The 264883-nt window shown below is 43.8% G+C and overlaps 7 protein-coding genes and 1 long non-coding RNA gene across 15 annotated transcripts; 4 read left to right on the top strand and 4 right to left on the bottom strand.

Moving 5' to 3' along the window:
• Positions 1–45625: 45625 nt before the first annotated feature.
• Positions 45626–46887, bottom strand: LOC137765195 (calmodulin-like protein 3; the record flags this gene model as incomplete). The annotated part of the gene is made up of 1 exon (XM_068544701.1): positions 45626–46887. A coding segment is annotated over one exon (690 nt), but the record flags the coding sequence as incomplete, so codon positions are not given.
• Positions 46888–46933: 46 nt separating this feature from the next.
• On the bottom strand, positions 46934–53906 carry LOC137761383 (uncharacterized). Its single transcript, XR_011073416.1, has 3 exons — positions 53650–53906; positions 48153–48311; positions 46934–47015 (listed from the first exon to the last, which is right to left on the bottom strand). It is a non-coding gene; the product is annotated as an uncharacterized lncRNA (long non-coding RNA).
• A 6984-nt stretch (positions 53907–60890) lies between these two features.
• Positions 60891–61331, top strand: CALML5 (calmodulin like 5). The gene has a single exon (XM_068538293.1). It carries the CDS (start codon positions 60891–60893, stop codon positions 61329–61331), a length of 441 nt encoding a protein of 146 aa, XP_068394394.1.
• A 24021-nt stretch (positions 61332–85352) lies between these two features.
• On the bottom strand, positions 85353–136639 carry NET1 (neuroepithelial cell transforming 1). 2 transcript variants are annotated; one of them, XM_068559596.1, is made up of 12 exons: positions 136386–136639; positions 121981–122047; positions 117814–117873; positions 91238–91345; positions 90660–90827; positions 90201–90263; positions 89773–89869; positions 89315–89391; positions 88230–88487; positions 87623–87793; positions 86459–86645; positions 85353–86150 (listed from the first exon to the last, which is right to left on the bottom strand). In XM_068559596.1, exons 1-12 carry the CDS (start codon positions 136511–136513, stop codon positions 85744–85746), a joined length of 1791 nt encoding a protein of 596 aa, XP_068415697.1. In that variant the 5' UTR covers positions 136514–136639; the 3' UTR covers positions 85353–85743. The 2 variants fall into 2 exon arrangements, with proteins under 2 accessions (XP_068415697.1, XP_068415705.1); XM_068559604.1 differs by lacking the exons at positions 117814–117873; positions 121981–122047; positions 136386–136639 and adding an exon at positions 96367–96646 and having other exon boundaries at positions 85358–86150.
• A 3432-nt stretch (positions 136640–140071) lies between these two features.
• TUBAL3 (tubulin alpha like 3) lies at positions 140072–153744 on the top strand. Its single transcript, XM_068538284.1, has 4 exons — positions 140072–140088; positions 144651–144894; positions 150861–151009; positions 152423–153744. Exons 1-4 carry the CDS (start codon positions 140086–140088, stop codon positions 153365–153367), a joined length of 1341 nt encoding a protein of 446 aa, XP_068394385.1. The 5' UTR covers positions 140072–140085; the 3' UTR covers positions 153368–153744.
• A 7304-nt stretch (positions 153745–161048) lies between these two features.
• UCN3 (urocortin 3) lies at positions 161049–161549 on the bottom strand. Its single transcript, XM_068538274.1, has one exon. The coding sequence runs from the start codon at positions 161547–161549 to the stop codon at positions 161049–161051; it is 501 nt and encodes a 166-aa protein (XP_068394375.1).
• A 31023-nt stretch (positions 161550–192572) lies between these two features.
• On the top strand, positions 192573–244319 carry LOC137774478 (dihydrodiol dehydrogenase 3). Of its 4 annotated transcripts, XM_068559581.1 has the most exons (13): positions 192573–192685; positions 207545–207621; positions 211425–211462; positions 214973–215140; positions 215993–216109; positions 217269–217346; positions 218076–218198; positions 220766–220875; positions 221808–221973; positions 224338–224420; positions 230270–230350; positions 242413–242555; positions 244232–244319. In XM_068559581.1, exons 1-11 carry the CDS (start codon positions 192573–192575, stop codon positions 230340–230342), a joined length of 1146 nt encoding a protein of 381 aa, XP_068415682.1. In that variant the 3' UTR covers positions 230343–230350; positions 242413–242555; positions 244232–244319. The 4 variants fall into 4 exon arrangements, with proteins under 4 accessions (XP_068415682.1, XP_068415684.1, XP_068415683.1 ...); XM_068559583.1 differs by lacking the exons at positions 192573–192685; positions 207545–207621; positions 211425–211462; ... (1 more) ...; positions 242413–242555; positions 244232–244319 and adding exons at positions 212573–212659; positions 226619–226754 and having other exon boundaries at positions 224338–224397; XM_068559582.1 differs by lacking the exons at positions 192573–192685; positions 207545–207621; positions 211425–211462; ... (1 more) ...; positions 242413–242555; positions 244232–244319 and adding exons at positions 212573–212659; positions 226619–226732.
• Positions 230284–260508, top strand: LOC137774524 (aldo-keto reductase family 1 member C3-like). 4 transcript variants are annotated; one of them, XM_068559586.1, is made up of 10 exons: positions 230284–230350; positions 242413–242555; positions 244232–244399; positions 246582–246698; positions 247381–247458; positions 248450–248572; positions 255331–255440; positions 256163–256328; positions 256918–257000; positions 260256–260508. In XM_068559586.1, exons 2-10 carry the CDS (start codon positions 242469–242471, stop codon positions 260296–260298), a joined length of 975 nt encoding a protein of 324 aa, XP_068415687.1. In that variant the 5' UTR covers positions 230284–230350; positions 242413–242468; the 3' UTR covers positions 260299–260508. The 4 variants fall into 4 exon arrangements, with proteins under 4 accessions (XP_068415687.1, XP_068415688.1, XP_068415689.1 ...); XM_068559587.1 differs by having other exon boundaries at positions 256918–257039; XM_068559588.1 differs by lacking the exon at positions 260256–260508 and adding an exon at positions 259427–259497 and having other exon boundaries at positions 256918–257039.
• Positions 260509–264883: the final 4375 nt, after the last annotated feature.

The following is a 264883-nucleotide window of genomic DNA, read 5'->3' as shown; positions in this document are numbered from 1 at the left end:
TCCGCTGGGGAAGCTGGACGGAGCGTGGTGGCTACAGGTCTCCGAGGGGTCAAGTGAGTGCTGCCGGGAAGCCGCCTCCCCTGGAGGAGCGGGCATCACGAGACTGCCCTCCCCGGGCCGGACCCTCGCCCCTTAGGGCATTTGGGCAGCGGCTCCCCCAGGGAGGAACTGCTTCTCCTGCTTCCCGGGGCCGCGGTTGGTCAACGGTGGATGGGTGGCAGGGCGGGTAAATGGCACTTCTGGGTCAACAGCTTTCAGCATTATCACAAGTCATCTCTGACCACCTTCACTATAAGATCTTTTCAGGAAGACACTGTCTCCGCCTTCTAGAAGATCCCAGGCTACTTGCGGACAACGCAGAAAGCATGGCAGGACGGGAGGCAGCACAAGACAAGGGACCCTGGAGCTCGCTGCCCCAGTTTGAATCCTAACTCAGCTACTCACTGTCTGTACACCTGAGGCATGTATGGAACTGCTCCAGGCCAAGGTTCCCCCCAGCCCTGCCCCCAGCACATGGGGATGAAGACAAAGCATCTACTTTACGGAGCTGTTATGAGGGTTAAAGGAGTCACTGTTTGCAAAGCCCTTAAAAGAGCACCTGCATCACACACTCACAGTGTTGGCAAAATAAATAACCTATGACTATGTAAAGGGCCATAGGTGGCCACGACGAACGGGTTTGTGGCGGGGGAGACGGTATTCCGGTTTTAAGACGCAGCCTAGTTTCGGTTGCTTCGCATCTGGTTTGGGTTTGGGGAAAGGCACATAGGCAGGAAGGCGGTTCCCAAACAGAGAACTTGACAAGCAGTTAAAGACACGGCCTCCTTGCCGGGGAGCCAGTCTCGGGGACAGAGGCCTGCACTGTCGCAAGGCACTGTGTAAATCACTTACTTCTCTCACCAGTGCGGGTGACAGCTCCCGAAATCAACATCTATGAGACAGGAGGGAAGGGGGCACGGCATGACCCTCAAAAGAATGACACAGCCGGTGAGGATATGACAAACTGGTCAGAACCCATTAGGCCCAAGACGGCAGAAGATTTGACTTCCAGTGGACCTTGAACCTCGATATATGATTATTGTAATGGTATCAGGGGCGACCAGGAGTTTGGAAGTTGAGTTGTCCAAACACATTGAGGCTGGCCAGACATTCAGAGTCTAGGGCCCTCCAGGCAAAAGGAACTCATCAACCTTTTAAAAGCACACAGCTGAGTCACTGACACCAGTAGCAACCGCTTAGAAACATTTACTAGGTGCTTTATCTGGAGTGATGGGCTCAAACCACAATGAAATCCTAGGAATGTTATCTCCATCGTATAGATGAGGCAACTGACACACAGAGAGATGAATAACTTTTTGAAGGACACACAGCTTATAAATACTAGAGTTAAGGTCCAAACCCAGTTAGTTTAACCACACCATTAAACAGCTCCTGGGTTACACAATTACTTACATTCTAAATGCAATACTGGAACCTGCATTCAAATGGCATCGGTCACCTTAACTTCCAAAATCCACACACTTTCCCTGAGGGATTCCCAGCTTCTAGGCAGTGGAGGGGAGCAGGCGATGGGCCAGCACACAGGTGTGTTCTGGTCACATCTGCTTTCCAAGATGTCTTGTTCCTACCTGCTCACACGGGGTTTGTGAGTGACTAGAACCCTCCAGACAATTTCTGGGCAGTCAAACTTCCCCCATAAGGTATTGCTTAAAATGATTGGTTTTGGCCCATGGGTCTAATGTAATGAAGTCTCCTTTACCAGTTCAGTCCTCTGAAGCCCATTAGCTCTGCCTTGTAGCTTGGCATCCTCCTCTGTGGATCTGAGCAGCATGATTTCATTCTGGTCTCTGATTAAACAGCAAAGGAACAGGCTAGGGACAAGACACTTTCTTCAGCTGCTATTACTTCGTCAACTACAGACCGGCCCCTGTGGACCCTCCTGCTCACTGATCCAAAGGGTGTTCTCAGAAAGCTCCTCACCTCACCACCCCACCCTGGGGTCTTCTCCCCCAGCTGCACTGCTTTGTGGCCCCCTCTTTACCTTTCCTCCCAGATCCTGTTCCTGCACTTGGGGGGTGTCCTCGAAGACAGGTTCTGAAACCAGAGCTGCTGCATTCCCTCCCGTATTGTCTTCAAAGCCAGAGGAGCAAACAAGCCTGCCTGAGATTCACATTACAGCTGGGGCTTTGGAAGGCCAGGGGCCAGCCGCAGCCGTTGCCAAAGCAACCAGGGGTGCAGAAAAGAGCAGAGGCTCTGGCCTGGCCTCCAGGGGTCAAGGAGTGGAGGGGAGGGCCAAGGGTTGGGCCCAGGTCCACTGTTTAGGAGCAAGTGTCCCAAATGTCAACCGAGGGTCCCTCTGCCTGCTAAGGACGCCCAGAGCCCCCCACAGCGAGCGTCCTGCTGCATCCCACCGACAGGTGTTCCTGAGTGTCTGCCACATCAGGGGTCCACCTGGCCCTGCGGAGCCCTTCCTTTTGTACACATCCTCCCTCCCACCCGCCTGTCTTCAGTCCCATCCTCCCCTTCTCTCTTCCTCTGTTGGGACTCTTTTTGCCCTCCTTTCCCAGGTATGAGAACATGAGCATCGAACGACTGAAACAGTAAGACATAAATTTAAAATCAGATGAAAACAAGGCCTGGGGAGGGACGGATGGTGGCCACCTGGGCAGGTTCACTCTGCAGCCTCAGCACCTCGACCTCCGAAGGGCCTGTCTCACCAATGTTGGAACCAGCGATCGGTGGGATCACCACCACGAGGACCCCTCGATAGTGTCCTCCCTGGGGAATCAGAGGGGCTTTGCCCTTTGAAGACCTTGAGAGACGCGGCCCTTCCTTTGCTCCCTGGGCCCCTCCGGCCCATCCCGAGCAGCCGTATCTCAGGAGGCAGGCTTCATGCGTGTCCAGCCCCAGCTCTTTTACCTTCTGGAAGAGGAAAACCCTGTAGGTCCAGGTAGTCATGGAGGCCCTTCGCCTGAGCACATGTTTAAACCAGGGCTCACTTCTTTAGGTGCTCTCTGCTTTATTCCCACCACCCTGCAGGCTCGTTTCTAATCCCTTGATTTTGCAATAGTTCTTTGGGTTAACTTTGTCTTTCTCAAAATATCCTGATCTGAGGAATCACGCAGAAGTGGAAATGGAGGGTCAGAGAAGGCTTTTCAAGAGGCAGGGTCATCCCAGTGAGGCCGCGGTGGCAGGTGCCGTGCAGAAGGCAGGCATCGGAAGGGGATGCCCGTGGTGTCTGCCTTGATGGCGGGCCGGCCTCCTGCCGCCAGGGGAGTGTGGAGGGACGCCTGGCATCAGGAGGAAGTGTCTGAGCGTCCACCTGGTTGGCTGTGTGACTGGACGTGCCTTGAGAGTCTACAAACCATTGTTTTTATGGTCACAGGACGTTTATGACCATCCACAGAACAGCAGGTGCTGGTGAGCTAGCGGCTGGGCACGCTGCCTGCACACTTTGGACCTGAGACCATGTTGGTCATTAACCAGGGGGCCCTCCTGGTGGGAGGCACAGGGGATGTGACAGCAAGAGCCTAACCAGGCCGGTGTGACCTGGGGCCAGTCTCCCGTCCCTTGCCTCTGTTTCCTCGTGTGTGACGCGGATGGCAGCAGGCCTGGCCTCGCAGGGCCGCTGAGGGGAGTGGGTGAGTGAACAACTCGGCCGGCCAGCCCCTGGTCGTTCTTAGTTCCCTGGAACATTCTAAGTGCTGGGCACTCTTATCATTACAAAGGTCAGAATCCTGGGCTCCAGTTTGTTTCTGACTCTCGCCCGGCTGGATGGCCCCCCCGACAACCTCTGAGCACCCCAGTCTTCTCCAAAGTCCCCGTGGTCCCTTATGCTGAGCTGGGACTGGTCCAGAGCAGCCTTCCCTGGCGGCCTCAGCCGGGCATCCGCTCAAGCGGGCGGGCCCAGCCTCCTGCCCGCTGCCCCCTCCTCTGCGGCAGGCGTGGGCAGCCAGGAGTTTTGCGCGTTAGTGTCAGATCACGAAGTTCCAGTACATGTGTCAGGCCCAGGAACGCTGTGTGCGGCCTGCTCCAGAAGGAGCAGCTGCGTTTTGTCCCCAGCCTCCTCCGGGCTGGCCTCGGCTCTGGGAGGAGGAGGAGGAGGAGCCACCTGGGCTGAGTGGGGCAGGTTGGGCGTTGCAGTAAATCTGCAGGCGGGATGTTGTTCTGGAAGAGACGGGCACAGTGTCGGAGGCCCGGTGGAGGCTGGATGTGCTGCTGGGAGCGATGTAACGGCCCGGATGTACCACCCAAAGCCGGTCACCAGGAGCCCCTGGTCCTCAACCACACCCATCTCCCAGGGCTCCTGTGAGCATTTTCTGCACAGAAGACCCTTAGCACAGGTCCTGACAGGTCGAATGAACACTCATTAATTTCCCATCTTTCCAACGGAAGACCCACCCATACTGACTTAAACATATACCAGCGTAGGCCACCGGCCTCCAGGCCCTGTCCCTCCCCAGCCGGCCTCTGTCTGTGCGGTTCCCATCCCGTGTGGGACCGTCTCCGATGGAGTGTGCTCCTCATGAGGGAGGGGCCCAGGGCAGCGCTGTGCATCTCAGTTTATTCTTTGGCTTTTAACCTAGCCACCTGCCCGGCGCAGGGTTTCTCTCTCCCTGCGTCTCATTTCTGTTGGGGGGCGCCTGGCCTCAGGCTCTGTCCTTGTTGAAACCATGTTTGTAAGGCCTCAGAATGATTCAGACACCAGTCATCCGCTTGCCCTCGGTGATGTGTTTAATCTCCCTGAATTTTGGGTTTCTCATGCTGTAATGCAGGCGGGTGTGGTCAAGGTGACCAGGTCCGGGGTTTGTGGGCGTGAAAGCCACGTGAATAAGGGCTCCGAGAGCATGCACCTAGGGGGAGGCCTGGGGAACCTGTGAGTGCCCTGAGGAGAAGGAACCAACCCCGCAGGGAGGCCCAGAGCCACCCTCCTCAGTGTCAGGGCTGCAAAGAGCTTGTGGCTTTGGGATCCTGGTCCTTCTGAGGCCCAGCTCACCCAGGGAGGTGTGGTTATTGGTTCAGAGGCCTGCAAAGTGCAAAGGTGGCCATGACAGGGCAGGGAGAGGGCTAACAAGGCCCCTCAAGCCTGGGAGCCCTGGAGGCACCTCACACACTCGGAGCCTCCCGCCAGCTCAAGGCCAAGGCCACCGGGCAGCAATTCAGCGGGTGTGAGTCCTGCATCCAGGGAGGCCACCGCGAAGCTCTGTCCTTACCAAGTCCACGGCCCGAGGCATGAGGCCCGAGGCAGGAGAAAGAGGACACACAGATGGGACCTGCTTTCAGGTCCCTGTCCCTGTCCCCCACCCAGAATCTACTGTCCAGGCTGCGTTTCTCCAACTGCAGAGTTTCCGAACCCCACTCCTGGGCCCCAGGTGTGGAAGAGGTATGAGCAGGTGTGCCCACCTCCACGGGTGTGCAGGCAGGAGCGGCCCTTCTCCTTTGCTCCTGGATCCCACAGGGCTGGTGGAAACTTGGTCCCAATCATGGTCACGGCTAGATTTCCTCTTCCTCTGCTTTCAAAATCCCAGACACAGTAAGCATTCCATATGTTGCGTGAATAGATATCAAATTTATAAAAAAAAAATCTTGTGTCAATAACTTTGGCTCCCTGACCTTGTCCCCAACCACCTAAAGAGGATTCTAACCCCTGTGCATGGTACACATTAGGTGCTTAGTAGATACTTGTTGAACAACTCCTGCTGCAAGAATCCTCCCCTCTAGCCCCGCCACCTGAGGAGTGACAGCTACACGACCACCCACGTTCCCCGAGTCACTGAGAACAGAGGCTGTGACTCAGGAGCACAGGGCCCTCACGACAAGGTCCTGGGCCGTTGTACTGGAGGGACCTGGCCCTGGGCCTGGCAGTGTCCACGTGGGAGGGTGCACGTTCCCACCTGGCACGCACCCCACCCACAAGCACAAACACGCGTTTGCATAAACGCGTGAGGTGTGAGCCACGTCCTTATCGGTCAATAGAACTTTATCCACAGAGTGATGGGCTCTGTGCAAGCCTTTCACTTGCTGAGCCTCCGCCCTACTGTCCAGAGAGGTTGAGCAGCTTGTCCAGACCACTGGTAGAACTGAGATGCCCCATGGCCCCTCCCCAGGTCAGACAGAGGCAAGAATGTCCAGGGTCTGCTCCCCTGTTCACATGGAGAGGAGGGGTTGCAGAACAGGGTTGTCCCCTAGTGATAATGGCAAGTAATTCCACAGACACACAGAACCGCTCTGACCCCGGACTAAAGGGGAGGGGGCTTGCAGATGCTCATTTCCACTCCAGAAGTCCAGCTCACACTGAGGACTTCCCGTCTTTTGGGAAGATTTGTGATCATGGTAACACATTAAAGATTGGATGTCCCTTTACAGCAGATAACCATCCTTTAAAGATGAATAAGCAAGCTCATTTGAGGGGCAGATGGCCTCACAACAGTTTTTCTAGAGCTAATTTGGAAGCTCTGCTCCAGACCTTTTCTGACTTCTTCCCTCTTTTCTGTCAAAGCACACCCACCATGTGCCTGTCCTTGGTATGGTTGCCATGGATGAAAGGGAAGATGGACTAGAGAAATGAGTGCTGGGTAAACATTAGCTTAACAGGTTCTATCTTCCCTGGCAAAATTATTTGTGATCCCATTAAAATATTTATGTTGCCATCAAGCTTTTGAACTGGTGATCTTCACATTGGAAATGTCAGGTCTTAAGGCTGCTGGAGAAGGGACTTTGGGAAGGTGGCCCTGGCTTTCCTCTGGAGTCTCCCCAGCCTGTCGTGAGGGGTGAGCTCTACCCACTTCCTCGTGTGCCACCCCCTCCGATCATCAAAGAGCCTCTTCCGGAGGCGAGCCTCCTCTTGGAATCCAAAGTTCCGGCTCTCCTAGCTGTAGATTCTGGGTTGGGCATTGGTGGCTTATCAGGAAGTGAGAAATGGATCCGGGGCCCTTCTTCCTTTTTGCTTTCTTGTATGAAACTTGAACACTCTTTGAGGCAAAGTGGGCAACTCTGACTCGGCGGAGAATCTTGTGCAAAGGGACTCAGGGGAAACAGAAGAAAGACAGACATTTCAGGACAGTATCTCATGATGGGGAGTGAAGTCGCCATCCTGGTGATATCATCAACGCCCCAACCCCCCATAATCTTACTACAGCAGGAGAGAGGCGTGTATGTGTCCCCCCACCCCATCTCCATAGGAAACGTGCTCACTTGGGCACCTGAGGGCTTTCCAGCTTTGGTGGCCATGCCCCACTCTTTTGTGACTTCATCTTGGCATTTCCCTGTGGACCCTGGGAAAGTCTCAGCAGTGGAGGGGTGGGGTGGGTGGCATTTCTCACGGGCTGAGGGCCTGCCTGAGCAGACAGAGGCAGAGCAAATATGTTTGGATCTTACTTGGGATCCTACTTGAACCCAAAGACCCATGAAGAAGGTCAAAGTTAACATCAAAAGCCAAGCTCCTGGGCACCCCCTGCAGTCCTGCCCCTCCCTCACACCGGTGTTCTCCATCCCAGTAACTGATAGCTCCAACTTTCAGTTGTTCTGGTCAGAAATCTTAGAGACCCTGATCCCTTGCCCTTCCTCTCCCTACGTTCAGTCCTCCAGCACATTCGGCCAGCTCTCCCTTCCAAATATGTCATGAATATGACCACCTATTGCAATCTCCACTGTCGATCATCAGTAGCCTCCCAGTGGGCCTCTCTGCTTCCAGAACGGAAGGTCAAGTCCTTGTTACCCAGAGTGAGATGTGCCCAGGTGTCTGATACAATTACTTTAATCAGGAAAGACGTAATTAAAAAGGAAAGAGGAAGGGACTTCCCTGGTGGTCCAGTGGCTAAGACTCCTTGCTCCCAGTGCAGGGAATGCAATCCCGGGTTCGATCCCTGGTCAGGGAACTAGATCCCACATGCCGCAACAAGAGCTCACATGCCATAACTAAAGATCCTGCATGCTGCAACGAAGATCCTGCATGCTGCAACTAAGACCCGGTGCAGCCAAACAAATAAATAAATGGAAAGAGGAAGAGTGAGAAAGAAAAACGAAAGGGAGAGAGGAAGAGAGAACGCCAGGAAGAAAGAAGGGAGGAGGAAGGAGGGAGAGAGAAAGATACCTGCCCGCACTGTCGCCACCTTTCTGCCCTAACAATACCCACTAAGTAAGGTGTCTTTACACAGAAACGCACAAAACAAGGTTGCGTGTTAACCAGCAGCTGTAGGAGCCTAATTCTGTCTCTCCCCCCCGCCCCCCGCCCCCCACCCAGGAGCGATGGTTTAGTGTCTGCTAATTCAGTGTTCGTGGCTATTTTAACGAACATCACTACTGTGAATAACAATAAGCAACCGTACTTTGTCTAATACTAAGTGAGAAATAAAGGAAATAAATGGAGAGAATCCAAAACACATAAAACAAATTAGCTTACAAAGTCCGAGAGAAGAGAAACTAGCATATCGTACTGCTTACTTAGATATGCATCTCCCAGCCCTCACAGGTTGCAACATTTTACAGGTGTGTTGTCTGGGCCCCATTCTCCTCCCTTCTAGCCTCTCCCTTCAGTTTGCGGGGGGCGGCGGGTATTCTGACACCTCTATGGTCAAAGCCAAGAGAACTGAGATGCTCTCTGAAGTTTGCCTTCAGCACGCCCTCTGATCACTTATTCTATTTTTCTACGGGATGTGATATAGTTCCGTGTACGCAGCTGCACAGGTTGATGAATTTTTACATGTGGATACACTTGTGAAATCAGCACTGGATCAAGGTTTAATGATCTCTGATCCTCCTATCATTTTAGATCTAAGCCACCTACCTCCTCTTACCTGGTGAGTGATATTAGGAATGACCTCACCTGTCGGAGAGACCGCACCTACTACACCCACATCCAGGTGTGGCTTTTCTTCTTAGGTTCAGTAACATGGCCATAAATTAATAAAATACATTTGATATCATTCCTATCACAGAACAAAACAAAATGCACACAGGTATCGGAAAAGGAGAGTTATTCCCTTCAACCACAATGAAAAATACTGGTATTATTTAATTAGCTGATTCTCTTAAAATGATTCCTTAAGGAATACAAGTTTTGAGCAGGGAGTATTCCCCCTTCGCACTGGGCAAACATTTATAGATGGTTACTTTAACAAAATTTATTTAAATCTACACCTGAGTATTTTTGCCCCACAAATATTTTCATAATATCTTGAGAAGTCAAATGTGTGCAGTATGTTTGCTTCCCACAAGATACAGCAAGGTTTGTGAGATGACTTCCATTCATGCCCATCTTTTGTGGATTTACGGCTAGCTTAATTTTTGAGCAAAATCACCCATCAGAGTAGTTTCTGATCATCTGTGTGAGAAAAATCTTCAAAATAGTTATATATATATATATATATATATATATATATATATATATATATATATATATATATACAGTGTGTGTGTGTATGTGTGTATATATATATATATATTTATATTTAAATATATATTTAAAATATATATCTATTTATATTTAAACATATATTTAAAATATGTATTTGTTTTAAATATATATATTTTAAGATGCTTTATGATCTTGCATTGTGGGATTTGTGCTGTGCAGGGACCCAGAGCAGCCCCATTTTATCACTGGATGAGCCAACTCCAAAGGAAGGTAACCTATTTCCTGCTCCCAGGGAAGGATTTTCCTGCCCTACCCAAAGCTCTCCAGTGCTGGAGTCATCCTAGCTACGAGGAAACAAATGGGAGGAGCACTCATGGCTGATCCTGGTGGAAGCTGAGCTTTGACTCACTTTGACTAACACAGGACAAGGACAAGCCCCTGCCTGTGGGCCCACTCCTAAGAGGAGGTTGGCGGGGTGGGAGGGTTGTCATGGTGATGGCCAGTCATCATGCTTAAGGAGAAAAGAGAAATCTGGCTTAAAATGAAATATGAGTCTTAAAAGGAGGGATCTGGGAGACAGCGGGAAAGGAAGGCAGGGGGAGCATCTGAAGGCCTAGAGGAGGGCCTATCACACGGTTATGGAAATTCAGCTTCTAAAGTAACTGCCCAGGGACCAGAACCATAGCCAGGTGCCAGGACCACCAAAGTGAGTCAGGAGATGTTCCCCTGAAGCTGGGTGAGAAGTCGGTTGGCATGTCCCCAGCTTCTGTGTTAGGGTCCTTGACGGTTCTGTCCAGATTGGATTTGAATGTGTGTGTGTTTGCATTTTGTGGCTTTTCTGGAGAAGTGAAAGGAAGATGGCCTGCAAGAAATGAGTTCCCCCCACACCTGGGTGCTCATGGCCAGAGCTGCCGCGTTCTGCCTCTTTTCTTAGGTTGAAGATCGTGGGGCCTCCTCACCTTCCAAACCCTAAGAGATGAAGGGAAAACAATCATCCCAAAGAAGAATGGATTCTCATGGCACTGTTTTCCCTGCTCTCCTCTTCTCCTTGCTGGGGGATTATAAGTGAAAAGCAGGTGTGGGAAGAAGGAACCCGAGGGGTCTGGAAGCCCCATCGGCACAGCCACCGAGAGGCCCAGGGACCTGGGGATGAGTAGGTGATGTGTCCCCAGGGAGGGCTGGGGAGCATGAGGCTGCGGGAAGGAGGTTGGCTGCCCGAGGGGTCAGCCGCCACATAACAGCTGCTGTTGGATGCTGCTGTAACCACTAGCAACGGGATGTCCAAAACCAAGATGAGAAAGTACTGGGGCTCCTCCTGGAAGCCGAGAACCTGTGAATCTCACAGAAAGCTCCCTCAGCCTGGCGGGAAGACTCTCAGAGACAACGAACCATGGGCCACGGTGGGGATGGGTTCCCCCACAAGCTGTGTTGAGTTGCTTCTCTTCCCTTTCTGTGCAGCTGATTGTCTGCCAATACTGAGCTCCGTTTGCTCCCTGGAGGTGGTCTGAATCCCTGTAGGCCACCCATCCTCACCAGCACCTTGTCTCTGCCCCCAAGACACAGGGTCCTTGGCCAACAGCCCCCTCCATCCCCTCCCCTACTACATCAACAAGCCTCAGGTGAGGGCAGGAAGGGATAAAGGGGAGGTGAGGGAAGAGTCTGAGCCTCTGCCTCTTGCCTCCCCTGTGTCTCATCCCACCAGCCTCCCAGCATCTGCGGGGAACAGCTGACTCTACCCTGAGTCACACCTTCTCAGCCAGAGACAGCTCATTCCCTGGCTCCATCCGCACTGACTCCTCGAGCATCTTTAATCTTCACTGAGGAAATTCGGAATCCAGTCACCTGAGCCTCCGTCTCCTTCCGGAGCAGGACAGACGTGTGTTTGTGGCTGACGGGGTGGGTGGAGGTGTGGGAGCACACGTCGTCGTGGTCCGCAGCGCACAGCTTTCCAAATGTTCCGGAAAATCAGGGCGACCACCGCCCCCCCGCCCCCTGCCGGACACCCCTGGGCCTCTGATGACTGGCTAGTGCTGCAAAAAGCCTCATTAGCAGGTCCTTAGAAAAAGAAAAAAGACTTAGGGCTCCTCTACACACAGACATCATTCTAGAAACCATCCAGCCCCAACTAACCACCAAAGGCAAAGAAAGAAGGAAATTTATTATTTTGGCATCTACCACGGGCCAGGACCCTGTTCAGTGCCTCTCTGTGTTGTTCTGATAAACACAGTTCTGTCAGGTAGACGAGACAGAAGCAGTCAGTGCAGGTGTTCTCCAAATCATTTGGTTTTCCACGTTTCCTGCCCCTCCTCCCCCTACTTCCAGATGGGGGACGTGGCTGAAGCGATGTACGCCTCTTCCAGGCTGGCCCCAGGCCCCCTCCTCTCTAGCTTCCTCTCTCCCCCAGTCAGCTGGTTAAGGCAGCAGGTCTGGTGGAGGACCATGTGCCGCAGGGCAGAGCAGAGCCACCTGGAGAACCGCATGATCACTCTGCTTTGCCTGAGAGAGAGAAGTGCATGCTTTATTGCATTTAGTTACCAAGGCTTGCGGTGGCTTGTTACAGCAGCTGGTATTTCCTTGGACGAATACAGCAGGAATTATACACGCTTTATGTATGACACAAATGGCACAAAAAGAATACGTAGTAAAAACTCAGATCTCCCCAACTTCAAAGTCTCTTCCCTTTGGGGAACTCTGGGCTACTGCCTTTGGTGTTCATTTCATTGAGATTTCAGTTGTGTTAAATGAAATGTCCATGTCCTCTCTTCCCAGGGGTCAGCCTTGGTCTGTGGGGTCATGAAGCCTCAGTGGCTGGGGCCACGAAGGTGGCGATGACAGGCCTTTCTGCTGCTGGGGGGCTGTCCCTTCAGGGCCTCCTCATTCCTTTACGGAGACATTCCAGGTGGGGAGGAAGTGTGAGGACACGACTTTGGGGACAGAGGTACAGGGAGAGCAGAGGAATCTGGCTGCTGTCACTCGAGGGTTTCAAAGAAGAAAATGTCCAGATCCCTGAGAAACCATTTTGGGGCTGGCACGCTGCACTGGCACGGGCTCTATACCAGGACTCATCGGGGCCTGTGCTGAGCCCTGCTCTCTATGTCCAGGCAGCACAGTGTGAAGTAAACACAGCCCTGGGCCTCCGAGTTTACTTTGGGGGACCAAGGAGGTGGCAGGCGCTGCCGCTGATGGGAGCAGATGAATAGTTAAAGAGCATACAAGATGCCTCTATGAGATGTTCCACCTTTTGTGACAGGGGTGGGGCCGTCAGACTGCTTTCCAGCCCTGAGAGCGGCTATGGTGAAGACGGGCCGGGTGTAGAGATAAGCCTGGGTGGAGGGTTAGGACCAGAGCACGGGGCGGTGGTCGCGATCGGGAGCAAGGAGGGGGCCGAGGAGGTGATGTGAACTTGGGAGGGGACTGTCAGGAGAGGCAGAGTCGGGAGCCTCGCTCTGCCACTCGGAGCTTTTGCCTCTGGAAAGCATCATTAAACTTCCTGCACCTCGGTTTCCTCATCTGTAAAATGGAAGTCTCTCCCCATAGAGTGTACTGAAGACTGAAGGATTAACTCACGCAAAATCTTCAAACAACGCCTCATGCTAAGCTCGCAGGCAATGCTAGGTATTGCTGTTGTTATTTGCATTACTATTATCACTGATGGGACGCTGACGGTGATAAGAAGCCAGAAGGGACATTGTCCACCGAGTAAAGTCCAGCATCCTGGGCACCTGTTCGAGCCCCATGTGCTCTGACTCACCTTTCCCATCATCTCCTAACAGAACTGGACGACCTGTCAGCAGATGCTCAACCAGCAGGTTGCACAAAGAAGGGAGTGAACCCAACGCAGACTCTCCCAGACCCTCCCCAAATGGCTGTGCACCGTGACCCTCAGCCAGCCCTTCATCCGGGATTCATACGACATGCAGGGTCCACTTGGGTCCTTTCCCAGGCTGGTCACAGTGTTGGGATGCATGGGTCAAATGGATTCTAACTGCAGGTGTGGATGGATCTCCCCACTCTGCCCGCCCATCCTTCTGGGTCCTCCTCAGGGGCAGGAAAGGAAGCTGGTGGTCATCTCACTGTAAGGCCACTGAAGACATTCTGCAGCCCTGCTCTGGGGGCAGCCTGAGGACCGCCCCCTTTCCATCTCGAGTCGCTCACTGGGATGTGGTGTCCAGGGTGGGAGGGGAGGCCAGCAGAACAGAAGCAGACGGCCCCAAATCCCACCCTTTACAAGACAGCCATCCCGTCTGGCCAAGACTAGAATAAACCAAGCCTAAGGAGGAGCGAGGGTCGTGGTTGGGATGTTTAGTGACCAGATCTCTGAAGTCGTAGTCACGGCTAAACGTTTTCTCTGTGGACACCTTCCTCCCTCTCTGTGTCGCCCCGATCTCTCTACCACTGAGCTTCCATGAATTTAATGACAGTGCCACTTACTTGCTATGTCACCTGGTACCTCGGAGCATTATTTATGGGTGACAGTAATAACCCACCTTTATAGGGAACTGGTACGTGCCAGGCCCGTGGGTACCTCCACACTTAACCTTCCCAACAAAGCTCATCCCCATCTTACAGATGAGGAAACCGGACCTTCAATTACTTGTCCAGCGAGGCACAAACTCTAGTACATGGCAGGGCTGGACCTTGACCTCTCCCCAGCCTCGGACCAGTAAACTCAGCTCTTCACCTCCGGAAACTGTATCACTGGCTCTTTGAGAGCCATTGTTGGGTGGTCATGTTCCCGCTATTCTCAACAACCAGCCACGGATGGATTGCTTGACTCGCAAGACTGTTTTAAATAAAATAGAATGTGTTTCTCTTAAGGTGTCCGAATCCTTTAGAAGATCATTTCCAACTTGTTTCCAAAGAATCTCTGGATGGGATCAGTCCATTACTCCCAGCCTTGTAGTCAAGACCCCTCCCCTTGCACCCACGCCGACCTTTTCCCATCAGTGCAAGCTGTCTGGAGACAAAGCCACGAGCAAGGGGCAAAGACTCAAATCTATTTCAGGGAAGAATCTGAAGGCACTTGAGTAAAAGTTCTGCAAACAACACTACATTTAATTTTAGATGAGAACCCGACTGGCCCTTGCCCGTTAGTTTTGGTGATGTGTCATTGTTTAAAGTTTAAATATTCTTTGCATTTTCCTCCCAAGGCTGCAGTTACATTAGAGGCTGGCTCGAAGGACCAGATATTTATGGATGTGCATGTCTACTGATTAGGCCTGGCTGTCTGTGAGTTTTCCGAGCCACCGGGGAAGGTGTGCTTTGTACAGAGCGAGAGGGTATGTGTGAAATGTTCTTTGAATAATGAACGCGAGGTGCTCTGAGAAGACTTGACTTTATTTAGACGTTCCGTTTCTTCGCAGTTTCCTCCCCGGAGGTCCCTTGGCTCTCTCTCCAGACAGTGTGTGTGTGGTAAGAAAAAGGCAGTGTGCGGGGGGCGGGGGGGGGGGGGGCGGTCTGCAGGCGTGGTGGGTTGTGACTGCAAATCAGGGGAACACAGATTTTTCTTACGAGGGAAATTGCATCATTCATACTTGAAAATCCCACGTGGAACAACTTAGTTAAATATTTATATGGTCCAGGTTACCCAGAGGTATTGCGGATCTTGGGGAAGAGTTAAAAAAAAAAAAAGGCCCACTTGATCAAAGATCAGAAGTGCACCCATGGCAATGGTCAGTGCAAAACTGCACCAAGGGTCTACACTCCAAAATATTTGCTGACATGGTACTCTCAACTTATTCAACTTATTAAGCACTTTGCTGAGGCATCCTCTGTGGAGGGGAAGACCCATAAAAAAATTTCTTGCACTTACCAAAAAAAGTGCATCTATGTACTGAGTTATGGCTGTAGGGCAAATCTCCCATATAAGGACGCTTGGGAGAGATTTCAGATTGTATCATCTTTGATTTATCTGGGCCCCAGTACACTGAAGTATGTAACGATCTTGACTTGGAACTGCACTTCCTTCCTCCAAAGTCTCTCCCGCCTCCAAGACAGTGATTTCGGGCAGGATGCCCTTCTCACTTGTAAAGGGCGATAGAACCAGACAGCTGGCTGATTCTGTGATGCTGAAAACACCAGAGCTGTCCCCAGACACTGGGCTCCTTGTTAAACTCAATCCAGTAAATATCTTGGAAGCACTTTCTTTGTGCCAGACATTCCAGGGCATTTGGGAATCAAAGGTGAGATCAGTACCACACACAACGAGTTTCAAGTCCCCTGGGAGGAGCCCAGGGGAAACCTTCCCTAACAGGTGGTGTTGTTGATGGATGGTTAGGATGGTGCCTCCTTCCTGTGTCCAGATGGAGACCGTCGCCTTGCCCCTCGTTTCTGCCCAGGACCCCTCTTCTGAAGTAGGCAGCTGGAGGGCACAGTGTCCTTCCCCACGCCAGGAGGGGGCCCGGGGCTCCTGTCAGCGTTGGGGCATGTGTGCCCAGAAGTGTAGGAGCGAGGTCCAGCCCTGTCCAGCCTTGGCCACTGCCCTCCCAGGTTCGGGCTGGAGCCTCCTGCCTCGGCGCCGGGCTCCTCGGGGTCGGGATGAGAGGAGGGATGCAGGGGGCAGTGGTGCTGTGGTCCAGAGTGGTCTCTTCATGCCAGGCACCGTTGCTGGCCTTCTCCAGGGGTGAGTCCCGAGCACAGCAGCTTTCCCCGACGTGGGGGACACCCTCGCTAGCTGGGCTCCTGTCTCCTTCCCTTAGCTCTGCTCCGGCTGTGCACCCCTGCACCCCAGGAGCTGCCTTCCTTCTGGGTTAGCCTGTCCCTTCTGCCGCGTCCGCTCAGCTTATGGGAAGGCTCGTGCCACCCTCCCACGCCACGATGCAGAAGTGCCATCCGAACGTGCTAGCTGGCTCCCCTTGTCCTGCGGGGAGACCCCCCCACCCCAGGCAGGCGCTGAGTTCAGTCTTCTTCCAGGCCCACGCCCCCCAGTGCTGTGGTGCAGCAGTGGCACCACGAGGGTCTCTGGGGTGTGACCCCTCAGCCAGAAAACTTAGTGAGTTCTCTGCGACCCCGCACTTAGCTTGTGATCAGAATGTGGGGCTGGGGAAGGAGAAACGCTCTGTCTACTCAGACTCTCCTCTCCAGGAGAAAAGACGCCTGGAAAGAGCACGTGATGAAGTGTCTGATGGACGGTGCGGGCAGTGAGTTAAGCTCCAGAGGATCTAGGGGAGGGACAGGTCAGCTGGGATTTCCTCCTGGAATGCCAGGTGGAATTTGTTGCTGGATTGTAACAGGGCAGTCGCTACTTTCAAAAGGAGCTGCCTTTGATGTATTGTTTGCTCCCAGCTCTAAGATCAGATGTACCCACGACTTCCCCTGGTGCTCAAACAGGACATGCATGGAGATGAAACACTTGGCCTGGCTGAGCTCAGGGAAGGTCTGGTTATTAGGGGAGAAAATGTCCAGCCTGAAAGATGCCGGGTGACTCATAATGCAGAGAAGTTTCTTTGATGTGAGATGGGCATTTTTTATCTCGTGAGGTGTCAGCGTACTGCGTGGGGAGCTCCTATACGTGTGGGGCCCAGCAGATGCCCCAGGGAGTGTGCACAACCTGGGAAGAGGGTCTGGGCTCCCTGTGAGGGAGGACTTCCTGATTATCAGGACCTTCTTCCAACGCAAGCTGGAGAGCTCCCCGTCACCAGAAGTGTTCAAGTAGAGTCTGCACAAGACAACGTGTGGTGCTGGACTCGATGCTTCTTGCCAGTCCTGATAAATTCAAAGCTCCTGGAAGCATAGGTCTGTAGAGACCTCAGACCCCTGGTGGTTTGGAAGCTCTGATGATTATTCAGCCCCGATTGCCTGGTCTTCATGAGCTGGACCATCATTTCTTCATCAGGGGATGACTGATGCTTTTATGGTTTGGTTTTCTCCCTGCGGGGTCAGATAAAGGTTAACCCTTTATCTCAGGAAGGCAGCAGGAGCAAGTGACAGGCTCAGAGTTGCACTTGTTTAGGGAGTGAGGGTTGGAATTCATACAACCCTATGTTTTATGAGCCTCCAGGAAAGGCTGTCATGGCAGCACCTGTAAGACAGGCTGGGCCCTGGGACCCTTTGCTGCAGTGCTGCAATTCTTGCATCTGGACACACCTCTCCTCGTCTCCTCGAGCAACAAAACACAAAGAAACTATAAGGGACTAAAAATAACTGCGTAACTGCGTGCCTGCCTGCTCGCGAATTGGGGCAAATTCTGGACAAGATACAAAGAGACCAAAAAAACCCAACTGCCACCCCCAAGAGCCAGGGAGCAAAACAGGGTGTCGGGAGCAAAAACAGCGTCCTGTGTGTGCCCCCTGCACCCAGCACCACCAAAGGGGTGGGCAGAACACCTAAGCCACCCCTCCAGCCGGACCCATGGACACACCCCTACCCTCACCCCACATAAGGAACCAGCTCGCGCCCCACCTTGGGAAGCAAGCAAGGGAACTTGTTTGTTCTCTCTCCTCCCTGCTGCAGCAGGGGCCCCAATAAAGCCTTGCCTGAATCTCTTGTCTGGCCTCTGATCAATTTCTATTGATTAAGGGGACCAAGAACCCTGGTCAGCAGCACCGGCACAGGCCAGAGCCCCAGGAGGGTGGAGGTACCCAGCTCTCCTGGCACGAATCGCCAGACCTGCCAAGATGCTCGTCACTTAAGTACTGCTTTATCCCAGGCCTTGGATTTGGAGGGAGAGGAGAGGCGGAGTTTTCACCTCTCTTGCAATGTATTTCTATGGTATAGTAGTTGCTTATAATATTTTTAAAAATGCAAAAAATATATTTTAACATTTCTCACTTGGAGCAAAGTGATTCCCACTACTATGCAGCTCCCTTAGGGGCTGGACTGGGTCATTAACCTAATAACACCCCCTGAACCCTGAAGCATGGCTAGTTCATCAGTTCACTACAATGGAATGATCTGGAAAGAAGGAATGCATAACTAGTCAAGCGAGTGTTGGTTTTATGGGTGACCGGTAGTGGGATGGCGGGGAGGGGGGTGTTTTAGATCCAGAGTCTCTGATCATAACATTCCTGGGCTGCAGGGCACTTAGAAATCTCCTAGTCCAGCATTTTCTAACTGTGCTTCCCAGAGACCTAGGGGTCAGTGGGGGGTCTTCTCCCACCCCCTCTTTAACCGGAGCACCTCTGCTTTGCTCTGCTTTACAGACCTGGTTCAGGAGAGGAAAAAGTTCACGGGCATCGCTCCTTCCGTGCAGCCAGGCCTGGCAGGTCTTCATGGGGATGGGGCGGTGAGAAGCTCAGCCTTTTCTAAGAAAAGCCAGGGGTCCCAGGTGTAAAGGGTGGCTCAGGGTTTGTGGGGACATGGCAGTGGGAGGCTCTGGAGAGCTGAGCGCTTCCAGTCAGGGTCTTGCGGGGGCAGAAAGAGGACAAACTCTTTCCCATTCAGGGACCAACTGCTCCGGCACTGGGATTCTGGACCTGCCATCAGCGGTCTGCTTTTGGCCGGCCTCAGGGTCCTGCACTTCCTGACCTGGTGCGGAAACGTGATGTGTGTGGACATTTCTCTGGGAGGCAGGGGCTGTCAGGTGAGGGGAAGCGGGCGGTGACTGTGATAATTACACTCCCAAAGGGGTTCAGAAGCCCTGCTGATGTTGGCTACATGGAGACCTTGAACCTCATCTCCTAGCTCCTTTCTCCAAGTAACTTCTTGAGCTGCCCTCGCGCTTCCTTCAGGGGGAGAACAAAATGCCCTCAAGCCTCGGAATTTGGAATTGTTATTGTGCCCTAGATTGCTTATTTGTGTGTGTGTGTGTGTGCCTGTGTGTGTGTGTGTCTGTGTGTGTGTCTGTGTGTGTGTGTGTCTCTGTGTGTGTCTGTGTGTGTGTGTGTCTGTGTGTGTGTGTGTCTGTGTGTGTGTCTGTGTGTGTGTGTGTCTGTGTGTGTGTGTGTGTCTGTGTGTGTGTCTGTGTGTGTGTGTGTCTGTGCGTGTCTGTGTGTGTGTGTCTGTGTGTGTGTGTCTGTGTGTGTGAATGAGCTGGCATCTGTAAGCTGGTTGTGACTCAGGGCTGGAGCATCCGTGCTTCCTCCCTCGCCCTTCTTTCTGTTTGGACTCAGACTCCTCTGCTCTGAAGACACGTCTTTTCTGTTGCCCCCAGAGCTCTGTCTGTCCCCTGATCTGTGCTGTTCCTCAAGGCACAGGTCCAATGGCGTGCCAGAAACTGGGGCCAACGGCGGTAGCGGAAACCGAGACCGGTCTGGAAAAATATTTGTTTAATTAGCAGAAATGATCTGTGTGAGCCTCTGAGGGACCAGCATCCACTTTTAACTGGCTGGCCTGGAGCCGAGCCTGATGAGTTTTCCTGCAGGGCTGTTTTTGGTTTTGAACTGAGCGATGGGTGTTGGGCTCCAGCCTGAATGCCAGCCCGGAGAAGGCTGAAACGTGGCCCTGTGCTTGCCCTTGACTGGCAGTGCCGAGTGTACTTGAGGAGCCTCGAGGGACATGCAAAGGGGCGCTGGGTAATGTCGGCCCCGGGGGGCAGTGCCACACAGACTGTCCCTCTTGGGCGAGGGGTGCTGCTCTGTGGGTGTGGACTGCTAGCTGGAGAGGAAGATGACTCCAGGAGAATGACCTGTAGGTCACTGACCCCATCAATTACGGGACCCGTGTTCCCTAAGGCATCTCTTGATATGGGGGAGGGCAGAAGCCTCAGGTCCTCAGAGGGAAATCCATGGGGGTCACCGAGCCACACAGAGCGAGGCAAGTGGATGGTCCCACTGGGTCATCTCAGATTTGGCTTTAAATCAAAGCAGCCTATGGAAATCCCAAGGTTCCAAAGAGAATGTGCTGGAAAGAGAGGGGATAAGGCCAGGGAAACCCACTGGTTCTCAAGCCCGAGATCTGGATCGCTAGGGACCCACAGAATGGTCCACATCATTCTCAGACCCTAAAACCACCCTTGTCTCCCTAGGACTCCACTCGGGACTCTGGGCTGTCCTGTGTCCATCAGGGCTTTTTGGGTGAGAGCCCTTGGGGTCACCTTGGAGCAGCACTGCCATTTTCCAAGAGGTATAGTTTACAGAAAGGTAGATTTTCTCCAGGGACCTACCCTCTAACCCTTCATAACCAGTCCCTTTATCATGCCCTCCTCGAATTATCCTAATAGGAAAACCATCCTTTCTGGACTTTCCTATAAGTGAGGTTTGACAGTCTCATGCTCTAAGAACAAAGCTCCTCAAACACATGTGCTGGAGAGCAAACAAGCGGTGGAAAGTTAAAAAAAATCCTGGGGCTCAGGGCCACAGTATTATATGGAATTACGGCCCACACTCGCTGGACTGGTGCTGGGTAGGACACGTGGGCACATGACCGGGTTCACAGGGGCATGGATGAGAACAGGATTGCCAGCCTATCTCCTGGGATCCCTCACCGAGTGCAGGAGACTAACTGGAAATCATTTGTCCTGGGGACCCAGCCCGGATAATTACACTGAAAACCTCCCATGGTCCTACGTGTACCCAGCCTCCCAGCCACAGGTAGGGGGATGTCAGACCAGAGAGACCCTGCTGCATGACACAATACTATATATAGAAAACCCTAGGGGGCTTCCCTGGTGGCACAGTGGTTGAGAATCTGCCTGCCGAGGCAGGGGACACAGGTTCGAGCCCTGGTCTGGGAAGATCCCACGTGCCGCGAAGCAACTAGGCCCGTGAGCCACAACTACTGAGCCTGCGCGTCTGGAGCCTGTGCTCCGCAACAAGAGAGGCCGCAACAGTGAGAGGCCCGCACACCACAATGAAGAGTGGCCCCCGCTCGCCACAACTAGAGAAAGCCCTCGCACAGAAACGAAGACCCAACACAGCCAAAAATAAAAATAAATAAATTAACAACAACAACAACAAAGGCAGATGCTTGCTTTAAAAAAAAACCAAACAAAAAAACCCCTAAAGTCTCCAAAAAAAACTATTAGAACTAGTAAATGAATTCAGTAAAGTTGTAGGATACAAGATTAATATACAGAAATCTGTTGCTTTTCTATACACTGATAATGAACTATAAGAAAGAGAAGCAAGAAAATAATCCCATTCACAATCGCATTAAAAAAATACCTAGGAATAAACTTAACCAAGGAGGTGAAAGACCCACACTCTGAAAACTGTAAAACAATAATGAAGGAAATTGAAGATGATGCAAAGAAATGGCAAGATATCCTGTGTTCATGGGTTGGAAGAATTTAATATTGTTAAAATGCCCATACTACCCAAAGAAATCTACAGACTTAATGCAATCCCTATCAAAATACCCATGACATTTTTCACAGAACTAGAACAAATCATCCTAAAATTTATATGGAACCAAAAAGACCCCAAATTGCCAAAACAACCTTGATAAAGAAAAACAGAGCTGGAGGTGTCACAGGCCCTGAATTCAGATTATACTACAAAGCTACAGTAAGCAAAACAGCATGGTACTGGCACAAAAACAGACACATAGATCAATGGAACAGAATAGAGAGCCCAGAAATAAACCCACACTTATATGGTCAATTAATCTATGACAAAGGGGGCAAGAATAATCAATGGAGGAAAGACAGTTTCTTCAATAAGTGGTGCTGGCAAAACTGGACAGCTACATGTAAAAGACTGAAATTAGAACATTTCTTCACACCATATACAAAAATAAACTCAAAATGGATTAAAGACCTAAATGTAAGACCTGAAACCATAAACTCCTAGAAGAAAACATAGGCAGAACACTCTTTGACATAAATCAAAGCAACATTTTTAAAAAATCTGTCATCTAAGGCAAAAGAAATGAAAGCAAAAGTAAACAAAATGGGACCTAATTAACATTAAAAGCTTTTGTACAGCAAAGGAAACCAAGCAAAGCAAAAAAGACAATCTACTGAATGGGAGAAAATATTTGCAAATGACATGACCGATAAGAGGTTAATATTCAAAGTACATAAACAGCTCATACAACTCAACACACACACACACAACCAAACAATCTGATTAAAAATGGGCAGAAGACCTGATAGACATTTTCCCAAACAAGACATACAGATGGCCAACAGGCACATAAAAAAATGCTCAACATCATTAGTCATCAGAGAAATGCAAATCAAAACCACAATGATATACCACCTCACACCTTTCAAAATGGCTATCATCAAAAAGTCTACAAACAACAAATATTGGTGAGGATGTGGAGAAAAGGGAACCCTCTTACACTGTTGGTGGGAATGTAAATTGGTGCAGCCACTATGGAGAACAGTATGGAGGTTCCTCAAAAACCTAAAAATAGAACTACCATATGACCCGGCAATTCCACTCCTGGGTATATATCCAAAAAAAAAAAAAAAAAAAAAAACCAAACCAAAACCACTAATTTGAAAAGAGACATGCACCCTAATGTTCATAGCAGCATTATTTACAATAGCCAAGAAATGGAAGCAACCCAAGTGTCCAACAGCAGATGAATGGATAAAGAAAGTGTGGTATATATACACAATGGAATACTTGTCAGCCATAAAAAAGAATGAAGTGTTGCCATTTGCAACAACATGGATGGACCTAGAGGGTATTATGCTTAGTGAAATAAGTCAGAAAGACAAATACTCTGTTACCACTTATATGTGGAATGTAAAAAACAAAACAAATGTACATAACAAAACAGAAATAGACTCACTGATATAGAGAACACACTAGTGGTTACCAGCGGGGAGAAGAAAGCAGGGAGGGGTGAGACGGGGTAGGGGGTTAAGAGATACAAACTATTAATGTCTAAAATAAATAAGCTACAAGGATATATTGCATAGCACAGGGAATATAGCCATTATTTTATAACTATAAATGGAATATAATCTATAAACGTATTGACTCACTATGTTGTATACCTGAAACTAATATAATATTGTAAATCAACTCTACTTCAATAAAAAATAAAATAAAATCAACGTTTTCAAGGCAGAGAGATGCTGCTGGCGTATTAGCCAGGGTTCTCCAACAGGGTATATAGAGATATAGGAGATTCATGCTAGGAATTGACTCACGTGATTATGCAGGCTGAGAAGTCAGAAGTCCCACCATCTGAGAGGCCCAGGAGAGCTGGGGTGTGATTCAGTCCAAGTCCGAAGGCCTGAGAACCACAAGCACCAACGTCTGAGGGCAGGAGAAGCTGGACGTCCCCGCTCAACAGAGAGAGTGAATTCCCCTTCCTCCACCTTTGGTTCCATGTGGGCCCTCAAAGAATTGAACGTGGTCCATCACCTTGGGGAGGGGGATCAGCTTTCCTCACCCACTGATTCAAATGTGAATCTCTTCTAGAAGCACCCTCGTAGCCACAGGCAGAAATCATATTTTACCAGCTACCTGGGCATCAGTCAGCCCCATGAGGTTGACACCTAAAATCAACCATCACACAAGCTGAAGTAGCAAGAGAGAAAAAGGGTCAGGGTTGGGTTCAACAGCCACCCTATTAGATTCCAAGACTTTTCACCCTTGGCTGAGACAGGCCGGTGGTGATGCAGGAGGAAAGAGTTCGGGAAGGATGTGATTCTCTCCGCGTGGATGTGAGTTGTGTTTTAATGAAGAAGCTGTAGAAACACTCAGTGTCCCAGAGGCAGAGGGTTGGGGTGGGGAGCTGAATTCCTTTGTGGCTTTTCCAACGCTTGTAAAAACAACTTCATGGCACCTCAGACACGCCAGCACCTGCCAGACCCCCTCCCTCCGAGGTTGGGGTCCAAGGCCCACGTTTCCGCGTTTTAACAATCCCAGCTGTTCCCTTTGCTGCCTCAGCCTCTTTTTACCTTTTGAGTCACCAGTGTAGCAATTTTATACCTTATGTAACTATATGTATTGAATCTTCTCCATTCGTGTACCTGGCATGGGCTGTCTTCTGTCTGAAACCCGCCCTGCGCCTTTGCAGTTTGTGGGTGTGAGCGAGTCCATCCCGGCCTGGAGGAGGGGGGAGGGGAGCCCAGTGGAGGCTGGAGGCTACAGGTCAGCGAGGAGGGAGTCTGGAAGGCAGTCTGTCACTCCTGCTGCCTGAGGCTCTGGGGCCCTGAGTGGTTAGGGGCCTGGGTGGTGTCGAGAGAGGGAGGAATCAGGAGACCTCTCCTCTCTTAGTCCTGGGCTGCATTGGGGGCTGCGTGTTGCATGCTTTGCTGCCTCTTCTGCCCCTTCCGTGTCAATGTCCCTGCAAAGAGCCAAGTCACCAGAGCACGTCTAACTCCCGACCCCGCTGCCTGCAACCAGCCACTGCTGCTTGTTCCCTGGTGCCTTCAGCGGCCCTTGTTAGGACTGGGAGAGTGGCTCTGGGGTCTGGCCTGGGAGAGACTGAGTTCCTCCGTGCCTGGTGCCTGGGTCTTGTCCTGACCACCAGTCCTCAGGGAACTCCGGTCCCTTCTGCAAACCCACACCCCCTGGACTGCCCCGACCGGTTCTCCTGGCAGCTCCAACTGGTTCTACAGGCTGAGGCTGCCTGGGCTCACGCTGGGTCCTAGGGAGGTCTGGAAGCTGCCAGAAAAGTGAGGGCCTTGTGGGAATGAGGCAGGCTTGGAGGCTCCCTGTTACGTGCCCCCGAATTCCCGTGTTGAAGCCCTAACCCCTCCCCCAGCACCTCAGAATATGACTATTTGGAAACAGGGTCTTTACAGAGGTGATTCGTTAAAATGAGGCCCATAATCTGGCTGGTGTCCCTATAAGAAAAGATTAGGACACAGGGAGAAGCCAGGAGTGCGTGTGCCCAGAGGGATGGCCACGTGAAGAGGGTGCCCGTCTACACAGCAAGGAGAGAGGCCTCCGAGGAGACCAGCTGTGCTGACACCTTCATCTCGGACTCCCAGACTCCAGACTGAGAGGCAGTGCCTGTCTGTCGTTTCAGCCCCCGTGTGGTGTTCTGGTATGGCAGCCGGAGTGGACTAAACCGGTCCCCAGCATCTTCTCCAGCTGATTTGAGTCCTCCTTGTGCTGGTTTCCCTCTGTATTAGTTTCCTGCGTGTGACAAATTACCACAAACTCAGTGGCTTGAAACAACACAGATGCATTCTCCGACGGTCGGGGAGGTCAGAAGTCTAGAACCAAGGCTTCGAGGGGCTGGTTCTTTCTGGAGGTGTCAGGGAGAATCCATTTCCTTGCCTTTTTCTAGAGGCTGCACAGTCCCTGGCTCGTGGCCCCTTCCTCACCTACTCCACCATCCGTGAGCTCCTGCTGCTGATCTGACCCTCCTGCCTGCCCCTTGGAAGGAAAAGCTGGTGGTATAGTTTCAGTCCAAACCCGAAGCAGGGGAGCTGCTGTCCGAGGGCAGGGAAGACAGAGGCCCATGTGCGATGACCCCGTGGTCACACTGGCTATAATCCAACCGCATAACCCAGGGATTCTCCCAGCTCAAGACTTTTAGTTTAGTCATATCTGCAAAGTCCCTTTTGCCTTGTGAGTCCCAGGTCCTGGGGATTAGGATGACATCTTTGGGGAGGTATGGTGTGGTTCAGCCCCACTCCCCTTTCCATTCCGGCTCCCTAACTCATGCCTCCTTACAAATCTTCAGGAGCTGCCGGGGAAGCAAAAGATACGAGGTGTCCCGGCCTCCCACCCAGCCACTGCTTCCACATCGTCCCCACTAGGCCTCCACAGTGGGGGGCCAGTGAGAAGAAAGGCCTAGTCCTGCTCTGCAAGTCCATCCACTGTGGCAGAGAAATGCTGAATGGCTAAAAGGAGTGATTTAAAGTCAGGGTCTGGGCTCTGGGCATTGCCCTCTGAGTGCAGGTGCTCAGCCGGCAGGGGCTTTCACGGTGCCCGAGAGGCCCCGCAGGGGAGGGACGAGTGAGCTGGTTACCAAGTGGCTCTCTGGCCCCTTATCAGCGGTGGGAACTTGGAGGAGTCACCGGAGCCCTAAGCCTCAGTGGCCTCATCTGGAAAATGGGGACAATGGTGCCTACCTCACTGGGTTTGTCATGGGAATTAATTGGAAATTTCTTTTTTGCATGGAAAGAGCTCGGCAGAAAGCCGAGCACTTACTGAGGGTTCAGTGAATGCTGGTCATAATGCTGATATTCAGAATCTCCGCTCTTTCGTCTGTTCAGCCCTGCAGCATTCAGGGAGCTGACCAGGCCGTGTGGCTGCTGTGTGAGTGTGCATGTGTGCGTGAGCATGTGTGCGTGTGTACAGGGATGGGCGCTATGAGGCCGCTGTATCTCCCAGTGCGGTCCTGGTTTCCTGCAAGGGCCCCTCACAGACCCCTGCCCCAAATGTGGGGTCCTGACGGACCTTCCTTCCCTCCCCCTTAGTTCAGGCACTCCACTCCGATGAGAGGAGACTGCGTGAAACTGACTTCATCCCTCCACCCCGAGGCCCCCGTGTATCCTCGGGGTTGACCCAGCATTAGTCACCCTGCGTGACTGCTGAGCCGTGCACCGGCCGCGACGCACCCCACGTGCAGACAGAGGCTCCGCGCTCCTGGAAGGTGCCTGTGTGTCAGCGCCCCGTGGTGCGCTGGGAGGGGTGTGTGTGTGTGATTGTGGGTGAGGGGTTGTGTGCGAGTGCACGTAAGTGCGAATATATGAGTGTGAGTGAGCGTGAGAGTGTGAGCGTGCAGCGGGCAGGCCGCGCGTGGCCAGCCCCCATCCGGCACCGAGTGGAAGCAGCCCCGGGGCGGGGGCGCGAGCAGAGTGCGCAGGGCTCACAGGGGCTGGACTCTGAGCGTGAACCTGCTCTCCTCCCCGATGCTGGGGAACTGACCCCAGTCCCAAGTGACTGAGACTTGATTTCAGGTTCGGCTATCCCGCTGCCTCCGTGGTGGCCCCGGTTCTGGGTTTGCGAAAGATGAGGGAGGCTGGGACTCTCTGGGGAGCGGACGGCGGCCATGAAGGAGCAAAGGCCGCGGGGTGAGACTCACCTGGTCCGTGTGGCCTCCGGCAAAGGCAGGCCGCCCTGCGAGCTTCGGTTCCTGATGTGGAACCGGGCCGTGGTCCCCGCCTCCTTGGGCGCAGGAGAGGATTCAGTGAGGGGATGTCGGTGGGTTCCCATCACACAAGGAAGGGCCCAGCGCCCTGCTTGCTCAGCACTCAGAAACCCCATAATTACCAGGTCTCTCGCCTGGCACAGCACCTGCAGCCCTGCTCTCCCCCCACGCCCATCCCGTGCTCCCCTCCCCCTCTGCAATCTCTGCACGACGAGGCGGGGAGAAAGTCCTGCCAAAAAGCTCCCTCACCAGGGCGGAGGCGGCCCGGCCAGGTTCCTGTTTGCCTAAACCAAAGCCGCAAGCCCTTCAAAGGAACCTAGCAAACCCGGATGGAACGGCTTGTTTTTTCCCACACAGAAGGAGAAGGAGACAGAAAAGTGTGCGAAGTCAGGCTCCACTAAGCTCACAAAAGGCTTTTTGTTCCAGCTGAGACGAGTGAAAAAAAATCACAGAATTGGGAGAGGGTGTGTGCTTGTTTCTCTGCTCTTAGTGTTTAGGTAAAACCAGCCCCACCTGGCTTCCCTCCCCATCTGCCACCCCGAATCCTCTACCAATTAACCCTCTTCGTCTGCCTTAGAGAACTCTAGAGCCACCCAGCCAGCAGGGACTTCTGAGGTCTTTAGTCCAGCTCAATTTTAATTTTCCAAATAATGATACGTGATACTTATTAAATTATATAGCTCTGCAGTACTTGTGCATGTTTTGTATTGTTGGGAGTGATGCAACTAAGGCTCCTGCCTAAGGTTAACCAGCTGGTCCCTGGCTGAGCCGGGGCTGGAAGCAGGTCACTTGGGACTCAGCTCGGGCTTAGCCTGTGATCCTCCACTGTCATTTCTGAACTGATGTGGACAGTCTGCTTGTTCCCGACCCTTTTGTCTATAGTGAAGAGAGATCTATATTAAGATTTGTTTGTTCCCATGAAATCATAAATCCCTCTAGGCAGGTCACTGTGTGCCTGGCACCCCTGCAGTTGTGCAGCGCACAACCTGTGAGAGGGAGCAGGGCGGGCCTGCTTCCAGGGTTAATCCAATAGTGTTAATTCATCCCTCTGGCATGCGTGGAACAATGCCCTTGGGGGGAAATTATGCCTTTGCTCCTGAGACTGGGGCTCCTAATGCACATAATCTAGTATAACTGGGCCCAGCTGTGTGGAAAGAAACCAGGAAGTAAGGGCTTCTCAGTCCCAGACACCCTGGCTGGGGAGGCCCTTGTGCTCTTAGCCAGGCTGGGCTTAGGGGGAGGTGGGTGTGTGGACAGGGGAACCATCCTTAGGGGGCAGACAGGAGGGTGTTTCTGGGGGGCTCTGATGGGGCAGAGCTCTCAGGCCCAAGGCAGCTAGAGAAGGAAGAATTCAGTAGTTTCTGTCTTGACTCAGAGGCAGCCCTGTGAGTTTATGAGCTCTCCTCCCTCTCCATTATAAGCTCCATTTCTTCATCTGTTAAAATGAACAGAGCTCCCCTTGGGCTCATGTGCAGGCCCACTGTCCACTGGGCCACGGAGGAAGGCCCTGGCCTTGTGGGAAGAGTCTCAGAAAGGCAACCTTGCCATGGCCGCAGGACCGAGGGCAGAGTAAGGACTAATGGTGAGAATTTCTGGAGGGCACATTTTATCCCAATGGTGGGAAGAAGTTTCTATCAGTAATAAGAAAACCCTACAATCGAGGTACGGACTTCCTGGCATCTCGGCCCTCTCTGTCCCTCCCTAACTGAGCTACTGCTGGGAGTGTGTGTGTGTGTGTGTGTGTGTGTGTGTGTGTATAGCTTAATGACACATCAAAAGTGTGCTGTGCAATCACATTCATGGTAAAAAAAAAAAAAGGAAGCTTTTTTATTCTCAGGTTCTGTTAAAGTAGATATATCTTGAGGCAACCAATCACTGACCCCTGACTACCAAGTTCCACCCCAAAATCAAGGCTCAGTGGACAACCCACTTAAGCGGCGCTTCTCAAAAAGTGATCCCTTGGCCAGACTCACTCGTGTCTGGGTGTGTCCACATTGGAAAAGCATGCCTACACCGAGTTGCTACATTGATCTGCCAACGTTGAGTGGCGTAGGCAGACGAGCATTAACTTCCTTTTGCAAAGGAGGAAATAAATACCTTGCTGGAGGTTGCACAGCCAGCAAGTAGCAGGCCTGGGAGAGGAAGGCGGGTCTTCTGGTTACTTCTACTAAGCCTTGTCCCGGAACGGAGTGGGCTGCCTCGTCAGTTGCTGCAGCTCCAAACAGATCAGATAACTGTGGGACCAATCCTGGAAGAGCCTTTGGAGCCCGGATTTGTACTGTCAAAGTGTCCTCCTGCTCTGGTCGGGGCAGAATTTTTAGGAGCATAATTTGGCACTGCACACCAGAAACTTTAAAGATGCACTATGATTTGACCAGTTATTTTCATGGCTAAGAATGTACCTTAAAGCAATAATCAGAAATGGACACTAGGTTAAAAAGTTAGACATAGGATTACCATATGACACAGCAATTCCCCTCCTAGGAAATAAAAACATACGTCCATAAAAAAAAAGTTGTATGGGAATGTTTATGGCAGCACTATTTATATTAGCCACTCAAATGAAAACGAGCCAATGTTCGTCAACCGTTGAGTGGATAAATAAAATGTGACATATTCATACAAGGGAATATTATTCAACAATAAAAGGAATGAAGCCCTGACACTTCCCACAACACGGATGACCCTTGAAAACATTAAGTGAAAGAAGCCTCTCACAAAAGACCATATACTGTATGATTCCATTTATACGAAATGTTCAGAACTTGTCTCTATAGGGAAATTGATAGAGACAGAAAGTAGATTAGTGGTTGATTAGGGCTGGGGCAGGTGAGCGGGGAGGAACAGAGATTGGCTGCTATGGGTATAGGGCTTATTTTAGGGGGAACAAAAACATTCTAAAATTAGATTGTGGTGATGGTTGTACAACACTGAAAATACTAAAAAACATTAAATTGTACACTCTAAACAGGTGACTTGTATGGTATGTTATTTGTATCTCATTAGAGCTGTTTTTTAAAAAATGGACACCATGATGCTATTCTCAGCAATTTAAAATAATAATAGCAAAATATTAAAAAATAATCCAGATCCCTAGGAAAAACAAATAATTAAAAAATTATAATATATCCATAGATGAAATATAAGCAGTCAACAAATATAACATATAAGACTACTTTAGACCAAGAGAAAATGCTCATGATATATTATAAAAAATAAAATATAAAACATATGTAAAGCATGATCCCAGTTTTTTCTAATTTAAAAAAATTAAATGTTTTATTTTGAGATAATTGTAGGTTCACACTCAGCTTTAAGAAATAATACAGAGAGGTCCTGTGTACCCTTTACCAATTTTCCCCAATGGTAATATTTTGCAAAACTATAAATAGTACAACACCACAACCGGATACTGACATTAATACGTAAGGCACAGAATGTTCCCATCACTGCTAGGATCCCTCAGGATGCCCTCTAAGGGCTATGCCCGCTTTCTGTCCCCATTCCCATCTTAACTCCTGGCAATCACTAATCTGTTCTCTATATCTGTAATTTTGTCATTTCAAAAATGTTATATAAATGGAATTGTACAGTATGCAACCTTTGGGGATTCAATTTTTTTCACTCAGCATAATTCTCTGGAGATTCATCTAGGTTGTTACATGTATCAATCATTCATTCCTTTTTAGTGCCGCGTAATAGTCCATGGTGTGGATGGACTGCATTCACCCAGTGAAGGACATCAGGCTGTTTACAGTTTTAGGGCATAACAAAGCTACTATAAACATCTGTGTACTTAAAATTTAAATATAAGTTTTTATTTCTCTGGGATAATGCCCAAGTGTGCAACTTGGGTTGTATGGTAGTTGCATGTTTAGGTTTTTAGTTTTTTTCTTAGGAAACTGCCAACCTGTTCTCCAGAGTGGCTGTACCATTTTACATCCCTGCCTACAATGCATATATGATCTAGTTTCTCTGCATCATTGCCAATGTGGGGTTGTCACTCTTTTATTTCAATCATGAAGATACATAATGATATCTCATTGTGGTTTTAATTTGCTTTTCCCTAATAAATAATATTAAGCATGTTTTCATGTGCTTATTTGCCACCTGTGCATCCTCTTTGATGAAATGTCTCATGTTTTTTGCCCAGTATTTGCTAATTGGATTTTTTTTACTGTTGACTTTTGAGGGTTCTTTACAGATTCTAGATACTAGTCCTTTGTCAAATATGTGGTTTGCAAATATTTTCTCCCAGTCTGGAGTGGACATTCCTGACCTTAGGGAAAAGCATTCAGTCTTTCACTGTTAGGTATAATATTAGCTGTAGGCTTTTGCAGATGCTGTTTATCAAGTTGAAGAAGTTCTTCTCTACTCCTTTTTTTCTGATAGTTTTGAAATTATAAATGAGTGTTGAATTTTGTCAATTTTCTTTCTGTATCAATTAATATGATCATGTGAATTTTCTTCTTTTGCCTATTAATATGGTGAATTGCACCAATGGATTTTTTAAAAATTTAATTAATTTATTTTTTTATATGCACCAGTGGATTTTGAACATTGAACCAGTCTTGTATTTCTGGAATAAACCCCACTTGGTAACTGTGTATAATTCTTTTTATATATTGTTGAATTCTATTTGCTACTATTTTAAAATGGATTTTGCATCTGTAGTCATTGAAGATATTGGTCTATAGTTTCCTCTTTTTTTGTACACTTCTTTTGGTGTTAGGGTAATGCTGGTTCCATAAAATGAATTGGGGAATGTTCCCTCTCTTATTTCCTGTAAGAGATTGTATAGATCTTCTGGATCTGGAGATTTATTTTGGGGGGAGTTTTAAAATTACAAATTCAATTTCTCTGATAGTTACAGGGCTATTCAATAGGGCTATTCAAATTATCTATTTCATTTTGGGTAAGTTGTTGTAGTTTGTGTTTTTCAAGGAATTGGTCCATTTCATCCAGTTGTCAAATTTATGTGGATAGAATTGTTTGTAGCATTCCATCAATATCTTTTTGATGTCTCTAGGGTCTGTGGTGGTATTTTATTTTATTTTGTTCCTATTTGTAATTTGTGTCTTCTCTTTTTTTCTTTGTCAGTCTTGCTAGAGGTTTGTCAATTTTATTGATCTTACCAAAAAACTAGCCCTTTGTTTTGTTGATTTTCTCTATTTTTCTGTTTTTAATTTAATTGATTTTGGCTTTTCTCTTTGTTATTTCCTTATTTCTGCTTTCCTTGGATTTATGTTGCTCTTCTCTTTCTAGGTTCTTGAGGTGGGAGATTAGGTTATTAATTTGAGGTTTTTCCTCTTTTCTAACATATTCATTGAGTCCTATAAATTTTCCTTGCAGTGCTGCTTTAGCAGTATCCCACAAATTTCAAAGTACTGTGTTTTTCATTTTCATCCAGTCCAATGCGTTTCTTTAAAATTTATTTTGAGACTTCCTCTTTGACCCATGGATTGTTTAGATGTGTATTTAGTGATCTGAGGTTTTCCTATTATCTTTTTGTTATTGATTTCTTTTTGTTATTTGATTCCATATAGTTGGATAACATATTCTGTAAGATTTTTCTGAATATGTTGAGATTTGTCTTCTGGCACAGAATATGATCTATCTTGGTATCTATATCTTGGACTATAAGAAAATTCTCATGGATGTACTGTTACATAAAAAATATAAATTATAAAATGTATGCACAGTGCGATCCCAGTTTTATTTTTTAAATATATACATATCTTCATGAGAAAAATCCTGGAAGGCTATGCACCAAATGTTGACTGCTCTTTATTTTCTTCCTTATCTTCTTCTGAATTAAAGTTTAAAAAAATCTCGCTTTTATGATCAGAAACTTTTTTTTTTTTTTTTAATAAAAAGAGCAGTGGCTTGTGTGTAGGATATAGGTTCAAAAAACTGGGCTATCATTTACTTAACATAGCAATCCGGCCATCTCAGTTATTCTTACTGAGCTTCATTTTCAGCATCTATAAAATGGGAATAATAATATCCAAGTTGTTGTATTCAATAAGCCAGAGCCAACATTTGTTAAAGCCCTTGGCAAATGCTAAGAACTGTGTACATGTTAGAGTGATGTTCTTCTCCTCATGAGGGAGCTGGGCTTTTTAATCTCTTGGGTCACTACAATGATTTGCTTTTAAGCGTCTGTGATTCTCTCACTGAAGAGCAAATAGAAGGACAATGGCATTAAAAGGAGTTTGAAGTGTACTGTGCCCGTGGGCAAGGTTTTGCAAAGACTGCTCTTCTTCAGGTATTTCTGGAAGCCTTTGCATAAAATTGGGATTATTAGGTAACTAATTTGGATTTTTTCGGAAAGTTCCAATTTGTTCTTTTAGTGTAAGAGTACTTACCACACCATGTAATTTCATTTCCGGTGAGGAAAATATGGATATTAAATCCAAAGATTCACCCGAAAGGGGAAGACAAATCCCCGGATGTCTGTCATACACCTTCCTCCGGGCTCTTCCCCTCCCTTTTGGGTCTGTAATCCCCAAAGCAGGTGGTTGTAACTAAAGTTCCCAAGAATCAGGATATATCGATTGGATTTTATAACCCAATTTCCTAGTGGCCGGAAGGGAGTGGAACCTGCAGGTGTGTCAGGGAGGGACCGAGAGCTCTGGTGGTGAATGGGTTCACTCCACTATCACTTAGTTTAAAGGTCCTTCTCCTTGCCTCTCTGTGACTCCCAATCCCCCACTGAGCTGGCTCCCAGGGGACCTGCTGCCCTGTCTCTCACTGTCACCTTGGGAACCTCCAGTCCTGAGGCTCAGGCTGGGTTCTCCCCTCCCTGACCTGCACCCGTATGGTCAGCATTGTACATTTTATTACTTAGATGACTATTTATAGGTGATAGTGTCGTGTCCATAGACCCTGGACAGTACGTTTCTTGAGGACAGGGACTTTGTTTTGCTCTTTATGGCTCAGAGAGGGTGTTCTAGTAGAACTTGTTAGTGGAGTGATGAACATATAGGTATAGGTTTCCGTAGAAAGTCAGACAAAAACAGATAGAATTAGAGGAAATTAGAGAAAAAACAGAGTTAAGAGGAATTTCCAACTAACTGACATGTTCTTCTCCATCATGTCTGAGACAGAGGACATCCCAAGAAACCCTTCCCTCTTGGGCAGTGCCTGCAAACACAGGAGCAAGGGGGCCCTGGACCAGCTCCTGCTGTTCCTAGCCTTGCTCCCGTCCTGCAGCCTGAAGGGAAAGGCTGCTCAGGGCTTTCAGGCCACAGGAAGGAAAAACAGACTGCAATAAGGCTGTGTCCCGAGAGCAAGTTCTTAAACAACTACTGAATAGAGGGGAAAAAATATGTCAGGATGAAGTGGAGGTTGGTTGTATTTGGAAAGAAGTGAAAGCTCCAGGGAAAGATGGGGGCAGGCGGGAGAGTCCAGAGTGGGATGTGAAGACCAGAGACAGAAGTAATTGAGGGAAAGCTTAGAGTAAAAGGAAGGAGGGATGGAGGGGGCAGATCTTAAAGTAGAGAGATGCTGGTGACAGCAGGGGAGAAGAGGAGAGAGAAAGAGATGGAGGAGAGAAGACAGGGCAATACAGGTCTAAAAGAGGGAAGAATGGAAAGAAAACGATGAGAAGGCTTCCAAAGAGAGTTAAACACATCTAGAATCAGAAACAGAAAACCGACAGCACGAGAGGTCTGGCAGAGAGAAGCCCACACATCGGGGGATGGGGGGACACGGAAGGAGAGAGGAAGTTAGATCTAAAAACAGGGCACAGGATTGGCATCACCACATCTTTTCTTGGCATTTAGGAAGAGCCTGATTTAAATGTTTGTGACTCTTGGACACAGACCCGAGGTGACCTGTGGGGCCGAGAATCTCGACCACCGAGATGACTTCTCGGAACATGTAGACCTTCCCCCAGACCTGCACTGACCTTGGGGAAAAGTAGACTCAAGCTTCTGCTTCCGGACCCTCGTAGGGCGACTCCTTCCACAGCCAGGGAGTGTCCCTTCAAGGTGCTCCCGTGGCTGTGTGTTTGCAGACAATTTGTAGGTGCGGTCGGTCACGGCTGCCCTCATTTTCCTCCCTGATTTAGGCAGGCTGCAGTCACTCCGTGTACAGTCACGTTATCCACACACATTCTGGTAGAGAAACGGCCTCAGGGATGCTTCTCCCACCACCGGCCTGTGGTCTCAGTGCCACGTGAAGACATCCAATGATGCCGGGGCACGGGAGGACGGGGTGGCGAAGAGAAATGAGGCTCGACATTTATGGAGCTTGAGGCTGGGCTGGGGAAAATTCTTGCAATCATCAGACGTAACACAGTAAGGGATGGACTTGGTTCCTCTCAAGGCCTAATCAACACTGAGGTTTTCATCTGTTGGGAATACACACGATGATGTAGCTTGGGCAGTTGTGATGCACCCCACATCTCTTGGGTGACTTGGGATCTCCGGTCCTGGAGATGTTTCAGTTCTGCAGCCCACCTGTTGGTGCTTTCACTAAACAGTAGCTACCTGAAGGTAAGTGTTTCTCATCTCCAGTAAACAGCCTAGTGCCTGGCAGGGAGCAGACAGTCAACAAATAATTGTAAGATTTATAAATGAATGAATGAAACTCACGTTGGAATCAGTATCTGGTAGTTCCTTCTCCAAGCACCATGAGTGGAGCTTTGTCTGCACAACAGCAGAGAGCAGTCCTGATGAAGATGCGATCCCAGATGAAGGAAATGTCCTTTTCCTCACCTACCACCTCCCTTCCAGCAGGTCGACGAAGGTTAGAATTGAGAATGTTGGTGGGGCCAGATTCCAGCATCCAATTTCCTTCGCCTTGTTGAAGTCCCCACGTTCTAGGTTAAAGAAATCTTGTTTTTAGCCAGTTCTTTGGAGTTTCCTGACGTCCCCGCATTTTTTTTTTAAACAGAGCGCTTGCCTGTTGCAAAACCTCTTTGCCTGTTTTTGTTCCCTTTCAGTGGAAACCTCTCTTTGGCGCCAGAACTAAAGTTTCCTCACAGGTTTTGGGTTACAAAGAGTCCTCCTCCAGCCCCGGAGCGTCTCCGCTGGGAACACTGTATTCTTTTTTGAAATTGTGACTGTGCAGAATCTGAGACTTGGATGAGGCCACAAAGCCTCCGGATCCAAGAACTGAAAATTCACCTTTAAAATTACGTAGAGGACTTTGGACCCAGATTTTTGTTTGGAGAGCCTGGTTCTTGGAAATGCAGCTGGTATCTCTTGGGATATCTTAAAAAAGCTTTCATGCATAACTTCAGGCGTTTACTTACCAACCGCCTATGCAAAGCCTGCGATAGGGGCTTCGTGGAATACAGAGACTCCCCCCATGTAGCCGGTGCTCCTGCACAGGAAAATTTTCTCATTTGGTGTTCTCTGTAGGCCTCTCAAGATCTGTGCTATTGTGAAACTTTTTTTCACCCCTGATCAAAATCTTCCCTGTGGACGTTTAAGACCATTTTTGGTGGCTCAGTTCTTCCTGGAAAAGAAGACCATCTTTTTTTTGGCCACGCTACACGGCTTGTGGGATCTTACTTCCCCTACCAGAGATCGAACCCGGGCCTGCAGTGGAAGCGCAGAGTCCTAACCACTGGACTGCCAGGGAATTCCCAGAAGACCATCTCTTTACCAGCCTCTGCCTAATCCCCCTCTTTCTGAGATAAAAGGCCTTAATCCAGTCCCTCTGGAGTATTTTCTTTCCCTCCTTTGGTGGTGCCGATGGTGATGGGGGAGGGGTCCGTGGGGAGAATTTACAATCTCAGCCCAGGCTGATGACACATTCTGGGCTGTTAGCACCTGTTTTCCAACCAGATCTGTCGCCTTGGCTGTGATGTCTCAGGGAGAAGTTCTGGGGCTTCCAGCCCGCTATGCGAGGGGTACTGAGGATGGGGCCTGAGCTGGCCCGGCTGGAGACCTCCCCTGCGGGGGCGAGGAATTGGGGTCATTTGGGGTCTGGGTCCTCTCCAGTCCACAGGGATTGATATCTTTAGGGTGGTCATTCCCCCCAGTCAGGGTGTAATCAGTACCAGCAGCGCTTTCTGGAGAAAGAAGCTCCCAAAAGAAAAATCCGAAGTTGTGTCAACGAGCTGGGTGGAAACAAACATCAGCCCCTCATCAGAGACCCTGCCTCGTCTTCAGTGTGGGAGGATGGACGGGTCCGAGTGGAAGAAGAGTCCGGGAACAGCAGCCGCTCCGCTCGCGGGTGGGCATCGGCCTCAACTGGCAGGACCGCACACCTGGGGGCAAATGCTCTGCCATCCTCACTGTGGTCCAGGGCAAAGAACCCAGGGACTCACCTCCCCTCTGAAACCCTCTCCTCTGCTTCTGCCAGTCTGCTGGCTCCTGGCACCTCTTCCATCCGACCACGTGTTTCCGTCTCCGTGGGCACCTGGTCCCCCCCATGTTGCAGCCCTGCCCTAGGAGCGAAGGGCAGCGTGGGGAGCAGGACTGGACACGTGGTTCGGGGGCCCAGTGCAAAATGAAAATGTGGGCCCCTGATTCTTAATAATTGAAAAATCGGTAGGAATTTCTGAGAAGGGTGGCGACAGCATAGCATCGAACCAAGCTCGGGGCTCTTCTGAGCGTGGGCTCTGAGCGATGCCTTGACAGGTTGGATTCTGTCTCTGGCCCATTTCTCCCCGCACTGCGTCCTCTCCCAGCTGCCTCGTTGATTCCTGCGGCTTCCTAGGGGCACTGATGGCCCCCAGAACTTCCACCCAGCCTGGCCCCAAACTCATGCTTCTGGAATGAGTTCGGAAGGCCCATTACCTGAAAATCAACAAGACCGAAAAAAAAAAAAAAAAAGAATTTATTATCTTGTCCCTCCTCCCGTGTCCTCCAGCTGTCAAAATAAAATGGAAATCCTTCTCTCTCTCATTTCTCACTTTCAGACAAGGATTATGCCATCAGCCCAGTTGCCCGAGTCCTTCTGGCCTCTTCCTTTCCTGAATCCCACCAAGCTCCGTCTAGTTATCTTCTAAACCCATTTCCCTCTGTCTGCCATTCACTCCCTGTGGTCACTGCCTTGTGTCACGCCCTGTCCTCTCTCGCTTGGGCTGTCACCCAGGTTTTATGACTTGCTTCTGTTTACTCCGCCTCTAATCTTCATCTTCGAATGGCTGCCAGCATGTTTTCTCCCTCAAATCAATCTCCTGCGTAAAAGTAACCCTTGCCTCCCCACTGCCTGCGGTGTGAAGACCAGACCCCTGAGAAGGGCGGGCAGGTCTTCATCACCTCACCATCCTGCCTCCCCACAATGAGCTCCAGTGTCTCTGGTTGGGATACACTTGGTGTCCCCATCCATCCATCCATCCATCCATCCATCCATCCATTCATCCATCCTTCCTTCCTTCCATCCATCCTTCCACCCATCCATTCTTCCACCCATCTATCCATTCATCCATCCATCCATCTATCCATCCATCCATCCTTGCATCCATCCTTCCATCCATCCATCCTTGCATCCATCCTTCCATCCATCCATCCATCCTTCCATCCATCCATCCACCCATCCGTTCTTCCACCCATCCATCCATCCATCCATCCATCCATCCATCCATCCATCCATCCATCCTTCCACCCATCCATCCAACCTTGCATCCATCCATCCATCCATCCTTCCATCCATCCATCCATCCATCCATCCATCCATCCATCCATCCATCCACGCACTTGTTTTGAACAATGACCCTCTGCCAGTTCTCTGCGAGGCATTCGGAGATGAAGTTGGTGAACTCAAAGAGGTGACAGCTCCGTGGGGAGATCACAGATCATGACAATATCACGGGGTAAGTGCGGAGGTCACAGGTCTGCAGCAAGTGTCACAGAGGACAGAGCGAAGGGATCTGACCCAACCTGGAGGGATTGGAAAGTCAGCCTTCCTGGAGGACTGAACAGTATTAGAAGGATGGACAGGAGGTGGTCCCTCCTTTGTGCCTCTGTGCCTTCTCCCATGCTGTACACTCAGCCTGGGAACAGCAAATCCAGGCCTGCCTACCCCCCAACCCCGTCACACTGCCTGGCTGCCTTCAGGACTCAGCTGGCGAGTCACCTGTGTGTAGTCCTTCCCCGCCCTCTCCCGCCCCTCCACTGGCTGGACGGCCGAGGCATTTCCTCCTCCACTCATCCACTTTCTCCTCCACCCCCCGGCACTGTCTTGTAACCACTTCTTTACTGATCTTCCCTCCATTTGTGGTGAGGTCCTGAGTCTTAATCATCTTTGTGTCCCCTGAAGTCCAGCACGTATATACACGCACACACACGCTCAACAATATTTGTCAGATGAGCAGCATATCACTTGCGCACAAGTCCGGTTTGACCACAAGCTTCATTCTTAGAGGTGCCGTATTCAGCACAGGGAGATGTGGCCCCACCGCCACTGGCATTGGTCACACCTGGCTAGGGCCCGGTGACACATCGACAAGAGAGACTTTGAAACGCTAAATCATGTCAAGAGGTGAGGCGGCCTGAACGTGTGTCACATAAGAAACTCTGGAGGGAATTAGAGCTACTTTGCAGAGGAGAGAGTGTAGGGCAGGACTTGATGGTCTCTATAGCTGTTTGAAGAACTGACACAGAGAGAAGGCGTTCGTCATATTTTCTGGGGCTGTGGAATCTACGCAGGATGTAGGTAGAAGGAAGACACATTTCAGACCCACATAAGGAAACACTTTCTAAGAATAAGAATTATCCAACTGTTGGCCAATTGACCTTGAACTCTCTAATGGACACTTTCAAGGAGATGCAAACCAGCCATCTCTCCAGGGTGCTGTCATGTTTAGGCCTTTCATCCTGGATGGGAAATCAGGCCAGATAACTCCTAAGGTGGTGTACAGACCCAAGATTCTTCAAGTCTAAAATTTTATCTCTACCTCAGGCTCCGTGGTAAGAACGTCACGTTGCATTCAGTCAGGGGGATGGAGAGAACGCACCCTCAGGTTTTGAAGCACTGTGCATTGTCATGCCGACTCCAGTGACTGTTTTACTTCTCAGAGGTGCTGAGGTTGGGAGAGGTGAGTCTGCAGGACCAGAGTCTGGGAAGCCGCAAGAGAGTGCATCAGAAGGTGTTTTTCCATGTGCAAGGTCTCCTTTCTCCTTGGATTCTCTCAGAGTCTAGTGTGTATGGCTCATGAAATCAGACCTGGACCAGGAGAAAACCAGTTCGGGGACTCAGACTAAGACAAGAATCTGTGAATACCCCTAACCCCGCCTTATACAGGGAGTATTATGCACTTGCTGGGCAGCTGTAACCAAGTGCCACAAGCTGTGGGGCTTAAACAACAGAAATTATTCTCTCCCAGTCCTGGAGGCTGGAGGTCCAACATCAAGGAGTCAGCAGGGCTGGTTCCTCCTGAGGCTGCTGTCCTGGGTACGTAGACGGCCGTCTTCTCCCTGTGTCCTCACGTGATTGTCCAACTGTGTCCAAATTTACCCATCTTGGGAATTCCCTGGCAGTCCAGTGGTTAGGACTCTGCACTCTTGCTGCCCTGGCCTGGGTTCAGTCCCTGGTCAGGGAAGTGAGATCCCACAAGCCGTGTGGCATGGTCAAAAAAATAATAATAATGAAATAAATAAAAACTGAAAAAACCCTCCACAAATTTCCCCTTCTTAGAAGGACGTCAGTAATAGTGGGTTGGGACCCAACCTAATGGCCTCACTCTAACTTGACTGCCTCCATAATGACTCTATCCCCAAATAAGGTCACACCCTGAGGTTCTGGGGGTCAAGACTCCAACATATGAACTTTGGGGGACATAATTCAACCCATGAGGACATGAGTCTCTTATGATTGCCCATCATCACCCCACGATGTGAGTCTGGGGGGAGGCAGGGTTCTCCCACAACAGAAGCTTGGAGGCCCAGACATTCCCAAGCTCGTCTCTCCAGTGACAAAGGCCTGGGCCCAGCTTTGGCCAGAGGGATGCCTGCTCAGCACTGCGAACTGATTGGCATCTACTGTCACAAAGACGTGGGCCAGGGCAGAACTCTCTCCTGGTGATGGCGGCCTCCTCCAGTTCCTCGGGGCAGCAGGTGCCCCACACTGCATTGCCCTCCAGTGCCCGGGCAAGGGCGGGGGGCCACGTGGTGAGGACCCCATGCAGGGCCCAGGGCTGTGGAAGGCTTGACAACACTCCCTCTGCAGCCATCCAGGCGCTGGCACAGCGGCTCTCATGGCTCCCTCAACACCGGCTGATGTCTGTCTTCTCTCTGCGTCCTGGCTGCCCACACCCTGCCCAGCAGCTGTTCCCACTTGCAGGCCCTTCCCATCAACGTGCCTTTCGCAGCTCTGCTGCAGCCTCAAGACTTCTGCAAGGTCAGGCTGCCGTCAGTCTCAGGCTGCTTGCTCCGAGAAGCTTCTCTGTGATGGTGGGAAGGATGCTGGATCTGGAGCTGGCCAGACCCAGGTTCAAACTCTGATTTACTAGATGCATGATTTTGGGGACACTATTTAGACCCTTGAGGCCTCAATCTTCTCTAAAATGGGCTCATTAAAGCAGCTGCCCCACTTGCTTGTTTTGAGGATTTAAGGAGCTGATAATGCAATGCCTGGTGAGCAGTTCACACGGTCTGGTCCCGGCATGGAAGCCTGCCCTCATTGAGACCTGAACATCTATCCTGAGAGCCCTCCAGACCAGCCTGCAGGGCACGTGATGGACGAGAGATGGGTCAGCTCGGTGTCCAGGGAGATGAGCTTTACCCACGGGCTGACAGTGTTGCACGAGGTCTGTTTCCCCGTGGCGGGTGGGGGAGGGAGGGGTCCCTCCACCTATGCTCAGCTATCCCAGGCCTGCAGGGCAGCACCAGGTGATTAGCCAGGACAGCCTGGGCCCACCTGAGGCTAGACTCCAGATGCCACCCCTCCTTCTGTACCGAGGGCCTGGCTCCTTCCCCTCCCTGGAGATTCTGAGGCCATTAGAAAGGTGGGAAGACTGGAGAAGGTGCTTAGGGGACAGTGTGAGATTCCTTCACTGACTGTCCCCACGCGTACTGTCTCCCCAGGCATGGAAACCCACCATCCTTTCCAGGTTAATTCAAGCGCGTCTCCCAGGACTAGCCCCTGACGTTTCCGATCCCCATACTTGGAGGAAGGTGCCCCAGCCCCCCAGCCCCTGGCACCTGATCAGAGGGCCAGGGGAGGCCTTTAACCGGTTGCTTCCCCTCTGGGTGGGGGGACAGGGTGTCCGGGCACCTGTCTGAGAACCTGGTTGCTACAGAAACAACCACACAAAAAGCAGGATGGTGGGGAGGTTGGCAGGTGAGTTGGGCCCAGACCTTTTTCAGAGACAGGTGTTTTTTTTTGCTTTGTTTTTTGGTGGAGAAACACATCTTGTATTCCTCATTCATATTCATCGTGGGCAGTCTCCACCCCACACGTGAGTTTTAATTTTACATTTCTCCAGGGGAACAACGGAGTCATTTTTAGCCGGCTGGTTCGGGGAGCCTTTGAGCGGCCCCTGGAATCCGCAAGGATCAACAGGAGCCTGCGGGGCTGAGCTGTGTTTGATTTAAAATTGGAAACAGGAGGCAGAAGAGTGGCTTTATATAGCCTGGGAGGTCCAGGAGCCCTGCACTGATTTATGACAGGCCTGCCGAAAGCACATGGAAGCCGAGGTAATATTTATAAATTCCTTCCCCAAGGATGGATGGAATGTTCTGAGCTGCAGTCAGAAAGCACCTTTTTGGGGGATGAAGGGAGGTTAAGTCCAGTTATTCGCGGACTGAAAGGAAAAGGGAACTTGAGCATGGAGGGGCTGCTCCAAGTCTGTTCTGGAAACATGGGCTGCTCTGCAGGCCTGGGCTCCTTGCTCAGGTCCTCAGGGACCCCTCCCATCCTCCTCCCTCCCCCCGGCCCCGTCCTACTCAACGAGGCCAAGGACCCACACCTGGCAATTGCAGTGACTGCACTTTACCAACAGAACGTCTGTCTAGGTGTCTGAGGACAGGACAAGTCCTGGAGCTGTGCGGAGGGAAAAGGAAAAGAAGATGGAGCGGGGTGGGGCGGGGGGGGGGGAAGGGGGAGAGGAGGCTGAAGACAGACGCGGGCGTGGCCCAGGAGCCCGAGTCCCTGGCCGAGGCCCAGGTGTGATGACGGGACACCCGGAGTGGGAGTGGTCGGTGGCCGGCACGGAGGTGGGCACTGTGAGGGGTTCGCCTGGCTGTCGGCCACCATGAAGGACTTGCACCCACTGCAGTTTGGACACACCGACCAAGGCAGGGGACCCCCAGATTCAGAGAGTGCCACCCTGTGTGCCCCTTGGGCTTGCATCCCTGTCCCTAACCTAGCAGTTTGGGAGAGCGGCCAGCCATGTGGCCGAGCTGGCTGATGGCCTTGCTTGAATGAGAAAGGACAACAGAAAACATTAAAAAAAATTGTGTCAGGAAAGTAAAACCCAGGGGGGCACATTCAGCTCTGTGGTCCCCTCAGCCTTGATGCCTGATTCCCATCTGCACACAGAAGGGAGGCCCGTGTATCACTAACCTGTGTGTGCCGGTCCCCCATGGGGTGCACTCCTCCCAATGCTCAGGGTCACGAGAGCCAAGCTGGAAACAGCAGGCGGTGGTCTGAGGGGCTCTGCTGTCTCTAGGGATGGGGGAGAAACTGTCATCTTGGTTCCAGTCTGCCCAGACCCCTCATCCGCAGCCTGGTTCCTGGGTGTCACCGGCACACCCACGGGAGGGACAGGAGGTCTTTCCAACACCAGCTGCATTCCTGCCCTGGCCCCAGGGGTTCTCCACGACAGGTTCTAAAGCCTGTTAAATGCAGGCAGGGTGGTTCCGGTGTGATGCCAGGAGGCCGGACAGAGACGCAGAAAGACACCTCACCCCTTCCAGCTTAAGTGCTGGCAGGCACGCAGGTCCCCATACTTCAGGGCACCCACCAGGACAGAGGGGATTGAATGCCAGCTCCCCAGCCAGGCCCACACTGGCAACTGCAGACCCGTGGACACTGTGCAGGGAGACCTGGAACCCCCCCCTTCCTTACCTCTGCTTCTTTCCCTCCTGCAGCACTGAGCACACGTCCCATGAAAGACACAAGGTCCCTGGGGATGACGTCAGTGTTTCTTTTGGCAGATGGGACCATGATGCACATCTGAGCCTCTGAGGTGACAGTGGGCTTGGCTCTCTGCTCATGGCACCGGGGCAGCCACGTCCATGGCACCTAGACGTTCCGTCCGCTCTTCCGGGCTTGCTCCCAAGCCTGCACCTGCAGGAGTTCAGCCAACCCCGACTGTTGAGGCTGCGGCAGGATGAGCCCAAAGAGGCCGAGCCTGCAAGGCCCCGCGGTCAGAGCACCAGTTCCTCCTCCTGCACGAAGGGGGCTCTGCAGCTGCCCCGCCGGGGCCAGTTCCCAAACGAGACCCCGGCTCTTCCCTTGGACTGTTCCGAGGGGTGGAAATACAGAGTGTTGGTGCTGGAAGGATGATAGCAATGGTAGCTGTCATTTATTAAGCACCTACTGCATGCCAGGCATGTTAAGATGATTTCTGATCCTCAAGTGCTGGAGGAGGTGCGATTCTCTTCATCAGGTCACGGTGGAGGCCACGGAGCTCTGGGGAGGCTGTGAGTGAGATCAGGGGCACAGACCTGCATCCAACTCCAGCTCTGCCCCTTACCAGCTGTGGGACAGGCTGCTTTCTTAAGCTCTCGGGGTCTCGGCTTCCTCATCTGTAGATGCGGAAGCTGCAAAGGGTGGCCCCCCGTAGGGTGGTAGTGAGTCGCTGCACAGGCAGTGTGCTCACAGCAGGGCCCGGCGCCCAGGAAGGGCTGCCAGAGTGTCAGCTGTCACCACGGGGAGGACGAGTGATTTGGGCCCAGTCGGCAGGGCAGCAATAACTACAATCCCAGTCTGTCCGGCCCCAGAGCCCGTGCTCTTCCCTTTACATCTGAGGAAACGTGCATGGTGGGGAGGGTGTCAGGAAAGAGGACTTGTCAAGATGGGCCAGCTGCTCTGTGACTGTCCCAGGGCTGGCAGCCCTCTCTGATGACCCCAGCTGTAGTGTCCACCCCACGAAAACACTGAAATAATCTCTGACAAGCCCCTTCGGCCTTTGGGTTATCTGATGCCACCTCTGGGAGCCAGGGTTTAATGCGGGAAGCACTGTCTCTTGCTTTTGCACCACACGGGCCCTCTCCAGCCCTCACTTTCTTCAAGCCGCACTTCCCAACAACTCGATCATGAATGTAAGATATCCATGAACACAGACCAGTGTTCCTTCCCCACCATAATCGACTCAGATCTTAGGAGCTCTACATGGATTTTTAACCACCCTTTGAAAAAAAAAAAAAAAAAAAAAAACCACCCTTTGCTGCCAACTTCTCCATTTTATTTGACATAAATACTCAAGATTTACCTTGCCTAGACTCCTCTCTGTTCGCTACGCCCATCAATACAAGATTTCACCGCACTTCCAAAAAGCACAAAAAGAGAGATTCCTGCCTCTTTTAAACCCTGGACTTAACAAGGATCATTTCCGTTGGAACCAGAGAAAAACAGACGCTTTCTTTATTCCCCTGTGGTCTCTCTCTCCCTTTCAAATTTCCCTCCAAGAAGGTGAATACAAACGTGTTACAACTGACTCCCAGCTTTAAGAGACAAATCACCGCGGTTTGGCACAGAGACAGAAGGGAACAAGGGAGTGCAGGGGAATGGGGGGCGGGGAAGGGAGGTGGTATTTCTCAGGAGGCCGGACCCTGGTTGTCAGCCTCCAAGAGCGCCCCTCGCCCCAGGGCCCTGGTCCCTCTCTCCGCCCGAATCCACAGCGGATGGAGGTGCCCGGTGCGCTTTAGGGATTCCACGTGGAGGGCCCCCGGAGGTCACACTGCGCCCTCCCTGGGGCATGAGCGGCCAGTGAGGCTGTGACCGTCCTCCTGCTCTGGTCGGTGCACAGGGACGTCCCTGAGCTTCTGCTCCCGAGGGATGTAACATCTGGGGTTTGCTGGGCTTGGGAGCGGCCTGTGTCATCCTCGGCAAGGAGAAGGTGGGGGAGGTAGGCAGGAATGAGGAGAGGAAAGGGGGGCAGACAGCTGGATCAGGTCAACCAGCAGAGAAGGAGCAGTGCCCGGAGGGGCGGGGGGAACGGAGGCAGGTCCTCCAGCGCCACGCGCGGAGCCCGGACACCCTGGGTGGGGGTGGGGTAGGGGGCTGCGGCCTCCCTTGGAGACCAGCAAGCGCACGAACTCCTCGTAGTGCACCAGCTCGTCCCCGTCCACGTCCGCTGCCCGGATCATCTCGTCCACCTCCTGGTCGCTCGGCTTCTCGCCCAGCCGGGTTATCACGTGCCGCAGCTCGGCCGCGCCCATCAGGCCGTGGCCGTCCTTGCCGAAGACGCAGAAGGCCTCCTGGATCTGGTCCTCGGCGTCCCTGCCCTTCACCTTCCGGGCCATTAGGCCCAGGAACTCGGGGAAGCCCACGGTGCTGCTGCCGTCGCGGTCCGGCTCGCCCACCAGGTCCCGGAGCTCGGCCTCAGTGGGGTTCTGGCTCGGCGACCGCAGGACGGTGCCCAGCTCCCGCGTGCTGATGGCGCCATCCCCGTCCTCATCGAACAGGGACAAGGCCTCCTTGAACTCGGCCACCTGCTCCTCGGTAAGCTGCTCGGCCCTGACTGTTGCGGGGAGGCGGTCCTGCACACGGACGTGGCCGGGCGCCGGGAGGCGGCCGGGTGCGGGGCCGGCGGCTGGCGTTCTGGCCCCGGCTTGACTTGCTGGTGCCGAAGAAGGAGCCGGGATGTCCCTCACCGTGCACGCTCCCCGCCCTGCGGTTGCCTGAAGTCCGGGTCCTGTTGGAACAGGAGTCCAGGCCCAGGCAGCAGGCCGGCCGGCTAGTTGCACTGACGCCAGCAGCTCTGGGAAAGGCCGGGCCCTCCTCCCCACCGCCCAGAGCCGCCGGGACCAGTGGGGACACCTCCAGAGAGGCTGGTAGACAGCCTCTAGAGAGATGAGTTCTGGGTTTGCCTACCGGAATCCCAACCCCCCCAGTCTTCACACCCTCCACTCAGTAAAACCACCGGCTCTGAGCTCTTTCCTGCCTGCAGCTGAGGCTTTTGGCAGGAGGAAGAACAGACGTTGTCTTTGCCTGAAAGTAACTCCCTTTCCTTTTCTTTGGCTTACAAAGTCTGAAAACCTTATGATTCCCAAGAGGGTTTTCAGAGGAGGAGAAAAGAAAAATATTTTTTCTTCAGATAGAAGCAGGCTGTCCCCAGATCCTCCAGAGGCTATATGTATTCCATCCACAACACAGCTAGTTAGTGAGGAAACTAACAGAAACAAGCAAGATAATGAGATACTTTCAATAAATGCTATCAAGGAAATAAAGGGTGGTGATGGAGACCCTGTGGGGAGGTTACTTCTGCAGCGATGGTCGTGGAAGTCTTCTCTGCAGAGGTGGCACCTGAGGGTGACTTGAGGGGGAGAAAGGGCCTTCCAGGCGGAGGCCAACAGGTTCCAGGTCCAAAGGTGGGAGAGGCTCGGTGTGGCCAAGGGACAGAAAAGAGGCCGGTGCAGCTGCAGCCCAGGGTGAAGGGGAGAAAGCAGGAGATGAGGAAGGGCAGACAAGCGAGGTTTGTCAGAGGCGAGAGGGATTCACGTTAATTCTCCGATCCATGGGAACCCCTGCCCATTTTAGCAAGGCCATGTCTGAAAGTCTGAGCTTCTGGTTTCGGAAATAGGAATGGACAGAGCTGAAGAAAGGGGTGTTTTTAAGAGGCGGTTCTCGAGAAGGTGAAGTGGGATGCCCACCAGGCACACACACTCAGAGCTCGACTCCCAGGAAGCCTGGGGAAGGACCAGCCACAGAGTGAGAAGAGGTGGCTTTGCCTGTGGGAATCCATGCAAATCCAAAGTGGTGAGACCCAGAGGAGCCAACGAAGGACTGAAGGAGAAGAACGAGGCCGATGCTGCCCGACTTCGAAACTTACTGTCAAGCTGCAGTGATCCCGACAGTGTGGTGCCGGCTGGAGAGCAGACGAGTAGATCAGTGTAACAGAATAGGGAACCTCAAGAGAGTCACCTGAGCTTTGACAATGGAGCAAAGACGGTCTCTTCAACAAATGGTGCTGGAACAACTGGACGTCCACCTGCAAAAAAAAAAAAAAAAAGAATCTGGGCACAGACCTTATACCCATCACAAGTAACTAAATGGACCATAGACCTAAATGTAAACACAAAACTAGAAAACTCCTAAAAGATAACGTAGGGGAAAATCTGGATGACCTTGGGTTTGGTGATGATACAAACCCAAGGTTTGTAGTTTGAGTTTGGGTTGGGTTTAGATGATGATTTGTGAAAGAAAGAAATGACAAACTGAATGCTTTAGTCCGAATGTGTCTCCCCTCAAATTCACGTTGGGGGGACGTATTCATGAAATGCTGCAAGGGCAGGAGGAGAAGCACTGGACAGAGGCGTGTAGCTGACAGCGTCCTAGGGAACCAAGGGCCAGCATCACGATGAAACTCGGGCCTGACACTGTCCCGCTGCTGGACTGCGTCCTGCCTCACCTACGAAGGGTAAGTGGACAACAGGTTTATGCAGGTTTCTGGGTCATGGCCTGTGTTCTTCAAAAAGACACGTTGAAAGGGAGCTCAGTGAGGGTTTTAAACAGAGCTGCTCATGACTCACAAGGCACAGGGCTGTGACAACTAAATTGTTGCAACTCGCTGGTTAGGAAACTATGACAGAGGGAATGTTTTTCATTTCCTGGGCTTCTGTATTCTCCCCCTGCGGCCTCTCAGTGCACTGATTCCTGTCCCTACAGCATATACTTGTGGTCTTAGGACCCATTTAAACATTTCAAAATTACTGGGGACTCTAAAGAGCTTTTTAAAATGTCTGTCAATATTTACTGGGTTTGAAATTAAAACTAATAAAATTTTAAAATATTTAAATATATTTTTATGTATTTATAACTTTAAAAAAACAAACCCATCACATGTCAACACAAATAACATAGTTTTATAAAAAAATTAATTATACTGTATAAAAAATAAGAGTGGGGCTTCCCTGGTGGTGCAGTGGTTGGGAGTCTGCCTGCTAATGCAGGGGACACGGGTTCAAGCCCTGGTCTGGGAGGATCCCACATGCCGCGGAGCAACTAGGCCCGTGAGCCACAATTACTGAGCCTGCGCATCTGGAGCCTGTGCTCCGCAACAAGAGAGGCCGCGACAGTGAGAGGCCCGCGCACCACGATGAAGAGTGGCCCCCGCTTGCCACAACTGGAGAAAGCCCTCGCGCAGAAACAAAGACCCAACACAGCCATAAATAAATAAATAAATAAATAAAATTTAAAAGTTAAAAAAAAAAAAAAAGAGTGGTACCTAAAAAAAAAACCAGAAGAGTGGTACCTAAAAACATAATTTTGCTAATCTCTTTATTGCCTGGCTTTATAAAACATGTCTGCTTTTGCACTTGATCTGTGGGAAGATGTTTTGATTTGAAGTGCATGATAATCCAGCTTCACACAGCTATGCACAGCTGGCAAAGGAGAGAGCATTTAATGACCCTTTCAGGTAACTGTGGTTATTCTTCTTTGATACCATATCAAAACTTGTCAGGCGGTAGCTTCTTTAAGGTTGGTTGTAGTGTGAACTCTGAAACCATGCCAACGAACTTTTCATCCGGTTACATTAAAATCCATTGGTCACTCCTGTGCTTTGAATGGATCTTTTACCCATGCATGATTCTGTGATGCTATGCATTGGTCATTTGGAAAATATTGATTTACTGAGTTCTGCAGATCTTCTGAACGTTGAATCATTGTATGTATAATTTTAAAAAATCACATTCATTAATATTACCACCAATCCCATTAGAAAAGTCTTTAAGTACTGGGAAGTCTCAAGCTCACAGTGGCAAATACAAAATCTAGAAAGTTCTAATTTTCATTTGGACGCTGAAATTTTATTATTGCAACAAATACTGTCAGTTATTTTCCCTGAAGTGCCAGGCTCACTTCATCGCTTTTTGAGAAAATGCCAAATACCAAGTCTTAGTAACCATAGTTTGTCTATCAGCTGTTCTTTCCCAAAAACTGGTGTTCCATGAAAAAAGCTTACCTTGTGACTTATGTATGCACACAAGTGCTTTTCTTACAACAAATCATACTAGACTACTCAGCAGAGTATTATGGATGTGCATGCAAGGGTTGAAATAATAATTTTACTACTTCTGCAAGAACGTTCTTAAATGAAGCTGGCTTTTTAAAAACTTGAGACCATGTGGTGGTGAAGACTATAATGCCTGCTGGTACAGGAGCCTTGATTTTTGCTAAGGGGCTGGTGATTTCACCCACCAGGGCTCTGAGCTCAGTGCAAAAAGCTGACACGGTGAAAGTGGCAAATTGTGTCTGGTATTACGAGAATAGTTGTGACCACCCAGGCTTCCTGAAAGGGTGTTGGGGACACCCTCCCCTCAAATGGATCCATGGAACACACTTGGAGGACCACAGTGGTAGAGTTGAGAATCAGGAGTGACCCCGGTGTAGAACTGCCTGGGCTGGAGGTGAGAGGCACCGAGGATGCTGGGATCCTGGTGGGGACGGCGGGGTTGGCTTTACAGAGTATAGTGTTAATAAGGACCTCAACAGACCCACAACGGGGGGACGGCCTGCTGCAGCTACTTCCTTAGAAGAGAAGATGACCCAAGGTGTTGCCTTCCCCCCTGAACTGGTGCTATCATAGCTTTTGTTAAACAGAATTTGTGCCTCTCCTGCTGGGCGCCATAGAGGAAGATAAAGATTGGGATGCCTAGTCTTTTCAACCAGCTCCATTCCTGTGCCCTCCTAGAATGGGTGTGGCCGCGGGCCTCTCTCTCTCCTTCTCTCTCTCCCTCTTTCTCTCCCACCCCCCATTTCCATACAGCCACTCACCAGCCCTAACATTTACTTATCTACTTCCTTTCCCCCCAGTAAAATACAAACACCTTGTCTTAGTGTTATCAGGTTGCTATGACAACATGCCAGCCCCTGGGGGGCTTGTTAACAGCAGAAACTTATTGCTCACAGTCTTGGAGGCAGGAAGTCTGAGGCCCAGGGGCAGCCTGGTGGGGGGAGGGCCCTCTTCCAGGTTGCAGACTTCTTGTGTCCTCCATCACTGGATGGAAAGGACCTGGGCTCTCTCTGGACTCTCTTTAAGGTCACTAATCCCATTGATGGAGGATCCTCTCTCGTGAACTCATCACCTCCCAAAGGCCCCGCCAACTAATACCATCACCTTGGGGGTTAGGATTCCCACATATGAATTTGGCAGGGGCACAAACACTCAGAGCATAGTACACCTTTCCAGTGGAATATTTATGGGTCAACTGCCTGTTCATTGGGCAGTTACTCTGTGGCAAGTGTGTATCAGGCACTTTCATTCCTATTGTCTCATGTCTCCACGTTACAGATGAAGGATGTGAGAATTAGCAAATGCGTGAAGGTCAGATGACCAGCAGGCTGAAAACTCAGGAACTAGACCTTCCAATTCCTACAGCTCCCTGCCTGTGGCTGTTTTCTTCGCGGTTCTCCCCAACTCAGTCTTAGACCTTCTTACTCGGCACCTGGAAAACCCACTCGGGAGGCGGGGGACTCACACGCAGTAGGTATCCTCCGTTGCGGGAAATGTTGGGACACACCTGCTGATGCAGAGCCCTCCTGCCAAGCTCCTTGGGGATCCACCTGCCAACTGAGCCCCTGCATTTGATGTTTGGAAAGACCCTCAAAGTTAACATGACAAAGTGGAGCCGTTGGTCCTCATCTGAACCTGCTTCCCCTCAATCTCCCCATCTCTTAAAAAGAACCCATCCAGTTGTTCAGAACCAACCCCAGAGCCACATCTAATTCCTCCCTTTCTCTCACACCTCATACCCCATCTTTCAGCTTCACCTCGACACATCCTCTGCGCCAGGCTGCATCATCTCCAGGCAGGACCACGGCCACAGCCTCGTAGCGGGTCTCCCTTTTTGTGGTATTCTTCAGTGATGTCATTTTCTGCTGAAACGCTATAATGGGCTTTCTTTGGATTTCAGTAGAATCCAAACTCCCTATGGTGGCCCTCTTGGCCACATCACTGCCCTCCTCGCCAACACTCTGCTCCAAGCACACTGGCCTACTTTCTGCTCCTTGAACGCTCCCATCCTGATCTCCACCTTGGTATCTTTGCATGAGCTGCTCCATCTGCCTGGACACTCTGTCCCCGACCTTCAAGTGGCCACTCCTTCTTGTCACTTCAGTCGAAAGTCAAATATCACTTCATTGCCAAGCCTTCCCCAACCACCCACTTCTAATTAACCACCCTCCTCCACCTCATCCCTTCTGCTTTATTCTTCTCTTTTATTTTCTTCATAACTTTTACTTCTACATTGATCTTGTCTGTGGACCTGCTTCCTTTCTGTTTCTTCCCATGTAATTTTCACCAGAGGCAAGTCTGCTTCTGATTTCTTCCCCTGCCAAGCCCTCTGCGGTAGGATGGCCCCCACGCCCAGGAGATATTTGCTGAATGAACAGAGTACAGGAGGGTCAGCCTTGCCTCCACCTGCAGGAGGATTGGACCCGTGTCTCTCTTCAAGCCCTTCCCTCTGGTTCAAACCCCATGGGGTGCCTCAAATGCTCTTGCCCAGGTGCCCACTTTATCCACTGTGTGCTCTGTCATCTCCCCTTACTGTTCGCAGGTTTGCTGAGTGGCTCTGTGGGGATGGGTGACCTCTGCGTTGACCCCTGGCTGCTGATGCTTTACCCTCTGTACCTCCACCTGTGGCTTCTCCCCAGTTTCACACCCCTGCACTGATGCTAGAAAGGTGCACCCCGCCCCCATGCACACAGTCGTGCTGTCTGGGCCTCAGGAGGATGGACTTACCTCCCAGCTCCCTGCAAGCCGTCTGGTACCTAGCACTTTTATCTGACTTGCTCTTTATTATGGGATGCTGGCCCGGCTCCTTAGAGAGGCCCGAGCACAGTCAGGGTGATGAGGCCTGGCAGATCCAGCGGAGACCGGACTTCTCCCCTCAAAGCCGAATGTCCGACTGGCGTGAATCTAGAGGGACCAGGTAGAGGGAGGGCTCAGGACGGAGGTGGGAGAGGGTCCTGGGAAGTGGAGCGTGGCCCAAGGACCTGGGGTAGGGCCTCCACCTTCTCCCCTGTGGCTTTAGGGACAATCTGGGAGTCTCCCCGATTCCAACCCTCTCTTCCCAGGGAGAGTGCAGGGCTATCCCTCATCTCAGGCTGTCTTTGGGGTGTTTGGTCTCAGCAGCTAAATTTCCTACCTCTGACTTTCCATCCCTAAATCTCCCAGAAATGATGAGACACGCCTGGGTTTGCAGGGGGCATGCAGCTTGCATTGCTGTTCTGGAATCTTTGCAGTTCACAGTCTAAGAAGCAACAAGACTGACAAAGACAAACACGGGACATGGTGATGAGACACCGACAGCCAAGTTCAAGCTCACCTGGGGACAGCGGTGGCCTCTGTACCGCGCATGTAGTGTTGACCAGCTCCTTCTGCTGCTTCTTACTTTCCAAGGCTGGGAGGGGCTGGTGACACTTTGCTCTACTTTCCGACTTACACTGACCACGGGAAAAGCAACACTTTCTTAGTCACGCTCGTTGCCAGGAGAGGGTCTTCTCAGCTGCGGGGATTGGGGGGCTCCTTCTGTGGGAACCAGGGGGCCTGGGCCGTTCTTTCTCACCTCCCACCGAAGGCCATTCCAGCCTCAGAGCCTGAGCCAGCTCTGGGAATGACGTTTGCTCAGCCTTGGTCTTGTGTGAATCATCAAGATTCCTCCAGGCCTGTGTCGGGCTGGGCTGCAGTTTCAGTTCAGGGAGGAGACCGTTGATCTGGATCGGAGCTGTGCATCGCTGAACTGAAGTCTGACAAATAACCAGGTACGTCATCTTCCAGGACACAGGCACTGCCTTGTGCCTCCTGCTCAGGGATCATACGCTGCCGGGTGGTTTGCGTTTACGATTCGAGGCCTCACCTGCAGAATGAAGTCCACTGAGTGTGGAGGAAGCCAAAGGCCTGGATTGTTCTGAGCGTTTCCTGGGTCTTCCTGGGTTGGCGGGTCCTCCTGGCAGGTCCTGCTGCTTTCTCCAGGCGTCTGGTCTTCAAGTCTGCCTCCAGGGTACCCCCCCGGGGCCCCACCTGCCTTTAATCCTTCTACCTGCACCCTCAGTGTCTCTGGGGGCCTCATCGTGCTTTCATGCCCAAGGCGACACAGGGACATAAAGTGGCCTGTGTTTAACTGCTGAGAGCCACTTTGAGTAACTCAGGATTAAACCATCACCCAAAACCAAAGCACATCAGTGCTAAATCTCACAATAAAAGTAGCCGAACAAGTCAAAGTCTGCTTTCCTGGGAAAAGGACGATGTTTTGTGATTTCATGAGGGCTCAGTAATTTTTCCCAAGTAGCTTGTCCTGCAGTGACTCGCTGCCTGCCCTGTCCGTGGGCAGGGGAAGGGGTTCCGGGCTGGCCTTGGGGCAGAGGCCAGAGGACAGCAGGCTGGAGGGGCCAGGGCTCACGTGTATGACCCGCCCGCCTTTCAAAGTTGTATCTGATGTTTTGAAAAAAATTGACAAACCGAAACTATTACAGGGACTGATGTTGCTGAGGGGCTAGAACTCCGTGCTACAAATCTTTTGATATCAAGACGCACTTGGTAAGTGGCTAAGGATGCCCGTCTGTTCCTCTAAGTCCCCATCGCCACGGGGTGGTGGTGGTGGTGGTGGTGGTGGTGGTGGTGCTAATTACATTGAGGAGACCAAGCTGCTCTCCCCCGAGGGGTCAGGGACTCACTAACAGGCGGGAAAGGCGTTGGTTCCAAATTCCAAGCCTTTGAAGTTTACGCTGGTGATGAAAACCTTTGTGTTTAATACAGGAAGCTGCGTGGGCGCGCGTGCGCATGCGCGAGGACATGCACGCGGCTCAAGCCTTCATGTGTGAATGCGTGTACCTGCTGGTGAGCCCGTGAGGTGTGGAGGAAGCAGGAGGCTTGGGGCGTGAGCTGGGCACCTGGACAAGCCCTCAGAAGGAGCAAAGCGGCTTGGAAAAGCACAGTTCCAGCTCCCTTTGAGGTCATTCATCCAGTGGATTTGAACTTGGTCTCGGAGATCCTTGGACTCTGCAGAGGTCCTTCCAGAGACGCCAAGGAAGCAGGAGAAGGTGAAACGGAGCAACTCGATTTCCTTCCTTTCCCCACCGCCAAGCAGGAAAGTCTGCTTTTAACCGCTTCATCTGTGTTGGGCAAATTGCGGCTCTCGTGGTTCATGGTCCTCACCTGTAACCTGGGCGCAGCGTGGCCCAGGGCACTGTGCATCAATGCGTGGAAGGTTCAGGAGGGTAGCTGGAACAGTAAGAGCCCAATGAATATTAACGATTATCTGTCATACGAATAAGATTTCATTTGCAACGTGGCTCGACTGCTAATGAAATTCTGAAAGCTACCATCCAGTGCAACACCCTCATTTTCAGACATTGTAACCCATCAAATGTGAGCAGTTACCCAGGTCTGTACTACTGCTTAGTGAGGGACAAAAATGGGCCTCGCAGTAGGATCTCCTGGCTCCAAGGCAGGTCCTCTTCGTGCTGCCCAGGACGGCTGTCCTTGGGGAATGGACCCGAAGGCATTTGCAGCTGCAGAGGGAATCTCTCTCCAGCCCCAGTCTCCCTGGAGGAAGGGAGAGTGTCTGGTCACTGCAGGCTCTCGAGGTCCAGCTTGGCTCCAGCACATCTGTTGAATGGATGGCAAAGGCTCTGACCAAGGTCATACGGCTGGGTGGAGGGTGTGCTGGGATAGAACTCAGGTCTCCCGGGACGAGTGACCGACCAGAATTGGGTGAAGGCGGGGGTGGGGGGGGGCAGGCTTGGTGCCACACGTGACCTGTGTGATGGGGAGGATGGGGCGAGAGGGCCTATGACGCTGTGTCATCAACTGTGTGGTCCCAGCATCCCAGGGAGAACCAAGGTCCAGTCCTGGCTCTGAGAGCCACCAACAGAAAGCCCTCCATGTGCCCGCCTGGGGACATTGAGACAGGAGGGGTGAGCTCAGTGCAGGGTCTGTCTGGGGACGTGATATCCCACCCCCAATACCCCGTCCATCCTCCACTTCCTCACCCAGACCACAGGCTTCGTGCCTGATCTGAGTTTTTGGGAGAGAAGGGACTAAAAGCTGGAATCGCTATTTTCGCTAGTGGGGTGCTAGCAGAACCAACAATTGTGTGGTCTCTGTAACCAATTGGATGCAGGAGAGACGGGCCTCCTGGCATCTGGGAAAGCTGGCTGCTCTGTGGTCGGCTCTGGAGAGCATCCCGGGGCCTGGGCAGCCCCTGACCCCTAGACCTGAGGGGGTGAAGGCCAAGGCAGCCTTTCGGAGGGAAGCCTCGGGAGAGAAGACCCTGGGCAGGCACTGTTTTCATTCCAGAAAGGACATGGATGATGCATGACACGTGAAGTGCTGGGGAAGGGGAGGGTGTTCTGGGCTGGGCGGGGGAGCTCTTCATGGTGGCCAGTAAGAGAAAGGGCCCCCCAGGCTGTGCCCCAATCCACACAACACCTTACTAAAAATGAAACAGGGGATTCCAAAACTGTGGCTTCTAGATACAAATAAAGTCCACTTGGAGGAAGGAATTGCAAATGCATCTCAGGGGGAAGTGGTGTAGCTTGAGGAAACAAACAAACAAAATGACTGTGAACCCAATATTTAGAATTGGTTTAGAGCACTTTTCACTGTAAATGATAACAGCTTGGAATATACTCCAAGGGAAATGGGCCAGTATAAATGACAGGCTCTACTAGCAAGAAAAAAAGAGAGAATCACATAACAGCAAACACCTGCCTTTTCTGATCCTGCACGCTGTGGAATCAAGCAGGAGAGTCAAGCCAGGATCTGGGGGAGGGCGCGGAGGGCAGGACAAGGAGAACTCCTGCCAGAACAGAACAGAAGGATGTTAAAATTGTAATAAAACGGAGGATCAAGGAAGGAGAAAAAGCTCCACTCTCTTTTCAAGATGCCAGAAAGTGGTCAGGCATGCTTTTAAAAAAGTGAAGAAAGCTCTTAAAGGAGAGTTAAAGGCTAGGGATCTTCAAAAAACCCGCATTGTTTCCACCTGTTCAGCAAGCACAGCCATTACTAACACGGGTGAAGAAATTGGAATAAAATTAGGGGAAAAACCTAAAGTTCAAAGAAATCTGCGTAGCCAGAGACGAGGGTCTCAAGATAGAGAGGAGGTCAAGCGAGAATCAGAGGGCAGCTTGTCACACAATGTTCCGGAAGATAGGAGAACAATGGTAGACTTAATGCATGCTGACATATGCAGGTGATGCTGAGAGGATATTGCAAAATGATGGCGTTCTCGGTGAAATTGTTTCCAAGGACTTCATGGATATGTCCTGAGAACCGCCTGTGTACCAAATCCACTGACCCAGTTAGCTAATTTAAAATGTAAAACTGACTCGAATCAGGTAACCAGCATCAGCTGGGCTGTGCCGCCCAGCCAGGTACTTGGTGAGAGGCAGAGAGCGGGGATTGAAACACATCTCCTTCAGGCTCATCTGTGGTCTTACCATCAATCCACAGCCCCTGCACTTCTGCCAGAGCAAAGCCAGGTCCCTGGGCAGAGCTGTGCCCGTGCTTTGCCACAGTTCATGCAGACAGGTGTGGATGGAGTGGTCGAGCCTGGCTGCCAGCTCTCGCCAGGGCTCCAAGGGCTGCAGGGGCAGGGCCTGGCTGTCCTTAGCAGCTGGCATGTGAAGGGCGGTTATCAGAAGCTGAGCTGTGCTGTGATGCGGGACAGAAGGGGTTGGGCTCTGCAGTCGGGCGAACCCAGATGCAAATTCCCGGCTCTTCCATGAACCTGTTTTGTGACTTCTCTGAGCCTCAGTTGCTTCATCTGGAACATAGGAGTAAACAGTGAGGACAAGATGAGATCACCCTTTAGAGCCCTTTGCACGGCACCTGGCACACAGGAGCTCAGGTGTGAATATGAATGTCACCCTCTCCCCCAGATAAATGGGGCAGAGGCATGGGCATGGCTCTACCAGGTTAGGCAATGAGGTGTTGACAGGCGGGGATGGATGTCCAAGGAAAGGGTAAAGCTGGTGGCAACTGACATCACTGAACACAGATGCAAAAGGTCCTCATCAACCCATCACCGAGGGTGGCAGGAGTACCAGGGGCCGTGTTGTATCAGGCACAGAGCTCTTCCTCACTGTCGACCAGTTAAAGCTGATACGAGGCTCCCGAGTAGGAAAGAGCAATTTCCCAAAAGAAAGAAGCAGTATGAGAAACACATTGTGTTTCTAGGAAACTTGGTTGGCTGGACAGGATTGTGGGAGAGAGACCGCAGCTATGGTGGCACAGAAAGGGCTCCTAGGGTCTTATGATGAGGGAGGACGGAGAGGAGACACATCAGCTGTGTAGATAAGACAAAAGCCTCACGGCCAGCAGACGACAAGCACTTCTTAGAATGTAAAAGAATTTTGAGAGGAGGTGGGTGTAGGAGTGGATCCCATCAGAGGAAAAAGAAGGCTGAGATTCAAGTTAGGGGTGAGAGGTAAAGGGCGTCTGGATTGGTGAGACCATGAACCACGGCGGTTGGGAGAATTGCAGTGATGGATAATCATTGCAAATATGTAGATTGTTTTTATAATTAAACATCTGTCCAAGAAGAGACCTGGAAACGTATCTGTGGCTTATGTACAGGCTTTGGAAGCAAGATGCTCAAGGGACCCAGGGCGGTGGTGCTCAGATGCAGGGTAATAAGGGTGGGTGAGCTTGGGAACCATGAGACGGCTGGTGGGAAACAGGACCCGGTATCTACCACAGGGGAGGTGAAGTTACCCGCCCCAGGCTTGTGGGGAGCCAGCCCTGTACCCACAGCTTCCCGGGTCCAAAGCCAGTGATCAACCAGCTCTTTTGTGGCTTCGGTGGGAGCACTGTGTTCAGGGTGCGGGCCCAGCAGGGCTCCTGGGAGGGCAGCCCGATCACCCGCTGTCTCTACTGCCCCTGAAGAAGGGTGCAGAGCCAGGGCTGCTCTCGCGGGATGACAGCGACTCCCACGCGGTGTCCTCTCTCGCTTCCCGGGGTGGATCTCCCCGGGCAAGAGCAGGACAGGGCCGTCCCCGGGGAGACTGGCACAGGGGGAGGGACAGGCAGGTCCCTGCAAGTCGGGGGAGGCAGAGGAGCCTCCAAGACCTGTCCTGCAGTTTCCTTGGTGTTTCACCCACAAAACCCAAACAGCAGTGAACGTGCTGGCATGTGTTCCTGGGTCAGGGCCCCGGGAAGCTGAAGCCACCCACCCTTGCGCTGGCTCTGGAGGCCTGCACACCTCTCGCCAACACACACTCATGCACACACGTCACTCTCGCACAGACACACAGCTACTGCGCGTGAAGGCTCTCCCGCCCCAAGGGCTCACCCAGCCGCCCTGGAGGGGGTCACCCGTCCTGTCACAACTGCAAGGGACTCAACATCCTCCAGGAAGGGGATGCCCCTCCTCCTGCAGGGTCCCCATGGCCCGAGCTCTTGATCTAAACTCTGCTGTGCAGAGCAGTGGGCAGAGATGAAACAGGTAAGACCGTGGGTCCAGGGAGTTTCCTAAACAGGTTTCTGTGCTTAGGGCTGACTTAGTAAACCCATGAGCCAGGCCAAGTTCACAGCTTCAGCCACCCCATTCTACATCCTCCTACCGCCTGGCATCTTCAGGGGCTGCCTACTCCAGCCCAGTGCTTTCCAGTCTTCCCGCAGCTCCCAGGCAGGACCCCTCTGGGATTGTAAATGAAGGGTCCCCTCCTTCCTGGTGTCTCTGTAGAGAACCCTGGTCTTAATAGAACAGAATCAGAGAAACTGGGGAGCTAGAGGAGGAGTATTCTGCAGGGACAGGAAGCCTTCCCCTCGGCTCTGAAACCACACTTTGAACATTCAGTTAATAAACAAGTCTCAGCACCACCTGTGCACCCGGCTCTGAATGCAACCGGCTCCCCACTTTCCCGAAGCAAAAAGGCAGGCAGCCACATCCCCGCCTAAGGATCTGCCAGCCACGCTGGGCTGGAGAGTGATGACGCCCGCAGTGCCATTCTGGGAGAATCCCACTCAATTCTACCACCATCTGCCCTCCACCAGCCCCACCCCATGGGATGAGAGCTGGCCAGCAGCCCCGAGAGAGGACAGGAACGCTGGACACAGCCCTCCCACTCCTCCAGGGCCTGCCATGTCCACTGAGGGAGGCTCCTCTCCCCTTCCCACCCCTGTCTCTAAAATTGGGGAAGCCCTCTTGAGCCCCCCTCCCCAGCTTGGCCAGGGTCCCTGTGAGAGTCACATGGGCAAAAGCCTCTGGGGTGCCGTGGTTGGCCATCGGGAGTGGGTGAGGCCGGGGTGCGCTGGTTCCCTGCCACCTCTCCTGGGCAGACCGGCCGCTCCAGTTCCTGCATTTCTCATCTGTGGCCGCCGGCTGTCCCTCCCTAGGAGGAGGATTGCACCCCAGGACGTGGGGTGGGGAGGGAGTCTTCCTGCTCCCTCTGCTCAGACTTTCAGGAAAGGAGGGGGTTCCCATCCCATGGCAAGGCTGCCGCTGGAGCTCTGTCCTCAGACTGACACAGCCTCGGTCCTGCCACTTGTCCCAGCTCTGACGTGAGCCCCTTGGGCGGCTTGGCAGCAAGCTCAGAAGGAAGCTCCGTAGAAGGTGCGAGAGACATGGCTGAGCAGTTATCCGAAGAGCAGATGGCCGAGATCAAGGAGGCCTTCGACATATTCGACAAGGACAAAGACGGTGCCATCAATATCCAGGAGCTGGGCGCCGTGATGCAGAAGCTGGGCCTGAACCCGTCGGAGGCCGCGCTGAAGGCGCTCATCACTAGGGTGGATGCGGACGGGGATGGCGTCATCAGCTCCCAGGAGTTCCTGGCAGTGATAGCCAAGGGGGTTCAGGCCAGAGAGGACGACCTGAGGACAGCCTTCCAAGCCTTCGACCTGGATGGCGACGGCCACATCAGCGTGGATGAGCTCAAGCAGTCCATGGCCCAGCTGGAGGGGGTGTCCCAGGAGGAGCTGGTCGTCATGATCCAGGGGGCTGATGTGGACCAGGACGGGCAGGTGAACTACGAGGAGTTCGTGCACATCCTCACCCAGAAGTGAGGCCCCCCGGGCGCCTCCTCCTTCTGCCCGACTCCGGGCCTGCTGCGTGGTGGGGCTCGGCTTCCGAGGTGGGGACGCCAAGGGACAGTCTAGGTGGTGGGTGGGAGGTGCCTCCCCGTGGGGACCGCTGGCCTCTCCCGGGCCTGGGGTCTGCTCTCTGCCCGGCAAGGCGTTGTGTGCTCGTGCGATGGGGGTGCTTCCTACCTCACAGGGCTGTTGTAAGGAGCCCCAAAGTGACGTGGTGGTCGGAATAAAAGGGATCTGAGCTCCGAGGTGGTGACACTGTGCTTGAATGGGGGGCGTCCAAGGGCCCCAGATGGTGGGGTTCTGTTGAGCCTCTCCCTCTTTCACTCGGCCCTAGTGGGGGACACGGCCCGCAGATCCCCCTCTGATGCCCGTGGACGAGGAGGCTGGCGAGCGCCACGGGGTGGAAGGGGGAGAGAGGGGACCCGAGGGTCTGCCTGAGCTTCTGGTCAGGACCTGAGGCCAGAGCCTGGACCAAGGGCTGGGACATACCTGCACCACAAACGAAGTTTATCATCCTTTGCATGTAGCCAACTGTTCTTCAGGCTCGAGTTGAAAGAAAAAATAGCGTGTGTGTGTGTGTGTGTGTGTGAGTGTGTGTGAGTGTGTGTGTGTGCACGCGCACACACGTGCACGTCCTGCCTTTGAGACATGGGATCTTCTAGAGTAAAGGTGGCGGCCCCGGAGGACTGGCCCTGTCCCACCTGAAGGAGGGCAGGACAGTTGGGAATGGGAAGGCCCAGAGGTGCTGTGATGGGTGAAGGGCAGGGCCCTGCACTTGGGGGGGCGTTTCCCAGTCAGATCTGAGGAGGACACAGCTCAGGGAGGAAGGGGCCCCCCCCAGACCCCTTGGCTGCAGCCTCTCAGGGCCTTTCTGTGGCGGGGGTCTCTGAAGTGGCTCCCAGGCTGGGGAGCGCGCATGGAGGAGCTGGGGGGGAGTCCAGAACATGGAGATGGGAGACGAGGGTCTGCCTGCAGCACCCAACCCCACCATGTCAAGCAGAGGTGCGATTTGAACTTGGGTTTCTGTGCTGTTGCTGTGTGTTTCTTTAAAAACTATCTTAGCCAGGGAATTCCCTGGCAGTCCAGTGGTTAGCACTCTGCGCTTTCACTGCCCAGGGTGTGGGTTTGATACCTGGTCGGGGAACTAAGATCCTTCAAGCCGTGCAGCATGGCCAAAAGAAAACAACAACAACAACAAAAAAACACAAACCAAAAAAAAACAGCAACAAAAACTATCCTAGCCAGAGCCAAGGCAAAGGTTCTCAGCGCAGGGTGGGGAAAGGCAGAGCCCGCTTACCTGAGGGGTTATTGCAAAATACCTGCCTGGCCCTTTACCGCCCCCCTCATTCCGGCACGTGGGCGGGTGAGTGACAGCACTGTCCCAGGGCAGTGGGAGTGGGATCAGGCCACCCAGCTGCAGCTATGGTATGGATGGAAGTTGTTCCATTTGGGGACATTTTCAGTGGGTCACTCAGTCTCCCGTGACCTCACAGAGGGCTGCCCCGTCCATCCTAGCCCTGACTCAGGGTCTGGCCGAAGTCCTTTCCTCGGGCCTGGGTTGGAGGGCGGGGAGGCAGAGAAGAAAGGCAGGAGCTCCTGTTCCTGAGGGTTCCGAGGGGGGAGGGGCTGTAGCATCTGGAGGAGATAAGATGGGAGACAAGTGGGGCACAATCAGAGGAGGTGAGGGCGGCAGCAGCAGGCACCCATCCTGGATGGGGTTGTTTCCCCCTCCCCGCCCAAGAAAGTCCCCATCCTCTTAGGGACGCAGGTCATAGAAGTTAGTTTCTAAATGAGAGGTACCTAAATGCCAGGCTGGTCCAGGAGGAAGTGTTCCAGGCTCTGTATGGAAACAAGAAAAATAAAGACGTTTTGACGAACCTAATATATTCAGTTTTTTAAATTCTGAGAATATGCTCTTTCTATAGTGTCTGTGTTAAATGTCCTTTCATGAAGTGACTATGATGGTAGGTGATAGAAAAAAAGAAAACTCACAAAACTTTCACGTACTTCCTCTGAAATGTGGGGAATTCCACAAGTGCCCAGCATTGAATTTTGACATCTTACTGTCCTGTGAGGCCCAAAGCTCTGAGAACAATGGCTCCAGTCTGTGGAGTATAAAACTGGTTTTCTTTCCTTAAAAACACTATTCAGTAAACTCCAAGTTCAGGACTGGTGCTTCCTCTGGAGGAGAAGGAGGGATCCGGGAGGCCCTCGATCAATGCCTCAAGGTTTTGTTTCCTAGGCTGCCTGGTGCTAGGATGCTAATACAGGGATGCTATTTTATTCTCCGTATTCTTGTGTGTATAAGATATGTTCTACTGAGAACATTGCAAGCAGTTATGGACGGTTAGAACTTACAGAGAGAAGGAGAGAGGTAAAGCCACCAGCAGCCCAGGGAGGTGGGGGCCAGGCTGGGGTGACAGGTGGGACCCCTGAGGCTCATCCCTGCCGAGCTGTTGCCGAAAAGGGTTCGATGGGGCCACAAGGCAGGAAGAAAGCAGCAGAAATATCTCTTCATCTATTGCCTGGGGAACAGAATGGGAATCTGGGGGTCTGGGAGAGGAAGTGACTTACTTCAGGCCTCGGATGAGAGAAGGACCTGGATGGACCGCAGGGCTCCACCTGCACAGCTGCTTTCCAGGAGGCGTCCCGGTGGGCCCACCCTTGGAGGAAGGAGCCCTGGGGAGGGGTCTGGTGGGGACCAGGGCTTCATCGTCTTCTTAAATCTGCCGGCCTGTGTTTTAGTGACTTTCTTCTTACACCTGACACTGCAGACACAGAAAAAGAGCTTCATGTTGGCTCCAGGTGGCCTGGATGACCTTGGGGGGGGGGGGTGCCCAGGTTACCCAGCCCCTAGTCCTGAAGCTCCCCCGCCCCATCTAGACCCCGAGAGGATAAGGAGAGCGAGCTAGAAGCCTCTGGTGGCTCGAGGCCACATCAGGAAACCGGGGGCTCCAAAAGCCACCTCTCTGAAAATCCATTTGCTGAGACTAGTTCTGCAAATGGTCAGCTTGCTGGCATTTCCCAATTTCCCAAAAAATTATTTCTAAAGACACTTTGTAGTATTACAGAGATTCACATTGGATAAGATGTTCTTAGCCGTTGTTGAATATTTCTCTGAAGTTTTGTTTAGTTTGATATTTTAGTTTTTAGTTTGACTGTGGCTTGGAAATTGTTTTAGTTGCTGTCAGTTCACCTGAACATCGAACCATAACCTGACAGAGATGAACGGTCTTTTTTTTTTTTTGGTGGGGGGGGAGGGTCTGATTTTGGGGAAGGGGAACCAATTCATTTCAAGATGGAGTAGTTAAACCCTTGGAATCAGAGATGTGTGTAAGGATTACAGATGGGGTGGGTTTCTCTCCTCTAATAGATTTTCAACACAGACTGCTGCTTTGGTACTTCTTTCAGTTCACAGATTTGTTAACTGGCTCCATCAAAGGGATATTTTGCATGGGTTTTAAGTATTTGGTAAATATACCAAAGTGCCTGGAATGTGAATCACACACAAAACTGACATTTGGCTAAGCAGAACTGAACTGATACATTTACGGGAACTGGTTGGGGTGAAACCACTTTAGTGAAAACAAAACTAATCTCAGCTAAAGCAAAAATTCCTCCAAATCTTTCGAGGCATTAATTTTAATGAATTATGCTACCTCTGGTCAAAACAGATGTTTCAAATTCCATATACTAAATAATACATTTTCTTCATTGAATTGCCCCTGTATCTTTTAAATCTTAATTTATATCTATTCCTGACAGGCCTTCTAAGGTCCATATCAAATGCCTCCTCCTCCAGGAAGCCCTCCAGAACAGGACCTAGCATGTTGTGGATCCTTAACATATACCCTTGGAGTGAATGACTAAACCTCTCCCTCTTAGTATGAGTCTCTCAAGGTGCATCTCGTATTGTAATTCCTTGTGGACAAGGCCAAGTCTCCTGTCTCAGGACCCCACATAACGCAATAAAACTCATCAACATTTACCCTAGATTGTAAACCCATTGAGCTCAGGGCGTGTGGATTTCTGGATTGGGGTTGGTTTAGTACAAACCCTCCCACCATCTGCACTAGATGCCAGGAGACCTGGCAGGCTCCCTCCCACGTGAGGCATGACCTCTGCAGGAGGAGGTGGCTCCCGTACTGCCGATGGGTTGAAAAGGAATCTCTACAACTTCACACTCGACGGGAAGATGTGTGACTGGAGAGAGAGGGCGCCTTATGCCCTGGCTTCTAAGAACCATGAAGACAGTCTGCATCTGATCATAACATCCCAGCTGTTCTGTATTCGGTTTCTCCAGAGAAACAGAACCACAGAACCGGTAGGGTCTGTAGAGACACAAGGAGATTTATTATAGGAATCGGCTCATGCATTATGGAGGCGGAGAAGCCCCAGAACCTGCCCGCTGTGGGTGGAGACCCAGGAGACCTGGGGACGTAGTTCAGTCCAAACCAAAGCCTGAGCCTCGGGGGCTGACAGGGTAAGTCCTGATCTTAATCTGAAGGCTCAAACCAGACCCATGTCCGAGGGCAGGAGAAGGTGGATGTCTCAGCTCAAACCAGGGAGTGAACTTGCCCTTCCCTCTCCGTTTTTGTTCTGTTTGGGACCCTCAATGGATTGGATGATACCTACCCACAATGGGGAGAGAAATCTGCTGAACCTGGTCACATGCTCATGGCTTCTGGACACACCCTCACACATGCACCCATTAACACTCTTTCCCCAGCTCTCTGGGCATCGTTTAGCCCAGCCAAGATGACATATTAAAGTTAACCATCACAAAGTTCTTTCCCTCTCGTTGTAGGAGGGAAATAGATTCCAGAGGGGGCAGCCCACTCCTGGGAAAGCAGGGCCTGCCTCCCCCCCGCCTCCCCCCCACCTCCCCCCTACCTCCCCCCTACCTCCCCCCTGCCCCCGGCATTGCCCAGCACAGGTGACCTCACCTGCCCCTCCTGTGCTCTGCTCCGGCATTACCACAACTTGGGAAAGGGCCCGAGTGCCTCTGCAAGCTCCTTCTTGCTCACCTGCCACTGTTTGCTATCTCGGGCGCTTGGGTCTCTTTCCCACTCAGATGACCCCGCCCCAGGGCACTGGCACGAGCTTCCTGCATCACCTCTGCCGTTCCAGCCTGAGCCTTCGCTATAAGCTGTGATTCTCAGTCCTGGTTGCCAACTAAAGCACCTGGAGAGTTTTTGAGAAAGGCCACGTGTGGGCCTCCCCCTCCCACGATGTTCTGACCCTCTCCTTGGTCCAGGGGTCCCGGGCTAAGCCACCTGCTTCATGCTCCCAGGTGCTTCTGTGGCCAAGGTTGAGAAGCGAAGAAGATTATGAAGCCCTTACCTGCACTGAAGCCGTGGTTCTGCCCAGTGGCCCAGGCCTGAGCCTCCTCTGCCCCAGTAGGCAGGGGGCACAGTGCTGGGGGGCAGATTGGGGCGGTGAGCACAGGCTCTGCAGCCCACACCAGGAGGCTGCTGTCACCCAAGTCCAGTCTGAGTCACTTTGGGAACAGACGGTGCTCTGCTGGGTGACCCGCGGCCCCCCAGGCACTCTGCCTCCCCGAGAGCCAACATGGAGCCCCCGCCTTTCTAACCTTTGGCCCAGACGGAAGTCAGTTCTCGGGGAGGGGATGCCAGTGCTCTCAAGGAGCCTAGTTTTCCTGCATCCAGGCCCGTGTGGTCACGACAGCGTGGTGGTGATGGTGGTGACATTCACTCACTCATTCATTCCTTCCATGGTGTTTCCTTGAGCCCCATGCCTCCCCATGGGCCTGTGAGGATGGGGGAAGGTCACAGCAGGCTCAGGATGAGATGGGAGCCGCCCGAGTGTGCAAACGGGAGCCGACACTCACCCCGAGAGCCGGGCTCTTGCTGGAGCGCAGGGATTCCTTTCTCCTTGCATCTTCTCCTCCTTCCCTCTTCTCTTCCTTCAACATTATTTCCTGACACAGTGTTAGGCGCTGGTGATGCAAGAAAGCCTCCACTTTGAAAGCTTCCTGTATCAGGGACCAACGTGGGCACAGATGATCGCTGTTGGGGAGGGGATGACCACTGGGGAGAGCTGGTACCCCCTGGGATGGGGACTCATCCTGCCGGGGGCAGAGGCAGCTGGACATGACGTTTCAGCCGGGTCTCTGTGTCCAAGGCTTCGAAGACCACATGGGTAGTGGGCATTTCAGGCTCGGGGAGATTTCAGGGCTCACTGGAGCCGGGGCTGCAGTGCCTCCCTTTTAGGCACGCTCTCTGCCCATCTTTGGGCTCGTGGTTCTTCCTGCTCAGAAGCAGCCTCATACCTTTGGGGAGGGCACCAAACACCTGGACCCCATGCTTGTCCAGAGAAGTGTGGGCTACCTAAACTGCTACATAATCCTCTCTCCTTGAAGCCATTGAAATTCTGGAATCTCTGTCTTTAAGGATGAGCCTCCTTCCCAGGGCGATGACCGTGGGCGGCCCCGCACTGGCTGAGCTGCCCCTGGGCTGGCCCTGCTTCAGAGGCACCTGAGGCCTGGAGAGGAAGGAGCCGGTGGAGCCTTTGGGAGCAGGTGCGCAGGAGGGGGTCTCTGCTACCTTAGGGACTTTGCCTTAGCTGTTACCCTTGTCATTGGATCTCAGCCCAGAGCGCCTGCCTCACTATCGATGGTCGTGCTTCCACTCCAGGGAGCATGGCTCTGCTCTGTCCCTTGCTTGTTCCTCTCCCTCCACCATCCCCCCACCCCTGCCCCGCCCCCGCCAGCTGGAACATGAGCGTCAGGGCCGCAGGACTCCATGCGCCCTGCTCACTGCTGTTATCCCAGCGGCGGGGCTGATTTCATAGGATGGATGAACAGCACGGACACGGCCATCGCTTTCCTTTCCGGGCGCCTCACTTCTCGGTGAAGGGTAGAGACGGACTGGAACCTGCCCAGAGAAGGGTGACCAGGAAGACACTGCAGGGGGGGCGTGCAGCCCGGAGCAGGAAGACCCGCACAGCGGCTGCTGCATAGCCGAAGAGCCGTCCCTGGAAAGGGATTCGGACCTGCTCCAAGCGGCCCCGGGGCCGGCATGTGTGCTGGGGGCAGGGGGTGAGTTGGGGCGGGGAGCCGGACGGCAGCTCAGCAGGATGACGCTCCCGGACCGCAGGGCCACCCGAGGGGTCTGGGGCTGCCTCGGGAGACGGGGGACAGAGGCGTTCCCAAAGATGCTCGGGAGACATTTGGGAAGGACCATGGAGGAGTCTTCACCCATCCTGCGGGTCCTGGGCTGGATGGACGTTGATGTTCCTCCCGTTTGTGAAGTTCAACGGTTCTGCAGTTTGGGAATCGTTTCCGAAGGAGGGTCTAAAGACCCTTGTTTTACTGGAAATACTGAGTGTTACGGGCTGTATTTTGTGTCCCCCCAAATTTATGTGTTGAACTCTAACGACGTGTGAATTTTTCTCTGGGAAACAGACCCTGGACAGAGTGGGGAGGGCCAGGGATGGGAGGGTTGCTGCTACAAGCCAGGTGAGCCGAGGATGCTGACGGCCACCCGCACCCCGAGAGCCGAGGAGGAGACTCTCCCTGGAGCCTCCCGCCGGGGACCAGCCCCACCTGCCCACAGACACCTGGCCTCCAGATCTGTGAGGACAGAGCCACCAGGTTTGCGGTCACTCATTCTAGCAGCCACAAGAGACAAGTATAAGTGGGTAAAAAGTGTCTGCACTTGCTCACAAATGCACATCGAGGAAGGAGCTCCCAGGCTCTCCAGGGCATCACCCAGCAGAGCCAGCGAGGTTCTCCTAATGCTCAGGGACGTCTGAGCAGCTCCGCCCATCCTTAATCACATCTGGAAAACAAATGATGCAGCGACTGTGGTTTGTTCGGTGAAAACACAGTTCGGGGAATAACAGGGGTCCGGGGTGGGAGAAAAGTTGGGAGGCGTCAGATGCAAGGTTCCTGAAGACCCTCCACTGCGAGGCCAGCGCAGGGGGGAGGACAGAGGCCTCCCAGGCTGTGGCGCAGCCAGACGCCAGGCCCTCGAAGTGAGAGCCAGGGGTTTGAGAAGGGCTGATGGTGGTGGTGGTGGGGGGGGGGTTCTTCACCCACCACCCACCCCCGAGGCCAAGCCCCGTTCGCCCCGGGCAGAGGGGTTGGGTGGCGGGTGGTCTTTGATGCGAGGACCCAACCCTGTAACTGGGGCCCAGCTGTTCCCTGGGGCTATGGCCCAGGCAAGGATGGGGGTCACGGTCCTTGAGGGGAGAGAAGGCAGGACAGGGTGCCCCGTCACCAGGAGAGGAGGCCCAGGGAAGTCTGTGGGCATGGCGGGGTGGGCTGGGGGCACCAGGCAGAGGCCGACCCAGGCTCTCCCCCTGCAGCTGCTCAGGCCCGCTTCGCCGGCGGCCTCGGGGTTCTGGAAGGAAGGGCAATACATTTGGTGAGGACTTACTCAAGCCCACTGTGGGTGGGGGAGCGAAGCTGGCCTCATTAGGTCTCTGGCAGAGCCCTTGGCCCTGGTTTTCTCGTTTGCAAAACGGAGGTAGCAGCAGCTCTTCCCCTGCGGGCTTTAGCAAGTGGTCATTGGACTCCAGACCAGCTCGGATCTGGTAAAACACGGTGCAGAGGCAACCGCACGGGGCCTTGGTGTTGTGTGTGTCTTGTCGCAGGCTCCCGGGTCCCTGCAAGTGTGTGCAGAGCCCGGGGGCTTCCGGGCCCGAGATGACTGGCTGGTTTCACTGCGACACCTTGGGGTGGAGCCTGAACAGTCTTCAGGGCTCCGCTTCCTCCTCTAGGTTTTCCATGAGGCAGAGGGGATTTCCTGGCAGGAACCACCGCGTTATCTGTCGGGGCCAGTGGGCAGGGGTGTTGGAAACACAGCCCGTTATCGCTCCCCAGACAATGCTGGTGTCTTGCTCCATGGCCGGTGCTGGCAAAAAAGGAAAAAAAACAAAAACGCTTTTTTGGCATATGCACTTTTAGACCAGAGGATTGTGTTTGCATGTATGTTATGATTATTACTGGGGTGGGGGAAGAGAGGGGAGAAAGAAACAAAAGTAACTGGTAGATTTTTTTTCTTTTAATTTTTTGGCCACGCTGCGTGGCATGTGGAATCTTAGTTCCCCAACCAGGAATCGAACCCATGCCCACTGCAGTGGAAGTGTGGAGTCTTAACCACAGGACTACCAGGGAAGTCCTAAACTGGTAGATCTGAAAGGGAGTCCGTTGTTGACCAGAGTTTGGGGCCTGATGGTACCCGAGATGATTTTAGGACTTAACCTGGCAAAGGTAACAAAGGAGAGAGGTGACCTCCCTTTTCAAGGCAAGAGTGCCTCGGGCAGGACTTACCGTGTTGCTTTCAGGATGCTGATTGTTATTGTTTCCTTCTGGTTAGAGCGAGGGGAGCTGGTTTTCCACTTATAATCACCATTTTAAAAATACACTTATTAAATGCAGAATGTGTCGATTAAAGAAAAGCGGGTAGAGAATGGTTAAAAAAATGCAGAATTATGACTGTGGCTCTAAATGACTGGGTCTTTGGAGACACAGATGTGCTCCGAACCTTCCATTATACTGAGGATGGGCTGAGGCCACGGAAAGGGTGGGCTTGAGCCAAGTCCCAAGAGGGAAAGATGGGTAGTGGGGACGGTGTATGAGTGCCTTGGAGAATGAGAGAGACAGAGGATAGTGACAGTGAGGGATGCAGGAGAGAACTTCACCTACATACTCTTCCGGGGGGGAGCCGGGGGCAACGCAGGCGCAGGTGGGGGCAGAGGAGGCCCGGGCCTTGAGCTCCTGCAGGTGCCGCCAGCCTGCCTACCTCGGCTCTCCCCCTGGGGAGGGGGCACAGCACAGGCCCCTCCTGACCCTTTCTCAAGACCAGAGGGAGCTCAGGACTCAAGCCAGGGGCCAAAATCTGGCTGCAGCCACGGGGGGACCTTTTTAAAGATTCAGCTTCCAAAACTTCTGATTCATTTCCAAAGGTTTGCAAAAACTCCCTGAGGTCTCAGAACTTGTTTTTGCTCATCAAGAAGAACACCAGGGACCACTTCCTGCCTCGTGACCTGTAGGTTTCCATCCAACCCAAAGGGAGGCGGAGAAGCAGGGGCTGGGAGGGGGATGGGCACTGTTTGGCCTGAAGTGAGGAGAGGAGAGGGCTTGTTCTTCGTGTCCAGGGGAGGCGGAGAACGAAGGTCCGGTTCAGTAACTCCAGGAGGGAGTTAGGAAGGCATCCAGAAAATGTTCTCAAAACGAATGAATAGATGACAGCCAGCAGGTCATCTAGTAAACCTGCCCAAGCTCTGAAGCCAGGGGCTCAGCCAAGTCACTGCTGGAAGCTTCTAGCATACACAGAAGTCTGGATGGAAGTGTAGTGTGGAGGTGCAGAGGGAGAGAGCCTTCCTGAGACTGCCCTGCAGGCTCTCCTCTCTGCATCTCATTCTCCTGCCGGGCCTCCCAGCCCCATGGGGACATGGCTGCAGAGGCTGGGAGACAGCCCTGCTTCTGAGGAAAGGGTCTCTCTGGAGACTGAAGAAAGGATGTCTCCAGGGACTGGGTAGCGAGAGTCCTGCCCGGGCCTGGGGGTGGGTGGGAAGCTGTGTAGCTGAGTTTAAGGGGTCCCCTGGGGACCACCAGGTAGAACCTGGGGGAGATTGCAGACACCGCCCAGGCTGGATGTTGAGTTACCTCCGCAATGAGGTGCAAGAGCCACCAGAAGCGTGAAGGACAGGCCGTTGGGGGAGTGACCACCGTCCTGTCCAGTAGGCGGGGACAGGTGAGGCATGAGTGAGGGAGGCGGTCAGCCTTGAAGCCAGTCCGTGGGGCAGTGCAGCCTGGAGCAGCTCGGCTGGAGTCACAGGAACGGGGCGCAGCTCTCAACCCCGTGGACAAGTCAGTCCTCCGCTGTAAAGTCAAGAGATTGAGTAAGACCGGGGATTTCAAGGTCAGCTTGTTTGCCTTGTCCAGTGGGATGCAGGATTCAGGGACAGAGGGCAGTAGGCCTTAGACCACAGCTGCGCCTGGTTGATGTTTATGACCTACTCCCCTGTTTAGGGCCCTGGGAGACGAGCCTTGGTTTCTCCTTCCTGAGGTCTGGACTAACTTACTCTCTCTGGTTTGGTCCAAACCCCAGGGCTTATGAGCCCCCTCGGACCGGGCTCCCCCCAGGTCTCCCCACGACAGCTCCAACCCAGCTCAGCTATCAGGGTCTGTACTTACCTATCACTACGATAAGAAATTCTGTAAAAACTGTTACTAAACCAGGCTCAGTCTGCGTAGCAGCCAAACACCAAAGCACCGAGGTTTGCAGCCGAGAAAGGGCAGACGCAGCCAGGCGAGGAGACTGGAAAACAAACCCCAAACCTACCTCCCCGAAGGCGAGGGCCTGGCCTATTTATGGGGTAAGGAAGCAGCGTTGTCTGAGGCGTGGGGCGTGGCGGAAAGGTGATTGGAAATAAGAAAAAGGTGAGTTTCATTGTTGTTCTGAACAGGTGTTAAGCTGCAGGCTTTTCCACGGGAGCTTGTTCAGAAGATGGAGGAGTTAGCAGTTCTGAAGGTGGCATTTTGGGCTCCTGATGACAAAAGGTCACCACCAAGCAGATACTTGTGCATGCCCAGTTGGAAGGTCGGTGGTCCTAAGCAGCCTTAAGTGGCTGGGGCTTGAACAAGACACAGCTGGCTCCAAGTTCCTGGAAAACAGCTCAGGCAAACATCTTATTGCTTGGGCTCCGTGACATGTGGAGGACGTTCAAGTCTTTCATGGCAGCAATGAAAGCGAGCTTCATAGATGAGGGCAGGTACAGGTACAATCAATGGACTTAACAGGCCGTCACCCTCGGCTTCAAAACCTTCATCAACACACACAATCTCACAGTTTCTCCAGGAGCAAATTAGAGAGTGGTTCTGGCCCAGCATCTTTGATGAGGTTGCAGTCAAGAAGCCAGCGGCTGAGGCTGCATCAACCAAAGGCTTGGCTTGGGGCGTGAGGTCTGCCCCCCCACCCCGTGTCTCCCACACGCGGTGGGCAAGCTGGTGTTGGCTGTGGGCGCAAGGCATCAGTTCCTCCACCCGGGGGCCTCTCCATAGGCCAGCGTGAGTGTCCTCACAGCATAGTGTCTGGCTTCCTCCAGGACCGAGTAAGGCAGAAGAGGCTTCAAAGTCACATGCTGTCATGTCCATCTTATTCTGTTGGTCATGCAGACCAGCCCGGATGCACTGCGGGAAGGGGCTGGAGAAGGTCTGAATTGCAGGACGGGGGCCCATCGGAGGCCTGGCTGCCACAGGGCCCTCGCGGGGCTGGAAGTCTTCAACCAGTTCGTTTCCTGTAACACTGACTCTTGCTGAGGCAGAGCTGAGATAATTTAGCCTTCCTGGTTCATTTAGCAGACACGTCCGAGCACTTTCTCTACGTCAGGAGAACTGGTGGGTAGGACACAAAGACCAGTAATCTTACAGATGAGTAGAGAAGGTGATGCTCACACTGGAAAGTGTTAAATGTCACAGGGGCAGCCATAGACCCCTGGTGCGGTGGGGACGCAGCAGTGGGATGGGTCTACAGGGAGTCAGAGGCGGCTGCCTGCAACAGGGGAGGCCTAGCTGGGTCTGAAGGATCAAAACCGAGGGTGATCATTAACTAACTCCATCGCACCTGCCTTTACTAATCAAGTTTTTTTTTTTTTAATTTTTAGTTATTTTATTTTATTTATTTATGGCTGTGTTGGGTCTTCGTTTCTGTGCGAGGGCTTTCTCTAGTTGTGGCAAGCGGGGGTGCACAGGCCTCTCACTATCGCGGCCTCTCTTGTTGCGGAGCACAGGCTCCAGAAGCGCAGGCTCAGTAGTTGTGGCTCACAGGCCCAGCTGCTCCGCGGCATGTGGGATCTTCCTAGACCAGGGCTCGAACCCGTGTCCCCTGCATTGGCAGGCAGATTCTCAGCCACTGCGCCACCAGGGAAGCCCTCAAGTTTCTTTTAATTGTTGCTACAAAAGACTTGCTTGTCCTCCAGGCCACATGGAGCCTAAACAATAAGATGTTTGCTCCAGTTTTTTTCCAGAAAGTTGGAGTCAGCTGCGTCTAGTTCAGCTGAGCAAGAGTCAGCTGTGTCCAGTTCGAACTGAGCTGGTTAAGACTGGGTGGGACCACTGACCCTTCAACTGGGCAGGTGCACGTGTCCACGTGGTGACCTTTTGAACGTGTAGAGGCCTGTAGCTTAGTTACGCCTGCGCAGAACGACCATCATCACACCTTTTCCCAATCAGCTCTCCCCACGCTCCCCACGCCTCAGACCACCCTGCTTCTTTAATCCTCATCCCTTAAGTACTGTGGCCGCTTGCCTTTGGGGAGCTGGATTTGAGATTTGTTTTCCTATCTCCTCGCCTGGCTGCCTTGCGAATAATCCCTCTCTTTGCTGCAAACCTTGGCGTCTCAGCATTTTGGGTTGCTGTACACAGGCAAAACAAGCCTGATTCAGGATGAGTAGGAGGTCACTAGACAGAGGGAAGGAGAGAGAGGGGGAGGGAGGGGGGGAACAGCGTCCCAGGTTGGGGAGCCCGCCTGGCTGCTGCAGGGGAGGGAGGCTCAAGGTGCCGGCATTGCCGGGCTAGGGTGTCACTTTTCACTGCTCTGATTTCAGCACCTTATTTTGCATCCCTTGGACCCATGCTGTTCAGCAGGCAGATGCCAACAACTGCACTTGTTTGTTACTGCAACAAAGAAACTCACTGGAAAGTTCTCAGAGATCCAGCCCCGGAGGACCTGGCCTGTAAGTTAGAGCGGCAGAGAATGACTGCAGAAATAGTTTCCTCTTGTGGAAAAGATTGTTTCACGCCCCTGCCGTGCAGGCAAACATCATTTCGTGTTGCAGGGACTTTGCCTAGTTGCTCTCAGATGGGGGGTGTGGGGGTGTTTATTTACTTGCCTGTGTGTCATTTTCCTTTGTTTCCGGCAAGTGCACTGCCCGCTGGGGTCAGGCACGCGTAGGTCTGAGGGAACACACCTGACTCAGGCCTGCCGGTCCCGGACCGCGTGAAGGCTGTGCTGGGTTTCCAGCTACCTCTGCTGCCCTGTAAGAGGCATGTACCTTTGACGCTACGGAAACATCACCTGCTGGCTATTCATCTATCCCTGTGGTTTGTGAGGTTTGTCCCGTGTGGGCTTCATTGCTGGCTGTCTTGGGCCACACGTTCCTTTGGGGCAGAGACTCTGTGTGAAGGTGGCCCCCCGCCCCCGTCCCTTGCCTGGAGGGCACTGAGTGCAGGCCCTGGAAATGCGGTAGAGGGGCAGGAAGAAAGTGGGGGCGAGGGCTCCACCCTACACCTCATTCCCCTGTATCTGCAGCGTCGACCTCGGGGAACCTCCTGCCCTTCCCCTCCCTCTCTTCCCCGTCGTCATCACAGCTTCCGCGTGTTTTCTCTGACAACTGGGTGAGGAGCCGAGGGCTGAGCATCACACCTGGAGATGGCCCGAGATGAGCATCCAGGTGGGCCCGCGGGGGTGCCTGGTCGGGAGAAGGCGGACTGGCTTGAACTCGATGCTCGACGGTTGGCGAAGATGCGCGATGTCAGATAACAGCCTTTTTCCAGTCCTGGGGCAGTTTCTAGGAGCGGAGGGGGGCCTGGTGCCAGCCTCTCAAGTCACGTTCAACGGGCAGCTATAGCCCGAGCGGCTGGAGGGGAGAGAATTACTTCAACCAGAGGGCTGCAGCCTGCTCCTTCCTCATCCCGTCCCCCAGCGCTGCCGGGGAGGGGGCAAATGGCAGCCCTGGGCCTCTGTCCACGGGGCACGGAGGAGATGCCCTGCTCGGACTCCAGGCAGAGAGACAGAAGAGGCAAGGGCCTCTGCCCGGGGCTGGTCCACCCCTGCTCAGCTGAGACAGAGGCGGCTCCAGCCCAGACTCAACAGGGGTGGACAAAGGGCAGTTCGGAGCCCCTCCCACCCAGACTGCGGGCACCCGGGGCACGTGCCTGCCTTAGATCCTGACCCTTCAGGAGCTGGAGGTGCAGCTGCCCTGGGTGGGCGGGGCCTGCAATTAGAGCCTGAGACCTGGCCTCTGGGTGCACAACGTCCCCGAGCAGCCGTGGGCTGAGAGCGAGGGCTCCTGGCCCGGTCACCCAGCCAGACGGGCCTGAATCACTGTGCTAGGTGCTCGCCAGCAATGTGTGTAGAACGTGTGCTCTGTCACTCCAGTTTTGATCTCTGTAGACAGTCCTTGAAGGATGTGTGCTCCTAGTGGCACATTGGGTCTGGGTAATTTTTTTCTTGCTCTTAAAAAAAAAGACTTTATTTTCTTAGAGCAGCTTTAGGTTCACGGCCAAATGAAGTGGAAAGTGTAGAGTTCCTGCATCCCTCGTCCCTCATACCCACAGCCTCCCCCACCATCACCATCCCCACCAGACGGCACATTTGTTATAACTGATGAACCTGCATGGACACGTCATCCTCACCCAGAGTCTATTGTTGACATTAGGGTTCACTCTTGTGTTGTATGTTCTGTGGGTTTGGACAAATGTACAATGGCGTGTATCCATCCTTACAGTATCATTCAGAGTAGTTTCACTGCCCTAAAAACCCTCTGTGCCTCACCTATTTATCCCTCCCTCTCCACTAACCCCTCAAAATCAATGATCTTTTTACTGTTTGCATAGTTTTGCCTTTTCCATAACATCAGTATAGTTGGAATCATACAGCATGTAGCCTTTAAATTTCCTCCATGTCTTTTTCATGGCTTGACAGCTCATTTATTTTTAGCGTTGAATAATATTCCACTGTCTGGATGCGCTGTAGTTCATTAATCCATTCACCTACTGCAGCACATCTTGGTTGTTTCCAAGTTTTGGAAATCATGAATAAAGATGCTGTAAAAGCATCCATGTGCAAGTTTTTGTGTAGACATAGGTTTTCAACTTCTTTGGGAAAATGCCGAAAAGCATGATTGCTAGATCGCGTGGTAGGTTTTGTAGTTTGTAGTTTGGTTAGACTGCCAAAACTGTCTTCCAAAGCGGCTGCACCATTTTGCCTTCCTGCCAGCAATAAATGAAGGGTTCCTGTTGCTCCTCAGCCTCGTCAGCATTTGGTGTCGTCAGTGTTTTGAATTTGGGCCATTATGATGTTGAATATCTTTTCATGTTTGCCACCCGTGTATCTTCTTTGGTGAGGTGTCTACTCAAGTCTTTTTAAACTGCTTTGTTCATTTTCTTATTGCTGAGTTTTAAGAGATTCTTTTTAAGTGGTATATTTTTGGGTAATAGTCCTTTATCAGATGTGTCTTTTACAAATACTTTCTTCCAGTCTGTGGAGCCTGTGGAGTCTGAGATGAGGGTCTTATTCTCTAGAGGCAATTTCTTTTTTATACTTTCCTGAGTTATTGAAATTTTCCATGATGAAAATGTATGATTTTATTTATTTATTTTAGTTTGGGCTGCGTTGGTTGTTCGTTGCTGCATTCGGGCTTTCCCTAGTTGCGGCGAGCGCGGGCTTCTCTTGTTGCGGAGCACGGGCTCTAGGCGTGCGGGCTTCAGTAGTTGTGGCTCATAGGCTCCAGAGCGCAGGCTCAGTAGTTGTGGTGCACGGGCTTAGTTGCTCCGCGGCATGTGAGATCTTCCCGGACCAGGGCTCGAACCCGTGTCCCCTGCATTGGCAGGCGGATTCTTAACCACTGCACCACCAGGGAAGTCCGAAAATGTATAATTTTTAACAACAGAAAAAATTATTTTTAGAGCTCTAACATTTTGCTTTGATATATATATATATATATTTTTTTTTTTTTTTTTTTGAAGAGCAAATATCAATTCTCAGAGGAAATAGTTAAATCTTCTGGATTGAAACAAGGACTATGCCACTTGAAACTAAATGTGAAAACAAGAGCAAGGAGTTAAAAAAAAAAAAAAGAGGATGTTTGTGCCTTACAAATAAAAACCACCCAGAGGCAGACCAGGAACGAACAGGAGAGCAAATATAAGCACCAGGATATACAGCTGGCATAGACGATCACTGACCTACTTAAGGAAGACTATTATTGTTATCTAGGGTAGAAACATGACCTTTAAATTTATTATAACACTTAGAAGAGAGCCTTATGTAGGAAACATACAATTCAGCCCATCTCCAATTTTCCTTTCTTCAGGTACCATTCTAGCAAGCTGCTAAGATGTTTTGAAGGTACGTTTTAAAGGTTTCCCTTAATGGCTTAGTGTTTAGGATAATGGCCTTGCTTTCATGAAGTGGAGTACACAAAACCAAGAGATTTGATAACTTATCACGATCTAATTCTTTAGAAAGATCATTCTGGTTGCTGTATGGAGGGTGGATTGAGAGTGGCGAGGAGTGCAATGTGGGGACCAGAGCTTACTGCAGCTCACCCTGGGTGGGATTCTGAACGTGATGTGAAGTCAAGGTGACGCGGCTCAGAGAGTGAGTGGTCATGGCGTGTGAGTGAATTAGAGGAATCAAGGGTGGATGGATGGTGGTGTCATCTACTGAGATGGGGGAAGGTTCGGGGTGGCGGGGGAGAGGATTAGGGGTGGACAAGCAGTGGTCCTCTTGGGTCACGTCAAATGTGAGATCTTAGATTTCCAAGTGGGCACATGGGAGAGGCTGCCGTGCCGGGTGGTGAGTCTGGAGCTCACGGGAGGGGTGAGGGCTGGGGGTGTCCTTTGGGAATTGTCAGGCATTGGTGACAGTAAAGTCATGGGAATGGATCAGGTTTCCCAGGAGCATAGAAGAGGTCTGGGGACCGAGCCCTGTGGCTCTCTGCCATTTCAGGTCTGGAAGAGAAGGGCCCAGAGGAGAGAAGATGTGAGGGAGGAAGGAGGACTAGGGGAATGTGCTGGCATGGCGGCTGGAGGACGAGGGCCTTCAGGAAGGAAGGTGGCGCCTGCTCCCAGGGACCGAATCTGGAGAATTAACCCAGAGGGTGAGGCCTACCGGGGACGGGAGGGATGGTGGGTTTAAGTCGGCTCTTCTTAGAGGAAGCTGAGGGGTAAGGCACATGCTGCTTGGGGCCACATGGGCCGCAGTGCGAGCTCCAGGTGCTCAGGGCCAGCGTGAAGGGCAGACGAGGCTTGCCCGGAGGGGACCCTGGACAGTGGGAGCCGTGGGGACGGACGCATATGGTCCTCGAGCTGTGCCCGCTGGTCTGCCGGGGGCATGGGGCTGATTTTGCAGAGTGCTCGGAGCACAGCAAGAACGAAGACTCTCAGGTCCCGTGTTTGGGATTTGGCAGAGTGGGGTGGGGGAGGCACTGGAGACACCCTCCACCGGGAGCGGCTTGTATCCTGGGGGGAGCGGGCTGGGGGGAAGGCAGGCTGGGCAGGACGGCAGTGGCCCATGGAGGCTGGGCAGGGGCGGGCGGGCACCAGGCAGCAAGTTGGGCCTGTATTCAGAGGGACGAGGGAGCCACCTGATCACATAGGCTGTGGGTAACACAGCGGATGACACCAGGCGCTGGTCAAACCTGAGGGTGCGGGTCTCTAAGCGCGCAGAGAAGCTGGTGTTTGAGGGGAAAGAAAGGGAGATGGAATGTCCAGTTAAGCCTCTGCTTCCTAGTTTAGGGGGGGCAGCACCCTGGTTGGAGGGCTGGGACCAACAGGCCTTGAGGCCTTGGCACAAGCAGAGAGCTCAGAGGCCAGGGCCGTGGAGCCCAGGTCAACCCCCCCCCCCCATTTTCTAAACCAGGGAAACGGGGTCACGTCTTTTCTTCCCCTTCACTCCCAACACTTCTGCCAGCCCTGCGCCACCCTCTTCCTTTTCAAACTGAAAGAGCACCTGCGGCCACCTGGGTGGGGGGACACTGACAGGCCACCCTCTGCCACCCCTTCCCTGCACCCCAGCTTTAACATCCCCCCACCCCCAGACCTCCTGGGACGGGAAGTTGTGAACACAGTGAGTGGAGTAAACAGCACCAGCAGTCCGAGCCCGGTTTCCAGCTCCATCTTAGTCACCTGCCAGCTATGAGGCCCTGGGTGATGCTTTGATCTGAGCTTGCACCTGCATAACAAGGAAGATGGCACTGAGTCTGAGAAGTATAAGGCATCAAGGCTGGAGAGAGCTCTGGTTTTTGGTTTCCGATTTGAGAACAGTGTCAGCTCCTGGGAACAAAATGAAACCAGTTTCTGCAGAGCTGTGTGAAGAGGTGAACTGACCAGGGTCGTACCTGCTGCCTATTCGAACCAGACACGAACCTCTGCTGTGGTCACTACTCATGACACACTGGTTTCCAAAGTCTGTGGGACTCCTCCAAGGCGGGTCCTCCCGGCAGCAGAGGCGGCATCTTCAGAGGACACACACAGGCCGGCACAGGCCTTTACCCTCAGCTCTGCCACACACCCGCCGGGTGATCCTGGGCGAGTCATGTGATGTTTCCAGATCTCAGATGCCTCAGCCGGTGAAGAGGGGATCAGACTAAACTCTCTGTGTTCCAGGCCTGACTTTATTGATTTGTCTCTCCTGGCCCTGCCCAGAGAAGGAGGGAAACAAGACCCCCACCCCTGCCCCCAGCAGCAGCTACAGAGAAATCTGAATTCCGTGGAAGGTTAGCTGAATTCTTCGAAGGTAGCTGATTTTGTCTCACCTTCTGGGTTACTCAGCAGCACAAACATTACCAGAGACTGTAATGCTGTCTCCTCTCTTAAGGGGCAGGGATGTAGTTAACCAACTGGCCCTTGCTGGAAATTCTCAGGGTCGGGCCACGTGGAGTGGCTTCACTGGGGACCTGGGAACATCTTTCTCACTGCCTCAGCTCAGGGTGGAAAACACGTTCGTGTGCCTGGGAAAGAGGACAGGTGAAGGAAGCAGATGATGGTAGAGGGAGACATACAGGGAAAGGAAAGTAGAGGGAGGAAAAGGCTGTGTGGATTAAACCAGAATCCAGATTAGTCCGATCCTGTCGCCAAACTGTAACAGAGGACACAAATGTTGAATTTAGGCAAAAGGTTTGTGTATCTGTGAGAAGGTAGAGAGCAAATCATCTATATTTCATAAACATTCTGCCTTTATTTTGAAAAGTGAAGACTGGGGGTTCAGAGTAGGTTAAGAGATTGAAAAGTTGGAAACATTAGGATCCTGGAATTTCATTAAGTTCTTTTTCTTTTTAACTTCTGCTTCTTTAGTGAAAAATTTCACTTATCTTCAAAAAGATACGCAAAGAATATAATGAATTCTCATGATCTCTCATCCTGCTTTAGCAATTCTCAACTGCTGGCCAACCTGGTTTCATTTTTATCCCTAACCATGCTCCTGCCCTGTAATTTTGAAGGAAATCTCAGACCTCATACAATTTTATCGGCTCAGTGGCTAAGAATCCTCCTGCCCACGCAGGAGACACGGGTTGGAGCCCTGGTCTGGGAAGATCCCACACGCCGCGGAGCAACTAAGCCCGTGCGCCACAACTACTGAGCCTGCGCTCTAGAGCCCACGAGCCACAACTACTGAGCCCACGCGCCTAGAGCCCATGCTCCGCAGTAAGAGAAGCCCCCGCTTGCCACAACTAGAGAAAGCCTGCATGCAGCAATGAAGACCCAATACAGCCAAATATAAACAAATTTATATTAAAAAAAACCCCATATCTAGGGGACTTTAAATATCCAGTCTACCCTGGATATTTCGGATTGTCTTATTTAAAAACAATTTGATTTAGGATCCAAGTAAGTCCATACATTGCAATGGTTTGACATGTCTCTTAAGTCATAGATACCTCCATCTTTCAATTTTATTTTGTTGAAGAAACTGTCATTTGTCTTAATTTCCTGCAGATGCAACTCAGGCTGATTTTCTTGGCAAGACTGCTTAGGTGGTGGGGGCACCACTGTCAAGAGGTACTCTGTGTCTGGTGGTCTTTAGTAATGGCTGAAATATAGATCCATCAATCCACCAGGGCTTACAAAATGGTGATATTCTATCATGCCTTCTTCATTAATTAGCTGTGCTACTGCTATAAAGAAAATCTTCCCTTCCTCAGCTGTTCAGTTACCCTGAGATACGGTTTGTAGAGGAAAGGGCAGAATAAATGCTTGATTTTTTTTTAATCAGTTCTCAAAGGAGTCAGTTGGTTTCATGAGATACTCCAAAGGCGATTTAAAAGGTTGTGCTTTTTCTTACAGAATCATTTTGAAGCTATGGATTTAAACATTTATTCCCTAGTGGATGCTCCCATTGTCTCAAAGCATTCATGCTAAATAAGATTATGTACCACCAGACCTGAGGAAACCACCATATCTGGTAAGTTCCTCAGACCTGCAGTTGGTTCTGGAGTTGCTCAAATATGCAAGCAAAACCCCAAACTCCTCTGATCTAGGAAGTTCTAGACTCTAGGACTGAGGGAGATTTTCTTTGCTAGGATATTCCTCTCTCGGGTATTAGCTTCAATGGACAAAGGAATGTGATTCTTTCAAGGGTGTTCGCTAATGCTGATTAAGAAAAGCCCAAGTTTGCAGGTTGAGGTATCACCTACTTTGAATCCCAGGACTTCTAACCCTAACAGACAATACTACCCACAAGTTTCCCCTTTAGGGACAGGCAGGAGTTCTAATAAGGAAGAGAACTGGAGAGATGCCCACTTTGGTCTGTATCTCAGTCATCAAGACTGACAGATGGGAGCCTTAGCCAGGCATTTGAAGATGGCTGTAAAATGAATTCAGTAACATTAGTGTTAGCCATACATATACTGTAGAAAACCAAGTACTGTGCTGGGTCTGCACGTTTACTCAAGCACTAAACATAAAGTAGAGCTAAGCCAGCACAAGAGTGGCGAGTCGCCTCCTGGATCAGCTGAGGAAATGCCAGTCTTAATACATTCAAGGGTGATTTAGTGACACTGGTGTCCCACTGGCTGACAGTTAATCCAGATGCCCGAGCTTCCCCTCCCACCTGTGTGCACACATCCTAGGTTAAGCCCTCCGTTTAGAGAGACTACCCTTTGCTCAAAATATACAAACACACTCATGGAAAGAAGTTAAAAGAGAAACTGGACTTACTTCAACTCAGACTCTGAAGAGTTTAAAGGCAAACTGAGAAGCTAATAGATATATGTCAGTACTTACTATATAGCATTTACATAATGGCTACTGGCTAGATCAGTGATTACTAAGTGCTGACCCAAGGAATTCACTGTATCAGAATCACTAGGGGGGAGTGTTTACAAATATAAATTATCAGCCCTCTACTCCCACCCCCCCAGATACTGACTCAGTGAAACAGGTGTGGGAATTGGGGGAGGGGAGCTAGGGGGTGAGGCTCAGTTACCTTTATTTTTTTCAAAGTACCCCCCGTGACTCTGATGCCCAAACAGGCTTGAGAACTACTAGGCTAAATCATCAGATGTTCTCAAATATAGATGCAATTTATGAAGAGTGTTCATTCTACACAATTATTCAGTTTCTGGGTCTTATTTTTTCCCTTGAGTGAACCCAAGGAAGCTAGAGTTTTCAGTGGAACATCATTTCATTAATATTAGAACTACTATTGTTTCTACAACTTCAGAGGCTGATCAACATAATTCTGGAAGAGACTGTATCTTATAACATCTCTAGAAATGATTAGAAATCTTGCTGATTTTTCAGATCACAACCACTGGTATAATCTACACTACTGACTTTGAATGTCCAGAGTTAGAAACCTGATATACCTAAATTAAAATCAGAAATTAATCAAATTAATGAGGATGCTTTGCTAATAGCTTTACTATTGTATCCAGAAAGTGGCCAGATGTTCAGCTGTCTTCAATTCAACTGCTGTTTCTGATTATAATGTGTTCTAAATGGTTTAATAAGATTCAAAAAACTTGACCTAATTGAATCTTTCTCTTACTTTTCAATGAATTTCAAAGATGTAAGTATTTATGACTTTTTAAAAAACTTTGTGAGGCTTGCCATCACCTCCTTTGCTATACCAACGCATTCTGGCAAACGTCCCCGAAACATCCACCAGCCAAGAAACCTTTAAGGGTGATTATGTGTGTGACTTTTTTTTTTTAATTGTATAATTCATTTATACAGAGAAATCATTTGGATTTAACTATTTACAGTCTTTTTCAATTTTCATTTCCACTGGCCAAATATAGTTCACATAATAGTCAACATTTACTTGAGCTGATCACCATTACAAATCTGCCATGACACAGGGCTTTTAGCCCCCCCGCCTTAAAGACTACGATCTCATTTGAACAGAAACATTTCATAGTAAAAGATTCACCAGTCTCTTATGAATACATCTGCCAAAACTGATCTCATATGGTCAAATTTTCAACACATTTTCTTTTCAAACCCATTATTTGCAAGTACTGTAAACCAAGGCAAATACAGTTCACTTCCCTCAAGCCTTCTACAACTTACTACACACTCTCAAGTTTAGCTTTTACTATCTTTCATAAATGTCTGACACAACCAGACATTTTTTACTTTAAGACAAAACTACACTCTTTTTCCCTCTTTTTTTTTTTTTTTTTTTTTTAATACTTATTACCAGCCAACTGCCTTCCCTCTTGCTTTTCAGACAATATTAACTTTCCATGAAATCCTTAAGGTGGTTTTCTTTCAGTAGTCCAAAATATACTGAGTCATTTCATGTATGTTCTAACCCTGAAATACTACACTTTAAAAATTGCAATTTTCTTAACTGGCTCAAAAACAGTATGGCTTGATTTCACTTGGTAAAGTTAATATGATTTAAAAATACACACACAAACACACACACACACACACACACACACAGACACACACACACACACATTTTTAATCAAGGAAGAAAAACACTTTAAAGACATGCCAATTTGAAAAGGCAACAAAGTAAAAAAATAAAAGCAAATACTAAAAACTACTTTACAATGGAAAAATTAAATAATTGGCAGGTTAAATCAATGAAAAATGAGGAATGTGCAGTGAAAAACAAACTAATAAAAAGCATTCCAGTTGGTAAAATGGAAAACCTATTAAGTTTTGTTTTTCCAAGAAACTTATGTTTCAACATAAATTCTGAAATATTACAAACATATATTCCAAGTAGATCTTAGATGCTGATGTTAAAATTTCAAATTCTGCATGCAAAATTTATCAAATAAACACTGGTAAAATCCTGGTATTTGCAAAATTTTAAGCTTTGGCCAATATTATAAATATCACAATTGGTATTAAAAAGTCATGATGAATGCAGAATGAAGAGAAAACCCATTTCATAAGTATTTCATTTGATTAAAAATACCAGACTTACATGTTCTAGATGATCTGAGGAAAAAAAAAGACTGCAGTTTAACAGTAATCTGTATATATATCTTTAGCTGCCATTAAAAAAAATAAAAAAATAAAAAACAACCACCAAAACCCAACCAAAAACAGAAAATGTGAAGACTGGTATTAAGTAACCCTGCAAAGCTCCCATACTCACATTACAAGAAAGAACAACTGTACACAGTTATAAATAAAGTCTCTCCCCTGGTTACCACAGAGCTTCCTTTACACCAGTGTCTCTTTCCGCTTGCCACCGACCTGGGCTTTGTCCCTGGCTTTTCGGAGGCCAGCCTGGGCTCGGGGCGCTTTCATGCCCTTAGCGTCGTCTGCTGTGTGCACTGGGGTGACACTTTCGGAAGCGTCTCCATCAACTTCCACCTGAGTCACGCTGGATGCCGTGGACGCCCGTCTCTGGGCCCTGGCATTGCTGGCAGGGGGGCAGTTCTCTCCGTACTCCTCGTGGGGCTCCGGCAAGCCCTGCAGCTCAGAGGGGCTGGTGGCCTGCCGGGAAGGGGCCATGGCAGCTCGGATACAATTGAACCACTGCTGCTTGTGGAACACATCATTGGCTTGTAGAGTGTGGGACTGGCCTGGAGAGGGGTCTTGGAAGCGAACTCGAAAGATATTTTTAGCTAGGAAAAAAAAATTAAAAAATGGAAATCAGACTTAAAAAGTTTATTCTAGATAAAGTGAATATGGGTGCTGGTATTTATACAGCATGCACATCTGTTAGGCAGATACATTACATAGTGCCTAAATGTTACTTATTAGGTACATGTGCTGGTGTCAGAGCAGCACAGCACCTGCCAACTCAAGGAGTGTAATAGGTATAGGATGATGGAACCCATTTCATTTTTAGTTTTTTGTGTGCGGACAGAATTCTTAAAGATTACAACTGAGTTTATGATTATTGAAACTATTTTAAAGCATGTATTTTTACCTTTATCTGAATTGCTGAAAGCCCCTCGAAAGGACCCTCCCATCCTCACGTCTCCATCCTGCAGGTCTTCCAAGACCAGCTCCTGGATTGGGATTGGCTGCCGGTAAACCTGGTAGGAGTGACGCTCGTTTCGTGTAACAGGCCGAGTCAAAACCAAGATGTCTTGAAACAGGAAAATGTAGAGTTTCTGGAGAAATGAGAGAAAAAAAAAATGCTTCCTAAATACGGAACTTTGTGACTTTAAGTGACTGAAATCCATTGTAAAAACAACTTGATTTGATCTTACTAATTTCATCAAATTGATTTACTAAGATCCCCCTTACAAATGACTTCACAAAGATGGTGATTTTAAAGCTATGTATGTTCTCCTAGGAGAGCTTTTGTCATCACAGACTACATACAACTTTTTTATCCGTGTGTAACATTAGATTCAGCAGCAGCTGAGCAAACGCTACACACCACAAAGACCTGACTGTCGGTGGTAACGTGACTGGAACACCAGGACCATACACCGCAGTCTTCTAACAGGGTGAGAATTTAAAAATGTAAGCTGGTAAAAATGTTAATTGTTCTGTTTTGTCCCACATAAATTTAAGCTTTTATAGAACAATGAGGCCTCATGATAGAAATCAGAGATGAAAGATTAACTCTTTCCAAAAAGAACCTCAACTTACAAATTGGGCTTCTGAAAAGCACGTAATGAAATAAAAATACCATCCCATGCTTATACTTAGTTCTAGCAGGTACCTTTGTAATTAAGATTTAAAAAATAAGTTTGCTCTCATTCAATCTGCTGCAAAAATTTGTTTAGTAGTGCTAAAAACTACTTCTATTACTATAAACTCTTCAAAAAATTTTTTTATTAAACATCATAAAACTAATAATTTATTTAGAAAGGAACCCCTAGGCTAACAAGTTGATTTATGCTTCAAAACTAAAAAATAAATGATTACTGATTCTCCACCAAGACATTTAACTTATTCAGTAATGACAGAAACCAAATGTTTGCTTTACCAAAGCTGATAACATAAAATCCAGTTACCTTCTTTCAGTATGTGATGAGTTTATTTTACAAACCTGCTTCATAATCAATGTGGAAAAAAATTAAACAGTGGGAAAAGGGCAGTAACTGCTCACTTCACGTTAGTGTCCAAATGCACTTACATGTCCATTTTTATTTTTCAGTTCCCCATGGCAAAGCAATACTTTGCTTGCTTCAATTCTAGGGTCCTTCTGCTTTTCATCCAGATACTCCAGCTTGTCAATGTAATACTGGCATTCCGATTCACCTTTCTTCAAGTTGATATCAGAGAGAACTCCTTGTATTATCAATATCTAAAAATAATCAAAAAAAATCAATGTAGCATTTTCAGCATATTAGTTTATCCTGTTTCCCTACAGGACTAAAATGTCACATTAAAATGATAAAATGTTAAAGCTTGAAGGGACTCTAGAAATTGGGTACTTCAGCCGTCCCTTCATTTTACAGCCTCCGCCAAATGGGTGATTTGCCCAAAGTCATATAGCTAGCTGATGGAAGAGATCAGATTAGAATCCAGTCTTCTAACTAAAATATAAATATAAAATGTGTTATGTGTTACACATCTCTTTATTAGTGCACAGTGCAGTAACATACGAGAACTTAAAACACAGAAAACTTCACTGTGCTGATTCAACATGCAGACAGTATGAGAGTATCATTGTATATCTTTCTCAGGCAAGCTAATATGTAAACCTGAAAAACATAAGAATCACTTATTGGACTACTTACAGCTTCCTCCAGAAGCTGAACATCAGAGTGGTCTTTTGGAGTGTGTCTAAGAATTTCTTTCAACAGTAAAGGGTATTTAACAAGGCGGCTTCGAGGAATATCTAGGAAGCTCCAAAGATCTAGTTTTCGACTGAAGGGAGACTCAAGACATCGCTGGAGGAAGTCTTGGACTCTTGGATCCTGTTTCTTTTGATCAAGAAGAGCTTTGGCTGCCAGCTGGTTACTGCAGTAGCCTTTGTAGGCATTCAAGCCTGGCAACTGAAGAGTAATAAGAGAAAACAAAGTATAATGAGTTCCTGTTACAATTTAGTCCATTAGTAAGACTATGGACACAAAACACAAAACTTATAGCTATTCTTTTTTTTTTTTTATCAAAAGCTTATTATATGATCCTTTGAGGTTTATCACAGTTCAGAATCAGTTTAACATTTGAAAAACTAATATAATTTACCATAGAATACTTAGAGCTATTCTTGAAAGTTTTAACAAGCTGTGAAAATTTTCCTGCAGGTGATAATGGGGGTTGGATAGTATTTCGGGCGGATCTGAGAATGCCCTTTTTCAATTTCCCTAATGTGGCTAAATCCAAACAAAGACTCATGCCTCCTACTTCCCCCAGCCTCAATTACATGCCGGTCTCCTGTATTCCCAGGACACCTGAGCCCTTCTCTCTCACATTCTTCACCAGCCTTGAGACTGGTTATTTACTGACTGTTCTCTCACTTGACTATAAATGCAGAGACTATCTTTTATCACTGAATCTCTAGTCACCCCTCCTAGAACAGTGGCTGGCACCTGGCAGGCACTCAACTGAGAGAATAAAACAGATAACTGATGGTATATAATGTGGGAATTCTGTCTAAGGAGGAACATATTCTTAAGACAAATGAAACTGCATCATTCATGAAATATTTTTTAAACAGAGACTGTAACTTCTACAGCTATGTAAATTTGTTCAGTTTTAATGCCTTATTTATCTGATTTTAGAATCCAGTAACTGGATCAAATCAATGTGATACTGATCACAAATGAGAAGTCTGGCACATCTGTATAAACCTATCTGAAGGCAACAACTTGCTACATACCCAGTTCACAAGAATGTGACCAATCTGCTCTACTGTTCCACCAGGCTTGGTTGCTTCTCCTATTCTTGCCAACAAATCTGAAGTGTAAAGAAGCAGAAACGCCAATAATAGGTTTAATTAAAAAATAATTCAGGGAGGAGCAAGATTAAGGAGCAGGGGATTAAGAGGTACAAACTACTGTGTATAATATATAGAATATATATAATATAAATAAGCTACAAGGATATATTGTACAGCACAGGGAATATAACCAATATTTCACAGTAACTTTAAATGGAGTATAATCTATAAAAAATCTTAATCTCTATGTTGTACACCTGAAACTAATATAATATTGTAAATCATCCATACTTCAATAAAAATTTTAAAAATATTCAGCACTAAGTTAGAAGTTTAGATTTAAAATTACTTGTTACTGCTGTTCAGAATCCTATGAAAATTAGGTAGCATTATCTTACCTTCATGCAGGGGTATATAAGCGTCCAAATCACCAAATATCTGTGTGAGTTCCTCTTCTGACATAATAGACAACTTTAACATGGGGTCATGGTAGGCCTGTCAGAGGGGAGAAATGTGTCACACAAAGAGATCAAGCAAATAAAACATGATGAGAGATCTGTACTTGAATGCAAGCATGACTAACTATGTAAAACTAGTGTGGATTCTATTTTATACATAAAAGAAATTAAAGTATATGTTAAGCCCAAAATAGACTTACTGATATTCATATTTGAAGAGATGCATCTAATAAACCTCATCTAAAAGAAGTATTCACCAGTAGATATTCTCTACTTTTCAACTTCTAAAGGTAAGAAAATCATCCTTTAGAATTTGTGAAATGTAATTTTTAAAAACTATGGCACATGATAGAAAGTTATTTACTGACCTTTCTTGCAAGCTTGAGATCCTCAATTAAATCCTGTTCACCTCGGGACATTTCATATATTGCCTAAAAAAAAATCCAGCAAACATCATAGATCACTCCTCCCTTTGAGAAACAAAAATTATATACAACTGATATTTATCATTATTTAACTGACATTTTGAACGGCGCTTTTTAAAGTGACTCAGTCTGAAAACTGTAGTTCAGAATGGAATCTCAAATTAGAGGATGCCGTAGGTTTCATAATTCTACCCCATCCGAGTTGTTAAACTGGATGACCACCCCCCATCACAGGTGCTGCTCAGCATGTGTTATGAACGGCACTCAAATACAAAAATGCAAGTTTATCTTGCCATAGGCATTAGTTTGCTATTCTTCTGGCAAAACATATGTTTAAGAATCAGGGTCTATTTTTTTTAGTTTAAGCCAGTACACATGGTCTTGCTACGGAACGTGGCACACCTCCTGACGTTTGATCTCTCTGGAGGTTAAAGACTGCTTCATGCTGACGTCTAACATCTCTGACCACAGGGCACTGCTTCTCCTTTTGGCGGGCGCCGGGACTGTCGATCTGCTGGATAACTTCTGGGCAGAAGCGGGGGATCTGTTGTCACCACGAAGGGTAAATGACTGAAAAGAAAAGAAAGAGGTGAACGAGAAGAAGGTTTGGAGGATACAGGAATTATTATTTTTTTCTTAAAAAAAATAGAAAGACAAATTAAAAGCAAGGTTCTGAGAATTTCTCTATGCATAAAACAATCATTTATCCAAGCTTCTATCTAGCAGTATTCTAAAATATTTATCAGTCAAAATTCTCTCTGTGAATAAAAACTATCCAAGATCTTGCTTTGATATAAGATACAAACTAATATAATGAGGTTATATAAATATTGTTCCAGCAACAATATGCCTTACCAGCATATTCCAAAAAAGGAAAGTTATGTCTAAGTATAATAGTACAAACCTGTTTGTATGACTCAAAGAAAATGCAAGTTTTAGGCTTTTATAAAAAGTCCCCTCACTACATTACTTGTCCCTACCTGTATGGTTTGACCAAATCGTCTGACGGCTCCATTTCTTACAGGAGAGATTAAATTTGCCAAGGATGTGACCCGAGCTAGAGGTCGAACTCTTTTATTGCTTGGCTCCTGTGAAAACAAAAACAAGTTATACTAAATGTGTGTTTAGGTGTAATGATTTCAAACAAGTCTGGACAAAGTTAAGCCCTCTCAAAAACCAGATATTTGTACAGTATAAAATGCAGAAACATGGAACTCTGAAAATGAACGTTGTTTTTCATTGTTGAAATACAAAGAACACTAATGAATAACAGTAATTTATTAAATAATAAATGGTATAAGAAAGGCCAGTCAAATATCTGAACATCACTCTGAGAACATAACATACTATCATTAAACAGAAAAAAAAAACAAAATTAAAACAGTTAGATTCTAAAATCCTTTAGAAGCTTTTAGCTTAATATAGAGAGTTAACTTTTAAAAAATACCTCCTTATTTAGAAAAATTTCAAACATACACAAAAGGGGAGAATAGCATAATGGACCTCATGTACTTATCACTCAGCTTCAACAGTTTTTAGTGTAACAATTTGTTTCATCTCTGCCTCTACTGAAATATTTTAAAGCAAATGCCAGACATTCTATCATTTCACTCCTGAATACTTCAGTTAGAGAATAGCTTTTAAATGAACGCATCTGACATTGGAATGGGTCAGCTCTAAAGGCAGTGAGGTAGGTCCCTGTTGTGGAGGTATTCTAGCACAGTTAGGACAGTGGTTAAGAGGACACTCAGCCTCTGGAATCAGACTGACTGGGTCCAAATCCTGGTTTGGACACTTGATAGGAAACATCCTGGGTCCCAGTTTTCTCATCTGTAAAATGGGGTTAATATTAGAACTTCTCTTATAAAGGTGTTATGAAGATTAAGGTATGTTTAAAGGGCTCAGAACAGTTCTTGGAGCATACTAAGTTTTAGCTATTACTAACATTCTTTCTTAGGAATATTTCTACTTACTATGTAAACGTTGGTATTTATAAATAATTAGATCCTCTTTCATACATTTAATTAACTTCAAGGAAAAATATATACAAATTCAGAAGACATATTATTTTACATGTATTGTTTTTAAAATAATAATAGTATAGCAAACACATCATTTATCATTCAAAGATCTCAAAATTTTACAAATTGCATTACTCTAATTTTACTGCTAGGAAAATGGAGGCATACCATTAGGTGACTCACACAGCTATTGAGATAAAGAAGGCCAGATCATAAAACAGGCCTATCCTTTATGTTGTCTATGGAGCATAATTATTTGTTTGTATTTGGTGCCTTTGACAATTGTGGCATACTTGACAAAATAATTTTAATGAGACTTCAGAAGGATATACGATAAAAAATTATATAAAAATTACCACTTAAAAATGACAGATGAAAAAAATTTTTTCCTAAGAATTCTTTGATATGACCAATCAAAGAACTGATTGGTCATAAAAAAGAGACGAGGAAAGTGAGTAAAAATAATTCCCTAAGAATAATTTAAAAGTAAAGTGGCAGAAAGGGTTAAAATCCTCCGGAAAGAAACTTAAATGATTTGAATATTCAAAGAAGCAATTAGACTTACTAAAGCTCCTAAAGGTATATACACATATGAGGAGGGAATGGGACCCACTAAGGTAAGGAGACTTTGTGGACAACCAACAGAGTTCAGGCCCCTGAGTCCTTAAGAGGTGGTGCTGCAGACCAACCTTCCCCCGCCAAAATAATTAACTCCAAAGTAAAAATGTGACTATAAAGCCACTAATGTGCCAATGTTAAATGAACCAAAAAAGAAGCCTCCGGGATATGTAGTAAAATGACACACTGTGTGGCCAAGGCCATGTGTGGATGCCTTTACCAGACCCATCTGTGCGAGACTGAAGCGACACATGCACGGGCAGAAGGCGGCAGAAGGCATTCCTTTCTCTTGAGTAAAGACAGGACAAAGACGCTTCTGTTTGAATGGGGATATAATTACCTCACAAAGTAAGATATGCCAACGCCAACTAGAAACAAAGCAGTTGTCAGAAAGTTCTGTTCCATAGTTTGGAAAGAGAGGTTAACTCCTCTTCCTTGTTTAGAGCATAACCAATTTGACTTCCTAGTAAATCATAAAATATTTAATTTCAATTTAAAAGTCTTTGGAAAGGTGCTCTTCCCAGTGAATTTGAAAGGAAATGTTAGTTTAGCTGGAAGGAAAAGAATTTTTGATATCTAATTTAATACATAAAATCAAAAAATTCTTATCTTTGGATCAGTACAACTATTAATTTCCTGGTAACTTAAAATTGTTATATTTAAAATTAAAACTACAGAATTTAGATTTAGATAATTAAATGTAAATATATCTAAATCATCTTTCTGAAACTAAAACTCTGAAATGTGGATTTTGTCTCTTTAGGGTGGCAGGATATAATGCTAAGCAGTATTTTGTTATTAAATATGTTCCACAGTCCTTTAGAAACCCACCTATAATCTCACTTCTTCACAAAGGAGATGTTAGTCTCAGGACTGTATCTAATCTAAAACGTCTGGTAAGAGCGCCTGGCTAGCTCAGTCAGTACAGCATGATACTCTTAAATCTCTCTGTACCAAAGTAGTGCTGAATCAGGAGGTACATGGGGGAGGGGGTGGGGTGGGAGGACACCTTGTACTTTTCACACTGGCTTTTAAGATCCAAAAGTAACTTTCCTGCCTTACTAAAAGTTCATATGTGATGAATATTTGGCAGACACAACACAAACTTTTAGCATATATATTTATTTCAAAAGTGTGAAGAATTTTAATGAATAAAATAACTCAAAAAGTGTGACAAATGTAAAGGCATAATACTGAATATGGCTCACCAATTTCAGGAAAAATACATTATTTGAAAAAAATCATACAGACAACTTTTGTGGAAAAGTGTTATGAACTATGCATTCATAGGTCACCTATAGGGTAGGGACAAAAAATTGTCTCTTTATAGGTTAGAATTTGGTCCAGGTGAGCTACAACCAAAAGCAGTTTTTCTTTAGAGGTCTAGATGAGCCACTTTATCTTGGTTTGGTATTTTGAGAGCTGGGATTCTGCCCACCTCTGCCCCTTTGCAGACACAATGCAGGTACAGGGTTTGGAGGTAAAGAAGGAAGAGAGGAGTAGGACTCTACCTATCTTACCATCAGCCAGAATAAGGCTTTCATAATGGTTTCGCTGCTGTGGTTGTTTATTTTTGTTTTGGAGCATTGTTAACAGCATTATGGTAAATACAAGAAGCTTAAAGAACGAGTACAGATACTGAAACTACACACCGTCCTCAAAAGACAATCTGAAAACCTACGGGAATAGATAAAGAACACCAGCAAGTTTTACATGCTCAAGGAACTTTCTACTGTAGGCAACCTTTCACCAGGGCTAGAGTTCACTTTACGAACTCTAATATTCATTTATGTTGTTTACTTAGGTTAGCTTTTAACCACACTATCTAGTTTAGCCAGGCAATCACATGCATTGTTATAGGGAATCTGACTTGAGACTGAGTTTTTAATCAATCTATTTATTTTACTAATCCAGTTACAGTCAGATTTTATGCCTTAAAATATTTTCTGGATATCTATAAACAGAAAATTGTTAAAATCAATTTCAAGTCTTTTACTGGAATGTACCTTGCACATAAAAGCAACAACATGGAAAAATTCTGTTGTGAACCCAGTTTTTTTGTAAAACGTTTTTTTTCTCCTAATGATGTCACATAAGAGAATATATTCCAGGAGGGTCTCTTCTAGAGTCAACCAAATCAAGACACACAAAAAAACAAGTATGTGTCTGGGTTTACTCATTTGGGTTACTGGATAAATAATTTTCTCCTCTACCTGGCAAGAACTTTGAAGAAGAATGCAAAGAAAAAGTTATTTATAAAAAGATAAAGATAAGTTATCTCACAGGATGTCTTCCCTTTCCTCTTAGAAACAGAAATAGTCAAATTTAGTTATTTATTTAAGGTTGTGTTGCTAAAAACCTGACAACATTCCTGGTGTTTTTAATATTTGGAATAAAGGTATGCCAGAAACATGGCCGGTGTCTGATACCAAACAAAAAGACTAGCTCAAAACACTAGTTCAGTTTTAGTATTTACACTGATGACCACTTTTGAGAAAACAGAAACATATTAACAAAAGCCAAAACCAAACAAACAGAAAAACAAAAAACAAAGCCAAATCACACCAAATGAAAGCATACCTTTGAAAGATGGCAGCTATTCTAACTACCAAAAGGTGTGCATATGTATAATACACAGCTATACTGAGATATACAATACATTGCACATATTTAAAATGTATAGATAATTTTGATGTATACAGCCACAAAACCATCACCCCAATGAAGATAAGAAGTATAATAATATAGTATAACCATGGAGTGTATATATTATTGTGGTGTGCTATATAAATAGAATGCCCACACAGCATTAAGTCAACTATCAAAATTAAATAAAATGGCGTAAAAATCACTTATTTTGATAAATGTTCATAAAGACTTTTAAAAAGTACAACGACTTAGGTAATTAAAGCAAGGAGGGCAGAAGCACCTAAATAATGGTTCGTTGGCTTAAATATTTTAACACATTTTGCTTTCTTAAGAACAAAGGTCACACACAATGAACTTATTAGACGTGGAAAGAAAATTAAAAATGAACACTAGGTCAGATGGCATTTTGTTCACTAGCACTAACTTGCAAGGAAGGGATTCTTATTTTCCTCTTACTCCACAAAGCAGTTCCTAAGACTTACTAGGTAATATAAATAAGTGCAGGTCAAAAACCCCCCAAAACCAAAAAACCCCAACCAAACAAAAAACTGTATTAAGCATCGGAAATGTGACCAATTTAACCAAACTGAACAGCATATACATTTAAAATGTTTTTCTTTTGTATAAAAGTTTGTGTACACTCAAGCTACGCTATGCATAAATAGTTCCTACACATTTCAAACCGGCATGTAAATCAAAGTCATACATTTTAATACTCAGTGAGATCAAAGTTAAGTTTAACAATATACTGTTAATAAACTGTTAAACATCGTAAAAGTTCCGTGGAGTTAGAAACCTTCCTTTGGCTTTTCAAGTCTCACCTCCTGCTCTCTGAAGGACTGGTTGTTCACATCGAGGACTCGTATAGTCCTTTTAATAGGTAGGAGACCTCCGACCTCATCGTGCGCCACCATGCTTTCCGAGTACCCTCACGCCCCCAGCCCGAGTCCTCCCAGAGTCGGCCGCCTGCAGGGAAGTTCCCGGGTCGGCCCGGGTCGGCTCGGCCCGGCCCGGCTCGGCTCGGCTGGCGCTCAGCTGCCCCGCGCAGCCATCACCCAGCGTCTCCAGCGTAGCGTCGGCTTCTGCGAGCGCTCGAAAGGCCAGCAGCACTCCAGGCTCTGTGGGCAGGGCCGGCTGGGCCGGGTCTAGTGGGCGGGCACCCGAGGGACACGTGACCGCCCTTAACTGACAGCGGGGCACACCTAGGCCTCTCCGCTTTCTCTGCCAAAGAAAGCTCTTTATCAAGAGGTTTGGAATTTCTATAGTGAGACCAGAGGGGAAAAGGAAACTGGATTACTGTAAGGCTTTTCCTGATTTAAAAAGCATTCCCAAAGACAAATGAATTGCATATCTAGGTTACCTTTCTTAGTACTTAGCTGCACACAGGGATACTTTTTCTATAAAACCCTATTTCCTAGAAAATAATTTAGAACGGACAACTTGACAACTTTAAGAAAATCGTAATTCAGAGTTAAATAATGTATATACTAAAGAAAAGCCTAATTATCCAGGGGCCTTGCTTTTATATTACGTAAGTGCAATTTCTAGTCCAAAGCCTTGCCTCTATGAAGCAACCCTACTTCTGTTGGTTTGGTAGGCCTGCAACAAAGCAGATTTTCTTCTTTAACAGTAAGTATTGTATTCTATTTCAAAAAGTAGGATTTCCTCTTAACCATATGCTACTATGAATGATATGATGCTGATAATTTGCAGAAACATTTCTATTCTTAGGATTTATTAGGGTCAGAGAAATCTGAGAAATCTATGTAGAAGGCACTGTTCTAGATGCTATGGGTGACAGAAAAAAATAGGTTTCATATATGCTCCTAAAGCGCTAACAGACCATTGTGTAAAGCTAGGCCACATGAAGAGATAAGTAATGCAAGACAGCTTTTGACAAGTCCAAAATAAGCTGTACAGCTAGCAAGGAGTTCAGAAACCACTTCTGGCAGATGAGATGAGGGTGGCAAAGACACTAGGAAAGAGGCTGTAACATGTTTCAGTGCCTTGAAGGCCATGTTATGTTTTTCAAAGGTCTGAGCAAGGGAAAAGTGCAAGGCTTTCCCAAAGGAGCACGAAAAGCGAACTCACAGCCTGAGGTCACAGGCTGGGTAAAGACAGACGAGCAGAGGGTTTTACTGAGCACGTGAGAGAGATAATGAGAGGTATGTTGTAAGGTGGTGTTTAAGATGGCTTGAAAGATGGCTGGAACCATAATGCAAAAATCACAGTCAGGGATCAAGAACTTTGCCTAAGGTAGGGCCTTTTCCTTGGGAAAGGAAAAGGATATGTGCAAGAGACAACATATGCAAGAAGTCAAAGATGCCAACGACTGTAAAGTTAGGAAGGGTAACTGTTAATGCAAATAAAGAAATACGGAGGAATAAGCTTTGAAAGAAAATTCTGGGTTTCATTTTAGATATACTCAGTCTTCGGTGGTGGAAAAACATGCTAATAAAACTATTGAGCTAGAACTTGGAAATGTTGGACAAGGACTTGAAGAGGTCAGAGGGTGGATTTAGACTGGGGAGTTGGAGACACAGGGATCAGAGTTGAAGCTTTGGAAGTGAATGAGATGCCTGGGGGAGAAAATCTGGACAAAAAGAAAAGAGGCCCAAGGATCTAATTTTGGAGAGATGCCAAGGGAAGAAAAGGTGTTAGTTATGGCAAAAAGATTAAGAAGGGTAAGAAAAGATTCATGGATTTAGTGATTACAAGTTTAATGAAGACCTCAAGTGTGCTAGTTCAGCAGAATAAAGACAAAAGAGAAACCACAAAGGTTTGAAGAGTGAATAGAGCAGAGTAATAGGGGGCATAGACTATAATGACAAATAATCTATAAAAAACAATTTACTAAGGTTCGCAGGACAGTGTTACTTCTTGCAGGAAGGAAGAACGCTGCCCTTACATAAACACCAATGTGGTTTGCATTTGGGATGATGTTCTTAATTTGTCTTTCTGCTTTTAGACTTTTGAAAAAAGTAATGGTGATTGGTTATATTTCATCAACTATTCTTTATTACCAGGTCACACCTGGGCAACATGTGTGATGCAGTTGGCCTTAAGAGAGGCTGTTTGTGGTAGGTAGTTCTATGCTATACAGCATTAAAGTGGAAGCACCTTAGAGATCATGGAATCCAGTTCTGTAAGTTTACAGGTAAGAACACTGATCTGCTTAAGCCCTCAGAGCTAATAAGAACCCAGAAGTCTGGTTCAGTTAGTTTCATCAGTTAAAAAATGGTTGCCAAGTAAGGCCAATACTTTATGGCTACTTAGTTTCATAAGGGAATAAAGGACTTACGCAGAGTGGGAGTGAGGAAAGAAGTTGCTAGGGCATTCTCATGCTCTCTTACCTGATGTCTTTCTCCAAACTATGTTTTTCTATTTAGTTCTGATAGAGGTAAAGCCAAGGTAACGAGGGGAAAGGATATCTCTCATTTCTCTCCTTCAGTAAGGATCCGAAGGGTAAAGGTAGAAGTCTTAAATGCAGAAATAGCCTGCAAAAGCCAAGTAGGGCCTAATAGTGATAGGCCCAGTAGAAAAATCCCAGCTCACCAAACCTAAAATCTTAGTTTCATTTTGGATGTTCAGGTTTGTGGTCTAAATATAATTTAGACAACTGTAGACAGCATCTATAAAAGCAACAATGGACAAGGGATGTTCAGTTAGCACTCTGAGCCATGAGCCTGAGAGAATCTTGACTCTAACAATGCTCTATAAAATACGAGGGCTGAAAAGGTCCTTTGTGATCATTAATGCATCCTCCTCAGTTTTCTTAGGAGGAAACTGGACAGTGAGGAAAAAGAAAAAGGAAATGTGAGTCCTTACTCTGTGCTAGGAGCTTTATGCATATTATCTTATTCAACCAACTGTATGAAGTATGTATTATTACCTTCATTTTACAGATGGAGGAAACTCAAAAAGTTTAAGAAACTTGTCCCAAGTTGCATGGGTCATCAGTGGCTGGACAGGTTTGAATCTGGTCTGCTCAACTGTGGCTGCAACGTCTCTTCCCCGTGAGACAATCCGTGTACCACCTTCAGCACCGGTCTGTACAGCTCAGTGCTCAGGCACTGCTAGTTGTCATTCTACGAGTTAGGAGCAGAGCTGGGTTTAAAACCCAATCTCCTAGTCCCAGGCTAGTTTTGCTAAATAACTGCCAACATTTTATAGAGGAGGAAAGCATAAAACCACAGTAGAGAGATTACTTGTATTATAGGCAGGTAAATAAAAAGACAGTAACAAAATAGTTCCAGCTGCTTAAGTTTTAGAAGAGATCCTATTTCAATCAATGGTTTACTTTAATGATCATGTTATTAATAGCAATTATTTATATGACTTTCTACAATTGAAACACAGATTGGTTGAGTATCTTTGTGTAGAAAATCTAGAGTTTATAAACTTAAAAACATAACTGTGTTATCTAAAAGTAATAATGCAGCTTTGTTTAAGAAATCAAGTTTTTGATAAAATTACTGTTTTCCAAAAATGAGGTTTAGTTATAGCCTCTGTTCTTCTGTTTGTATGGAGCCTTCAATGCTTCCTTTCCTAAAATTTGAATAAGGTAAAGAGAAAGATGTTTCCCTTCTCTACAGAAAAAGGACTATTACCCTACTTACCTTTTTTCTCCTTTTAATGTGAAATTAGAATTCTGGAATTTAGAAATAAATTAAAGCTGAAGAATAATCATTACTTTTTTTGGTATAGATATTTGTTTTTATTTACTTTTGTCTGGAACAATAACAAGCAATTGGAAATTAGGCTAGGAAAGCCTTATTATGGGTAAAGAAAAAACAAAAATCTAAGCTCTCTGCTGCCCTCTACAAGGGATATTGTGAAATGCAATTGCCAACCTACTTTTTTCCACTTTATGTTTGTAAGGACCTTATATTGCTAGTAAAATTTTTATCTTTAGCCCTGTGTAGCTCTCATGTTTTATATTGCTAAATTAAACATATATTTTAAAATCGTACAAGTGCATAAAAAGATTCCACAGTTCATAAGAAATATTTTAAGGACTTTTTCTAAATATAAAAAAACTATGTTCCACTTTAAAACTCTAGAGTTCAAGATTACAAATAACTACTATGTATCTCACTGAAAATAGGTTAGTTAAAAATAGAATTTCAAATCTTACTAAAAAAGGAAACACTGATTGAAATATTAACAAAATGAAACTTCTGAGGAATGAGAGTTCCAAAATATCTAGTAATGAGTTAAAAACAACACCAAAAAAGGCAGTTACATTTGGATGAGTATGAAAGAAGTTAGTAATGAAGTTATATGTGGATCTGAGTTCTTAAAAGTCATTTGGATTAAAATTTGAGTATGTCCAAGCTTTACTAAGAATTTACTTTGGGAAAAGATCAACTCAGATCAGTTAATACTATTAGAAAGACTATAAAAAGAATAGCTGACAGGCTAAGAAGCTTGGTGTTATCAAAACCATGGTTCTTTTTGCAATGATAATACAAACAGCAAATAAAATTGGGTATTGGTGCTGTTAGTGGTGACTTTTTATTTCAAGTACATAGGGATCTTCCAGTATCATGTAAAGATCACTTATACTTATATAACAAAATGTTGAGTAGGATTTTCTGCCTTTTTCCCCGGAAACTCAGCTAAGGTCAAAACCTGAAGACCAACAACACTGTCTCGCGCCCGGCCTCCTGTTTTCTCAGCCCATTTCTTACTCCAGTTGTTGCTGCAGCAACCAGCTCCGCCTCCAACAGCTCCTGGCCTCAGCTGCGCCTCTCTGGCTTTCCACCCTGGGCTTCTCGGATGCTGAGTGTGGCATTTACACGTGTAGCCTGGAAGTGTGAGGGATTAACACCCCATGGGACAGCCATTGACTAATGGAGCACAGGAGCTAGTGGATAAAAGCCCCTCTTCAGACCCTTGAGAAGACAACTGTGTGGTGTATTTTACATGGCTCTTTAGAAGGTCCCATAATTAGACGCCCCCTTGTTCCCTGGCACCACACCTGAAAACAGACTACCTGTCAATTATCTCGCGTCTCAGGCTCTGATTTCTGGAGGGAACACCGGCTAAGACACTGACACTGAGACTGGCCCTAGAGATTAGACACACCGGATGGGATTCTGGAACTGGTCACTCATTGATAAAATGGTGATAAGGACCAAGATATGAATTGGGTACAGATGGAGCAGTGAAGCAATGGCATATGTAGCAGTAGTGACAAATGAACAACACGGGGACAACAGTAATTGTAAGGACTGCAGAATTGGCTGGCTTTTGTTAATTGCTTTAAAAGCCTGAAAAAGCAGGTGGTAACCTGCAAGTTCTCAGAGTCATTACAGAGGGAAAGGCCAAGTGGGAGCCCCTGAAATTTCACCCCCTACACCTGGGCCAAGGTAATAAACCGAAGCAATATTGCACACTGAGAGAAAAAGCAGAGATGGCCATCAGAATTACAGCAGGTAGGAGTGGGAGTCTCTACTGTATCTCCATTCAGTTGATCTGTGTGCTTCCTGCATTGAGATGGACTGTGATGGCTAACAGTGGACCACAGAAAACTGAAGTGGTAGCTTTAATCTCAGCTGTTGTGCAAGATGTAGAACCTTTACTGGGATAGATCAACACATCTCTAGTATTTGGTACACGGCTATTAATCTAGCCTGTGTGTTCTTTTCAATAACCATTAGTAAGGAGCAAAAGTAGTTATCTTTTACATGGTAAAGACAGCACTCTAAATTTCATGTCCTGAGGCTGTTAACATTTTTGTTCTCTGTCACAGAGTCCACAAGGAGCTTGACATCCCATAGAGCATCATGTTAGTCTAGAATACTGATGACATCATACTAACAGGACATGGTGAATGGGAAATGGCAAGTATTCTGGACAGTCTAGGAAGTCAAATGCATGCCAAGAAAATTCAAGGGCTGCCACATTAGAAAAATTTTAATAGGGCCAATGGCCTGAGGCTTTCTGGGATCTCCCCTCCTAGGTAAAGGTCAAATTGTTGCACCTTGCATCCCAGCACTAAGAAAGAGGCATGGCACTAGGTTGGAGAGAGCAGATACTGCACTTGGAAATTCTGCTCTGGCCCATTAATGAGGTAATCTGAAACGCTCACAGTTTTGAGTAGGATCCAGAGCAAGAGAGGCCACAGTAGCAGGTCCAGGCTGGGTGTCAGGTGCCCTGCAGGCCATGTGAGCCAGTGTATCTGATCAAGTTTGAGATGTCTGTGGTAGACAAAGATGCAGTGTGACGTCTTTGGCAAGGCCAGGAAGAGAAATTCAATGCAGATTCCTAGGGTTCTGAAGCTAGGTATGCTTTCCATGGCAGGAAACCACTTGCTGTTTGAACAGCAGCTCCTGATGTGCTAGCAGCCCTAGTAAAGACTGAGGACCTGCCCACGTTACATCATGTGACTAATGCAATTAGAGCTGCCCCAAATGAACAGGGCCAAGTATATCAACCGAGTCACAGGATTGGCCAGGTACCATGGAAATGGTCTATTTGGAATCAGGCCTGAACCAGTCCAAAGGGCATAAGTAAATTACTGAACAGACTGCCATGTTACCCGGTACATTACACTGAAATTTCCCCTTCAACTCCTCATCTGTTGGTGGGGGTGGGGTGGGCTTCTCAATAATCAACTGATAGAGGAGAAAAACTTGGCCCTAGTTCACGGGTGGATTAGCTTCATCTGTTGTTTTGATCACCATTACGGACCCATTTAGGGATAGTCCTGAAGGGGCATGGTAAAGGGAAATACCTCCAGTGGGTAGAGCTGTAAGCAGCACACGTGGCTGTTCACTTTATACAGAGGGAGAAAGGGCATGAAGTACTGATCCATACAGGCCCCTGAGAAGTGGTGAATGGTCTGGCTGATTGGTCATGGACTTGGAAGGAGCAAAATCAGAAAGATTGAGGCATAATATTTTGGAGAAGAGGCATGCAGATGGACCTTCGGAGTGTGCACAAAGTGGGAGAATCCCTGTCTCATCTTAATGCTTATCAAGAGTACAGAGGTGCTAGTATCCTGGAGGCATTAGGTAAACAGGATGATTTAACTTGTGCATATCAGCAGGTCTCTCCCCGGGACTATCCCAGCAAAATAAGAAAAGGCCTGAGAAATAAAGCTGTTGGTCTTTGGGGGCCTGCACTTTTCATGGAAAGAGATTATTCTCTCTTCTCCTCAAGCCCTCCTTCCTTTAGGGACTCTCAAGAGCAGAGAGGGCCAATATGGCACTGACTCCACATGAGTTTCTGGTTCTACCAGTATGAGGAACAGAGAAGAGATTGGGGAGATGGTCTTGCTGGCATGGTTGCATCAGGGTAGGCAGACCCTACCCTGGGATGGTAGTACGCACTGGAAGGGCTGTTGGTATGCTGCTTGCTAAGGTCATCAAAAGGATGTGGCTAAATCTTGCAAGAGACTACCAATACCTAGGGGAGTTTCACAGAATGGATTCCTCATTAGCCATCACTCATTCTCACTGATCCCATAGAGGGAAATTCAGAACAGAAGTTACAGTTAACAATGAAAAGGATTGTAATCTCATCCAGTAAGGTAAAGAGACTATCTTATTTCCAGTCCTTTCTCCCTGCCTAACATCCTGGAGGAGACTGGGTCTTAAGGAGGTGAGGAAAGGTATTCAAAGAGTAGAATACATGTCTCCCCCACAAATTTCTAGAGTTGCAGACAGCTATAATCTATGCCCCCAATAGGATGTAAGCTTCATGAGGGCAAAGACTTTGTTTTGCTCTCTGTGTCTGGCACATAGTAGGGGCTCCAAAATATATTGATAGAAATGAATGAGTGAATGAATGAATGAAGACCGAATATGCTGGGGAGTGGAGAAGAGCTACGAATCAAGTTTGAGATTAAAATTTTATCTTTAAGTACAGATAACAGAGGCTTAGAATGGCTATATAAGTTATACAGTCAAACAACTAGTAACACACAACTGATAAGTCCAAAAGTTAAGAGTTCATAACTTCTAAACAAGCTTCACTGGCCGTAGCATAATTTCATTTGATTTATGGCTTATTTTATATTAGTTAGTAAAGCAAATAGAAGGAGATGTTAAAAGAAATATAATTAATATCCCCAGAAAACTAATAGAGGAAAATATATTAATGAAAAAAAAAGACTATTATGAGAAAACAAAACAAAGAACTAGAGATTGTGGAAATTAAAAAGAAATTGTCAAAATAAAAATGTCAATAATTAGGCTAAATAGCAGAACAGACACTAATGAGAAATTAGCAAATTAAGGAATTCTCCCAGAAAATAGCATAAAAGACTAAGAGATGGAAGAATTAAAAAAAAAAAAGAAAAAAATGGAAGAATAAAAGAGAGTAATAAACATATAAAGTAATTCCAGATGTTCCAGATATTCCAAAATCTTCTGAATAGGAGTTTTAGAAGCAGAGACCAGAGAATAAAAGGATGGAAATAAACTAAAAAACAAGAAAATTTCACAATGCTGAATTAAATATGAATCTTTAGATTAGGTAGGTTGGTAGGTTGTGTGTTTCTAGAAATTTGTCCACTTCATCTAGGTTATCCATTCTATTAGTGTACAATTGTTCATAGTACTCTTGTAATCCTTTTTAGTCCTGTAAATTGGTAGTAATATCTCCAGTTTCACTTCTAGATTTTAGTAATTTGAGTCTTCTCTTTTTTTTTCCTTAGTCAATTTACCTAAAGGTTTGTCAATTTTGATCTTTTCAAAGAAGCACATTTTAGTTTCATTGATTTTTCTCAATTTCTCTCTTGACTGTTCAATTCCCTATTTTATTTAAGTCTAATCTTTACTATTTCCTTCCTTCTGCTAGCTTTGAGTTTAGCTTGTTTGTCTTTTTCTGGTTCCTTAAAGTGTGAGGTTAGGTTGTTGATTTGAGATCTTTCTTCCTTTTTAATGTGAGCATTCATAGCTATATGTTTCTCTCTTAGCACTGCTTTTGCTACATCCCATTAGTTTTGGTATATTTTGCTTTCACTTTCATTTGCCTCAAGGTCTTTTCTAATTTCCCTTGTGATTTCATCTCTGACCCATCAGCTGTTTACTAGTATGTTGTTTAATTTTTACATACTTGTGATTTTTCCAGTTTTCCTTCTGTTACTGATTTCTAGTTTCATTCCACTGTGATTGGAATAGTACTTTGTATAATTCTATCTTTTCAAATTTATTAAGACTTGTTTTGTGGCCTAAAATATGGTCTATCCTGGAGAATGCTCTATGTGCACCTGAGAAAAATATATATTCCACTGTTTTGAGGTAAGATGTTCTGTATTTGTCTGTTAAGTCCAATTGGTTTATGGTGGTGTTCAAGTTCTCTATTTCCTTATTAATTTTCTGCCTGGTTGTCTATCACAACAATTGGAAAAAGGTTTTAAATATTAATAAAATCCAGGGCTAACAAGAGTGTAGGGATATGTTTATTATCATAGACTGATGGAGAAGTGAAAATCTATCAAACTTTTCTGGAAGGCAAATGAACAGTATTATCAAAACTGAAATTTGCAACCCAGCAATTCCACTTCTGGGTAACTGTATTATAGACATAAGCATCGTCCCTCCTTTGTGCACAAGGAAGAGGTACATTAAGCATTATTTTTAATGTGGAAAAAAAAGAAAAATATACTAAAGGGCCATTCTTAAAGGACTGGTTAAGTAGATTATGGTACTTTAATACTATGGAATACTATTAAAAAAAAAAAAGCACGAGGTAGCCCTATATGTATTGATAAGATATAAATAGCAAAAGCAAGCTATAGCATAAGTACAGGATAATCATATACATGTCACCATTATACACACTGTGTGAAAGTAGGTAAATAAACAGAAAAGGACCTGGAACACATAAAATAATAACTGGTTACTTCAGAGGATGGAGGTGATCAGAGGGGACTTGAAAAAGTTGTTTTACTTTTGTACAAGGACAATGCATTTGTGTGTTACTTTTACAATTAAAAAGCACAAAAAAGTATTTAGATGCACACAGCAGTCTATGAATGATTCATAGCTATCTAGGAATGATTAAGTTTAAGGATAAATAGCTCTGGATTAATGGCTTTTTAGAGCATTATCAGGAATAATTATTTTATATTTAATTTTCATATTTTAAGTTAAGAGGAACCATTTTGTTATACCTTTGGTTCCTCTTAACTTTTATCACCTGTACCAGCAGTTGGCTTTATTTTCTGGACTTCTGTCACAGAGAAACAATGTTTTATTATTTTACAGGGCAACAGTAGAGATCACAAGTTATATCAAAATGCAAAGTGAAGGGCGGTAAGGTAGCCTTATTCATAAGTTAAGTCACCAGCTTTTGTGTGCCAGCTAGCTTCAAACTTTTCAAATCTGTGCCCCAGGAAAATAACCAATTACCTGTCATAGTTATTAAGGAATAAAGTACATAATTTAGTATTATGTTTAATCTAAAATTGCAGAGTACAGCAATACTCAAAATATAACACTTCAATAGGCTATTTAACTTTTAAGAAAATGAGATCCCCAAATCTGAACATTCAGAAAAAGAACAAACCATTCATATATTTTAAAAGATTTCTTCTGAAGTGTTTTGGTTTGTTTTTTGATCATAGACTATCAGAGTTAAAGAACTTCGGTCATAAAAATATGACTCAGTATTACTCATCAATGGAACAGGATAGAAAGCCCAGAGATAAACCCACGCACATATGGTCACCTTATCTTTGATAAAGGAGGCAAGCATATACAGTGGAGAAAAGACAGCCTCTTCAATAAGTGGTGCTGGGAAAACTGGACAGGTACATGTAAAAGTAAGAAATTAGAACACTCCCTAACACCATACACAAAAATAAACTCAAAATGGATTAAAGACCTAAATGTAAGGCCAGACACTATAAAACTCTTAGAGGAAAACATAGACAGAACACTCTATGACATAAATCACAGCAAGATCCTTTTTGACCCACCTCCTAGAGAAATGGAAATAAAAACAAAAATAAACAAATGGGACCTAAGGAAACTTAAAAGCTTTTGCACAGCAAAGGAAAACATAAACAAGACCAAAAGACAGCCCTCAGAATGGGAGAAAATATTTGCAAATGAAGCAACTGACAAAGGATTAATCTCCAAGATTTACAAGCAGCTCATGCAGCTCAATAACAAAAAAACAAACAACCCAATCCAAAAATGGGCAGAAGACCTAAATAGACATTTCTCCAAAGAAGATATACAGATGGCCTACAGACACATGAAAGAATGCTCAACATCATTAATCATTAGAGAAATGCAAATCAAAACTACAATGAGATATCATCTCACACCGGTCAGAATGGCCATCATCAAAGAATCTACAAACAATAAATGCTGGAGAGGGTGTGGAGAAAAGGGAACCCTCTTGCACTGTTGGTGGGAATGTAAATTGATACAGCCACTATGGAGAACAGTATGGAGGTTCCTTAAAAAACTAAAAATAGAACTACCATATGACCCAGCAATCCCACTACTGGGCATATACCCTGAGAAAACCATAATTCAAAAAGAGTCATGTACCAAAATGTTCATAGCAGCTCTATTTACAATAGCCAGGACATGGAAGCAACCTAAGTGTCCATCATCGGGTGAATGGATAAAGAAGATGTGGCACATATATACAATGGAATATTACTCAACCATAAAAAGAAACGAAATGGGGTTATTTGTAGTGAGGTGGATGGAGTTAGACTCTGTCATACAGAGTGAAGTAAGTCAGAAAGAGAAAAACAAATACAGTATGCTAACACATATATATGGAATCTAAGGAAAAAAAAAAAAAAGGTCATGAAGAACCTAGTGGCAAGACGGGAATAAAGACACAGACCTACTAGAGAATGGACTTGAGGATATGGGGAAGGGGAAGGGTAAGATGTGACAGGGTGAGAGAGTGGCATGGACATATATACACTACCAAACGTAAAACAGATAGCTAGTGGGAAGCAGCCACATAGCACAGGGAGATCAGCTCGGTGCTTTGTGACCACCTAGAGGGGTGGGATAGGGAGGTTGGGAGGGAGGGAGACGCAAGAGGGAAGAGATATGGGAACATATGTATATGTATAACTGATTCACTTTGTTATAAAGCAGAAACTAACACACCATTGTAAAGCAATTATACTCCAATAAAGACGTTAAAAAAAATATGACTTAGTATTACTCATTCCAGTATTATTTCACATTAATAAAGTAAACAAAGTAAACAGTCACTTTTGACTCTTATCAGAAGAAAAAGGCAAGGTTATGGCTGCTAAGAAACAGAGCTGAGAAGCACCTTTGGAAAACAAATACTGTGTTCTTTTTAAAATGAATAAACTTATACATACCACAGTAGTAAGACAACCTGATAAAAGATAGTGCTGAAATTTTACTTAGAGACAAATTTGATAAGCAATCATAGCTTCATAGCCAATGATGCATCATATGATAATTCAATTAACATTAATATTAAATTCTTCATATAAGATATCCTAAGTCAAAATACATAACACAATGCTCATGTTACATCCTTACCCAAATCCAAGGTCTTATTTCATTTATTTGACCAATATTACTTCATCTGTTCACTCATCAAACAGATGGCTATGAAATATAGAGGGAAATAAAGTGAATGATTTTCAGCAACAGGCATTAAATGATCATACGAACTGATTACATTTAGCTTATTACATACTAACTACTGTACTTAGATGAAAGCCCACGCAAAAAACAGGGGTTGGGGAGCTGACAAGAGTATCTATTTTGGGGGGAAGGGTAAGTTTAAGAATGCCATACTCTTAACTCAGTGGTTTTCAACCCTGGCTATAAGTAACAATCACCTGGACATCTTAAAAACAAACAAAAAAACAAAAAAATTCCCTCCTCCCCAGATGTTCCTAGGTCCCAATGTCACCCACCCTCATTCCTTACCCCATCACCCCACGTTCACATAGTCTGGGATAAGGCCCAGCAGCACATTTCTTCCCCTAAAAGCTCCCAGGTGACTCTGACCTGCCGCCAGGGTTGAGCACCTCTGTTTTAGCCAGTCATTATTTTCAAGGTATAAATACAGCTTAATGCTACTGTGAACTTCACTGCTAACTTCTTTCCTCCTCATGGAATCCTAACTTGCTCCTTCCCCATTCAATTCTCCCTACCAAGGGGCATAAAGGAGAAGTAGCCATCCTAGGCGGGTGGGGGCATGAAATACACGAAGAGGGGTAAGACTCTGGGAAGGGCTCCTGGAGATAATGCCTGAATAGCGGATAAAGAGGCATGAGCCAGGTAAAGAAAGGGAATGAGGATGTGCAAAAGAAAGGGAACAGGAAGTATGATACGAGAAATTCTGGAGCGATGGAATAGGGAAGCTCATCATAAAGGGGTTTATATGTTAAGTAAAAGATTTGATTTTTATCTTTAAAGCAATAAACAGCTTCTGAAAGAACTCAAGCAAGGTACTAAAAAGACCAAGTCGTGGAGAAAGATCAATACGGCATCATAAAGAGGCTACAGGCAGGGAGGCCAGTTACAAACCCCTAGAAGCAATTGGATAAAAAGTTCTGAACATCAGGACTGTGATCTGGCTTAAGGATTCAGACTAGGAGTCCTCAGTTTTAGACAGCAGCATCTATTGAGTGAATGAGTTCTCCAAGAAGGATTAACTAAGAAGAAAATATTGATAAAGATGGAACCTTAGGAATTCTGTTTTCATTTCCACAGCCAATACTCCAATTCAAGGCCTCTAGATTATACCAGACCATTACTAACCTATACCAGACCATTACTAACCTATACTTTCTACACAGATGGAAAGACTATACTTCAGAAAATCATTTCAAGAATCCAGAATGTTGTTTCTGTTGATTTTCATGGGAGATCAATAAATTCTTCAGTCTATCATTTATAGCCTTCAACTAAGTGGCCAATTAACCTTCCGTACTTCATTTCTTAGTTCTTCATATATTTCTTTGACTCTTTCCAAATCATTTGTTTATCATTATATTAACATAACTGATTTTAATTCTTGGTATTTGTAGATGCCCCTTCTCTAGCTGGGTTGGTCTTCCCAAGTTCATGTTTGCTTTCATAAAAACCCAACTCCAAACCAAGACCTCCAAAATATCTTCTCTTACTCTCATTCCTCCTTCTAATACCAACTGGTACTTCTGCACAGTCTATTGTAATCTCTGCAGGTATGATTTTGTCAGAGGTTCTTGTTTCCTGTTTGTATATAGTCTTATCTCTAAGGTCCAGTATGGTGCTTGAAACATTGTGGGTGCTCCATGAATGTCTGTGGAAATAAAAAAAAAAAAAAAAAGAGGGCTTCCCTGGTGGTGCAGTGGTTAAGAATCCGCCTGCCAATGCAGGGGACACGGGTTCGAGCCCTGGTCTGGGAAGATCCCACAGGCCGCGGAGCAACTAAGCCCGTGTGCCACAACTACTGAGCCTGCACTCTAGAGCCCGTGAGCCACAACTACTGAGCCTGTGTGCCGCAACTACTGAAGCCCACGTGCCTAAAGCCTGCGCTCCGCAACAAGAGAAGACACCGCAATAAGAAGCCCGCGTATCGCAATGAAGAGTAGCCCCCGCTCACCGCAACTAGAGAAAGCCCGCGCACAGCAACGAAGACCCAGTGCAGCCAAAAATAAATAAATAAAAATACAACTCTGTAAGGGTAGATGTTAACTCTGTAGGGACTGATAGCAATGTAAATATATTTGGTAGGCAGACATGTAGATGAGGCTATTAATCTATTTTGTATCAAAGTTAGTGATTGTACTCCACCATTCCTTCTTTTCAGTGATTAGAATACTTCAGTGTTTCCTATAGTCCTTTGACCAGCTTTACCATTCTGTTGGCTTACTCATTAATACATTAATACACTAATCTTTGACAGGTCTTCACTCTTTAAAGAAAAAGAAAAGGCAGATAGAGTGACTACCATAGCAAAACAGAAAACCCAATACATACCAAAAATGAGAGTGCTTCCCCCCACACCTTTTGTTGGTCAGATGGAGGCAAACTGAACAGCTATGAGACCCACATGGTTTCAGCATTTGTGCACAGAGAAGCAAAGGGAAGGCAACTGGGCTTGTCTGATGGCCCCAAGAATAGGGGAACCCCCACAATGGTGCACTGCGAACAGTGGTCTAAACTGGAAGGATTCCAAGGATCAAAGCCTTACACCAAGGGCAAGAGCACTTCCAAGTAACAAGGTTTATTGGTGCTGGAGCAGTCTGGGCCACAGAAACTCTTGAAACTAACACTGCACTGAGAAAAACTTCTAGGAGTAGGATCCAAATTGAGCAGAACAGGGTAACAGAAGCAAAGACAAGAAACAGTCCAGATAAAAGAGAAAGGGAGCAGAAACGAAAGATTTCAGAAAACATGAGGCCATACTTTTTTTTTTTTAATAGATCTTTATGGGAGTATAGTTGCTTCACAATACTGTTAGTTTCTGTTGCACAACAAAGCAAATCAGCCATATGCATACACATGTCCCCATATCCCCTCCCTCTTGAGCCTCCCTCCCATCCTCCCTATCCCACCCCTCTAGGTCATGCAAAGCACCGAGCCGATATCCCTGTGCTAATGCTGCTGCTTCCCACCAGCCAACTATTTTACATTCGGTAGTGTATATATGTCCATGCTACTCTCACTTCACCCCAGCTTCGCCCTCCCAACGCCATGTCCTCAAGTCCATTCTCCATGTCTACCTCTTTATTCCTGCCCTGCAACTAGGTTCATCAGTACCATTTTTTTTTTTAGATTCCATATATATGCGTTAGCATACGGTATTTGTTTTTCTCTTTCTGACTTACTTCACTCTGTATGGCAGACTCTAGTCCACCCACCTCACTACAAATAACTCAATTTTGTTTCTTTTTATGGCTGAGTAATATTCCATTGTATACACGTGCCACATCTTCTTTATCCATTTATCTGTCGATGGACATTTAAGTTGGTTCCATGTCCTGGCTATTGTAAATAATGCTGCAATGAACATTGTGGTACATGTCTCTTTTTGAATTATGGTTTTCTCAGGGTATATGGGTAGTGGGATTGCTGGTCATACTGTAGTTCTATTTTTAGTTTTCTAAAGACAAAGGAGGCAGGAACATACAACGGAGAAAAGACAGCCTCTTCAATAAGTGGTGCTGGGAAAACTGGACAGCTACATGTAAAAGAATGAAATTAGAACACTACCTAACACCATACACAAAAATAAACTCCACATGGATTAAAGACTTAAATGTAAGACCGGAAACTGTAAAACTCTTAGAGGAAAAACACTCTTTGACATAAACCACAGCAAGATCTTTTTTGACCCACCTCCTAGAGTAACGGAAATAAAAACAAACAAATGGGACTTAAACTTAAAAACTTTTGCACAGCAAAGGAAATCATAAACAAGACAAAGAGGCCATACTTTTAAAAATCACTTTGTGAAAACAACAGAAGAGGGGCTCTAGAGTCATGAAGCTGAAAACAGGCTACCATGGCCCACTCCTCTCACCTAAAAATACAGGAAAGGACAACTTAATGTACTTCAGAAAAGAATCATGAAACCCATTTAAAACTACTATAAGAAAACAAAATGTGGAGTAGAATAATGTCTTTTTAGCCTAAAATAAATGAAGAAAATTATAGAAGCTATGAAAGAACATAAAGTTCAGAAATTAGGTAAGTGGAAAAAGGAGGATTTGAAATGAGGTGATAGAAGGAAAGAATTAAAAATAAAATTATTTCAGAATGAAAAAAACCAATGACTAATGCATTAAGAGAAAAAGAAGGTAAAAAAGGAAAATGAATTTAAAAATAAAAAAGACAAAAAAATGTTTTGAAAGAAAGTGATAAAAAGATACAAAAAGAAGACCCAACCTAAGTATAAAGGGCAGGGAGGGGAGGCAAAAACAATAGAATAGAAAAAATACCAAAAACTATAATTCAAGAAAAAATGCTCCTAAAATAAAAGATGACTTGAAACTATACAATTATAACTTTTCAACAGTGGCACTTTATACCAGAAAACAATGGAGTAAAATATTTAATATATTCAAGGAAAGAAAATATGAGCCATAGATTTCATATTCATCCAAACTAACCTTCAAGTATAAAGGCTGCAAACAAACTGATATGAACATTCAATAACTCAGGGAATACTGCTCCCATGAATACTTCCTCTGAATTTACTCAACTCTAGAGCAGGGGTCAGCAAACTTTTTCTGTAAAAAAAAAACAGTAAATATTTTAGCCTTTGCAGGTCACATGGTCTCTGTCACAACTACTGAACTTCTGCCACTGTAGTGTTTTAAAAAGCAGCCATAAACAATATGTAAATAAATGGGCAGGTCAGATATGGCTTGTGGGCCACAGTTTGCGGACCCCTGTGCTAAAGAATGAGCTTAAGAAAACCAAAAACCTAAAAAGGTATAGAGAGAAGGACTGGTGCTGATCATTAAATATATATTTAACTGTAGAACTAAGTCTAAATGGTGGTTATCAGGGTACACAGCATAGTTTATAATGGCTGAATGTGCTGACCCTGGAGATACAGCAAAACTATTTTTTTTAAAAATGGAGAATGATGAGTGTACATGAAAAGTAAAATAAGCACTTATTACTTTAAATATATTAACTTAGAATAAAGAGAGATTACTTCAGTCAGAGGAGAGGAGAGGAGGGAGAAGAGGTGCTAGTTAATTAAAACAATGCTCACAGGAATGAACAAATCTACAACAGACAAAAAGAGGGAAGTGAAGGCATCATAGAAAGATAACCAATAGAACAAATACATGTATCTTCCTAAATACTGAAAGATATAACAAAGCTAAAACATACAAGTAAAACAAAAAGGAGAGAATAAAACAGAACACATAAGATAACATGCTACTGTTTATCCAAGAAAGTGGGATATACAAACATATGTAATTGCTTATAATTTTAAAAAGTGGAAGGATAAACCATGAAATTAATAAAAGGAAAAAAAAAACCATTTTGTATAGAAGAAAGAAGTAGGGTAGAAGAGCCAGGGATAGAAACAAGAATCTTGTAGAACTGACTTTGAAATTCTACACAATTTTGTTACATGGTTATAAGAAAAATTAAATTTAAAAAGCAGTAATTCTTAAAAATTGCAAATAAAGTGAGTTGGCATAATTACACATAGAAAAGAACTAGTTCAATAATTTTAAAACATAAAATTTATATATCCTCACTATAACCTATATAACAAAAAATGTGAAACAAAATTTTTTCAGTAATTTTATCATTTATAGTAATGTGGTAGTAATTTGTAATAATGTAGATTTGTCTTTGAACCAAGGGTAAATCAAGTGAGTAATTATGTCAGTGTCCCACAGAAACCAGATTTTCGGTGCAGTCGAAGGAGATCTAGACAGTAAGATTAATGAGATTAAGTAAAAGATCCTTTAGCGTTGAATTTAAAATATCAGTATAAACTCATAATTTATTTTATCTTAAAAATTATATATATATTTTTAGCTCTGTCCATTAAAAAGGCCTAAAAACAATGATCAATTGGTAGCAACAAGTGTTCAAAATGCCCAGATTTTAGCCTCTAAAATCAGGGCTTTTAGAAATGACTGATTCCAGGTATGGAGCAGGAAAAAAAGAAATGTACAAGTGGGCTTGGAATAACCTGTCATCCAGGAAGAAAAGGAGGCCATTTAGCCTCTAGATATGAGGTGAGGGTCATGTCAAAAGGACATAGGGAATCAAAACGTCGTACACCTAAAATTTATACAATGTTATATGTCAATTATATCTTAATAAAGCTGGGGAAAAAGGACATAGGAGCCCTCCTGAGGCAGCACCCAGAGGCCAAAAATGGGAAAATTTGAGCATAGTAAGAGTAATAACTAAAATGGATCAAAACACAAAAAATGTGTTCATATCCATGAGTTCATAATAATATTAAAAAGAAAAATCATTAGTTACTTTTAGAGCATTTTAATGAATAAAACTCATTATTTTTGAAAACTGATAAAGGAAAGGAATCAAGCACTTGTCCTACCTTTATTATAAATCAGTACCTTTGAGTAACCAAGGCTCATGAGGGGAATTTTCTCTTTACAGAAGTATTCCAGTTAATAAACAAAGGACTGATAAAGGCACAATATAACCACTTTGCAACCTCCAATGAATAAATGGATCTAGGCAATGATAATTAATGTTGGGAACATCACAAAAAGACATTACACACCTTCTGAGGGAAGTACATAATAGCCCCAAACACTCTCTAGATCTAACTACCAATTTATCAGAAATACAGAGAAAAGAGGAACACAGGAAATGATACCATGGGGATGCAGTCACAACTCTTCAGGCTGTGGAAAGCTCCCCAGGAAAAAAGACATGGTTTCCTCAACAACAACAAAAATTTGCAGGAAAACAAAGAGCTAGAGAGGAAACCTATATATTAAAAGATACTTAAGAGATATGATCAATCTCACTGTCTGGACCTTAAATGAATTCCAATTCAAACAGACAAAATGAACAAAAACAAAACAAAACATGTTTAAGACAATCAAGGAAAGTGAGAACACTGACTCTGATGATACAGATGAAATGATACAATGTCTAGGATTTGCTTCAAAATAATCCAGGGGAGGGTAGGTGAGTGGAGAGATGATATGAGACTGATCTGATGGTATATTAATTATTGCTGAAGCTGGGGTGAAAAAAAGGAGGACTGTCTTTAAGTAGATCTGACCATGGATTTTATTGTGGCAAACTCTTATTTCTGCATATGATTTCATTTGAAGCATACCTAAAAATACTCAGGGTTGTCATTCACACCTTTTTCTTTCTTTGAAAACAAGATTTTTAAAATGTAACTAAAACGGTTTTGCAAAAAGCCTAACACTTAAAACACATAATTCTTCTATAAAGACATGTACACATACCCACAAAATCTGGATTGCCAGATTTGCTAAAATGTTGATGGGCAGACCTATAAAAATTTAATTTTTAGAAAATACCTTGTCTTTAAAAAGAAGCAGGGACTTCCCTGGTGGCGCAGTGGATAAGAATCTGCCTGCCAATGCAGGGGACCCGGGTTCAATCCCTGGTCTGGGAAGATCCCACATGCCATGGAGCAACTAAGCCTGTGCGCCACAACTACTGAGCCTGTGCTCTACAGCCCACAAGCCACAACTACTGAGCCCGCGTGCCATGACTACTGAAGCCCGTGCGCCTAGAACCTGTGCTGCGCAACAAGAGAAGCCACAACAAGGAGGAGCCCGTGCACCACAATGAAGAGTAGCCCCCGCTCACCGCAACTACAGAAAGCCTGCATGCAGCAACGAAAACCCAACACAGCCAAAAATAAATAAAAAATTAAATCTTAAAAAAAAAAATTTCCAACCCTTTAAAAAAGAAAATAAAAATAAAAAGCAGCAGCTGCCATCATTAAACGTGATGTGAAAGATTTTTTAAAAATCTTACTTTAAAAATGTATAACTTTTCCATAACAATCTTTTTAAAAAGGTTCCTTAAAACCAAGATGGTTCTGTAAAACTTGCCAACTGACAAAAATGAAATAAGTAATTTCAAAGATACCAGTTTTGGACTTAACTATAATTTTACAAAAGAGGATTTTTTTGGGGGGGAGGGCAGTTTTTTTAAATTATTATTACATTTTTCTTATTCTTTTAAAAATTTTTTATTTGAGTATAATTGATTTACAATACATTATTAAATATAATTATTTGCATAATTAAATAATTAAAATAATTATTACAATTATTAAAAATAATTATTTTTAAGTTTGCACTGGGTTTTAGTTTATCATAGATCACACATTGGAAACCCCTGGGCTACATCTGGCTCGTAGACAAGTTGTTTGGCTTGCATGGTTTTTTAGAAAAAATTTGATCCAACATTTAAAATTTAGGAGATTTCACACAAAACCCCAGATTTGGGGGCTAGAGCACAGGAGCAGCTACCTCTCTTGAGGAGAGGCATGGTGCCCTTCTGCTCACCACAGTCCCCCACCCTACTCCTTTCTCTGCATAGACTACAACGCCTGGTCTCCTTAGGCATGTGAGTTTGTGTTCACTATTAGTTTGAGGGAGGTTTTCTACTCGTTCTTAACAAAGAAGTAGAACAGAAAAAAGGAGGATACCTGTAACAACCAATATTATTCAGTTTTGCACTTAAAAAATGCAAAATGCAAAAACCCCAGCATTCATTATTTTTACAGCACAAAAATAAAATGCTATCTGCATACTCTTAAACGCTTTTCCTTGCCAGAGCAGTAAGGCTTACCTTCAGATCAAGGCTGCTAAGGCTTATGACATCATCATCTTTTGCTCTTCGTTTTCTTTTCTATAAAAAAGAAAAAATTTTATTCTTCTATAGAAGGCATGCATGTTACTCCATTAAACAAAGACCACATACAACTAGAAAAATCAGTTTTAAAAAGTGAAGTCTTAGGCTGTATTCATAAGAAAATTATTTTTATGAGGGATGCCCATAAATTATCGCTAGCACATACTATATATTTTCTAAAAAGTCCCCTCTGACTAAATCATCCCTTGTTGTGAAGTGATTCCACCCTATTAAAAAACTTACTTATCTAAAGTTTTTCAGAACAGAAGTCTTATGTAAGTCAAGTCTATACTTGTTAGAGAAAAAGTAAAATATGTTTTATATATAAAGATAATAAATTTTTTAAAAAAGGAACACATATTATTTACCCTATGGGGGGGTTGATTTCACTAGGAAAAAAATATCCTTTTCTCATGGCCCAAGTAATTAAGATTTGTTGCCTGAAGCAGGATTTATCAGGTGGAAAATGAACATGCATGTACCGGGAGTACCTTCCAGTAATCATTCATCACCTTCATTCAGCCCTACTGGTGCCAGTAGTGACAAAACTGTGTATATAGCTTTAATTTCTGGTCCTTAATCAATACTGAAAAAGAATCCTTAAGTAACGTTTCTTCTCTTAAACCTCAAAATAACTTTTCAGATTACTTGTGATACAGCCTAGCTTTTGTGAACTCTCAAAACTGACAAGCCAGGGCTCCCTTCCAGGACCTGGCCCCACCCTGAGGAGAAACTGTTGAGAGCAGAATCAACACAGAGCAGGATGGGGGCAATTGAGAAAAGGAAAGATAAAGTCCAGATAGAAGTGGGGGAAATATACGGAGCCTGGAAGTCTCAGAAGCAAGCCCCATGAAAACAACAAAAGAGGGAACTCTACGAAGTTAGAAAAGCTATCTGCACCAAGCCTCTTTGTAAAAGTTCAGGAAAACTAAATTCATATTAAAATGAACAGAAAATTCCCCAAGTCAAATTCTACACAAAATAACTGTAAGAAAAAAGAGAGAGAATAAGGGGCAGGATAACATCCCTACAGGGAATGAAGTCACCTCAAAAGGGAATGCTCAAAGAAGCAGAGCAAACCTATAAAATACTATTTCGAATTTAGCTAAAAAGACATTAAGAAAATGATACAAGACAAGAAAGAACAATATAAATCAGAACTGGGAAAAACTAAAAAAGGAGGTGACAGAACTCAAGAAATCTCTATTGATCCTAAGGTTATATCCAGAAGATGCAGCAAAGTATGAATAATATGATCCTAATTTTGAAAAGCAAACTAAACAAAAATCCTGCTTATGTGTATCTTATCTGTGAGGCTGTGCGTGTATTTGTAAATAATTATATGAGCAAAATATAGAGGGATACAAACAGTGTTGTTGACATGGGTTAGCGTGGAACTAGGGGAATGGAAGGACTTACATGGGGAGAAGAGAGGAAAGGGGGAGGAAACTGCCAAGCAAAAAGAAGATTGTACTGAGGGAAAAAAAGCATGTACAGGATCATACTTATGTATTTATATAAAATCTATACATGTGTGGGCATATGTATAAAGAAATTTAACAGATTTTAAAACATTCTACTGTATTTTCTTTTAACTATTTTAAAGTTTCATTTTTCATATTTGTATATTCAACCCATCTAGAATTTATTTTTGTATGTATGTGGCATAAGGTAATTTGGCCAACTGTCCCCACCCCTAATATCATTTGCTGAGAGCACCATTCTTTCATAACGCCTATGATACAATAAGTTCTCATAAGTCGGTTTCTGGGTTCTCTATTTCATTCCAATGGTCTATTTATCTACACTTGCACCCATATTATGCTGTGTAATTTCAGTACCTTTGGAGTGAGTCTTAATAGCTTATACGCTCAGTCATAATGCTCCCTGATGGGTACACTACTTTCCCTTTCCTGGGCCTTCTACTTCTCTGCATGAATTGGGATCTATTACATTCTAATGAGATTTCTAACAGAACAGCATTGCCTTCATGAATTAATTTGGGAAGAATGGACATTTTTATGCTATTGAGCCTTTCCTTGCATGAAATGGTATATCTGTCCATTTCATTAGGTGTCCTATGTTCTTTATTAATGTTTTCCAGTTTTTCCCATAAAAGTCTCACACATCTTTTCATAGATTTATTCCTAGTTTAAAATTTTTTTATTTCAATAAAAGCATCTTTAAAAATTACATTTGTTTATTACTAATATACATACATGCTATTGATTTCTTTTTATAACTTTTATAGCCTTGTTCAAACTCTTATGAGTCCTAATAGCTGCTATTAATATTCTCTTGGATATTCTATGTAGACAATCATATTGTCTCTAAGTAATGAAATCAAGACTGTCTCTTCCTTTCTAATTTGTGTACCACTTGTTTTCCTGTCCTACTGTGTTGGCTAAGAGTGTTAGTACACTGCTGAATAAATATGATGACAGCATTGTTTTTTTCTAAATTTAAAGGGACTGTTGCTATCATTTTATCATTATGTATGTTGTTTGTGGTAGGTCTCAGGCTAAGGAAGTTCTATTCTATCCCTGGTTTGCCAAGAATTTTATCATGACTGGGTGTTGATTTTATTTTTTCCACTCTTACTTCTCCTCCTCTTTTCTTTGATTTACTCTATTGTTCTTTTTCTCACCTCTTGAGTGCTTAATTTTTCTTTTCCCTTATTAAACTATGTATTTAAAAAGTTATAAATCTCCCTCTTAGTATTCCTTAATCACATTCCAAAAGTTTTAATACATGAACCATTAGATATTTCTTTTGTCACGGAGGCCTCTACAAAAGTGTTTTCCCAAGTGAGATGCATCTATCCCAGACGATATGCAAGGTATCTTTCCTAGAGTACAGGAGGAAAATGTTAGAACTTCATTTTTATGTATTTCTTAATCCTTAAAAAATAAGCTTTACTAAAATTTAATACACAGATGATGAGCTCATCATCAACCACATTTAAAAATGTGAGTTAAAGATAATGGCAATCTTACCAAATCCATTTTAGAAGTCAGCCCCAAACTGAAATTATCCTGACTATTTGAAATATACATTTATGTCCACTATCATTAATCTCACCCTAAGTGAGTACTGAGCTTTGAGATATTAGCTAATAAAGTTGCTACATACCTAAAAATTATAAATAAATATATCAGGGGTAATGCTCAAAATATTTTTGCTGATAGGCTTGCAAAATCAAATTTGGAGACACTTCTCTACTAGTTTTTCTGTATAAGTTTAGGTTCTTCAACTAGTAAGGGAAAGGGACCAAGATGAAAAAAGTTTCAAAGGAAAATGTGGAACTGCATTAAAATCAGGAGACTCTTATCAAGAATGATTTACTGACCATTTAATGTATGTAAATTCTATTATTCACAGAAATCTCGAACAGGAGTCCCCAACAGAAAAACAAATTAAATACAATAGAACAGAATACAAATGAAATGGCACATCATCAATACATGCACATAGGTAAAGTCTGGCAAACTAGAGGCAGAATCGTTTTTTGCTATTTCCCCCAAATAAGAAGAGCATAAGAATCATGTTCTATTTGTACATACTTTATTTATATGAGTATTGTGAAGTAATGAGTTTTTAATTATAAAAACCCCTAATTTTCTGGTGTCACTTTGCACAAGATTAGATGCCTCTGTAAAGTCTCATTCTAAAAATAATGGAGTCCCTCTACACTAAGATGACTAATAACAGAAATGATTCATTCATTATATATATTATCTACAAGCATTTTTATATTTTTCAACCAAGAAAAGAGCTGTTAGAGTGTGTGCATAAAAATAGCCTCACGTTTCATTAATATAGTCTCTTAATTTTAACACGGGTAGGGATGAGAGAAAGAATTGCATAGAGTTAAAGATGAATAGATCTGATACTTTTCAAAATATATTTTATATTTAATTGAAATAAAAATTTCTTTCAGTTTGTTAGCAGAAAAGAATTAAATTAGGCTGCCAAAGATGGTGATAGAAACTCTGTACTTCAAGGTTTTCAGAGAGGTACAGACAACTGAGCTGTACACCAGACTGAAACACAACCCAGGAATTAACTAATGTCTTGAAATAAAAAACCTAGGTGTCTACTCACCAAAGTGAAGTCCCAATGGGGGCCAGGTGTTAAAAATGTGAAGGAGCTACCTCTCTGAAGGGAATATCTGTTAACAGAAAATTCAAACAATAAATACACTGAGAGTAACTTCAGTAAAATAAAGCACTAGACAGATAAAAAGCTATCTTTTTCATAGTTTCAAAACTGTTCAAAGTAGCCTTATTAGTCATTCAATTCTAGACATAAGAGGAAGGGTATGTTAAAAAAAAAAACCACAAAAAGTAAAAAATCAGGGTATAGGTTCTGGTCACTTTCAGAAACTTTACAAAAATGAAAGGACCTTTATAAAATTAGTGAACAGATTAAGAGTATTTAAAGAAAATAATTCAAAACAAGCAGAGTTTATTCTAGGAACATACACATGGCTCAATAATATGAAATATATTTATACAATATACTGCACTAATAGGTTAAATAAAAAACAGTAAATGATACAAAAAATTACTTGATAAAATTCAGCATTCACGCTTAATATTTTAAAAATAAGAATACTCTTAACATAATAAAACCTAAATGCATTTATTTTGTATTTCATGTTTAAATCTCTTCCATGTACTGATTTTTTAAAAAAATTATGATTTAATAAACCAAATAAAAAGCTCTGAATAACTATATGAGACAAAGGTCTCAAGTAAGATTAAAATTTGACTAGGATTTTGTTCTTTACTACTAAGTGACACATTTTTATTCTGTCATCTTGCCATTCAAGGTAAAGAAACAAAGAATCCTTATGACAAAAATCTGTCTTCACCTTTATAAAATATAAACCTCTATGTTTATAAAACATGTAGAAAATCACAAAACATAGCTAGCAGAGGAAATAAATTTTATAAACTATACTTATGAGAAAAGCAAAGGCTATTTATTCAGAGCCTGCTACGGCAAGGGAGATGGCCACCATCATTTGCGTTTAGGCAGACTCAAAGGCAGGCTGAGTAATGAGAAAGCTTTACAGTGGAAAAAAGGGAAAGCTTCAGGTGTACCCTGACTGGCAGGGTGAAGCTGTAGGCAGGCTAACTAGGACTAGGGCATCCTATGTGATTTACTGGGTGCAGATTTGATTTGCTCTAGTTGGTTTTAAGTTGGAAGCAAGGACAAAAATTAGGGAAGCTGGCAGTTACTGATCAAGTCCTGGCCATCTGGGACCCATTATTACAGAAGTTACTGCACTTAGCTTCCTGCATTGTCAGGGCATTGTCCACTTGTATATTCTGTCTCTCACCCTTGACCCTCATAAGGGGTCTATAAGTTACAGAAAACCACCGATGGCCATTATTTCTACAAATATTTACAAGCTTAAATCAAACACAGGGGCTTTTGTAGTTTTCTAAGCTAAATATAAAGCAGAAGTTTATTTGACAAGGAACACAAGTGAAAACAGCTACAAGGAGAAATGATAGCAAAATGGCTTCACTGAAGAATTAATACTTAAATAATAATAAAGCTGAATCAAAGAGAAATAGCAATTAGCAAAGCATACAAGAGCCAGGAAGGCTCTGTGGGGAAAGGGAATAGTACATGTTAAGGGGGAGTGAACTGAATTATATTTAGGAAACTGCAAGTAGTTCCTTACGTTTGAGTATCAAAAGAAATTAAAAAGGGCTAGATCATGATAAAAGGCCTCACATACAATCCTTAAAAGAGTATGGACTTGATCTTGAATATGTACGGCAACTGTCAGCAATTGAGTTCTAAGTAACAAGAAGGCTGGATTGGAAGAAGGCCACACTGGTCAGGAAGACAAGTTAAGAGGCAGTTCCAATACTGCTTACAACAGATGGTAAGGGGCAGAGGGACAGCAGCAAGGTTAGAGAGGAAAAGCAGACCAGAGACAGGGCTCAATGGCATAACTGGATGGAGAATTCTCCTTTTCCTCCCTAGGCCTGTTCAGTTACTATTAAGGTTCCTGCCATAGCGAAATAGAATGACACTAATAATAATTAGAAACAGATGCACAAAGATCTTAAGATATTTAAAGCAAACATTTCCTAAATAATTACTTGGAGCTCAAAAAATTTTTTGAGGGCCTCTTCAGTGGAGCTGAATAACCTAAGGAACTGATGATTTCTTGCCACTGCAGAAAAGTCAAGCAACAATGAAGAAAATAGCATGATTTTTGATAAAACACTAAGACATCAGCAATAAATTATAATTCATATGACTAAAGAATACACGGGGGGCTTCCCTGGTGGCGCAGTGGTTGAGAATCTGCCTGCCAATGCAGGGGACATGGGTTCGAGCCCTGGTCCGGGAAGATCCCACATGCCGCGGAGCAACTAAGCCCGTGTGCCACAACTACTGAGCCTGTGCTCTAGAGCCTGCGTGCCACAACTACTGAAACCCACGTGCCACAACTACTGAAGCCTGCGTGCCTAGAGCCCGTGCTCCGCAACAAGAGAAGCCACCGCAATGAGAAGCCCGCGCACCACAACGAAGAGTAACCCCCACTCACCACAACTAGAGAAAAGCCCGCGTGCAGCAACAAAGACCCAACGCAGCCAAAAATAAAAATAAAAAAAAAAAAAAAAAAAAGAATACATGGATATAGTATTATAGTATACATAGATAATATCAATAATATTATAAGCAAATGTCAAAAGATTACAGGGAAAACAGGACCTTCATACCTTACGAGTCCATAGAGCACACTTTTTAAAAACACTGCTCTAGGTAAGTGCTATCATATACTACACGGTTAAAAAGAGCCACCAGTAGGGACTGGGCTGAGAAGCAACAATTATGATTTCTCAGAAGATTATTTTTAATGTAATACAAATATTCATTACAAAGTAGTAATCATAGTGGCACTTAAAATAGTCAATAAACACTTCCTTTCAGGTATAAGACAAGTATTAAGGAGAACACAAAACCAAAGCTATTCATTTCTTTATTCCCTAGAATTGTCCATACTGACCTTAGAATGAATTTGATGTTTGAAAGCTGGAAAGAATTAGCTGTTCAGAATTTTAAACAGGTCAACAAACTGGAAAAATATTTCCAATTGGATGGCAAGATTCTTTCCAGCACCAGTTGTAATCAGCTTTACAGTAATGCTATTTTTTCCTACTTAAATAACAAGTACCTATTTATTTTGAAAACTCATGTAAAACAGGAACCCAAAAAACAAATTGTGCCCTGAAAGCATGTGAGTCAGTGCTAGCTTTCAAAAATCTCGGAAAGATATATAGTCATTTTTTCACAGGGGTCAGACTCAAAATGTAACACAGCTATTTTAAATCCTAGTGGGAAAAATTTTTGATTTCATAAAACATTAAAAATGGCCTTTCTAGAAGATACCCAGTACAGTCCATTTAAAAGGGAGCTCAAAGGCTGAAATAAGAAGTGACAGTTCTTCATCTTTTCAAGAATTTTTGTCCAATCCCCTTTTTTCATATATCCAAATAATTATAACATTTAAAGCATAAAATAAATACCTAAAGGAACTAGCTTGGTATATTAATTGTGTTTCCTACTAACCCCATTGTGATTATTCCTTGGCCTCTAACACACTTCCTTTTGTATCATTTGGTGTGTTTTCAAACTATTATTTTTACACTAAACTAAATTTAGTCTAAACAAAGCGTAATTAAAATGGCAAAGTTGATGTTCAAAAGAAAATCATCCTGTTATTTCATTCTTAAACCAAATTGTATTTTCAGAGATTATGACTTGTGTCACTGCCCTCCTCTATCATGGCAGGTAATTAAGAGCTGAATTGGATTTATAATGGCAGATTTATAAATGGCAACATTTTCACAAAGTGTACCAGACAATATAAGTGACTATTCTAATTAAAAAGGAAAATAAACCACAAAAATATAAAGATACTGGCTTATAATAAGATAGGTATTTAAGGTTTTACAATGAAAACAACCAAACTGAGTTAGCAAAGTAATGTTTTTAAAAAGCGAGCAAAATAGAAGGGCTAATGATAGGAGTATAGCAGAGTAGGTCACTGAAATTAGCAAAAAAGAAGACTTGAGGCATAGGGGCATTTGAAATATGACAAAGCATAACTGAAAAGTTTTTGGGATGCCTCCAGATCTGTTAAGAAAAATTACTTCCTATGTGAAAACAAGAAAGAACACAGTAGTACTGATATGCAGCTGTTGGGTGCAACTCAAACACATTTCTCAGCCTGATTACAAACAACTATACGTAACTCACAGATAGCTAAATTAAAAATGTAATCTGTAAATGCCAAGGGTACCATGAATGTATCAATCTTATAGAACGAATGGTGTAAACTATTCTTTATAGATAACATTTGCTGGCATTTGGGGTGCTGAACTACTCAGGGTCTCAAGTGCTTTTCAAATTAGACAAACAATGACAAAATTCACTTATTTGGGTCTAATATCTGAGGAAGTAGACTTCTCCTACTGTTTTGACTGCTTAGCATCTTAAGGGATTGTCTCCTCTCCCCTTTGGAAAGAGCCTGGTGGAGCTGATAATCATGTAGACTATCTCCTCTACCACACTGGGGTTTTCTCACCTGTATCTGAGAGTCCCAAATAACAGATACATCTTGGAACATCTCTAGTCCAGAACACAGCTGAGCATCTAGAAACCAGCATGCACACACACATTCCAGACATCACAACATCCTACACTAATACTCAAGACTATCATTCAATGCCTTTGCGTTACGAATTTCTAATATACTTATCAGGTTGCCTTGCCCACAGCATCAGATTCAGGAGAGAGGGTACAGGGGATAATGCCAGCAGCAAGTAATAGTGAGGGAAGAGAAAAATATCTAAAAGCTACGTCGTTAAAGGTCTAGTAGCCTTTGGAAAACAGTTTGGCAATTCCTTAAAAAGTTAAACATAAGCTTACCATATGACTCAGCAATTCCAGTTCTAGGAATCTACCCAAGAGAAATGAAAACATATGTCCACACAAAGACTTGTATGTAAATGTTTACAGCAGCATTATCCGTAATAGCGAAAACTGGAAACAATTCAAATCTCCAGCAACTGGTAAATGGAGTAACAAAATGTGGAATATTCATTTCATATAATGGAATACTATTTAGCAGTAAAATGGAATGAAATACTGATACATGTCATAATATGGACAAACTGCAAAACATGCAAATGCAAAAGATTATATAATGTATAATTCTATTTATATGAGATGTCCAGAAATAGAAATTTATAGACATGGAAAGCAGATTAGTGGCTGCCTAGGTCTGGGGGTAGGAGCAAGGACAAACTGCAAACAAACGTGAGGGAGTATCTGGGATGATGAATGTTCTAACAGTGAACTGTGTCTATAAATTTACTAATAATCACTGAATTGCACACTTACAATGGGTGAATGTTACGATATGCAAATTATATCTCAATAAAACTGTTAAAAAGTACAGTCATTTCAATGTGGGAGGAAACAGCCTTAGGAGCTAGTGGGGGCATCCTTTTATTTTCAGCAACTATTAATATAAATAGTAATAATAATGACAATCCCGGATTATCAAGGATTGGCTCAATTTGTGTTTAAACACCCTAATTTAGTTTTTTAAATGTTTTGAAAAATAGTCCATCCAAGAAGTTAAATTCCCTTAAAGGCAACAGGAATCCTCAGCTCTAAGTTAACAGAACAGCTAGCTTGGCTTAAGAATATACCTTTAACCCTGGATGTCCATTCTACAAATTCATCAGTTTCACTAGGAAAACAAAAGTCAAAGATCTAGCATTGTGCTGTTACCAGCTATACTGTACCACCTCTACAAAAACTGACAACAGAGCTAATTGCTAAATATTCCTTGATAGAGGGTAAGTAAGTTATAGCTCTAGTGCTTCCTGCAGAAAACAAAAATAATGACACTTAAGATTTCTGGAGTATTTGCTGTGTATAGGTACTATTCTAATGTTTTACTTGAATTACCTACCATAATTTTCACAACCGTATGAGACAGATACTATATGAAGTGAGATTTAAAGAGATTAATCACAGCCTTATGAGATAGATACTACTAATGAGCTAGACACTATGAAGTGAGACTTAACAGAGATTAAGTCCTCAAGAGCAAGAGTTTGAACCCAAGGAGTCTGACTGTGAAGCCTAAACTCTTTAAACGCTAATGTTTTATTTGGCTGTGGGTCACAGTCTAAAAGAATGTACATTCCCAGAGAAAATAATTAGCTGAGTCCAAGCTGGGGCTAGAACAAACTCAGTGTCAGGAAAACTGGGCCAGAAAAGCAAGCCGCCTTCTGAGCTATGGGCCATGTGGTGGGGCCCAGGGCTGCCTGAGGACAAGACCCTGGTCTATTACTACCCAGAACAAAAAGAGAGGGACGGTGGCGCAGGGGTTAAGACTCCACGCTCCCAATGCAGGGGGCCTGGGTTCGATCCCTGGTCAGGGAACTAGATCCCACATGAATGCCACAACTAAGGAGCCCACCTGCTGCAACAAAGACCCGGTGCAAATTAAGTAATTAATTAAATGAAATAACAAATAAAATTTTTAAAAAACAAAAAAAACAAAAATAGAGGGACGGAAGAGGAAAAAGGAGCGAGAGGCCTGCCACATAAGAGGCAGCCGCACAGAAAGCTTACACCCCAGTGGATTCCAGATATCTCCACTCTTTTCTCCCTAATTATCTTGCCCCTGCCATATCCTATAGTAATCACACACATTATGTTCAAAAAATTTTTTTACCTCAGTGTGAAGCAATCCCCCATATCAATATTTAGTAGAGGCAAATCAGCTTAATAATACGTTATTTCACTTAGTACAGATTTAAAACAGTAAGCCATCTCTCCTAGGCTCTGCACATCCTAGCCATTTCTACTCCCTGCTCATTCTCTAGTCTAGCCAGTTTCTCGCCTGGATGGCTGGGATTAACAATTAGCAACGGATGTGGCTGGAAATGAGCTCCAACCACGTGGACAGGTTGACTAAAGGGCAGGCCCTGTAAACAGTAATATGCACACATGTACGTGTACACACACACACACACATGCTGCCTAGTTTCACTTTGAATTCCTGACCACAAATTTCAAGTGATCCTCAGTTCTGCTCAGCAACGCTATTAGATTTCCCTTGTCATTTCCTCGCCTACTGTCTGACATAACTATTTCAAACCTTTCTCTCTTTACTCTTCCAATACTCCTTCCCTCACCCCCACCTCACTAACAGCTTTGACTCTGCACCTTATTATATTATATCCCACATATTTACACTGTCCAGTCTACCAACCATAGACCTTTTCTTCTCTCTTGTTATAGTGGATAAGCTCTATTATTTAAGGCCAAGCCCTCAGCTTGTACACTGGGTCATATCCTTGGTTCTCTACTCTTAAAAGCAGCCAGAGACAAAGAATAAGAATTAGATATTAAATATAAATGAATCAAGTGTAACGATACAAATTCCAGGGGACTATCCCTTCTGAGTAAGGGAAAATGGCCAGGGTAATAAGGTTGTCTTGAGGAAAAGCAATTGTGTGATCAATCAGGTTGTGAACCAAATTAGCTTTGCAGAGAACAATATTTTTACTTGAGAGAATGACTAACAGATAAACTGTCATTCTCACTTGAGTATTTTGCGGACATTTATCTACAATGAAGTATTGCTGCTGCCAATGATAAAAATTTGGGCTTTCAAATGAAAATTAGAATTTTTTGACAACTGTACCCATCACTATGAGCATGGCATCCTCCCAATACTTAAAAGCTTTCACATGAGATTGGTGGTACTATTAATAATTGTGATTTTCTGATAGCATGTAACAGTATGTATCAACCTTTAGAAGATCTGCTTAACTCCGTGTGCCAATATTTTCCAAATGACAAATGTATAATGTCACAAAATCAAGGATGGGTAAAAAAGATCTATTCAAAGTTTTAACAGACCAATGGATTTTAATGTAACAGAGAATGAAAAGTTCATTGATATGGTTTCAGATTCTAAATTGCAGCCACCTGTTAAGAAACTACCACTTGTCAAGCTCTGGTGTATTATCAAAGAATATCCTCAATTATCTGAAAAGGCTATTAAAGTACCCATGCCTTACTGAACTGAAAATGTCAGGGCAGATTTTCTTTATCTACTAATATACTTCATTCTTTATATACTTCAACTTTATACACTGCAACACATTATATACAAGGCGATATAAGAATCCAGCCCTCCTCTGTTAAGCTAGATTATCAGAGATGCCAAACTTATAGAACTGCTGCCCTAGAGAAAACCTACACAGATACACAGAGGAAATATACCAAAAACAACAACAAAAAAGAAACTAACAACCAAATATACTGTATACAGTATACCAAATAAACTCCATCTGAATTATGAAGAGATTTTAAAAACTATTATAGCTAATGATATTTCATTGTATAAAAGTATAATGTATTTAATTTTCTCCTGTTTTTTCTAAACTTTTTACTATAAAAATGTGTTGTGATATACTTCCTTGTACATACATCTACATATGCTATGCAACTGCTTTCTTAAGATAAATCCCTATAATTGCTTGGTTTAAATATACCCCTTATTAAAATTTTGTTTTATCTACGAGATTTTGCTCCAATATACATGTAGTGAGAGTACCAGAAGGAAAGGAGAGAAAGGAGCAGAAAAAAATATTTGAAGAAATAATGGAGCAGCGGAGCGGTGAGAGGAGGAGGCAGAGGAGGGAGCCCTCAGGGAGGTTCTGCCCGGCACCGTCCCCCTCCCCACAATGCCCGAGCTGCCGCCATGACTGCCGCTGGAGGAGGAATAGAACGTGGCTCTACATTCAATATTTTGCAATAAACAATAATGGAAAAGAATCTGAAAAAGAATATATATGTATATATGTATAACTGAATCACTTTGCTGTACACCAGAAACTAACACAACTTGTAAATCAACTATACTTCAATTAAAAAAAAAAAGACAACCCACAGAATAGGAGAACATATCTACCTGCAAACAATGTATCTGATAAGGGACTTGTATCCAGAATAAAGAGTTCTTATATCTTAATAATAAAAAATATAAATAACCCAATTTTAAAAATGGGCAAAGGATGGCTCACTAAAATTGGCCACATGATTCTATTCATGTGAAATGTCCAGAAGAGGAAAATTCATAGAGACAGAAAGTAGATTAGAGGTTGGGGTAAAGCAAGAAAGGAGTGTTGGGGAGGGGGATGAATAACTAAAGGGTATGGGTTTTCATTCTGAGGTGAAGAAAATGTTCTAAAATTGCCTGGTGATGGTTGCACACGTCTATGAATCTATACACCTCAAATGGGTGAAACTATAGTATGTGAACACTGTTTTTAAAAAAGGTGATACTTTCCTTTTCCTGTATGTTTTTTGTCTTTCAAATTAGTGTATAGTGAGTTTGTCTAGAAAAAGTTTTAATATTTACATTGTCATATACATCAATCTTTTTCCTTATAATTTCTGGATCTGATGTTATGCTTAAACAGTTGTGTCTTGCCCCACTATTAACTGACACTATCTTGTCACACTTCACATGCTCTTGTAGATGATCTTACATCCTTTCCCTCCAAGGTTCTTCTAACTTCATTACTCTCCTCATGCTGCCTTTGACCACCCTTTTCTCAGCTGACACCATTTCCAACCTCACACAAAAAAATAGAACCCTGGTGGGAAAGCCCTCAAATTCCTGCTTACAACATACCCCATCCCCCAAACTTACCTAGCTCTTAGCCAGGCTAGATTCTCTACCCTTAATTTGGATTCCATCCTCTTCTGCCTTTCTGGTCACTGATGATGCTGGTTTCATCATCTCTTCTCTCTTGTCTCTTCAACCTCTCCCTGTACTTGCTTATTCCCCGCCACCCCCACCCCATATCAAGTTTACCCCTTCTTAAGATTCTATCCCACAAGCTTGCGTTGCCTCCATTATTCTTTCTTGCTCTCCAGTTGCAGCGAGAGTTCTTGAAAGTGGAACCCACACTTAGCGTTTCAAGTTCTCCAATCTCATTGCCAGTCATCAGATTCAAACATTCATCTAGGCTACTGCAGATAGAGTTCCCACCAATTCATCATCTTCACTTGGGGGTTTTTAACTTGGTATCCATAGTTGGGCTGCAAGGGTCCACAAATCTGAAATTTTATGTATATGAGCACTTTTTAGGGAATAGTTTTCCTAAGATTTACTGTCATGGCATACAAGGTCCCTTCATGATGTGACTCTTACTTCTTCAGTATAATCTCTCATCACTACCTCCTCTGGGTCTGAGTCCTCTCTCCTACACAACTAGTGTCAAGCCACAGTGAACTAGTTATGATACCTAGAACTCATCATGTTCATTTGCTTAAGGGCCTTTTAACATTTAACATCCTTCCCCATACGATGTCACCCATTTACACCTATGCTCTAAACTGGTCCTCCAAGACTCAGGGATTACTACAGGGAATCATTTCCTGTCCTCTCCAGTCAGGGTAAGTTCTCCTTTTATTTGCGTCATATATATACAGCTATAGTAACTGCTGTCATACACTATTATAATTATTAACTTTCTTCCCTATACCATTATAAGTTCTTCCAGAGTAAGGACAGTATTTTCCATCTCCATACTCCTAGTGTCTAACACTCACATATTTCCGGAACAAATCACACCTCATTCTCTTCTCAACCCACTACAAACATTCTAAATTCAATATTTTAACTGTTTCATGGAAACTATCCGAGGTCAATATGCTCTTCTCATTACCAGATTTAATGGTCTTTTCATTCCTTATCTAACTAATCTTTCCAGTCCTTCCTTATAAGTCACATTTGACATAGTTTGCCATGTCCTTTCTCACAATCCTTTCTTTCATTTGGCGTCCTGGATCCTGAGCTCACTTGGCTCTTTCTTACCTCACCAGCTGCTCCTCCGAGCATCCTCATTACCCCGACCTTTAAATGTGGGGAGTGCCTCAGGGTTAAGTCCCCAATCTCTTAATTTTTAAAAAATAAATTTATTTATTAATTTATTTATTTTTGGCCACGTTGGGTCTTTGTTGCTGCGCGCGGGCTTTCTCTAGTTGCGGCGAGCAGGGGCTACTCTTCCTTGCAGTGCGTGGGCTTCTCATTGTGGTGGCTTCTCTTGTTGCAGAGCACGGGCTCTAGGCGCACGGGCTTCAGTAGTTATGGCACGCGGGCTCTAGAGCGCAGGCTTAGTAATTGTGGCGCACGGGCTTAGTTGCTCCATGGCATGTGGGATCTTCCCGGACCAGGGCTCAAACCCGTGTCCCCTGCATTGGCAGGTGGATTCTTAACCACTATGCCACGAGGGAAGCCCCCCAATCTCTTCTTTATTCAGACTCACTATCTAGATGACTTTGCAATGCTGTGATTTCAAGTCTGCTTGCTGACAACCCCCCAATTTATACCTGGTTACACAGATGCACTCACTTTATGAAATTTCACTGAGCAAAACACTTATGATTCATGCCCTCTTTCATTCGACTGTTATACTTCAATAAAACATTTTTTTAAAAAAAAGAGAAAAAAGCAGAAAAAGAGAAAAGAAAAAGGAAAAAAAGAAACTGGTGTGATGAACTCCTTAATAGGAGTCTTATAACATATCCCAAGGCAAACTTCTCCCCAGGTCTTTCCTTTGTAGGAACATGGAAACCCATTCTTCTGGTGCTCAGACCAAAAACCTTGGAATCATTCTTCATTCCTCTATTTCTCTTAACTCCACATTTAATCCACCTGCAAATCCCGTCAGCCCTACTTTAAAAATACATCCCAAATATGAATATTTTCCACCACGTCTACCACTCGGATGTCTCAACTGCAATAGCCTCTTAGTTGGTCTCCCGGATTCTATCCTTGCCACATAACAAAGCGATCCTTTTAAAAGACAGATCACATAATTTCCTACTGCTTCCCAACCATGGATTCAAATTTAAAGTCCTTTTGGCGGTCAACCATATACTACCCAATCTGGCCCCAGCCATCTCTCCGACCTCATCGTCTACCTTTCTGCCCTTTGTTTCACTCCACTCTAGTGACCCTGGCTTCTTTTTTTTTTTATTATTTAATTTAATTTAATTTAATTTATTTATTTATGGCTGTGTTGGGTCTTCGTTTCTATGCGAGGGCTTTCTCTAATTGCGGCAAGTGGGGGCCACTCCTCATCATGGTGTGCGGGCCTCTCACTGTCACGGCCTCTCTTGTTGCGGAGCACAGGCTCCAGACGCGCAGGCTCAGCAATTGTGGCTCACGGGCCTAGGTGCTCCGCAGCATGTGGGATCTTCCCAGACCAGGGCTCGAACCCGCGTCCCCTGCATTGGCAGGCAGGTTCTCAACCACTGCGCCACCAGGGAAGCCCGACCCTGGCTTCTCTGCAGTCCTTGAACATACCATATAGGATTCTACTTGCACTTACTGCCTTTCTCCCCAAATATTCACATGGCTTTGTTCCTTAATTTCTTCAGATCTCTGTTTAAATATCATCGCTATCATCAGAGAGGCTTTTCCTTGTGATCTTTTAAAAACAGCAACATGACCCTCTCCTTATCTCTATCCCCCTTAGTATGCCTCTTCACAGGATGACCACCTGATATTTTATTATTTATTTCATTATTGTCTTTCCTCCCCAAGCAGACTTTAAGCTTCAGGAGAGCAGGGACTTCATCTGTTCACCAGAATTCCCAGTATCTACAACAATGCCTGGCACTAGGCAGGTGCAATGAATTTAACACTGCCCCACTTGATGTTTTTGAAATTCTATGTTCATTTTCCCTTAACTAGGCTTTCCCGATTCTCCTATTTCTCAGTCTCAGAGATGATGACATCTCTCTCTCTGCTCTTTCACTTCCTCTTAAATATAGGCTGTAATCAGTATAAAAGTTTCAGGCAAGGGTTATCGTAAACTTCAAAATAAAAATCAATATCTAATGAAAAAGATACTGTTCTCTCTGCATGATAACTTACAATGAGTTTATAAATGCCTTGTCCATGAAAGTAAGGTGTTTTCCTTTCTCTCAAAAAGGGATTGGCGGACCTCCCTGGTGGCGCAGTGGTTAGGAATCTGCCTGCCAGTGCACGGGACACAGGTTCGATCCCTGGTCCGGGAAGATCCCACATGCTGCAGAGCAACTAAGCCCGTGAGCCACAACTACTGAGCCTGCGCTCTAGAGCCTCTGAACCACAACTACTGAGCCCACGCACCGCAACTAATGAAGCCTACGCGCTCTAGGGCCCATGCTCTGCAAGAAGAGAAGCCACCGCAGTGAGAGGTCCGTGCACCTCAATGAAGAGTAACCCCTGCTCGCTGCAACTAAAGAAAGCCTGCACGCAGCAACCAAGACCCAACGCAGCCAAAAATAAATTACATAAATTAAAAAAAAAAAGGGATTGGCACATCCAGGCATGACTGGAATGTAAATTATGTAAGGAACTGCAGTTTATCTCAAGTAATAATGTGAAGTGGACCACAGTGCTTCTGAAAAGATGGAGCAGATGTGGAATTATAGATAAGAATCGACAAATAACAGTTAACATTTGTTGAGAGCTCTCTGTGTACAGGGTTACACACATGACCTCACTGAATTTCACAACTTACAGGAAGTGGGTACTCTTATAATCCCATTTGATGGATGAGGACACAACTTCAGGGATGTAAGGTCCAACTGCCAGTCACTGGAACCCACCCCCTGCAAAACCGTGAGGGGAAAGCCACGCCTTTAGCACTTTTTCACCCTCTCCTTTTGCAGACACAGCCTCTGAAACCCTCGGCTAGTGTCCTTCCTTTGCAGACACACGGGACAGAATGTGAAATGTGTCAACAGCTAAAAAGTCGGCGACCATCCTCTTCGCTCTCTTTACCCAGGAGGCTGGGGCCGTGAGCTGCGCTGAGCACCGACTTGGCCAGGGCTCCAAAGGAGGGACTCCGACCTCGGCAAAACTTTTCATATTAATGCTCGTTTTTAGGCTAAAAGTTTGGCGTCTGGTAGAAGTCCTCTGGCTCGAGGGACGATTTCTGTCCCCCGACCCAGCAGTTCCCCGTGGGCATTTAGGAACCTTCCCAATTCCAGCCCGAAACCTGCCGGATGTGCAGAGGATCTCCAAGGCCCCCTGAGGGAGGTGGGGGAGGGGGAGGGGAGGAGACTGGAGGGAGGGGGAAGGGGAGAGGTAGTAAGGAGAGGCGTGGGAAGAGGAAATAAAGGACGAGGGAGAGGATGATAGGAAGAGAGGTAGGAGGGTGAGAGGAGGGGGAAGAGGAGGAGGAAGGAAAAGAAGGGGGAGGAGGAAGGAAAAGAAGGGGGAGAAGAAGGAAAAAGGGGGGGAGAAGGGGGAGGGGGGAGAAGGGGGAGGAGAGTAGGCAGCCCGGCCCTCCCCTGCCCCTCCCCTCCTCCCACCCCCGCCCCAGCCTCGGACCCGACGCCAGGGGTCCCCAGGCGCCACCGCCCCCATTGCTCACCTGCCGTCTGGCCCCGGCCCGGGGCTGTCGGCCGAAGGCTCTGCGGCGCCGCCCGCGCTGAGTCCCGAGGCCCGGCGGCTTCGCCTCCGCGGCCGGCTCTGCTCGTGGGCCGCCAGCTCGGGCTCCATGGCGTGGAGGGGGCGGCGCGGTGGCCGGGTGCCCGGGAGGCCCGTTGGGAGCCGCACGGCGCCCGGCCGCTTCAGCCCGGAGAAGAGTTCCTGTCAGGAGGGCGCCGCCACCGCCGCCTCAGCCATCGCCATCTTCCGGGGTTTGAAAATGGCGGCTGCGCGGCGACCAGCCAATCAGGGGACGGCGCGCGGTTGCTAGGAAACGTGGAGTCCCGCCCCTCTCCTCCTACCTCCAGGCGCTTAACTTTATAGAAACTAGAAGGGGAGGGTAGTCGAGGGGGTCTCCCTGTTGAAAACGGGTGACCTGGGATTTAGTTCTGACTCCATTCCTAAATCTCCAAGGCCCGATTAGTAGTTCACAGTTCATTAGGACTTTCATCACAAGCCAAGGCAAATTGGAAGCATTTTAGATCTTTCTTAGCATGCGGGGAGAGGCTGAAAGTAAAATGAGGTTTGCACACGCTGAATTATTCATGTGAGATAAATCCCGGGTCACCAAAGGTATTGGAAAAATGTGTTCTCAGGGCTGTCTCTAGGAAACCAGTAAATCTGATTATGAGACCTCCTGTCTCCAGAGCAGAAGAGAGTCCAAGTGCCTTCATCCTCTAATTATAAGAAGGCACTACAGCAAGTAAAGGACCTTCTCAAATAAAAAAGAAAATTGTTAAATAGCACATTCTTTGGTTTAAGATACTGTTTTCTTTATGTCAGAGGCTTTAAAAATCACCTCCCCTTTCACACTCTGATTCCCTTTCTGGGAATCCATCCTAAGAAATAAAAGTGTATATACATTGAAGGGTGGCAATATATGCCACCCCCAAACATGCCGCTTTGGCAGGAGGATTATTTTTAGCTGCAGGCACTTGAAGAACACCAGGTGCAAGAAGGGCCTTCTGACTTCCCCCTTTCTTCAGGAAAGCAGGAGATAAATCTCCCCTGTGATAGCGGCCCTCCCCATATCAGGAGGATGGGGGGAGTCAGGGACAGAGAATTCTGTACAAACAGAACTTGTTTAAATAACTCTTATCTTCCTTTGGTCTCCCCGTGTATTTTACTTACTCTTCCACAATTCCCTCTCATTGTCCAACCTCGTACATAAGCACTAAGGTTTTGCTCCTTCTTTGGGTCTTTATTTTCCTATAGAGGCTCCTCTGTACATGTAAAAATCTGTTTGCTTTTCTCCTGTTAATTCAAATTCTGTCATTTTAACTCTCATGCCCAACTGGATACCCTAAGAGGGTAGAAGTAAAGTTTTGTTTCCCCTAAAACATGAAGATATTAATGGCATTGTTGTTTATAATATCAGATAAAACAAAGACGATCTAAATAAATAATAATAGGAAAATGATTAATTATGGTTGATCCACTGGAAAGAATATTTCAGCCAATAAAAGTTAACTATGAAGTGTGTAATAGAATAGTATATTGTAATTTTAAAAGAAAAACATGGAATGTAGAGGTATATTCAGTTATGAATTACAGAGATTTAACAGAGGAAAAAGATGAAATCAATGTATTAAAATTTCTCTAGGTGGTCAGATTTTGGGTATTAAATTTCTTTTTTAAACTTTCCTGTGTTTTACAATTTTTTTAAATCATGAGGTACTGAACTTGCACTACAGTTATGACACAAGGAAAAAAAGTTATAGTTTTTTTTTTTAATTGAAATATAGATTTACAATATCGTGTTAGTTTCAGGTATACAGCACAGTGATTCAGTTTTATATATATATATAATATATATTACATATACATTACTTTTCAGATTCTTTTCCCTTATAGGTTATTACAAATATTGAAAAAAGTTTTAGCTTTAAAAAGGGTAAGAAGTTAGAGAGCAAGATGCCCATAGCTAAGAATCACTTCTATTCTATCTCTCCCCAAAAATTAAGGAAGAAAGTATTGCTTTGTAGCAGTTAGAGTAAAACAGTACAGAAATGTCATCTAGGGAGTTGGTCTCCACCAGACAGAGCTTCATAGGATGCAAGGATTTAGATTGTACCATATGAAATTGCTGATATTTGACCTTTTTACTCACAGAAAGAACAATTTCATCCTTTCAACCTAGTACTTAGTTGAGATCATCCGAAGTTAGAATCTGTCCTCAGCTCTTCGATGGTATAAAAGGAGATTATCAGTCCTTTGGGAACTTGTGATAATCAATTCCCACAGTGATAGGTAATCCAGAATGTGGATGTGGGGATTCTCAGTGGGGAGGGATTTCTTATCAGTGACTAGAATACTGTTGTTTTAGTCAGAACATCCCTTTCCAATTTTCAGACACTTGTGAACTTACTATTTTGTTCAATTACTCACAAGTATTGTATTTACTGAATTCCTATTATAAGACGCCCTGGCCTATACACTAGGAAAGCAGTGAATAGAAGACAAATTTTAATCAGAAACTTGCTGGGTACCATAGAAACAGAGCAAAGGACAGTGGATTATTCTGAAGGTTGGCTATTCAAGACATGAAAAGTCTGGTGAACTGTCTTGATCCTACAAGAGGTCAACGTTCTAGTGTCTGAATGTCCCTGCCCCCAAATGCAATGTCTTACCCTGCCTAGGATAGCGCTGAATACACAACAAATGTTCTCTGACATATTAACGTATTAACAGGACAGGGTTTGAGGAAACTGTTTAACATATTCTTCAGGACAGAGTTTGAGAAAACTGATAAAATTTCAGTCCCTATCTATCTATCTATCTATCTGAAATCAGACTCTAGATTTCCCTTCCTGAGAAGATATTCCTGTTATCTTTTTTTTTTTTAATTAAAAAAATATATTTATTTACTTATTTGGCTGCGCCGGGTCTTAGTTGCTGTGCTCGGGATCTTCGTTGTGGCATATGGGATCTTTAGTTGCAGCATGCGGGGTCTAGTTGTCTGACCAGGGATCAAACCCGCTCCCCTGCATCAGAAGCACGGAGTCTTAACCGCTGGACCACCAGGGAAGTCCCTCCTGTTATCTTAATTGGACCTAAATGTTACCCAAATTTCTTTAACCATAGATTTACAACCATAGATTTACAACTATTCTTAGGGGGGGATTTCCTCAAAGATTATTTCCAAAATCTTCAGCAGTTTGCAATGACACCGATCACTATGCAGGTTGATATTACACATATTCAACAACTAGTATACGGATATAAATTAATATGTAAATCAAGCATTCTAAAATCCATTCCCTTATATTATCTAGATAAATCAAACTCTGTTTTTGTAAAACTGCTTATCAAGCGATACATATGCTGGTTTTCATACATTCTTAATACAAGAGGAGGATTCTTTCTTAAAGACATTTGTTATTTTCAACCTAGGTTTACGTCGCAAGCAGACTTGGATAAGCTTTAGAGAATTCATCGGTAGTTGTGCACAGACTTTATCACAGGGTATTCAGGCAGGCCCATCACAGCTCCTCTGACACCAGAGAATTGAAAAACTGAAAAGAGGCTGTGCTGCTTTAAGCGTCTCAGCCCTCAGGTGGAGTCACTTCCTGCCCTTTGATAAAGCTCACCTGGGCGGCTCCTCCTGTCAGTACCACTGGGCAGCGGGGCACCTGCAGATCAGCATGGTAAGTGGCTTCTATGTTGCTGACAGTGTTGCTGTCAGCAGTTGTAGCAACTTTTTTTCATCATGTGTGTCTCTCTTTTCCCCCACCAAACAATTCTTCATAGATTCCTAACACAAGAGAAGAAATTTTTAAAGAGGCATTTGTTTTTTTAAATATCTGTGTTTGGATCAGCTTTGAATCTGCTCTGAATCTCATCTATTCATCTGTAATTCTGCTGCTTTTAGGACAACCTTTGTTGATTTGTAGTGGTTCACTGCCTTTAACGGAAGCACTGAGGCAAGATCCTCTCCTTCCTTTAGTTTTTACATTTGCTTTAGACCGAGTGTGCTGGTTTTTCTGTAGAAATCAGTGGCTTCGTTTTTAGTTATGCTTTCAGAGTTTCTGGGGACTTCAGACCCAGGTCACCATTGCTGAGCTCATAAATATGAGGTTGGGTGAAGGGCAGGGACCTCTATGTTGTCCTCTGTTGAGTCTAGTTCTTTGGGGACAATAATCAATACAGTTACTTACAATAATTCTGTTTGGGGACCACCTCTTATGATTCACTTTCCTTTCACTCTCTTGGTTCCTTTTTTTTTTTTTAATTGACGTAGAGTCGCTGTACAATATTATATGTTACAGGTATGCTATATAGTGACTCACAATTTTCAAAGGTCATACTCCATTTGTAATTACTATAAAATATTGGCTCTATTCCCCATGTTGTACAGTGTATCCTTGTCACTTATTCTATACCTAATAGTTTGTACCATTTAGTCCCCTACCCCTAAATTGCCCTCCCCCCTTCACTCTCCCCTCCGCTAAGCACCAGTTTTTCTCTATATCTATGAGTCTGCTTCTTTTTGTTATATTCACTAGTTTCTTGTATTTTTTAGATTCCACATATAAGTGATATCATACACGTTTGTCTGTCTCTGTCTGACTTATTTCAATTTTCCAAGTCCATCCATGTTGCTGCAAACGGCAAAAATTTGTTCTGTTTTAATGGCTGAGTAATATTCCATTGTGTGTGTGTGTGTGTGTGTGTGCGTGCGTGTGTGTGTGTATATATATATATATATATGACTTATTTATCCATTCATCTGTTGATGGACACTCAGGTGGCTTCCATGTCTTGGCAATTGTAAATAATGCTATTATGAACACTGGGGTTCATGTGTCTTTTTGAATTAGTGTTTTTGTTTTTCTCAAATATATACCCAGGAGTGGAATTGCTGTGTCATATGGTAGTTCTCTTTTTAGTTTTTCGAGAAACCTTCATACTGTTTTCCACAGTGGCTGCACCAATTTATGTTCCCACCAATAGTGTTATCTCTTATGTTCCAGTCACAGTAATTTTTAGTCTTAGAATTTTTAATTCTTAAACGGAAGCAAGCATTCAAATTGCTTTTTCATCTTTGATCTTCTCACCCCATTGGACTCTCTCTCCAACATTTTAAGGATGCTTATTTTATATTTTGCTCTTAAAAATTATGCCTTCCTACATCAGGGATACTTGCAATAATGGAAATGCTGTGTCTTGACTGTATCAGTTTTGATATTCTGGGTGTGATCTTGCAAGATATTTCCACTGGCGGAAAACAGGTAAGGGATCCATGAGCTCTTTCTGCATTATTTCTTATAACCACACATGAATCTACAATTCATATTTATCTCAAAATAAAAAGGTAATTAAAAAATTGTGCTGTCCTAGTAATTCCCAATAAGCTTTAAAGCAGCATTTATTAATGCGCTGTGACATCACTACTGATATTCAGTGGGCATTTTACAGTCTTTTTTTTTTATATAGTGTGACTAATATTTTAACAGATAGTTTGGAAAGGAGGAAAAGGCTAAGAATAAGGTGGAGATAGCCTTCTGTCCCCGGGACACAGTTACGAGATAAACTCAGCTGCTTCTCATACCAGGATGGGCAAGATTGGTCCTTCTTGGGCCAAGTATTCCTGCCAAGTTCAAAAAGCTCAGTTTCCCTCCTATGTCTATATCACTTGGGAGAACAGTCCCCATGAGGAGCAGCAATTGCTTTTCATGTTGGTGATTATTTTTACTGTGAATATTAAGAGCAAGTACCCTGTGTGCATGCCCTGTGGACTGGGTGGGAAACAGCCGTGGAAGGATGTTGTGAGAGAATCTACGTGCAAGTGGTTTTAATGACTCAGAAACAACGAATTCGCCGCCCCTTCCCCTCGCCCCACCCCGCCCCCCCCCCGCCACTTTTAAGTTTGTACCTAAATCTAGGAATTGGGGTAAGTTTTGATCTGATTACAGTAGCTAATGTACTGAGATCATCTTAAGTCCTTTGGGAGGAGAGAGGAATGAAGCTGTGCTTTGCAGACTCAGGTGTTAGAAGGCTGTTGATGATGGAATATGTTGCTTTGATTTTTCTGTGCCAGATAGAGGTTGGAAAAATTGGTTGGTACTAAGTGAAGTGCTTTGTAAATTGAGTTCACTGCCTTTGTCATGAGAGACATGGTTGCATACAAAAGAAATCAGAGGGAAGTTCTACTCAGGTAATGAACTCCAATTCCTCATAAAGCACAGAGCGCTGTGCTGTTATGCCCTGTGACTCAAGGAGACAAAGTACAGGGTTTGTGCGGCTGATTACAAGCAGAGTGAGCAGAGTCCGGGTCAGATGGCAGGGTTGCGACTGGCCACAGCGACCTCCCTCCCCTCCTCCAATCGGTGGTCTTTTTGTGGTTGAATCTCAGACCTTGGGAAAGTGCAGCCACGGACAGACAGAGGAGGGCGGGGTTGCCTATCAGCATATCAGGCAGACAGCCTGAAGGGTCCTGATGATGCAGTAGACAGACTTCTCACTCTGTAAGACCCTCTGCACAGACTTGGTCCATGACCATTGGCAATCAAAACACAACGATATTAAAGCCAGCAATTGCTGTCCCTTTAGATTTTTAGGATTTAACTTTTTCTCCCCTCTCTTAGATGAGTAGATATTTAAATTACAAAAAAAAAAAGTTGTTTGCCTTAAAAAAAAAAAAAGAATGGTAATTTAAAAGTGGGAGAGGAGAAGGGAGACTAATGAGGGTGAAGAAAATAAGTAAGTTTAAACAGGATAAAAAATTCTACCCAGTTGTAACTAGAGTTAATATTTTGATGCATTTTAAAGACTTTTTTCTGTGCTTATTTTTACTTTTATTTTATTTGTTTATTTTTATTGATGTATAGTTGATTTACAAAGTTGAGTTACTTTCTTGTGTACAGCAAAGTGATTCAGTTATACATATACATATTCTTTTTCATATTCTTTTCTATTATGGTTTATTACAGGATGTTGAATACAGTTCCCTGTGTCATACAGTAGGACCTTGTTGTTTATCTATTTTATATGTAGTAGTGTGTATCTGTTAAACCCAAACTCCTAATTTATTTCTCCCCTCTTCTCCTTTGGTAACCATAAGTTTGTTTTTTATGTCTGTGGGTCTGTTTCTGTTTTGTAAAGAAGTTTGTTTGTATCATTTTTTTAGATTCCACATATAAGTGATATCATATGATATTTGTCCTTCTCTGACTTACTTAGTGTGATAATCTCTAGGTCCATCTATGTTGCTGCAAATGGCATTACTTCATTCTTTTTTATGGCTGAGTAAGCTTATTTTTAAATGTATTTGACATCATACTTTATATACAATTATATAACTTGTACGCTTTCACGTAACATTTTAACATAAGCATTTCCCATGTCATACAATTTTTTGGTAACTATTGAAGGTTTGCATAGCATGCCATTGTATCGATGTACTTTCCTTTAAATGCCCAACAATAGGTAAATGGTTAAGTAGATTGGTTCTTGGTTTTTACTCTTATAAATAATGATACTGTGAATGCCATTGTGCCTAAATCTTTGCATTTTAGATCATTTCTTTCTTTTGTAATTCATTTATGTCATTTGCCTATTTATCTAATAGATGTCTCAAGTATTTTTAAATTGATGTATATAAAATTGCCTTATGTATAGCTCATATATGAAGGGCTATACATAAATCCTTTTTTATATACATCAGTATTTTTGTTTATTATAGTATGGAGTTTTTACATTTTGGGGTTATTAAATCTATAGCATGTTTCCTTGGTAAATTTTGCACTACTTTTAAGCTTAGAACATCCTTCCTTATTTAGAGCACATATGAACAGTAAATGTAAAATCTCAAGATATGAGATTTACTGCAGTGGGTTTTAACATATATCAGGCTGTACATTGATTTTGGTTTTATTCCTTTCCAGTAACTAATATTTTTTCTGGGTGAGGAAGCTTGATTTTATTCATATATGATATGCCTTAACTCATTCTTAGCCCATTACACAATAGGTGCTTAGTTTATGTTGTTTGAACTGGAGTCCTTGGTTAAATTGTTCCTGAAGCTTACCTGTACCTTGGTTTTAGGTTTCCATGAGACAGTTTTCATTAGCTTTATCACAAAGTTCTCTTGCTGGCATACGCTAGCCTGCTTTCTCTCAGCCCTGAGTGGACCTGCTGAGTGATGTAGCTCGTGTTATCATGTTAGGAAGATGCACAGCTGTAATTTAAATACTACGGCTCATTTCAGAGGGAGTGCCTGTCTGTCCACATTGGCCAAGCTGGTGTCCAGATTGGGGATGCCTGTTGGGAGCTCTACTGCCTGGAACACGGAATCCAGCCAGATGGCGTTGTTCTCGACGGCAGGCAGGATCCGCAGGCACGTGCCAAAACGCAGCCTATGGGTACATCTTTCGATTCCTTCTTTTGTGAGACCAGAGCTGGGAAGCACGTGCCCAGAGCACTCTTCATGGACCTGGAGCCAACTGTTGTAGGTAATGTACATTTTACGTTCTAGTGTACTTAACCGGGTCCACAACCCAAACAAGCAAGTAGCAGTGGGTGGGATCATCAGATTATATGAATCTATCTGAATGGGATCATATGGCCCTTTTCCAAATTTAGAGCATCTCTCAGTGGACACTTAGGGTGATCAGAATGACAAACAAACCCAAAGGGAAGACTAGCTTAGGCTCCTTTTTCTGTGTGATGAAAAGAATGAAAACCTTGTTAGTTTCTCCACACAATCTACTGTAACAGAACACTAAATCTTTTCCTGGGTTTGAAAGCCAGTTGCTAGAAGCTTCTGACAAAGAATCTGAAATTTGCATTACCTGCGTTTAGAGAATAGAATAGTTGAACATGATTCCAAAGAAGGAAGGAGCTAAATAACTCTTCTAATTGTGGGGAAATGATGATTAATGATTATAAAATGATTACTTATGATTATGAACAGCAGATGTTGTAGTATCTCGTGCAAAAACACTTGAAATTGAGCTGGCAAAATGCTGGGGAGAGAAAGGGTCTTGCTGACTTCAGAGAAAACTACAGAGGAGGGTGGGTTTGGGTTTGGTACTCTGTATCAATTATTTTCTGCTGTGTAATAAATTGCCTCCAAACTTAGCAGTTTAAAACACCAACGACCATTACTTTGTCCATGAATCTGCAGTTTGGACAGGGCTCAGAGGACAGCCCCTCTCTGGTCCATATGGTGTCAGGAAGGAAGACTCAAGTGGGAACCGGAAGATTCACCTTGAAAGTGGCTCACTCGCTTGGCTGGCGATTTGGGGCTGGCTGTTGGCTGAGAGCTAAGCCAAGGCTGTGGGGTCTCTGTGGGCTGCTCGGGCATCGTCGTGGCATGGCAGCTGGGTTCCAAGAACAAGCATTCCATGAGAACAAGGCAGAAGTCCATGGCATTTTTATAACCTGGCCTCAGAAGTCACATTGTGTCACTTCAGCTGTCCTCCATGGGTTGAAGCGGTTACAAAGATCCATCCTGGGAAGGGATATAGACCTCACCTCTTGATGCAGAAATAGTGAGGTTCTAGAAGCACAAGTGAGATAGGAAATATCATTACAGTCATCTTTGGAAAATACAATCTGGATTGGAGTTCATTTCCTCATCAGAACGAAGTCAGAATCAAGTAACAAACTGATGGAGAAAGTACGTTGATGTCAATGTGAGGGAAATGATAGAAAGGTTATTTTAAATTAATAGGTGGAAGTTAAGAAATGTCAAGGCCAAGATGTATACTGATTCAGTATTACTCTGCTAAATGTTGTTAAAGAATTAAAAATAAGGAGCTACTGATGGCTTCAAGAACAGGCAAGACTAGTATGGAACCTGAGAGAGGCAATCACGTCATATTCTGACTTGAGTTATAAGTGCCCTAAGAGAATATCTGAATTTTTGTTTCAAACAAATGGGAGTTTGCAACTGTGAGCTTTAGCTGGAGTCTGGTGTGCCATGATGCTGGGCAGGGTAGAATACGTCCCCAGAGGACCTTGGTAAATGTAGCTGAAGGAGCAATGTGAGAGGCCACATCCCAGCATTATGAATATTGTAGCAGATATTTTAACTTGTGCTAATCCAAAGACCTAGGCAAATAGGAGGACCCAGGATCAGAAGCTAAGCAAGCTGGAGGAGAGACAGTCGGCAGGCAAAGACCAGAAGAAATTCCCCAATCCTCTAGAACTCAGCCTGGAGGGAGGGCAATTTTGAGGATCTTGAGCTGGTCCAAACAAAGCACCATAAGCTCCAGGGTTTAGAGAGGAGGCACTGATTTTCCTTGTTTTATTCAACAAATAAAAGTGCCTCATATGGCTAGACACTATCTTGACATTGGAGAGATATATAGTATCAGTCTTCCTGGAGCTTACATTCTAGTGGGGTGCAGACCTATAAAAACCAAATAGTGTGTCTGGTGGCAATTGGAACATGGGGAAACACAAAGCAGAGCCATAGGGGAAGGGAATATTGCATGTGGGCTGAGGGGTCTGTTTTTCAAAAGGAACATCAAGGAAAGCTTTACTGAGGAGGTGGTGTGTAGGGAACTGAAGGAAGTGAGGCCTGAGCTTTACCTCTATGGAAAAGATCAGAAAAGACCTTATGGACCAAGTGATAGTTCCTCTGAGTCTGGAAGACTGGGCAGGAGGATTTTAATAGTTCACAGGTGAGAGAGAATGGAAACCATGAGCAAAGACACATCCAGACACCCGTGAGTGTTGTTTCAGCGTGAAAATGAGGAAGACATTGATATAGGGGAGTCCTAGAAGGCTTAACCTGGAATGGAGGTAAGGAAGCCAAGGAACCATCAAATAATAATCATGTTTAAAAACCACCAAAGTCCCTGTGGATGCTGGTTAAGGATGCTGGGCCAGGTACATGATCTCTGAGCAGGGTGGAAACATGGCAGAAGTTTGTGTACTTGTGAATGGTGGTGCTATATCACTGATCTCCCTGAAAGTGGATTTTACTGAAAGAATTTATGGAACTAACCACCCTCAAGAACTCAATTGGACATTGTCTTGAAGAAGCAGGCTTCCATAGATTCTCTACTTAAGCTGAACTCAGCCTTATTGCTTCAGGTGAGAAGCAAATAGTCTACCTGGAATAATATGCCCACTTGTTTGTAAATATATCTTTAAAACATCCCAACTTTGGTGGTTTTTTGGTGTGCATATGTTAGTTAAAAGTAATTTCAACTCAGTTTTATTAAATTTAAACATTTAGGGGTGTACCAAATTGTGGTTATGTACATGGTCATATACAGGAGAGCAAGGTGTACTGAGGGGACCACCTTGCTCTTAGAAAATGAGTGCTTTTCCTCTTAGGCAGGAGCGTCTAGGTGTCTGATGCCAAGGCCATTGGGGTACATCTGCATAAATACATGACATGAAGCCAATTTTATCATTATTGTTTATAATTGTTATATGGGCCATGCATCATGCTCTGTGGTCTTTAATCCTCACGATAACTCACTGGGGTAGGTCTTGCTATCATCCCCATTTGTGAGAGGATATAACTGGGGCTTAGAGACAGTAAGTAATTGCTCTATAGCTAAGTGAGGAAGGCCAGCCATACACCCAGGAAATTGATTCTTGAGAACATGCTCTGAACTGCTATGCAATGCGTATCCCACCTGCTGTAACCAGGGCAACATTCCCAGAGCCTCCCTAGCCCTCAAATGCCGCTGTGTCAATCTTCAGGAATCACGCTGTTTGGATAATTCTAAGATAGGAGAGTGTGACCCGGGCCTCAGACATGCTGTGTTTTGATGTTTTCTTGTGCTGCCCGGGGTTTTAAAAGGGAATGAAACCAGCAAGGGTTGTGCTTGGTTGTATAGACGACTGACATCTTCACGCTATTTCCCTGCTTTAGGCATTTGTGTTAACTGCACTGAGTGGTGTGGGCATTTGAGTTTGCATGCTTCTTTGTGAAAGCCTCTCTTTTTTTTTTTTAACATCTTTATTGGAGTATAATTGCTTTACAATGGTGTGTTAGTTTCTGCTTTATAACAAAGTGAATCAGCCATACATATACATATATCCCCATATCTCCTCCCTCTTGCGTCTCCCTCCCACCCTCCCTATCCCACCCCTCTAGGTGGTCACAAAGCACAGAGCTGATCTCCCTGTGCTATGAGGCTGCTTCCCACTAGCTATCTATTTTACATTTGGTAGTGTATATATGTCCATGCCACTCTCTCACTTCGTCCCAGCTTACCCTTCCCCCTCCCAATGTCAAGTCCATTCTCTACATCTGCGTCTTTATTCCTATCCCACCCCTAGGTTTTTCAGAACCATGTTTTTTGTTTTTTTTTTAGATTCCGTATATATGTGTTAGCATACGGTATTTGTTTTTCTCTTTCTGACTTACTTCACTCTGTATGACAGACTCTAGGTCCATCCACCTCACTACAAATAACTCAATTTCGTTTCTTCTTATGGCTGAGTAATATTGCATTGTATATATGCCACATCCTCTTTATCCATTCATCTGTTGATGCACACTTAGGTTGTTTCCATGTCCTGGCTATTGTAAATAGAGCTGCAATGAACATTGTGGTACATGACTCTTTTTGAATTATGGTTTTCTCAGGGTATATGACCAGTAGTGGGATTGCTGGGTCGTATGGTAGTTCTATTTTAGTTTTTTAAGGAACCTCCATACCGTTCTCCATAGTGGCTGTATCAATTTACATTCCCACCAACAGTGCAAGAGGCTTCCCTTTTCTCCACACTCTCTCCAGCATTTATTGTTTCTAGATTTTTTGATGATGGCCATTCTGACTGGTGAGAGGTGATACTTCATTGTAGTTTTGATTTGCATTTCTCTAATGATTAGTGATGTTGAGCATCCTTTCATGTGTTTGTTGGCAATCTGTATATCTTCTTTGGAGAAATGTCTATTTAGGTCTTCTGCCCATTTTTGGATTGGGTTGTTTGTTTTTCTGATATTGAGCTGCATGAGCTGCTTGTAAATTGTGGAGATTAATCCTTTGTCAGTTGCTTCATTTGCAAATATTTTCTCCCATTCTGAGGGTTGTCTTTTGGTCTTGTTTATGGTTTCCTTTGCTGTGCAAAAGCTTTTAAGTTTCATTAGGTTCCATTTGTTTATTTTTGTTTTTATTTCCATTTCTCTAGAAGGTGGGTCAAAAAGGATCTTGCTGTGATTTATGTCATAGAGTGTTCTGCCTCTGTTTTCCTCTAAGAGTTTTATAGTGTCTGGCCTTACATTTAGGTCTTTAATCCATTTTGAGTTTATTTTTGTGTATGGTGTTAGGGAGTGTTCTAATTTCATTCTTTTACATATAGCTGTCCAGTTTTCCCAGCACCACTTATTGAAGAGGCTGTCTTTTCTCCACTGTATATTCTTGCCTCCTTTATCAAAGATAAGGTGACCATAGGTGCATGGGTTTATCTCTGGGCTTTCTATCCTGTTCCATTGATCTATATTTCTGTTTTTGTGCCAGTACCATACTGTCTTGATTACTGTAGCTTTGTAGTATAGTCTGAAGTCCAGGAACCTGATTCCTCCAGCTCTATTTTTCTTGTGAAAGCCTCTTTTGAAGCATATAACTAATCATTTAGATTGGTATGCTTTTCCAGCACACAGCTGGCTCTTTATCTTAAAATGCAAAAGTGCCACGCATGTGTGGTGGGTTGAATGTTGTCCCCCCAAAACTCTGCATCCACCTAGAACCCCAGAATATGAGTTTATTTGGAACTGGGGTCTTTGCATAGTTAAGATGAGGTCATATCGGATTAGGGAGGCCCTATGTCCAATGATCTGGTTGCATATATGGATGATATATGGCCCATATAACAATTATAAGTAATAATGATAAAATTGGCTTCATGACATGTATTTATGCAGATGTTCCCCAATGGCCTTGGCATCAGATACCTAGAAGCTCCTGCCTAAGAGGAAAAGCACTCATTTTCTAAGAGCAGGGTGGTCCCCTCAGTACACCTTATGAGAAGAGAGAACACACGGACAGGGAAAGGGGGCATTGTGATGGGGGCAGAGATGATGTGATGTAGCTGCCAGCAAAGAACTCCAAGAACTGTATGCAGTCACCAGAAGCTGGGAGAGAGGCACGCGGCAGTTTCTCCACCAGAGCCTCCAGAAGGAACCAACCCTGCCGACATCTGGACATTGAACTTACGGCCTCCTGAACTATGAGGCAATAAATCTCCCTTGTTTTAAGCCACCAAGTTTGTTGTACTTTGTTACAGTGCCCTGAGAAACTAATAAAGGGTGTATGACGGGAAAACGTGCTTTCAATTTATATGGGGATAATTATACCTTTTCCTCAATTAAGAAAGGCCAGTTGGGCAGTTTAAATCCATTTCTTTATAGGACATTAGCAGACAGAAAGCAGGTCAGTGTACAGGGCTGTGCAAGAGTTAGGGGTGGGATGGAGTGGACTGCACTGACCTCCTTTCCTCTCGGCAGACGAGATCCGTGCAGGCAGGTACCGCTCACTCTTCCACCCGGAGCAGCTCGTCAGCGGAAAGGAGGATGCTGCAAATAACTACGCCCGTGGTCGCTACTCTGTGGGGCCGGAGATCCTCGATCTGGTGCTGGAGAGGCTCCGAAAGCTGGCAAGTGGCTCCTCTCTCCTTCCACAGGCAGTGCCTGTGTGCCTGTGATCCTGCGGGACCTGCCCAAGCAGCACTTTCTACCTCGGCCTCCATCACCACCCAACCCCTCCTCTGGGAGCCTCCTGCGCATGCTCAAAGCTCGGCTGGTCCTGATGTGGGCACTGACTACCTTCCTTACTAGGCAGGGGAAAGAAGCCTTTGCACTTACTGTACAGCCACCATCGACTATTTTGTTTTTCTTTTTATATTTATGAGGAAATGTTTTATTTTATTTCCCCCCCTGTTTTATTGAGGTATAATTGACCTATAACATTGTGTAAAGTTAAGGTGTACATCATGGTGATTTGACACAGGAATATATTGCCAAATGATCACCACAATCAGGTTAGTTAATACATCCATCCCTCACATAATTACCTTTTTGTGTGTGTGGAGACGACAACATTTAAGATCTGTTCTCTTAGCAGCTTTCAAGTTTACAACACAGTGCTGTTAACTAGAGTCACCATGCTGTACATTAGATCCCAATAACTTAATCATCTTATAACTGGAAGTTTATATCCTTTGAGCAGCATCTCCCCCCCGACCCCAGTTCCTCACAACTACTATTCTACTCTCTGTTTCTATGAGTTCGGCTTTTTTCGATTCCACATATAAGTGAGATGATGCAGTACTTTTCTTTCTCTGTCTGACTTATTTCACTTTGCTTAATTGCCCACAAGGTCCACCCACGTTGTCACAAACAGCAGGATTTCCTTCATTTTAATGACTAGCCCCCCTCTACTCTTGCTTCTGCTGACTCATGGCTTATCTTTTTATCAGAGACTTCCAAAGAACTCTAAAACTTGTCATTTTCCAATAGTTACTAAGATTTGTAAAGTTAACAGGAGGCACATCCTACCTGGAGATCAGTTACTCTTTACTGACAGTTAATTCTTCCCTAAGGACCTGTGTCTGGAGAATCCTTTGTCTAGTAAAAATTTTGATGTTTGGCATAATCATTAGGGAATACAGTACCTTTTACACCAGCACAGTAGATTGGGTATGAAAGTGAAAGGTACTTCATCTACTGGTGGGGGGGGGGGATTATATTGCTTCAATATTTTGCTTGTGATTTTCTTTGTTATTGATAAAGACCTTACTTTAGATCACATACAGATAAATTCATCAAGGGTAGCAAAAGACAGTTGAATATTTATGCTTTGCTTACAGTAAAACTCTAAGCACTTCCCGCACTCCAGAAGTAACTACTCAAGTATGTTTCAAAGTAAATATGTTTGTGTTGAGTTACTGATGGTAAACCAGTTCTTTCTGAAAGTTTCTGTTTGTTTTGGGGTACTAGTTGTGTCCCACGGTTACCACTGCTTCTGGGTTTATTTGGCTGAATTCTTATGTCCCGTTTACCTTCCCCAGGCGGAACAGTGCAGTGGTCTTCAGGGATTTTTGATTTTCCGAAGTTTTGGAGGAGGCACTGGATCAGGATTTACGTCTCTCTTAATGGAGCAGCTCTCCACAGACTACAGCATGAAGACTAAACTGGAGTTCTCTGTCTACCCAGCTCCCCGGATCTCCACAGCTATAGTGGAGCCTTACAACACCATCCTCACCACCCATGCCACCATAGAGCATGCGGACTGTACCTTCCTGGTGGACAATGAGGCCATCTGTGACATATGCCATCGCAAACTTGACGTTGAACACCCCTCTTATGCCAGCATCAACAGGCTGCTGAGTCAGGCAGTATCTTCCATCACCACTTCCCTCCGGTTTGAGGGGGCCCTGAACGTGGACCTGATTGAATTCCAGACCAATCTCGTACCTTACCCTAGAATACACTTCCCCGTGACCAGCTTCGCTCCCATCATCTCTGTGGACAACGCCCACCACGAGGAGCCCTCTGTGTCAGACATCACAGCTGCTTGCTTCGAGTCGTCCAACCAGCTGGTCAAGTGTGATTCTCGCCTGGGGAAGTACGTGGCCTGCTGCCTGCTCTACAGAGGGGATGTGGTCCCCAAGGACGTGAACACGGCAATTGCAGCCATGAAGACAAGTAACTCTGTCCAGTTTGTAGATTGGTGTCCAACTGGATTCAAGGTGGGCATCAATGGTCATCCCCCCCGGGCAGTGCCGGGAGGGGACCTGGCCGAGGTCCAGCGGGCTGTCTGTATGCTGAGCAACAGCACGGCGGTCGTGGAGGCCTGGGCCCGCCTGGGACACAAGTTCGACCTCATGTACGCCAAGAAGGCGTTTCTGCACTGGTACATTAGGGAAGGCATGGAGGAAGGCGAGTTTGTAGAAGCCAGGGAAGACTTGGCAGTCTTGGAGAAGGATTACGAGGAAGTGGGGCAAAGTTTCTGATGCAGATCTGACTGGTGACAATGAATGCTAAGCTGAAGTGTCATGCTTTACATTTAAAGGCTAGAGTTCCCCTGATGAGCAGAAAAAGGAAATTAAGTCAAGTGAGACCCCGAGTTCCAATCAAATGGGTCAATATTAACAATGAGCCCACATTTCCTTGTCTGTTAGTGTCACTCAGCACTGCTCCCTGTGAACCTTCAAAGATTTGGAGTCCTTTGACTTTCTGGGGCTCATCTTTTTTTTTTTTTTTGTCAGAATGGAAACCTGGCTTTGTTCTTTGCTTTTTCAACCAAGTGACTGTGAAACCCTAAAGTGAATGCTTTCCCTTTCCTGTTCCTGAGGTGGAAAATAGCATGTGATGATTATTAATGTTACTTCCCCATATATATATTTTGTACATTGATTAAATAATGAGTATTTTCAATATGAGTCTTTTCCTTCTTCCAAGGCCTTAAGGTCTCAGTTTGCTTTTTGTACAGACAAACAAATAAACAAACAACAAGAATATTCTTGGGTTTTTCAGAAGTTTGAATCTGTGTGTCCTGCAGGTCAGAAGGTGAAAGTGATTTCTTTCAGCTCCTCTGTCCTTGAGGACGTGTTCTGGAAGCATGGCCAGCAGAACCCTGCATGGGAGCCATTTAAGACGTTGAGAAAAATTGCAGATTCTTGAGCTTCATTATGGACTTGCTAAATGAGAAGCCCTGGGAATTGGAGGGAGGGTCAGCTGAGGATTTAAGTTCAAAAACCACTTCATGGAATTAACTTTGGGTATTAAACTGACTCATGTTCAAACAGGTGATAATTTAAAATGGGCAAAACAGCTATAAATGCATTAAAACGACTAGCTAGATTTTAAAGATCCATGATGTTTAGTCTACTAGTGGGAAGTAAGATAAATAAGACACTGCAAAGGTGCTCGCTTGGGCTTAGGTGTTGCTCTCGGGCTGATTGTAGGCAGGTTTCAGGTGCCTCATGCACCTACAGGGCTGACCTTTCAGCCTGGGCCCTCCAGTTATGCTCTCCTGGTCTCCACGTGGTCAGTGCTTTTGGTCCGGCTGGCAACTGAAGGTAACAGGCTCTAAAGCCTTGGCTGGAGGCCTAACGTTGTGGTTCTTGTTGTGAGATTTATCAAAGTGCAATGCTACCACCTTCTTCTTGCGTGTGCCCCCGGGACCCGAGAACTGCCACTCCATCTTTAACACTTTCCTGGTAGATGCTTTTACGAACCGAAATCACTGCGCTGAGATGTGGCCTTTAAGAGCTTCATTCCAACAATGTACCACTTTGCTTATTTTCAACTCACACTGCTGTCACCACGGAGGCCAATGACTGCAGTTTGGTGGAAGTAATGTTTAGACGCTCTTCACCGTGTTCGCACACATTCCGTTCAAGCTAGACGGCTCACCCCTTCCCAGCACGTTTTTTTTTTTCTTTTTTTCCTCTCTCCTCTGCCTCTGCTCCTTCTCACTACTTTCTCTCTCCTTTCCTTCTGTGACCGTGGGGTGTAATTCCGACTTCAAACCCAGATCAGACGTCACCTGTTGCCTGTGGCCCCTTGGGAATATAGGGAGAGTGGAGATACACTATGAGGTTTCTCACTATATTGAAAATACTGTAGTAAATTCTCATTTATGAAATATATTTTTTCATGTGAATATCCTACATAGTAGTCTGAACGTTTAGTAGGCTTTTACTAAGAAAAAATGTTTTTATGTACATGTGTTATTTCTCTCTTTAGACACTGGAGGGCGCTAGTGAAATGCTTAAATAAGTGCTGTTCGTATGTTTTGTTTTTTTAGTGTTCTAGAGTGCATTTGAATGTGTATGTGTGTGTGTGTGTGTGTGGGCGTGCGCACATGTGTGAAAAGACATTTAGAAAACTCAGAAAAGACCATTTAGAAGTTTGTTTTTAAAAATTAATAAACTACGAAAATTAAGATTAAAATCCTAAAAATTTCTTAAATTTTTAAGTTCAGCTTGTAAATCTTATTATTTCTAAGTTTAGCAAAGTTAAATAATCACTTTTAAAGGGAATATGTTTGAATTTTTGGTGCCCCTTGCAATCTTAGATAAATGCTCAAATATTTTAGGTTGTATTTATAAATTTATTTTATTTTAAGAATTTTAATTGTCTGACAAACTTTCCCAAGAATGCTAATTCTTTTAGAGTTTGAAAAAGAATAGATACATGTATATGTATAACTGAATCACTTTGCTGTACACCTGAAACTATCACAACATTGTTAATCAACTATACTCTAGTATAAAATAAAAAGTTTAAAAAAATCTAATTCTTTTATATATATATATATTTTTTGGCTGTGTGGGTCTTCGTTTCTGTGCGAGGGCTTCCTCTAGTTGCGGCAAGCGGGGGCCACTCTTCATCGCGGTGCGCGGGCCTCTCACTATCGCGGCCTCTCTTGTTGCGGAGCACAGGCTCCAGACGCGCAGGCTCAGTAGTTGTGGCTCACGGGCCTAGTTGCTCCGCGCGGCACGCGGGATCCTCCCAGACCAGGGCTCGAACCCGTGTTCCCTGAATTGGCAGGCAGACTCTCAACCACTGCGCCACTAGGGAAGCCCTAATTCTTTTAAAATAGAATAAAGTAAACTATAAATATGGTGATTAGTATTCTTATATGTTCCAGACTGTCTATAAACTAGTAAGATTTTTATTTAAGATCACAGGTGTGAATTATTTACTCAATTTACATATTTAAAATTGGAATTATAAGGCTGACTATGATTCTTTTAGGCCAAATACTCTTAAATATTATACATACTGTACTTTAAATGCTAATTATGCACAGATTCCTTGTCACAAGAACTTTAATAATCCTTATTTAATTAAGTCATTCACCAGTTATTTACTGAGTGCCTGTCATGTGTTCCTCATTATTCTGATCACCAGGGATAAACATTAAGCCCTCCCGCCCCGCCCCCCCCCCAAATCCCTGCTCTCATGGTTTATATGGTAGTGAAGGTGGGGTGAAAGATAATAAACATGATAAATAAGTAAGTTATATTGCATGTTAAAGGTGACAGGTACAATAGTGCACAAAGGAAATAATAGAGCCTGGTAAGGGGAAAGGAGGTTGCAATTTGAAATAGGGTGGTTACTAAAGGCCTCAGTGAGAAACAGGCATTTGACAAGGAGTTGGAGGAAGTGACACAGGGAGAATGCAGATGCCTGGAGGAAGAACATACCTGGCAAACGGAACCTGCAAAGGAGACTCAGAAGGAGGGACTATTGAGGAACGAGGGAAACAGAGTATGATGTCCTGAAAGCCAGGCTGGAAAAAAAGTGGGTGCGGGGGGCAGGTGGTGGTTCACCTGGTCGAGTGATGCTTACAGATCAAGAGGCGTGAGGGCGGAGCCTTGACCACTGAACTCAGCAACGTAGGGGTTCTGGCTGACCTTCATGAGCAGTTTCAGTGGAAGGATAGGGATGGACGTCTGACTTCGAGAATGAGAGGTAAGTAGAGGGAACTTCCAAGGGAGCGCTGTCAAAGGGAGCAAAGGGATGGCCACCGCCCGGAAGGGGTCAAGGGCTTGTAGGCTGTCGTGTAGGTTTCTGTGCCGATGTGAACCAGGCAGTGGGTGGGGTGACATTGATGATGTGGGAGGAAGAAGGGCCAGTTGTTGGCTCAATGTCGTAAGCAGGCGAGAGGGGATGGGAAGCTGGTGCAGAGCACAGCGTGGCCCTCCACCAGGAGTGGGTGGGCGTGTGGGTTTCTAGCGTAGAAACGAGGGCAGAGTGCGTGAGTCCAGGTAGGTAGATGTGGGGTGTGACTGTGAAATTTTGCTTCTGAAGCATCCAATTTCCTTGGTGGAGTAGGAAGCAAGGTCACCAGCCGAGACTGGATAGGGAGGATCTATGAGAGGTTTGAGGAAAGAAGAGGAGGGAGAGTCTAGGACAGTAGGCATGTGAATGGTGTAGAGAGATGTGGCCTAATTGCTGAACAGCTTTAAGAGCCCATTTGAGGCGTCTTGTCAGGATTTTAAAGTGAGATCAATCAGTGTGTGTGTGGCTGTGACAGGATCTTTGCAGCTCTCGTGGACATGCTGAACCCTAGGCAACAGTCCATAACAGAAACTTCATTAATTAAAGGACGAGGTGGGATCATTGTGTCCTATGCCTGAAACTAATATGACGGTGTATGTTGATTACACCTCAATAAAAATACATTTAAAAAAGAATGAAGTGTCCCATAGCGCACGCTTAGATTTGAGTCATGCGGTTAGTTTTCAAGTCCGATTCCATCTGTGGTTCTTACTAAGGTAGCTAGCTACACCATTTGATTAGGTTTTGTCTTTCTCTGGCTCTTAATATATAATCAATGTCTTTTAGTTTAATACTACATACTTTTGAGCTCATGTACCTCCCATTTCTTGGAATTACATAAAATATCTGATTGAATTCTGGGTATCCCTCGGCTTTCCCTGATTATTTGGTTACAGCTTCCAAAATTATTCCATTGCCATGAAGCAGGCACCGTTGTCGGCTGTTGGTATTTGTTTGTGGGGTTTCTTGTTGGGTAGAACATTTGGAGATCCTGTCATCCATGCACTTGTCTCCTTGGAGAAGGTTCACTTGGCGTTTGAGCCTCACTTTATTTTACAAAGAGGGCTTAAACCAGTTTTTTCAAGGGAGCTCAACACAATTCTCCCCCCCTCCCCCGCCCCCGCAAAAGATTTTACAAAGTGAAATCGAGAGTGAATCTTGGTTTTTACAAGGTGAACTCAGGGGTGGTAGATGGCAGCGGTGGTGATTTCTGGATGTGGCCTTCTCCCTTCCCACATGTTGTTGATGTGATTGTGACGGGGTCCATTCTGGGGACTGGAGCTCGGACAGCAGAATGCTGGGCTCAGCAGGAGCCTCTGGCAGGAAACCTGTGCTTTCCCACTGTTCTTGGTGGGTCCAGCTTTGGCAAATTCTCCTTAGTTTATTAAGCAGATGCTTCTGCTCACATTTAAATCACCTGTAAATCTCTGAGGGCATTCTAAACACCAGGCCCACCTGCTGAAGACATAATAAGTCCTAGTATCTGTGCGGGGCTTTCCTAGCTGCTTCCACATTTGTGGTTCACTGGGGCTCGTGCTAGCCCTGTAAGGCAACAACATGGCTCGTGTTTTTATGCCCTTTGTACACGTGAAGGGTCAGTCCTGCATGGAGGGATGAGCAGAGGCTTTGTGGCCAGAGAGATCTGACTGTCACTTTCCAGCCAGGAGACCTTGGACAGTTCCCTCACTTCTCTGGGCTCCAATCTCTTGCTTCAGGTGCAAAGCTGAATCCTCTAGGATTCTGTTACATATGCCATTCCCCTTCCCCTGCCAGTAAACCTCACCACCTTAGATACATTTTAGCTTATACGTGATGGTGTATTTGCAAAAAGAGCAAGAGAAAATCTGGCATTTGCAATGATCTGTGCCTTCTTTTTTTTTAATCACCCTTTTGATTGGAGCTTTTGTGATGCAGGTTCCGACCGTGATTCAAAACAAAGCAAAACAGAACTTTTTAAAGCCACTTATCAAAGTCCGCTAGAGGCTGCTGTTATCAAGGCTTTGCTCACTTAGCCAAAGGTCCTGAGGAGACAGCTGTGAACTTGGGCGTGCTTGGGTGTACCAGCTGCAACTTTTAAGTTCTCCTAGTTTTCGGTTGTTCATGGAAATGTCACACCTGCTTGATTTTTTCCTTAGCCAAGCTAATCTCCTGCTTCCTGTCCTTTGCACCTTTGGCGTGAACAGAATATGCACTATTAAAGCAAAAATAAATATTAAATGCAAATTTTAAGAAATCTTCAAAATGGAAAAAAATAATAGCTACCTTAAAATATACTCATGAGAACTCCATGAGGTCACATTCATAAAGAGGTTTCCTGGCACATCAGCACTGAGGCAAGTTAAAGGATTTGCTCAGAGGCACATAAGAAGAGGAACCCAGACTCACGTAGGTATTCTGAGTCTCGGGCAGGGTTCTTTCTGCTCTATCATGAGGTTTTTTTCCCAGGATGGAAACAACGGTTGCATTTCGGTTTTTTGAACATCGGTTCTGTTAAGAGATGGGGTATTTTTCATTTCAAGTTTAGCTTAACATTTCAAAAAATGCAGTTTTGCTTTTGCCAGTAATGTCCACCAGAAGCAGGATTGTTGAGTTAAAGGTAAAGTGAACTTGTGATTTTAATAAGTATTTCCAAACTGCCTCTCAGAATTTATATTCCCACCAGTCAGCAGTGGAGGAGGGTGGCTTTTCACCTCATTAATCACCGTGTGGGCCAATTGTCAAACAGGGACATTTGCCTATTTGATGGGTGACAAATTCTACATGAGTGCAGGTTTAATTTGTTTTCTTAGCAATTAAGTTTAGCATCTTTTCATACATTTAAGGATCATTTTTATTTGTGTGTGTGTGTGTGTATGCTCTATTCATGTCCTTGCTTATTTTTGGGAGGGGATTGTTCTTTTCAGTTTTTAGTAGCTCTTTATATATTTGATCAGTAAGCCATTTGTGTTTTACATGAGTGGCAAACATTTTTCAAATCTGTCATTCATTTGTCTCTTGACTTTCTGTCTGGTGGTGATGGAGTTAGTTGCTGGTGTGTGTGTATGCTTGCCGATGTCCATTTCTAGTGAACTTTTACTCATATTAAAACTTCTCATCTTGCTCTGAATTCCTCATGTTTTTTTTTACACTAATTGCTATCACATTGCCGTTCATCACTTATACACTCCCTGGTGGTATCTGCTTCTTTTCAAATTTTGCTTTTGTCTGTTCACTTAGACTATTGAGTCATGGAGAGCAGAGGCCTTGCCTCCCACGTCAATATCCCCCACTGGGTCCAGCACTGGGCTGGACAGTGACCGTGGGTTCAAGAAGCGCCTATTAAAGATTGGTGGCCCAATCCCTAGCAAGCATGGAGGAGTTGGGGATGTCTCCCATTAAACCCAGGGGTCCCCTCAGCAGCAGATCCCAGGCTGTGCCCCTGGGTGGGACCAGGCCATGTAGATGGCTCTTGATCAAATGACAGCCGGCACAGTCCTGCCAGCTTGGCCTTTCCCAAGCTCTTCTTCAGCCCTCCTAAAACCTCCAGGAACCATTCCTGTCCTGGGAGAGTTGGAAATGGACTCACATGTCACCTCCCTCACTAGCTGTCCCCTTTCCAAGCCCGGAAGCCTGAAACCAGCCGGCTGAAGGAAGAGGAATTGAAACCAGCCAGGGGTTCAAGAAGCCATCGGTTTTAATGGGGGTGACAGGGGAAGGAAGGGGTCTGGTGGCAGGATGCTGAGTGCCCTCATCTTCTGGCCTTGTCTGGGGAAGGTGGGTGTGTGGAGGGGAGAGGGGCTCTGCACGCCCTCTTCTCGGGCATTGCGTCATGAGGGAGCAGCATGGAGGGCAGGAGTGCATGACTTTTGCCTCTCATTGTGGGGAAGAGAGAGGAAATGCAGAATGTAGGTGGAGACATCAATGGCCTGGTATCTGTGAAGCTGGGACTGTACTGCATTGGTGTGTGCATGTACAGAGGAGCAGGGAGCTGGGCCAGAGGCAGGAAGGAGCAGAGGGGTTGAGCAGTGAAGCAGCCTGGAAAACAGGGCCTATTCCTCCAATACGAACCAACCCTCCCTCCCCTCCACCCTGACCTCTGTCCTTGTCCCAGATGGGCCGCCCTCCTGCTGGCCTCTGCTTCTACTTCTTCCGCCCAATCTGGGCCATCAGGTGGGCGTTGGCAGCTGCCTTGGCTCGTAGGTTCTTGGCCTTGGCAATGTTGAAGAGGATGTTCATGATGTTAGTGGGGACATCGAGGGACAGAGTGAACTTGGTGCGCCGGTCACTCTTGGCCTTGTCCTGGTACAGCCTCCGCCGGAGCTGCCCCTGCGACAGGTATTTGTGCCGGGTGCTTCTAGCCCCACCGCCGCCCCCAGAGCCAGGGAAGGTCCTTTTCTCCTTATCTTCCTCCTCCTCCTTCTCCTGGTCTTCTCCTGAGAGTGAGTCTTGGCTGGGCAGGGAGGGGAAGCTTCTCTTGCTCAGCAGGGGCGCACCCTCCAGCTGGCTCTTCTTGGCCTCAGACAGGGCTGTGTTGAGGCAGCTGAAGACGGACTCGGCTTTGTACAACTTTTGGGCAAGGCCTGTCCTGGGGGCCTCTAGAAGCAGCAGCAGTAGCAGCAGGAAGTGGGCCGGTATCAGCATCTCTCCCTGTAGCAGAAAAGAGCAATGTGGGAAGAGGGTGTGAGAGGGGGCTTAGGGCTCAGGATGAAATGGATCAAATCCAGTAGGGCTTTGTTCATGTTCCACTTCACTGGTTGTCAAAGTGTGGTCTCTGGGCCAGCAGCATCATGTGGAAATTTGTTAGAAATGTGAAGAATTCTCAGGTCTTGCTCCAGAGCTAGTCAATCAAAAACTCTGGGGCCAGCAATCTGCATTTTCACAAGCCTGACGATGACTGATCCTTGCTTTAAACAATCCAAATGTATGAACTAGCTGCGTAGCACGCAGGGAAAGCAACACAGACTCTGCAATTAGTCGGGCGTAGCCTCAACTTCCAACTTGGTCCTTATTTGCCTGAGGGCGGTGGGCAGATTGGTTAACCTCTGAGAACGTCAATTTCCTCATCTGATAATTGGGGATAATAATAACTACCTCATAAAGGTTAAGTGAAAGATTAAGTTAAAATGGAAAAGCTCCTGGTCTAACCAAATACTTAATGAAGACGGTTGGTTCATAACTGTTTATATATAAATCATCTCCAGGTCCTATTAGGATAAGATTCAGTACACACACAGCCATCTCAGAAGTGATCTGTCTATATCTATATATCTATAAATATACTATAAATTATATAAATAATATAATATAAATATAAATTATATCAATTATAGCAATATAATATAAATATAGATATACAAATATGCCAGGTAATTGGATCCTGCAGACCCATATCTTTGTTGTCTTGTGTTTCTGGCTTTTCCTTTTTGTCTATACACCATTTGCTCCATCCTAACCCAGACAGGCTCTCCTTGCCTTGAACTCATTCTAAGTCAGCGGTTCTCAAGCTTCAGAGTGTTCAGAATCATGTGAATGGATTGTTCAAACACCAGCTGCTGGGCCCCATCCCAAGCATTTCTGAATCAGTAGGTTTGGGGTGAGACCTGAGAGTTTGCATTTCTAACACATCCCTAGACGATGCTGATGCAGTGGGTTCATGGACCACACTTTGAGAGCCACTTTCTCAGTGTTCCAATCCATATCTGAGCTCCTTAGAATTGTGTGTCCAATTCCCTGAGAACATTTTACAGGGGTGTGTGTTGACTGTGGAAAAGTGGACTTTTTTTTCTGTCAATATTGTGTCAATAACCAGACTTCCTGCTTTATCATTTACGGAGGAGCTCCTTAGTTGTTTTGCATAGAAGTAGCATGAATTGTGGCTTTAGCTGCCTTACACCTTGGAGGCATCTTAAAGCCTGGAAGAACTTTCAAAGGGCTTGTTAAGGCTGAAAAGATTTTAAAAACCAAAAACCAATTGACAAAGAAAGGGTTAACACGGGTGGGGAAGTTGTCTTCTCTGTCACTCTATCCCTTTGTACCCCACTCCTTTCATGGACCAGACTCAGCCCTGGCCTCCCACTAACTTGCTCAGCAATTAAATGCTCTGGGTGCCAGTATTTCCATCTGTGAGATCAGGGGATTGAGTTCCAGGCTCTTCCCCTTCTCTCTATCTCCTTGTTTAGTTTTGTTTAGCGTTTGCAGCATAAAAGAACAGAAATGTCCTTTGCTCCTCACTAAAGTCTGATTCCTAAGCAAGTTTCTCCTCTTATGTTCTTTGGATTCTTTTGCCATTACCCTGGTGCAACAACACAAAGGTTTAAGATTTCCCTGCTACCTGCTCTGAAAACAAGTGGTCCCCACCTAGTTAGATTTAAGAGGTAAAGTTCTATATCTTTATTTTTCTCATTTGGATACCTGAAACTGAGCCATTCTTTGGGGTTATTATAAGCAGTGCTTCTCTGAAGATACACACTTACTTCTGAGAGCTGTGACAGCCACGTCACGCCCTAGGATGAGAGGCACTGAGGAACCTGGGCTGGCCTGAAATTCAGAGCACCTGCAAGGGAGAGAGTACTCGAAGGAAACAAGTGAAGCGAGAAGGCAAATGCACAACTCTGTGGCTTTGCCCAGTGCCAGCCCCTGTTTTCTAGCAGCGAGGAAGGCGGAGATAGTCCCCATGTTACCCAGCTCGTCTGCAAACACTGATAAGATGTTCAATTAGAAAACCCTTTATAAAACGTAACTGCTGAACCTAGGGGGCATTAAAGCATTTCAAAAGGTATTATAGTAATGAGCTGTGGACTCGTGGAAGCGCTTGTGTCACATATACACACACAGACTTCCAAGCAATTCACCCTCAAGTGAGCAGAGAGGGTTCACTCATGAAAGACCCTTCCCCCCCAAGAGGGAAGAGCGGCCAGGAGAAAGTTGACATGTTACAGATAATGCTTGTCATTGGCAGCATTTGCATTCATGTTCTTACTTCATTCATTCTCAGAAGAGGGGTGTGCATGTGTGTGTGTGTGTGTATGGGTGTGTGTTTCCTGGATTGCTATGTTAGAGGAGAACATTGCAGACAGGATTTCTCAGAAGACTTGGACATCAGATGGAGACAGCAAACATCCATCTTTATGGTCCCCCCCTTCACAGGTGGCACTAATCATTACAGACATCTGTCCCCTCCCTTCAGTGTCCCCAGCGTAGCCAGGGGAAAAGGGTTCTAGGCTTTGAGGGCAGAGGACCTGGGCTGGGAACCTCCCCTACCCTCAAATGCCTTCCATCAACCACTTAACCTCTCAGTTGTCGCATCCTAAAAAGGAGACATTACCTGCATCACACGTGCATCGAGAGAATGAAAGGAGATGCCCTTGGTAACCAATAAATGCAAGCATCCTCCGGCTCGGGCAGGCAGCGGGGCATTGCACCCTGAAGTTTCTACCCCACACCTTCTCCCATCCACCCCATTTGTAAACATGATTTTCATATTCACAACTAGACTCTGTTCAGAAAAATACATTTGTAAGAACCCATTTTGCCTCCAGTCTATTACCTTTTGCAAAGCAGGTCTCTCTACCAACGAAGGGAGGATCATTTTGCCCCCCCTGAGAAACTTCCCCATGGTCCCTTTAGAGCCAACTTCTTATTTAAAACACAGACCTTGGCGTTCAGCACGGTGCCCCCAGGGGCATTTGCAACTCTCATCTCTTACCCCGTCCAGCCCCCAGCACCTCCTGCCTAATTTAGGGCAAATCAATTTATCCTTCATAAAGAAGTCCCCAACCAAAACCTTACCCGTGAGTGGACTTCCCTCCGGAGTGGAAAAGCGCAGTGAGATGTGCAGCAGCTTCAGGACCGGGAGGTCTGCCCCAGGACCATCCCCCCAAACTTCTGTCTATGCTGGGGTCGCTGGCTCCTTTTCTTGTATTGTTCGTAAGTGGGCCGTGATATTTCCTCTCTATGGAAACCACTCCACTCCCTCGTGTGTGTGTATATAAAAGTGACAGATCACGGGGTGGATCGTAAATCCAGACGCAGTGTCTACACTGGGATGCGATTCCGTTTAAAATACAACCAAAGCAGCTGTCCGCGTCATGGAGATGACAGGCTGCCGGCATCCTCGACCCCTCCTATCCACCTTCCCTCCCAGCCCTCCCATCACTTTCCCCTGCCCTTCCTGCCCTAGCAACTTGATTCATTGATAAAAAGAAAAAACACTCTGTTGAACTGAGAAGCAGCTTCTTTGAAGAGTTTTATTACTCACCTTAGTTCTTATTAACTTCAGCTTTCCCTCATCCCTGTCTCTCTAACCCTCCTTTTGGAAACCTGGCACCAAGACCTGCTTGAAAGTAGAGAAGAAAGGTCCTCTGCCGTCCTGTGATTCTTGTGGGTCCTGACTTGCAGTGTTCTCTCTGGCTACTTACAAGGCTCTAGATGTTTTTGTTCATCAAAGGGCACGCAGAGGGGGTAGGCACCTACCTAGAGCTTTTGGTGGGAAATCACTGGAACTTTACCCATTTTTATTTATCTGTTCATCCAATATCTTTAGAGCACCTGCTGTGTGCCAGGTCTTGCCAGGACCCTCAGGAATTCAAAGTGAATTAAGCCCCCCGTTCTTATAAGGCATCGGCTGTTTAGAAAGATATGTAAAAGCAGGCTAATTTCTGTGTGGCAAATGCCATAGCATGGAAGGGAGCATTCCTGTCCTGGAGACTCGAGACAGGTAATGTACCAGAGCAGAGCAGAGGGGTTGCAGACAGAAAGGAGGTCTGGGATGGAGAACGCAATGCAGAGAGGGACCTGCAGGAGGCAGGTGGGCAGGAGGTGGGGGACTGCATGCGGCAGAGGCTGGGCTCACACTGGGAGGTACTCTGAGTTGAATTTTACTCTAAATGTAATGGTGTAGGTGTAAGGGGATTTAGGCAGGTGACCCCCTTATTTCACAGCTGAGACTGTGAGAGAAGTGACTTGTGGGGATTACACAGGCGCTTGGTGACTGAGAATCCAGGTCTCAGGTGGGCCCAGATCTCTTTTCACATCCACCTTGAACCTCGGGCTTAACCATCATGAAGGGCCGTGCAAGACCACGTTCTCTCCAGGTCTCCAGGCCAGACCACAGCTCCCATCCTGGATGGGCACTTTTAGCTCTTGAAATTCCTCTATGATGATGAAGAGGTGAGTGGACGTCTGGAATTATCAAAACTCTTCAATGCTCACAGGTATCTGTGTGAAACACACGGAAAGCCCTTATCCAGAAGGACCCCAAGCTCTGGCAGCTTCAGCCTTCATTGTGGCTATGTGGGGATTGGACCTCACTCCCGCTCCTTCTTTTGGAGCTGCCTGTCTCTCTGGCCGGCCTCCTCCTGAGATTAGTGGCAGCATGAAACTAGGAGATCTAAATTCATTCGTTCGTATATTCTGGTCTTTGGGAGAAGGTTGTTGTTTTTGTTTGTTTGTTTTTTTCCATTTCAGATCCTGAGGCAGTAATGGAGGAATTTGTGTAGGTTGAGGGGTAGAGAGATGGAAGTATGAGTTTCACTCCCTCTTCTGCCTGTCTGAGCTCTGACCTGCCAGGAGGGCAGTCTTGTGAGGATACCAAACGTTGCTCCCCTAGAGCGGGGATCCTCAGCCGTGGCACTCCTGATGTTTGGGGCCAGGTGCTGTGGAGAAGCTGCCCTGATGTTTGGCAGCTTCCCTCCAGCTATTTGATGAAGTATCAGCCCTCCCCTGCCCAGCTGTGATGACCAGAAATGTCTCCAGATATGTCCCCTGGGGGCAAAATTGCTCCCTGCCCCTCTCCCACGCCATGAGAACCACTGCCCTAGGGTATGGGGTTTAGAAGGAGAGACAATGGACATTGGCTTCTCTTTTTGTGATTTGCCCTGACTCCTCTCAACTTCCTAGAAAACCTCCCCACTTGAGGCTGGAGCTCCAGGGCACCAAACCATCTTTGTGTCAGGGGCTGGTGGCTGTCTGCTGAGCCTGCCGGCCCGTCTCCAGACAGAGATGGGCTCCTGCATTCCCGCTGGCCCATCCCAGGTCCCCTTTGGGATTGGCTGATGGCTCCCAGGAGCTCTGAGGGTGTGAGCAGGCAGGCTCCAGACGGGATGCTCACAGACCTGGACAGTGGGGAAGGGTCCTAAAGGTACTTTTCTTAGAGAAGAAAACTTCAGGAAGCAGTCTGTTTGCTTTACAGCTTGAAAAGTGCTTCTGGCTGCATCTGAGGGAGGATTGGAGACAGTCTTGGAAAGAAAGAGGACGATTAGTGAGCAAAAATCGCCAGCGTTTTGGTTCGTATAAATGATGATTTCCCTTCCCACCCTTCTCTGAAGTGCACATGAAGCATTCTGCTATGCTGGCCCATTTCTCTGGCCTTGGTGAGCCATTGGTATTGAAGCCGAATCCAGCCTCTGTACCTTGACACCGAATTAATTCTCAGAGCAGAGTTTTGTGTGAAGTAGAAAAGAATAGCTTTATTGTTTTGCCAGGCAAAGGGGGCCACAGCGGGCTGATGCCCTCAAAACTGTGTGTCCCAACCTGGAGGGGGTAGTGAGGAGTTTTATAGTAATGGTTCAAAGAGGGCGCGATCAGCTGGTGGACATTCTTCTGATTGGTTCGTGGTGAGGTAAGTAGGAGTCAGCATCATCGACCTTCTGGTTCCAACCGGTCTGGGGTCTACGTGCTCGTGGGCAGCACACAGTTAACTTCTCCCACCTGGTGGGGGCTTCAGTGTCTGCAAAACAGCTCAAAGGTATTGTTATGTGTATCCCTTGAGGGGGAACCAGGACCCTGCCCCAAGGCTGCACTATTGTTTCTTTTGACTGCTTCTCCCCTGTCTCCCGGTCCCCTCCCTTCCCGGATTAGCATCTGTTTGAACCTGCAGGGAAGGTCATGGAGGCTGAATGAAGCCTATTTCCTGTTATCAAGAAATGGGGGACACAGAAAGGCTTTTGTGCCTAGGAGCCCCACAGGGCCCTGCTCGGTATCAGTATCTTCCATGAATTCATCTCTATGAATGAGGGATGTAAATACTCGGTAGAGAGTATGTGGAGGGCCCAGGTGGGGAGAAAATCTGATCAGCTTCATATATAGATAGAAATGGCTCTTATTTATAAAGCTCATTTCACCAAAGTGCCCAAAGCACTTACACATAATAACATAATTATTTTCTTAACATCTGAGCTAAGCAGTAAAAGAAAAAGATAAGAAAAAGGAATTAGGGAATTGGAAGGACGCATGATTTATAGGAGAGAGGCTTTACCTTGGTGTCAGGAGAAAGGGTTTTCACTTCTGCCTCTGTTTCTAGCTTGGCGACTGGATTGGGACGGTCACTTACATTCTCTGCTCCTGTTTCATAAAATGTAGATTAGTGTATCTTCCTATTTTTCTAAGGTCAGTGTCAAGATAGTATTTGTAAGAACTTGATAAAGTTTTACGTGGACACAGATTATTATTCATCCTTATTTTTCAATTCTCCCCTTATTTCCCTTACTGATTTTTAGTTTACTTGACTCCTCAGTTTTCAGAGGGTGTGTGTTAATCTCCCATTGTATTTGTGGGTTTGTCGATTTCTTTTTGTAAGTCTGTCCATTTTTGCTTTATATATTTGGAGTGTTGGGTACATACAGATGGCCCCTTTTATCATTTTACTATAAACCCTTTCATGCCAAATAAGGGTTGCCTTAGAGTCTGCTTTGTCTGATATCAAAATTGCTATTCCAGTTTTCTGTTGGTTAACATTTGCTTGGTGCATTTTTTCCAGTTTTTTTCTGTGTCAAAATTCTTTTGTAAATGGCATGTACTGAAATTTAAAAAATCCAATCTAGCAATCTCTGTATTAACAAGGCATTTGACACATTTGTACTAATAGTGATCACTGATGTGACACATTTGTACTAATAATGATTACTGACATATTTGGATTATTTTCTGCTATTTTACAGTGTGCTTTCTATTTGCTCTGTTTTTTTCCTTTGCTTTATTCCTGTTTTTCCTTTTCTGTATTCTTCTAGATTGATTAATTCTTCATTTCATCTTTCCCTCTATTATTTTATAATACAAGCATTTAAAGCTACAATTTTTCCTCTAAGCACTGTTTCAATATCTCCCACAACAAATGAACAGGGCCCCCTTTAACCTGCTGAAATTATTCTGGTCTGTTGGGTAGGGGAGACCCTTGCCTTGACTCACATTTTTCCCAACAGGCAGGACTGAGTTAATTACTAATATTAGTACTTCTGCAATAATGGCACACCCATTACACTGCATTCATGTTCAGTCCTTTCTGATATGGGTTCTCCAATGCTCTCTCCCATGGGCCTATCAGAAATTGGTTTCATTGGACTTTGCATCCAGCAGCAGTGGAAACAGGTGGGGAAAGTTCCAGCCTGTCTCTATGTCCAGGTGCCCTGGCGAATCACAGACATTTTATGATCCTCTCTGATGGACTTTTGGTGGCTGATTGATTCCTAGAGCGAAGCTCCTGGGGGCCGCTGGTAAGAGGCAGCTGCCTCCTCAGGGCCACGTGAAACAGAGCTTCAAAGCTCTCTGTCTCCCTCCAGGGAAGGGGGGACTTTGCCTTCTTGGGTAGGCTTGCAGGGCTGTCCCATTGTCGCCTTCCCAAACGTGGGCACAATCACAGTGCTCTGATTACTTGACATGTGGAGAAGGTGATCAGTACCAACAGATCCACTTAGGGGATATGTTTTCTCTAGTGACAAGGTGACTTCTCCACAAAGCAGCAGACTGGGCAGCGTGCTCCCAGGCGGGGGGGCCAGGATGGCGAGCTCACCCGTGGTTCTGCACAGGAGCCGAGTCAGTAGTCCTGGTGGCCTAGCAGCCCACATTCTTCCAAGGGCAATAAACTCTCCTCTGCCACCCCCAACCCTAAACGTGTTTTGGAACCTCTGTCTACATGCCTGCAGGTTAATCAGGTACTGCGCTCAATCAATTCACCAATCAATCAATCAGAAATAAAGCCAGTATGTTCCTATCTGCTGTGAATTTTAATCCATTTCCCTTGTCAAGCCTAGGCTTTGAAGCTGGCTGTGGTCCATTCCTGCCTGTCTCTATTTGTCTGTAAGCAGCTCGAGACTGAGATTTATGCCAGGAAAGGTACAACTAACACAACATCTGAAGTTTAGTAGAGACTCAACAAGGAAAGCTGATTCTCCTTATTCAGTAGCTGCATATATATAAATACATACACACAATTGCAATCAATTACATATACCTGAACAGATATTCTTTAGGTATTTTAAATGCCTTTGTTTCCATGAACTTTTCTAGAATCATAGAGTGTTTGTCCTAAAAGAGAGGTCATGCTCTAGTTCAATCACTTAGCTCAGGTCACACACAGGTTACCCTCATAGCTCAGGCCCCCGACACGAACATTCTTGAGGGTCATCCTCTTTTGCAAAGCTGGATGAGGCTGCATTTCTGACCATGAGGAGGGAACAGGACTTGGCCTTGAGAGTGAGGGATTGTTTCAGACATGGAGCCCATAATTGAAGATCGTATTATTGTAATGAAATTAAAATGAGAGATTATTAGAGATTTATTCAAAAAGACAAGTTGTAGGGAGTCAGACTGCATTGAGATTCCATTTTATCTCTAATAATCAAGGAAGGGTGAAGAATGTATGCGTGAGTCTCCACAGCTCGAGGCTGGGTTAGCAGGGAGTGGTACCTCTATAGTCGGCTTTCGAGAGTGTGAAGTCATACAATTAATTTCCATTATAGAAGCTGAAGGAGTAATTCCAATTTCAAGGAGTACGCTTGTGTGTATATATATGTGTACAAGACAGGGAAAGTAGGGGGAGAATAAACAATGGATAAACCTGCAATTTTGGCCAGTAGTTGTTAGGAGGTTAGGGAGAGAAGCTGCTATAAGCAGGTTCATCCCATGATGCCAGATCACTGGCCAAATGGGCAGGGTCCTCCACTATTGATGCTCTCTCTTGTTTTGTTCTACAAGTCAAAAAATAAACACCACTTTGCCAGTTCTGCCTCCACCCAACAATGCCCCAGATTCCTTACTCCAAGTAAAAGGAGGATCATGAGAACGATGAAAGGCAGCTGTCTTGATAAAGCTTTCCCCCTTTATTCTACTATTGTAGAAACATTCAATAAATTCAATCATCCCTCCAAATCAGGTTTATTGGAAACCTACTAAGGACAAGGAACATAAGTGCTAAGTACTTAGTACTAAGTATTATAGTAAGTACTAAGTACTACAGGAGCTTGCTGCTCCAAGTGTGGTCCATGGACCCCCAGGCTCAGCATCCCTGGGAGCTTGTTAGAGATGCAGAATTTCAGATCTCATCCCAGACCTAATGAATCAAACTCTTCCTTTTAATAAGAGCCTCAGGGGAGAAGAGCAGCCATGGGAAGCACTAACAAATGGCTTTATTTTTATTAATTAATTAATTAATTGATTAGACCTTGCCGTGCTGCTTGCAGGACCACCAGGGAATTCCCACAAATGGCTTTATTACAGGAATATTTTTGTAGACATGTTTGAGGAATCAGGTGATTGAATGAGAAGAGAGCCTCGCAAGAAGATTAGAAATGATCAGCTTTCTAATCCTTTGTGGAACACAGCTTGACTTTACCCCAGGGAAAGCCAAGGGGAATAGTGTCACTTTGCTCCCATTAGGGTCTGTAGCTTTGGGAAGGACACCATGTTACCGTGGTGGGGGGCTGGAAGTGGATGAAATTAAAAGTACTGTTCAGTAAGACAGCCCAGAAATAGCTCGTTGGGCCTTGGGGGCAGTGTGGACAGTAGGTTCCATGTTATCAGACCAGGGCATGAGAAATTGGACTTGTAACCTGAGAAAACGTGGGTACATGTATTTGTAGCCATAGCATAGATGTTATTTTATATTCTGCCCTTTCTCCCCCTCCCACTGCATCTTTGAACATTTAAAAATCTGCTTCTCTTTCTGCTCATCTGAGACTTACTTTCCCACCCACTCTGTGTCACGGGGACAATAACATCCCTACCCTCAATCTCACACTCTGTGTACCAGGTGGATGGCTCTTGGGGTTGCTCCAGTTCCCCTGTGGGCAAGGGAGGTCTGAACAGTCATCTTGGTGAGCAGCAGGCACCCGCTCAGGTCCCAGGGTTTGCAGAGACTATCGCTAACGTTGTACCGTACAGAAGGCAGAGAAGCCTGGGTTGAACTTGAGCTGCTAACGAGAACATCACTGCTCTGTGGAGTCTCCCTGCGGCAGCTCAGAGGTGAAAATGAGATCGTCCCAAACAATAATCTGTTGTTCATTCCAGCCGGCTAGTCCTTCTCTCCTAGGCTTATTTTCAAACATCCAAACTTTGTTATTGAAGAGATGGCTGGCTTCTCAGTGCTCTGCCGTGATGGTAACTCCACTATCCCCCTTGTAAAACAAGGGAGTTGCCCAAATAACCCTCTGTGCACTCTTTTTTGACCCTTACTTTTTTTTCAAAAATTTTCTAGAAACGTAGAAATAACAGTGTGATGAACACAGGTATACCCTTTATCTAAATCAACCAATTGTCAACATTGAAAAAAGAGAGAAGACCCAAATTACTGATATCAGGAATGCAAGAGGGACATCATTACTGACCCTTCAGGATAGTAATGAATATTACAAACAGCTCTATGCCCATAAATTCAATGACTTAGAGAAAATGGAAAAAGGCCTTCTGTGTTCTTTGCATCTCTCAGTCACAATGCATAGTTCTTTGCTGAGTGCTAGGACAGGCATCTGCTTCCTTTGTCTCTTTCTTCATTCTGACTAATTGTCAATTAAAGCTTTGCATTCACTTGATTCTTTGGCTGTCACATGTCTCTGATGCCCTAACCTTTGCTAACACCCCTCCACTGAGTGTAATCTGAAGAGAATTAGATGTAAATGAGGAGAAATCTGTCCAGAAATGCATTTTCTTCAGAAATATTTGCAAAGGGGGAGTAGGTGGGAGCAACACTTAAATATCAGTAATAAATATGTTTCAGTTTTCAACAAAGGAAGTGCTTCAGAGATGCCCTGCTGTGCCATTTCAAAATTATAGGACTAGTTAATTGTCCCATTTGGAAGAGGAACATGTTGGGTTTGTAAAAATAGATTTTACATGATGAAGGAAATCTGAATTTTTGGTAAAGTCATTTGTTCACTTAAATATTTATTGAATGCCTATGGCTGTGAGGGACAGTCTTGACTTCGGGAGATTAAAGATGCAGCAGGACAGTCATGATTCTTGCCTTCAAAGCAGCATCTCTCAGAACAAATGATGAACTCATTTCCTGTTGAGAAGGGATAATTCCTATTCATCCTTCACTTCAAAGATTAAGTGTTAGGTTAGATGTCTAAGAACTGCCAGATCAAAGAATCTGTACTTTTATAATTTTAAAAGATACGATAATATTTGAAAAATATTGTCAATCGTCCTCTATAGTGACTGTAGCAATTTGCAGTCTTAATAGCAACATATGAGAATGTGAGTTAAGGTCTGTTGAATCTGAACCACCTGCCAGGTGGGCTGAAGTGGGCTGAGGGTGGATAAAGAGGCAGTGGCCGGACAGTGGGATAACCCACTACTACAAGAGGGGAAGACCAGGGTGCTGTGAGGACATCCCGAGGGGCCCCTCATCCAGTCTTGGGGTCCACCAAAAGATTCTTAGATGTCAAAGTTCACATTTAGTATGAGAGTTGAGGGGTGAATAGGAATCACCCATTTCCAAAAGGAAATAAGTTCCCCGTTTACTCAGAGAAGTTGCTGTCTTGTTCAATCTCTAATGTATCTTTCTCCAAATCCCAGATGAAGATAAGATTTCCTGTCTCTCTGCATACACGGGGGGATTGTTTTCTCCCCCGTCCTTGATCATGCACCTAAAAAGAAAGCACTTTGAACAAATACATTCTTTATGATTGAGTTTCCTTCAATCAAAGACCTTTGATGGATTGTATAATATCCTCCCCTAGCATCAGCTTCCGATAGACTGATGGAGAACAGAAGAACTTTGTGAATATTGTGAATACCAACGTAACAGGACTGCTTTTAAATATGCTCCTTTAAGCCTTAACTCCAAAGCATATTACAGCCCTGACATGCTTAGAACGTTCAAGAACCTTTGCCCCTGTTTGGCCTGTCCAGGAAGAAACATGAGCAAGCTGCCCCGAGGGTAATGAAGTAAGGACAAGTTGAGGGGAGAGAGAATTGCTGAGGCTCAGCTGGGCCCAGACTGATCTGTTGCTTCCTTAGTAGCTTCACTAAGAAATGTGAGTGAGAATCTGGTTCAACAATATTCAGAATGCATTTTCTGGAGCACGGTTTTGTACCAGGCTCTGTTTATGGGTCCGCCGATACCAAAACAGAGGTGACAGAGCCACTCCACTGTCCTCTGTGACCCACACACAAAGGGAGAAAATACAAATAACACAATTCAGTCTATGAGACATACCATTATGTTTTTTAAATGCTATAAAAATCGAGCAATTATGATATGAGTTGGGTGTATGTCAGTGTCCTTATTAGGAAAGACAATACCTATTCCGTCTCCAACTAACCACTCAAGAAGGAGAAAGAAATATACTTACAAAGCCTAGGTGTATTGACAAAGTGTGTGAGTTATTCCTCTTCTCAAAGTTTCTCCCTCTCTGGACATTAAGAATTGCTGTTTCAGCAAGTGGTGCTGGGAAAGTTGGACAGTTGCATGTAAATCAATTAAGTTAGAACACACCCTCACATCGTGCACAAATACACTCAAAATGGCTTAAAGACTTATACATAAGACATGGCACCATAAAACTCCTAGAAGAGAGCATAGGCAAAATATTCTCTGACACAAATTGTACCAGTGTTTTAAGTCAGTCTCCCAAGGCAATAGAAATAAAAACAAAAATAAACAAATGGGACCTAATTAAACTTACAAGCTTTTGCACAGCAAAGGAAACCATAAAAAAAAAACTGAAAAGACAATATATGGAATGGGAGAAAATATTTGCAAATGATGCGACAGACAAGGGCTTAATCTCCAAAATATACAAAGAGCTCATACAACTCAACAACAAAAAACCCCACAAACAACCCAGTTGAAAAATGGGCAGAAGACCTTAACAGACATTTCTCCAAAGGAGACATACAAATGGCCAATAAGCACATGAAAAGATGCTCAACATCACTAGTTATTAGAGAAATGCAAATCAAGGCTACAGCCCTTAGTCCCATGTGACAGGCCAGTAGCTCAGCCCCGTCCTCACAGGCTGCAGCGGGCAGACCAGGGCCGATGCTGTACCTCCAGGTGCCGACGTCACTCAAGGAATTAATCACAGGGGGGGCCGTGCCAGGTCATACAGGGGTCCTTCTTTTGAGAGGTCAACTAAACGTGGTGGAAAAGAAACTTCCTCTACAAAAGTTTTCTGGAGGCTGGTCTTTTCCATCTTGATGCTCCCATATCACCTTGTACGTACTCTCATGAGACCACTTATCACGTTTCACTGTTATTATCTCTTTACCCAGCTCACTCCTCTATTACCTTGTGAGTTTCCCAAGGGCAGGGACTGTGCCCTATTTACCCCAGGACATTTATCCCAAAGCCCAGCACTAAGGAGGTGAAGCGCTCAATGAGTGTTGACTGGATGAGGATGAGTGAATGTTAGAAGGAGCACAACATCTTTGGGAACCAACTTTGATCACAGGGACCAGGATCTGAGTGAGAGAAGCCTTGTGGAGGAGGGCAAACAGTGGGGGTAAAGCGTCAAGACCCCACGCACGTTGAGCCCATCCTCTCCTTCCTGTCGCCTAGAGCTTCTCCTATCCACCAGTCTTCTGTTCAAACCTTGGAGGGTTTTCAGTTTGGTTTTTATCACAGAGATCATTTCCCTTTCAAAACTGGAGGGGTTTGGCAGGTTGAACATGAAAACTATGCTTTTCACTGTGTTACAGCCAAACTCCTCCAGCCATAGTGGAAGGAAGCTTTTGACCTTCTTGGTGTGAAAATGAGGAAGGAGGTGAGGACAGCAACAAGTAAAATCTGTGGGGTGCCCACCTTTCAATCTGGGAGGAGACATTGGGCAGAATTCATCTGACCAAATTTTGTTCTTGGGAGCAGGTAAAGTTTTGTTATCCTTATTTTACTGAAGATGTAATTGGACCCAAGGTTAAGAGGTTAAATTGTTTGCACAACAGCTAGTAAGAACGCAGATCTTATGACTTCTAAGGCAAGACTCTTCTCTCAAACTCTCTGAAGCTACTTGAGCAGTGAAGAGATCACTTGAGCTTCCTCCAAGGAGTGAGTCAACTTCCCAGCTCTTTCACATTGACGTAAATGCCTTTCTTTTCTGGGCTCTGGAATAATCAGAAGTCATCTTAGATGTAGACACATCAGGTAGTTTGGGTTAAGGGAAGGGGGTATGGACCCCCCCACCCCCAAGGTAAAGCAGCTTCCTGCTATCCCATCACCCTTCCATAGGAAGGCATTATATAGAACAGTGCTCTAGAGAAATGACATCCTTTTCTGAAAGTTCAATATCTTTTAACTTTGCTAAATACTCACTAATTCTATTTCTTTTTGTTACAAACTCATGGCAAACTCATTAGTAGCTTATTAGCCAGGACTGTTGGAGCTGAACTGATGCTAGTTAAGGAAAATTTGTTTGTGGAAGTTCAATCAGTGCTGGAAGTGACCCTTGTCCGGGCTAACGAGAGCTTGATAAATGTCACAGCACCGGTGACAAATGTCGGCAATCAGAGGCAATAAAACCATTAATGAATTTCAATAATTCTGTCAAAAAAGGTCACATATTAGTCAGGGCTGGGATGAACAGAAGGAGAATGTAGGAGTCAGAGAGTAATCTCATCAGGAATTCAATAAATTTGCCAGGTTTTGGAAAGGAAACAAACAGATCTTTTTTTCTAATTTTTTAATTGAATTTTATTTATTTTTTTATACAGCAGGTTCTTATTAGTTATCCATTTTATACATATTAGTGTATACATGTCAATCCCAATCTCCCAATTCATCACACCACCACCCCCACCCCCCACGGCCACTTTCCCCCCTTGGTGTCCGTACGTTTGTTCTCTACATCTGTGTCTCCATTTCTGCCCTGCAAACCGGTTCATCTGTACCATTTTCCTAGGTTCCACATATATGCGTTCATATACGATATTTGCTTTTCTCTTTCCTACTTCACTCTGTATGACAGTCTCTAGATCCATCCATGTCTCTACAAATGACTCAGTTTCATTCCTTTTTATGGCGGAAACAAACTGACCTTGAAGCCCAAACTTCAGGGCACTGGTAAATATATTAAAGGAATCCTGATGTTAAATGTTAAAGAAGTATTGATATGTTAATTCTCGATAACGTTATAGTCTTGGGTTCCTTACTGATATGATAGAAATGATTGGTAAGTTTGGATTCACAGTGAAAGGGAAGAAAAAGAATGCTTTCCACTTGTAAAGCTCTTAATTCTGTTCTTAACCATTGCCCCTCTTATGTGATTCCTAGGCATTTCAGTCTAGGGTGGTTTAGTGTGTTACTTAGAGGCACAATGGATGGATGACTAGGTGACTGGACTGTGCCATCTTTGAAGGCCCCATCTAGCCTCCAGTTTGGATGCTATAAAATTAGATCCAAGAACCTATAGAATGAGTGGACTTTGTCTTTGGCTCAATGAGACTCCAAATAATTTAATACAAGTAATAAGAAGCCCACAGTCACAGCCACCCTACTTTATAAATACCTGCCCTTCCATCTTACCTGAAGAGGTCATACCTTCTCTTTAGGCTGACTGGTACCTTTGGAAAACTTCAAAGGCAGAATTTGTGAGACTCAGGCATTAAAATACATATATTTTATATAAATTTACATACAGTAGAATTGACGTGTGTGTGTGTGTGTGTGTATGTGTGAGAGAGAGATGTTTCAGCTCTGCTCGCCAAATAGAAAAATTTCCATCATATTTTACAGAACAACAGACACTTGAAGGCAACCTATAGGACAAAATAACTACTGCCAGAAAAAACTTGCATGCCTGGTGAGGAGTATCACCCAAACCCAGAGCAAAAGCCTCTGCTGGATAATAAACATGATAGATAATCTGTCTCTATGTGCTCTTTGTCCTAAATGGGAGAAGGGACAAGCATTTTGCGTGTAATTTTGAGATCTATTTACTCTTGTATACGTACGTTTTTAAGAATGTTTTGTCAGCTCAATTTCCTCCCGTGCTGATGCCTCCCACATTTATATATTCATATCTTCGGGTGCTACCTGTCTTCTAATTCAATTGTTTACAGTCCTGTTTAGTGTCTTTTCTGCATCTCACATTTCACATGTACAAAACTGAGCTCTGATTTGTAAATCGCCCCCCTCCCCCACCAAAAAGTCAAACCCTCTCCCCTGCAGCCTTCCCTGTCTGGATTAACGGCAATTTTATTTACTCGCTTGCTTAGGACAAAACTTTTGGCATCATACCTGACTACTCTATTTCTCTCAGAGTTTGTTGCAACAAAAATAGAAATGAAGTTTTCCCTCTCCTGAGAGCAAGGAAAATAAAGGGAACAGTGAACAGGCTAGAGAAGAAACATAAATTGGCCTGAGTTAATCAATCCTAGTTTTATTTGAACTGTTACTAATCTGTAGTGTCTGTAACTAGATTTGCCCTTCGGCGAAGCTAACCTGTCATCCCTAATCCTGTGTAATTTAGGTAATTTACTTCCTGCACCTGGTATTTACTCTTTACTCTCCCTATAATTTCTTGTAGCAAATCTCCCTTTGTAGCTGTATTTCAGAAAGGAGGTCGCAGACCGATAACCCAGAGATTAATGTACCCAATTACCGGGCTGCCAGACCCAATTACCGGGTTGCCGGACTCCAGTGGTGACTGTTTTGAAATAATGCAAGAAGAAGAAGAATGCAAGACCTTCACCATTTTGATCCTTACCACTCACTTTGGACTGCGAGATTCCCTATACGAATCCCTGTAATTCCCCAGGAAGGGGGGGCACAGTTCTTGAGACGCTAGCCTACTGTGTCTTCCCTTTGCCTGGCAAAGAAAATAAAAAGCCTCTCTATTTCTTATCTTCCAAATCTCTGTCTCCGCCGTATGCACAGGGAGCCAAGATTTGGCAACAGTATTACATCTGAGCTGTCAGCAAATCCTGTAGACTTGGTCTTCAAAATACATTTGGAATTTAAAAAAAAAAACTATCAACATAATTCATCACATGCACAGATTAAAGAATAAAATGATATGATTATCTCAATAGCTACAGGAAAATTCATCACATGCACAGATTAAAGAATAAAATGATATGATTATCTCAATAGCTACAGGAAAAGCACTTAATAATACTTAACATATTTTTTGATTTAAAAAAACCTCTTCGTTAAATTAAAAACAGAACGGAATTTCTTTAACTGGATAAAGGGTATTAAAATCTATAAGTATCATCAACCTAAATGGAGAAATATTAGAAACATTCTCTTTAAAATCAGGGGCAGGGCCGTGGGATTTGTATGACCTCCCCAGAGCCTAGCCCCAGGGTGGACACATACACAGCAGGTCTTCAACGAATAGCTGGCGAATAAATGAACAAATGAATTAATGAAGGAGATTAGTATAGAGAAGATGTATCAAAGTCACCTTAGGTGAAGGGATAGAAGCTTCAAGAGTTCATTGAACAGATGGGGGGCCGTTTCACGTTAAGTGTGGGAAAGAAATTCCAGTCTGTTCCAAGAAGGTAAGTCAAGTGTGATGAGCCTGCCCCCGCCAAGACTGACCCCTCCCCCAGTTCAGGTGCCAATCCCAAATCCAGGTTGTCACCTGTGCTTCTGACCAACTGACTACAAATCTGGGTTCCCACAACCCCCTCCGAAAGTTTGATGATTTGCTATAACACTTCACAGATCTGAGAGAAAAACAGTTTACACACTAGATTAGTAGTTCATTATAAAAGGATACAACTCAGGAACAGCCAGATGGAAGAGATGCACAGGGTACGGCACGGGGGAAGAGGCAGGTCCTCTTTGGATGCTCCACCCTACCAGCACCTCCACATGTTCACCAACCTGGAAGCTCTCTGAACCCCTTCAGTTTAGGTTTTTTATGCAGGCAGCATTACATAGGCATGATTGATTGAATCATTGGCCATTGGTGGTCAACTCAACCTCCAGCTCCTCTCTCCTCCCCAGAGGCTGGGGGGTTGGGCTGAAAGTTCCAACCATCTAATCAGTGGCTGGTTCCCCTGGCAACCAGCCCCCAGCTTTGGGGGTTTTCCAAAAGTCACCTTATTAGCTTAAACTCAGGTGTGGTCGAAAGGTGCTTATTACGAATAACCAAAGGCAAGCCTTTCACCTTTATTGCTCTTATCACTTAAGAAATTCCAGGGGTTTTAGGACCTCTGTGCCAAGAACTGGAGGAGGACCAAATATATATTCCTTCTTATAAATCACATATCACAATGACCAAAAAAAGAAAAAAAAAAACTCTTCAGCTTTAATGGGATTGTCTCAGGAGGACTCCCGTTCTGAGTACTTTGTGACATTTGGTTCCCTCTGCTGCTCTCACTGACTGACATGAGACCTCAGGGTTCCCTGAAATAACATGCAAAGGCTGATCAGAGGGACAAATGATAGCAGTTATTATCATCTTAAACATCAAAGATGAATTAGATATAACACAGAGAAATGTTTGCATGTAATTGGCAAACACCTCTACTCAAGTATATGGTGAGGCAGGAAGACTTGAGTGTGAACAACCAGAACATGGTCCCTGCAGCAGGATTCTAAGCCAGTGGAAAGGATGGGTTAAGTAGATGGGCTGTAAGTTACATGGATCAAAGCCTTGTTAAGAGAGAAATAGAGGGTTAGGGTCTAGTTCATGGTGCCTGTTATTTAATATATATTTGTTGAGTGAATTTGTTATTGTTAGCCATTTCATTTATCGGTTTACATTGTAGGCACAAAATTGTAGATTTACACAAGTCCATTTAATGGCAAGGAGAATCCTAATGGTCTAAATTGAGGACAGGCCCTAAATCAAATCCTATAAACTTACAAGAAGATAAAAGAAGCAGGAGAAGTTTGGGATCAGTGCCTCCGAACTCATCAGCAGGAATGGCAGCCCCGGGGTACAGTTCTGGGGTACTCTGTGTAACCAGAATATTTTAGGGATGTGTATGGGAGCAATTAGAGGTGACAGAGGTAATTAAAAGGTAAGGCACAGAGGTGGGAAGGTTGAGTCACAATCTATTATGATTATATAGTGTTCAAAAATATGAACACAGAGCTGTCCAGACCAGTTTGGCTAAAATTTTCCACCGTCATTATTTCAACTCTTCTGCATAACTCGTTATTTTAAATTAAAAAAATGCTATTATTACATCACCTTTAAACCATGATAATATTTGAAAAGATTCAATATTTGTCTCAAACTCACGTAGAGCTACTTTCAATTAGGTATCCTTTTAATATATTCCCACGTGAGTGAATACATTTGTTATAATTTTAGAACACATATAACTTAGTTTGCTTCTGATTAATATTACATGATAAGCACCTTGCTGTGTATCTATTGTCTTCATGGACTTTTTTTTTTTTTTTTTTTAAATGGCTGTAGAATATTCCCTGAAGTTGCTATACTTTGTCTCTTCTCAGTTTGTGGGCCTTTTGTATTTAAAGATTTTTTCTCTCCTGTGACTGCCTTGGCAGAAAGTTAACTTTATGTTGATAGCTTTCTTTTTTTTTTTTTTTCTTTCTGCTTTTGAAGTATTGGCTTGGGAGTAAATCCCCAAGATTGGGTTTAGTGGTTCAAAGCATAACATTTTTTAAAAAATTTATTTATTTTTGGCTGCGTTGGGTCTTTGTTGCTGTGCGTGGGCTTTCTCTAGTTGCAGCGAGCGAGGGCTACTCTTCCTTGCGGTGCGTGGGCTTCTCATTGCGGTGGCTTCTCTTGCTGCAGAGCACGGGCTCTAGGCGCACAGGGTTCAGTAATTGTGGCTCACGGGATCTAGAGCACAGGCTCAGTAGTTGTGGTGCATGGACTTAGTTGCTCCGAGGCATGTGGGATCTTCCCGGACCAGGGCTCGAACCTATGTCCCTTGCATTGGCAGGCAGATTCTTAACCATTGCGCCACCAGGGAAGCCCTGTACTAGTTTTAGTCTCCTCAATTTTAAGACTTTTAGCTCTTCCAGTTTCAGCCACTTTGAAAGCAAATGTTGTGAGTTACATATTTCTATACCCTGATTGTTTCTGTCAGTAGTACTGGGTCCACTTTTGAAAGTAAATACTTTTTGATCCTCAGTAAGTAGTTTTTACTTATAAGCTATTTCTTTCAATAGTCCTTTGAGTTATTCTTTCGAAACCTTGTAACAGGCTCCTTTTTTATTATTATTAGCAGATAGTAGGGAAGGGAGTGAGACTTTGGAGGGTGTGGCTTAACTGCTCCCAAGGGGATGAAATGCACAGAAGTTGGCAATAAAAACAGAAAAATGTCAAGGAACATATAAATAGGAGGAAATTTATTCAAACATTGGACATATGTTGTTGAATATTAGCAGTTACTGACTGCACAAATAGTGTTATGTAACACCCAAAAAACTCAGTTGGCTTAAAATCTTAACCATATTCAGCTCACAATGCTGTGGATCAGCCCTTTAGGCTGGTGGTTCTTCTGGTCCTGACTGGGCTCAGGTACAGGTCTGGAGGTCAGCTGACTGTTGGCCGGGACACTTAGCTCACAGCTACACATCTCTCCTAACTTTCCAGTATATCCTCACGTGAGATCCTATCTGAGCCGTGGAGTTTGGCCAAAATGTGGACGGAAGTGGCCAGAGGGAGGTGGAGACAGCACCTGAGGTGTAAAGGAAAGACCTCGGAGGGTCCCATGGCCATCAGAGTGTTCAGAATCTCACGGGTCAGCTACAGTTGGAGTTGGAGGAATTGGGAGGTGGGAAAAACTGGGGTTCAACAGGCAAACTGTAACAGGGAAGAGCCAACTCTGACTACGTGTTGGATCTGTTCCTTTTACTTTAACCTTTGCTTGCCGTTGCTTTTGTTCACTAAGAGGATACTGTCTATACACAATGGCCTGCCTCAGGGAAGCCTGCCCCTCTGCCTGAATGTTAAACCAAAGTGCCTTTGTTCAGGGAAGCATCCTTCCCCTGTCCACCTGCCGATGGCTGCAAGAAAGAAGAAATTAACACATCCCCTCCCGGAGGCTGGCCGTTCCAGGGGATATTTGCAAAACTCATGGCCTTTTTACTTTACTTCCTCATCTCCTCCCCCTCTCTGTGCTATAAAAGAAACTGGCATCCGAACCTGCATAAGATGGTTTTTTGGAGACATTTGTCTGCCATCTTCTCAGTCTGCCGGCTTTCCGAATAAAGTCGTATTCTTTACCTCAACACCTTGTCTCTGATTCATCGGCCTGTAGTGAGGCGAACAGAGCAAGCTTGGACTTGGTAACAAAACTGGGAAGATATCAGAGTCAGGGAGAGGAGAGGAGGGAGATGGGGTGGGGGGTGGGGGCTGAAACCTCGGCCAAAGGAGCTGGGAGACGTGCTGGAGCTGATGGGGCTGGGGGAGAAGGGGGGCCGCTGCACACAGGGAGCTGAGAGGCTGTGCTCACTGAAAATCCATCCATCTCAACGTCGTCATGGGTCTGGGGAAGGCAGGCATCAAGCTCCCGGTGGGGCTGTGGTGTCGAAGGAAGGCAGGAAGGAAAGCAGGTCCTGACATAGGTCTCGTTCTCCATCTGGGATGACTGGACAGACTTACATTTCAGGTTTTCTCTACTCCTTACCTTCTCTCCTGTCAGACAAAGACCTCAACTGTATTAAGCCCAGCACCATGACTGATCTGTGTTCTCCGCATTTGGAAATCAAATCAGAGTTAAATCTAATCACTGAGGAATGAGTCATGGGCTGTGCTGGGCAGTTCCATCACTTTCAGTGGGGGAAGAAGGTGGTACTGATTTCATGCACCCGGAAAAGGGACAACACCTCCTTTGGAAGGATTTATAAGAGATTAAAAGAGAGTGAGGATGCAGTCCTGGGATGACGTCTTCCCACCCACACGAGGTTCACAAGCAATGCTGTGTTCAGTCCCTGTGAGGACCTGTGTCTCTGTTCTGTGTCCTCATCATAGGAGACCCAAGAGCAGGGAGGGCACACTGCTGGCGTAACTTTAGGAGCAGAGCTCAAAATTATCCCTCCCATGGGACGATCGTGGTGTCCAGAATCAAACCATTACAGATTTCCTGCTCTGAGGCTTGAAGCTTAGACAGTCTTAGACAGACGTAGATGCAAATGCTGTGAAAAGAGTATTTCCTCCAAATGTCACCGGTGGGTAGCTGGATGGGGGACGCTTTATGATGGGACAAAGCCTTTTTTGGGAGAAGGAAGAGGAGCTAAAAGTCAACTCAAGACGAACCAGATCAGCTTCACAACCTTGTCCAGGGGTAGCTCTAATTCCAAACACTGCCGGGATTATTTTCTTCTAAAGTTGGTGTTTTGGGCAATAAGAAGAGTAAGCTGCTAGGCTGTTGGAGTCTCTGGTCTATGGAAGCTCACACCCTAAGACTTAGAAGAAATTCCCTTCTTTGCTAATTTTGAACGTCTTTCTTCATGAGTTTCTTTCAACTCTATTAAAAATATGTAAGCTCCATGCAGTAGGAGTCATGCCTGTCTTATTGGCACCGTAACCCAGGCACAGACACCCAATAAACATGTGAGCAAGATGTGTGAACCGTCGTGTTTTTCAACCTGTAACACCTCCAAGGGAAGCAAGTTCCAAAGATTGGCTGCCCACCATGTAAAGTAACACTTTCTTTGCTTTGTTCTTAAAAACGAAATTGGTATTTCAGGTTCAGAAGAATAGGTGGTCAGATTGTAAGTGGTTTTCAATTTCTCCCTTTCCTGTTTTTGAAAAAATTGTTTTTTGTTTAAAGCAGTGAGACTATTTTAACAAGTGCTAGTTTACTTAGAACTTTAATACATAAAGCATATATAGGACCAGGCCTCCCCTTCATAAAATCCACAAGGCAGCTCAGATGGTGTCAGAATCCCGACACCTCTGGGAATATGAAAACCGCTGGACTTTCCAACTCCAGCATTCTCTGTATGAGTATATATGTCACAAACACCCCATACGTGTCTAAAGAAGTTGAATTCATATTCTCCTTCTTTCATCCATTTTAGAATTTTATACTCATCAATGTTAGGAAATGCTCTTTAAGGAAAAAAAAAAAACTAAGCCCATTTTTTTTTTTTAATGCTTCATCTCTATTTAGGAGAGAGAGTTATATGACTCCAAAGTGACTTGAAGTTCAGTTACCTCCTTTCAAAATCTGGCCATAGTCTTTTTTGTTTAGAGTCAAGTAAAAAAGTGAAGAGACATAAGGTTCTTGGTTGTTTTATCTGATCCTTTATCTAACTTGATATGACCAGATTTTTGGAATGGTTAGAAATTAAAATTTTTTTAAAAATCAGTGTTTTTTCCTCCTGAAAACAAAAAAAATACACTTTTTAAGAGCAGCTTTAGGCTCACAGCAAAATTAGGGGTAAGTACAGAGATTTCCCATGCACCCCCTGCCCACAGGGAGTGAATAGCTTCCCCCAGTATCAACATCCTCCACCAGAGGGTACCTTGCTACAATCAATGAACCTAGGTTGACACATCATCATCACCTAAAATCCATAGTTTACATTAGGGGTCACTCGTATTCTGTGGGTTGTGTATTCTGTGGGTTTGGGCAAATATATAATGACATCTATCCATCCTTACAATAGCAAACCTTCTTGTCTCAAGGCTCTAACATTCTTCTCCTCCACCTGTTCATCCCTCCCTTTCTCTAACCCCTGGCACTCACCCATCGTTTTACTGTCTCCATAGTTTTACCTTTTCCAGGATGTTATATAATTGGAATCACACAGTCTGTAGCCTTTTCAGATTGACCTCTTTTACTTCGGAATATGCATTTAAGCTTCCTCGATGTCTTTCATGGCTTGATAGCTTATTTCTTTTTAGTCATGAGTAATGTTCCGTTGTCTGGATGGACCACAGTTTATTTGTCCATTCACCCTCTGAAGGACATCATGGTTGCTTCCAGTTTTGGCAACTGTGAATAAAGCCGCTATAAATATCAGTGTAGGTTTTTGCGTGGACATAAGTTTTCCGTTCATTTGGGCCAATACCAAGGAGTGTGACTGCATAAGAGTATGTTTAGTTTTGTAAGAAACTGCTAGACAGTCTTCCAAAGTGAAGCTTTCAGGAGGTTACTATTTGTTGTTGCCTCTGAATCTCACTGCTTCACCCAATAAGCAAACATTTTGGAAGCAAACAGACCTGAGCTCAAATCCCATTTCTCTCATTTATTAGCTTGCCTTGGGCATGTTACCTTCTCTAAGCTTCTGTTTCTTCATTTTTATGATGGAGAAAACAGTATCAGTTGTATTTGGCAGGATTTTGGTGACGATTAAGTGCGGTTGTGTATACATAGAGTGACTTACGCATGGTAGGTAAGTGGGAGCTATCCTTCCTTCCCCTCCTCAGAATAACCAAGAGACATGGTGCTTTCCTCCAGAGCTCGATCTCTAAGCTTGCTGGGGAAAAGGAGGTGTTACCATTTCAGAGCCGTCCATCTGCAGGGTGTGGGGCAACCTCGCAAAGCATCCACGCATGGAGGTGCAGAATATAACCCATTCAGAGCCTCACTTTAGACCTTTAGGTAAAAGCACTTTTATTCTCCTCTCCCCTACACCCACCCCTTGCAAGGAGCTACTGGTTCCCCGCAATACTTTTAATTTCAATCCCAAAAATCTCATCCCAACATCTAGGTTTTATGAAATAATTTTATGTTATTAGAATTTTCCTTATAATCTGTCTCTTGTACAAAGGTTCTTATTTATACATTCTCAGAGACTCTATTCTCACCATTAATATTTAATTGTATATTGTAAGTCTTGCTGGCCCTGTTTTCTCTCCTCTCCATCTTCCCCCATTTCGAAGTCTTTCTCTTTGGTTCATGGATTGTTTAGCTCGTTTTTTTTTTTTTTTTTTTAACATAGGACCCAGAGATGATATTCTCTCTGTTTGAGTCTATCATTAAATATCTTTCTTTTATCTCAATAGGAAATGGTATCTTGGCTGCTTAGAGGGTTCTTAGGTGGCAATCTCTCTCTAGAAGGTCTGTAGATGTTCTTTACTGTCTTCTCCCCCAATGTGCCTGCTAGTCACTAGGGGTCTTATTAAGATGTGGATCTGAATCCAGGAGGACTGGGCTGGGGCCTGAGACTCTGCATTTCTATTACCCTCCCAGTGGACACAACAGCTGCCAGTCAGCGGATCACACTTTTTGCAGCAAAGTTCCAGGTAATTGTGTAGCAGACGAGAAGTCCCAGACAAGCTGGATTCCCCCCCTGCCCTGGCCCCCTTTATGGGTAACTGATTCTTTTCCCAGGACGTTTGCAAATTTCTCCCTTGATCATGATAATCAAGAACTTCATTAGGACATGCTCACTTATGTGCCCTTTCTCATCAATCTAAACTAGGATTCAGTGAGCCCATTAAAACATAGACCCAAGTGTTTCTTCAACTCATGGACATTTTCCTTCTATGACTGTAGTTGACCCTCATTATTTACTGAGTGTGTATTTGTGAATTTTCCTAAATGCTAACTTATTTCTAACCCCAGAATCAATACTTGTGGAGTTTTTGTGGTCCTTCACAAACGTGTGCTGAGTGGTAGATCCTGAGTCGCCCCGAGTGCACCTTCCCAGCTGAGATTGGACCAGATGACAGTCTGCCTTCTCACACTACCTGCACGTGTCCTTTTCACAGTCTATTTTGTGCCATATTTTTAGGTTTTCTGCTTTTTCTGAGTGATTTTGCTGTTCGAAATGGCCTCAGGCATAGCATTGAAGTGTTACCTAGTATTCCTAAGTGCGAGAGGATGACATGTGTCTTATGGAGACAATACATGAGTTAAAATTTCATTCAGGAATGACTTACAGCACTGTGGGTCATGAGTCCAATGTTAATGACTTAACAACTTATATTAAATTATATGAGGTTTCCTTAAATAGAAGCACACGTAAAGCAAGGTTACATACTGGTTAATTGATGAGAATGTTGTGACCAGAGGCTGGAAGGAACATAACCCAGTATTTCCCCAAGAAGTGATGGCTCAGTATTCACTAATTCAGTGTTCACAGCAACTTTATCAAACGTTGCCATAAATAATGAGAATCAATGGTATTTAAAAATGTTTGTCTTTTCTCTATCCATTTCTGAGATCTAATACCATTTGATCAAAATGTATTATCCTCCTTACATATTGTTGGGTTCAAGTAGCTATTTTGTTGAGGATTTTTATATCTATGTTTATGAGGTATATTACCCTGTAGTTTCCTTTTTTGGTGATATCTTTGTGTGGCTTTGGTATCAGGGTAATAAGATTTTTAATTACGAATTCAATTTTATTAATAAATACAGGGCTAGGGCTTCCCTGGTGGCGCAGTGGTTAAGAATCTGCCTGCCAATGCAGGGGACATGGGTTCGAGCCCTGGTCCGGGAAGATCCCACATGCCACGGAGCAACTAAGCCCGTGTGCCACAACTACTGAGCCTGCACTCTAGAGCCTGTGAGCCACAACTACTGAGCCCACGTGCCTAGAGCCTGTGCTCTGCAACAAGAGAAGCCACCGCAGTAAGAAGCCCGCGAACCATGATGAAGAGTAGCCCCTGCTTGCCACAACTAGAGAAAGCCCGTGCACAGCAACGAAGACCCAACGCACCCAAAAAAAAAAAAAAAAAAAAGAATAAATAAAATAAATTAATTAAAAAAAATAAATACAGGGCTAGTCCTATTAACTATTTTTTTCTTGAAGGAGTTCATAGTGGCTGATACATGTTTTCTCAAACTATAATTTTCTCTTGAAAGCTCAATTTTTATTCTTGGCAACAAAAACTGTTAGTTGTTTTCCTTGCAAGGAGAAAATGTCTGCCATTTACCTGTGTTTGAGTAACCAGCCGGAGTTTGTCTATCTGGCAGTTGTTCTTTCAAAGTAAAAATAACACTCTATGGAAAAAGTGACTTGTTCAGCCTGAAATTCAAACAATTGCACAAGTGTTTCTCCTTGAAACAACCATTGTGCTGTGGATGTGACTGTGTTCTTCCCATTTTGTTGCGCAGAATAGTAAAAAGATGCCCAGTCTAGTGTTGAGAGGGCTGAGACTTATCTGTGATCTTATGAAGGACAATCTCATGTGAAGCTGGCAGTCCTGCACTGTCTGTCATCCAATGTTAGAAACACCTTTCGTGCATTTTGGTTTTCTAGTCGCCTACGGCAGGAGGGCAGAGGTGATCCCTGTTATTTCCTCATAATCTGTTTCTTTTTCTTTTTCTGGAAATGCTATTCATCAAAAATTAGCTCTCCTGGAGCTATCCTTTCTGTATCTTCTCTTTCCCTCTGATTTCATCTCTCATTGTTTTTTTTTTTTTTGTACTTTGACACATTTCTTAACACTTGGTCTCAGTAGTGACCGACCATCCTCTTCTTTAATTCATCTACTAAATTTTAAAACTCAAAGCATGTTCTGGGGGAAGCCCCTGGAAGTCTTTTTGTGCTTTTCTTCAATTTCCTTGACTGCTCTTAGTAACTTTTACTGCAGGTGTTCATTTTTCTCCCCCTGCAGGTTTCACTGGGTTTGTGCTCTGAATGTTTCACCAGCTCTTCCTCTCTGGCTGGTGGGTCCTTCAGACGTGCTATGATTTTTGTTCTGTCAGCTCCCTGGGAGTCACATCTTGTTGCTAGAAGTAACATAAAGGCAGGAATGCTGATACCTTTTCATTCTAGATCAATATCTTTTTTTAAAAATTGAGGTATAACTGGCAAGTAAAATTGGATCTATTTAAGGTGTACAATTGATGATGTGATATATACATACATTGTGAAATAATCACCACGATCAAGCTAATTAACATATCTATTACCTCACAGTTACCATTTCCTTTGTGTGTGTGTGTGTGTGTGTGTGTCTGTGTGTGTATGGAGGGAACACAAGATCAAGATCTACCCTCTTAGGGAAATTTAAGTACGCAATACAGTTTTTACTTATAGTCACCATGCTGCACATTAGATCTCCAGTATTCATCTTGTACCATGAACTTTGTAGCCCTTGACCACCATCCCTCCACAACCCCTGCCCCCCTGGCAACCACCCTTCTGCTCTCTGCTTCTACGAGTTCACCTATTTTAGATTCCACGTACATGTGAAATCATGCAGTATTTGTCTTTGGCTTATCTCACTTAGCATAATGTCCTCCAGATTCATCCATGTTGTCTCAAGGGGGCAGGAGCTCCTCCTTTTTAAGGCTGAAGATCAATAATATCTTTTTCCTGGGTCCTGCCCTACATGTCTTAATTCTTTGGGAAACTAAAGACTCAAGTAGGATTGGGGTCAGAGGTAATTACTCCCTTTGTGTGTGTGTGTGCGTGTGTGTGTGTGCGTGTGGGGAAAACAAGGCTCTGAGTCATGAAGTCCTTGCCTAGACTTCATCAGGGATCAGAAGCAGAAATCCAGGGGGGACATCTATGTCGTCATAGCGATTATCAGCCATCTGTTGAACTCTTACTCAGTGCTGGGCACTGAGATAAATGTTTTACACTATATATTTATTTATTTTTATTGACATAAGGTTGATTTACAATATTGTGTTAGTTTCAGGTGTACAGCAAGGCGATTCACTTATACATATATATATATATTTTTTTTCAGATTATTTTCTATTACAGGTTATTACAAGATATTGAATATAGTTCCCTGTTACACATATTATTTTAATCAAAGTTTCTTCTGAAGCTAAGTTGTCTGGTTATTAACGTACAACATTTGTCCTGTGACGTAGGTACGGGGATCCTTCCCACCTAGGGATGGGATGAAGAAACTGCGTCTTTCCTTGCGATCACACAGGTAGGAAGTGGAGAGATTGGGACCTGAGTTCAGGCCTATCTGTCTCTGAATCCTCACTTGCTCTTGACCTCTCTGCTCTACCATCCCAGCTTTGGCCTCCATCTGCCTTGGACAAGAGTGGGACCTGCATCCCTCCTCTGCCACCCCTCTACACTTTGCTCAGGGGGGGGCTTCCCCATTTAGAAACATCCTTCATATTCTCTCAGTGCGTGGGGTCAAGGGCACCACCTCCTCATCTTCCGTGCATTCTTCCCAGCACAATAGCCCAGATATGATTATTATTTTTAATTACTTTCCTATTTAATGCATAAAGAGGCTGGTGGGTTGGGAGGTGTTATCAGGTGATAGATCCTCATCTCCCTTTTGCTTCAAACATCCCCGCCCTCTGCCCTTTAGAGTAGCTGATTCACAGGCTTCTCCTTATTACCATGAAAGCTGGGGGCAGAACTATTCTATTTCTGGTTGCCATCAGCATTTTTATTTTGAAGACCTTTTGAGTGATGGGTGTCGCATACTCAAAAGTTCTCTTAGGGATCCGTTGGTCTCTGCCAAAGGAGTTTCCGAGCACAGTCTAAGAAAGAGATGTAGATTATCTGAACCAATGCTTACCCCCCAGTGATGTTTATAAAAAACTTTGGGAGAAAGTTGCAGGAGGAAGCCAGATACACCGGGTGCCCTGATGGGGGCTCCTGCAGGGGTCTAATGGCAGAAGAAGGAGTTTGGCTTCTTCCTGGTGTAGTGGGATCGGTCAAACCAGGATATGTCCAGCAGTCACCCTTCCGGCCATCCAGGGAACTCCTAGGCTCCATCCCTACAGATTCCATTTCAGAAGATTTTGTGCGGTCCTGGCATGTATGTTTGGACAGAAGTCCTTGGGGTGATGGAGACCAGCCACCACTGCCCAGAGGACACAGGCCCTGGGGTCTGTGGTCATTTACCACCTACGTGAGAGAGCCAGAGCTGATAAATGACTCACGTAAAGTGCTTGCATTGTGCCTCGTCCTGACTGAACGACAATTATTATTGTTACTGGACCAGGAGCAGGGCGGGTACTCCTAGGACACAAATGGGAAGTGGGCTTGGGAACACTGAGGATCATCAAGCCAAGGTCAGCGAGAGGCAGAGTCAGGCATGACCAGGAGACCTGGGATTCGGGTTTTAAAGTTGGAACAATCTAGAAAGGTAGAGACAGGTTCCCAAGGGAGGCAGGTGATCCAGGGCCTTGAACACCTGACTTTATGGAGTGCCCCACCTGCCCTCCACCACGCCCTGCTTTGCTCTCAACTCTTGCTTGTTCAGCCTTGCTGGTTCCCCACCTGGTTCTGACGTGATTCCCCAGAGACTTTGGGGTCCAAACGCTACAGGAAATCAATTCACTCTCTGTGCCTTAGTACCGTCATGGTAGATTTTCAATTTCCTGGGTGACCAACACTTAAATGACTTACCTTCCCATCTGGGCCCCCAGTGGACCATCTCTGGACGCTCTGCACAGAGAAAGGAGATGGAGAATAAGTCAGCCCAAGGAAGGGAGGGGACGCGGAGCTCAGCCATGGACGTGTGGGGATAGGCTGTGATTAATGACATGCATCTCTCTTGCCTGGCAGAGTTAAGTTTTTCATTTAGCCCTAAGTGACCCCTGCCACTCGGAAATGTAATTGCTTCACTTGCCAAACTGAAACAGATTCACTACTGAGTTTGGAAAATGAGACAACCTGATGGCGAAGCTGCCTCCTTCACCTGGGACAGTCAGGGAGTCAGCAGCACTGAAGGCCACGGAGGAGGGAGGAGATGTTGATCCCCAGGTTGCCCTCCCTACCTTCCTGCTCAGGTACTGGCTCTGATGGGCCCCGACCCAGCCCCACCCGGGGGCTGAGATGCAAAATGCTGCAGACTTCCTTCCTTGACTGGGATCCTTGCCTGACATTTGGTCTCTGATTTATGGTCAAAGTGACTCTCTTTACTGCAAGAGTGACTAGTAATGTATTCATTTGCTTAAACATGAAAGTGAAAATTGGGGGATTTAGCTTCAATAGGTTTGACTAATTTACCCTTCAACGTGGTTACACCCAGTTTTCATCGCGCCGGCTGGGTATGAGTGTACAAGTTCCATATGCTCTGTGTCATCAAACACACACATTATCTTCAGGCTGATGAGCGGGAAGAAATATCTCACTTTGCTTTCATCGGCATTTCCCTGATCACGAGTTGATCAGCTTCTCATATTTTGATTGGACATTTTTGTTTCCTCTTCTTTGAGTTGCTTGCTTATATCCTTTGCCCATGGTTTCTATTTTTATAGTCCTTTTGTATTGATTTTAGGAATTCTTTATATTTGATGGCTTTAAGTCCTTTGCTGGATATTTATGATATTTCTCCTGGTTTGTCCCTTGATTTTAATTTTCCTTGTGGTCTCTATTAGGAAACTGGAGTTTTAAATTCTGATGTAGTCAAATTGATCAGTCTTTTCCCTTTTTTTTTTTTTTTAAAAGACCTGGCATTTTTTTTTTTTTAATTCTTTATTTTATTTATTTATTTTTGGCTGTGTTGGGTCTTTGTTTCTGTGCAAGGGCTTTCTCCAGTTGCGGCAAGCGGGGGCCACTCTTCATCGCGGTGCGCGGGCCTCTCACTATCGCGGCCTCTCTTGTTGCGGAGCACAGGCTCCAGACGCGCAGGCTCCGTAGTTGTGGCTCACGGGCCCAGTTGCTCCAAGGCACGTGGGATCTTCCCAGACCAGGGCTCGAACCCGTGTCCCCTGCATTGGCGGGCAGATTCTCAACCACTGCGTCACCAGGGAAGCCCAGTTTTTTCCCTTTTGATTTTGCTTTCTTGTGCCTTAATTATGAAGGTCTCCCATCCTCCTAGAGAGATTCCCCTATATTTTCTTGTAATATTTTTCAGATGTTGCCTAATATTGCCATTTTAACTGAGGTTATCCATCTCTCATTTTTTTTGGAAATGTTGTGAAGTGGGGATTTAACTTAATTCCCCCTCAACTATACAGCCACTAGTGCTAATACCCATCAGTGACTGGTTCTCCACCCTCCCCCTTCCTATGGCCACTGCCTGAAATGATGTCTATACACATGTACTAAATTCCACATCTACTTTGTTTTGTGTCTGGGTTGCATATTCTGTTCCATTGACGTATTTGCTGATTACTGTTCTGTTAACACGCTGAATCACAGTAGCTCCAGAATATTTGCAGTCTGAGGGCGGGCTCCACATCTTGTTCTTTTTCAACACTTTCTTGGCTCTTCCTGTGCACAGGAATTTTAGCATCAGCATTGTTTTGATGATTGTTCTTTGCTTGTTTCCTTTCCTTTCCCAGTTGAATCTTTCACCCTTTTCTCTTTTTTCCCCCCTAGTTTTGTCGCTTTGCTTACTTTGTCACCCACATTTCTTGTTTTCCTTTGTTTTCTTTGGGGAGGTGAATAGAGCCCTGGAGGGGAAATCAGGGAATATGAGTTTTAACGCGAGTTCTGTCACGAGCGAGCTGTGTAACCTTGGGCAAGTGGTGCCTCCTCTCTGGGTTTTAGTGTCTTTTTCTATAAAACGAGGGAGTGGACAAGTTCTGCTCTTCTTTCACAGGGCAGCCCATTCTTCCAAGTGACTCAGCTCTACTCATCAACGTAGGACGTAGCAAAGCCCTCCTTTCTCTCTCTGCAGCCCCCCACCCCAACCTTCCCCTCCGAACCGCCTGCACCTGTACCCCCCCCGCCCCCCTCATTCAGGTGTGTGATGACCAGGTGCTGCTGACCAAGATGCTTGGACTCAGTATTTCCAGGCTGCTCCTCAGCAGAACAAAGAAAGGGAGCATCTGGGGCTGCCACAGAGAGGCTGAACTGGCTCCCCTTTCCCGGAGTCCCACTTGAAGACACAGAGGGCCTCGCTGCCCTGCTCACCTGGGGAGGATTGGCTGACAACTTGCTGCCCACGTAACCACCACCTGTCGGCCACGAAGCCTCCATCTTCAACCTTGCAAATGGCTGGGTTGTATTTGCCTTGTCCGGCTGCTGTGTTTGCGTTTCTAACTGTAATGGTCACAGTTAGAGAGTTAATGAGGCAATAGATGCTCTTCTGGGTAATTAAACGCTCAGTGAAGGTGAAGCATTAGCTCAGGCTGTCTGCATCCTCATTTGTCTGGAGGGAATGCTAGTGGGCCACCCTACTCACGTGAATTTTCTAAGGTCGTGCGGGAAGCTCTGTTCCATTCACCTGGGACGCGATGTACCCTCTTCAGACATTTAAAAGAGCGTGTGTGTGGCCACTGTGGCTTGATGATTTGGTCTAAAGTTCTAGAAATTCTTGGAGGGCAGGATGGTTCACATCTGTACCCCCCATTGGAACATTTTTAATTTTTATATTTTTTTATACAATTTTAAATGTTACACTCCATTTATAGTTATTACAGAATATTGACTATATTCCCCGTGCTGTACAATACATCCTTGTAGCCTGTCTTACACCCAGTAGTTTGTGCCTCCCCTCCCCCACCCCTATGTTGCCCCTCCCCCACTCTCCCCACTGGTAACCACTAGTTTGTTCTCTATATCTGTGTCTGCTTCTTTTTTGTTATATTCACTACTTTGTTGTATTTTTTAGATTCCACATATAAGTGATATCATACAGTATTTGTCTTTCTCTGTCTGACGTACTTCACTGAGCATAATACCCTCCAAGTCCATCCATGGTGCTGCAAATGGCAAAATTTCGTTCTTCTTTTTTTTTTAACTTTTTTTTTTAAACATCTTTATTGGAGTATAATTGCTTTACAATGGTATGTTAATTTCTGCTTTTATAACAAAGTGAATCAGCTATACATATACATATATCCCCATGTAACCTCCCTCTTGCGTCTCCCTCCCACCCTCCCTATCCCACCCCTGATCTCCCTGTGCTGTGCGGCTGCTTCCCACTAGCTATCTATTTTACATTTGGTAGTGTATATATGTCCATGCCACTCTCTCACTTCGTCCCAGCTTACCCTTCCCCCTCCCTGTGTCCTCAAGTCCATCCTCTAGTAGGTCTGTGTCTTTATTCCCGTCCTGCCCCTAGGTTCGTCATGACCTTTTTTTTTTTTTTAGATTCCATATGTATGTGTTAGCATATGATATTTGTTTTTCTCTTTCTGACTTACTTCACTCTGTATGACAGACTCTAGATCCATCCACCTCACTACAAAAACTCAATTTCGTTTCTTTTTATGGCTGAGTAATATTGCATTGTATATATGTGCCACATCTTCTTTATCCATTCATCTGTTGATGGACATCGGTCTTCTTTATGGCTGAGTAATATTCCATTGTGTATATATGTGTATATATATATATATATATATATCTTGTCTTCTTTATCCATTCTGTTGGTGGACTTGGAAATTGACCCCGGAAGCAAGAAACTGCCTCACCCAAGGTTGTATGTCCTACCGGGGTGATTCACTGCCACGGATTGCTGGTGCCCGTACACAAAGGCCTGGCCCCCGCCTAAACTCAAGACAACTCGCAAAGCTCCCCAGCCCAGTGGAGCCTCAGCTGCCACTGCTTTGCCGGCCGGCTCCTCCCTTGGCCCAGTCTCGCCGTCCTCATCTCCTCACGGGTGTGTCTCCAAGAACATTCACCCAAACCTGCATGTAGCTCTCTGCCTCAGAGTCTGTCTGGGGACCCTGACTTCAGACACACAGAGGATACACACACTGCATTGTCAGCCTGGGTACCAGCGCCTTCTCTGGGGTCAGGTGTTCCCGTGCCTCCACCTCCTTCATGTGGGGTCTGACCCAGAGCGCTCACGCAGTGTTCATCAAATGAATGAATGAATGAAAACAAAGTGTGGTGGATGAGATGGGAGAAGTTTGGAATTATGTTCGGGCATATCAAAGTGAAAAACAGGAAAAATTCACAAAAAGTCACTTTTAAGGCAGTTTCTGAGAGAGCATGGAAAATGACTCCGGGGAGTGTATGTTGAGATGGTACAACTTTTACTATATTGCCCAGTGGGCATTTTTGTTATCTTTTCAGCAAAACGACTTCAGATTTGGCAGGTGGGTGGTGGGACTTGAAGTGGCCGGCAGCCTGGGACCTGAAGGGGTGCTGATGCTCTCAGCTCCTTGCTGACTCTCTCCCAGGGACCCACAGGCAGGTCACGGCTGTTCTCAGCTGAGCTGTGTCTTTATCCATCCCCCCTCCCGCCCCAGCCCTGAGCTCTGCTGACACCGGCCTTGAACTTCTGGCTCAGGTCTGTGGGCTCCTCCGTACCCCTCCCACCAGGCGGGTCTGCTGGCTGCCAGGCTTCCAGCCAGGGACTTTGCACTTGGCTTTTCTTCTCTCAACCTTGAAGCCACCCTAAGAGGCTGTTCCTGTCCTTCAAGAATCCAGTCTGCGGTGAGCTCACGACAGTCCCAAGGGCAGGAATCTGGCCTAGCTGTTCTTCTTTGCCCTGCAGCAAAGAGTAATTATTACTGGGATTTTTCCACTTTTGTTGACCTTTTCCATGGTCACAAGGGGTTCGATTTTTTGCTAGACATTTTGTTCTTCCTTCACTCAGGCTCTTTTCAGATACAATCGTTGTCCAACACTTGGACTGGAATGTCCCGGAGAGGCAATAGTAATAAATTAACGTTTACTGAGTGCTGCTGATATGATGAGCTAAGGCTTAGGTTATACACACATCCCAACACTCCTAGGAGATGCAGCCCAGGGAGGGTAAGTAGCTTGTCCAGTTTACTGCAGATGAAGGAAAGTTTCGGGAAGCTGCCCAAGGTAATACAACGAGTCAGGGATGGGATTTGAGCCCAGCAGTCTGGCTCTACAGGCCACCCACTGGGGTACCCCTAGATGGGACTGCTCTGCTGAATAGTGTGACAATTTTCAAAGAGCCCCAGGTCACTTGGGTTATAATCTCAGCTCTGTTTTGGACTTTCTGGGTGAGCTCCGGAGAATCACCCAGCTCTTCTGGGCCTTAGTGAAACAAGAGTGCTTCTCTGGGTCACCTTGAGGATTCACGCTGGCTGGGTGATTCTAAAAACCCTCTTTCTTCTTTCCTCCACCAGTTAAAATCTTCCTCTCCTAGCCCATCTTCCCATTCTTGACATAGAACACCGGTGGTATTTGGGGAGAAAGGATAGTTTCCTGGTACAAAGAAAACTTCAATGCCTACTCCCTTTCAGGGAAGAGGTGAACAGCTGGTTTGCTACTGGTGCCAACTCTTGAAATATGCTTATTACAAGTATGGGTGCCCCTGATCAGCAAAGAAACTCTATGGTTCCAGGCAGCATCAGAAGGTTGTTCATAAGTGTTATTCTCTCATGAGCTACGGGAATTAATAGGGAACTTGATATCATTTAACGGCCTCTCCAAGGACAAGACAGTTGATTGTTGCTATTTTAGTTTCTTCCTGGTGTCGGATAATATTAACTAGTTAACATCTGACATCCTAAGTCTTTGTACTGCACTTAAAATTTCCTTTAAGGGACAATCAAACAAAGAGGGTCACAGAGTTTCAGCTTGTTGGCTGTGGAATGTGATTTAGCCACCAGAGTGGCCAGATGACGGCAGCATGACATCTGTCTCAGCTGGCCTGTGGCCCAAACAGAAAGGAGCGATAGTCTTGGCCTAAGAACCTGTTTTCCCTTATAAAAGGTAAATATCTTATGGGTAACATACCAAGGTGGTATTCATGAGTTGTTCCCACCAGTATGGAGTTATACAATTCTTAATTGAGAAACTGTAATTTAAGAGCAGCTTTTCCTAGAGGGAGCAAGTGAATTTCTCATTTCTCATTTCTCATTTCTCTTTCTGGCAAAAGTGCTTAAAAATATCCAGTACCCAATATCTCCCCTCCCTTTCCATCCTCTTTTAAGTCCACTCCCATGGAGCTTTCTCCTCCTCAACCCCGTGAAATCCTTCTTCTCAAGGACACTAGCAACCTCCATGCTGTCAAATCTCACTGTCCATTCTCTCTCCTGCTTTGCCTGACCTGTCAGCACCACTGACCTTCTGGGGGTCTGGATGGATTCCCCACGTGCTGGGTCGGGGGTGTGCTGTACAGAGAGGAACACTGAGCCTGGAGGATTCACCACTTTGGCAGCAAGCGGAAGGAGCCTGCTGTTTGGGGAGAGACGTTACTCCACGCTGAAAACTGCTTGCTGTGAACACGACCCTGAGAAACAGCCTTGGTAAAGAGCAGGGAGGCCACACAGTCTCAGTACACCCGGCAAGAGTATGCAGGGACACCCAGGGTCCAGGGCCGTTCGCCTTTCCCAGCAGCGTGTCCCAAAGGCCATCATTCTCCAGTTCTCAAACATCAGGTCTCCAGCCTAGCCCTGACTACTGATCATCGGCAAATATCCCATCATTAACCTACACCTTATCACGTGATGTATGTAACCAACGTGCTGATCATCTCCCATGGGGTGAGCCTGGAAGTAGCCTCCTTTAACCTCCACGGCCTCCCAGGAAGGGCAATATTTCCCAGCTCATACAGGCTACTAATTCAATCAGTGAACAGTCAGTGGTGGAGCTGAGATTCCCAGCTGGGTCTGCCTGGTTCCAGAGCCTATTGTCTTGATGCCTCTCACACTTCCCGACTCAGTATGCCGCGTTGCATGAAGTGCACACACGGGAGGAGATGAGGGAAGAGGCATGGACCAAGGATCACACGTTGAGGGACCCTGAAGAAGCCAAGAGGTGAACTTTTTACAAGAGGGACGGTGAGCATCAGGACACGAGAGCTTAGGTAGATAAAGTCTGAGATGGGGCCAGCGCCTGACTCCTCACGTAGAAAAGGCATTAGTGGTGGAAGCTCCTCGTCTTCTCTGACTACTAGACTGTCAGTCAGAGCCGGGTTTTCAGATTAGCTGATTGATAGCTTGTCCACGTCATAAGACACAGAGAACTTGAGGCAATGTCTTTCCAGAGGTGGAGGGGACGTAAGGGAACGTGGGGCTGCAGGACCGGCTGGCTGGGAGTGGAGGTGACCGAGGGAAGGAGGCTGATGATGCAGTGCTGGTCTCTGGAGTCGGGCAGACCCGGTTCAAACCCCCAGGCCATCACCTCTTAGCTCTTTGGAGAACACTTTCACATCCCAGACTCTACATCTTTCTCATTTATGAAATAGGCATTGTGATACCTGTGTCTCAGGTTTTTGCAGGAATTGAATGAGCTAAAGCACTGCCTCAGGTGTACAGATTTGAATGTGGTTGAAAAAGAGATCATTACACTTTTAACTCAAAAGTTAGCGTCATGTGGAGCAACTAAACCCATGCGCCACAGCTACTGAGCCCACGCGCCTAGAGCCTGTGCTCCCAACAAGAGAAGCCACCGCAATGAGAAGCCTGCACATAGCAATGAAGAGTAGCCCCCGCTTGCCACAACTAGAGAAAGCCTGCGTGCAGCAGTGAAGACCCAACACAGCCAAAACTAAAATAAAATAAAATAAATAAATTTATTAAAAAAAAAAAAAAGAAAGATAGCATCATGTACTCAACTTACATTCTTACTGCATTGTGTTCTTCACCTCACCCTGGATTTCATCCTATCCTGAATCTCTACTTTCTAGGGCCGGGGTCTATCGTTTTTGTGTGTGTGTTATGGACCCCTGGCAGTTTGATGAGGCCTATGGGCCCTTATCATAGTAATGTTTTTAAATCCAGAAAATAAAATAAAAATACACAGGATTGCAGAAGAAACAAATCCTATTGAAATTCAGTTGTACTGGTTTCTTATTGCTGCTGTAACAAATTAGCACAAACTCGACGGCTTAAAATCGCACACATTCGTCTTGCAGTTTTGGAGGACAAAAAACCAAAATGGGTCAGCTGCGTTCCTTCTGGAGCTTCTAGGGCAGAATGCTTCCTGGATGGTTCCAGCTTCTAGAAGCCTTCTGCCTTCTTTGGCTCCTGGCTATTTCCTCTGTCTTGAGAGCCAGCAATTGCCTCCCTCTGACCTCTGCTTCTGCTGTCACATCTCCCCTCTGACTCTGATCTCCTGCCTTCTTTTTATAGGGAGATTTGTGGTTATGTGGGGCCCACCTGAATAATCCAGGATCATCTTCCCATCTCAAGATCCTTAATTTATATCTTCAAAGGTCTTTTACTCTATAAGGAAACATCTTGTAGGTTTCTGGGATTAGGACATGGACATTTTGGGGAGGCCATTCTCTTGCCTCCACAACAGTTAACAAAACATTTTTATTATCTGGTAATACATAAGCTTCTTTACTGATGCATTAAGTAGCCAGCTCTGGTGGCAGGTCTAACAAGTACTGTGATTTCAAAACTGCCATGAGGGTAAAGGATCGGATATCTGTAGCAACTGCACTGCGGTAGGAAAACTCCTGCTTATGCTGTTGGTGAGCCCCGGGCACTGTGGAAATCGCTGTGGTTTGTTGTCTACAGTTAGAATGGCAAGGATGTTAACTTCAGTTAAAGCTCAGTGAAGACGAGGATGTGATTTTTTTGCCTTTCAAGTTCATGGACGCTCAGAACTCTGTCCCTAGGCGGTCTGCGGGCCCCAGATTAAGGAACTCTGCTCCAGAAGGCGTCTCAGAGATGAAGTGGGCCTGGCGGGTAGGGGAGCACCGGTGACAGGCCAGGCTTATCGACAGTGGGAACCGAGATGTTTGTAATTATGGTTACCAGGGGGGAAAGGGGTGGGGGAGGGATCAGTTAGGAGGTTGGGAGTAACACATACACACTATTATATATAAAATAGATAACCGACTAGGTCCTCCTGTATAGCACAGGGAACTCTACTAAATATTTTGTAATAACCTGTAAGGGAAAAGAATCTGAAAAAGAACAGATATATAACCTAATCAGTGTGCTGTACACCTGAAAGTAACACAACATTGTAAATCAACTATACTACAAGAAAAAAATTTTAAAAAATCAGGAAGTGTTTGTAGATCGCACCTAAAACCTGCCTGCTTCCAATAGCCTTTGACAAAATATCCCTTGTCACCTGACACATCGGAAGCGTTCAGTTGATTGCACCTGTTTTTCTTTCTAGACTGAGTTGCAAGGTCAGGAGCGACAGGGGAGAAGGGGGCAAAATGAAGAAGACAGTCATCACCACAGCGACATTAAGCCAGGGCTGGCCCTGACACGGCCTCTGATCCCAGAGGTGGCTGCAGCTTTGCCCTAGTGCACTGATTTTGGTGCTTTGCTGTGGCTCACTGTCTCCTCCACTTCCCGTCCTGTGAGCACCATCCAGAGCCAAAGATAGAGGTGGGACTGTTGGCCTTGTCATTGTCACCTTATGACGATGATGAAGGAGTAGGGGTGAGTGCACAGTGACAGGGTCACCTGAGCGCACCAGGCTGAGACGGGTTCAAACTCAAATGTCAGTTTCGTGTCCATATTGTCTCTGAGTTATTAAAAACCTTCATTGACATTATTCTTAATAGTTGCCTAATATTCCAGTTACGTATGTAACATAACTTAATGATTCCTCTACTATGAAAAATTTAGTTTGATTTCTGTTTTTCCTAATATAAATGGCCCTGAGCTAAACATCAAGCTTTCTCTGTATTATAGAAGACTTCTTTAACTAAAAATCCTAGAATTGGAATTACTATATTGAATGATGTAAACATGCCAATGCACTGCAAAATTGTTCTAGGAAATGATAAATGTTAATTTACATTCTTACAGTGGAGGCTTGTTTTACTCTGTCCTCATCAGCATGATGCTCATTTGTTCATTTGTGTCACGTGTTCATCATTTAACACGGGACACGGAGATCTTCTTTCCCAAACACGTCACCCCACCCCCAAATCTGAGAGCCAGGTTGTGATTCAGACCCTATTGTTAATTTGAATTTCCACTTAGGGCATTGGAACCTCTAATATTTCATATGATGAAAAATTACTTTTCCCTCCATGAAGAATGTGACAGTGACCACAAGGACATAGGACGATCCTATCATATTGGGATACCATCCTATCTTCCTTCTTCCTCTCTCCATGTCTTGGCCTCCCTCTCTTCTTTGAGCAACTTGTGTTGTTCTAAGATCGTTGATGGCTTTCACCAGTAGCCCCTTGATGTGTTGTGGGCAGTCTGGAGTTACTTTTTGGGGGTCAGCATTTGACAGTATTTGACAACATGTCTTCTTGGAACTGCTTTCCTCTCTTCTGTGATGTGAGGCCCTGCTGTTATCCTGACAGCTCGGACTTTACTCCGTGACCCCTGTGGATTTTTCCAACCCTATAAGGTGGTGCTCTCCCATCACGATCCCCCGGGCAGCCCCACCTGTCCCCAAGGCTCAGCTATGATCTTGGTGCAAAATCTGTAACTAAATCTACATTTTGTCGCTGAGCTCCAGGCCTGCTTGTTTATTAACCTAGTAGATACTTCCACCTGGATATGCTAAAGGGCCTTTAAACTCAGTATGTCCAAAATGGAAATGATTATTCCTTGGCCTCACAAACCTTCTTGCTCCTCTCCTGTGTCCTCCATGTCGCTTGATAGTACTGTTGACCCTTTAGTTCTTTAAGCTAGAAAATGAGGGTCTTTAAATCCTCACCGTGCATACCCCGTATCGCACAAACAAAGGCTTGCTGGTCTTTTTGTCTCCAAGCATCCTTCAGCTTAGCCAGAATGGCCTTCCTAAATTGGACAAGAGTTCATAATTCTCCTCTGCTGAAGATCCTTCAATAGCCACCCAACTTGCCAGGATGAAGTTAGAAATCCTTAGTTTACTTGGTGGTAACTTAGTGTCTGCTAACTCTCCAGTTTTGCTGGTTTAATAGGCAAATCCTCTCCCACAAGGACTTGCATGGCTTCAGATTGTTTTTTATTTGAGATTTGTCATCACCTTCTCCCCTGTTTCTGATGACAAATTCCTAGGGGACGAGCACTGTTCTTTACGGTTTGTGGAATTTCTAAAAGCCTCATCGGGAGCCGGGCTGCCTGAATGGAGCCCTTTGTTGCACGGTTTGCCCTGACGAGGCAGCAAAGTTGGGAGACGGGCACCCCGCAGGCCCGTCACCTCTGCCAGCCATGGCTGAGGGACCTGCCGTGAAACCCAGGTCTTTTGGGTTTCCTTGTCTGTGAAATAAGCTTGTTGATGGGAGTTTCATCTCTAGGTTTTCCTCAAACTCTTTTCTGTCTGTGGTCACAATCCTGGGCTCATGCAATGTCACGGCCACACACGAGAGGGAAGCATTGGCTAAACTGTGTTGAGAAGCCCATGTCAGCTTGACTCTACCTTGGAAGTTGATTTTGCTTTGTTTCAGCAAATAAGGGTGATGAAGATCACGGTAGAGTGAATGCATTTTATCTCTCAGAGCATGAGGGTTGCATAATGTCATTATTTGTCTTGACAGGAGGCTCCCTTAACCTTCCCAGAGGGGCACGTGAGTCAGAGGGGGTGGTGTCCACCAACCCTTCAACCCTATGAGGGATGACGCTGAAGTTCTCTTTGCAAAGCGGGCCAGGATCACTTTCCTGGAGTCCAACTGAAATCCTTCTGACTGAAATAAGCTCTTCTGATCCTGTCCCAAGTGGGGATGAATAACAGATTGGGGGACCGTATAAGAAAACCTCAAATATTTAAAATGATTCATTGCCAACATTACATCTCGGTTTATTTCAGGATGAAAATTTTCAATTTATTCAAACTCTTTTTTCCTCACAGGATGCTCTGAGTTCTGCCTTTGGCTGTGGCATAAGAATTTGCTAATAAGGATTCTGATCATGAATCCAAGGTAGAGCACGGATAGATCAGTGTCTCACTGAGGAATACTTAGAGCCACTCACATCCTTGGAGGAGCTCAACGTTTTGGAGATACCTGTTGTCTTTACCTGTGGAGAACGAAGGGCACGTTCCCTCTGCAGGCTCCAGGGGAGACCCCTTCCTGCCTCTTCCAGCTTCTGCTGGTTCCAGGGGTTCCTGGGCTTGGGGCTGCAACCCTCCCATCTCTGCCCCCATCTTCACCCTGCCTCCTCTTCTCTCTATGTCTTCCTCTTTTCTGTCTCTTATAAGGACACTTATCCTTGGATTTGGGGCCCACCTGGATAATGAAGGATGATCTCATTTCAAGATCCTTAACGTAATTACACCCGCAGAGACCCTTTACCCAAATATCTCATTTATAGGGTGAGCATATCTTTTGGGGGCCACCATTCAATCCACCCTAAGGTCTCTTCACTTTTCAGCAGGGAGCTCTTGTGTTATATCTTCTCTGAAGACTTTTATATGTGTTTTTATGTATGAGGATGGATTTATAGTCACGACCGATAATATTTCCATATGTGCCCTGCAAAACTGGATGTTGCAGAGTTTAGTGGTTCTCAGCCTCAAGTACCATCATTATTCAAATCTAAGATGTTGACAGTTGTAAGATGCACTATTGCTTTATGTGCTACCTAAGAAACAAAAAACTCTGCCTGTTAAATGATGACCTACTGTCAAGTTTAAGATGCACCTTGATTTCATTTTATGTGAAAGAATGTGCAACTAATGAAATGCAGCATAACCTATAAAAAGTCAATGTGAATCATAAACGTTTTAAACATTAGGATAAAGAATGTCTAAAGTAACAGTGGTTGTTTTGCCAGGAGAGGAAACTTCTCAGAGTAGGTATATTCAAATATCTTAGTAGATTTCCTGTAAAAGCCTGGTTAGATGGTGGTTTTGTCAAGCTTTGGGATCTATACCAATTACCTGGAGGTGCTTATTAAGTATATGGATTCCTGGTCTCACCTCCATTGATACATTGTGTATAATACAGTTACCCCAGTAATACACTATACATCACTGCATAATGCTGATGCAGGAGGTTTGGGATAGAACCCCCAAATCTGATTTTTAACAGGCAACCCTGAGATTCTGAAAGGGGTTATCTAGGAACAACTCTTGGAGGAATATGGGATCAGATTGATGCTTTTTAGTTCCAAGTATTCAAACTTTGGACCAAGACTTTTCAACAATAAAAAGGAACATATTGGTACATGCAGCAACACGGATGAGTCTCAAAAATATTTTGGTAAATGAAAAAAGAAGATAAAAGACTACACATTGTATGATTCCATTTATATGAAATTTGTGGAAGAGGCAAAACTCTTTAGACAGAAAGGAGGTTAGAGGTTGCTTAGAACTGGGGTTTGGGAGCAATAATTGCCTTCCAATGGGCACAGGGGAACTTTTGGGGGGTGTTAGAAGTGTTCTGAAACAGGATTGTGGCGATGATTGCAAAACTCTATAAATTTACTAAGAATCATTGGACTGTACATTTAGAATGAGTGAATTTCATGATATGTAAAGTATACCTCAATAACACTGATGAAAAATATCAATAAATATAGCTATTGCTATTACTATTTCTCTCATTCCACGATTGGTCTAACCTTCCTGGGCCTGAAAACCAGGAACAGTGATGGCCATAGGTGCAAGCAGCTGCCCTGCAGGCTCTGCTCTTAGTCTGGATAGGTGCTCTTGGGGTGGAGCAAAAGACCAGGGTCTCCTCAAGTCTTCAGTGTGTCTCCTGATTACGCTTTTTGGACTCTGGGCGCCTCTGCTCTTTCCACAGTTCATGGATTGTATAAGGTCTGGGGGCGGAGCAAATTTAGGATGCTGAAATCAGCTAGATTTTTGGTGTCAAAGGGGCAGTTCCATTGTCTGAAGTTGGAGTGTCTTTATTTGGGGCTGATCCCCCAGCAACTAGTACAAATTCCCTGATGTGGATTCTTAGGAAGATCTGGGTTAAGAAGGCGGGCTCCTAGACCAGCCCAAAGTCTGCATGTTAGAAAAGCCAGATTTTCAATCTGTTGGGCTCCCTTGGCCAAGGGTGTTATAAGCAACAGATAACAGAGTCAAATGCACTCAAATTCCTGATATTTTTCCATGGCATAATCCATGTGTAATCCTTGGTCTTCTAGGTCATGGTTTGGGAGGTTTACCTCTGGACAAGGGGCTTCAAGATCCAGCAATAATTACTCCTGTGTCCCTGTTTCAAAGAAGGTTGTCATTTTAGAACCAGGGCAAGATTTGAGGATATAGTCCTACAAAAGCAAATTTCAAAACTCTTAAGCTTGTTCTTACGTGCATGACCTAAAAAAAAAAAAAAAAAAATTAGGAACAGTGTTTTCCATGTAGGAGAGACTCTGTAAATATTTGCTGAACTGAATTCTAGTTACAACACTTTCTGCAGCCCCACCTTTGCCAATCCCAACGTTTAGTAAAAGTGGCCCAAATCGTGTTAGTGCTACAGAATTTTTGCATTTCCCCAGGAGCAAGTTTTAACATCTCTAGTTACACATTCAGTGGACATTCTTACACTTACATAATCCAGTGTTCTGTCCCATTTGCATGGAGTACACAAGAAGACTATATCTGACCAACAGGTAATGTTTACATAAAATGTTAAAATTGCTTAGAGAGGCTTCTATGGACACATTCCCCGAGGACGTTTCTCTTCTACAGTAATCCTCATTAGAGCATTCATGTTCACCAAGCGTGATCATCCAAAAATGTTTCTATACCATTAACTCCAACCTCCCTCTTTCAAAAATGTTGCTGACTCACAGTGAACAAAGCTGTTTGATACAGCACAATAGGACTGCTAAGAATACATCCCCTGCTTTGCCTGCACAGGTTCTGAGCCTCGCAGTTTCTCTCTTTTGGTATCACTGGATGGAAGGAAGCTCACGAAATGAGGGCTTTTATTTTTAAAATCATTCTATTTCTTACAGCTCTCTTCCAGTGTTTCCATGGCTGGTGTCCAGCTTCACAGGAGGCGGAGGGGAGGCCACAGACCAAGGGTCTCTTGGTGCAGTTATGTTTTTAAGGCTTACCATAAGGTGTGTCTGCATTTGACATGGAAACCAGATGAGATAAAGGCAAATAATAAATGGCATTCCTAGAAGTAGCAAACATTACCCCGAAAATGGCATGGGGAAGGGGTGCACCGCCTATAGAGATGTATTTAGATAACTGAGGGTCAGAAAGGGTAGACCTCTGATGAGCAAATATTTGCTGTTCTCTCTACAGGGACACGTCTCTTTTACAAATGGGTGAGGAGAAATAAAAGCAATTATTTACTTGTGGCACAAGAGAATGCTTGCTTATAACTCAAGATGTCCTCTTCTCTCCCTCCCTTCCTCTTGTCCCCTTCTTCATTCTGGAAAGCATTTCTTGTTAAGATAAATAATATGAAAATTTACCTGCTTTTGCCACTCTTAGTCAACATAGAATTGGCAGTTCCAGCTAAAACAAGAAAACAAACAAAAAAGAAATACTCTACATCAAAATAAGTAAAATTACCTCTGTTCTGAGATGACATGATCATGTGTGTAGAAATCCGTAGAGATAAAACAAAAAACGTTAGACTAATAAACAATTTCAGCAAAGGTGTAGGATACAATATCAACACAGAAAAATCAGTTACATTTCTATACCTTAACGATGAACCGTCTGAGAAGAAAATTTAAAAGCAATTCCATTTAAAATATTACAAAAAAAATACTTAGAAATAACTTAACCAAAAAGGCAAAAGAAATGTGATAAATGGAATATTGCCTGCCATATCAGTAAACAAAGGAAGTCACAGTCATCAGTGATTGCAGCCACAGCCTATGGTGAGCTGGTGAGCCCTGAGGGAACTCAGGGAGGAAACAGAATACCTGCCATCTAGCAGTCATCAGACTGCAGCCACTCCGTAAGGTGAGCCCTGAGCAAACTCAGGATGTGAAAACACAGGATACTGGTCCCAGAAGCTGAGGTGCATAGCAAAGGAGTGATTTCAGTGAGCCTAGACTCTTGCATCTTCCCATACATAGAAAAGTGCTAAATTCCTTAATTTGAGATAATCTGGTTTTTGTTAATTAACAATTATCTTTGATATTCAGACTACCTGCCCTTTGTTGCAAAACTTCTATATAACCTGGCTTCCCCCTGCTTCCTTGGAACAGTTCTCTCAGGGTTACTTGAGATGCTGTCTCCCGGGCTTGAAGTCCTAAAAATTTCTGCTGACTAAAACATAACTCTCAACTTTTAGGTTGTGAATAATTTTTTAGTTGACAAATGTATAACTAAAAATTGTTTGAAGAAAGTAAAGACACAGATATTGGAAAGACAACGATGTTCGTGAATGAAAGACTTAATATTAGGATGACAATATGAACCAAAGTGATCTACACATTCCATTGAACTTTATATATAGCCTAACATCATTGTTTTGCAGAAGTAGAAAATCTCACCCTAAAATTCATACGGAATCTCGAGGGACCCTGAATAGACAAAGCAATCTTGAAAAGAAAGAAACAAGTCTTGGAAAAGAAAAAGTAAAGTAAAAAGAGAGAACAGATTTGGGTTTCTCACAATTCCAGATTTCATAACTTACTACAAAGCTACTATCATCAAAATAGTGTGGGTAATGGCATAAAGACAGATATAAAGACCAGTGAAATAGAACAGAATACAAAAATAAACTCAAATATAGTTAATGTTGTTTGACAAGGTTGCCAAGATCATTTATGGGAAAAGTGCAGTCCTTTCAACAAACAATGCTGAGGAAACTACATATCAACGTGCAAAAGAAGGAAGTTAGACCTCTACCTTACACACACACATACACGCACACGCACACACACAGGCACGTACTGTATTTTAGATACAGAACCAAGTCTTGGTGGTCCCCCTGATCATCAGGGACTGGATCCACAAAGACACTCATTATCCCAGGTCCTTTGGTCTATTTAGGTCTGGCTGCTCTGCATGATGGTCAATCCAGCTCCAGAGGGAAAAGAGATGTTTACTGCTTTGAGGTCTCAACATCTAAATGTTGATATAAAAGAGAAAGAAGGGGGGATTTCCCTGGTGGCACAGTGGTTAAGAATCTGCCTGCCAATGCAAGGGACACAGGTTTGAGCAGCAAGAGAAAAACGACTCACATACAAGGAAAACCCTATCAGGCTATCAGCTGATTTTTCTGTAGAAACTATGTAGGCAGAAGGGTGTGGCATGATGCATTTAAAGTGCTGAAAGGGAAAACCCTACAACCTAGAATAATGGGGAATATACCCAATATTTTATAATAACTTTATATGGAGTATAATCTATAAAAATAACAAATCACTCTGTTGTACATCTGAAATAATATAATATTGTAAGTCAGCTATATTTCCATGAAAAAGATAAGGATGTTTGTTTTTCCTGATCATTAAAGTCATACACATGCAAATTACAGAAATCTGGGGGAAAAAAGGAAAGGATAGAGAATAAAGATAACCTGTAACTAGCCCATTACATTGAACGTTTGGTACATTTTCCTTCATGATTTTCCTTTACAAATGTGTGAGTTTGTATTTTATTTACAAATCAATACCCAGGGCTGTGGTGCCCAGTATGTGGTTTGAACTGCTCACTCACTCTCCAGGGAAGATCTCCGAGACCAAATCCCTGTAATCCCCCTCCTCTTCTGTGTCCCTCCTTGGGGCACAAGTCCTGATCTGATTGCTTTTCTTCCCTTCACACCCAACTCTATGTGGATGTTTCTTTACAGCCTTGGCTGTGTAAGAACCTTCCTGCTGGTCCCCAGTGTGTTTTCAGTGATAATCGCTCCATATGTAGATGTAACCTTGAAGTGCTCATGGGGGAGGTGAGTTCAGCATCCTCTTGCTCTGCCACCTGGATCTCCTCTTCAAGACAGTGGTTTTAAAACTCATTGTGTACTAAGTTTAATACCTGTGATTGTTCAGGAACAGTTTCTGCCAATTTAATTTCTTCCTTTCATGGACCATGTTTTCCTCTTTCTTTCTTTCTTTCTTTCTTTCTTTCTTTCTTTCTTTCTTTCTTTCTTTCTTTCTTTCTTTCTTTCTTTCTTTCTTTCTTTCTTTCCTTCCTTCCTTCCTTCCTTCCTTCCTTCCTTCCTTCCTTCCTTCCTTCTTTCCTTCCTTCCCTCCTTCCTTCCCTTCCTTCCTTCCATCTTTTTCTCTCTCTCTCCCTCCCTCCCTTCTTCTTCCTTCCTTCCTCTTTCTTTCTCCCTCCCTCCTTTCCTTCCTTCCTTCCTTTCTGTCTCGTATGCCGTGTGTGTGTGTGTGTGTGTGTGTGTGTGTGTGTGTATGTGTCTCTGTGTGTGTGTTTACAATTGGGCACCTGGAACAACAAGAAAATACCCACTCATTGAAGATTTGTTCCATGCCATGACTGTCCTTCACTAATTAGCTTGGTATGCTCCTAGTCTTGGGATCAGCCCAGCAGGAAAGCTAAAGGGCTACTCAGTTCTTTTCTGACTCTGCATTTTGCCTGGTATCTGTGTAGCTTTTTGATTCTCCTGAATACATGAATGCCTTACTATCCCCCAAATCCACACCCCAGTTCTACTCAGGGTTTTATGTGGTCTATGCTATGTCTCCTCCCTTAATCCCTTTTCCCTGGCATCTGTGCATATATAATCCCCCTGCAGTTGTAATGAACCATTCCAGCTGCCCTTCAGTCTAAGCTTAGGGTTAGGTGAAGCAGACACCAGTCTTTAGACAGCCCCCAAATAGGTTGTGACATTGCAAATAAGGTTTTCTATGATCATTCTGGTCTAAGGGATGTGACTGGGAGCTGAGCTGCTGTTCTTTACAGATCAAGACTGCAATGCACCAGGCAGGAGGAGGGTACAGGTGAGTAAAAGCACCATGAAATGTCCTACCACTCTGTTCCGGATTTTTCCTAATTGGGTGTTCACTTTGTTGCTCTAGGTTTTTGTTTGACTGTTTTCCAGAACACCTATGAGGTTTTATGGCAAGTTTCTGTTTTTTTCCTTATGTTTCCATGGGAGAATTCAGCACTTCCTACCTCACAATTTAGCTGACATTAATCTACATGTTAAATTTTAATTGGCTTCACAACATTCCCTTGTATCAATGTTTCACGATTTCCCTAACTCCTCCCAATTTTATTATAATTTAACTTGTTTACAGGTTGTTCTTTTATGAATAATGTTGAGCAAGATAATAAATTATATAAAGTATCATTTACATCATGACAATTTTCAGAAGTTCTCTAACTAGGTAAAAGGTATGAACAAAGATTCTGCTTGCATACAGCACACAGTAAAAACTATTAATAATTAACCTCCCGTAAGCACTTTGCTAGAATGTCTGATTTTGGTATCATTTTCAGGATTTCACCCCCATCTGTAAGCAAAATAATTTTGCTGGTGGGAAATGTCAAAAGGCAAATTTATTTTCATTTGAAGTCTTCATTCTTTATTAAGTGCTAACATTTTGAAAAATGCTTATTAGTCACTCCTTTAAGTTGTGTGATTGTGTGTGTTTGTGTGTGTGTGCTGTAATATAGTTAATTGTTTCAATTGATGTTTGGTCAAGATTGGGCTTCATAATTAGAAAAACAAAAAAGATTGGTATGTGGAGGTTTCTAGTCTTAACATATGGTCAATAATTGTTCAGCAAATCCCATGCAATAATTTACAGTAATGTAAGTGGATCCAGAATTGTAAATTTACTTATTAAAAATATGAGGTAAAATATTTCCAAGCAATTAGTGATTTATTTATCATTATACGATACTTAATATTATTCTGAAAAAAACCCCAAACAAGTTAATTACCTTCAAATATTCCTTACTCCATGGCTACTGATTTAATCATGCTCCTCCTGCAATATTTCTGCTAACATTGGACAGTACAGTTGGGGTGTTACCTTCCTGTTATTCATAGCCTGTGAGGGCAGAAGAAAAAATCAGAGTCTGCTTAGTCAGAGGAGCAACAGGCAATGGACCCCAAATGCCAGTGTCTGGAACTTAATGATGGCCACTTCGTTCCCGTTCTGGGATTTGGAACCTATGCCCCTGAGGAGGTAACAGTTGTGGGTTGGGGTTAGGGTTAGAAAAGAAAATGGATGTAACGTGAGTGGAAGCGGACTTAGGTTGTCAAGTCATTGAGTTCTTGTGCGACTCTGGGAGGGTCACTTGGTTCTACTAACCAGGCTACAACCATCCCCTATGAAAGGAGAGAAAGCATTCAGTATTCCCTCAGCATCAGGGTCTGAAGCTGTGGTCACCTACCGATTTTTCTGGGTTTCCCTCCAGTTTCCGTCTCTTTCCCAGCTTGGCAGAAGAGGTGAAACTCAGCCATCAAGAATGCTGACTGTCAGTTGTTTTGCTCTGAGGGTGATTGCAATGGTGTGGTTTCTCTGTATGCTTCATTCATTCAAGAACTCTTTCCTCTTTCCGAAAAGAAGTATTTGAGGTAAAAGGTCCTGAGATGAGGTGAATGAAAAATAATGGGAGAGAATTGCTCTTCTGCTGTGTTGTGCCTGCTAGGTGCCAGGCGAGAAATGCTCCGCCTGTGTTTTGCCTTGTTTTTCTGTTTCTGCTTGGAAACTTATTCTAATGGAATATATAATATCACTTGAGGGGATAAGCTACAGTCTTATAGGGCAAGGTTTCAATTCTTGTTTTTTTGTAATATATTTTTTTATTAAACTATAATCTTCAGTGCTTGGGTGTAAGAGGGGCAAAATGGACAATTTTCTAGACTGGAAGCTAGAAAGTTTGCTGTCCATCTTGTCTTTGGAGTATATAGTTGTATGACAAAGAACTGGTCCTTAAACTTTGAGTCTCACCTTTTTCATCTATAAAACAGAAGGAAATATTCAGAGACACTTTGGAGATTGAAGACAGGACATGTTTATTTATTTATTTATTTTAAATTAATTAATTTTTGGCTGCGTTGGGTCTTCTTTGCTTCACGTGGGCTTTCTCTAGTCGTGGCGAGTGGTGGCTTCTCTTGTTGCAGAGCACAGGGTCTAGGCGCACCGGCTGCAGTAGTTGTGGCATGCAGGCTTCAGTAGTTGTGGCACGTGGGCTTCAGTAGTTGTGGCCCACGGGCTCTAGAGCGCAGGTTCAGTAGTTGTGGTACATAGGCTTAGTTGCTCCACGGCATGTGGGAACTTCCCGGATCAGGGCTCCAACCCGTGTCCCCTGCATTGGCAGGCGGATTCTTAACCACTGCGCCATGAGGGAAGCCCCAGGGCATGTTTAATTTGCAGCGTAAAGTGGGATGAGGGGAGGGAAGTGTCCAGGCTATTCCTGAAGCTTACTGGTTAATTCCTGGGTACATCTCCGAATGCCCGTGCATTTAAGGAAAACCAGGACTAGACCCAACAAAGGGCAGTTAGACCAAGTATCTACCTCCTTGAAAAAGAAAAGATTCTGAATCACAGAAACGGAATATTATTCAGCCTTATAAAAGAAGTTATCCCGCCATTTGCAACAACATGGATGAACCCAGAGAACATTAAGCTAAGTGAGATAAGCCAGACATAGAAAGACAAATACTGCATGATATCTTTATGGGTAGAATCTTAAAAAATCAAACTCATAGAAGCAGAAAAATCAAACTCATAGAAGCATAGAGGCATGGTGACCAGAAGCTGGGGACATGGCTGGGAAAAATGTAAAGATGTTGGTCAAAGGATACAAACCTTCAGTTATAAGATGAATAAGTTCTTGAGACCTAATGTACAACATGGTGACTATAGTTAATAATAATGGGTTATATTCTTGAGATTTGCTAAGAGAGTAGATCTTAAGTGTTCTCACCACACCCAAAAGTTAGCTATGTGAGGAGATGGATCTGTTAACTAGCTTGATTGTGGTAAATCATTTCACAATAGATACTTATATGAAAACATCACTTTGCACACCTTGAATAGATACAGTTTTTATTTGGTGTATTCTGTGTGGCTACACGGGTAGACAGAGGACTCTTAGAAGTGTTCACCTGGTTTCTTGATGCTTTGTACCATGAACCTTATACCTTTGTTGACTTTGCTTAAAATATCTCACTGTATAAATCATATCCATGACTACAACTTTATGCTCAGTCTTATGAGTTCCTCCAGCAAATCACTGAAACTGGAGGTGGTCTTGGGGACCTCTGATGCCAGTGATGAACCAGTGATTGCCTGGGACTGAAGGACTTCCTGGATGTCCAACTTTAATTACTTACCAGGAACATTCAGGGAAACTGTTATGGGTTCATCACCACACATGCAGAACTAACCAAAGGCATGAAGAAAAGTTGATTCTTGGGAAGATCAAAGCTTGCGTCTTAGCAATCTCTTAATCCTGTGGGTATCCAACTACTACCTTTGTTGCTTATGTAGGTTCCTAAGAGTGAAGCTCTGGAGGTCACCAAATTTGCTATTGATGTTGGGTTCCGCCATATTGACTGTGCTCATTTGTACCAAAATGAAGAGCAGGTTGGACAGGCCATTCGCAGCAAGATTGCAGATGGCACTGTGAAGAGAGAAGACATATTCTACACTTCAAAGGTGCTGTGTGTGTTGTGTGAGTGTGCACATGTGTGCAACGTGATTGTGCACAGGTGACAATTATATAATAGGACCAGTAGTTGTTTGGTGAACTGTGCTTATTGGTACAACTTTTTTCACACATATTTGTATATTAAATCTGGTATCCAAAAAGAAAATGAGAGTGATGATGGCTTTCTCATCATTGCTGTGTTCAAATTTTAATTTTAAGGTAAAGTCACTTTACTTCTCTGAGCCTAGACCAGAGCTGTGTGATTTCATATGGGCTAATGAATCAGACAGAACTGTGATCAGATTATAGCTTTCCTTATCATCTAGGGGACTTTCTAAAATGTCTTCAAATTCTAAATCTCAGTTCTTACGTCCATCAATGAGAGAGAGCAATAGGAGAGGCAGTTTGTATATTACACAAGATCTAGCAAAAGTGGCTTGAATTATGTTCTGCTCATATTAATATGTTCAAAGCACTTTTCCTACAGTTATGTAAACAAACAGATACTAATTCCTGAGAGGACTGATTCTTTGATAGAATTAGGTTAAGTTTGTGAACTGCTTTTAAACTCTATCAAACATAATTCAGATGATGAGTATGGTAATTATTTGATAATACTCTTTATTTCTTGGATCATTTCTTTTTATTGTGAATGATGTACTGATGATAAAATCAATCAAATAATAAAGTTTACTTCAGTTGGTTAGATCAAAAATGGAACTGAAAAAGAAACAGAGTGGTTTTCCTCTGTGGTCATCTGTTTCTAATCAGGAAAAATGTCTAATTTTTAGGTGAAAGAAGAAAAACAAAATTACCTAAGGCATTAATTTAACATAGCTCCCATTCTTTAACCTCTGCAGCTTTGGTCCACTTTCCTTCGACCAGAGTTGGTTCAACCAGCCTTGGAAAAGTCACTGAAAAATCTTCAACTGGATTATGTTGATCTCTATATTATTCATTTGCCAACGGCTCTGAAGGTTTGCGATTTGTGTGATCACATCTATTTTATTTCTTGTGTGAGAATATCTATCAACTTGCATGGATGGTTGAATTCAGATTTTTCTTAGTAAGATGTAGGGATGATTACACTAGAGTAGAAGTCCCAAAATCATAATTTCTGATTATCTTTTTACTGGGTTTCTTTGAATCCTTAATTTCCTTTCCATGCCTCCAAGAGACAAGAGTTCAACAATCTCACATCCTCTGCCTCAAAAACTTGAGGAAATAAAAATAGAGGCGTTCAACACAGGGTCCCGAGCCTCTTGGGGATTTCATGAACACACAGTTTGGTGCAGCAGTGGTGAGCAATGAAGCTGCCTTACACTTGAACATGATAAGTTTATCTCCTCTTTCACCCTTTCAAATTGACCGGAGTTGGTGGTGCTCTCTCTGGGTGGGTCTAAACCTAGCAGCCTTTATAGGGACTTGGGAGACCTTGCCTACACCATTGGCTGTCTTCACAATGAGTTTTGTAGACTGCACTTAGCCATTAAGAACTGCATTATATAGAACTCTTGATTTGAAGTTACAGAAATCTACTCAAGCTACCCTATGCAAAAGAGTTTATTGGACTATGTAGACGGGAAGTCCCAGCCATGGATAGATTTAAGGATTTGCAGTACTCTTCAGAAATGTCTCCTTTTTTTTCTATCCCTTAACTTTGTAGTACTCTTGGTTTGCTTTATTTTTACCTCAACATTTTCCTTCAGTGGCAAATTAACCTTGATCAGTTCAAGGCTCATGGTCATTAACATTTGAGAGCATGTCTGGATCTTCCACATTCCATATTAACCTAAAAAGAGCCTTGCTGATTCATGTGACTGCCCTAGGGCTATCAGATGTTCAGAGGGAAAAGGAAATCTGATTGTCAGGCTTAAGTCAAGATTGCACTTTTTTTCTGGAAATAAAGCCATGTAACTTATTGCCATTCTTTGCATAAGTCACTCTGAGTCCCCTTTGGGACCTAGGAAAATTCTATTTATTAAAACATATAGTAAGTGTAAGAGATCTAGAATGTTGCTACACCTACCTCATGGATGTTTAGTGTCCTGGTCCTAGATGTGCCTGGCAGCCTGGTTAAGTGTGGGGAAATTATTTAGTGACATCTTTAAAATGACTGCTTCTATCCTATTCCAGCCAGGGGAGGAACTTTTTCCCAAAGATGAAAATGGAAAAATGATATTTGACACAGTGGATCTCTGTCGCACGTGGGAGGTGAGTCTGTGGAGGAGAGAGCCCAGGAGAGGAAGTCAGGAGAGGGGGAACCCCCTTCATTTCTTCCACCTGTGAGAATGGGCTGTGGACCATCAGATTCAGCAGTTCATGAACTTTAAAGGGCTGTTATGCTGGGGTGGTGTGGACGAAATCATTGCTGAAATGTTCACAGAGAGGAATGGAGAAGAATTTGGGACAATGAAGATAGCATCTCTTTCCTTCAGTGTGATATATCTTCTTCTGGGTTTTTCTAAGGAGGAGACAGTAATTCTTCTTATTATTATTTTTTAATAAATTTATTTATTTATTTATGGCTGAGTTTGGTCTTCACTGCGGTGTGCAGGCTTCTCATTGTGGTGGCTTCTCTTGTTGCAGAGCATGGGCTCTAGGCACGTGGGCTTCAGTAGTTGTGGCTCGCAGGCTCTGTGCCTCTCGCAGTAGAGCACAGGCTCAGTAGTTGTGGCACACGGGCTTAGTTGCTCCGCGGCATGTGGGATCTTCCTGGACCAGGGCTTAAACCTATGTCCCCTGCATTGGCAGGAGGATTCTTAACCACTGCGCCACCAGGGAAGTCCCGTAATTCTTATTCTTGTGTCACAACCTTCTTCCCCTTTTTTCTTCTTGATAATCCGTGCTAATTCTTGACAGGTGACCGTGTTAGCATTTTTCAGCATTTATTCTTGCTCTATAGCCCATTGCAAATCATGTTCACCACCCCTTCCTCCCCAGGCCCTGGAGGAGTGTAAGGATGCAGGATTGGCCAAGTCCATCGGGGTGTCCAACTTTAACCGCAAACAGCTGGAGAAGATCCTGAACAAGCCGGGGCTCAAGTACAAGCCCGTCTGCAACCAGGTGAGCACCCTCCATTTCCTCTCCTTTCTGCTCTTCATAACCTCCTTCCTGCAGTAGAGCCAGATGTCTATTTGTCTTCCCCTCATATTCATCCTACCTTTGTGGGACAGAAGATTCTAGAGAGCAGAGCCTCTGCCTGGAAGGGCGTGAATAGAACCCAGAATGGTATCTCTGTGTGATAAAGTCTTGGTGGAAAAGATGGGGAGGGCTTCCTGCTAAAATGTGGGTAGGAATTTAGGGAAGGTAAAGGAGATAAAGGAGGGTTAGAATAGTTACCCAGAACTTAGAGGAAGGTGGCATTTCCCTGAGCTGTAAAGGATGACCAGAAATTGGATGGTGAAAGTGCCTTGGAGGGAACTGTGTACAGGTAGGAAGGCCATGAAAACACAGAATGAGAAGCAAATAAAGAGTGAAAAGGAGATCTCATTGAGGTTTTAAGAGTTTGTGTGGGGTTCAGATGCCTGAGTCCTTAGTCTTAGTGTCTCTGCTTTTAGATATCTTCAACAGGAAGCATAGTACAGAAAAATTTGCTGGAGACTATGAAAGTCATCCAGGTTAGTGGGTGAAGTTAACGTCTTATGGTGATACTAACAGTAGGTGAAATAGTCACTCAGGAATTAGAGCAGACCTTGTGATTTACTCGGTCTTGGTATGGTTCTCCCATTGATTTCTACCTTAAAATTAAATGTTTAAACACATTTTTTCTCTCTTTGATCCTGTGCTCGTATATTTTTTGTTGTATTTTTACTTTTTTGTGGTGAGAAAACTTAATAAGAGATTCGTCTTCTTAAATTTTAAGTATACAATACTATACAATACAATGCAATACAATATTGTTAACTGCAGGGAGAACGCCATACAGCAGATCTCTAGAATTTATTCATCTTGAGTACTAGACTTCACACCCATGTTTAGAAACTTCCGATTTCTCCTTGCTCCCAGACCCTGACAACCATCACTCTACTCTTTAATTCTATGAGTTTGACCAGTTTAGATATTAATATTTGTTTTTCTGTGACTGTTGTATTTCATATAATGTAATGTTCACAAGTACAACCTAAGTCAAGGAGTAAGAGTCTTCTACAGAAAAAGTAGCTTGTAAAATTCAAGATTTATATATATCTATATACAGCATCAGCATTTTCAATTATAAAAGTTTAAAAATTAATGTGATTTTAGCATTAATTTTGCCTCCAAGTATTCATTGTGAAAATTTTCAGATATTAGCAAAGTTAAGGGTATGATAGAGAACATCCATTTTCCCTCTTGTATGCAAAATTCTTCACGTTTTGCCACATTGCCAGATGTATATATATATATGTATATATATTTATGTATGTAATATTTTGTTGACTTGAATCTCATTGTAATTCACATGTCACTTTGAAACATGTTTCTCAAGCTCTTTTAACCTAGCATGGTGGTCACTCAATCATTTTTTTTAACCATGATATCCAGACAGGTTTTTGACAAATATAATAGATTTATCAGACTATCATCTTGTGATGTTAGTTAATTTGTTTCTCTATTCTCAATTCCTGTAAATGAGTAGATAGATCTGAACTCCTTACTACCTTAAGGTTAAACCTTTTGACAAGAACACGTCCTTTGCATGCTGTGCCCTTCAAATGCACTCCAGTAGGAAGCACATGATGACAGGTTGTCCCACTGTGAATGATGGTACTTTTGTTCTCCTGGTAAAGCTAGTGGTAGCTAGATTTTTTGTTTGGAAATGTGTATTTTCCCTGTTGAAATTACCTAGTCATCTGGGGAAGTTAGATTCTCCCCAAATTTTCACATAATGGTTGAGAATCCATCAACGACTTTCACCTGAATTAGTTATTTCATTGGGATGTTTTTCAATATTTTCAACTTAAATACTCTTTTTGATCTTCTTACCTGACATTTTATTGCAAAAATAAAATTCTGTCATTAAGTCAGCATAAAATACCTTATTCCTATAAGACAGGGTAAAAACTTAACTCCTTCCTCTTAATTCTCAGTTTCTGAGAAAGGATTTATTGTAATAATCACCATCGGTGGAGGCAAATATTTTTGTTCTTTCTCTCTCTCTCATCACTTGGGACTCAGGGATTTTTATTTACCCTCAGTGTTACATTTGCTTTTATTCATTATTCCTTTTGATGCTCAAATCTACCCAAATGTCACCAGTGGGATCCCCATCAAACTGGTTCTTTTAGTGCTTCAGACATTTCTTCATGAGTCTTGGAGCAAATTCTTTGCAAAATTTGATGTCCAAGACTCAAACAGTTGTTTTCCTGTCTCAGATCTGGAATTAGGCGTGTCTCCTGGTAGTGTATTTAGTAATTGAGATCTGGTCCCTAGAGTTGCTTGTTCTCAGGAATGTCATTATTTTTTACCTTTTCAGGGACAGAGATATAAAATGTATTTTTTAAAAAAATCATTACTTGACGTTGATAATTCCAGTTTAAATTTAATGTTACACAGTTTTTTTCTTTAGATTTTTTTAACTTCTAACATTTCTCTGTCATATTTACATTACCGTTTCATATAATCTGAAACTCTTCTATGTTGGCCTTCTACAGGTGGAATGTCATCCTTATCTCAATCAGAGCAAACTGTTGGACTTCTGCAAGTCAAACGATATTGTTCTTGTTGCCTATGGTGCTCTGGGATCCCAACGATTAAAAGATTGGTAATGAACCCTAATGAAGACAATGGAAAGTTTACCTAAAATTCAGTTTTTGATGAAATATTTTTAGTCATACCGTACTCAGTGCTCTGGAGATAACTCTCAACTTGCTTGGGGCAGAGAGGGGAGGGATGGAAGGAATCCTTCTCTTTTGTATTCCCATCACCCAGCCAATTTTCTTATATTATATGTGTCCTGTTGTAGATTGATCAATAACATGTGTCTGTATTAAAATCTATATATAATCCCCAGGTTGAGACCTAAGACATAAGCTTAAATCATGACTTACTTATTTATTACCTAAGGAACACATTACTAGTAATAGACTCTCCAAGCTTCACTTACCTTATGTATAAAATCAGGATAATAACATATAACTCCCAGGTCTATCATGATCCAAAAAATTACAATTTGAACCATTCTTGTAAACATCTGTAGAAGTATTGCACACTGTAAGTAATGATGAAATGAATAGTTCTCATTTTGAGACTACTCAATTTTTATCAATACCGGAGAAAATTAAACTAAAAAGTATCCCAGTCTTTTCCTTCTCTTGCTCCTTTCATGCTCTTGTACTTACTTTGGGGCTGTGATTGGAGAATTAAAAACAGCCACTGAGATGTAAAACAGAAAAAAACCATGATTGTGGAGGCATTGATCTCAACTCAATCATGCATCCAAATGACCTGGAGAGCTTTGTAAACACAGATTGCCAGGTGCCACAATTGAGTTTCTGATTCAGTTTGTCTGCAGTTAAGCCATGGAATTTGCATTTCTAACAAGGTCCCAGGTGATACTGATGCTGTTGGTCCATGGACCACATTTTGAGAAGCAGTGGTCTAGAGTGGACCTACTTTACTTGGTCTGTTTGGGAAGCCTCCTAACAAACTGAATACTCAGTCTCAGATAGTCAGCATTTCTGAATTTCCTTCCAGGGTGAACCCGAGCTACCCAGTTCTCTTGGAGGACCCAGTTCTTTGTGCCATTGCAAAAAAGCACAAGCAAACCGCAGCGCTGATAGCCCTTCGCTACCAGATGCAACGTGGGGTTGTGGTCCTGGCCAAGAGTTACAATAAGAAGCGGATCAAAGAGAACATGCAGGTGATGAGTGGGGCTGTGGGCATAGGGGGTCTAAATAATATCCTTCACGAGGGTCATTCTTTGTCCAGCTCTCAGGACTATCTTTGGGCCAAGATGAGTTACCTGTTATTTGTTGTGCATGTATGCCTTATGTATATTCCTAATGGTTTTCTCCTCCTACTGTGGCAACAGGAGAGGTGGCATGGCTGGATAGGATTAAGATTGGACAGAAAATGGAGATTTTAGTTCCAGCATTATATCTGCAATTTATTCTGTCACCCTGCAAGTGATATCTTATTTTCTTTATTCTCATTTGACGAAATTGAATTGTGATTTTCCTAGACAGTTGGGCTGCTATAACAAAATACCACAGATTGGGTGGCTTAGAAACAACTGAAATTTGTTTCTCACTGTTCTGAAAGCTGGAGGTCTGAGATCAGGGTGCCCGTGTGGTGGCGTGAGGGCCCTCTTCCAGGTCACAGGCTTCTCCTTGTATCTTAATGTAGTGGGGGGCAACGGAGTTCTCAGAGTCTCTTATATGATATATGATATTATTTAAATCTCATTCATGAAGCCTTCACCATCATGACCTAATCACCACTCCAAGGTCCCACTTTCTAATATCATTACAGTAGGAGTGAGTTTTCCAGCATACGAATTTGGGGAGCACACAGATTACAGCAGTGATCTTCAACCTCCATGTCATCATGGTTTTATTTTGCATTCCTCTGAATAGTAACGTTGTTTCATTTTCATACTTCTAATCTCCCTGAGTTTCTGCCTTTGTGAAGTTCCTGTTCAAGATTTTGTCCATTTTTATTAGGTTGTCTGTCTTTTGATTTATATGTATGAGACGATTATTATACTGTTAGCCATAGCTGTACAGCAAACTCCCCCCCATTAAAGGGTTTAATGCAGAAATCATTTATGCATTTCATGATTCTGTGGTATGACAATTAGCCTGCACTCATATAAGCTGTTCTCTCCTTGGCTGGGCCGTCTCATGTATTTGCAGTCAAATGCAGAGCAGCTAGGCAGTGCTGCTTTAGCAGGTGGATTTGGCTGTTGTCAGAGGAGCCAGCCCTCTTCTCCATACGGTTTTTCATGTATAGTCGGCTAGACTGTGGCCACTAACCTGGTCTTCATCTCAGCACAATGGTATGATACCAAGGCAATGAGTGGGAAAAAAAAATCCTTGTCATGTCTAGGCTCAGAACTGATTCGCCACTTTTTCTGGCAAATTTCATTGTCCAGTGTAAGTTACAGGTCAGGCCAATTCAAGGGGCAGGGAAATATTACCCTGAAAATTTGTTTTTGTCTTTCCATTCAAATTTAGCCCTGTAATACACCTGGAACTGATTTTCTAATATGACATGAAAATGGATATATATACATATACTTAAATAGAAACCTAAATGTCCATATTTTCCCACAGATTTTCATTGTCAACTCTGTCATGTATCAAGTGTCCATAAGTACATTTCTGGCCTCTTTCTTCTAGTTAGCTATTTACTTTGCTGCACTGTCTTATTGTGGTGGAAAATAAGTCTTGCTTTAAAGAACGGTATATTTTTCTTCTTTAAGGATGTCTTGGCTGCTCTTGACTAGCTGTTCTTTTATATAAAATTTAGTATCACTTTACCAACTTCTACAAAAGAAAAAATCTTTAAGTCTTTGGTTCATGTTGCATTGAAACACTAGATCACTTTAGAGAAAACTGATTTCTTTTCAAGATTGAGATTTCTATTCCATGACTATGATATGAATTTCTAATTATTTAGGTGTTCTTTAATATTTTAAATACATTTCATAACTTTCTTTACAAGGCATTTACATAATCTTTTTTGTTCAATTTATTCATAGAGAATGAGTAAGTTTGATATGGGCTTCTCGGATAGGTTTTCATGGAGGGGGGGGGGTCCTCCTTCCAATACTTGCTTAAGCTCAAAGCTGTGTCATACTTAGGGGTGTTGGGAAGGAAAAATCAGTGTAATGTTTGGTCAAGTACGAGTATTTTGTCCAGGTTGTCCAACTGCCCCTTTGTTTGGAAAAAGAAGATTTTTGTTTGTTTGTTTTCTGTCACAAGTAATTCACTTAGAAAGATTTGGGATTGATGCCTTGCAAGCTGTGTGAGTGTGTGTGTGTGTGTGTGTGTGTGTGTGTGTGTGTGTGTGTGTGAAATGGAGCAGAAAAGGAGAGGGAGTGGGAAAGAGAGGTGGAGAACCCCACAGAAGGGTTCCCAGGCTGGTTCACTTGGAAGCTGAGGACAGGCAAGTCTTCCCTGTACTCTGTTCTTGCGTCCATCCAGCTGGAAAGTCCTCCAGTTCCCAGGGGGAGGCCAACTCCTTGGGGGAGAGGTTAATGTGATTCTTCCCTTCCTTCCAGGTTCTCAATTTTGAATTGACTCCAGAAGACATGAAAGCAATTGATGGCCTCAACAGTAATGTACGATATTATGATTTACTCTTGTAAGTGACTTGTATATATTGCAGACACATTGTTTTCTTTTTTTTTTTTTATTGGAGTATAATTGCTTCACAACGTTGTGTTAGTTTCTGCTGTACAAAGAAGTGAATCAGCTATATGTATACATATATCCCCTTACAGATGAACCTATTTGCAGGGTAGGAGTAGAGAGACAGACGTAGAGAACGGACTTGTGGACACGGGGGTTGGGGGTGGAGGGGTGGGGTGAATTGGGAGATTTCGATTGACATATATACACTACCATGTGTAAAATAGACAGCTAGTGGGAACCTGCTGTATAGCACAGGGAGCTCAGTTTGGTGCTCTGTGATGACCTAGATGGGTGGGATGGGGGTGGTGGGAAGGAGGTCCACACACATTGTTTTCTGTAGCATGCAGGTCAGCAGAGAAACTGAGCTTCCCTAACCAGGAAGGCAGGCCTGATTTCCAGTGTAGGAGTAAACCAGGGCTTCCTGTAGACCTCAGACCAGAGGTTTCTTCCAGGGCTCAGTCTCTGACCTAACAGAAATGTTAGCAGGGCCCAGGACAACTCATAAGTAAAATCACCAAAGTTCACATTGTGGTGAATTCACTACTTTATGCCCCTCATCTCTGTGCCTGGTGTACTTCCTCTCAGGGCTGACGTACCCATTAGATACAGAAGGCACAGTGCCTACAGCCCACTATTCTTTTAGGGACCTAGGAAAATGTTTCACCTTTATTTTTTTTTAAATCAGGGGAAAATGATTTGTATTAGTAATGACTATGTAACAGTGAATCCAGCCTGGATACATTCATTTTTATCCTAACACAATTGTAAAATGTCATGTTAATATTTTTATGGAGGAGGAGCCCATAAAGGCCAATGTGCGTCGGTGCTGTGAAGGCACAGTGGGGCATGCTTCCACCCCCTCCCCTAAATGTCTGGTGGCTTTTCTCCCTAATGTGCATTTCTTTCCCAAGATATCATCCATTTCTTCCAAATTTATCTCTTCATTGGACCTTTTTCCCTATTACAACTCCATTTCCTCATCCTTGTAATCTCACCAAACTGAATTACAGTTAGGTCATGAACTTAACTGACCCTCCAGTGAGTGACTGCTTAGCAGGATACATCCAGATAAGATCGTGTGGGTCTCTCTGGTTTCTTGATTTAAGACTTAGCTCAGTGTTGCCTTTGTCCATCAGGAGTCCACCCCCTGGGGAGTCCCTACCTCCTCGACTTTGACTTAATTCACAAACATAGAATTCCATGTTCAATTACAGCAGGAGGATATCAGGACTGAAGAGAAAGAAGACTAATCAAACAGAGAAATTTGGAAGGGAATTTAGAGAGAAGGGAATACAAATTATTGATAAAGATCTAGTTTCAAATGAAAGATGTCAAAACTCTTTCTCTTGTTTGTAAAGCTATATCATGATTCTGAGAAAGGATATTATAAATGAAAAAAAGGTGGAAAGTTACTTTTCTGTACTCAAATCTTTGAAGTATACTTCTGTGTTCTCCTTATTAGGCTGTGAATATCTAGACTTACTCATATTTGTGGACTTAGGTCAACAGCATGGCTCCTGGCACATGGAATTGCTCAGAATGCACTCTTTAATGAATTGAATTGAAAAAGACAAACTTAGAAAGAAAAGTAAAAACATGGAAAAAAAGGAAAACAGCAGTAATACTAATTCCTTGATAACCAGTGTTTTAATACATTATAAATTAAGAAAATAGTAATCCCTTTTTATCGGTATAGTTACTTATGTGTACATGATATCTCAAGAGATTAGAAGTTTTTTAACAGAGCGGCCTCTATTTTGGGGGGTGCTCCATGTTTATGTGTTGGATGGATGTGTGAAAAAGATCAGCAAAATTCTTACTGTGATTACTGTCATCATCCAGGGCCAAATGTTCCACCTGGGGCTGAAGTGACCTTAGCATTTCATCTATAGTTCTTAGACCTTCTTAGAAATTGTAATTCCAACCAAGGTAGATATCACTGTGGCTTTTATGCTGCATGTGAATGTGGGAACTGGATATGAAGATGCAGTTGACATATGGACCGCGAACCTGCATATATGTATGTTGTAAATGAGTTGGTTGTAAATTTAGAGTTTTAGAGCATCCTAACTGCATCCACAGAGGAACACTCTCCTTGACAAGTGTGAGACAGAGTTAATAAAATTAATATCCCTCCTTCTCTTTCAGCATTGCTGATCACCCTGACTATCCATTTTCTGAAGAATATTGATTATGAGTGATCTGCCATGGTTGTATCAGAATTTATTGATTCTAGGGGTGTGGTGAGAATTGCTATAATCATTGGAGCTAATTAAAATCTGTGTATCTAGTTAAGGCTTCTTGCATGTTTTGGTGTATGTGAAATAATAAAGATTTCAAAGTAAGGATACTCGGGAGGGGGATCAAAAGGCAGAGTCGGAGGACCTTGAACTCACCTTTCTCCATGAAGACATCAAAACTACCACTACATATAGAGTAACTCTCACTGCAAACAACTTGAAGAGTAGCAGAATGGCTCTCTACAACCCAAGCTATCAAGAAAGAACCGCACAGAGCCTAGTAGGTGGGCAGGAGAAGCAATCCATTCAGGACCCACACCCCTAGCAGGTGACTCAGAGGAGTATAAACAGGCTCAGGGATCCTCCTTAAAGAGCGAGGAGTACAAGACCCATATTAGGCACCCCAGGTCTGAGGACTGGCACTGGGAAGACGAGCCCCCTTGGCTGGTTTGAAAACCAGTGGGGCTTACCAGAGAGTTGTAAGAAACCAAGACTCCATTCTTCAAGAGCGTGTGCATACACTTGATTGCTTTCAGTCCCAACACAGAGACAGCAGATTGGATTCTGCTTGATGTTCTGGCCGGTCTGCCAGGACTACCTCAGTGCATGCCAAAAGCCTCCTGCTCCATCCCCTCCTGCTCTGGCACTGGTCCCTGCTAAGGCAGAGACAGCCATCACATGCACAGGGAGAAAGTGGTGGCAACTCAGAAGTGTGTCTCCAGCCCCTTGGGCCCTAGCCCTACCCCCAACAGGTCACCAATTGCCATTGAGCCTAGAAGAAGCCTCAGCTCACACCTAACTCTGGCTCTAGTCCCTCTGACTCCAGCTCTATCTCCCACCAAAACAGCAGCTGCCAGCTCACCTAGGGAGAAGACATGGCCTGTGTCCACTTTAGATCCAGCTCTCCCACCAATGCCACTGGTCACAGGCAGACCACATAGAGATGCTCCCACACAAGGACACACCTTTAGACTCTGGAATAGGTAACTGTTTGCCTAATCTCATAGAGACAAACAGAAAAGACCAAACAAATTAGAAGAAAAACACACATGTTCCAAATGAAATAACAAGATAAAACCTCAGGGAAAAAAACCCTATCAAAAGAGAGATAAATAATTTACCTGATTAAAAACTCAAAGCAATAGTAATAAAAATGCTCACTGAATGTGGTAAGATAGTAGAGGAACACAACGAGAACCTCAAAGAACTAGAAAATATTAAACAGATCCAATCAGAGCTGAAGGATACAGTAACTGAAATACAAAATACACCAGAAGGAATTAACAACAGGCTAGGTGATACAGAAGAATGCTTTCACAACCTGGAAGACAGAATAGTGGAAATCACTCAATCAGAACAGCAATAAAGAATAAATTATTTTTCATAAGAACAGTTTAAGGGACCTCTAGGATAACATCAAGTGCACTAACACTTGCATTATAGGGGTCCTAGAAAGAGAAGAAAAGAGAGAAAGAGGCAGAAAATATATTGAATGAAATTATGGCAGAAAAGTTCCCAAATCTGAGAAGGGAAAAGATATCCAGGTGCAGGAATCACAGAGAGTCCCAAATGAGATGAAACCAAAGAGGCCCACACCCAGACATATTATAATTAAAATGGCAAAAGTTAAAAATAGAGAATTCTAAAGGCAGCAAGAGAAAAACAATGAATCACATACCAGGAAAACCACATCAAGCTATCAGCTGATTTTTCAGTAGAAATATTGCAGGCCAGAAGGGAGTGGCATGATATATTTAAAGTGCTGAAAGGAAAAAAAAACCCTATGATCGAGGACAGTCTACTCAGCAAGATTATCATTCAGAATTGAAGGAGAGATAAAGAGTTTCCCAGACAAGCAACAACTGAGTTTATCACCACTAAACTGACCCTACAAGAAATATTAGTGTCTCCCTTAAGTGAAAAAGAAAAGGCTATAACAAGAAATAAGAAAATATAAAAAGGGAAAAATCCCACTAGTAAAGCCAAGTGCATAGTAAAGGTGGTGCATCAACCACTTAAATAAACTAGTACAAATGTAAAAGACTAAATTAAATAGTTAAGGGATAGACATGAAGATGTAAAATATGACATCAAAAACACAAAATGTCAGGATGGAGAGGGTAAAATGTAGATCTTTTAGAATGTGTTAGAGCTTAAATGATATCAGTATAAAACAAGTAGATCTAGGTATAGGTTGACATATATAAACTTCATGGTAATCATACATCAAAAAACCTACAGTAGATACACAAAAATTAAAGAGAAAGTAACTCAAATATAACACAAATAAAGTTATCAAATCAAAAGATAACAGACTAAAAGAAGAAAAAGACAAGAAAAACTACAAAAACAACCAGAAAACAAGTAACAAAATGGCAATAAGTACAGTACTATCAGTCACTTTAAATGTCAATGGACTCAATCCTCCAATCAAAAGACATAGAGTGGCTGATTGGGTAAAGAAATAAGAACAGTATACATGCTGCCTTCAAGAGCCTCACTCCAGAGCTAAAGACACGCACAGAATGAAAGTCAGGGGATGGAAAATATCCTCCATGCAAATGGAGGCAAAACAAAAACAAAAACCTGTTCTAGCAATACCCATATCAGACAAAGTAGACTTTAAAACAAAGTCCATACTAAAAAACAAATAAGGGCATTACATAACGATAAAGGCGTCAATCGAAGAAGAGTCTATAACATTTGTGAACAAATATGCATTTAATTTAGAAGTACCTACATATATAAATCAAATATTAACAGACCTAAATAGAGAAATTGACAGGAATACAATAATAGTAGGGGACTTTAACACTCCACTTACTTCAAAGGTTAGATAATCCAGATAGAAAATCAATAAGGAAAAACTGGACTTAAATGATACATTAGACCAGTTGGACTTAACAGATATTTAAAGGACATTCCATTCAAAAACAGCAGAAAACAAATTCTTTGCAAGTGCACACGGAACATTCTCCAAGATAGATCACATTCTAGGCCACAAAAGAAGTCTCAGTAAATGTAAGATGATGGAAATTGTATCAAGGCTTTTCTGATCGCAACATGAAATTAGAAATCAATTATAGAAAGTAAAATTAAACAATAAGTGGAGACTAAGCAATATGCTACTAAAAAACCAATGGTCATTGAAGAAATCAAAGAGGAAATAAAAAAATCCCTTGAGACAAATGAAAATGGACACACAATTTCCAAAATCACAGCTTAGCATTTTGTTGACATCACTGTACATGTTAAATTTTATTTGGCTTCATAACATTCCATCGTATCAATGTTTCATGATTTCCCTAACTCCTCCCAAATTTATTATAATTTAACTTGTTTACAGGTTTTTCCTTTATGGATAATGTTGAGCAAGATAATAAGTTATATAAAATATTTATCATTTGGGGGGAGTTACATTGTGATAGTTCTTTAAAAGTTATACACTGGGTGAAAGATATAACCCCTCCAACAGTCTGTTTGCATACTGCAAAAACTATCAATAATTAACCTCCACTAAGCACCTTGCCAGCATGTCTTTTTTTGTTACCCTTTTCAGGATTGCACCCTTGTCAGGACTGGATATTCTTATTATAAAGCAAAGAAGAATAAATGAAATAATTTTTTTCTGATTGAAAAGGTAAAAAAGCAAATTTTCTTTCATTTTGAAGTTTTATTTCTTTACTAAAGGTTAATATTTTGAAAAACGCTCATTAATCATTCCTTTAAATTGTGTGTGTATGTGTGTGTGTGTGTGGTGTAGTGTAGTGTAAGATAGCTAAGTGTTTCAAACGATGTTTGGTCAAGAAGGGGCTTCATCATTGGAAAAACAAGAAAGATACTGGTATGTGGAGGTTTCTAGTCCAGCATATGGTTAATAATTGTTCAACATTCTCTTATAATAATTTACAATAATGTAAGTGTATCTGGAATTTAAAATTTACTCATTAAAAATATGAGTTAAAATTTTGCAAAAAATTAATGATGTCTTTATTATTTTATAACACTTTAATTAAGACCACTCTGATAGAAGTACAACCAAGTTAACTGGCTTCAATTCTCTTCTTACTCCATGGGTACTGCTTTAACCCTGCTTCTCCTCCAATGTATTTCCTAATAGCTGGTCAGTACAGTTGGGGTGTTACCTTCCTGTTATTCATTACCTCTGAGGGCAGAAGAAAAAATCAGTGTCTGCTTAGTCAGAGGAGCAACAGGTAATGGTTCCAAACGCCAGTGTTTGGAACTTAATGATGGTCATGTCATTCCTGTATGGAATTTGACACCTATGCACCTGAGGAGGTAACAATAGTAGTTTGGGGTTGAGGATTCAAAAGAAAATAGACTTAATATGAGTGGAAACCAGTGTGGGTTGTCAAGTCATTGAGTTCCTGTGTGACTCTGGGAGGCCCATTTTGTTCTACTAACCAGGCTAGAACCATCCCCTATGAAAGGGGAGAAAGTATTCAGTCTTCACTCCACATCAGGGCCTGATCATACAGTCACCTACAGATTATTCTGGGTTTCCCCCCAGTTTGCATCTCTTTCCCAGCTTGGCAGAAGAGGTGAGACTCAGCTGTCAAGGACACTGTCAGTTGCTTTGCTTAGAGATTGATTGTAATGGGAGTGGTTTCTCTGTATATTTCATCAATTCAAGATTCCTTTCCTCCTTCCAGGAAGACATAACCCAAAGAAATAGTTGATGTAAAAGGTCCTGAAGATGAGGTGCTGGGAAAATGATAGGAGAGAATTGCTGGGCATCTATGGGGTAGCCTGCTGAGTGCTGGGTGAGAAATACTCCACCTGTGTTTTGCCTTGTACTGTTGTTACTGCTTGGAAACTTATCTTGAATAGAAAATATAATATCATTTGTAGGAATAAGCCACAATCTTATAGGGCAAGGTCTTAGTTCTTGGTCCTTGTTACTGTATTTTGATTGAAACATAATTTAATTGCTTGGACATAAGAGAGGCTAGTGCACAAGTCTCTAGACTGGAAGTCAGAAAGTTTGCTGTTCATCTTGTCTTTAGTGTATGTAGTTGTATGACAAAGGACTGGTCCTTAAACTTTGAGTCTCACTTTTCTCCTCTGGAAATACAGAAAGAAATATTCAGAGACTCTTTACCAAAGAAGATATTCAGATGGCAAATATGCATATGAAAATTTGCCCAACATCATTTGTCATTAGGAATAGGAAACTAAAAAAAAAAAAATAAGATTCTCCTACACACCTATTACAATGGCCAAATTCAAAACAGTGACAGCACCAAATGCTGACAAGGATGTGGAGCAACAGGACCTTTCATTCATTGCTGCGGGGAATGCAAAATGGTACGCCTACTTTGGAGGAAAGTTTGGGGTTTCTTACAAAACTAAACATACTCTTACTATGTGATCCAGCAACTGTGTTTTTGGGTATTTACCTAAATAAGTTGAAAGCTTATATCCACAAAAAACCTTGCACATGGATGATTATACTAGCTTTTAATAATTGCCAAGTTATATATAGAGGTTCATTGGGTATGGATACATAATTTTATCCATCAGTAGAATATTATTCAGTGATAAGAAATAAACTATCAAGACATGAAAAGACACGGAGGAAACTTAAACGCACATTGCTATGTGAAAAAAAGTGCCTTAAAAGGCTACACACTCTACGCTTCCAACCGTATGACATTCTGGAAAATGCAAAATATAGAGACAGTAAAAAGATCAATGTTGCCAGGGGTTTGGAGGAAGAGAGAAAGGGAAGGATGGATAGTGGAGCATGTAGGATTTTTAGGGTGGTGAAACTATTCTGTATTATGTATACAGTAATGGTGGATACATGTCAATACACATTTTTCAGTATTCATAGAGCTGCTGTACAACAATAAGTGTGAACCGTAATGTAATCTATGTGCCCTAGTTAATAGTAATGTATCAATATTGGCTCATCTGTTGTAACAAATGTCCCACAGTAATGCAAAATGCTAATAACAGGGCAAAGTGGGGGGCGGGGAGAGGGGGTATAAGAACTTGCGGTACTTTGTATACAATTTCCCTGTCAGTCTAAAACTACTCTAAAAATAGTCTATTATTAAAAATAAACAATGTATTGTCCAATTTTTATTCTTTCTAACAGTTTATTACCTTTAATTAAAAAAAAAAACTTTTTTGAGAGTCTAAGAGTCAGATTTTGTGATTATCTCATGACACCACCGTTAAAGGATTTGATGCACCTGTAGTCAAATTGTCAGTGTTTCTAATAGTTCTCAGGTCTATGGAGGTGAACTGGAATGGGAAATAGGCCATTCTTTGGTCATCATCTACATCTTAGCAAAGTAGGTTAGCAGGTTTCCAGGCTTATTCACATGAGACTGTGTGGAATAGTTTTGGAGAAACTCATTTTCAAAGGGGCATTTCCCTCCTAAGGAAAGTGGAATCAGACCTCAAGGAACTTTCCATTTCTGTGAATTGACTTGCTTATCTCTGCTCTTTTGTGGCAGCTCTCTTTGTCCAGATATTTCCTGCCTGCACAGCATTTAGAGATGTCAAAATTCTTTCATAACCTGCACAGCAAAGTAACTATTTCATTCCATGCTGACTTGCAGTACCACAAAGATAAAGAACAGATATTCCCTGGGCCTATAGGAAGTTTCAAGATAAAGCCTGAGATGGCATGGCTTATGAATGGCACCTATGCCCAAGGCAGACTGAAAGAATAGCTTTGTGGTTGTAGAACTGAGCCAACTGGGACAAAATTCCTAGTTCGGTGATAATTTCTGTATTTTATTCTTTGGAATCAAAGCTGTCAAAAATAGTCTTTGCCAACAAGAGCCCATGGAAATTGCAATTCCAAACACTATGGGCTTGAGATATCATGGAATTCATTCAAGAGATTCAGCTAGGATACTCCCAGTAAAATACTAAAAGGTCATACCAATATTGGCCTATTGGGAATTGATGTTAGGAAACCTGACATTTGGACTGCAATAATCCTGAATCTTAACATAAGACCTGGAACCACAAGAGTTACCACAAAACCCCAAGACATGCAGGCACAAGATTGTTTCTCAAATGAAAAATAATGATGCAAATGAGGAAATCTACCACCATGGAACAGAGCCAAAAGATGTAACAAATAGGAAAAAAATCACACAAGAAGACATAAAAATAATAATGTAATATGAGCATGATGTAAAAATAATGTGGTTTGGCATTCTCAAAGGAAATTAAGAAGGGACAAACATTTATGAAAGGAGAAGAAAACTAAGTAAGTAAAAAAAAAAAAAAAAAAAAAAGACAGATGGGAGAAAGAACTAATTGGAAGTCTTATGAAAAATAAATTATCTGAATGAAAAAAGGAAAAGTTCAATAGATGCAAGAAGCAGGAGGTTAGACACAACAGCTGTTAATTTTTATTTAAATGAGTGATTGTTTTTAGCACCTATTTGATGTCTCTTTATCTGGAAGAGACAAATTCTAAACCTGAAATGAGTGAATCAATGAATTTGTCTGTTTGAATCTTCCTTTCCAGTTTAGATGCCTTTTATTTCTTTTTCTTGTCTAACTGATCTGGGTAAGACTTCCAATACTACGTTGAATAAGAGTGGTGAGAGCGAGCATCCTTGCCTTGTTCCTGATCTTAGAGGGATAGTCTTCATTTTTTCACCATTTAGTATAATGTTTGCTGTGGGTTTGTCATATATGGCCTTTATTATGTTCAGGTACATTCCTTTTATACCCATTTTATTGACAGTTTTTACTATAAATGGGTATTGAATCTTAGATGCATTTTCTGCATCTATTGAGATGAACATATGGTTTCCATCCTTCATTTTGTTAACATGGTGAATCATTGTTTTATTTGTGAATATTGAATCATCCTTGCATCCCTGGAATAAATCCCACTTGATCATGATGTATGATCCTCTTAATGTATTGTTGTATTCAGTTTGCTAATATTTTTTTGAGGAGTTTTGTATCTATGTTTATCAGAGATATTGGCCTGTAATTTTCTTTTTTTTTTATGTTGTCTTTGTCTGGTCTGGTATCAGGGTAACGTTGGCCTCATAAAAATGAGTTAGGAAGTGTTCCCTCTTCTTCTATTTTTTCTAAGATTGTGAGAAGGATAGGAGTTAAATATTCTTTGAATGTTTGGTAGAATTCACCTGTGAAGCTGTATGGTCCTGGATTTTTGTTTATTGGGAGATTTTTGATTACTGTTTCGATATCTTTGCTAGTGATCAGTTTATTCAAATTTTTCTATTTCTTCATAATTCAGTCTGGGAAGGTTGCGTGATTCTAAGAATTTGTGCATTTCTTCTAGGTTGTCCAGTATGTTGTCATATAACTGCTCATAATATTCTCTTATAATCCATTGAATTTCTGTGATATCTGTTGTTATTTCTCCTCTTTTTTTCTGATTTTATTTATCAGAGACTTCTCTTTTTTTCTTAGTCTAGTTAAAAGCTTGTCAATTTTGTTTATTCTTCCAAAGAACTAGCTCTTAGTCACTGATATTTCTATTGTCTTTTTAGTCTGTATTTCACTTAGCTCTGATTTTTATTTTCTTCCTTCTACTGACTTTGGGCTTCATTTGTTCTAGTTTTTTAGTTCCTTTAGGTATAAGTTTAGTTTGTTTATTTGAGATTTTTCTTGTCTCTTGAGGTGGATCTGTATTGCCATAAACTTCCCTCCTGTTACCACTTTTGCTGCATCCCATAGATTTTGGTACACTGTATTCTCATTTTCATTTGTCTTCAGGTAATTTTTGATTTCTCTTGATTTCTTCATTGAAAAGAAGAAATCAAAACTTGTTTACTAGCATGTTGTTCAGTCTCCACATATTTGCGATTTTTCTAGCTTTCTTGTTGCAGCTGATTTCTAGCTTCAGACCATAGTTATCAGAAAAGATGCTTGATATGATTTCAATCTTCTTAAATTTATTGAAACTTATTTTGTGTCCCAACATATGGTCTGTCTTTGAGAAAGTCCCATGTGCACTTGAGAAGAATGTGTATTCTGCCACATTTGGATGGAATGTTCTGTACAAATTTATCAAATCCATCTGGTCTTATGTTTAATTTAAGGCCTCTGTTTCCTTGTTGACTTTATGTCTGGATGACCTATTCATTGACATAAGTGAGGTGTTAGCTATTATTGTGCTGCCATCAATTCCTCCCTTTAGGTCTGTTAATAATTTATGTGTTTTGTTGCTCCTATGTTGGGTGCATATATATTAATCACTGTTATGTCTTTGTGATGAATTGTTCCCTTTATCATTATATAATAGCCATCTTCGTCTCTTGTTACCTTTTTTAGCTTGAGGTCTATTTTCTCTGATATGAGTACAGCTACACCTGCTTTCTTTTGGTTGCTATTTGCTTGGAGTATCATTTTCCAACCCTTCACTTTTAGCCTGTGTTTGTTTTTAGAGCTGAGGTGAGTCTCTGGGAGGCAGCATATAGTTGGGTCTGGTTTTTAATCCAGCCAGCCACTCTGTGTCTTTTGATTGGTGAATTCAATCCATTTACATTTAGGGTGATTATTGGTAGATGAGGACTTAGTAATGCCATGTTATCTTTTGTTTTCTGGTTGCTCTATATCTCTATTATTTTTTTCCTTGTGTTTCTGTCTCCCATTCTGGTTTGGTGGTTTTCTATGGTGTTTTTCAGTTTCTTTTTTTTTTTTTTTAATGTTTCATGTCTCTGCTCTGGGTTTATGTCTTGTGGTTACCGAGGTTTGCATACAACATCTCATAGATAAAATAGTCCTTTTCCTGCGGATAGCATCTATTTTCATTTGCCTATACAAGTTCTGTTCTTTTCCACTTCCCTTTTATGTTTTTCTTGCCTCAAATTATCCCTTTTATGTTGTGAGTTTGTTACCAGATTGAAGTAGCTATAGTTATTTTTTCTGTTTTTTCCCCCCCTTTAACCTTTATGCTATAATAAAGCATTTTAAAAAAACCTATTCTGATATAGAGTTTCAACTTTCTGATTAACTCTGTCTACTTATCACCTTGCTCAAAGTTTTGCCTTTTTGTTTCTGGTACAAGAGCTCCTTTTGACATTTCCTTGTAAAGCAGGAAAAGTTGATGAACGTCCTCAACTTTTGTTTATCTGGGAAAATCTTTATTTTGCCTTCATATCTGAATGATAACTTTGCTGGGTATTCTTGGCTGACAGTTTTTATCTTTCAGTATTTTGAAAATGTCATTCCACCCTTCTCCCTTCCCCCCAGCCTATTAAGTTTCTGTTGAGAAATCTGCTGATAGCCTAATGGAGGTTCCTTTGTAGGTTACCATCCTTTGTTCCCTGGCTACCATTTTCTTTGTTGTTGACTTTTGACAGTTTTAATATAACCTTGGAGAAGGTCTTTTTGCAAATATAATATGGGCTGATTAACTGAGTCCCCTACTTATTTTCCCAGAGTCTTGGTGAATCCAAGAGCCCTGTAACCCCACCTACCACAACAGATTGTCGTAAATGCAGAGGGAAGAAAGAGAAAAGAAGGTGTGAAGGATTTTCAGAGGACTTGCTCCCCTTAGTGGTCAGGGGTGAAAAGTTAAGCAGTGAAGTAACATTTTTCTCATTGCTCACATGATTGATTCATATCATGGTATCAGTAGTTTTAGCTCTATAAATGACAGCCTAAGGCTTCCCTGGTGGCGCAGTGGTTGAGAATCTGTCTGCCACTGCAGGGGACACGGGTTCGAGCCCTGGTCTGGGAAGATCCCACATGCTGCGGAGCAACTAGGCCCATGAGCCACAACTACTGAGCCTGCGCGTCTGGAGCTTGTGCTCCACAGCAAGAGAGGCCGCGACAGTGAGAGGCCCGCGCACTGTGATGAAGAGTGGCCCCCGCTCGCCACAACTAGGGAAAGCCCTCGCACAGAAACGAAGACCCAACACAGCCAAAAATAAATAAAAATTAAATGACAGGCTGATTGTACCCATATTAGGACAGTCAATACTCTCCAATGGAATACAGTGTCTGGGTAAATTCTGCATTTCCAGATCAGACTCAGAGCTGTCCCTGAAAGACAGATTCATGGCTGTTTTCACAGTTCGAGAAGGGTTGGTGTTTGCCATGTGGAACATCAGAGATGATTTTGTTCCCTTTCTCTAATATTTAAAACTGTGCTTGACTGTTTCCTCTTTGATTGTAATACATAATTTTGTGTATGACTTTAATTGTGGCATAGAAGAGAGGTTCAAAAACAGTGTGGTGCCAATCAGCACCTATGTGTAAGTTTTGCAAACAAAGATCAAGGGCAGATGAGCACATAAATACCTTGCCAGGGTCCTCCGGGCAACGGTCTCAGTGTTTACGGCTGCTTTTTCACGTTCAAGGTTGGATATATACTAGATATCCACTTAGAGGTAAGTACCCAAATCTTTACATAGAGGAAATAATTCTCTGAAGTCAGGGATTCTCCCTTTCTTGGTGTGGAACCATGTCCAGTAACTCAACAGTGAATTATAGTACATACCTCTTGGTCTTTTTTTTTTTTTTTTTTTACAACATTTCACAACATTTACAATATTGTGTTAGTTTCAGGTGTACAGCTAAGTGAATCTGTTATACATATACATATATCCACTCTTTTTTAGATTCTTTTCCCATATAGGTTATAACAGAGTATTGAGTAGAGTTCTCTGTGCTATACAGTAGGTCTTTATTAGTTATCTATTTTATATATAATAGTGTGTATGTGTCACCTCTTGGTCTTTTAAGTGATTATATTGAGTGCTTTATCCTTTGCTGTCTCTGTAATTTGATATTGCTTACTGAATTATTTTATTTATACATAAAGAAAAAAGATAAGTATATAATTTTAAATACATATGTAAATGATCACATATTTGCTATTTTGTTGAATTTTTTTCTTTTTGCCCTTTTTGTCCCCCATGCCCTCTTTTTCCCCCTTCACTCGTTTCAGCAACACTTCACAATAATGAATGTTAACAGCTTAATATGCACTTCCTATATTTTCTCCAGGCTTATATAATATATACCTATATATACATTTATATACACAAACATATATGTATGTATATATGTACACATATACAACATATGGAAATTATTTGTCATGTTTTAACAAAACCAGATCCTGTGTTCAGCACATGGAAATTCCTCCAAGTGCATTAGCAGAGCAAATACTACATGGAGTGAAGTCACTGTAATTATTTACTGATTTTCTTATGGGTGAGTGTTCACTTGGTTCTGGGTGTTGGCACTAAATATGGTTATGTAAAATATCTTTATACATGTGCCATTACACAGGTGCTTTCATTTCTGGGGATCAGGATTTATGAGTTAAAGGGTATATGAAATTTTAGTTTCAATAGTTGTTGGCAGATTGCTTTTCACATTTAATTTCACATACCTAGCTACAATATACGAAATTACTTTCTTATCCACACCGCTACCCAATAGATACCATGACTCATTTAAATTTTGCCAGTCAGGTGGCTATAAACTGAAATCTCTTTTGTTACTTTAACTTGCTTTTCCCTAACGACTAGTGAATCTTTTACTATGCTCGTGGACATTTGGGTTTGTATTATTATTTGCAATTTATCTTCATAGCCTCAGTCAAATTTTTATAAATTACTTGTCTTTTGCTATATCAGCTCCCTGTTATCTAGTTTATAAATATTTTCCAAATTTATCATTTTCCTATTAACTCTGTTAAAAGTTTGGATTTTTATATAGCCAAATATGTTTATTTCTCCTTTCATAGCATTTGATTTTCTGGTCTATTTAACAAGCTCTTCTCTCAGACAAGATTATGTCTTGAAGTTTCTTGTATTTTTCTCCTCATTTTTCACACTTTATGTCACTTACATATTTGGAATTTATTTACAGTTGACCCTTGAACAACACAGGTTTGAACCATGTGAGGCCAAGTGGCTTTTTTTCAGTAAATATGTACCACACTAGTAATCCACGGTTGGTTGAATCTACAGAGGCAGAACTGCGGATATAAAAGGGAGACTGCAAAGTTATATGTGGATTTTCAACAGTGCTTGGGTTGGCGCCCCTAACCCCTGCATTGTTGGAGGGTTAACTGTATATATACGGTGTATTTGTCTTCTATTCCATCAATGACAAAAGTCTTTAGTATATTCTAGTAAATTTTTTTTACTAGAATCTCTGTATTTGTTAATATATTTGCATCCTCCAAGATGCTTTTACTATAGTCAATTCTAAACTATGTATATTTTCACAGTAACATCTTTTTATTATCAGATTTTAATGAAATGATATTAGTATTTTGCAACACAAAAATTAGTAGGTTCTTTTTTGAAAATTAAATTTATTTCTATCTTACCAGATCTTAGAGTAAAACAATACTTTCAAAGATCAACCCAAAGAATTTATAGAGTGTCTTCAGGAAAAATGGCATAATTGGAAGCACCAGGAATCCATCTCTCTACCTTGACAAAAAATTATATTGGTAGAATCTGTCTGAAGTAAATATTTTGGAACTCTAGAGTCTATTTGAAGGCTTGCTGCATCCAGAGCAAAGCTTGGCTGGTAAATTGCGGTTAGTACCGGTCAGTTACAGCCCTCAGGGTGGTGTTTACCCACCGCCCACCTTCCAGACCTGGGGCAGGCAGCTGTGAGGAAGGAAACCCGAGGTTCTGGTGTGGTTTGCTGTATCCAGGGTGGGAAATAAGGAGCTTGTCTTCCACATATCAGTGTTCTGTGTTCTGATGGTAGGTTGCTGCTCTGATTGAAGAGGTACAAACAAGGCTGCTGCCATTGTTTTTTACCTCACAAGCTGAAGTGGCTTCCCGGGGATCTAAATAAGCCATTTCTGCTTTGGGGGGCATTCAGAAAACACTTGTTTAAGGCATTAGCTTTCTGGAGGGGGTAGTGTCGATTTATGGCCCCTGTAGGCTACTTAGCTGTACAAAACAGATGCCAATGCAGTGATATTACAGAGTAGTTTAGCCAAATTCTCAACAAAGACATATGAAAAAAGTCCAGGTAACATCATACTCAATGGTATGATGAAAGACTAAAAGTTTTCCTCCTAAGATCAAGAATGAGATAGGATGCCTATTTTTACCTCAGCTATTCAGCATGATACTGGACATTCTAGCCAGAGCCATTAGACAAGAAAAAGAAATAAAAGCCATCCAAATTGGAAAGAAAGTGGTAAACTATCTCTGATCACAGCTGACATGATTCAACATACAGAAAACCCCAAAGGGTTCACAAGAAAACTACTAGAGCTAATAAATTCAGCAGAGTTGTAGGGTACAAGATAAATACAGATAAACACACAATCAGTTGTGGTTCTATACATCAACACTGAACAATACTAATAATCCAATTTAAACTAACAAAACTAACAAAACTAATAATCCAATTTAAAAATTGGGCAAAGGACTTCAATAGACATTTCTCCAAAGAAGACATACAAATGGCCAATAGGTATATAAAAAAATGGTCAGCATCACTGGTCATCAGGAAAATGCAAACTGAAACTACGTGACATGACTTCATACCTGTCAGAATGGCTATTATAAAAAAAAAAAACAAAAAAACAACCTGACAGATAGTAAGTGTTGGAGAGGATGTGGAGAAATTGGAAAGCTTGTACACTGTTAGTGGGAATGCAAAATAATGCAACTACTCTGAATGAATGTTCCTCAAAAAACTGAAAATAGATCTACCATATGATTCAACAATCCCACTTCTGTGTACTATTCCAATAGAATTGAAATCAGGATCTTGAAGAGATATTAGTTCTCCTATGTTCATTGCAGGACTGTTCACACTGCATAAAGATGGCTATAATAAAAAAAGATAATAAGCAGTGTTGTGAGGTTGTGGAGAAATTGGAACCCTCATAAATTACTGTTAGGAATGTAAATGGTGCAGCCAATTTGGAAGACATTTGGCAGTTCCTCAGAATGTTAAATATGGATTTGCTATATGACCCGGCAATTCCACTCTTAGGTATATACCCAAGAGAATTAAAAGTGCAAGTCTACACAAAAACTTGTACATGAATGTTTATAAAAGAATTACTCATAATAGCCAAAAGGTAGAAAAAGCAAAATGTTTATCAACTGATGAATATATAAATAAAATGTGGCATATCCATACAGTGGGATGTTATTGAGCCATAAAATGGACTGAAGTACTGATACATGTTTCAACATGGACAAGCCTTGAAAATATTATGCTAAGTGAAAGAAGGCAGTCAGAAAATGCCACATATTGTATGAGAGCATTAATATCAGATGTCTAGAATAGGCAAATCTATAGAGACAGAAAGCAGTTGCCAGGAGTTGAAGGGAAGGAGGGGTGGGGACTTGTTTCTAATGATTGTGGGTTTCTTTGGGGATGATGAAAATGTTCTAAAGTTGTGTAGTGGTAACAACTCTATGAATATACTAAAAACCACTGAATTGTATACTTTAAAGGGGGTGATTTTTGTAAGCTTTTTACTTTATATTGGAGTATAGTTGATTAACAATGTTGTGTTAGTTTTAGGTGTCCAGCAAAGTGATTCAGTTATACATATACGTGTATCTATTCTTTTTCAAATTCTTTTCCCATCTAAGTTGTTACATAATATTGAGCAGAGTTCCTTAAAGGGGGGGATTTTATGATATGTGAATTTTATCTCATTAAAGCTGTTAAAAAAAAATAACAATTGTATTGAATACTATTTTCTTCCCTCTGCAGATTTCTCTTAATAAAGAGGAAAATTAGTGTTTGTTTACCCAGAAGAGTGAGAGAAGATGAGTCAAATGAGACTTTTTTCTTTAAAGATGAATGATGGATGCTTCATGCCTATGCTGGGATTGGGCACTTCTGCCCCTCCTCAGGTAATCAGAATGGTATTGGAGATGGAGGAGTAGCAGAATTGGGTCCTGATCAGAACCAGTCACTGTGTGCATTTGGGAGATTCAGATGGACCACGCTTTCTTAATGTGTAGTATGCTTCTCTCCAGGTTAGGTTATTTTGTGCATTGTCAGTGCTTTTCAAATTTTAATAGGCATGAAAATACCTGAGGATCTTGTTTAAAATGCAGACTTTGGGGTTCTGCCCACAAAGGTTCTGATTCATTCGATCTGGGATAAGGCTCAAAAATCCACATTTCTAACGAGCTGGCAAGTGATTCTGATGCTATAGCAAGAGATACGGAAGTTCTTCATCTTTCAGCAATTCAGGGGTGGGTCCATCTTTTCCCTTTATTCTCATTTGCTGTCCAGTTGTAGCCATTCCACAGTAGATTAGAATCAGTGAAACCTAGTTGTCTTGATTACCACGTATCAGAGATGTTGCCGCAAATTTCTTAGTGATGAAGTTTCTCTGTAATTTCTAATGTCCAAGTTGTCCCCATCCACCTCCAATCGTAGAGCATCCAGAGAAATCTCGGGGGCAAAAAGGACCTGGAGAATGAGAGACCAGATTCATCTTAGAGGGAGTTTTGGTGGTCTGAGGTGAAAATAGTCTCTTACAGGTCAGGCTGTGAATACTGTGCTGTGGGGAGAGGCATGTGGCACTTGGAAGTTCTCTCTCTGTTTGGAAGACTGAACTTCATGCTTGATTCCCCAGCAGGAGAGCCACGTGGAGTGTGATGTTGAGGTCTGTAGCAAGGACACTGGCACGGACTGTTGCTTTTACTTTGACTTGGCTCTTTCATCTGTGGACAGTCAGCTCATCCCCCTGGGACTGGTCAATTCATCAGGAGTTGCAAATTACAAAAATATACCCAAAAGACCTTTTAATTACTGAGTGAAGTAGAGGGGATAATGGAGCTGTGAAAATGATTGATGACTTCAGAAGTCCAGCCTGGTGGTCCAGCAGAACAGTAGGCAGCTAAGAAGAATAACAAAATTGTGAAGGAGAATATTAGCTTAGGATTAGCTTAGTAACCAAAGAAGGAATTAATTATAAGATATTTTTAAGTGAAAAAAAAGAGGGTTTTTTTGTTTGTTTTTGTTTTTTACATTTTAGTTCTTCCTCAAATGTTGTTTGAAGTGTTTCTCCAAGTTTACAAAGGTAAATCACAAATTTATTCTCTCTGAAGTTACATCTTCATCGCATTGATCATTTTTTTGCACTGGATTTCCGGGTTGAAACCAGTTTAATGATCTCTTACAGAGTGAATTAATTTAGAAAGGTAAATCTATATATTGTGTAAATCTATACATGTATATACTGTAAGTCCAGAAATAGAGAGTTCATGATGTGATGTGCTGAGACCAGCTCACGAGCTCGAAGATTCAACTGTAAGAGTCTTTTCCCAGCATCGGTTGCGTGAAATTAGCAATGGTGGGAATAGTTCCACCATAGAAACTGGCTAATACTACAAATCAGGACTCCTTCAGAGTCAGTTGTTAAATATTTACTGCCGATCATAGGTCAACATTAAGCTTTGTCACCGCTAGCTCTTAACCCTTAGAAAAACAATGGGTTCTGCTGACTAGCTCTGCTTATGGAATTGGTCAGCTGTTCCTGAATCAAGTAGGTCTTTATCTTTTCATGCTCTTCTAGGTTGCTAAGAGTGAGGTAGAAAAGGCCATCAAGAGAGCAATCGATGTAGGCTACCGCCATATTGATTCAGCTTATATGTACCAAAATGAAGAAGAAATTGGGAGGGCCATCCAGATGAAGATTGCAGATGGCACTGTGAAGAGGGGTGACTTATTCTACACTACGAAGGTGTTGTGTATAGTTGCATATGTATCTGTGGAAGCTCACTCTTAGCTGAATCATTTCTTGGCATATTTCTTTTCTCATTGGTTTAATTCTCATTCACTCTCAGACCTTGAACTATGAGAAGGCTGGTTTGGAACAGCTGGATAGGAATGTGGGTTCTGTGGTCATACTTCCTATATTTGAATCCAGGTTCTGCCACTTACTTACCTTGGACAAACTACTTAAAGTCTGTGCCTTAGTTTCCCAAGCTGTAAATGAAGATAACAGTATTTGCCTCACAGGATTTTTATGAGTATTACTTCAAAAAAAATACATGTAAAGCTTTAAAAATATTTAATGTATTTTAAATGTTCAAAAATACTAGCTGTTATTATTATCATATGTTTTCAAACTCAAGGATGGGTTTGGCTTTTCCAACTCTGTTATACTCAAGTTTTGATGAAGTGACAATCTTTCTTAGCTGTAGTGTGAGGTAAAGCAACTTAGTCAGAAAGTGTAGGCTTTTGGAAACTACAATCAAATTTTAGTTTTTTAATATTCTATATATTTGACTTTGTGAAATTTTTTTTTAAATGTTGAGTTTCTGTAGGAGTTTTTGTTTAAATTCCTCTACTTTTTAAAAAAAATTGATTTATTTATTATTTATGGCTGCGTTGGGTCTTCGTTTCTGTGCGAGGGCTTTCTCTAGTTGCGGAAAGTGGGGGCCACTCTTCATCGCGGTGCGCGGGCCTCTCATTATTGCGGCCTCTCTTGTTGCAGAGCACAGGCTCCAGACGCGCAGGCTCAGTAATTGTGGCTCAAGGGCCTAGTTGCTCCGCGGCATATGGGATCTTCCCAGACCAGGGCTCAAACCCGTGTCCCCTGCATTGGCAGGCAGATTCTCAGCCACTGTGCCACCAGGGAAGCCCTGTGAAATTTCTTAACCAAAAAAAAGTCTTTTAACCTCTTTAAGTCTTAGTCTTTATATCTCAATCTATTGTGTTGTCAATAGACATTTATTTCTCTTTCCTATGAGGTAGGAAAAATAATATAATACCACGGAACTGATATGAGGATAACATTCATGTTTATAAAAGTATTTCTAATGCAATTTTAAACTTTCAAGCCATTTTTACTAATATAATTTATACCCACTGATATCACATCTGAAACAAACCAAAGAACTTACTATTTAAGTTGGATTGGAAATGGAACACAAGAGGAATTTTCCCCATCGTGTTCATTCAACTGACTACTGCTAGAAAAAAAAGCATTTGAATTTGAGGTAAAGTAGCCCAAGAGGAGGGAGTTGGTGTCCATGATAGTGAACCCTATACTGGTCTATGAATGGATATTTCTTCCTTCTCACTCCCGAATGTGAATCTCTCCACACGACTGTGTTTAGATGAGGTATTGCTAGAGCACTACCCTCTTAACTCTCAGCTTTAATCCTCTCTACATGGGATCCGTTTGTTTCCTTACCTTTAGTAATTTTGATGGATTTTCCTTAGATTATTACCTCTTAAAATGAAGTAACTAAACTGCCCTCCCCCCAGAATTCCTAAAGGGCCTAGCTTTCTTTGGCAAACCTAACAATTGAATGCAGCCAAGATAGAATTTCCTGGATCACAATCACTTGATGTGCTTGTTTAAAATGCAGTTTCCCAGGGACCTCCCTGGTGGTCAGGTGATTAAGACTTCCCCTTCCAATGCAGGGGGTGTGGGTTCAATCCCTGGTCAGGGAGCTAAGATCCCACATGCCTTGGGGCCAAAAAATCAAAACATAAAACAGAAGCAATATTGTAACAAAATTGATAAAGACTTTAAATATGGTCCACATCAAAAATTCTTAAAAAAATAAAGAATAAAATGCAGTTTCCCAGCCCAGTCTCCAGATATTCTAATTTATGATGTTTGAGGGAGAACCCAGGGATATATTTTGCACAAACAAACCAAATAATTCTTTTTAGTATTTTCAGTTTTGAGAGCATCTGTGTAAGACCATATTTTAACTTTCTACCATGTTTTCTTAATTCAATGTGAAAATAAGCTATGATGATAAAGAATCCTGAGCTTCACAGGATGACTTGTCACTTCCCAACGACCACGAGTGGGTTTTTGGTTGTTGTTGTTTATTTGCCATTGTATTAATCTCTCCTAAATGTTCTTAAATAATCCCACCCCACTTGTCTTTCCACCACTGCAGTTGTGGAGCACCTTTTTCCGTCCAGAATTGGTCCAAACTTGCCTGGAAAGCTCACTGAGGAAACTTCAACTGAGCTATGTGGATCTTTATCTTACTCATTTCCCAATAGCTATGAAGGTTAGTGAAAGTTATTTTACTTTGGTTATCAACATCATTAGTAGCTAAATAAAAAGAGGATATAGTTTGTGAAAATGAGAAGAATCATATATAATACTTTAATATTCTCTCTGTTTTTTCTTTTTTCTGCAACTATCCCTATCCCAGTTCACTATTCCAGCCCCAGACTGATGGGTTTACTGGTTTCAATGTATTTGCCTTGATCTTGTGGACAACTGTCTATATTTTCAAGTCCCTGTACTCTTGAATTTCAACCTCATGCCCACTGGTGTCTGGGGAATGTCCCAGTGTGGAGACCTGTGAAGGCACAGAAAATTTAATGAGGATGAGACTCAGCCCTTGAGATGGTGACAAGTCCCTCTCTCAAAAGACCACCTCCGGGTGGAAAGCAGGGATGGAAGAGCCTTATCCCACAAGGATCTGGGACAAAGGAGCCCATTCAGCTATGGCACCACTCTGGGCTCTCACTAGGATGGGGTGTTGGCTATCTCAAGTTGTCCTTGACACAAACAATATTTATTAAACCTTTAGAGGTTAAAAATATTTCTAAGAAGTGTACTTTCTCAATGTACTAAGAATAAGGATAGATGGTTCCATTAGCCTCAAGGTCTAAAGGCTCCAAACATCTTGGCTGAGGCCAGACATAGCTTGATCCAACCTCTTCTTCTTTCCTATATTCCAGCCTGGGGAGGACTTTTTCCCAAAGGACACATATGGAAACATCATTTTTGACACAGTGGATCTCTGTACCACATGGGAGGTGAGTGCAGCTCCAAAGAGGCCATGTCTCTGCACCCTGGGGTGGAGAGGACAGAAATGGAATTGAGGAGAGGAGGATGTAGTCCAATTCTGCCCCCCGTGTAGATTTGGGCAAATCCCTGAATGTCCCTCTGCCTCAGTTTCACATTTCTTCTATTTAGTAATTCAATAAGTAGTTATTGAGTGCTTATGATTACTGAGTACTTCTAAGTACTCAGGCTACATCCATGAACAAAACCAAGGTCTCTGACCCCATAGAGTGGTAGGTGCTACTGGTGGGGGGGAGGGATGCAGTGGTATAAGAAAGAGTAAGGGAACTGAATGTGCCAGGCTGGGTTTGGGGCACAGATAGGCAATTAAAAACAGAATGGACAGGGCAGGTCTCTTTGAGAAGGTGGCATTTGACCAAAGACTTGCAGGAAATGAGGAAATTGATTAAATGGATAATGAAATTGATTAATTGATTAATGGATTAAGTAGATTAAGTGTGTATCTGGAGGAAGAGTGATGCAGGCATAAAGAAAATCAAGGCAAAGATTTTAAAGTAGGAGAGAGCTTACCATGTTCAAAAACCAGCAAAGGGGCATGTGTGGCTGGAACAGAGTGAATTTGGTGGACAATAATAGGAAATGAGGTCAAAGAGAAAACAGGGAGCTGGTGGTCTGGGAGATGGCATGGCCACTTCCTGTTTCCCAGGCTGCAACTGACTCCACCTCCATTCTCCTGGCGCTTGTTCTACTATTGTTCTATCATATTTTTTTAGGTGCTAGCTAAAGATCGTACTGGCTCTCTTAGCCCTGCCTTGGCTGCTTGCATTCTTACTCTATCTCCTTACCCATTTCAAAAACTATTTTATTTCCCATTCTCCTCCTATTGGCCAATTCTTGTCTTATTTACTGACATCTGCATCACGTATTGTCTCTCATCCACAGCATGCTACCATTTGTTATGCTTCTCTAGCCAGTTACTCCTCACCACCTCTTCCTCCCCAGGCCCTGGAGAAGTGTAAGGATGCAGGACTGGCCAAGTCCATTGGGGTGTCCAACTTTAACCGCAAGCAGCTGGAGATGATCCTGAATGAGCCAGGGCTCAAGTACAAGCCCGTCTGCAACCAGGTGAGCCCCACCAATTGGCCCCCCAACCTCTTATCCCTCCTCATCAGCTTACTCTTCCGTCACTTCAACAAAGTCACCAATGGCGCTCCCCCTTATGTACTGTACCTTTGGACACCAGCTGCTTCAAGAAAACAGAATGTTTTTTAAGTTACTGAAGATCTAAAGGCTATGCCACTTTATTTTTATTTCTTTTATTTGTTTTTGTTCTCATGTCACTTTATAAGAAACATTTAGGAGTCAGGCTGAAGTATAATCTAGTAGGTGTTATAGTGGTTGGTCCTAAAAATTCAGAGCTAGCAAATGACTGACTTTTCTCAAAAAAGGTCAGTAAAGTTGGAACACTCATGTGTCAAAGAAAATGGGTAATTCATCTTTAACAGCTCTTTTGAGTTCTGTGTCATGAGATAACCATTGAGACTCTTGATGGTACAAAATCACTCCCAAACAATGCGAATGTACTTAATGCCATTGAACTGTGTACTTAAATATGGGTAAAGTGGTAAATAATGTATCTTATGTAGATTTTACTACCATAAAAAATTTGAAGTTAAGAAATTTTTAGAAGTCTACTTTGTTAAGATAAATTCACTTTAATGAGCAGCACATCCATTCCTGATCTTGGAGAATAATGAAAGAAATCATGAGTGTAGAAATAACTGGCAATACCTGTGCCCAGCAGATGACCAATATTCCCATGTTATCTCATCTCCTTAGACGTCTCACATACAGACTGAGAGAGGATGAATCTAATATCAACCCATAAATTAGATATTAGTAAGGCTTATTGTTTTCTTACTTGTAGATGAAAAATACAAACAGGAGTTCTAAAAAATTTTAATTTATGTCCTTTGGGAGATTTACCTCTGCTTTGGATATCACCAATTTGAGAAAGGAAAGAAAATTGGTTTTTAAAAATTTTTATAAAATTTTAATAATTTTGTGACAGATGTTAGCTAGAATTACTGTGACGATCATTTTGTAATATATACAAATATTGAATCATTATTTTGTACAGCTAAAACTAATATAATGTTATATGTCAATAATACCTCAATAAAAGAGATCAAACAAAATATCGTAAGGAACTAAGCCAATATAAGATACCATGATATATAATTTTTGGTTTTACTAAATTAGTAAACTGAAATCTCATGTTTAAAAATGTAGTATGTTTTTTAAAATTTTTAATTAATTCTTTTGTCTTTTAAATTAAAAAATTTTTATACAAGTTTTAAAGGTTACTTTCCATTTACAGTTATTACAAAATATTGGCTATATTCCCCATGTTGTACAATACATCCTTGAGGCTATCGTACACCCAATAATTTGAACTATTGAGAAAATTAGTTTTGACTGGAGGAGTGGTGAAGAATTAAGGGAGAAGCTGGACATTACCCTGAACTCTAAGGGGTGAATGGAATTTGGCCAAGTGGAGGCTGAGCAATTTAAAAATGAGCAAAAGTTCTGAACAGATACATCAACAAAGATATACAGGCATCCTCCTTTCATTGCGTTTTGAAGCTAGTGCATCTTTTATGAATTGAAGGTTTGTGGCGACCCTGTGTCAAGCAAGTCTGTCAGAACCATTTTCCCAACAGCATTTGCTGAGTTTGTGTCACATTTTGGTAACTCTCACAATATTTCAAACTTTTTCATTATTATTTTATTTGTTATGGGGATGTGTGATCAGTGATCTTTGATGTTACTATTGTAACTGTTTTGGCACTTTTTAGCAATTGAGTCTTTTTAAATTAAGGTATGTAGTTTTTAGACATATGCTATTGCACACTTAATAGACCACAGTGTAGTGTAAACATCACTTTTTATGTTTACTGGGAAACTGAAAAATATGTGGCTCCTTTATTGCAATATTTGCTTTATTGTGATGGCTTGGAACTGAACCTGCAATATCTCCAAGGTTTGCCTGAACAGGTAGCAAATAAGCATATGAAAAATTGTTAAACATCACATATCATTAGAGACTTGCAAATTAAGACAAAAGTGAGATACAATAGTTCCCTCTTATCTGCGGGATGACACCCCCCCCCAAACAGTGGATGCCCCAAACCATACCATGGATATTACTGAACACTATACAGACTATGTTTTTTCCTATACGTACATGCCTATGATAAAGTTTAATTTTAATTAAGCACAGTAACGGGACTTCCCTGGCAGTCCAGTGGTTGACTCAGTGCTTCCAATGCAGGGGGTGCAGGATCGATCCCTGGTCAGGGAACTAAGATCTCACATGCCGTGTGGTATGGCCAAAATATATATATATACAATTAAGCACAGTAAGAGAATATTTGATTTGTTAATTATGGTGTATCACAGTGATTGATTTGCATATATTGAAGAATCCTTGAATCCTTAGGATAAATCCCACTTGATCATGGTGTATGATCTTTTTAATGTGTTGTTGGATTCCGTTTGTTAGAATTTTGTTGAGGATTTTTGCTTTTATGTTCGTCAGTGATATTGGTCTGTAATTTTCTTTTTTTGAGATATCTTTCTCTGGTTTTGGTATTAGGGCGATTGTGGCCTCAGAGAACAAGTCTGGGAGTGTTCTTTCCTCTGCAGTTTTTTGGAAGAGTTTGAGAAGGATAGGTGTTAGCTCTTCTGTAAATGTTTGATATAATTCTCCTGTGAAGCCATCCGGTCCTGGACTTTTGTTTGCTGGAAGATTTCTAATTACAGTTTCAATTTCATTACTTGTGATTGGTCTGTTTATATTTTCTAATTCTTCTTGGTTCAGTCTTGGAAATTTGTACAAACCATATGGTCATCTCAATAGATGCAGAAAAAGCTTTTGACAAAATTCAACACCCATTTATGATAAAAACTCTCCAGAAATTGGGCATAGAGGGAACCTACCTCAACATAATAAAGGCCATATGCAACAAACCCACAGCAAACATCATTCTCAATGGTGAAAACCTGAAAGCATTTCCTCTAAGGTCAGGAACAAGACAAGGATGTCCATTATTGCCACTATTATTCAACATAGTTTTGGAAGTCCTAGCCAAGGCAATCAGAGAAGAAAAAGAAATAAAAGGAATATAAATTGGAAAAGAAGAAGTAAAACTGTCACTGTTTGCAGATGACAATATACTGTACATAGAAAATCCTAAATATGCTACCAGAAAATTACTAGAGCTAATCAATGAATCTGGTAAAGTTCCAGGATCCAAAATTAACACACAGAAATCTCTTGCATTCCTATACACTAACAACGAAAGATCAGAAAGTGAAATTAAGGAAACAATCCCATTTACCATCACGACAAAAAGAATAAAATACCTAGGAATAAACTTACCTAAGGGGCAAAAGACCTGTACTCAGAAAACTATAAAACACTGATGAAAGAAATCAAAGATGACACAAACAGATGGAGAGATATACAATGTTCTTGGAACATTGGAAGAATCAATATTGTGAAAATGATTACATTACCCAAAGCAATCTACAGATTCAGTGCAATCCCTATCAGATTACCAATGGTGTTATTCACAGAATTAGAACAGAAAATTTTACAATTTGTATGGAAACACAGAAGACCCTGAATAGCCAAAGCAATCTTGAGAAAGAAAAACGGAGCTGGAGGAATCAGGCTCCCTGACTTCACACTATACTACAAAGCTACAGTAATCAAGACAGTATGGTACTGGCACAAAAACAGAAATATAGATCAATGGAACAGGACAGAAAGCCCAGAGATAAACTCACACACCTATGGTCACCTAATCTATGACAAAGGAGGCAAGAGTATACAGTGGAGAAAAGACAGTCTCTTCAATAAGTGGTGCTGGAAAAACTGGACAGCTACATGTAAAAGAATGAAATTAGAACACTACCTAACACAATACACACAAAAAAAACTCAAAATGGTTTAAAGACCTAAATGTAAGACCAGACACTATGACACTCTTAGAGGAAAACATAGGGAAAACACTCTTTGATATAAATCACAGAAAGATCTTTTTTGATCCACCTCCTAGAGTAATGAAAATAAAAACAAAGATAAACAAATGGGACCTAGTGAAACTTAAAAGCTTTTGCACAGCAAAGGAAACCATAAACAAGATGAAAAGACATCCCTCAGAATGGGAGAAAATATTTGCAAACAAAGCAACTGACAAAGGATTAATCTCCAAAATATACAAACAGCTCATGCAGCTCAATATCAAAAAAACAAACAACCCAATCAAAAAATGGGCAGGAAAAAAAAAAAGGGCTGGAGACCTAAATAGACATTTCTCCAGAGAAGACATACAGATGGCCAAGAGGCACGTGAAAAATGCTCAACATCACTAATTATTAGAGAAATGCAAATCAAAACTACAATGAGGTATCATCTCACACCTGTCAGAATGGCCATCCTCAAAAAATCTACAAACAATAAATGCTGGAGAGGGTGTGGAGAAAAGGGAACCCTCTTGCACTGTTGGTGGGAATGTAAATTGATACAGCCACTATGGAGAACAGTATGGAGGTTTCTTAAAAAACTAAAAATAGAACTACCATATGACCAGTAATCTCACTACTGGGCATATACCCTGAGAAAACCATAATTCAAAAAGACACATGCACCCCAATTTTCATTGCAGCACTATTTACAATAGCCAGGACATGGAAACAACATAAATGTCCATTGACAGATGAATGAATAAAGAAGATGTGGTACATATATACAATGGAATATAACTCAGTCATAAAAAGGAACACAATTGGGTCATTTGTAGAGATGTGGATGGACCTAGAGTCTGTCATACAGAGTGAAGTAAGTCAGAAAGAGAAAAACAAACATCATATGTTAATGCATATGTGTGGAATCTAGAAAAATGGTACAGATGAACCTATTTGCAGGGCAGGAATAGAGATGCAGATGTAGAGAACAGACATGTGGACATGTGGGGCGGGGAAGGGGATGGTGGGATGAACTGGGAGATTGGGACTGACATAGATACACTACCATGTGTAAAACAGAGAGCTAGTGGGAACCTGCTGCATAGCACAGGGAGCTCAGCTCGGTGCTCTGTGATGACCTAGATAGGTGGGATGCGGGGTGGGGAGGTCCAAGAGGGAGGGGATATATGTAAACATATAGCTGATTCACTTTGTTGTACAGCAGAAACTAGCACAACATTGTAAAGCAACTATACTCCAATAAAAAAAAAAAAAAAGAGAGAGAGAGAATATTTGAATTGCCAGCATCACTAATTTTGTGTTTTGGGGACATTACTAAGTAAAATAAGGGTCACTTGAACACCAGCACTGCGATACCACGACAGATGATGTGATGATCTGATGGTTACTAAGTGACCAACAGGCTGGTAGCATATAGAGTGTGGGTACATTGAACAAAGGCATGATTCCTGTCTTGCGTGGGATGGAGCAGGACAGCACAAGACTTCGTCACACCATTTAGAACAGTGTGAAGTGTAAAACTTATGAATTGATTATTTCTGGAATTTTCCAGTTAATATTTTCAGACCATGGTTGACTGTGGGTAACTGAGACCACAGAGAGAAAAACGACAGATGGGGTGGGGTCACCCTCCTGCCATGCACCTGTTAAAAGTGCCCAAATCCAGAACACTGACAACACCAAATGCTGGTGAGGATGCAGAGCAACAGGGACTCTCATTCATGGCTGATGGGAGTGCAACACGGTGCAGCGACTTTGGAAGACAGTTCGGCAGTTTCTTACAAAACTAAACATACTCTTATCATATGATCCAGCATTATAGTCCTTGGTATTTACCCAAATGAGCTGAAAACACACAAACCTGATCACAGAGTCTTATAGCAGTTTTATTCATAATTGCCAAAACTTGGAAGCAACTAAGATGTCCCTCCATCCCTTCACAGGTGAAAGGATAAACAAACTCTGGGACAGCCTTAAAATGTAATATTATTTAGCAATTAAAAAGTGAGCTATCAAGCGAGAAAAAGACATGGAGGAAACTTAAATGCATATTGTTAAGTGAAAGAAGCCAATCTGAAAATTCTGCATACTGTATGATTCCACCTCTATGACATTCTGGAAAAGGCAAAACTATGGAGACAGTAAAATGATCAGTGCTTGCCAGGGGTACAAAGGGACAGAAGGGTGGATGAATAGGTGGTACACAGGGGAAATCTTAGGACAGCATAACTATTATTCTGTTGGGTATTGTAATGAAAGATACACATCATCCATTTGTCAAAACCCATAGAATTTACATCACAAAGAATGCACCCTAATGTAAACTATGGGTTTTACTTAATAATAATCTGCCAATATTGACTCATCAATTTTAATAAATGTACCATACTAATGTAAGAGGATAATAATAGGGGAAATTGGAGAGGGAATGAAGGGAAATATGGAAACTGTATTTTTTGTTCGATTTTTTCTGTAAACCCAAAAGTGCTCCAAAAAAAAAAAAAAAAAAAAGAAAGAGAGAAAGAGAAAGGAAGGAAGGAAGAGAAGGGAAGAAAGAAAGAAAGAAAAGATCAGTGGTTGCAAAGTGTTCATGGGAAGGGAAGGAGGGATGAACAGGTAAAGCACAAGACATTTTTAGGCAGTAAAACTATTGTGTATGGTGCACCATGGGTACAGCTGTGGATGATGGTCACTTGCTGGCCCACGTTGCTGGTATTTCTAAGTATTTCTGATACCATGAATCTGTATTCACTGTATGTTCCTTGTAAATTTGGTGCTGGCCATCCTGCTGGTCCTACACTCCAATACTTCTGCTTGGCAATTTACAGGTGGAATGTCACCCTTACCTCAACCAGAGCAAACTGCTGGAGTTCTGCAAGTCCAAGGACATTCTCCTTGTTGCATATGCTACCTTGGGGTCTGACTTAAGGAAGAAATGGTAATGATCTCTATAAAGGTATTCCGACCCTAGATGCTGTGCCTTCTGGAGACATCTCTCAACGTCTGAGGGAAATTAAGTATAGTCAAGAGGAATCATCCATCTTTGCAAACACTTGACCTAGTCTACATTGTGAGGACTCAATGAAAAATTATTGAATAATAAAGTAATTATTATTACTGATTAAAATGTTCATCCAATTCAAAAGCTTTGGCTTTAAAGAGTGACAAGGTAATTCCAAGCCATGATTCTGACACTTAGCAGTTGAGGGATATGAGACAAGTTACAAATTCTGTAAGTTTTAGTTTCTTTATCTCTTCAAGAGGAATATAGATGTGTACCTTTTAACACTTGAGGGCAAAATGGAGACAATTAGTTGAGAGCATTTTTTGAAATAGTAAATTCTTATAAAATTCTTGGTTATTTGTTATGATGGTGGTCGTTGGGTCTTACTGTGGACAACAATTTTGTCTTCTTGACTTATTCAATCTTTTACCAAGTTTCTCAGAAATGTTTAAAAGATGAAAAAACTACCCGATTTTCCCTTTCTTTCCCTTGCCCTTCTTCTTTGGATTTACCAAAAGAAGCCAAAGAAATATTGAGACAGCCAGAAGGTAATGAGGAAGATTCTAGAGGATCAACCACCCCTAGCCTGAATGAACTATCCCCAAGTAGAACGGATACACAACCTCAGACACATAGCACCTCTGCCTCCCTCCCAGGGTGAAAAAGGACAATCCAGTTCTCCTGCAGGATCCAGTACTCAACACCATTGCTGAAAAGCACAGGCGAACTCCAGCCCAGGTCACCCTGCGCTATCAGCTGCAGAGAGGGGTGGCTGCTCTGGCCAAGAGCTTCAATGAGAAGAGGCTCAAGGAGAACTTCCAGGTACCTGGTAGGGTTTTGGGCAGCAGGAGGCTGACAGAAGCACACCGTTTTCCCCGGGATGGGTTATTTGGGAGGCTCCCAATGTGTATATGGGCAAAGCTTATCTCCCTGTATATTCTATGCGTATATGTGCTATATTTAATTATCCTGTCCTCCAAATCCTACAAGGGAGGAGGCATGGTGGTTGTAAAGAACAGTCGACAGAGGGTCAGGTTTGAGTCTCAATCCTGGTTTTCACTCAACAGTATGGCCCTGAGTAAATCATCCCTTGATTTCTTCAGCTGAAAAAATGAAGGAGTTAGCTGAAGTGAGACCTGGGCTCAAAAATCTCAAGGATTAATTGGCTACCACCACAGCTACTCAATTCAAGTCTCTGAGGGTGACCTGAATTGCTAGTCTTAATGCTTTGAATGGACAAATTCCCATGACTTCTGCCAGGGGATGAACCCCAAGTTCATGACAACTGTCTCATGAAACCTACATAAGTTCCTACATAAATTTGTGTGTGTGTATCTGCATGTGGGGGGCATGTAGAGGCTGCAGTAATTGCCTCCAGGAAATTGAATTGATCTTCTCATATTTCTGATAGGTTTTTGAATTCCAGTTGACCCCAGAGGATATGCAAAGTCTAGATGGCCTAAACAGAAACATGCGCTATTTTGAAGAAGATTCGTAAGTATCCTGTTCCATTGTAGATACTGGGGGAGCAGGGTAATGAAGGAATTCCGTTTATTCTAATCCACAAAGGGCAGGGTCTTCTCTTGCCTCTTCTTTTAGGGAAGTGGATGGAAAACATTTTTCCTTCAAGCCCTCATACCCCTGTTACTCCATGCCCCTCTGTCCTTCCTCTGCTTAAATTCCAGGATCAATCAATACGATGACATCCTTTGCACATATTTTCAAGTCTCCTCTCTCTTCTTTGTCTTACTCATTGGTCTAAAACCTGGTTACATCCTGCTCTCTCTCTCTCTACTGCATCAGATTTCCCCTCCCCATGAGATTACTCCTAGAGGCATTGGAACATTCCCTCATCTTCAAAAAAGCTCTCTCTCAAACTGATGTCATCTGCAGCTCACCCTGCCATCCCCATTTCTCCTTTTACAGCAAAACTTCTTGAAGAAGTCCATGCTTTCTTCCTTCGTGTCTCTCTCCCCGTTCTCTTCTGAACCCACACAAACCAGGCGTTTGCCCTCCTCTCTGCCAAAGCTCCTCTTGTCAAGGTCAGCCATGACCTCCTCTTTGCTTAACCCAGCAGTGATTCTCATCCATCTTATTTTACCTAGTGGGTCACTCCTCCTAGAAACACTTTCTCAGCTTTGCTTTCTTCACTGAAGATCTGGTTTCCCCTTATCCCCCATGCCATTCCTTCTCCTGGTCTTTGCAGGTGTCTCCTCATCAACCTGACCTCTTAACTGTGGAGTGACCTAAGGCTCAATCCTTGGACGTCTTCTCTTTTCTATCCACATCCTCATCCTTGGTACTTCATCTAGTCCCGTGCTCTAAACACTGGGTAAATATACACTCCCCCAAATTATATCCAGCCCAGACCTAGGCCCTGGATCAAGACTTGTATATCCATTTGCTCTACTCCACTCAAACTTATCAAGTCTACACTTGAGCTCATGATGGTACCTGCACCCACCCCACCCCCCCAAACCCCACATACCTCATATGCTTGTATCAGAATCTTCCTGATCAACTAACTGGCTGCTATTTGCCCTCTCTGCTTCTGTACTTTGTCTCTGCCCGTACTCACCACAGTGAATGAGGTAAAAATGTAGGTCTGTATATGTTAATCCCAAACTCCTAATATCCCTCCCCCAACACCTTTCCCCTTTGGTAACCATAAGTTTGTTTTCTACGTCTGTAAGTCTGTTTCTGTTTTGTAAATAAGTTCATTTGTGTCATTCTTTTTAGATTCCACATATAAGTGATATCATATGATATTTATCTTTCTGTCTGACTTATTTAACATATACACGCTACTACATATAAAATGTATAGTACAGGGAACTCTATATTCAATATTCTGTAATAACCTATATGGGAAAAGAATCTGAAAAAGAATGGATATATGTATATGTATAACTGAATCACTTTGCTGCACACCTGAAACTAACACAACATTGTAAATAAACTATACTCCAATATAAAATAAAAATTTAAATAAAAAAAAAAATAAAAACACTATTTTCTGAAAAGAAAAACCCACAAAAAACAAACAAAAAAAATAGTAGGTCTGATGGGGAAGTCCTCTTCTCGGTATCTGGTGGCTTGCCTTCTCACTCAGAGTAAAGGCCAGAGTCCTCACAAAACCTACAAAGGCCAGCAGGACATGGTCTCCCCATGCCTCTGCCTCCAAGTCCTGCTGTTCTGCCCCTTCTGACTCCAGTGCAGCCCAATGGCCTCCTTGCTGTCCCCCACATGTGTCAGGCCCATCTTGGGGCCTTTGCACTGTCTGTTCCCTCTGCCCAGAATGCTCTTTCTCCAAATACCTGGATGGTCACTCCTTCACCACTGTCAGTCTTAACTCAGATGGCACCTCTGTGACACCTTCTCTGTCACTTTATCTAAAAACGCAGCCCTGTACAGCCCTTCCTTCCCCTCAATCCTGCTCCAGTTTTCTCTTGGCCCACCTCCCTAATTAACATACCGTGTGGTTTGCTAACCTATTCTGTTTACTTTCTGTTTACCACAGAAAGCTAGATTCGTAGGGAAGGATTTTTAAAAAACTGCCCTCTCTCTGAGTAATTAGTAAATGTTTGTTGAATGAATAATATAAGAAAATGATAGGGAAAAGTAAGGGACAGTGAAGAAGCAGGTAGTAATTTTTAACAATTAATATCAGTCATTTTAATCAACAATAATTATCCAGTGGTTTAGCACTGCCTACCACAAAAATGATTACAGTAAGTCCCCTACATACGAATGAGTCCCTTTCCGAGAGTGCATTCGTAAGTCCAACAAGGTTAGCCTAGGTACCCAATTAACACAATCGGCTATATAGTACTGCACTGTAATAGGTTTATAATACTTTTCACACAAACATACATAACAAATAAACACAAAAAATAAAGAAAACATTTTTAATCTTACAGTACAGTACCTTGAAAAGTATGGTAGTACAGTACAACATCTGGCATCCAGGGACTGGCATCGAGTGAACGGGCAAGAAGAGTTACTGCCTGCAGGAGAGAGAGGAGGTGGGAGATGGTAGACCTGAAGGATCGTCAGCAGTAGGAGACAGCGGGCAAGCTGCAATTTCACTCATGCCTGAAGTTGATGGAACGCACGTTCACAACTTTGAAAGTTTGCAACTTGAAGGTTCGCATATAGGGGACTTACTGTACTTCATATATACAAAGACAGTTCACTTCCCTTGCTAAAAATGGAAACCCCTGTTGAAGTGGCTTATATTATAATCACTCTATCTCTAGATCTAATATATAATTTTTCACCCAGCAAAGTCATAGGTAAATTATTTCTGAGTGCTTGCAAGAAATTGAACAACAGTGATATTCTTGTCACCTTCCTCATCATCACCTTGAAATATTTGTTAACTTAAGGTATTAAGCCAGATTGGCACTGTTTTAAAAGAGGAAGAATTTATTTCTGCCCTCTTGGGAGTTTATAATATCAACACAAATAGTTTATCTCCTTAAGTTGTAGAATAATATACCTAAAAAATGGAATATATTGGTTTATTTTTGTGTGTGTGCCCAAGTGCATGTAAGCATATTTATTTTCCACAATGTGTTTGTTACATTGTAATACAATTGTATATGGTTGTTATAAAACTCGTTGGGTTTGTACTTGTCCAAAAAAGAAAACTACATTAATTCTCATGCTTAAGCCAGTTTAAAAGAAACCTCTCTTTACCCAGCCCAGAAACAGTTACTTGACTAAGACTCTCCCTTTACCTTTTAGACTGTCTCATCATCCAAATTACCCATTTCATGATGAATATTAACAGCAGTGTCTGTGGTTGCTCCAGAGTTCTTGGTTTTGGGTTGATGATTGGAGGACATCTCAAGGATGAGAACGTACCTGCTTCATTCCATGTCACTTAGCCTGATCAGTCGCGATATGGCCGGGGTCCCTGGGGCAGGAAATAAAAATCTCTAAACCCAGTCCTTTTCCCCCAAAGTAAATAAAGATACATTTCAAACAATCCAACCTACTGCTGCTTTGGCTTTGTTGGTTTATCTGTTTTGTTTTGTTTTGTTTCCCTGTGTAACTGAGGTTGAAATGCTATCATCCCTGGAAGTGATCATAGGAGATATGGATCCCCCAGAAAAAGCTAACCATAGCATATTTTCCAAATTTTCGAAGTCTGGCTTTTCACCTGTCTGTAGTTCTTGTGTATTTTTTCCCCTTTTGTTCTGTGAATTTGCCACACTATATAATTTTATGAGACCTTTTAAAGGGATCTAAAACTTAATGAATACACAATACCCCAAATGTCCAGATTTCAATTAAAAATTACTCATTATACCTAAAACAAGGCATCAAATTGAATTAAAAAAGACAAGCTACAGATACCTACACCAAGATGACTGAGTATTAGAATTATCTGACCAAGATTTTAAAGCAGCCATCATGAAAATGTTTCAACAAGCCATTACAAACATACTGGGGACAAATGAAAAAGTAAAAAGTTTCAACAAGGAAATAGAGTGTCCTAGCAAAGAAATAGAAGACATAAAGAAAAGCCAAATGGTAATTTTAGAACTGAAAAATACAATAATAAAAATTGAAAACTCAGTGGATAACCTCAGTAGATTTGAAGGAACAGAGGAAATAATCAGTGTGCTGGAAGATAAAGCGATATCAATTACCCAGTGGGAACAAGAGAGAGAAAGTAGGTTTTTTTAAAAAATAGGAACAGGGCCTTGGGGACCTGTGGAACAATAACAAAAGATCTAACATGCATGTGATCGGAGTGGGGAAAATAGGGAGATGTTTGTCAAAGGGTACCAAATTTCAGTTATGAGATGAGCAAGTTCTGAGGTTCTCACGTACAGAATGCTGATTGTAGTTAAAAACACTGTAGTGTATAATTGAATTTGCTTAGAGAATAGATCTTAAGGGTTCCCACCAAAACAAAAACAAAAAAAGGAATCTGACAGTTGATGGATGTGTTAATTACCTTGATTTCGTGTGGGGATCATTTCACCATGTATATGCATATCAGATCATCACTATCTATATTTTAATTGTCAATTATACAACATTAAAGCTGGGGGAAAAAAAAAAGAAAGGGTGATGAATCTCATCCAATGTCCTTTCATGGAATCAACCAATAGAGTTGACAATGAGGATAGTACTTTTAGTTTATAACTATTCTAATTTAAAAAATTGATTTTTATATTTATGGCACTAGTATCTACTACTTACTCTGTTAGAGTAAGTCTTAAGCCTTCTCACCACACACAAAAAAGGGAGCTATGTGATGTGACGGGAGTTAACTAACTTGATTGTGGGAATCATTTCACAACGTGCACGTGTATCAGATCATCACGCTGCACACTTAAAACACATAGTTTATTTGTCAATTACACCTCAAGAAAGCTGGAAAATTAAAGGAGGGAGTGGGGCAGAAGAGAGAGGGGAACAGTTAGAAAAGGGATGCCCATGGTGATGGAGAAGTTCTGTGTCCTAACTGTGGCCACGATTCATGAAACACATAGGTGAAAAAATTGCACAGAACTAAATGCACACCCAGCACAAATTTGGGAAAATCTGAATAGGCTCAGTGGGTTGTATCATTGTCGATATCCTGGTCGTGACATGGGGCTGTCATCTTGCAAGATGGTAACGTTGGGGGGAGCTGAGCAGAGGGGACATGAGATTTGTCTGTATTATTTCTTTCAACCGCATGTGAATTTACAGTTCTCACAAAATAAAAATTTACTGTAAAAAGAGCAACTAGAAAACTGTCACCAGCTCCACACCCCCTCCTCCCTTTTGGATTCCTTTCTAATCAAAAGAATTTGGATGTGGTGCTAGCCTTAGGCACTCCCACCATTTACTGTGTAATCCAAAGATAAAATTCTGCCCAGAGCACAGACTGGAGGAAGTGGGAATAAAAACAGGAGTCTGGATGGTGAAAACCAGTGGCTGGATCCATACACACTCCGTTCTATGAAAATGAACGTTGGAAACTCCATGCCAGTCCTGGGATTTGGCAGTGCTATTACCAAATGGTAAGATTATTGAGAATTGGGGGTCATGAGGTCAAAAAGACCAGATGAACCCCAGGGGAGAAAAACACTTTCCGGAAAGTGTTTTTAAATTCAAATTTTAATCTGCCCCTGAGGCAGGAGACAGATGGGCCCTCAGGGCAAATGGTTTGAGTTCGTTCCTTGTCCGGATACTCCTAGACAGGAAAGCAGGACAATATAGAGAGGAGGCTGGGCCGTGCTCAGATAGAAGATAAGAGACCACTTATCCCTCATTCTCCAAGTCCGGAGACCTCCCCGACTACACATGCGCAGAAAGGCTCCTTGGAGGTCAAAAGGGGAGTAATGCTAAGTGATGACAACTAATGCTCACTACCCATAGGCCTCTCCAGTAGACTCCATCTTGGCTAAGAGATGCTTGTGCACACATGAGAAAATCCTGAGATACACCAAATATGGACTTTGAACAAGGCAAATCAAAATGACTGGTCAAAACTACAATGAGGGGGCTTCCCTGGTGGCGCAGTGGTTAAGAATCCGCCTGCCAGTGCAGGGGACACGGGTTTGAGCCCTGGTACAGGGAGGTCCCACATGCCTCGGAGCAACTAAGCTTGTGCGCCACAACTACTGAGCCTGCGCTCTAGAGCCCGTGAGCCACAACTACTGAGCCCATGTGCCACAACTACTGAAGCCCGCGCGCCTACAGCCCGTACCCCGCAACAAGGGTAGCAACTGCAATGAGAAGCCCACGCACCACAGCGAAGAGTAGCCCCTGCTCACTGCAACTAGAGAAAGCCCGTGTGCAGCAACGAAGACCCAATGCAGCCAAAAATAAATAAATAAATAAAATGTATTAAAAAAAAAAAACAAACTACGATGAGGTATCACCTCACACCAGTTAGAATGGGCATCATCAGAAAATCTACAAACAAATGCTGGAGAGGGTGTAGAGAAAAGGGAACTCTCTTGCACTGTTAGTGGGAATGTAAATTGATACAGCCACTATGGAGAACAGTATGGAGGTTCCTTAGAAACCTAAAAATAGAATTACCATATGACCCAGCAATCCCACTACTGGGCATATACCCAGAGAAAATCATAATTCAAAAAGACACATGCACCCCAATGTTCATTGCAGCTCTATTTACAATAGCCAGGTCATGGAAGCAACCTAAATGCTCATCGACAGACGAATGGATAAAGAAGATTTGGTACATATATACAATGGAATATTACTCAGCCATAAAAAGGAATGAAATTGGGTCATTTGTAGAGACGTGGATGGATCTAGAGACTGTCATACAGAGTGAAGTAAGTCAGAAAGAGAAAAACAAATATCGTACATTAATGCATCTATGTGGAACCTAGAAAAATGGTACAGATGAACCAGTTTGCAGCACAGAAATAGAGACACAGATGTAGAGAACAAATGTATGGACACCAACGGGGGAAAGTGGCGGGGGGTTGGTGGTGGTGGGATGAATTGGGAGATTGGGATTTACATATATACACTAACAGGTATAAAATAGATAGTAAGAACTTGCTGTACAAAAAATAAATAAAATAAAATTAGAAAAAAAAAAGATTGGTCAAAGGAAACCCGTAAGAAATGCCCCATAAAAGTGATTCAAACTGCCACGAGGGTGCGGCTCTCTGAGTCCGCCCATGTGTCTATCCACATGTACTTTTTTCTCCTAATAAATACTTTACTTGTTTCACTACTTTCCGTCTTTGTGGGAATTCTTTTTCTGCAAATCCGTAGGGCCAGGGTTCTGTCACTGACCACTGGTCTAGTGGCTAGGATTTGGTGCTTTCACTGCCTCGACCCAACCTCAATCACTGGCAGGGAACTGAAACCCTGTTTCAAGCCACTGCAAGCTGAGGCCACCCGAGATCACCTCCACAATTGCAAATGATTAACCATAAATACAACTTTTCTTTAGCAACATACATACTCTAACTTGAGAATATGGGGAAGGGAATACTCTTTTTTCCTAAACTTCAAGGCTTAAAAGCTCAAATGCTATCATTTAATATTCACATTTTTAAAGACTTTGAAATGTAATACCAAATTGCTTCCAGGAGATCTATATAAATTTATAGTCCTACCAAAATTTACTGAAAGTGCTATTTTTCAAAAAAACTTCCCATGTATTGGAGGTTTGTTTTTTGTCTGTTGTTTTATTTTGAGTGGGGAAACTGGAAAGTCACTGTCAATTCAATTTTTATTTCTATTATTACTTTGCTCATTGGCTTTTGGAGATTCAAATCCTAGCTTCGACCTTTACAACTAAGTAATTTTTGGAAATTACTCGACCTCCATGTGCCTATCTTCTTAAAGGGTACTTGTCACGTAGGGGCATTCTGTGGATT

Source organism: Eschrichtius robustus, chromosome 1 (assembly GCF_028021215.1).
Source record: "Eschrichtius robustus isolate mEscRob2 chromosome 1, mEscRob2.pri, whole genome shotgun sequence".
Lineage (NCBI taxonomy): Eukaryota > Metazoa > Chordata > Mammalia > Artiodactyla > Eschrichtiidae > Eschrichtius > Eschrichtius robustus.
Note: the sequence above shows the minus strand (reverse complement) of the source record. Positions and strands in the feature narration are given on the sequence as shown.

What these genes read in the sequence shown, in the direction of transcription:
- CALML5 (XM_068538293.1), top strand. Translation starts at nt 60,891, where the DNA reads ATGGCTGAGCAGTTATCCGAAGAGCAGATGGCCGAGATCAAGGAGGCC.
- NET1 (XM_068559596.1), bottom strand. Translation starts at nt 136,513, where the DNA reads ATGGAGCCCGAGCTGGCGGCCCACGAGCAGAGCCGGCCGCGGAGGCGA. An exon ending in GGGCCGGGGCCAGACGGCAG is followed by an intron (nt 122,048 to 136,385) that starts GTGAGCAATGGG and finishes TTCTGTTAACAG; the next exon opens with ATATTCCCTTCAGAGAGGTA. An exon ending in TTTCAGCAATTCAGATAAAG is followed by an intron (nt 86,151 to 86,458) that starts GTAAAAATACAT and finishes TTTTTTTCCTAG; the next exon opens with CTAAAAATATCTTTCGAGTT.
- TUBAL3 (XM_068538284.1), top strand. An exon ending in CCTGGAGCCAACTGTTGTAG is followed by an intron (nt 144,895 to 150,860) that starts GTAATGTACATT and finishes TCCTCTCGGCAG; the next exon opens with ACGAGATCCGTGCAGGCAGG. An exon ending in TGGAGAGGCTCCGAAAGCTG is followed by an intron (nt 151,010 to 152,422) that starts GCAAGTGGCTCC and finishes TACCTTCCCCAG; the next exon opens with GCGGAACAGTGCAGTGGTCT.
- UCN3 (XM_068538274.1), bottom strand. Translation starts at nt 161,549, where the DNA reads ATGCTGATACCGGCCCACTTCCTGCTGCTACTGCTGCTGCTTCTAGAG.
- LOC137774478 (XM_068559581.1), top strand. Translation starts at nt 192,573, where the DNA reads ATGGCGAAGCTGCCTCCTTCACCTGGGACAGTCAGGGAGTCAGCAGCA. An exon ending in CACAGACCAAGGGTCTCTTG is followed by an intron (nt 207,622 to 211,424) that starts GTGCAGTTATGT and finishes TGTTCTTTACAG; the next exon opens with ATCAAGACTGCAATGCACCA. An exon ending in ACATATTCTACACTTCAAAG is followed by an intron (nt 215,141 to 215,992) that starts GTGCTGTGTGTG and finishes TAACCTCTGCAG; the next exon opens with CTTTGGTCCACTTTCCTTCG.
- LOC137774524 (XM_068559586.1), top strand. Translation starts at nt 242,469, where the DNA reads ATGAGTCAAATGAGACTTTTTTCTTTAAAGATGAATGATGGATGCTTC. An exon ending in ACTTATTCTACACTACGAAG is followed by an intron (nt 244,400 to 246,581) that starts GTGTTGTGTATA and finishes CCACCACTGCAG; the next exon opens with TTGTGGAGCACCTTTTTCCG. An exon ending in TCTGACTTAAGGAAGAAATG is followed by an intron (nt 255,441 to 256,162) that starts GTAATGATCTCT and finishes CCTCCCTCCCAG; the next exon opens with GGTGAAAAAGGACAATCCAG.